This window comes from Cervus canadensis, chromosome 1 (assembly GCF_019320065.1).
Source record: "Cervus canadensis isolate Bull #8, Minnesota chromosome 1, ASM1932006v1, whole genome shotgun sequence".
NCBI lineage: Eukaryota > Metazoa > Chordata > Mammalia > Artiodactyla > Cervidae > Cervus > Cervus canadensis.
In genome coordinates, this window is record NC_057386.1 from 45,452,430 (window position 1) to 45,735,289 (window position 282,860).

The 282,860-nt window shown below is 44.3% G+C and overlaps 10 protein-coding genes, 2 long non-coding RNA genes and 2 other non-coding genes across 21 annotated transcripts; 7 read left to right on the plus strand and 7 right to left on the minus strand.

Annotated features, from left to right (window-relative positions):
• Window positions 1-2,557: 2,557 nt before the first annotated feature.
• SLFN14 (schlafen family member 14) lies at window positions 2,558-14,660 on the minus strand. Of its 2 annotated transcripts, none has more exons than XM_043480976.1 (5): window positions 14,540-14,660; window positions 11,669-12,735; window positions 9,915-10,043; window positions 7,577-8,291; window positions 2,558-4,816 (listed from the first exon to the last, which is right to left on the minus strand). In XM_043480976.1, exons 2-5 carry the CDS (start codon window positions 12,720-12,722, stop codon window positions 3,982-3,984), a joined length of 2,733 nt encoding a protein of 910 aa, XP_043336911.1. In that variant the 5' UTR covers window positions 12,723-12,735; window positions 14,540-14,660; the 3' UTR covers window positions 2,558-3,981. The 2 variants fall into 2 exon arrangements, with proteins under 2 accessions (XP_043336911.1, XP_043336904.1); XM_043480969.1 differs by having other exon boundaries at window positions 11,669-12,840; window positions 14,540-14,615.
• A 6,682-nt stretch (window positions 14,661-21,342) lies between these two features.
• Window positions 21,343-24,040, plus strand: LOC122449471. The gene is made up of 2 exons (XR_006271945.1): window positions 21,343-21,784; window positions 23,770-24,040. It is a non-coding gene; the product is annotated as an uncharacterized LOC122449471 (long non-coding RNA).
• On the plus strand, window positions 23,552-23,648 carry LOC122425499. Its single transcript, XR_006264873.1, has one exon. It is a non-coding gene; the product is annotated as a Z30 small nucleolar RNA (small nucleolar RNA).
• Window positions 24,041-25,718: 1,678 nt separating the features above from the next.
• On the minus strand, window positions 25,719-29,002 carry PEX12 (peroxisomal biogenesis factor 12). Its single transcript, XM_043481042.1, has 3 exons — window positions 28,215-29,002; window positions 27,356-27,909; window positions 25,719-26,319 (listed from the first exon to the last, which is right to left on the minus strand). Exons 1-3 carry the CDS (start codon window positions 28,338-28,340, stop codon window positions 25,920-25,922), a joined length of 1,080 nt encoding a protein of 359 aa, XP_043336977.1. The 5' UTR covers window positions 28,341-29,002; the 3' UTR covers window positions 25,719-25,919.
• A 5,467-nt stretch (window positions 29,003-34,469) lies between these two features.
• AP2B1 (adaptor related protein complex 2 subunit beta 1) lies at window positions 34,470-143,827 on the plus strand. 4 transcript variants are annotated; one of them, XM_043481061.1, is made up of 22 exons: window positions 34,470-34,618; window positions 42,390-42,449; window positions 46,536-46,641; window positions 49,886-50,021; window positions 51,704-51,949; window positions 64,146-64,336; window positions 66,420-66,641; window positions 67,180-67,300; window positions 67,433-67,528; window positions 75,503-75,618; window positions 76,779-76,944; window positions 78,250-78,348; window positions 84,940-85,199; window positions 89,574-89,766; window positions 101,654-101,695; window positions 102,437-102,583; window positions 103,250-103,395; window positions 107,923-108,052; window positions 129,274-129,358; window positions 130,277-130,363; window positions 138,324-138,478; window positions 143,368-143,827. In XM_043481061.1, the coding sequence occupies exons 2-22, from the start codon at window positions 42,413-42,415 to the stop codon at window positions 143,440-143,442; spliced, it is 2,856 nt and encodes a 951-aa protein (XP_043336996.1). In that variant the 5' UTR covers window positions 34,470-34,618; window positions 42,390-42,412; the 3' UTR covers window positions 143,443-143,827. The 4 variants fall into 4 exon arrangements, with proteins under 4 accessions (XP_043336996.1, XP_043337019.1, XP_043337005.1 ...); XM_043481070.1 differs by lacking the exon at window positions 34,470-34,618 and adding an exon at window positions 34,636-34,734; XM_043481076.1 differs by lacking the exon at window positions 34,470-34,618 and adding an exon at window positions 36,510-36,618.
• On the minus strand, window positions 72,084-72,155 carry TRNAC-ACA. The gene has a single exon. It is a non-coding gene; the product is annotated as a tRNA-Cys (tRNA).
• Window positions 143,828-151,567: 7,740 nt separating the features above from the next.
• On the plus strand, window positions 151,568-163,252 carry RASL10B (RAS like family 10 member B). The gene is made up of 4 exons (XM_043481095.1): window positions 151,568-151,830; window positions 154,892-155,255; window positions 160,116-160,240; window positions 160,819-163,252. The coding sequence occupies exons 2-4, from the start codon at window positions 155,040-155,042 to the stop codon at window positions 161,087-161,089; spliced, it is 612 nt and encodes a 203-aa protein (XP_043337030.1). The 5' UTR covers window positions 151,568-151,830; window positions 154,892-155,039; the 3' UTR covers window positions 161,090-163,252.
• An 812-nt stretch (window positions 163,253-164,064) lies between these two features.
• GAS2L2 (growth arrest specific 2 like 2) lies at window positions 164,065-171,623 on the minus strand. Its single transcript, XM_043481105.1, has 6 exons — window positions 171,035-171,623; window positions 169,441-169,670; window positions 168,519-168,626; window positions 167,321-167,417; window positions 166,461-166,713; window positions 164,065-165,898 (listed from the first exon to the last, which is right to left on the minus strand). The coding sequence occupies exons 1-6, from the start codon at window positions 171,417-171,419 to the stop codon at window positions 164,371-164,373; spliced, it is 2,601 nt and encodes an 866-aa protein (XP_043337040.1). The 5' UTR covers window positions 171,420-171,623; the 3' UTR covers window positions 164,065-164,370.
• Window positions 171,624-175,547: 3,924 nt separating this feature from the next.
• Window positions 175,548-178,711, plus strand: C1H17orf50 (chromosome 1 C17orf50 homolog). The gene is made up of 3 exons (XM_043481142.1): window positions 175,548-175,759; window positions 177,701-178,022; window positions 178,117-178,711. The coding sequence occupies exons 1-3, from the start codon at window positions 175,747-175,749 to the stop codon at window positions 178,310-178,312; spliced, it is 531 nt and encodes a 176-aa protein (XP_043337077.1). The 5' UTR covers window positions 175,548-175,746; the 3' UTR covers window positions 178,313-178,711.
• Window positions 178,712-179,470: 759 nt separating this feature from the next.
• On the minus strand, window positions 179,471-204,914 carry MMP28 (matrix metallopeptidase 28). Of its 2 annotated transcripts, none has more exons than XM_043481129.1 (8): window positions 204,509-204,914; window positions 193,400-193,479; window positions 192,989-193,176; window positions 186,711-186,935; window positions 183,855-184,100; window positions 182,254-182,403; window positions 181,759-181,896; window positions 179,471-180,543 (listed from the first exon to the last, which is right to left on the minus strand). In XM_043481129.1, the coding sequence occupies exons 1-8, from the start codon at window positions 204,608-204,610 to the stop codon at window positions 180,149-180,151; spliced, it is 1,524 nt and encodes a 507-aa protein (XP_043337064.1). In that variant the 5' UTR covers window positions 204,611-204,914; the 3' UTR covers window positions 179,471-180,148. The 2 variants fall into 2 exon arrangements, with proteins under 2 accessions (XP_043337064.1, XP_043337055.1); XM_043481120.1 differs by having other exon boundaries at window positions 181,759-181,926; window positions 204,509-204,910.
• A 12,495-nt stretch (window positions 204,915-217,409) lies between these two features.
• TAF15 (TATA-box binding protein associated factor 15) lies at window positions 217,410-246,840 on the plus strand. 2 transcript variants are annotated; one of them, XM_043481154.1, is made up of 16 exons: window positions 217,410-217,587; window positions 224,663-224,702; window positions 226,251-226,302; window positions 226,385-226,469; window positions 226,552-226,657; window positions 228,420-228,613; window positions 229,722-229,842; window positions 238,172-238,206; window positions 238,808-238,840; window positions 240,123-240,232; window positions 241,423-241,552; window positions 243,446-243,538; window positions 244,148-244,229; window positions 244,343-244,431; window positions 244,538-245,174; window positions 246,509-246,840. In XM_043481154.1, the coding sequence occupies exons 1-16, from the start codon at window positions 217,581-217,583 to the stop codon at window positions 246,546-246,548; spliced, it is 1,854 nt and encodes a 617-aa protein (XP_043337089.1). In that variant the 5' UTR covers window positions 217,410-217,580; the 3' UTR covers window positions 246,549-246,840. The 2 variants fall into 2 exon arrangements, with proteins under 2 accessions (XP_043337089.1, XP_043337097.1); XM_043481162.1 differs by lacking the exon at window positions 217,410-217,587 and adding an exon at window positions 217,968-218,074.
• A 3,405-nt stretch (window positions 246,841-250,245) lies between these two features.
• Window positions 250,246-257,494, plus strand: LOC122449536. Its single transcript, XR_006271967.1, has 3 exons — window positions 250,246-250,923; window positions 253,823-254,438; window positions 255,173-257,494. It is a non-coding gene; the product is annotated as an uncharacterized LOC122449536 (long non-coding RNA).
• Window positions 254,490-270,373, minus strand: HEATR9 (HEAT repeat containing 9). Of its 2 annotated transcripts, XM_043481173.1 has the most exons (15): window positions 270,286-270,373; window positions 268,791-268,840; window positions 266,446-266,627; window positions 266,074-266,200; window positions 265,797-265,853; window positions 265,541-265,597; window positions 264,875-264,932; window positions 264,355-264,485; window positions 259,020-259,202; window positions 258,557-258,649; window positions 258,347-258,466; window positions 256,199-256,272; window positions 255,670-255,721; window positions 255,137-255,223; window positions 254,490-254,919 (listed from the first exon to the last, which is right to left on the minus strand). In XM_043481173.1, the coding sequence occupies exons 1-15, from the start codon at window positions 270,371-270,373 to the stop codon at window positions 254,551-254,553; spliced, it is 1,728 nt and encodes a 575-aa protein (XP_043337108.1). In that variant the 3' UTR covers window positions 254,490-254,550. The 2 variants fall into 2 exon arrangements, with proteins under 2 accessions (XP_043337108.1, XP_043337120.1); XM_043481185.1 differs by lacking the exon at window positions 266,074-266,200 and having other exon boundaries at window positions 266,427-266,627.
• A 3,420-nt stretch (window positions 270,374-273,793) lies between these two features.
• Window positions 273,794-280,610, minus strand: LOC122449542 (C-C motif chemokine 5). Its single transcript, XM_043481204.1, has 3 exons — window positions 280,362-280,610; window positions 278,747-278,858; window positions 273,794-274,255 (listed from the first exon to the last, which is right to left on the minus strand). The coding sequence occupies exons 1-3, from the start codon at window positions 280,435-280,437 to the stop codon at window positions 274,168-274,170; spliced, it is 276 nt and encodes a 91-aa protein (XP_043337139.1). The 5' UTR covers window positions 280,438-280,610; the 3' UTR covers window positions 273,794-274,167.
• Window positions 280,611-282,860: the final 2,250 nt, after the last annotated feature.

Below are 282,860 nucleotides of genomic sequence, written 5' to 3' on the forward strand. Positions count from 1 at the left end.
ATTAATGTTAAGATTGCATAATTCATATTCCTATCTGTAATTCTCCAAGTTAGAGTCTTCCTCTGAGGTTCTGAGTTAGGGTGATGGATCCTGGTTTTACTCTGCATACACTCAGCATAATCTGAGCCACCTGTTTCTGAGATGCCAACGCCTCTTTTGTCATCAAAACCTGATGTCAGCATTTTGTTCTCTTATTTAAGGCAACAGATCGGTATGTGTTTACATACAATGATCTGGGGATTTTCTAAGCACTCACCAGCTTCCCCAGTGGCTCAGACAGTAAAGAAACAGCCTGCAATGCAGGAGACCTGGGTTCGATCCCTGGGTTGGGAAGACCCCCTAAAGAAGGTAATGGCAACCTGTTCCAGCATTCTTGCCTGGAGAGTTCCATGGACAAAGGAACCTGGTAGGCTATAGTCCATGGGGCCACAAAGAGTTGGACATGACTGAGCAACTATAACACTTTCACTTCACTTTGACTTACGCACTGTCCATCAGAACCAGTATGAATACAGCAAATCTTTTATCGAGGTCTTTTTGATCCAGTCATCTCATATCTGGGGACCCACACATATACCAAGGAAAGAAAAGGGTCATATGCCTGAGTAGAAAATATGCCTGGCTTGATTTTAAAGTGTAAAACTGCTAGTCACCCAAATCATTAGGAGGATGATTATTGTATAATCTGAGATATCACACAACCATTGAAAATGATCATTTTGAAGATGGTGCTACAACATAGGGAAATGCCCGCATTACTCAGCTACTGCTGCTGCTGCTGCTGCTAAGTCACTTCGGTCGTGTCCGACTCTGTGCAACCCTACAGACGGCAGCCCACCAGGCTCTGCCGTCCCTGGGACTCTCCAGGCAAGAACACTGGAGGGGGTTGCCGTTTCCTTCTCCAATGCATGAAAGTGAAATGGGAAAGTGAAGTCGCTCAGTCGTGTCCGACTCTTCGCGACCCCATGGACATGCAGCCTACCAGGCTCCTCCGTCCATGGGATTTTCCAGGCAAGAGTACTGGAGTGGGTTGCCATTGCCTTCTCCTGCTGCCAAGCAAACAAACCATGAACCTCAATCATACAAGAAATCTTTACTTCTTCTGCATTTTCAGGTCAGCTGGATTTTGGCTGATCCAGGCCAGATCGGTGGAACTTGGCTGATCAGTTGAGTTGACATCGCTCAGTCCTTCATGACTGGTGGGCTACTCAAGACATCGTCTTTACAAGATGGTAGCAGAAGCTCAGGAGAGCAGACCTAATGCTGAAATGGGTAAAGCCTCTGTACACGTCACAACTACTAACATTTCTTTGGCCGAATAAAGTCCTAGGGACCAGTCCACATCAGGGGGGTGGAAAATACACTCCACCTCTAATGTCAGGAACTACAAGTGGTGTAGATCTAGGGAGTGAGGAAGTCTTGAGAAGAAGAATACGGGCTACAACAGTGCCTCACAAAAAGGCTACATGGAAAACACATGCACGCAATATGAAGTTGATTGTCCAACTTCATAGTAACTAAAAATATTTTTTGCAAGTCAACAAAGAATAGAAATAGATAAGCAAAGTTGAAAAAAAATTTTGCCTGGATAACAAATTGATAAGAACTTTTTATTTTGCATTTCTCCAGTCCTCAAACTTACATAATAGAATTATCTTACCTTTTTTTTTAATTGGAGTATACTTGATTTACAATGTGTGTTAGTTACTTTTCTTTATTAAAGTAAGTTTTAGAAGCTTCTCACAGCAGGCATGTTATTTCACCAAATGAACTGTTTTATCTATTACATTAAGGGTCTGTAGAAAAATGTAGACTTCTAAGTACATTCAAGTTAGCCATTTGTTCTTAGTCCCCACCAGTTGCTAATCTCAAACTCAAATCTAACAAACTTCCATCAATATGGATCTTTGCCTAAAAACAGTTTAAATGCCTTTATTCTCTTATTCCTTGTTATGACAGTGTTAATTATTCTCTGCACTGACCTCTTTGAAGTCTCCAAAATCAGATATTCATTCCATTGACTAGAAGCATTGTTCTGGTAGATTCTGATTTTCTGAAAGGAGCAAGTCCATTCAATAAATAAGAATGGAGCACCTGTCATGTTCAAGGCACTCTACTAGTTACTTTTGGGGAACTAGAGATGTGTAAGTGCCATCCTTACTCTTAGGGGTCTCACAATCTAATGGGAAGAGAAAAGTGTACACATACATTTGGGGACAGAAAGAACAGACTAGAAGAAGAAAGAGTTCGTGAGTTCTCAACCCTGGTGGCATGGTGGAATCATTTGGACAACTTTTAATAAGTGCCCAAGCCCATGCCTGGAGATGCTGATTTAATTGGTCTGATGTCTGACTTCATGACTCTTTTGGTTAATTTTTAACATTTATTTATTTTTATTTTCTTATTTATTTGACTGCACCTTGTCTCACTTGTGGCATGCAGTGCCTTTAGCTGCAGCATGTGAAGTCTTAGTTCATGTAGGATCTAGTTCCCTGACCAGGGATGATCGAACCCGGGCTCCCTGCATTGGGAGCACTTGAGTCTTATCCACTGGACCACCAAGGAAGTACCTGGTATTTTTTAAAACTCTTCAGAGGGTTGTAAAGAGCAGCCAAGGTTGAGAACCCCTGGATTAGGCCTTCTACTTTAAGCTTGACTGAACTCTGTGCATAATACTGACAAAGACTCTCAAATGCAATCCTTAAGGCAATTAATTCTTTTTAAAAAATAATTTTATCAAAAATTATACAATGTATGCAAATAGTTTAAAGTCAGAAAAGGAAAATGACCCTGAGGCTTGTGACTAAATTTCAGCAGTCCCCTGTTCTCTCCATCCCCCAATCCTTCCTCCATTTTTGACTCTTTAAATTACTTGTAGAGAATTCACACATCTTCAATTCTCCAAATGTTAACACACTGGTATCTCTTGCTTCATCAAAAAGAATTTACTAGGATTTCCCTGGTGGTTTAGTAGTTAAGAACCTGCCTTTCAGGAAATGTGGGTTTGATCCCTGGTCTGGGAACTAAGATCCCATATCCTTCGGAGCAACTAAGCCTTCGCCCCACAGCTACTGAGCCCGTGGGCCAATTAGAGTCCAGTGCGCTGCAATGAAGGATTCCGCATGATGCAACTAAGAACCGATGCAGCCAAAAATTAACCCAAAAAACGAAAACAGGAAACTAATTAATTGTGGAATTTTTTTTCCCACCTAAAAGTACCCTGAAGCCCCCAAGGAAAGGCAAACAGAAGTAGGTAGTTGGAGCAACAGGAGGCAGAGGAAGGTTCTTCTGTTCAATCCAGGAAAAGGACAGCTGAAGTCAGGTTCAGACTGGCTGCCCTGGTGACCCAAGCAGTTCAGAGAGGCAGCTAAGAGCACTTTTCTAAGCCCCACCCACCTGCTCTCCCACCTCTTGGAAAGCTGATGGGCTTTATCTTAAATGATGGCCAAAAGCATGTATCCACACTTTCTCCTGGACTTATGCTTGGAGGGCACCCTACTCCACCTCCAAAAGAAGCCAGTGAGGCGGGGGTATGTTAGAAACACGGGGAGATGGACTTATAACAAAGGATGCATTAGAAAAGTAAGTTAGAGTGTTATCCTGGGAAACCCTGAAAATTAGTTTGGCTTGAAGACTTCAGGGACTCCCTGGAGATACATTAGCAGGGATGTCACAAAATCAGTTCTGTATTTGAGGAGCACCTCTGTGGCTGGACAAGATGAAGGCTGGACTGGATTAGAAAACCCAGAGGCAAGGGACTCATCATAAGTCCCAGGGAAGAGGTGGAGAGGAGTGGGAAAGACCAGTGACACCGCAAATAGACTGGGAGGTCCAGTGCCAGGAGACAGTTTTGTGGCTCCACGAAATTCTGACTGAGCCTTGACGTCCTCGCTTGTGACACATGAAAGGGCGAAGCTGCCACCTGCCGAGGGGCAGGGGGACTCTGCTCTCTGTCCCTTCCTATACTGTTTGAAATAATTTTCAGAAGGTTGCCCTCTTTTCATAAAACAGGTAGAGGTGTTTGATGGCTTTCGAGGCAAAACAGAGCTTATGAACTTCCTCTGACAGGGCATACTCCGGACTGAGCCCAAACACAATATTCCTCTCCAGGCCTGAAAACTGCTGAATGCTGTCTAAAACAATGTGACCGTCCAGAACACCAGAGGCCTGGCTGAACACAACCTTTGTGGCTCCGCAGGTCTCAAATAATTCCATTGCTCTTAGCAGTGCAAGCTCATAGCGGCCTCTGTCCTCTGCTTTCCTGCACAGAATTGCTATGTCTCTGGGCAGATAGCCACACTGGAACAGGTGGTGACATCTTTCTGCCACGTGTCTCGCAATTTCTTCTGTGGTCAGGTTGGTCTCTGTCTCACACACCCCAGGCAGAGCCTGGGCACAGATTGCTTCCTCATATGAAGCTTCCCTGAATGACGCCAGTGTGTCTGGAGACACGCTGGGGTGAGGATTTTCCTTGATCCTCTTCATTTCTTCTTTCATGAGCATCGCTATTTCCAGAGCACAGTGGATCCCGCGGGTGACTGTTTTCCGAGGAAACTGAACAGATGGAGGGGGGAGGCCGTTGCCGTCTCCATGATGGACTTGGAAAGGGTCCAGAAAAAGCCAGAGAATCCCGTGGTGTGGGTTTTCAATTCCAGCAGCCCTCACCTTTGGGTGGGTGATGCTCTTGGCCTTCATGTACCAGTCACCATATTTACTGCAGAAATGCTCAGTTTCATCCATCACTATGTGCTTGATCTTTGGGAACTCCCCTCCCATAAAGGTTTTCCGGGTCACAGCTCGGCAGGTTGTTTGCTGTCTGTAAGGATGAAGGAGAGAATAGGGTTTCAGGCATACAAATAAAAGGAACACCATGCATTTATGACTCTCTGGATTGGCATTAGAGACTGGTTCTCATCCGGAGGCTGATTCACTGATTGAGTAGTGTCCTGAATGCTACAAAAATGCTCTTCTTACAAGGTTCCTGACATTTGTTGTCTAAGTCAGGCTTCCCAGGTGGTGCTAGTGGTAAAGAACCTGCCTGCCAATACAGGAGATGTAAGAGATGGAGGTTCCATCCCTGGGTCGGGAAAGATCCCCTGGAGGAGGGCATGGCAATCCCCTCCAGTATTCTTGCCTGGAGAATCTTTTGGACAGAGGAGCCTAGTAGGTTATAGTCCACAGGGTCTCCTGGAGTTGGACACGACTGAAGTGACTTAGCATGCACACACAGTCACTAAGTCAGGTCCAACTCTTTTGCGACCCCATGGACTATAGCCTGCTGGGCTCCTCTGTCCATGGGATTTCCAGGCAAGAATACTGGAGTAGGTTGCCATTTCCTTCTCCAGGGGATCTTCCTGACTCAGGAGTCAAACTCTTGTCTCCTGCTTGGCAGACTGATTCTTTACCACTGAGCCACCTAGGAATTCCTCCTGACAGAATACATAATTGCAAACCCTAATCTTTGGAGTTAGCAAGTTAAATCAGCATGTGAGACTTTTAAAATGAACTCAGGTAGAAGATTTTGTTTTTTCTACTATGGTCTATTTCTACTGCTTAACAATCCTTAAAGATAAATTCCTTATATATAAGGGAAATCTCAAAGTGAATTTACACTTGTTACTACTATTTCTTTACTTTCTTTTTTAGAGCTGGTAAGCAGTCACCTAGAGGCATATCATAATTTTCATATGAAAAAGAAATATGGGCTCCTGTAAGTTCCTCTGAAGAAAATCCTCATTCCCCACTTATTTTTAGTGCAAAACCAGAAGCCTCTCTAGATTTTGGTTAGGAAAGCATCTAGAGGTTGCTGAGTTCCATGACATGTCAGGATGGCAGGTAGGGTACCAAGTCTACAGGGCTATGCCCCTATAGAGCTACCATCCTACTTACTTAGCTCAATTTTCATTTAAAGTATATTTTAGCATATAAATAGATATACATGCATACATATACTTAAAATTTTTTAGTTGTTTATTGCCTCTTCTAATTTAGATTCAAGTCATATCACCCATCCCTACAGATTTCCTGATTTTGCATATGCAGTCCCTAGGGCTTTAATCGCTTTGTCCAGAATCACAAACCCCTAGTCACAACCATTCAAGTTCTTTTCTTCCGGTTTGGACAGTGTAGACTTCTTGAAGAAAAGCGTTGATTCTTAGCCATCTCTGTATCCCCTTCACATTGTGCTCATAGCTATTTGTTGACTTTAACTTGGCTTTTGACTGGGGTTCTCTTAAAACTCATCTATAAAGCATAAGAAAGAACATAGCTTCAGCACAGTTTACAAGATCCTTCATTATCTGGCGTCTGCTTCCTTTCCAACTTCATTTGTCACACACCCACAGCTCCTCACTGCTCCAGGCAGACCTACCATTCTGATTCATCTCCATGCCTTTTTACTTGCTGTAAAGTTGCTGCTGCTGCTGCTAAGTCGCTTCAGTCGTGTCCGACTCTGTGCGACCCCATCGACGGCAGCCCACCGGGCTCCGCCGTCCCTGGGACTCTCCAGACAAGAACACTGGAGTGGGTTGCCGTTTCCTTCTCCAGTGCGTGAAAAGTGAAAAGTGAAAGTGAAGTCACTCAGTCGTGTCTGACTCTTAGCGACCCCATGGACTGCAGCCCACCAGGCTCCTCCGTCCATGGGATTTTCCAGGCAAGAGAACTGGAGTGGGGTGCCATTGCCTTCTCCAACTTGCTGTAAAGAGCCCCCATTTAATGCACTTCTTCTACTGACTTCGTAAGAAAGAAGTCAGCATGTCCTTCATTGGAGAGTATTTGCTGACCAAACTACAGCCTGTTAAGTTTAAGCACATCTTTACTATCATACTAATTACACAACATAACCATTGCTTATTTTTCTCTTTGTCTCTCTTACATGGCTTTATGGCAAGGTCTTCAACATGTTTTCCTCCTCTAACACTAAATGTACCCTACATCTAGCATATAAATGGTGCTCAAAAAGATTAGCTTGATAAATAAGTCAAGCAAACCAAAAACTAAAAGCCCTCATTCGCTGGATTGAATAACAGCCAATTTCTTTTACTAAACTGAAAGCTAAAGATTTAAATCAGAAGCAAATGTGCATGGTTTCTAAAATGGTTGAATCAGAATAAGTCAAACACATAAAAATATTTTATAAATGAAATCAAACGGTATTTAAAATCAAGTTTGTGTTAGGTAGAATGTCTAATTGACTGAAATACCCTATGAAAGCATGTAAATACCCTATTAAAACATTAAATATCAAGCAAAAACCATATGTGAAACAAGATGGATTTGTTTCAGCCTTTCTTAAGTTTAAAGCCATAGACTGTGGGGAAAAATGTTTCTAGTTCTATAAATTGAAAGTTATACCTATGTGGCTAATTGATAATGAAATGTTTAAGTGTGAACACTGCAAAGTGCTCTTTTCTAGCTCAGCTGCTTGATCACTTGCAAATGTATACACAGTTTGGGCTCTTGCCTGTATGCATCAAAGGCATTGCACAATCTTACAGCAAAGACACAGATTACTGGTGCAATGCTGTTGAAAGACGGACTAAATACATTTATGGTGTTTAATTTGTGAAACTCTTACGTCACAAAATCCTTTAAGACGTCACTTTCGCAAACATAGAGGATCTCCTTGGGCTTGCAGTGGAACAAGTCCTTAATTTTCTCCATGATCTTTATGGCCAGCACTGTCTTTCTGGTTCCTGGAAAGCAGTGGATGAACAGTTCTCGTGTCTCCTGAAGGCTCTGTGAAAGCAACTCACACTGCTCCACTACGAGCAAATTGGAAAATTCACAGCCCAGTTGGTCACTCAGAAGGGATCGAGAGCAGAGAGAGACCACGATAAGAGCCTGCAACAATTTTTCCATTTCGTCCTCATCGGCAAGCCTGTAGGGTCGGGGATAGCACAAGGCGATTTCACTGGGTTTGCGCTGTGTGCCAGGCAGGTACACCAGCCTCGGAATGACACACACTTTCCCCGTGTAACCACCAACAGTTCCCAGTCTCTGCTTTAACTGACGAGCAGTGTTCTGGGCATACACAAGCGCCCCAGTCCACGTGGGGTCTGTTAAGACTGTATAGAGTACTGGGGGGCTATTCACCGCTATTAGGAGAGCATCACAGAGGACATACTGCTCCTTCCTTAAGCCGACATCACTAGCCCAGCTTCTGGAAACTATCACAAACCCCTGAGAACAAGGATATATCTGTGTCTTCATTAATTCCTCCAGTCCTTTATGATCTGAGAAGAGCTTCTTACAGAGGGATTCTGGTTTAAATTGAATCTTTTCCCGTGTCACTGAAAATTCAAGGAATAGAGGTTACTAAGATTTATAAAAAGGATATTTAAGTATTCCCGCGACCTCATAATGAAATAAGCCTAGCCACGGAACTGTGGCTAGGATAAGTTTCCTTATCGGCAAATAAAACACCTCCTCTTCACAGGCCAGGGCTGTGAAGTACCTGTTTCTGACAGCTCATGCAGGGAACAGAGTCAGACACGACTGAAGCGACTTAGCATGTATGCATGCATTGGAGAAGGAAATGGCAACCCACTCCAGTGTTCTTGCCTGGAGAATCCCAGGGACAGAGGAGCCTGGTGGGCTGCCGTCTCTGGGGTCGCACAGGGTCGGACACGACTGAAGAGACTCAGCAGCAGCAGCATGCAGGGAAGGGCAATCAGGGAGGGGTCGTCACAGAACAGCCTTCTAACACTCTGTCCTCATCCCTAAGTGACCCAGTAAACTCTAGGAAGGTACTTCTGTTAAGGGTGTGTGAGAGAGAGAGAGAACAAAAAACTGATGCTTTGGGGAAACTAAGAACTTTGCTTTTGCAACAGTGATTCTTAACCTGTGGCAAGTTTGCCCCAAGTGGGGTTATTTGGGACGGTCTGGAAATGGTTTGACTTTTTGGAGCTAGAGAGGTATTACCGCCATCTAGTGGCTAGAGGCCAGGAATGCTGCTAAACTTCCTGCAATTCTCAGGGCTGCGGCTGCTGCTGCTAAGTCACGTCTGTCGGGTCCGACTCTGTGCGACCCCATAGACGGCAGCCCACCAGGCTCCGCGGTCCCTGGGATTCTCCAGGCAAGAACACTGGATTGGGTTGCCATTTCCTTCTCCAATGCATGAAAGTGAAAAGTGAAAGTGAAGTCGCTAAGTCATGTCCGACTCGGCAATCCCATGGACTGCAGCCGACCAGGCTCCTCCATCCATGGGATTTTCCAGGCAAGAGTACTGGAGTGGGGTGCCATTGCCTTCTCGGAATTCTCAGGGCAGCCTCCCTCAGGCCATATGTAAAATAGAGAGCCAGCGGGAATGCTGAGGGACGCAGAGAGCTCAAACCCAGTGCTCTGTGACAAGCTAGAGGGGTGGGATGGGGTAAGAGGTGGGAGGGAGGTTCAAGAGGGAGGGGACATGTGTATACCTATGGCTGATTCATGTTCATGTATGGCAGAAACTAACACAATATTGTAAAGCAATTATCCTCCAATTAAAATATTAATTAAAAAAAGAATTACCTAGTCCAAATGTCAACAGGGTCGAGATTGAGAAACTCTGCCTTAGACTCTGCCTGGACTTTCGCCTGGAAGAGTCCAGGTGACCCCATGGCTCACTTCCTTCTGCCTTGGAAAGCCGGGGTGGGGCGGGGCAGTTCTCTTAAATTTATTCTCTCATATTCGGAGGGAAAAAAAAAAAGCTATGTGACTGGAAGCCCAAAGGTACACAGAAGTATAGGGTGGATTTAATGACTGAAAACAAGAGTCCACCATGTGTATTAATTCAGGACCATTATGTCTGCTGAGCCCTACACCTGACCTTCTCCGAGGAGGAAGTCTGGGATGAATTGCTACCAACCACCCCCCACCGGCGACTTAATTTTAGGAAATAAATAGTCCCCTCAGCTGAAATCAAGAAGGAATACCTGGAAACAGGTGCTGTTGGAGAGCCTTCTTAAATTCTAAGACTTTGATGGGATATGACAGGCTTCTTAGGGTAGATGAAGCTGATGAAATCGGGTGAAGGCTGTGGTCAGCCTCCAAATTGGAAGGAGCTAAAAAAAAAACAAAAACAAAAAACACAAAGCATCATTTTAGATGATAAAGAACTTCTCTACTGCTCTTCCTATGGTTGACGTATGACATGTGTCATGCCTGGGCTGCCCTCACTCTTTCTATGCTGCCAACAGTTCATGCATGTTAGGAAGGAGGCCTGGGACTCCTGCAGGGCCATGCATCTTCTAAGGCACCTGTGATTCATCTCAGGCAAGTCATTTCTCCTCTCTCTACATTCTGGTTCCAGGTCACCCCTAAAGAGAAAAGTCTTCTAGTAGTGGTGATGGTGGGATGGCAGAAAAAGTAAGCACAGGATTTCCTTGGTAGTTCAGTGGTTAGGACTCTGCGCCTCCAATGCTGGGGATATGGGTTCAATCCCTGGCTGGGGAACTAAGGTCCAGCATGCCTAAAAAAAAATTTTAAAGTAAGCACTGTAATTTTTTTTATATTGTGATAGTTGCTAAAGGTCTCTCCCACCCCCCACCAAGTTTAGATGAAGAATAAGAAGTGGTAGAATCTCTAGTTTGGTACGTGTGTGTGATGTAAACTCTAATTTAAGATAAGAGAAAGCATAATCCAATGAAATCACTCAAGTCTTGATCCAAGCTTCTTTTCACCAAATCTGGAACTTACTGACCCTGGAGGCAAACCAATAAACTTCATTCAGCCTGTAAGTCTTTTATGGGCTGATCTGAAATCACCAGGGTTAATGCTTAGCAAAACTGAAAGGAAGTGAAAACACACAGAGTCCTCCTCCCACACCCCAAACCCCTCCCCAGGACCTCCTTTTGCATAAGTTTTTAGTTTTTCTCTACTTGGTGGTGCCCCCAGCCCTGAGAGTGGCTTGAGCATGGGCTCCTAATGTTACTGAAGCAATTCAAATTTGTCAACAAGTTTCCCTTGAAAGAATTAGTGGAGAGCCATTCTTAAACAGTGTTTCTCTAAAAATCACCTTTAGCGAGACTATAGATGAATGTTTTAGAGTAGGAATATCAGCCTGCAAATTTGTTTCAGCAGACCTTTACATATAAGAATGAGACCTAGAAGGACACATCAATTGGTAAACTGCTTGTGATTATGAATGACTTTGGTTTTTGCTTCTTGTATTTTTTGGTTTCCTATTACGCACATGTTAACTTTTAAGAAATGAATGTTATTTTAAAAAGCTTAAAGGAAAAGTAAAAAAGAAACTTTCGCAAATTCATGGCTGATGGCCTACAGGCTTTTCTTGACTTCACACAGTTCATATTCTGAATCTTTGGAACTAAAAATATAGAAAATCACCCTTTAATAGGAGAAGATTTGTAAGCAAAAGCAGATTTATGTTCTTTTTTTCTCGTCGTTTAGTCGCTATTTCCAACTCTTCTGCCACCCCATGGCATGGATGGTAGCCCGCCAGGCTCCTCTGTCCACGGGATTCCCAGGCAAGAATACCAGAGTGGGTTGCCATTTCCTTCTCCAGGGGATCTTCCCAACCCAGGGATCGAACCTGCGTCTCCTGAATTGGCAGGCGGATTCTTTACAGCTGATCCACCAGGGAAGCCCCATTCTTTACCTGGCCAAATAACCAAATGAAGACAGAAGTTTCTGCCTCCTGAATAAACAATGGCTTCTCTTGCTTTACCTGGTTGAATATCCAGCATCATGGTTACCCACTGCTCAGCAGACAGCCTCGTGACAGAATTGTCCCTGATGATCCAGGAATCTGGGGCTTCTGTGAAGACTACACAGCAGAAGGGCTCCACGTGGACCACACAGACATGACCGTACAGGACATCTCTTTGGTATACATTTAAGATTTTGGTAGTGAAGTTCACCTTTGGCTTCTCACAGCAGAAGTGGAATGTAGGCAATTTTTCTATGCAGTTTTCTATTTCTTTTTTTAGTAAGTCAGGGTTCACTTTTTCTCCCTGACAGCCGAACACTTCTTTGCTCTTATCATCCACCCCGATAATTAGGTATCCCCCGTGGGTGTTGGCAAATGCAGAGACATAATGAGGCAGCATTTCTTTAGTCCGAGGAATGATCTTTTTGGTGGTGAACCTTTTAAACTCGACGTGTGTGGACTCAGTGAAGTTGAGTTTCTCCTTATACATGAGCTTATCCTTTTTAACAAATTCTGAGGCGCTCATCCTCATGTCTTCCTCTTCCTGCATGTATCTATCCAGAGCTTTCTGAGAATGTAGCTCCTGCATCTTTGATCTTCCTCTCTGGGTTCTAGACTGTTTTTCTCGGAGGAGCTCCAGGGCGCTGTGGGCACTCAAGTTGATGGTGGAAGTCACAGCTCTCTGATATAAATTGGAGCGCAAACTGCAGATCCTTAGGCTGAAAACATCAGGGTTCCATGACTTCACAAAAATCATAAGATTGTGTCCCTGCTGCACGTAGTCAAGGTATTTCTGTGAGCCTGAAGGGAGGAGCTTCTGAAAAGAAGTTTCCAGATCATGTCCCAGGCCGTGGCATCGGTAACTGTAAGTCTTATCCTCAATCTCCGCTTTGATCACACCCCCTCCGGAATTTAACAGTGCACACGTTGCTTGGATGATTCTAGAATTCTCAGTTCTTTTCAAATAGCTATTGGTCATCCTCTTCCTGTTTTCCTCTCCGAAAGTGACTCTGCCCACTTCTACGGTTATCTCGGGATAAAGCATTTCCGTCTCCATCTTGAGGCTTTCCATCTCAGCAGCCCTTCTGCGCCACAAGCAATGACAGAAAGAGGTTCCGATAAATAATTAGGACAGAAGTGTTGTTTCAATATTAACATGAATTCCGGAGATTATAAAATTTTCTTCGAAGCTGTAAATTATTGGAGATAGATTTTAGTATTGGAAATCATCTTTGATAACACTGTTTTTTTTTAATTGGAGTATAATTGCTTTACAATGTTTACTTTCTGCTGTACAACCACGTGGATCAGCTACATGTATACATGTATTCCCTCCCTCTTGAGCCTCCTTCCCATCCCCCTATCCCACCCTTCTAGGTCAGATTTCACTGTTTTATCCCAACTTTGTCAAGACCTTAGGCTTCCCAGCATGAATGGGCATAAACTAAATGCTAAATATTCAACCATAAAGGAAAAAATCGTATTGCTGAAAATTTTAGCTATTTTTCATTTAAAATAAGGAAGCATCGATTGTGAGCCCAGATATAAAGGGTATGGATTGTTACAGGAGCCAAACGAATTTTACAGAAGTGGTTGCCATCAGAAAATGCTCCTATTTACAATCCAAAGGGGAAAGAAGACAATAGAGAACCAAGAGAGTATAGCTTTGAAGTATATGTGATGTACAAGATCTAGTCATAAAAACAAACATAAAACTTGGTATTCTCTATGTGCTATTTTATACATTTTAAAAAGCTTTATTCTACTCCTGAAAGAATGCCGACTGACACCAAATGCAGAAATCTTTCAAGCTCTTCAGACATTCTTTTAAAAGTACATTTCTTATACAGTGCGATGTAGGAACAGTTTTCCGTGCTTCCTAATAGTTCTGCCTGTAGGAACCTCTGAGACCTGGGCATGGACATGAGCCTTTGAGACATAGTTACCAAATCATGGTAAACCTCCTTTTGCTTCCCAGACCAGAAAACAGCCACCTAAGTTGAAGCTAGCACCCCAGAAGCAGATGTTACAGAAATGTCCCCTCCTTTGTTTTTGTTAATTGCAAAATAAAAGCTTTACTAACCCAAACCAAAATTCTTCCTCTAGAAGAAGAGAGCCCAGTTTTTTTTCCCCTGTGTGATCTCTGCTAAGCAGAGGCCACGTGGGTGGTGTTTATATCCACCAAGAGGGAAAGAAAGCAGGCATCCAGCAGGCTTGGTCCCCTCCTCTGCCATTAGTTTACTCTTGGTTGCTTTCTCACTTCCTCCAAGCAAACCAGAATCAACCTGATGAATTGTTTTTTTCATAGGTGAGCATCTCCTATACACAAATGTAAATATCTGGCTCTTAGAGAAATATCCGGTAAGATTCTATTCATATCATAGAATCACAGAAGTGTTGGAAGGGACTTTAAAGATCATTTTAACCATCAATCTGGTTCTTAAATACTCTATAACATTCACAACTCCCAACAAATTGCTTTCCAGTAATTGTTTGAACACCTCCAATAACACAACTCATTGTCTCTCAAATTAGTCCCCTTCTATTTTCTGACAGCTCTGTTATATATAGCTTGCTTATTTTTAGCTATAATCTGTCTTCCTATAACTTCCACATGCTGGGACTAAAACAAATCTAATTGCTTTTAAGCTAGAAGAACTATACTCTCACTGATGTTACTTGAATGCTGATAACAACCCTGATAGATACAAAGTGGTCTGAAAGTCTAGCTCCAGATGAACATCTATCCGCTCCACATGTCCCCAGATTTCTCACTCGTTTTCCTTTACAAGATTCTCCTGAGCTATAATTTTATTAAGTTCTTTATGCCTTCAGACATAAGCTGAGATGAGATGGATGAGATTAAAAAAATTTTTTTTTTTTTTTTACCTGATGCCCTTGCTTTTCCTCTTGCTCTTTCAGTTCCACATCTGGGTTTGGTCTGAATGTTTGCCTTCTCTCACAGCCCCTGTTGCCTTCTGATATCAGCCTGGGAGGAGCAGGAACTCTGCCAGACTCCCCAAGACTTCGTAACACTGACCCACTGAAAAAGGCTGATAAGGAGTCAAGAAAAGTTCATGACAGGGCAGATTGGCAGGCCACAGTCTGACCTCTGGGAGTAAATGAAGGAGTAATGGAAAAATTCAGGGGTGTTCAAGTGCAGGGCCAAAGCTAAAACTTCCCACCTCTGAAAGGCTGAATGTCTTTTTTCATACATCCTACAAGCAGCTTCTGTCATAGTTAATTTCATTTCAAAGCTCTATATTTATTTTAAATTAAGCTGCCCTGTACATATCCATTATGAACAATATTAACCTATTTTATCACCTTCCAAATTGCTTGTTCTGTTCTTCTTACTTTTATTCTATTTTTCCTATTCTTTCTCTTTGTTAAACACAAGATCCTTTCTAGAAAAATGCTTATTGATGAAGGTTTGGCGATCCTGGATGAGAGAATTACAGATGACCTCTCATCAAATTTCTTTTCCTTTCCTTTTTTTTTTTTTTAACTTTTCTGTATTTTCTAAATGGTCTACAATAAATGTCAATCATTTGCATAATTTACAAAACAATTAAATGAAAAAAAAAACAGACAAGAGACCGTTATCTCATTTGGGGATGCTGGTTAAACTGAATCAAGTTTCTTATAGAGGGCTGACCGATGGCCACCAATAATTGATGGTGATGATGGGGTGGACCTATAAATGTTAACTTACAAGGGCTTCCCTGACAGCTCAGTGGGTAAAGAATCTGCCCACAATGTGGGAGACCTGGGTTTAATCCTGGGTAGGGAAGATCCCCTGGAGAAGGAAAAGGCTATCCATTCCAGTATTCTGGCCTAAAGAATTCCACGGACTATATAGTCCACGGGGTGGCAAAGAGTCAGACACAACTGAGCAACTTTCACTTTCACTTACAAGGAAAAAGGATCTTTACAGATGTGATTAAGTACTGATGTTAAGATGAGGAGATTATCCATATGGGCCCTAAATCCAAATCAGAAGTGTTCTCATAAGAGCAGCAGCAGAAAGAGATTTGATATGTGCAAAAGAGAAGGCAAAAGACTGCAGAGGCAGAGACCACATGTGAGGGGTGTCAGCAGGGATGGGAAACAGCCAAATAGACTGCCCCCTAGAGCTTCTGAGGGAGGGGAGCACAGCCCCTGCTGATACCCTGATTTCTGCCCACTTTTGTCAAACTCCTGGCAGTGAGAGAATAAACTTTTGTTGTTTTAAACAACCAAAATGGGGGTAATTTATTACAGCAGCCACAGAAAACTAACACAGTTCTTTCCCCCTAAGTCAAACCATCAAACATCTACCATCTGCTTCAACTTATTTATGATGAAATGACATTATTAAATAGGTTTCTGAATACCCCTCATTTTTCTTTTCATTAACTAAGGTTACTGTTCCTATGAAGTTCTGCTTTGCTGGCAGACTGAAAAGAGTTTCCAGGACAGGAGCCAGAACGGATGCTATGATGAATAATCAGTTCAGTTCAGTTGAGTTGCTCAGTCTTGTCCGACTCTTTGCGACCCCATGAACTGCAGCACGCCAAGCCTCCCTGTCCATCACCAACAAACTAATAAAGTGCAAAGGTCGGCTCTCAGCTTCAACTTTAACCCTTTTCACTCTTCTGTTTTCAAATCCAGTCTCATTTGTTTTATTTTTTAATTTATTGTCCACACTGAGTGCTGATCCTAATTCCCTAACCAGGGAACCACTGGACCACCAGGGATGTCCTCAGTCTCATTTTTTTTTTTCTTTAGGCCTCACTGTGCAGCACGTGGGATCTTAGTTCCCTGACCAGGAATCGAACCCATGTCCCCTTCATTGGAAGTGCAGAGTGTTAACCACTGGACTTCCAGGGAAATCCCCGAAGTCTCACTTTTAGTTCTACCATCTACCTTAATTCTCAGCTTCACTGAAATTCTTCTGGTATTACTTACTTTTAAAAAGGTAGAAAAGACCATCATTTACTGGACATGTGCCTTTGGGCACAAGGGACCAAGCTGGGAGTGTGGCACACCACATGGAAACTGAGATTACTTGGCCAGGATTCCCTGGTGGCTCAGATGGTAAAGAGTCTGCCTGTAATGGGGGAGACCCAAGTTCCATCCCTGGGTCGGGAAGATCCCCTGGAGAAGGAAGAAAATGGCAACCCACTCTAGTACTCTCACCTGGAAAAGCCCAAGGCCGGAGGAACCTGGCGGGCTACAGTCCATGGAGTCTCAAAGAGTCGGACACGACTGAGCGACTTCACTTTCACTTTTCAAGTGGAAGAGCCGGCATGCGGTCAGGTCTGTTTAATACAAATGCTCCTACTCCTTCCACTGCCTCTCAAATTTAGGATTCTGAATTGCTTTGGAGTCTTCAAAATCAGAAATTTACTTAAGTACTTCCTTTTTTTCTTCCCAGTCAACAGGAAAGACATTTTATGGGGCAGGAGAACTAGGAATTGGATTGTTTTCTCCTTCTTATTCTTTTGTTGTTGTTGTTGTGCTGGGTCTTCGTTGTTGCAGGCAGGCTTCCTCTAGCTGTGGCGTGAGGGCTTCTCGCCTTGTGAAGAACTCAGGCTCTAGAGCTCAGACTCAGTATTTGCGAGGCATAGTTGCCCCATGGCATGTGGAATCTTCCTGGACCAGAGATCAAACCCATGTCCCATGCTTTGGAAGGCAGATTCTTAAGCACTAGATGACCAGGGAAGTTCTTCTTATTCTTTAATGAACTATTGGGAATCAAATCAGGAGAAGAAAGGATAATGTGAAAGATGAGTAAGGAGAGTTTCTCTTCTTCAAAGTTCCTTAGTCAAGTCCGCTGGCTATGAATAGTAGGTTATCATAACAGGGAGGAGTTCTCATTTTGGCTCTGATACCTAGAAGCAAATGTCCATGATATGAAGCAACTTGAAATCAGTAGCTTGGACAGTGATTCTCTCTAGATCTTGGGACAGTAATCTGGCCATGCTGTTGACAGTTAGCTAAGAACTAGAGCCCCCAATTTAAGATATGTTTATTCACTATGCATTTCAGTTTATCCTCAGAGATGATTACAGCACAGCCTTCAAGCTCAAAAGACACAAACAGCTGAATACCAGCCTTCATCTCACTCTAAATTCATTTGTCAGTATGACTTGACTAGCATAGCAGACTTGATAACATAGTGACCGACAGCAACTGTGCTGTTTTTACCACACCACCATCTGACTCTGAGTAAGTCTTTCATTCATTCTCTCATTCAATCAACCACTTTTTTTTTTTAAGCCCCAAGCACATAGCAACTCTAGCACTTTTTAGCTCTGAAGCTATGGTTAAGATAATCCAAGCCTCAGGTTCCTTCTGTGTAAGTTGGAGATAATAATAGTGCCTTCTTCATATCGTTCTTGATGAAGTGAGATGATGTATATAGTTTAGCATGGTGCCTGGCATAGAATGTCAGCTTTTCATTTAATAATCAATTATCAAGCACTTACTGTGTTCCAAACATAGTACTGTGCTCTGGGGCTTCTGGTCATTTGCACCATTTAGTGACTGCCTTCTTTGGGCCAGATCTGCAACTTTGATGATCTCAAATTGTCCTCATAATAACTTGTAAGACATGCATTATTTTTACCATCTTATAAATGAAGAAACTGAGTTAAGAGAAGTACAGCTCAAGGCTACACACCTAGTAGGTAGCAGAGCTGAGATCTGAACTCCTGGAGTCCAACTGATTTCAAAACTCACTTACTACCATTCTGCCGTGCAGCCTTTACTGTTAGCAAGAATAAGACACGTGTCCTGTTCACAGTCTAGAGGAGGAAAACACGTATTAAAGAACTCATGGCAATACAACATATGTGGTAACACCAGGTGAGAACTTCATATACCATGCATTATTCTCAATGAGGAAGGTCATTATTCCCACTTTTACAGATAGAGAAACTGAGGAAAAGAGTTTATGATGCTTGCAAATACTATAGTCCATATGAATGACCACTACACTCTAGTGCCATTCTGGCAAGCTAGACTCCTATGAACAGTGTGCTTGGGGTGTTCTAATGAGTGAAAACGACTAAGCTTGTAAGAACAAGGTAAGATTTCTTAGATGAGATGGTATAGGAGCTTAATCCTGCAAGGAAGAGTGCACCAGCTTGAGAAAGGGTGATGGGGAGGGAAGGGGAAAACCAGGAAAAGGAAACAGCACTTGCAAAGGCCCATTCTCTTCACTGTCTAAACTCTCCTATTTTTAAAGTACGATGAGAGTGATGAAAGTGAAAGTCGCTCAGTCATGACCCACTCCTTGTCACTCCGTGGACTATGCACTCCATGGACTTCTCTAGGCCAGAATACTGGAGTGGGTAAGCCTTTCCCTTCTCCAGGGGATCTTCCCAACCCAGGGATTGAACCCAGGTCTCCCACATTGCAGGCGGATTCTTTACCAGCTGAGCCACAAGGGAAGTCCAAGAACACTGGAGTGGGTAGCCTGTCCCTTCTTCCAGCGGATCTTCCTGAGTCAGGAATCTAACCAGGGTCTCCTGCATTGCAGGTGGATTCTTTACCAACTGAGGCATCAGGAAAGCCCCTAAAGTACAATGAGGATCCTTAATCGGTCTCTAAAGAAGGCATTCCATTTTTCTCCACATTTTCCTTTTATTTCTTCACGTCTTTCTCCCCATCCCTATCCTCCTGCCGCCCTTCACATGCCACCTTTCCATTTCTTACTAGCTATCACTGGACACTTGCCATCACTTGAAATAGCTTCCCCTTCTTTCACTCTGCCTTCCTTCCATCTATTTAAAAACAGAGTTGCCTAATGGGTTTTCATATTTAATCACTTATCTCCTCAGACTCTCAAACCTTCACACTGCCCACTTTCTCCAGAATAGTCTAAACCACACAGGCAGCAAGCCACCATCTTGCCCTGTCTTTCAATTCGTGCCACCCCCTTTCATCGCGGCTAACACTGGTCCTCAACTTTGGTGTGAATCAGAATCTCCCCTGTTATGCATGTGTGTGTGCTCGGTCGCTTCAGTCATGTCCAATGCTTTGTGACCCCATGGACTGTAGCCCACCAGGCTCCTCTGTCCATGGGATTCCCCAGGCAAGAATACTGGAGTGGGTTGCCATGCCCTCCTCCAGAGGATCTTCCCGACCTGGGGATCGAACTTGCGTTTGCCTGCGTCTCCTGCATTGCAGGCGGATTCTTTACCCACTGAGCCACCTGGGAAGCCCTCTCCCTTAACATACTTATTAAAAATATACACGCTTGGGGGCTCCATCTCCAGATTCAAGCTTATTTATCCCGGAAAACTGAATTGTGCAGTTTTGTCCTTTGTTTTTGATGTTTTAGGACGTCTGTGTTAACTATCCTCCTGGTGTTTCTAACTCACTGAATTTTGAGAAACACTACACCATTTCAACCTTACCTAAATTTGGAAGGAAATGGCAATCCACTCCAATATTCGTGCCTGGAGAATTCCATGGACAGAGGAGCCTGATGGGCTCCAGTCCATGGGGTCGCAAAGAATTGGACACAACTGAGCGACTCTCACTCACTCACCTATGCTTTCTTATTTAATTTGAGAGTTAAATTATCTGCTCCCAGAATATCCTAATTCTCACACATCTTTCAAGACCCAGATCAAAGGCCATCTCTTCCACGACTTTTTTTCCTGTGCTCCTTCGCAGTTCTTTGATACCTAATGCCCTCTCTTTGTTGTTTAGGAAGAGCCCAAACCTCTGACCAGCCAATGAGTTTCCCCTGGGTGGAGAAGAAGGGGCACCTTAATCAAAGTTCACCCCAACCTCTCTAGTGCTCAGGTGGGAGTTTGGCACAAGCGCAGTGTTGTTGGGTCACTGTCTGAATCAATAGTTCTTCCTGTCAACTACAAATTGGCACTTACCAAGAGCATTGCCAACGACTGAACAACAAAAGCATTTGCCATCTGCCTCTACAGAGATTGACTCCCATGCTGCTATAACTGTTGACCTTCAACCTCTGATGGAGTTCAGGGTGGAGGGAGGCACTCCGTGCTCTAGGGAATCTGGTGGGACAGGTCTTTGGATAGTTGCATGTTTTTAGGAACAGATTTTATGATCTCAAGCCTTCCATCTCCTCATATCTAGAGAAGGACTAAATCCCTTCATGGTGACATCATATCCTCATGACTAACAAAAAGCCTTTTGTAAAATAAGTGCTTCATGGTATTAACTCCCCCTTCACCAAAATCTTATATATTGTTTTTCCCCCACTGCCGCGTTGGAGCAGTCTCTCAGAGCTCTCCGAGATGCTGCCTCCCAGGCTGCAGTCCTCATTTTGCCCCAAATAAAACTTCACTCACAACTCTTAAGTTGTACATCTTTTTTAGCTGACTTTCCCAAAAGTCCAAGGCACACACACTCTACAACCCTGCCTCAGAGGCCTTTCCCTAGTGAAACAAGACACCCCAGATAACAGCCTCTCCAACGTCAGAGATTAAGGAATTGAAGGACCAGCTGAAACTACCCAGCGTCTAACTTTTAACTCGGGCTTCGGAGCCCGCCAAGCCACAGAGCGACCGCAAACGCGCCTGCGCCCTCTAGCCGGCTCAGTCTCCAAAGTTCGCCTCGCGCTCCGATTGGCTGCTCTCCGCACCAGCCCCGCCTCAAAGCTGGGCGCCACGTGATCCACTGGCCACCGCGTGATTGGCTGTTCCTCTCGCCTGGCCGCCGGCCCCGCCGCGAGGAGCAGGAGGAGTCTGGGAAGCAGCAAGTGGCTTCCTCCTGCACCAGACAGCACAGGGTGGGCTGCCGTCAGCCTCAGCAGGCCCGGGCAGGCCTCGTGAGAATGTAGGACGTAAGCGTTTTGGGAGGCTCTCAAAGCGGACTGCAGAGCCCCTGCCTGCAGCTTTGGTCTGCGCCCTGGCTCCGGCCTTACTTGTGTTTCTCCCACAAGAATGGCTTCCCCCAGTCTTTCCTGAAGTTGGTGAGGTTTGGACGTATTAGTAATATTGTAATTTTTCTTACTATCATCATCATTTTGAGAGTCCACTGCGTATAAGCATTGGTGGTCCTGCGCAGAGCGCCATGCAGAAAGCCATGAGTTAGAAGCTGGAGGAAGGAGGGCTTATAGATGCTTGAGGAGTGTCCTTAAACCAGCATGAAATGTTGGAGGTAAGTCAGCTTTATAAATTGTGCTGATGCTTTTATAATCTAGGAGCTTAGGGTTTAGTAGGGAGGGTTATTCGTTGACTAAACACTCGTTTATTGAGCCGCCTTCTGTTGTCCGAGGTACCCTACTGAGTGTAATGGTTGCAAAGGCCAGTGGGACCCAGTCCTGGTTCTTTAGGACCTCCGTCTGTGTGTTGGGACTGGTGGGTGAGACAAGGAGATGGAAGATGGGAATGGGTGAATATTTGGCATGTGACGCCTACTATGGTCGGAAAAAGTGCTGTGAGAGTCAGAGGAGGGGGTAACTGAGGGAGTTAGGGACCACTCAACCGAGAAGGGGGCTTCCCTGATAGCTCAACTGGTAAAGAATCCGCCTGCAATGCAGGACACCCCGGTTCGATTCTTGGATCAGGAAGATCCACTGAAGAAGGGAAGGACTACACCCTCCTGGAGAATTCCATGGACTGTTTAGTCCATGAGGTCGCAGAGAGGCAGCACGACTGAGCGGCTTTCACTTAACAGAGGTGACATTTGGACAAGTCTTTAGAACTATAATTAGACTTTGTCCAAATAGAAAGGGGTAGGGAAGGCACTCCAGACAGGGAAAAGTTTACAGAGGAAGAGAACTAGGAAAGTGTGCCCACTGTGACTGGAGCACACTTGGAGTTCTGCTCACAAGTCTCCTGCTTTGAGACAGAGTTATTTAAATTAAGTTCTGTTAGCTCCTTTGTTTTTTTGCAACAGGTACTTCTGCAGAGGTTGGTGGGATCAAGGCTCAAGCCTCTAAAAAGGCACTTTGTTTTTAATAGTTTCCCTCTCTTTGTGGAGTTTAGTTGCTGAATGGAGAACATAGGTATATGCTGAATGGAGGCCATATGTAGCTGTCCAGTTTTAACTATGAAGTATCAGTCTATTGTCAGTTTTATAAGTGGCCAACTGAAGCGTGTTGTGGGTCCAGAATTGTTACTTATATATTGACAGTACTCTGCTGAAAAGCTGGAGAGGTTGACGTTTGCAAATCACGAGGTGTCATTTAGAATAAATAAAATGTAGTCAACTTTCTCATTCAGAAATTGACTTTCCAGGTTGTGAATTACTCAGGCTTTGCATTGTTTCCTTTATCTTGCCCATCCTCTGGAGAAAAATGAAATTAAACCTTATATTTAGCTGGTAGTGGAAAAATATAAATCTGGTGACCGGACCTGTTTCTCTTCCAACTCTGTTGTTAATTTGCTATGGACCTTTGTCACATCATATCCTCCTTGGGTTTTGGACTCTTTAGAAGACTTGTATAAAATTTTTATGGCTAATACTTTTCATCTTTATTGGCAGTAGAATTGTAAATCAAATTATATGTTAAATGAATTGGAGTTTATAAAGGCTTTTTAGTAGAAAATCTTTCCTGAAGGTTTTCCTTTAGAGCTAGACTATAAATCCCTTCACAGACAATCCCTAAGATTTTATCATGCATGGTGTTTGGACTCACTAAAACCAGAAATTATTTTGAACTGTAAATGCTTCTCTACTCTGTATTTTAAAAGCAAACAGCCAAAAAAACCACATACCCCAAAACAAAACTTGTTCATGTTTACATTTTGTACAGCAGAGTTGTACATACTGGTGCATAGTGCAAGACGCAGTATTGAAAGCCCATGCCTGAAATTTATCTGAAAAGAAGCCTTTTTTTTTTCATGGGTAAACCTGTTTTCTCTGATGTGAAAATAGGGTTTGGGGCTGCTCTTATGAAATACAAGGAGGTGAAATGCAATGATGCGATGATGAGTGAAGCGTAGTCTGACCTGGTATTGCCATTGCTTCAGTGTTGGCTTTGACCAGGGTATGACCCCTTAATCTTCTCTCTGAGCTGATTCTGATTGTGGTTTTTCTACATTGGTATGTTCTAGCCTATTTGAATACTGGCTTTATTATATGTTAGAATGTTTCTTTAATATGCCTTTGTATTACTGATTCTTTCGTTTTTTTTGTAGGTTGAGGTGAAAAATACAGCTTTGATATCTTCATGGAAGACTGCATCATTTCATCCCTGAATCTGGTTCAGTTCCCTTATTGACTTATTACTGTGTTAAAATGCTTGTTTAGCAGATTGTAAAATAAATTAACATGTCCATGCTCTCTTGGGGCAGACTAAGGGAAAACAGGTGTTCAGCCTAGAAAAATGTTGCTCATTGGATTTCCTATTAAGTCAGTATGTCTTGGGTTTAACTTTGAAACAAATTAAAAACTTTAAATATTTTAAAATCTATAGGATATTCTATTTCAATATTTCTGTTACCTTCGTGGTGTCAGAAAATGTGCTTTGAATTGCTAAAATGAGTTGTATTAGAAAACACCTGTCTTAGCAGAGGCACTTAAAAATCATTTTCATTCTTCTTCTTCTAGTAATGATTTAAAAAAAAAAAAAACGTATATTTTCACCAACCTGCCAATCCAGTGGCTTGCATTTTTCTAAGTGGGTAACTTAAGTGTTTCTGTAGAATAAGGTATTTCACGCAAGACTAATTTCTTGCTGTTGGAGTAGAGGATTTCTCTCCGAGTATTCAATTAGCAAAAAAAGCAAAATGTTCATACAAAATGCCTCAAAATTTACTCTAAGTACCTCAACTAGGAAATTCCCTGGCAGTCCAGTGCTTAGGACTCCAGTGGTTAGGCTTTCACTGCCGAAGGCCTGGGTTCAGTCCCTGGTCAGGGAACTAAGATCCCACAAGCCTTGAGGTGTCGCCAAAAATAAATAAGTATCTCATCTAATCTTTCAGTTTCCACATAATCATGACATGGAACAGCTCTTTGCCAAAAACATTTATTCTTAAAATTTATTTAAGCGTTTCATAGAAACTTTAGTAATAACCAGAATAATTCATGCCAGTTTAGCAAACTCTTAACAACAAGCAGAAAGAGCTTATTGAAAGGTGCTTTATGTACACAGTCACAGTTAGGTCAGTATTTTACTCCATCTCAAGTAATACCCTTTGCTTTCACATTGAAATCTTCAGACTATTCTGTATATACATTCAACCTCTATTTTCCTTTAACCGGTTTCCCAAGGAAGACATGTGTGGTTCACAAAGGGAACTTTAAAAGTTGATAAACTATAGCAGGTGTTATTTAACAAGTGGGTCACAGCAGACGGAAGGAGCTGTTGTTTTCCTAAAGTGTTTCTAAGTATGTCTGTAAAGAGCAAGTCCATATTTCATACTGTTTGCAAGCCAATAAAACCTATTCCTCAGAGGCAGGTTTCCCAGGTGGCTCAGTGGTAAAGAATCTGCCTGCCAATGCAGGAGCTACAAGAGATGCAGGTTCGATCCCTAGGTTGGGAACCTATCCTAGAGGAGGAAATGGCAACCCCTTCCAGTATTTTTGCCAGGATAGTCCCATGGACAGGAGCCTTTTGGCTACAGTCTCTGGGATTTCAAAGGCTAGGACATGACTGACCCACTGAGCACATAAGCATGACAGAGGCTGGTTACTGCTTTCTTTTCCAAAAAGGCCTGTTTCCGATTCACCACCCACATAAGGAGGTCTAACGTGGGTTTTCCCTGAGAGCTTCTATACCTCTTGTCCTTTAATGAGGGGGAGAGAAGATCTTCTGTGTCAAGTATTCTCTTTTATCCCATCCTCTTTGCTGACCCTCATATCCCTTGCCAGTCCTGATTCTCTCACTCTAACCAGCTTGGTCAACTCTAAGTAGGGGTGTCTAGGGAGCGAGCTAAAAGGTTAAGATCAACGAGTAAATCCTTTTATATTCTATGTGGTTGTCTGAAGTTCACACAATTATTAATTGAGAATGCTGCTGCTGCTAAGTCGCTTCAGTTGTGTCCAACTCTGTGCGACCCCATAGACGGCAGCCCACCACGCTCCCCGATCCCTGGGATTCTCCAGGCGAGAACACTGGAGTGGATTGCCATTTCCTTCACTGCATGAAAGTGAAGTCGCTCAGTCGTGTCCGACTGTTAGCAACCCCATGGACTGCAGCCTACCAGACTCCTCCATCCATGGGATTTTCCAGGCAAGAGTACTGGAGTGGGTTGCCATTGCCTTCTCCTAATTGGGAATGAGAAGTATCAAGCCCTGTGGCCTTACAGTGCAATCATTTTGTTGTGAGATAAGGTGCTAACCCCTCTCAATTCTCAGGGGAGTACAGTTTGATCAGATGCTGTACCTCTGTTGGATAACCTGTGATCGGACAAGCCTGGTGACTCCTCACGTAATTAAACACACAGCGATAACAAAACACGTAGCCAGAGGTGGCAAGAACCGTGTCGTTCACCCGGTTTTTACGACACAGTGGGCACACAGTCTTCAATTTGGGTAACAGAGGAGAATCAGAATTGTAGTCTAGGTGTACAGGTGGTGGTGGGGTAGGCAGAGCAGTCAGGGTCTTGATGGTTTCTTGGTTTTCCGATGAATACCACCACTCAAGGAACTGCAGGAAGAATATACCCACCGAAAGGCCAGTAGAGAGGGATAAGGCAACACCCCCCACAGCTTTCTTCAGAGCTGACTTTATCTTGTCACCAATGCTGTTTGGAGAATAGAATAAGGAGGCAAAGAGAAACTGTTTGTTTAGTTATAATCACAGAATGACTAATAGAAATGTAGTTCTTGCATTTTTCATTGGAATCATTGATTCAGCTTGGGGATGAAAATTGTGTCCTTAATGGTCCCTTCTAAACCATTCCCTCTTTCTGACTTATAATATTTTAGGAGTATAGGAGCTAAGATTTGTTTTTAATGACTAGAGCTTGTGTTTTGAGAAAGAAATTAGTGAGATTATATAGACTATAATCAACTTGTATATTGATTATATAGAACTTTCTGGGCAGGGGGTGAAGGGTAGTAATATCCAGGAAAAAAAAAAACAACTCAGCAGTATTGAGGAATATATTTGAACTTGTAGGAGAACACAAACACTAACCAGAAGTGGGATGTGTGTGCATGTTCAGTCGTGTCCAACTCTTGGCGATCCCATGGACTGTAGCCCGCCTGTTTCCTCTGTCCATGGGATTTTCCAGGCAAGAATACTGGAGTGGGTTGCTATTTCCTACTCCAGAGGATCTTCCCGACCTAGGGATTGAACCCTAGTCTCTGGTATCTCCTGCACTGGCAGGCAGATTCTTTACCACTAGCACCAAATGTAAGTGGGAGAGCACCATAGTAAGAGCAGTCTTTAGAATTGTATTGATCTGGCTGGAATCTCAGCTCTGCCACCTTCTAGCTGTGTGGCCTTGGTGAGGCACTTAACTATTAGAACTTAGTTTCTTCAACTGTTAAATGGTGCTTCTGCATTATTTCATTGAGTTGTGATAAGGATTCAGGTGATATACATAAACATCTGTGTACCAGCACAGGGCCTGGTACATAGCAAGGGTGCACAAAAATGTAGGCAGTATGAGGAGGAAAGTTACCAGGATAGCAGTCCTTGTTTTATGGACACATGAATTTTTCAATGATTTTATGGAATAACCTCAGAGTGGACTGAAGGAGGTGAATTATAAAATTGGGATCAGATTTTAGGATTTATTAATCAAAGACTTGGGGGAAATGTTAAGGTCTTACCTCCCAGCTGGTAGCTGCATCATGCTGGCCTTAGCTGATTTGTGCTCCAGAGCTTGTATATCCTGAACTGTAAGCCGACCTAGCCGAACTCCAGCCAGCCTCAGCAGTGGTGAGTGATGTTGAACCTTTCCTAGGATGTATCGAAGCTGCTGTACCAGAAACCAGCCTTCCCAGGCCATGTTAACAAATGGGTAGGCTGCCAGGAAGGCTCTGTAAAATCGTTTCCAGCGGGAAGAAGGGGGATGGATGGAATATTCGTCTTCTTCTCTCAGGCTAGAAACCAGCTTCTCCAGTTTCACTTTAAGATAGGGAAGAAGAACCAGGAACATGATTGATTTCATAAGCTGCTTCTTTGGGAGACCAGCACTGGCCAATCTCTGAAGCCTGTGTTGGTCTCCCATTACAATCCTCTTTAAGCCATAAAAGTTTTCAGAAAAGGAGGCGCTGGTTTTTGACAGATAATGCTGCTGGAGCAGAAGATCTAGCAGGGTAAAGATTTCATCAAACCACCTCCAAAAGAAGCCAAAGTGGGCAGGATTTGATTCTGCAAGAACCTACAGCAAAATAAATAAATGAAATTCATTCCATTACAACAGCTACTATGCCTTGTTATTTATATTTCCTTTTTCCCCCCTCTAAATTCTACACTTTTCTTTCTACATCTTAACCTCCCTGAAGGGCTGGGTATGTAGTGCACACAACACTCTACACAGAAGAGAGACTCCATAACTGTTAAATCATAGAATATGAATTATATGCTAATTGATTATTTCAAAACCGAGGCCAACAAATTCAAATTGTTGGTTTGTTTTTTTTACCCCAGACGTCTCTCAAACTTTCCAGAGAATTAAATCCTTACCTTGACCACATGCTGAAGAGCAGGTCTCACGGCTGACATTAAACTGTCCTGTGCTACCACCTCAAAGATGGATGGCTGGTCATCCACAACAGAGGCAGTCGTGATGTGAGCCCCGTGCTCAGCCATAGTTTCGTGTGTGCACTGGGTTTTTCTTTGTCCACAAGCTCTTTAGTAAGCATGAACTTTTGGGGGGCGCCAGATGGGTGCTCAGTCTCAACGATAACTTATACCTCAAAAGATAGCCCCTCAGTTTTACTGGAACTGGGGGAAAAAAAAAAGACTTCTTCCGGAGGCAAGCTAGGGGGCGGTGGGCGGGTGTTCGAGGGAAGGGAGGTGAAGAACGAAGTTAACACAGACGTGGTTAAATAGTGTGTAGGAGGGGTGACTTGACTAACGCTGCGCTTCACGGGACAAAACGTTGACTATGGGAGAGACAGCTCGGCGCTGGGCGCTGGCCTGTCGAGCGGCAGTCCCGGAGGCTGCCAGTCAGGGACTCTCACTCAGGAGGATTCAAAAGCCAGGAGGCTCTGAGGGATCGGGCGTGCACTAGTACGGCCAGCCCCCCGCGGCCTGGCTCAGCTGTGGGCTGAGCAGTCCCCCCAACCCGTGACCGTCCTTGCGCGCTGACCCTTGGCGAGGCGGGAGGGACCCGCGACACCGCTATTGAAAGGAGGTCTCGGCTTTACCACAGAATCCGCAGCCGGAAATAAAAGCTGCTGGAGCTTGAAGAAGGCCGGCGGAGGAGAGGCGCTCTAGCCCGGAATGAGGCCCTGGAGACCGGAACTAGAGAACTCTATGACCTCATCGGGACTTCCGCTTCCGCCCCCGCTGAAAATAAAGGTGGTGCTAGGCGCGATCGGGTTTGCGTCGCTGTCTTGTTAGAAAGCCACGTCTCTGATCTCTGCGGAGTCTTTTTGGCAAGGTGTTGGGGGCACTGCATCGACGTCTGGAGCCTGAGCTCGGCCCGCAGCTGAGGCGTTTGTTTCCTGGGGCTATACAGATAGGGGCGAGGGACCCAAGGGAATGTGGAGATGGAAGCCTCACTTTGCTTGCGGCGGGGGTCGTGAGTCACTATTAACTGCCGCCTTCGGGAAGGGTTTAAAGCGACATAGGCAGAGATAGAAGCCTTAGCTTTATGGCCACCAATTATTAAAAGTTTCCTGCTGTTGCTTATAACTTGGGACGATTCTTTTTCCTTCGGCCTTGTAGCTTAATTGTCTTCTAGGTTAGGTTCCGTTCAGTGATAACTCTAGGCACTTGCTCCATTAAATGAAAATGGTTCGTGTCCTCGAACACCGTAGGATGTGTTACATTGGCCATATAAATACGGTGCTAAGACGGAAGGATGCTGATGAATTCTAACCTAAGAGAAGGTGCTTTCCTTTAATCGCATACCAAAATTAATGTAATTAACGTGACGATTTGCAAAGTGCTTTTACATCGTATGCAGTTGCTTTGAGTTCCTGCTGTAGGTTTACTGAATTTGGATAATATTGATGGTTCAAGTTCATCTCCTTCAAAACCTTCCCCCAGTCCCTGGGGGAAAGCTGGAAATAGAAATAGCTAAAAACAGAAGGTATTATTATTTGCCCTAAAGGATCTTATGGTATAAAGGTAGTTAATTGGTTAACATAATGAGAACGCTCGAAAACAGGTTTTCTTTTAGTTGTTTCAACAGGAAAAGTAAAATCTTGCAAGTTAACTTTATAGTTCCAAAAAGTGTTTTAGGGAATTCCCTGGTGGTCCACTGGTTAGCACTCGTGCACGGGGCACGGTTTCCATCCCTGGTTGGGGGAAGATCTCCCATGCCATGGGGCCAAGAAAAAAAAAGTTTCACACTCTGCTAGGATACCTGTTGGAGAAAGTCACATTGATGAAAGATTTTACCTTACAGAATTTTAAGGAACAGAGATAATATATCTATTTAGAGTACCTGGTTTTAGGTGCTTGATCAGTGGTAGCTATTACAGGCAGGCTTTTCTTAAGTGAACAGCAAAAGGACAAAGTTGAGAAATACAATCAACTAAGTCAAGTGGAAAGTTAAACATTTGTATCAGTTAGGGGTCTTTGGTTACAAGAAACAGAAAACAGGCTAATTTAAACTAAAAAAAAAAAAAATTAGAATGTAGAGTAGCTAACAAAACAGGAATTAAACAGTTCTACTGGATGTTTCTAGCAAAAATTAGCAAAGTCTCGCCCAGGCATTGATGTTGCAATACATGAGCTTCAACACACTTCTGTCATTGTACTCATGATTCAGATTCCTATTGATTGACCTTAGGTTAAGATTACCTCTCCACTCCCTGTTTCACTCTTAGTCAATTAATAGTTCTTTGAGAATATTTCAAAAGTAAACTGACATTACTACATGAGAAAAAAAGAAAGGCAGTCAGAAATAACAATGTCAGTTAATACAGACAATAAATAATAAACAGCTCATCACAAACCCCACTCAGGTTTACAGTATGATGAGACAGGACACAAAAATTGATTGTGCTTATGTTAAAAGGTATTAAGAGCCATCAGATAGGTTAATATGGTGAGATTCATATGGTGATAACAGCTGGGAGAAATGAGGCTGTTCAAACTAGCTCCAACAGAAGCCCTGTATTGGCCTTTGTAACCAAAGGGAAGATTGTTTCTAACCTCACGTTTTATCTCAGCTTCTCTCTGCCAGTTGCTTTCTACTAGAGTGATGTAACCTGGTATCTCCTTGTATCTCATGTCAGTACCAGAAGTCCGATGAGAAATTAGGTGGACCTCAGAAGGTTGAGTACATTTGGGAAAAGTCAGAGTCATGGTGCATCTGTCCGCAGTGCGGGAGACCCAGTTTCGATCCCTGGGTCAGGAAGCCCCTGGAGAAGGAAACGGCAACCCACTCCAGTATTCTTGCCTGGAAAATTCCATGGACAGAGGAGCCTGGCAGGCTATGGCCATGGGATGGCAAACAGTCGGACACGACTTAGTGACTTCACTTACTACAAAATGGAATAAGAGGGCTAGGAAGGGGATGGCAGTGGGGGCTGGGAGGGAAGAACCTTTTAGATAAGGTAATCAGGGAGTGCTTTTATGAGATTACAGTTAAAACACGACCTAAGTTATCAGCCAGTCATAACTCAACCCTGTACAGGGTTGCTGCTGCTGCTAAGTCGCTTCAGTTGTGTCCGACTCTGTGCGACCCCATAGATGGCAGCCCATCAGGTGCCACCATCCCTGGGATTCTCCAGGCAAGAACACTGGAGTGGGCGTATAGGGTTAGGGAAGACAAATAATAGGTAGGAGTGGTAGTTATAAAGCCCCTAGGATGGGAAACAGCTTGGAGTATTTGAAGGCTGCAAAAGGTAGCAAGAAGTGAAATGAAGAGGAACTGAGTGACGAAAAAAATAAAACGATGTTAGAGAGGCAGACAGGAACCAAACCACTCACAAGTCATGAGAAGGAGACTGGATTTTAATCAAAGCCTAATGGGAAGCTTTTGAAGAGTCATGACCAGGTTTATATTTTTAAGATGACCCTGTAATGGTTATGTAGTTAGAATTGACAACTTGGAGATGGAATGAATGTGGCAGTTAAGGGAAAGAGAGAAATCAAGAATGACCCCCAGGTTTCTGGCTAGTAATTTGTCAGTGTAATTCATTGAGATAATTGCAATCTTAGAAAATATTTACACTCCAAAGGCTTCCCAGGTATCTCAGTGGGTAAAGAATCTGCCTGCAATGCTGGAGGCCCCAGTTTGATCCCTGAGTTGGGAAGATCTCCTGGAGAAGGGCATGGCAACCCACTCCAGTATTCTTGCCTGGAGAAGCCCAAGGACAGAGGAGTCTGGGGGGTACAGTCCATGGGGTTGAAAAGAGTCAGAGACGACTAAAACAACTGAGCTCAAGCACAGCACGAACTACTCAGAACAAGTCCTAGTCAACAACACGGCCATATATTGCCTCATATTCCTCATATATATGCTATGCGCAGGCATAGTTAAGTGACTTAGGTAGCCTAGTTCATTTCATCCTTATAATAATATTATGGTTGGATATTACTATTTCTTCCATTGTATAGATGAGAAAACTAAAGAACAAAGAAATGGGGAAAACTGGGAGAAGGAAGGACAGTTCTGTTCAGTTCAGTCTCTCGGTTATGTCCGACTATTTGTGACTCCATGGACTGCAGCACTCCAGGCTTCTCTGTCCATCACCAACTCCCAGAGCTTGCTCAAACTCATGTCCATTGAGTCGGTGATGCCATCCAACCATCTCATCCTCTGTCCCCTTCTCCTCCTCCTTCAATCTTTCCCAGCATCAACGTCTTTTACAAGGAGTCAGTTCTTTGCATCAGGTGGCCAAAGTATTGGAGTTTCAGCTTCAGCATCAGTCCTTCCAATGAATGTTCAGGACTGATTTCCTTTAGGATTAACTGGTTGGATCTTGCGGTCCAGGGACTCTCAAGAGTCTTCTCCAACACCACAATTCAAAAGCAACTATTCTTCGGTGCTCAGCTTTCTTTATAGTCCAAGTGTCACATCCATACATGACTACTGGAGAAGGACAGGTTCTATACAAATTAGGAAAATGAGAAACTGTTGGAAGTTTTTGAATGGGGGAAGAGGTATGAATCAAAGATTTTTCTGGTGGCATCTTCTTTACAAAATACAACTCTGTCTTCTGTGAATTGTACCTGAAACCAGGTTTTGTTTTTTTTTTTAACTCCCCACCCTACCCCCTACTCTTATGACTTGGCATATATATAGAATTACTCAAAAGTGTTGTTAGCAATTTGGTGGTGAAGTTTGGGGAATAGGTCAGGGCTAGAGATAGGTTTTTAGGAGTCATATGAGTAGGAAAAATAGTTGAACCCATGATATTGCTAAAGGGCTAGTGTAAAGAAAATGTATGAGTATAGAACATAAATCCTTGCTACTCTCTCCCTCAAACACCATCTTATGTCTCTTTTCAGTCATACTTTTTTATGGAGCTACCTGTTTTCATTCCTTTCCTCTCATTTATCTTCCAACCTCTGCAGCATGATTTGTGCCTTCAATGTCTCTATGGATGGTCTCGGCAATGACATAAAGACCTTTGTGTTGCTAAGTTCTTGGACACTTTTTGGCCCCTTCTTTTCTCTATAGCAACTGTTATTGTTGACCACTCACTCATACATTTAGTCATTCAAATTCAGGGGAGGCGGGGCTAGGCCTCAGAGGTATAGTACAGTATTGATATTCAGTTCCTGTACTTTCATAGACCTCTAAAAACATCCTAAATCATTAGGACTGCCTTCTTTTCCTTCTACCTCTCTGACTGCTTCTCAGTCCCCTTTGCATTTTGGTTTCCCAGCTTCTGCCTTAGGCTCTCTTCACATTTTTCTTCTTTCTTGATTAATGACTTTATTATTTTTTTTTTACTTAGAGCAGTTTTAGTTTTGAGGGGAAGATACAGAGATTTCTAGGTTTTGGTTTCTGAAAGGGACTTCTTTTGTGTAAGCAAACTACAAGGCTTCCTTGGTGGCTGATTGGTAAGGAACTCACCTGCCAATGTAGTAGACACGGGTTCAATCCCTGGGTGGGGAATGATCCCTTGGATAAAGAAATGGCAACCCACCCCAGTATTTTTGCCTAGGAAATCACATGGATGAAGGAGCCTGGTGGGCTACAGTCCATGAGGTCACAAGAGTCATCTGTGATTTAGCAACTAAAACAATTAACAAAGCATACCTATTACATGCTAGGCTTCTTACCTACCTAATCCGGTTTAAGCTTCATAAACTGGGAAGATTATCATCGTCTTTACTTCACAAGTAAGAAGACTAAAGTCGAAAAGACAAGTAACTTTCCTAGTCACCTTCAGGGCAGGGATTCGGACTCAGATGGATTCACACATAGATTTGAGGCCGTGTCAACCTCTTTTCCTTGCACCAGTCTCCTCCAGTCCCACTGCCCTTGTATAATCCTGGGCTGGATCACCACTGTCCGTGTATTTTAACTGCCCAAGCAATTAGCTGGGTTTTGTTGTTTTTAAAGAAAACAACAGGCATTTCACTGACTCTGTGTAAGTTTTTAGAGAGGTCTTGTGTGAGGAAACAAATCCAGAGAGTGTCAGCTTGTTTACTAGATTCTTTCGGATGAACTTCCTCGGAAGCCCAGATCTCCGATCTCTTCCCCACCGAGCAAAATTTTTCCGTCTCCAAGGCGACAGAGTCCCTCCTTTCTCGTTCTCTCGCGCGTCTGGATGACGTCATACGGCGAGGCTCTCTGACGTAAGAGTTTCCTGTCCACCATCTTTGGCCCTGGCAAAGTGGGTTTTGCGCAGTGGCTTAGACCTGGAGAAGGAGTCGTGACGTGCAGGAAACCATTACAACATCGCTCGGGCCGTGCTCTCTGGCCGCTGCTGCCACCCCCGCCCTTGCCTACGGTGAGTTGTAGGCGGCTAACTTTGGGGTGTGTCCCTTTTTGATGGGGATGGGGGATCCCCAGGCTTGGTTGGAGACAGACGGAGGAGAGGAAATCCGAGGACCGTGACCGTTGAAGGTGGAGTGAGCCGTCGGGTGTGACCGTTGTGAGGAAGAGGGTTGGAGAAAAGGACTCCACCGCTGGGGCGGGGCGAGGGAATCCTCGGGGTGGCAATTGGGAATTGGGGGACACTGGGGAAAAGATATGTTCGAAGTCGGGGGGGTAGGACGGTCAGAGGCCAGGGGTGTGGCTGCCGGAGACCGGAGGCCGGGGAGAGAACCTCGCTTTTTCCCGGTTTGGCGTCGTTCTCTGAGAGGCTAGGATATGCTCAGCTGAGGAAAGGGAAAAGGAGTTCCCCAGAGCTTTGCTCCTAGATGGGCAAACCTCGCCGTCGTCCGTCATTTGAGGTTAAGAGACGTCTCTCCTCCGCTTTGTAATGGAGGAACATAGCCGTAGAATTTTAACCATCTCGGGAAAGAAGAGGAATTCCTGACACCGGAGAAAGGGAAGAAAACCCAGAGAATTGACCCGATATGAGAGAGGGGGAAGTTCGTGGGAGTAAATCTTAGCGTGGAATTTTTTCTTCGGGGTCTTAGAAGGAACGGTCTGGTTTGAGAAAGGCTGTAGATTAAGACAGGGGTAAAGAAACTAGAACTTCCTGTTAATTCCATATTTTTTTGAATCCAAAGAATTTATCCATGCTGTTAGTTTTTACAGCACTCTTCTATTTGGGGGCAGACTTTTTTTTTTTTTTAACTCCATTATGAAGCGGTGTGAATAAAGTGTGGCTGCTTCATTAAACTTTTGACTTTTAAAGGTTTTAAAAATGCCAAACACTGTTAACAATCATTGTGGTTTAAAAGAGAAAGTAAAAAAAAAACGAGGTAAGTTTAGAAAAGACAGAATGACCAAGAAAGTGGTCTCAGTGAGGAACAATTTAAATTATTAATCACCTTCCTGGTAAATTCTGTTACTTAGCCTCAGGGTACACTTACAAAGTAATAATAGAAAGCAGCAGATGAAGGAGATGAGGCTGTACAAGAAAACGTGTAACACATTGCCAGTGGTGACTAAGCCTGGTGGGAAGGTGAGAACTGTTTACAGGTATTTGACAGTTTAAACTCCCAAAGAAGCAGAAGGTAGAGTGTATTCTGCAGATAGCTTCACTGAAAGTTGGGTGGTAAAATTAGTATAAAGCTAACATTCTGTGAGGGCTTCCCTGGTGGCTCATTGGTAAGGAATCCATCTGCCAATGCAGTAGGTGTGGGTTTGATCCCTGGCTTGGGAAGATCCCTTGCAGAAGGAAATGGTAGTCCACTCCAGTATTCCTTCCTGGGAAATCCCATGGACAGAGGAGCCTGGCGGCCTACAGTCCATGGAGTGGCAAAACAGTAGGATGTGACTTAACCACTAAACAGCAACATTGTGTGACTTAAGAGACTCAGGAAACCCCGGTTCTTCCATCTTTTTTTTCCTTCTTTAAACACACCTGTATTTTCAGTCGGTCAGTTCAGTCCCTCAGTCGTGTGTGACTCTTTGCCACCCCATGGATTGCAGCACACCAGGCCTCCCTGTCCGTCACCAACTCCCGGAGTTTACTCAAACTCATGTCCATTGAATCAGTGATGCCATCGAACCATCTCTTCCTCTGTTGTCCCCTTCTCCTCCTGCCCTCAATCTTTCCCAGCATTAGGGTCTTTTCAAATGTGTCAGCTCTTCCCATCAGGTGGCCAAAGTATTGGAGTTTCAGCTTCAACATCAGTCCTTCCAATGAATATTCAGGACTGATTTCCTTTAGGATGGGCTGGTTGGATCTCCCTGCAGTCCGAGGGACTGTCAAGAGTCTTCTCCAACACCACAATTCAAAAGCATCAATTCTTCGGCGCTCAGCTTTCTACCTGTATTTTAAAATATTACATTTTAGGTCCAGTTCTGAATCAAGCTGAACAAGGAACAAATTAGGTAGGACACATTTTCCTTTCTTCCTTCTTTCTCTCCTTCCAGGCATAAGTTTTCCATAGTTTATTTCAATTAAGAATTGGATGTAAAACTTTTGACCTTTTTTCTTACTGTATGATATTAGAGTACTTTGTAGTCATTTTTAAATGGAAATGATAGGTGTGTCTGTTGTAATGAGTTATCTGTTGTAATTTCGTATGCAGTAAATGATACATGAAGGTGCGTTATTGAAATATCTAGTTAGCACTTCTCATCTTTATGCTTGTAGTGAAAGATTACTAGAATGACCTGTCCACTTTATAATTTGGTTAACTCTGTTCCCTTTTTCCCTATGGGCACCAGCTGTGTAAAGTCCAGCTTTACGTGAAGAGAGTGGATTTAGTGGCCTCACCAACTCTAAATTAGCTTTTATTTTCCAGAGAGCCGTTTGAAATTAAGACCCCTATTAATTTTTTTCTGGCCTTATTCTCTTTAGGGGCACCAGAAGGAAGGAGGAATAGTTGAGAAGGGAAAACTGTCACAGCCTGTGTTTAGTAGAAACTAGGTTATGTTAAATCTAGATGTGTAATCCTGTACAGAGAGGCCTTTTCTGAAATGCAGTGACATCACACTCTGGGCTAGGAAAGTTAGAGAAATTGTGCTTTTGACTCTGTCAGCCTTATTTATTTTTTAAAACAATGTCCTGAGGCCATACCTCAAGCCTGTAGAGCAGCAGGTGGATGACTTGTCTTGTTTGATGTGGTCAAAAGGTAGTGTGAGTTCCAATTCCATGTTGGCTTTGCTTTGCCCTGGATCTCTCCTGAGGAATAACTTCTCTCCCACTCCCCAGAAGAACCTGATTTTTTTTTTTTTTAAATTATAGTATAGCCAATTAACAATATTAGTTTCAGTCAACAGAGCCACTCAGCCATACACATACATGTATCCATTCTCCCCCAAACTGCGCTCCCATCCAAGCTAGATTTTTGAGACTTTTCAGCAAATACTTGCTTTATTCTTTGAGCTCTATCTTTATCTTGGCTGCCTTTTTGGAGGGGGCGGGGGGTGGGTTCTAAAACAGTCAGCAGTTTTCACCATCCTGTGTTTTAGAGAATCTGTGTTCATCTCTGGCATGTGATTAAGTGTCTCATTTAAAAATATATGCATATGCATCTTTTGAGGTGAAATTCACATAAAATTAACCATTTTTTTTTAAATTAACCATTTTTAAGTGAACCGTTTGGTGGCATTTAGTACATTCACAGTATTGTGCAAGTCCGCCTCTTTATTTTTGTTGAGTTTTAGTTTTGTGGGTTTTTTTTGGAGTTTCTTTGGCTTAAGGCAAGAGCTGCTGCTGCTAAGTCACTTCAGTCGTGTCTGACTCCGTGTAACCCCATAGACGGCAGCCCACGAGACTCCCCCCATCCCTGGGATTCTCCAGGCAAGAATACTGGAGTGGGTTGCCATTTCCTTCTCCAGTGCATGAGAGTGAAAAGTGAAAGTGAAGACTCTCAGTCCTGTCCTACTCTTAGTGACCCCATGGACTGGAGCCTACCAGGCTCCTCCATCCATGGGATTTTCCAGGCAAGAGTACTGGAGTGGGTTGCCATTGCCTTCTCTGAAGGCAAGAGCTAACATGATAAAATGTTTCTCTGCTGGTAGCTGTAAGGGATATTACATTACTATTGTTTAGGACAGAGTGAAGGAAGAGAGTGGTAAGTTTTTCCCTTCTCTTTCAAAGCAGGGATTTTAATTTAGTATCTAAGATTATGTACTTGACTTTCTCCTCTTCCCTGAAGTGGTTGGGTACATTATTCCCTAGTTAAGAACACTTGGTGCTCACAATGGATAGGACAGAAATCTCTTCCTCCGTGATAAAGATTGTTAGGGGAGGTAGTGAAATTGTGTGAGTCATTTTTAAAGGTAGGATTTGAGGCTAGGTTAATTTAATGTGTAATAGATTGTGCTGAAAATTTGTTAGGAATTTAATATGCGTGAATGTGTCAATGCTTTAGGAAACAAAACAATTTGGGGGCCCTTTTTCAAAGAAACAATGAAAAATTTCAAGCAGCTTTTGTTTTTAAATCTTGAGCAAGTTTTAAGCTTTGGTGGCCCCATAGGATTTAGAGTAGCATAATCACATCCTGGAGAGACCATAATGGCCTTGAGCTATGGCCCTCCTGTCAGGCTGTAGCAGCCATTTCTGTGTACTGGTTTTTCTCTTTGTGCATGTAAGTTCTTGGGCTTTCCAGGTGGCTCAGTGGTAAAGAATCCACCTGCCGATGCGGGAGACACAGGTTTGGTCCCTGTGTCAGCAAGATCCCCTGGAGGAGGAAATAGCCCACTCCAGTGTTCTTGCAGGGAAAATCGCATGGACAAAGGAGCCGGAAGAGCTACAGTCCATGGGATTTCAGAGTCAGACTGACTGAGCACACAGTGCAATGCCATGTGTAAGTTCTTAGATAGTAACTTCAGATTTGTTCCAAGTCTTCTATGTGAAAGACTCCTTTCTTCAGTTTGCCCACTTCACATTTAGTTTACATTGTGAATGGATTAAATGATTATAACATTCTTTGAATTTTTGCTAGAAAGGCATTATGAAAATATTACATAAGGCAAGTCTTTGTTACAGATTCACTTTAAATTGTAACAAATATGCTGAAAACAGAAATTTCTGTTTTCTATGATTTATGGGAGTTCTAGCTCACTTCTTTTTTTTTTTTTTTTAATTAATTAATTTATTTTTTTCAGTGGGTTTTGTCATACATTGACATGAATCAGCCATGGAGTTACATGTATTCCCCATCCCAATCCCCCCTCCCCCCTCCCTCGCCACCCGATTCCTCTGGGTCTTCCCAGTGCACCAGGTTCGAGCACTTGTCTCATGCATCCCACCTGGGCTGGTGACCTGTTGCACCATAGATAATATACATGCTGTTCTTTTGAAACTTCCCACCCTCACCTTCTCCCACAGAGTTCAAAAGTCTGTTCTGTGTTTCTGTGTCTCTTTTTCTGTTTTGCATATAGGGTTATCGTTACCATCTTTCTAAATTCCATATATATGTGTTAGTATACTGTAATGTTCTTTATCTTTCTGGCTTACTTCACTCTATAAAATGGGCTCCAGTTTCATCCATCTCATTAGGACTGATTCAAATGAATTCTTTTTAACGGCTGAGTAATATTCCATGGTGTATATGTACCACAGCTTCTTTATCCATTCATTTGCTGATGGGCATCTAGGTTGCTTCCATGTCCTGGCTATTATAAACAGTGCTGCGATGAACATTGGGGTGCACGTGTCTCTTTCAGATCTGGTTTCCTCAGTGTGTATGCCCAGGAGTGGTATTGCTGGGTCATATGGCAGTTCTATTTCCAGTTTTTTAAGAAATCTCCACACTGTTTTCCATAGCGGCTGTACTAGTTTGCATTCCCACCAACAGTGTAAGAGGGTTCCCTTTTCTCCACACCCTCTCCAGCTTTATTGCTTGTAGACTTTTGGATAGCAGCCATCCTGACTGGCGTGTAATGGTACCTCATTGTGGTTTTGATTTGCATTTCTCTGATAATGAGTGATGTTGAGCATCTTTTCATGTGTTTGTTAGCCATCTGTATGTCTTCTTTGGAGAAATGTCTGTTTAGTTCTTTGGCCCATTTTTTGATTGGGTCATTTATTTTTCTGGAATTGAGCTTCAGCAGTTGCTTGTATATTTTTGAGATTAATCCTTTGTCTGTTTCTTCATTTGCTATTATTTTCTCCCAATCTGAGGGCTGTCTTTTCACCTTACTTATAGTTTCCTTTGTAGTGCAAAAGCTTTTAAGTTTCATTAGGTCCCATTTGTTTAGTTTTGCTTTTATTTCCAATATTCTGGGAGGTGGGTCATAGAGGATCTTGCTGTGATTTATGTCGGAGAGTGTTTTGCCTATGTTCTCCTCTAGGAGTTTTATAGTTTCTGGTCTTACATTTAGATCTTTAATCCATTTTGAGTTTATTTTTGTGTATGGTGTTAGAAAGTGTTCTAGTTTCATTCTTTTACAAGTGGTTGACCAGTTTTCCCAGCACCACTTGTTAAAGAGGTTGTCTTTTTTCCATTGTATATCCTTGCCTCCTTTGTCAAAGATAAGGTGTCCATAGGTTCGTGGATTTATCTCTGGGCTTTCTATTCTGTTCCATTGATCTATATTTCTGTCTTTGTGCCAGTACCATACTGTCTTGATGACTGTGGCTTTGTAGTAGAGTCTGAAGTCAGGCAGGTTGATTCCTCCAGTTCCATTCTTCTTTCTCAAGATTACTTTGGCTATTCGAGGTTTTTTGTATTTCCATACAAATTGTGAAATTATTTGTTCTAGTTCTGTGAAAAATACCGTTGGTAGCTTGATAGGGATTGCATTGAATCTATAGATTGCTTTGGGTAGAATAGCCATTTTGACAATATTGATTCTTCCAATCCATGTAGCTCACTTCTTTTAATACAGTAAATTCAGTGAAATTCTGGTACAACCTAAAGCACTATTGTATATAGGGATCAGGATTATAAATATTAAGTAGCTGCTTGGAAATATAACAAATGAGTCTAATTTCTCTTAAATTACCCAAGTAGTACCTTTTAGAGAACAAAGTTGAGCCAAACTCTTGTTGCTACATGATTTTGTGGCTCTTTTTTCCTTAATTACATTGATTTGTTTAGTGCTTAGGTCTTTTCTCTCAGATACATAAGTACCATTGTTTGTAAAGATGTGGTCACTCAAATTTGCCAAATGTATTATCACTGATGTTGTTTTGACCTGAAAGTAATGAGCAGGTACTGGGGCATCTGTCCTAAATTCGGTGATAAGTAGTACTAATAATGGTGGTAAAAAAGAAGATACCTTTTTTTAAGTGCAGAAGGAATATTATTAAAAGAGAAATTTAATGTATTTGAAGAAGTCAAGTACATTGGACAAAGTCTTTAGAATTTCTCAAATCAGAAAACAGTGTTTCATTATTTGGGGAGAAATGTGATTAGTCTGTGCTGGTTTTGTTTTACCAGTGGAGCCTTATGTCAGCTGAATCAGTTCTGGAAATTGAAAGGGAAAAGGTAAAGTTAAAGCTGGCACCCATGTTCTTTTAAGTTTTAATATCAGTTCTGATTCTTTTTTGTACTCAATGTGACTGAACAGATATCTCAGTTCTTTACATTGTTTTTAAGCGTAAACTGATATCATTTCTTTTGGGGAGTACTTTTGGGGGTAATTGTAGTTGTTGGAAATATATTTTTTAAGGTCTCTCTAGGTGTTTGTCATGAAAGAATATTATCCTACTAATTTAGACCTTCTTTTTTTTTCTGAAAGAGATTCCTTTTACTGATACATGTGATGGTGAATAGATTGATGGAATTATTTTGTCTTTCAGTTTTTCTGTGCTTCTAAGAGACTGGGAGTAAGTCAGATTTGCCTTAATAGAAAGTAATAGGGAGATCTTTCAAAACAAACTTTGTCTTAAGTATTACAGAAAGATCTAGCTTTAGGTCTTGGAGGCTCTGAGGAGATAATTGTGGATAAAATCATAAAGCCATGATAGGTTCAGATTTTCACTCTCTTCCATCAGGCCTTTGGAGTTTGCTCCAATTAGCTTTTTGACACAAGAGTTTCATTCTTAATTATCCTTGCATCCCTTTGGATCACCCATGATGGTGGTAAGGATGAAGAGACTCGTGGAATTTAGATATTATCATATATAAATGTTCTTAAAATTGGTTGAATCTTTTGCTGGACCTAAATAACTCAGATAAAGGTATTATTTTCTCTTGCTCTAGGTGCACATTAAAGATCCAAAACCATGACTGACTCCAAGTACTTCACAACCAATAAAAAGGGTAAGTATGAGAACTCGATTAAAGCCTTTTTTGAAGATTCTTCAAAAGTGATGGTGTAAGATTGCTTCAGATAGAATGCTCCTCATCTCTTCAGAGATGCATGTCTTGGACCATCTCATAGGGAATCTGCTACTTCTACAGAAAGGTGTATTGAACAAATTTTTAGAGTATAGGTTTTTAAAGATATAACTGTAATACACATCATTTTGACTTAAAGGTTTTAGTGAAAGGAAGAGATCCAAGATTGATCCACTGAAAATTGATAGGTCTGAGGAGGGTGAAAGAGAAAGAAGCGCATTTATTTTCTTTTTTGAAAAAATTGAAGTGTAGTTGGTTTACAATGTTGTGCTTGTTTCTTGTGTACAGCAAGAGTAATTCAGTCGTGTGTTTGTGTGTGTGTATTCTTTTTCAGATTCTTCCCTATTACAGGTTATTACAAGATATTGAATATAGTTCCCTGTGCTGCTCAGTAGGGCCTTGTTGTTTGTCTATTTAATATATAGTAGTGTGTATCTCCTAATCCCAAGGTCCTAATTTATCTCCCCCACTCTTCCCCTCTGCTTTGATAACCATAAGTTTGTTTTGTAAATAAGTCCATTTGTATCTTTTTTTTTTTTTAGATTCCACATATAAGTGATATCATATATTTGTCTTTCTCTGTGTGATTTAACTTCACTTACTATGGTAATCTCTAGGTCTATCCATGTTGCTGCAAATGGCAGTATTTCATTTTTTTTTTTATGGCTGAATAGTATTCCATAGTCCTTATGAATAAATCACATCTTCTTTATCCTTTCATCTGTTGATGGACATCTAGGTTGCTGCCATGTCTTGGCTATTGTAAATAGTGCTGCTGTGACCGTTGGCGTGCATGTATCTTTTCAAATTAGAATTTTCTCTGGATGTATGCCTGGGAGTGGAATTGTTGGATCATATGGTGATTATAGTTTTTTAAGGAACTCGCATACTGTTTTTCATAGTGGTTGCACCAAATTCTTTTATTTTTTCCTTGGAAATAAATTTTAATCTTTTCTGTGCATATATTAGTACATATGATTGAAAAAAATTTTAACCACAAAAAAGAGATGATACAAAACGCTGCATGGAAACTTGATATTTTCCTATCCTTGCACTCATGCATTGTTTTGCATGACCTCTTTTTTGTTAAAGAGAAAAATGATGTGATGCACAGAGAAGCACATACCATTATTTATTAATTACAGCTGCCAAAATGCATAACCTCAGTGTAATTATGAGAAAATACCCATGACAACTGAGGGTGTTCTTTAAAATGACTGTCCTGTGCTTTTTAAAAATGTCATTATAATGAAAGACAAAGGCTGACCAGCTGTTTCAGATTAAAGGGTGCTGAGACGTGACAGTAAGTGTAACGCATGATCCTGAATTGGGTTCTGGCCTGAGGGGGATGGGGTAAAATTACTGCAGAGGACATTATCAAGATCATTAAGTCTGTATAGATTAGATAGTGTATTAGTGTTACATTTCCCTATTTTCATCATTGTATTACGGTTATGTAACATAATTCCTTGTTCCTAGAAATTACACACTGATATAATTTAGGGCTAAAGAGACGTGATGTCTACAGTTTGTTGAATGAATTAGGAAAAAATGTATAAATATATAAAGAAGTGTATGATAAAGCAAATGTGGTGTAACATTAGGAACTGGGGAGTTTTACAGATTTTCTGTAAGATTAAAATGATTTCAAAAGAAAAAATGGGAGGGCAGGTATAGTGCCTGGAGCACCAGAAAGTTATCTAGAAAGCCCAAGCATATTCGTCATTTGTTATGTCGTTTGGAGTTAATTAAGGCTAAACAGGTTCTTCCACTATACTACAGAAAACAGCATAGGACACTACTTATTACATCAGCTGCTATAGTCCATGGCTTTCAACCTTGCCGACACATTGGAATTGCCCAGTGAAAGAGAGGAGGTGGTGTCCAGTCCTCCCCTGCACATGTCCTGATTTCTTTGGTCTGGGATATGACTTTGATGGGATTTTTAAAAGCTCCCCAGATTTTTCCAGTGTTTAGCTGAGATTGAGAGCTATTGCTAGCTGCTTGGTAGAGTTGATGAAGGGGGCAAGGAAGGGGGAAAGATGAGAATTTAATAAAGCAGTAGTATGTATGAGATACCTTGCCTCACTTAGTGCCCCTCAGCTTCACCCAGCTTCCTGTTTATATTGCTTACACCTTAGAAAATCCTTTAGCCCCGGTCATTCATTTTCAGCTTTATTTCTGATTCTCTTACCATTCTGAAATGTATTTATTTCTTCTGTTAACATTTTGTGTGCTTTGATGACCTAGATGTTGTGTGAAGTCAAAGTGAAAGTCGCTCACTCATGTTGACTCTTTGTGACCCCTCAGTGCATGGAATTCTCCAGGCCAGAATACTGGAGTGGGTAGCCTTTCCCTTCTCCAGGGGATCTTCCTAACCCAGGGATCGAACCCAGGTCTCCCACAATGCAGGCAGATTCTTTACCAGCTGAGCCACAAGGAAAACCCAAATGTTGTGTATAATGATACAAAAAGATGTAATTTAAAAACTCACCTAATCCTTCAAACCTTCTCTTATAATGGGTCCTGATAACCTTTTTTTAATTTCAGGGATTTTTGTACAAGTTTGAGACTTAAGATGAATCATGACTAAGTAAATACCACATTTTAAAAAATGGATAGATTGTGTTCCTTTTACTTCCTGTAACACCCACCAGAACTGCCATGGAACATACTCTTTAAATTTATGCTATTGGAGTTGGAATAATTTCAGTTACATCCTGTTTTGATTCTTCGACTCCTGCTGCTATTCACAATTCAGATTTTCTGAAACCCTGCTCCTTGTTCTTTACTTTCCCCAGAAGTGAGTGATGGGAGGAACCCTGAGAGCTGGATTCGGCAGCACAGGACTTGGAGAAGAGGAGAATGACTCTTTCAAGGGCCCGGCTTTTCTGTCTGTGCTATTTCTATAGCAGCTGTCAAGGAAAGGGGCGATTTTTGTCAGAATTTATTTGCTTTGTTGGCAGTATATCTTGATATAACAAGTTTTTTTAGTGCTTATCTTCTGTGCTGCTTACTGGTTTCATCCTTCTCATTTAGAGGCTTCAGCAGATCACATCGTTTGTTGCCCCCACTATTATTATACTGGTGAGCGAGGCTGAAGTGAACATCAAGAACAGTGGAAGAAAATGAGGCAGTACGCTAGGTGGGAAGTGGAAGTGGCAGTAGTCAACTTCTTTTTCGTAGTGTTATAGTATATTTTCTTTCTTTTAAAACCAGTTGAGAGTTGTTACCTTCTTCTTTCACCTCCAGCTTTCTTAAGGTAGGTGAGCCTAGGCCTTAAAATAGTAGTGACAGCCCTGGCATTTCACAGTGCAGAGCTTGAGCAGTCGCTGAAGATTGTACATTTAGAAATGACTGGTTTGTACCATTCTTGAAGCTTCAGGATGATTATTTCTGTTGTTAGCTTGATTGGACAGGATACGGCTTTAAATTCCATTGATATCTTAAAGTACTGATTAGAACAGTGATTTTCAACCCTGTACATTAGAATCACTTGGGGAAACTTTAAAAAATATGAATGTAGGAGTTTTACTGTCTGAAAGTCTGTTTTACTTGATTCAGAATGGAGCCTGAGCATTGGTATTTTTAGATCCTTCCCAGGTAAGAATGTGTAGACAATGTTGGAAAATTCTTAAGTTAAAAAAGTTGGGAGAAACAGTTCTAAGGCCAGTTCTGTTACTCGCTAGCCCTGTGACCTTGGGTCCTCACTTTGTGGAGTTGAGAGTAGTGAATGAGAAGTATCTTCTGGTTTGAAAACATGGGTTTGTGAATTTGTTTCCTGCCTACATTTATTTTTTCCTCAGGACTTGGAAATTCTGATGGAAGATCATCCCTCAGATGCCATTCTGTCCCCTCTGTAGAAAGATTTCACATCTTTGCTTTTTTTGAAATCTTGTTTCGATTGCAGCCTTGCCTCTGTTTAGCTGTTGTGGTGTTACTTTACATAGTGCAGTGTTGTGCTCTAATTTTCTGACCCTGGGACCTCATCTGTTTGTTCTCTTCTAGGAGAAATCTTTGAATTAAAGGCTGAACTCAACAATGAAAAGAAAGAAAAGAGGAAGGAGGCTGTGAAGAAAGTGATTGCTGCTATGACTGTGGGGAAGGATGTTAGGTAAGGGTGACCTCTTTCTGCCTTGCTCACTTTAGAGTCTTACTCTAGTTGCTTTTACTGCTTTTCATTTAAGGCTATTATGATAAGAGTGTATATGAACTAGTTTGTCCCACTGAAAACATTAGGAAGTGTAGTTGATTTTATATTAACTCTGTGACCAAGTGTGGTGTTTTTAAAAGAGTGAAGCCAGTTTGATTTCATTTGCATATAGATCGAGCATAAAACCTCCTGAGAGCTGGCACAATTACAAATCTGTTGCTAAGGTAGTTTTAGAAGATGATAAAAATATACAGAGGAGCAGAAGCCCATGTATAGTTTAATTGGCTCATACCAGTGCCTCAGCTATACAACTCTGCATTGAGTTGCTGAATTCAAGATGAAAATCAATGGTAACAAAGTCCAAATGGTCTATTTTTTTTTTCTCCCTCTTTTTTCCCTGTAATTTAGCAGGACCATTTGGAAATAAGTAAAGATAGTCTGCAGGCCCCTGAGAATTCCGGAGATCCTTTCCATGAATTCCATGAGGTCAAAGCTATTCTTGTAATAATACTTAGGTCTTATTTGCCCTTTTCAGTGTGTTGATATTTGCACGGCTGGTGCCGTATTCTGAATTAAGGCAGTGTGCCAGACCATAGCAGTAAGTCACTGTATCCTTCACCACCATGTGCTTGGAGGAAAAAAGGGCAGTTTCACTTAGGACTGTCCTTCATGAAGCACTACAAATTTATTTCAGTAAAACTTGAATCTGAGTTCAGGTCTTTTTAATATTCTGTGTGATGAAACAGGAATTTGCATAAAGTACTTCTGCATAGCAGAGTGTGTCGGTTGATTTGAAAAAAAGCCCCTGCACAGTTGTTTGACTTGGGAATACCATTCTATGCGAAATAATGATTGACAGACAAAATTATAGTTAATCAGACTTAATATTTGGGAGACATTTTATAAAAAATGAACAAAGTGAATCTGTCTTCAAGGGAAAAAATTTGACAGTAGATACATTTCGACTTTAAAAATTAGAGTGTTGGAAAACTTGTGTCTCCCATCATGAGCTTGATAGTTTCCGATACTTAGGGATTTTTCTGATGAGATTGGTGGTGAAATTAATGAATGTGATTATTTGGTGCTGTATAATGAAACATGACAACCTAGAGATGACCTGCATAACTCATTGAACCAGTGTTTTCCAAATAACCAGTGCATATATCATAAAATTATGCATGGGTAAAAGATCCAGTCAAAATAAATGCTAAATTAATGGATTTTAATTCAGTCAAGTACAGAAAGTTTATCAGTATGATTTCAGATTCCATGTTGCACCTAACTTTTAAGAAACTATGATTTGTGCACTAAAAAAGACAAAAACGATCGTTTGTCTGGCTTTAATGTGTCAAAGAAGAACACCCAGTTATGTGAAAAAGCTATTAAAATACTCCATTTTGCAATTTATGTATGTGTATGAAGATGTGTTTTCTTCTTAATACTTCAGTTAAAACAACATTTTCTACAGCGGGTTGAATGCAGGAGCAGATGTGAGAATCCAGCTATTTTTGCTTAAGTGAAAGTGAAAAGTGAGTGAAAGTGTTAGTCACTCAGTTGTGTTTGACTCTCTGCAACCCCATGGACTGCAGCTCTCTGTCCATAGGATTTCCTAGGCAAGAATACTGGAGTAGGTTGCCATTGCCTTCTCTAAGGCATCTTCCCGACCCAGGGATCTCCTGTATTACAGGCAGATTTTTACTGTCTGAGTCACCAGGGAAGCCCAAAGCTGCACCCACCATGGGGTTTGAACCCATGACCCTGAGATTGGGACTCAGTTTTTGCTTAAACTAGACATTAAAGAGATTTGCAGAAATTAAAACAATGTCATCTTAATTTTTTTTAAAAGTAAAATAGAGTTTTACTTTATAAAATATTTATGTTAATATGAAGCACATTTATTTTCTTTTTATCAGTTGAGTCAAATGCTGCTGATAAGAAGTGGATGAGTGCAAGAATGTCAAGTAAATTCCAGCATCTAGTGGTGGAATGTTGTTGTTTTAATACAAACACCTGAGAAGGTTCTAAGGCTAATGATGACCTTCTGATGTCATTAAGAAAAGGGAGAATCAAATTTAAGTGTATTGTGTCAGGCATGGTGATAGATGATTTTAGTTAACAGTTTTTTTTTTAATAGTTCTCATATCTTCTGAACTAAAGGTTATTCTGAATTATAAGTTATTCCATGTTAGAGATCAAGAAAGGTATGCTCAGAGGACTAAAGAATAATCCCAAACTCATACAGCTAGTGGTAATGTAGCCAGGATTCTAACCTCGTTTTGGGTCCCAGTACCCATTACTGGTCACTGCTTTCGTGGGTGTATGTATATAATAGAGTTTAAATCTGTATATGCATACACATGGGCTTCCCTGCTGGCTCATCTGGTAAAGAATCCACCTGTTGATGCAGGAGATGCAAAAGATTCAGGTTCAATCCCTGGGTTGGGAAGATCCCCTGGAGAAGGAAATGGCTACCCACTCCAGTATTCTCGTCTGCAGAATCCCATGAACGGAGGAGCCTGGTGGGCTGTAGTCATAGAGTCACAAAGAGTTGGACATGACTAAGAGACTGAACATGCATACACACACATGCTCAGGACTGTTTTGTTTTCTGAAAAGTTTAAAATTTTGAACAAAGGTCTTATCTGGGAACTGTTATTTAATAAGGACACCAACCACATAAGTTCCCACTGGTTAGAGATGGAAGAATATGCACATTGAAAAGCATAGCAACTGTAGTGCTTTGAAACTGCAAAGAATTGGCATGAAGAATACTGTTAACTGTTTTTGGTGACATAGTGATTTTTTAAAAAATTTGTAAAGAGATACACTAAGGTGTATGTCTTGTTTAGAAATGGTTTAGAGCAATTAGATGGGGTAGGGACTGGGGGAGGGAAAGTGGGTTGAGGTTGTATATGAAACAAGATCAGGTATGTATCAATATTTACAGCTGGGTGATGGATGCATCAGGTGCATTAAACTGCTGTCTCCACTTTGAAAATTTTCAAAGTAAAAGGTTTTTTAAAAATCTAGTTTTCAGTATCTTCTTGAGACCATTACTGTAGTTTCTTTAGTAATTCATTTCTGTGATTATTATCACTGCATTCATCCTCTCATCAGATTACTTTTTAAATTAAGGCTTTTTCTTTGTGTTCTATCCAACATCTTGGCACCAACATCAGTTCACTTTCCCTTTCTCTCTTCTTAGCTCTCTCTTTCCAGATGTAGTGAACTGTATGCAGACGGACAATCTGGAACTGAAGAAGCTTGTGTATCTCTACTTGATGAACTATGCCAAGAGTCAGCCAGACATGGCCATCATGGCTGTCAACAGCTTTGTGAAGGTAACTTTTTCTCAGGGACTCAAGAACAGTTTCTTCTATCTCAGAAAGCCTTTTAAGAAGTGTCTCTTGATATGGTTAGCGTCTGCATTGCAAATAAGCAACCTCTGTTCCAAAAGAGGGCTTCTAGAGAAGTATTGGCAACGAGTAGGAATGTTCATGATTTAAGCATTCTGAATGCTGGCATTTGTCATCCAGTTCAGACCATATGGTGAGCCTTCTGTCAGCTGGGCTTGTTACATCCTTGCCAGATGGGAGAAGAAAGCCAGATGAAATGTCACTCTTAAGCTTCTGTGGCAGACAAAGGTTGGGCATGTCATTATAGTGTCAGTAACCTGGGGCCTTACCTATTTATCTTTGTAGAAATTATGCTTGTGTTTTAGAAGTAGTGGAAACTATAGAAGCTGCCTTTTAATTTTGTTTTAATAAGTATGATTAACTTTTTTTGTTGTTGTTATGGAAATTTTCAAACATACTCAAGTAAAGGAAATAGTATAGTAAGTTCCTAAATATCTACCTTGTAGTTTCAATAGTTACCAACCTATGACCAGTCTTGTTTAGCTTATATTCTCCATACATGCTTTCCTGACGCCCACGTCCTCTCCTACTGGATAATTTTAAAGCAAATTCCAAACATTCTAAGGATGAAAAATCATTTAAGCAACTGAGCATCAAAGAAAGTCCTTAATGCTATTGTATATCCAGTTAAAATTCTCATATGGTTAGATGTGATGAACATCATAATAAGGTTGTCTCTATTAGAGATTGGGATTTTTTTGTTTTGTTTACTTATTGTTTTTTTCCTCTGTCTGGAATTCAGTGTATGTTAGAAGCAAAAATCAGATGGCATTTCTAAAATTAGCTACAATTAAATTGTTTTGAAAAAATAAACATGCTTTCTTCTCATGGAATTTTTTTTTTTCTGTGTTTAACTAAAAAATGTACAGAATCAAAATAACATTTCATTCTGTTTGGTGATTCATAGATGGATGATATCATTGGAAATAATTTAGTGTACATTTTTTGAAAGTTAGCTTGTGCGTAGGTTTATAAAGTTTAAAGAAATTTTTAAATACAGGGCAATTTAAGGGGTATTCCTTCATGGTAAGCGTTCTATTAATATTTGTACAATATTTGGAGGCACTTGCTAGGAAAGGAGAATGTATGTTAATCAGGATTTCAGCAGATCTCTCTGCTGCTTCACTTAAGGATCTTCTGGGGGACCCAGATCAGCTTCTGGAATCTCCTTTGTTTTCTTGGCTGTCGGCCCCAGATATATCCAGCCCCTCTTTTCTCCTTGGTTGATATTTGTGGAGTGGGACACATCTTTCCAGTTTCTGATTTTTTTCCTGTACCAGAATACAAGCCCAAAGCCCTTTTCTCTTTTTAGAGTAGGTCCACTAATGGCCATGAGGATAGTAACACCAGCTATCTAAATTTCTGCCCAGCTCTGGAATGAATCCTCAGGGCATGTCTTCATTGTATATATGAAACAGTTAAATGAATTCCTAGCCTAAACTCTTTGAATAGGCAACTAAGTTTTGTACTTGGAAAAGGTGGGTTCTGATGTAGAATATAACTGGAAACCTACATTAATTAAATGTTCTTTTGTGGCTTATAGAAGTCAGACTGTTGGATTTTAGACACCATGTACACCAGTAGTTGTCAATGATTGTTGTCTGTAGGACTGTGAAGATCCCAATCCTCTGATTCGAGCTTTGGCAGTCAGAACCATGGGGTGCATCCGGGTGGACAAGATTACAGAGTATCTCTGTGAGCCCCTCCGCAAGTGCTTAAAGGATGAAGATCCCTATGTCCGGAAGACAGCAGCAGTCTGTGTGGCAAAACTCCATGACATCAATGCCCAGATGGTGGAAGATCAGGGATTTCTGGATTCTCTGCGGGATCTCATAGCAGATTCAAATCCAATGGTAATGTATTTCCATTTTTTTATGAGAGAGCAATATTTAAAATGGGTCTCTTTAAAAAGCATGTTTAAAATAAATCTTTGGGACACTGAACCATAGGTTAGCTATGTGAAGCATGACATCCATGGGACCCAAAGATTGTCTGTCTCATACCCTACTGAGCTGAAAACCAAGTCCTAATATATAAATAGTATATGTATGCCATTTATTTATTTATACTTTTCATTATAGGAATTTTCAAACATCTTCAAAATTAGAGTTACTAAATGAGTAAATAAAATGAACTCAGTTACCATCACCAGGTTCAGTAATTATTAATACATGCTAGTTTATTTTACCTGTTTTCTTCTCCTACCCTCTACTTAGCTATGGGTAACTTAAAGATGTCACACATGAATGGGTCTCTGAATTTAACGTGTCATTATAATTAATAATAACCTTTAATAATCTTAACCTGTTTTTATACAACAAATCAGGACAATTTGAGGAGATTTTCACAAGGATCTTTGAGAAAGCTTTTAGAGAAAATTTAAGGTTACTTAGTAGAGTTGTGAGAAACTATTTCAGGAATGCCTTATGTTTTATTGTATCTTTCTTGAAGATTTTCCTCGAACAGGTGTTAGCATCAGGGATTATTAAATTGTTGGGCCCTGCTGCCCTCTAAATAGGAAATTTTTCTTATTTCCTTTGTTTGACATCTTGTTAAGAAGGTGCCCAGGAGGCAGAATTTAAGGAGGCATTCATTCTCAGGTGCCCACTGTACCTGTGCAGGCTTGAGAGTGGAATACCTCTCTCCCCACTTATTCTCAGTTCAGTTGAGTCGCTCAGTCATGCCTGACTCTTTGCAATGCCATGAACTGCAGCACGCCAGGCCTCCCTGTCCCATCACCAACTCCCAGAGTTTATTCAGACTCATGTCCATTGATTCGATGATGCCATCCAACCATCTCATCCTCTGTCGTCCCCTTCTCTTCCTGCCTTCAATCTTTCCCAGCATCAGGGTCTTTTCAGATGAGTTAGTTCTTTGCATCAGGTGGCCAAAGTATTGGAGCTTCAGCATCAGTCCTTCCAGTGAATATTCTGGACTGATTTCCTTTACGATGGGACTGGTTGGAACTCCTTGGCCTTATTTTACAAACATTAAATCATTTGTTTGAGCTCTTCATTCCTGTTATTTTAGTGAAGAACTGAAAAGCTTGGACTAAGAGATAAACACATATGTATCCCCATGCCTACTTTCGTTCTTGAACCCATACTTTTCATCTCAACTGTATGTCCTGTTTTTTTTGCCAGAAGTATTACTGCTGTTTTTAGACTGCTGGTTGTCCTTTTTATCAATTGGGTCAAATGCTGCTGATATGAAATGAATGAGTGTAAGAATGTGAAGTAAATTCCAGTGTCTAGTGGTGGAATGGAAGGTATAGTAACTCAAACATCTGAGAAGGTCCTAAGGCTAATGATGACCTTCCTAATACCATTAAGAAAATGAGAGGCTTCTCGGATGGTCCACCGGTTGGGAATCTGCCTAACAGTGCAGGGGTTCGGTATCTGGTCCGAGAAAATCCCGTTTGCCGTGGAGCAACTAAGCCCTTGTGCCACAGCTGAGCCCTCATGCCTAGAGCCTGTGCTCCACAATCAGAGAAGCCCCCACTGCACTCACAGCAGCTGAAGAAAGCCCTTGTGTGCAGCAACGGAAGACCCAGCGCAGCCAACAAATGAGTAATTAAAAAAAAATGAAAGTGCATTCTCTGTCAGGCGTAGTGATAGGTGCTTTTACTTAAAGTGTTGTTTTTTTTTAAGTAGCTCTCCTATCTTCTGAACTACAAGTTATTCTAAATTAGAGGTTTTTCTATGATAGAGATCAAGTAGTATATACTTCAGTTCAGTCACTCATTTGTGTCTGACTCTGCGACCCCATGAACCGCAGCACGCCAGGCCTCCCTGTCCATGACCAACTCCCAGGGTCCACCCAAACCCATGTCCATTGAGTCGGTGATGCCATCCAACCATCTCATCCTCTGTGGTCCCCTTCTCCTCCTGCCCTCAGTCTTTCCCAGCATCAGGATCTTTTCAAATGAGTCAGCTCTTCACATCAGGTGGCCAGAGTATTGGAGTTTCAGCTTCAACAACAGTCCTACCAATGAACACCCAGGACTGATCTCTTTTAGGATGGACTGGTTGGATCTCCTTCCACTCCAAAGAACTCTAACTTGGAGAAGCTAAAGAATAATCCCAGCGTCACTCAGCTAGTGGTACTGTGGCCAAAATTCTAACCTGGTTCTGAGCCCCAATACCCATCAGTGGTTACTGCCTCCTGGGTGTGTATAGGCATGATATAATTTAAATACATATATGCACGTACATATTTAGGACTTTGATTTTCTGAAAATGGTTAAAATTTTGAACAAATAAAGGCCTTAATTATCTGATGACTGTTTTAATAAGGAAATCTTCTGAACCCTCTTATTCCTATGATAGGTATGAGTCCAGTTTTACTGCTCTTGAGGGAGAATTTTGTTCCACTTTTTCAGAAGTTGCCCCACATGGTGGCAGCACTGCACCAGCAACTCTCAGAACCACTTGCAGAAGGAATTGATGCTTCCTGGTTCTACCTGAGTAGTTTTCTTACAGCTTACTTTAGAAGGGCATCCTAGATGTGAAAGCACCAGTACCTCTGGAGAAATGACTTTGAAATCAGAGGGTAAAATGTCAGTTAAAATCTGATGACTTTTTTGGTGGATGGAGCCTTGCTTGTGGATCTTAGTTCCCTGACCAGGAAGGCAGCTGTGCATCACTGTACCATCACCACGTACTTGGTTCCCTAACCAGGGATTGAACACTGGCCCTTGGCAGTGAGAGCATGGAGTCCAAACCACTAGACCTCCAGGGAATTTCCGCTACAATATTAGTTTAAAAGGTACTGATCTCTTTGATATCTCTACAGATTCATATGGTAAAACCTTTTCTGAGGAATTAGAGCTAAACTTATCTTTAGAGGCCAATTTTATTAGTCCATTTTGTTGAAAGTAATTATGTATTTAGAAAGAGGAAGCACTTTGCAGTGAGAGGAAGATAACTCCCATGATTTCTTCACATAGCAGAATTTTGAAAGTCCTGGTCTCTGTAATTGATATTTGCAAGAAAGATACACTTTTGGGTGATAGTGACTTTTCTCTAGCTTTTTATCCACATATTAGGATTTTCCCTCCTTAACTACAATTTTTCTTTTCTCTCTCAGAGGCATTTGAGATATTCCAATTTCTGTTAATGTTTACACTGGAATCTGCTGCCTGAGACTCCCTGGGCAGCCCCACCACATGTGCTTTGCTTTTTGTTTGCGAATTCAGATCTCCTGAATCCTTTGGCTCCATGCCTTAGCCCCTTTGATCTTGTCTTGGAAGCCTTCTCAGTTCTGTCATCACTCTTGAGAACTGCCCCGGGAATGTCCCTTTTCCATTGCTCTGTTCTCTCAGCCAGAGTACAAACTACTGGATTAGTTACAACAACAACAACACCACCACCCCCAGAATCGTGTTTTTCATTTGTTGAGGGTTTTTTTGCACAAGCAGCATGCTGTCAGAACTTGGCCCAGTATGGCCTTCAGCAAAGGCTCTAGTTAAACTGCCAGCTCCTTTTTTTTCCCTCAGCTTCTTTTAATTTGAACTTATTCTGAAAAGCTCTCTTATGAAAAGTAGCACTTTTCTTCTTAGAAAAAGTATGTATTTTAACCATGTGCTAGCCAGCAGTTAGAAGCCGCGTGAGATAGTGACAGTGGTTCTCAGCTGGTAGCGGTATTCTCCCCGGGGGTACGCGGCCGTGTTGGGAAACACTTTCGGTTGTCGTAGCTGATGGGAAGATTGCTACTGACCTCTGGTAAGTAGGGTTCAAAGATACGTTAAACATCCTGCAGCGCGCAGGGAGTCTTCCTGCAGCCAAGAGTTATCCATCCCGAAACGTCACTAGTGCTACTGTTGTGAAAATCTGGGTTATGGAAATAGCACACAGCATTTAGGGCCCAGAGTGGTTGCTGTTTGGCATCCTGGCTTGGCTGCTTACTAGAAGCGTGGTCTTGAGACTGTTATTTAAAATGAGCTTCAGTGGCCTCATCTGGAAAAATAAAAATAAAAGCAGGTAATAATGCCTGTTTTACTGGATTATTTTGAACATGGAGGAATAATTTATTTAAAAATTTAAGTAATGCCTAACAGAGTAAATGCTTAATAAACAGCTATTTTTGGGGGGAAATTTTTAAAAATTTATTTTTAATTGGAAGATAATTTCTTTACAATGTTGTGTTGGTTTCTGCCAAACATCAACATCAATCAATCATAGGTATACACACGTCCCCTCCCTCTTGAACCTCCTTCCCACCTCCCAGCCCATCCCACCCCTCTTAGGTTGTCACAGAGCACCAAGCTGAGCACTTGTGATACACAGCAGCTTCCTGTTAGCTATCTGTTTTACATATGGTAATGTGTATGCTGCTCGGCTAAGTCGCTCCAGTCATGTCCGACTCTGCGGCCCCATAGACGGCAGCCCACGAGGCTCCCCCATCCCTGGGATTCTCCAGGCAAGAACACTGGAGTGGGTTGCCATTTCCTTCTCCAATGCAGGAAAGTGAAGACGCTCAGTCGTGTCTGACTCTTAGCGACCCCATGGACTGCAGCCTACCAGGCTGCTCTGTCCATGGGATTTTCCCGGCAAGAGTACTGGAGTGGGTGGCCATTGCCTTCTTTGGGTAATGTATATATTTCAGTGCTATTCTCTCAGTTTGTCCCACCCTCTTTTTCCCCTCCTCTGTCCATGAGTCTGATCTCTATGTCTGAGTCTCTATTCCCACCCTGCAAAGGGGTTTGTCAGTACCATTTTTCTAGATTTCATGTATATGCATTAATATTAATATATGATATTTATTTTTTCTCTTTCTGACTTACTTCCCACTGTATAAGGGTCTAGGTTGATCCACCTCACTAGAACTGACGCAAATTCATTCCTTCTTATGAACAGCAGCTATTCTTGAGGAATAGACCTAACATGACATGCTTTCTAATTATTGTAATTTTTATTTAGGCCTTTAGTGTGTGGCTTCCTGGTGGCTCAGAGGTTAAAGCGTCTGCCTGCAATGCAGGAGACGTGGGTTCGATCCCTGGGTTGGGAAGATCCCCTGGAAAAGGAAATGGCAACCCACTCCAGTATTCTTGCGTGGAGAATCCTATGGATGGAGGAGCCTGGTGGGCTACAGTCCACGGGGTCGCAAAGAGTCAGGCATGACTGAGCGATTTCAGTTTCACTTAGTGTGTGGTGGTTTGCTGTCAGTTTGAGATGGTAAACAATGAAAAACTCAAGTCTCTAGATCACTTTGTAAATTTGAGAAGGATTTTTATCAGAATATATTTGTTGTCCTTGTGGGCTGTGTAAAATTGTTTATTAATAACCTCAGTTTAGTACTTTAATTACATTATTTCTTTTATCCCTAGACATATATTAATAAACAGAGTTGCAAACTTAGAATATTACACAGAAATGAAATTAGAAATGCATAATGCTCTTCATGCCCCGTGTCCATGAAGGAGTTTCAGAGCTGGTCAAATTTTAGACATGTGGGAGAGTATTGGTATGTTGGTAGGCAGTGGGTAAGAGTGATGTAGCAGGTAACATATTCAGTCTTTGTCTGGATGCCCCTAGTAAGTAATGTTGTATTTGGTTGAGTAAGTGGAATCATTGGCAGCTGCCTAGTTGGAAGTGCGCCTGCCCACTGATTGATCTTAGTGCTTTTCTGTCTTTATTTACAGAGTAAGGAAATGATTTTTGTTTATAGTAAACTTTGTGAAGATCTTCCTATGTGCAATCTCACCTTAGAAATTTTAATCATAATCGGGTTTTATTTTAGAAATTATTTCTAACTTAGGATATTGTTTTTTTAATCTCATTTTTGGGAGTAGATTTTTAGACTTAAAGTTTCAAAGACCATACAGAAACTTCTTATATGCTTGTCTTCACACAGGTTTACTCAGTAATAAAATATTATTATATAATTATGGTACCTTTGTCAAAACTAAGAAATTAACTTTGGTACATTATTATAAACTGAAGTACAGACTTTATTTCACCTGTTTCAAAACAGATGTCCTTTTGCTATTGCAGCATTCAATTCAGCATACCAAATTGCATTCAGCCACTTCCTCTTATAAAGAGTTGACTCACTTTTTTGGGGGCTTACACAGCATGTTTATTTCCTCCCAGCTCTGAAGGCTGGAAGCCCAAGTCCAGGGCGTCAGTAGGCTCGGTTTCTCCCTCTGAGGCCTCTCTTCTTGGCCTGTGGGTGGGCGTCTCCCTTCTCTTCATATGATCCTCCCTCCTCAGGTGTTTATCCAAATTTAGTCTTCTGATAAGGACACCAGTTATATTGGATTAAGGTCCACTGTAATGACCTCATTTTAACTTAATTTCCTCTTTAAAGACCCTATCTCCAAACACAGTCACATGAGGTTTTTGGAGGTTAGGACTTCAAATCTTCAAATGTGAATTTTGGGGAGATACAAATTCAGCCCTTGTAGGAGGATGATAATAGAATTTACTTCACAGACTTGTGAGAATTAATTGAATTAGAACATGTAAAGGGCTTAGAACAGTGATGAAAAATGTTTTGTATTGCTAAAGATGACATTTGAAATGACATGAAAATGAGACAGCCATTTCACAGATGTCCCAAAGCTTCTGCCTTTTCTGCAAGTGGCTCCTTTGAGTCCTTAGAGTTCTCAGAGACTAGTACCTTTAGAAGCGCTCTCCACTTACTTTGGATAAGAGTTGACTCACTGTTTACCAAGGATTCTCAAAACAGAAAAGTGCTTTGTAGCTGTGAAATGATTTTTTTCTTTCCCAGTATTAATAGTGTGGGAGTTAAAACTCAGGCTCTGGAATCATTCAGACTTGGGTTTGTATCCTGGTCTGCCTTTCTTAGCTTGATGGTCTTCCTGAACATCTCAGTAGCCTCATCTACAAAATGGAGATTATAAACAGTGTTTCTATCATAGGACCATTGTGAAAGATAAAGGACAGAGGGCTTGCAAAGCACTTCACTGTGTATCTGATATAGAGTAAGCCCTTAGTAAAACAATTTTTCCTTACTTTATAGCAATCGTGGTGCTGGTTTTTAATGATTTTAGAAAGGTTAATATTTCAGTGGCAATTTTATTAAAAAAAAAATTTTTTTGTATATAATATTTAAAGCCAGACATTATTTTTGAGGGGTTTCTGAGGGCAGCATATCTACAGATGGAAGCTTAAGTCTATCTACAATATTAATTAACACACCATTGCAGAATTACTCTTAAAAGAATTGTTCAAAGATATAACTAGAGCAGTTTTTGTTGGCAACTTCTGGAAAACTGGATCGGTTGTATATTGTAATTCAGTTGTGTACCAAAAGATCCCAGCTTGTTCATTTCTTAGTGTCCCTTTTAAAATGATCTCAAGGCTCTAATTTGGCAGAGGATTACTTATTTTCAAGAAGAGGAGAAGATAAATGGTGTGATAATAAACTTTTTGTTCATGTTGTAGCATTCTTTTGTGTGATTTGTGTGATTTTAGGTCCTGTGGACCAAGTAACTCTCTGCCTTTTAACTCTTAGGAGTGCCTCTTGTATGTATGTAGACATTTATTTGTAGTGTTTTGGCTTTGTGCTTATTTACATTTCATTAGAACACATCTTAAGCCACTCAAGTAATTAATGCGTTTCATTGAGTCTAATTTTTTAATCTTTCTTGTTACTATGTATTCAGACTTTCTTGCTGTAATGGGATGTGTTGACTCTACTAGGTAGATGTATTCATTCAACTTTGTCATTCTGGAGAAGATGGGAAAACAGAACATTAGAATGTCATATAATCAGTGTATTATTAGTTGACAGTCTGGACAGTGTCTTTGGATTAAAGCATGAGCTGTAAAATTAACTGGTACCATATAGTCATATCCTTGGAGATGATAATGTCTGAAACCTGTTTAGGGTAAATGCTCTGTGCTTTAACATGTTATTTCAGGCAACTCCATAAAGAAGAAAGTGAGGTTTTGAACTGTTGGTGATTTTCAGGAGGATAAAAATATACAAATCACCTGTATGTTTCATTATAATAGATTTGGTTAGCTATTCTGCTGCTTTCAATTCAAGTCTTCAAGGGGCAGCAGCCGAAAGGATTGTAAATTGAATATGAGAATTGAAGTGTTTTTTTCAGAGAGTGTGACCCTGAAGGTCATTGCTAGGAATGAAAGTCTTCTTAATAGTAATTTAGTTAACAGGAGGAAGTCACTGAACCCAAGTTCTTGGGTTCTGGAACTAGGAAAGTGAGTGAAATTAGGGAAGTCATTCAAGGGGACAGGAAATGTGTGAGAGAGTATTCCTAAAAAACCTCTATCTGTGATACTCCACTCCCAATGAGTATCTAGATTTCCTTCTAGCGTTCTTTTTCTACAGGATAATTTTTATTTTATTCATATCCACTACTCCAGCTTGCTGCTTTTTTAAAAAAAGAAAAAGTGAGGTCAAATTTATGCCCTCAGAATTTCTGTGTATACGATAGGGGTAGCTTATAAATCAGGTTTTATAGCCAGATAGTAAATCTTGCCCTGTTAAGTGCTGCTAGGATGTGATTATCTCTGAAACATATAAAGTAAGAGAATACCTTTTTCTCCTTGTATAAATCTGCCAGGAAGTAATGTTTTGATTATATCATCCTGCCCAACTTTGATTTTTCTTTTGCAGCTCTTGGGACTTCTATAAATACAGTCGGCAGAGTGATTAGTACTCAGACATTAGAATCAGATACAGGCCATGTGTTCGTATTCAAGCATTTTCTCTCTTTGGGCTGTGTTGATTAAGCAAGTCACTGAGTTCCTCTAACTGTATTTATAAATTCATTTTTAAAACCTGTTTCCTTATCTGTAATAGGTAGATTTTGATAGCCGCTACATTAGAGTTGCATGAGGGTAAATGGCATAGTAAGTGTTCAATAAATTTTAGCTATTGCTGTCTTTTGTTTCTTTGTCCACTTCTTTTAGGTATAGTGTAAGGTAAGTCAAAACACAAGTTGCTTATGTTAAAAAAAATTCAGCAGACTTCAAGGGTCCACTTGGAGCTGTCAAATTGAAGGGAAGTGTGTAGTTATGGCAGAGAAAGATTTTTTTAGTATTGAGTGTGATTTTATTTATACACATACATATGTGTGCATGCTTTTGCATGTATGTATATATTTGTGTTTAGTGTCTATAAAGGATACATATTACATTAGGTCTACAGGGGTGGAGGTGAGATAGGAGGAAAAATGTTTAGTTGCAGTCTCCCAAAGAACAGAATTGACTGTAATTGGGAGGTAAGATGAACTAAAAACAGTTTGTTGGGTTTTTTTTTGATGTTATGGGATGTATTCCTTTGTAGCATAGATGCAAGGACAAGTGAGTTGTCCTATATAATCCAGCTATACTGTCTTGAAGTTAATGTTTGCCTCCTTGAGATTCAGTGTGCTAGCTCATTTTAAGTTTCTGTTAGTGTAAGAAGCATGGCTTCCTGACCAGGAGAACTCTAAGCAACCCTTTATGGATCCACCTCAGTATGTTTCTAAAAATCTAGCAGTCTGAATGTGAAGATTAGGAGATGAAAATGGAAAGAATAGAATAGAAGGGATTTTAGAGGAATAGCGGTACGGTTTTGTTCAGTTCATTCGCTCAGTCGTGTCTGACTCTTTGTGACCCCATGAACCACAGCACACCAGGCCTCCCTGTCCATCAACAACTTCCAGAGTTTACCCAAACTCATGTCCATTGAGTCGGTGATGCCATCCAACCATCTCATCCTCTGTTGTCCTCTTCTGTCATCCTCTTCTCCTCCTGCCCTCCTCTTCTCCTCCTGCCCTCAGTCTTTTCCCAGCGGCAGAGTTTTGTTATTGGGGTGCATATCTTCTGGTCAGCCATTGGCTCTGTGACCATTTGGCAGTGACCTCTTTTCCCAGTGCAGACTTTTCTGAACATAATCCTGTAATCTGATCTCTGGATCAGATTTAGTTCAGGTTTAGTTTTCCCTGTTTTTTTTCTTATTTTAATGGGATAAGTGAAAGTTGCCTATTTTACCACCAGACCATACACTTCATTAATTGGTTTAATTTCCAATTATGTATGATGATAGCAGAGGAATTATAAATGGTTCATCCTGTTCAGTATCCTTCTGTTCTCTTTCCTCTCCATTGCTTTTTGTAATTCCCCCAATTCTCCCCTTTTGTTTTACGTTTCCTGTTAACAGACCTTATATTTAACTTTTTAACAAGAAAAAGAAACTGGCAGAAAGTCAGTGACAGGACATTTGTTTTGGACCAACTGGTCAAGAGTGGGCATGTGTTGACAGCAAGAAAGGAAAATAGGTATTTGGTCTTCCAGTGTGACATTTTGATCCTTTTTCCTGTCATCCAATATATCAGGCTTATTATACAGGGAAAATATGTCTTTTCCTTGCATGTAAAGCACTGAGATGATGGAGATTATTATTTCACTCTTCATGCTTTTTAATTTTCATGAAAGCCTTTGCTTAATGGTGTAGTTGGTAAACAAAAATTGTCAGAAAAGAACCTCATGCATGCTGCCATGTGATAGATAGGTGAACTAGACAATCCTTCATGGTTTGTCTTAATAACAAGACAATATTATATCCATAACCATACTTACCAAGTGAACCATTGGTTTTTTCATCTTGGAATTTTTTTACCTAATCACTAGATTATAGCTGAAGGTGATTTCTGTTTGTGGCATAATTATCTTTTACATAATAATGGGTACTGTCAAAAGTATATTATTTCATTTAAAAAATCATATTCTCTAGAACTTAATCTTCTAGGTAAAATGCTGGGATAATCTGCAGACTACTCAAGTGATGTAGATGTTAAAATCAGTAGCTTGGGACTTCACTGGTGGTACAGTGGTTAACTCCTCGCTTCCAATGCAAGGGGCGTGGGTTCAATCCCTGGCTGGGAAACTTAAGATCCCACATGCTGTTATCACCTTAACTTTGCTTAAAGCTTTTAGAAAGCACTTACATGTTATCTGATTTTATCCTCAAACTGAAGCTCATCTCTGAGGTGGATTAAATTATCTCTAGTTTTTAGTTGAGGAAATGGAACTTATACAGAGTGTGTGTGCTCTCCCAACATCATGTTATAGTGAACTAGTGTTTTAAGGTCACAGTTTCTTATTCTGACACTTAAAGGGAGTTGGACTATAAAGAAAGCTGAGTGCCAAAGAATTAATGCTTTTGAACTGTGGTGTTGGAGAAGACTCTTGAGAGTCTCTTGGACTGCAAGGAGATCAAACCAGTGAATCCTAAAGGAAATCAGTCCAGAATATTCATTGGAAGGACTGATGCTGAAGCTGAAACTCCAATACTTTGGCCACCTGATGCAAAGAACTGACTCCTTGGAAAAGACCCTGATGCTGGGAAAGGTTGAAGGCGGGAGGATCAGGGGATGACAGAGGAAGAGATGGTTGGATGGCATCACCAACTCAATGGACATGAGTTTGAGCAAGCTCCGGGAGTTGTTGATGGACAGGGAAGCCTGGCGTGCTGCAGTCCATGGGGTCACAAAGAGATGGACACTACTAAGAGTCTGAACTGAACTGAACGGATCACCTCCCTATCTGCCATACACCCATAAAATTATTTGGCCTAGGTTCTTCTTTCTGTTGCCTAATGTACGTTTCAAAATTAAAATTCACAGCTTTTTTTTTTTTTTTTTCGCCACGAGGCATGCAGGATCTTAGTTCCCCAACAGGGATTAAACCCATGCACCTTGCACTGGAAGCGCAGAGTTCTAACCATTGGACTGCCAGGGAAGTCCCTAAACTTGACTGCTTTTATAGCTGTTCATTTGTCTTAGTTTTATTGATGGTTTGAGTACTATTAAAATTAATGTTTTAGTAGTAAACCATCAGTGACTCTCTGCTAATATGTGAGTTGTTTTAATTCTGGGTTGCCTGATCACAAGGAAGCTATATAAGCCATCATTAGTGGTATAATACATATTTTGAAAGCAGTTTATCTTCTTTTTGTATATGACTAGGTAAAATGTTCAGGAACAGTTATGAATTAAGATCTTTGAAGTGATTCAGAGAAATAGTTGTACTGTTCTTGACAAATCAAGGTCATATCTGCTTCTTTTTCCAGGTGGTGGCTAATGCTGTAGCAGCACTATCTGAAATCAGTGAGTCTCACCCCAACAGCAACTTACTCGATCTGAATCCACAGAACATTAATAAACTACTGACAGCCCTGAATGAGTGCACCGAATGGGGCCAGATTTTCATCCTGGACTGCTTATCTAATTACAACCCTAAAGATGACCGGGAGGCTCAGAGGTCAGTCTGTTTCTCTGGGTAGCATGTAGGAGTCTTGCCTGGTTCAGTAAGTTCTAGTGTGTCTGTATTAGAATAAGGGTCTGTTATGTTAGGAATAAGGAAAACAGTGACTTGTGGGATATAGATATTGCTCTCCCTGTGGTATTTTCTCTTTGTAATTAGGAACATTTTAGGTAGCAGAGTAAGCCATGCAAAAATAGGAGATGTGTATCTGCCATTTCTTTTCTGAGCGATACACTTAAAACAGTCTGCAAAAATCGCCCTTATCACCTTCTCACATCTCCCATACAGCAGTTCTTAGCCACTTGGCAAAGGTTTGTGAGTGTCTCTCATTTTAGTGACCATTCTCATTCTTTAAGATACTTAGTATGTGGCTTGATACTAGCTAGTGAGGTGCATTATACCTGTAATTTAGTACTAGAGAAAGTGGATGGGAGCCTGCAGTAAGTATGATGTCTTCCGTTAGGTATGGAAATTATACATTTGGAGAAGATTTAAAAGGCACACCTGAATTGTTCTGCCTAGCTCTCTGCCACTTGAGTGTTCGAAGTTTTTTTTGGCTTTCAGATACTGACTGCTAAGTTTCATGTACACATACATACATTCTGGTGTACAGAATTGGAGTTATATCAATTTTTATTGAGACTTTTGTGCATATAGGCACTGTAATTCTGGCAAAGTAATTCTGAAGAATTGTTGGCTCATTTTAACTATGGTAGGTAGGAAGTAACCTTCCTTGCCTGGCTGAAGCTATTTATATAAATATTATATATTTATATAAATATAGCTATTTATATCAGCTATAATATAAATGTTCTTCACTTGTCTGGGAAATCGTTCCCTCTGGATTTTATCAAAATTCACCCTGATAGTTTCTTTCCATCACTGAAAGTACAAATGTCTCCTGGAAAGAACTTTACATACAATTTTATTTTCTCTTGGTCATTGACATCTCACACTTACTCACTCAGCAAATGTTTTTTTTGAGCCCATGCTGTGTGCCAGGCATTGTTCTAGTCTCTGAGAATACAGCACTGGACAGACTAAAATCATAGCTCTTAGGGAAAATCTATTCTGAGACATAGAGCAGAAATATATATAATATGTGTATATAATCCAACATATAATAGGTCAGATAATGATAAATGCTAACAAGAAAAATAAAGTAAGGAAGAGAGCTAAGAAATATTGGGTGATTAGGTAAGGCCTCCTTAAGAAGGTGGCATTTGTATAAAGACCTAAAGAAGGGCAGGAAGTCTGCTGAGTAGATATAGGAAGAAGGGAAAAAAACACAGCTTAACTTAATCTCGTATCCATAACTGAGTCAGCTAGCCAACCATGCTGCCTAAGAGCTATCAAAATTAGGTTAATTTCTGGAGAACCCTAAACAGATAATTAAATATCCTATGTTTTATGAGACATTTAAGTATATCGTGACAGACGAGGAGAAGGGGATGACGCTGGATGAATATTGCAGTGGTATTTTTTTATTTTTGGTATTGTTAAACAATCAAAAACCCTCTCCAAGAGGAATGGTTATTGTTAACAGCCAAAAACCCTCTTCAAGATTGCCTTATTATCCTGAAGACAACAGGTTGGGTAGTTTTCCCTGTCAGTCCATCTCCTCCTGCATCTTATAATGAAACTTCAGCCACAATTGGTTGATATCTTTCATTATGAAATAACTCTCAGAATGCTTAATTTGACTTCCTATAGGTAGAGGAGAAATGGGCTGTGAGTCAGGGAGCCCTTACATAATATGGGGAGACAGAGCTATAAAACAGGAAGGTAAATGGTGTGAGCTTCAAGTGTTTGGGGTATTGGCTATTCTCCTTCCATTTTGAACGTCCCTTATTGCTGGTTTCCTAAAGTCTTGTATCCCTGCTCTGCCTGTAGTTTGTTGGGAATGAGGCGTCTGCAGTGTTGAATCCCAAATTTACCTACGCATGGAGTTTTGACTTTTCTAACTGATTCTCTAATTTCTTGATCTTGGGCCATGGGACCTCTGACAGCATTACCTTACAGATTGGATTGAGCACAGAAATTGTCATTTAAGATACTAATTTTCATTTTCTGCCCTCAGCATCTGTGAGCGGGTAACTCCCCGGTTATCTCATGCCAACTCAGCAGTGGTGCTTTCAGCAGTAAAAGTCCTAATGAAATTTTTAGAGTTGCTACCCAAGGACTCTGACTACTACAATATGCTGCTGAAGAAGTTGGCCCCGCCACTTGTCACTCTGCTGTCTGGGGAGCCAGAGGTGCAATACGTCGCCCTGAGGAACATCAACCTAATTGTCCAGAAAAGGTTGGGAAAAAAATGAATTGGTGATTAAAGTGTTTGTAATTTTGAATTAAGCTTAATGATATCAGTATTTAAAAGGACTGTGTTAAGCTTTGTTTAATGTGTAGAAATAAAAATATTGTATGGTAGAGCAACTTGCCCAGGGTCAGGAGGCTGACAGTTGATTTTAGAGTGTTCCTGCAGTGAATGAACACAGTGAATGCCTGGTGTTGCTTTATAATTTAGTTTCTTTTCTGAAGGACCTGTTAGTATGCTAGCTAGTGTCTGTTTAATCTGGTTCAGGCCATGGTTTAGATCAGGTTGTTGTTCTTCCACTGATTCTTCTTGGCAGTATATACTTTGCCCCCTTAAAAAGCATAAAAATAGTCTGCTAAATGGATCTGGTTAGAGGGGTGTAAAGGAAGATTCTGAGTTTTTTTTTTTCCTGAGTGGGGTGTGTGGATGGAGAGGATAGAAGCACAGGTTGGGTATTAATGCAGACTCAGAAAGATATATCAATATATACCTCACCTTCCTTACCTTGTATTTCTATACATCACAGGCCTGAAATCTTGAAGCAGGAAATCAAAGTTTTCTTTGTGAAGTACAATGATCCCATCTATGTGAAACTAGAGAAATTGGACATCATGATTCGTTTGGCATCTCAAGCCAACATTGCTCAGGTCAGACTTAAAGTAGATTCAAGTTAAGATCTAGTAATTTAGATCTTAAGAGCTGATCTTCAGAAAAGCTTAGACCTGAAAATTGTTGTTGCAGAATCCTTAATGGTTGTTCACTTCATGGATGTTTAACAGGTTCTGGCTGAACTGAAAGAGTATGCCACAGAGGTGGATGTTGACTTCGTGCGCAAAGCCGTGCGAGCCATTGGGCGGTGTGCCATCAAGGTGGAGGTGAGTGTTCCTTGGTAGCATAGGATTCTGGGTATTCTCTTTACTAAAATACATTTTTAAGTTTATCAGAATAATAAAGCACATTGTTAGAATATTAAAGAATTTTTAACAAAAAGCAGCTATCCCTGATCTCTTTCTTTCCTGAGGGAATCATTTTTAACTCTGTTCCTAGTTATAGTTACTTTAATTACTTCCGTATCTCTACTTTTATTTATTGATTTGCCATTTGTAGACATTGTCTGTTAACTTTCTGCTATGAGATAAATTAGTTCATATACTCCATCACTCCTATTTCTCCCCTTCTGTTCTTCTGTGTACTTAACATGAGGTTTTTGTTCCTGTATTATCTTTGTAAGTTGAGATACCTTTATTTCTTGTTCTATCAACTAGAGTCTTGCAAAACTTACTATGCATATTATGCCTATAGATAAGTAGAAACTACATAATACAAATGATTGTATTTTCTTTCTTATAGAGACTTGGTTTTTTTCCTGAAGTTTATAATGGCCTTTTTTTTTTTTAATTTCATTATGTCTTCATTGCATTCCTATCTTCTTCCAGCTTTTCAAGCATAATATCAAATTTATAAAACTTTTCCTTTGTTCTAGGCCCTTCTGTCTTCCAGTCCTCTGTCTTTCAAGTGCTTGTTCCAGTCTGACTGTCTGCTTTCTTATTTTCTACACAACCATTTTTCTATACAGCCTCCCTTCATTGCTCTTTCTTGTCAGTACTTTTTCATAGAATTCTTTTTTTGTGGTTGCAATAGTTTCTTAAGTCTCTGGGGATGTGAATTATAGTTTTGGTTTTATTTCTACAGTTTGAATTTAATTATCTCGAATATTTTACAGTGATGGTTGCATGTCTATATATGGTTTTTTAATTAAGATGTATAAGGTGGTGCTAGTAGTAAAGAACCAGCCTACCCATGCAAGAGATGTAAGAGACGCAGGTTCAATCCCTGAGTTGGGAAAATCCCCTGGAGGAGGGCATGGCGACCAACTCCAGTAGTCTTGCCTTGAGAATCCCATGGACAGAGGAGCCTAGTGGGCTACAGTCCATAGAGTTGCACAGAGTTAGACATAACTGAAGTGACTTAGCACACACATACCGTGTATATAGTAGACAGGTGCCCACTTATATTAAGAACGAAATAACAGGAAAGTTGTCAGGATTTCTGTGCATGTAGGTAGGGCTGTTGACTAGCAAGTTTCTGCTTTAGGACAGGGAGTTGATTGTTACTTGTTAAGTCCTCTGGAAGAGTATCTCTGTGGTCTTAGGGGGCAGATTTTTTTCTAGCTTGATTGAAATGTTCCAGTAGATATTAAGGATTGCAACTTAAATTACGCTGCTTCATCAGTCCTCCATTTACTTTTCCTTACTCAGAAATTTGTTGAAATTAATGATGGCTTCTATTGACAATGATATTGTAGATTCACAGTTCCATATTTGTTCTTACTACTGGACTGTATGCAGTGCTTTGAGTCAGATTGGATCATATGATTTCACAAGGATAGTTCTAAAATAATTTGTACAGTACGATCAGTGCTTCATAGGATCAGAAGGAAACAGATGCTGTGTCAGAGAAAAGTGTCTCTGAAAGCCAAGTTCCTAATTGGCCTTCCTTATTTTTATTTTTGTCAGTGCTGTTTCATATAGTTGCCACTGATAAGTCCTTTAGTAGACTAGTTGTTATAACAAGAAGTTAATTCATCCTGGTTTCTACTCCTGGTTCTGCCAGTACAGAGGCTTCAGATATTTAATATACATGCTTCTGTTGCTCCATTTGAGAAATGGAAAAGTCTGTTTATTGGATCTTGGTGTGTTCTTTTTTTTTTTTTTTTACCACCACACTTCACATACTTAACTTTTGTCTTTTTCTTTTCTCACTGAGCAGTAGCCACATACTTATGGTACTAACGTAGACAATTTTCAGAACTGTTCTGATGGCAGAAGAGTCGTTTTGTGCTTTTCACTTCCTGAATGTCATTGCCTTATTAACCTCTCTTGCAGTGCTCTCTAAAAAGTCTCATTCCAAAGTTAAAAGAGATTTTTCTTTTTATCCCTGGAATTACTGGAAAGTGTTCTTAAAGCCTCTAGATTCTTAGAGGCTGTTAGTACTGTTTACTGTGACTAACAGGAAAGTTATCCATCATTTTCTGAAAGATACGAGCTTCTGCTGGCTCTTACTTCTTCCTTTGACTCAAGATGCCCTAGTGGGAATATGAGAGTGTGTGAGGAATGAATTTCCTCTGGAAGCTTAAGATCAGCCTTAAAGAATCCTGCCTTTTTGCTAATGTTCCCTTATCTCAAGTTACTTGGATTTGCTTGAGAACTTTTCCTAGAACTGTTTCAATCATGAAAGTTATTAGTTGGAAAGAGTTGCCTAGTCCAGACACAGTTACTGGGGCAGGAGAGGTTATGACTGCTTGTTTTTAACTGGCCTATCTGGGACAAGGGCAAGAACCAGTGACCCAGTTGTAATAGACTTTCTCTGTAGCTTACAGACTGAGCTGCTGTTTCCTCTCAGAGCACCTGACCATTTTTAACGTGGATCTGGTTTCAAGGATATGACAGATGAGAAAAAAAGAATTTTGGTTCAGTGCTTAGCTAAGAGAACAGGGCCTGTTGTAAACTTTGGGTATTGTTAAGAGTTGCAGTGTTTTTTTTTTTTCCAATCGTGACTTTAGGTACAGATGTCTCTCTGTTGCTTTAACTAGCCTGAGGTGAAAAAACTAATTTTGTCATATTAAGTTGTTTAGGTTAAAGGTTAAGCATAAGTTGTTGAGTCAGTAAATAGCACTGAAAAAGAAATCTCATAGTACTTTTTTTTTTTTAATGCTTTTTGTCTATACTTTTTTTGTATAATTGCCTTTTTAATAGATTTTACTCCATACCCCACCCTTGTCCCAGTTTTATTGAGGTATGATTGACAAATCATAGCTGTATATATTTACAGTATGCACTTGTTTCTTTAAAGAGGAAATAAACACTGGCCCTCCTTTTCTTTTACAAATAAAATAATTTTGTTTGAGAGAGATTTATTTATTTGTTTGATTTTGGTTTTGAGAGATTAAGTCATTAAGACACCACGGTTATGGCAGAAAGCAAAGCACTAAAGAGCCTTTTCAAGAAAATTAGAGATACCAAGGGAACATTTCATGCAAAGATGGGTTCGATAAAGGACAAAAATGGTATGGACCCAACAGAAGCAGAAGATATTAAGAAGAGGTGACAAGAATACACGGAAGAACTGTACAATAAAGATCTTCACGACTCAGATAATCACGATGGTGTGATCACGCACCTAGAGCCAGACATCCTGAAATGTGAAGTCAAGTGGGCCTTAGAAAACATCACTACGAACAAAACTAGTGGAGGTGATGGAATTCCCGTTGAGCTATTTCAAATCCTGAAAGATGATGCTGTGAAAGTGCTGCACTCAATATGCCAGCAAACTTGGAAAACTCATCACTGGCCACAGGACTGGAAGAGGTCAGTTTTCATTCCAGTCCCAAAGAAAGGCAATGCCAAAGAATATTCAGACTACCGCACAATTGCACTCATCTCACACGCTAATAAAGTAATGCTCAAAATACTCCAAGCCACGCTTCAGCAATATGTGAACCGTGAACTTCCAGATGTTCAAGCTGGTTTTAGAAAAGGCAGAGGAACCAGAGATCAAATTGCCAACATCCGTTGGATCATCGAAAAAGCAAGAGAGTTCCAGAAAAACATCTATTTCTGCTTTATTGACTATGCCAAAGCCTTTGACTGTGTGGATCACAATAAACTGTGGAAAATTCTGAAAGAGATGGGAATACCAGACCACCTGACCTGCCTCTTGAGAAACCTGTATGCAGGTCAGGAAGCAACAGTTAGAACTGGACATGGAACAACAGACTGGTTCCAAATAGGAAAAGGAGTACGTCAAGGCTGTGTATTGTCACCCTGCTTATTTAACTTATATGCAGAGTACATCATGAGAAATGCTGGGCTGGAAGAAGCACAAGCTGGAATCAAGATTGCTGGGAGAAAAATCAATAACCTCAGATATGCAGATGACACCACCCTTATGGCAGAAATTGAAGAAGAACTAAAGAGCCTCTTGATGAAAGTGAAAGAGGAGAGTGAAAAAGTTGGCTTACAGCTCTACATTCAGAAAACTAAGATAATGGCATCTGGTCCCATTACTTCATGGCAAGTAGATGGGGAAGCAGTGGAAACAGTGACAGACTTTATTTTCTGGTCTCCAAAATCACTGCAAATGTTGACTGCAGCCATGAAATTAAAAGACGCTTGCTTCTTGGGAGAAAAGCTATGACCAACCTAGACAGCATATTAGAAAGCAGAGAGATTACTTTGCCAACAAAGGTCCGTCTAGTCACAAGTATGGTCTTTCCAGTAGTCCTGTATGGAAATGAGAAAGTGAGTGAAGTCACTCAGTCGTGTCCGACTCTTTGCGACCACATGGACTGTAGCCTACCAGACTCCTCAGTCCATGGGATTTTCCAGGCAAGATACTGGAGTGGATTGCCATTTCCTTCTCCAGGAGATCTTCCCAACCCAGGGATTGAACCCGGGTCTCCTGCATTGTAGGCAGACGCTTTACCGTCTGAGCCACCAGGGATGAGAGTTGGACTATTTGGACTATAAAGAAAGCTGAGTGCTAAAGAATTGATGCTTTTGAACTGTGGTGTTGGACTCTTGAGAGTCCCTGGGACTGCAAGGAGATCCACCCAGTCCATCCTAAAGGACATCAGTCCTGCATATTCATCAGAAGGATTTATGCTGAAGTTGAAGCTCCAATACTTTGGCCACCTGATGCGAAGAACTGACTCCTTGGAAAAGACCCTGATGTTGGGAAAGATTGAGGGCAGGAGGAAAAGGGGATGACAGAAGATGAGATGGTTGGATGGCATCACCTACTCTATGGACGTGAGTTTGAGCAAGCTCCACGAGTTGATGGACAGGGAAGCCTGGCGTGCTGCGGTCCATGGGGTTGCAAAGAGTCGGACACGACTGAGCGACAACTGAACTGATCTGAAGTCGCTAAGTTAAGATTAAGGTGTTTCTCGCTTCCTTGTCTTTACTTTTAGCTGCAATGGGTCTTTGTTGCTGTGTGTAGGCTTTCTCTAGTTGCAGTGAGTAGTGGCCACTCTGTATTCACAGTACTTGGGCTTCTCGTTGCAATGGCTTCTTTTGTTGTGGAGTACAAGCTCTAGGGCATGTGAATCATTTCTGATTTGTGTAGGTCAGGATAAGGTACTAACTTATGTCTTATATAAACAAAAAGCATGTATTTACTCCATCAAATCATCAAATAATAGAAGTTAAAAGTAGAACACTGCTTTCTCCTATGCTTATTCTTCCCTCCCAGAGGTGACGTGGACATAATTTTAAGTTCCCCTGAATTTCCAGTTTCATTGAAGAGATCGATAGCCTTAACCATTCTTTTGTTTTCCTCTGTTTGCATTGTTCTTTTAAGGCCGCCTTCTCTCCCCTCGCTATTCCCTGGAGTTCTGCTTTCAGTTGCCTATAGCTTTCCCTCTTTCCCTTGCCTTTGGCTTCACTTCTTTCCTCAGCTTGATGCATGGAAGTTCACACTTCCTTGTGAGTTCTGTCCATTTTCTCTCAATAATATCTTCAGTGGCACACCCAGAAATTTATGGTTCACCTCAAAAGTTATATAAAATTTACCATTGTTTTCTGCTTTAATGGAAATGGTTTGGTTAAAGATAAAGAGTATGGGGATCAAACACCAGAACATTTGATCCTTTCCTTATAGCTATGAATGTTGCCTTTTTTTAAAAAATCACATACCAAATTGTATATGTCTGAATTCCTTTGTTTCTGGACTTATTTTTTATTTACAGCGACTGGATATTTTTTTTTTGCTACATCAGATCTTAGTTGTGACATGAAAGTTCAGTAGTTGTGGCACGCAGGCTTAGTTGCCCTTTGGCATGGGGGATCTTAGTTCCCCTACCAGGGATTGAACCTGCATCCCCTGCATTGGAAAGCAGGTTCTGCAACCACTGGACCACCAGGGAAATAACTGCCATACTGCTTTAATGGTAGTTTTAAAAAATTTATCAAAAGCAACATGCGTGAGATGACAATTTGCTTGAAAATTACTATCCTAGACTTAAATATTTTTGAATGTTGATGCATCATGGGAGATAGCCTTTATCTTTATTATAATATTAAAACTAAAAGCTTAGTAAATGTTCACTTTTTATCAAGTCCTGTGCTGAGCAGTTTATTTGTACTATCTAACTTGATAATTTAGCCCTTATGTGCTTTTTAATTTATCATGACTTATATATTTAAAATTTCCTACTTCCTAGTCTTCGATTCCTTTGTGTTTACCACTTCTAATTTTTTTTCTTTTCTTTCTTTCAAATTTCCCAACTGTTTTGCTCTTGTAATAATAGCACAGGAATTACTAGTTGAAAATGAATTAAGATGTAATTAAAAAATGGAAAAACTACATAGAAGAATACATAATCATCATATATATGACCTTATATACATAACCTCAAGATGCAGTTTTGTTCTCATTATATTACTTGGAATGTTTTAAATTATAATATCCTTAAAAGATTTTATTACGGATTTTTAGGCATGCACTAAAGTAAAACTGATTTATGAGCTCTCATGTACCCACCATCTGTCTTTAATAAATATCAATACATTGCTGTTTCCAATTGATCCTCTCCCTTCTCTTTCAAGGAAGTGGGTTACTGTTGTATTTTAATGCATATCTCAGATATGGTCTTACTAGAGTAGTCCAGTGTATATATTTAATAAGTCCTCTAAAAAGTCCTATGGTACTCAACAACTAATTCTTAATCTCATTGATTATCCAGTCCATGTTCAGTTTTCCATAATTGTGTCTAAATACAGTTGCCTTGTTCAAATCAAAATCTCAGAAGAACTACACATTGCATTTGGTTAATATGTCTTTTAAGTCTTTGCTTATTTATTTGGGTGCCATTTATTAAAGGAACTAGATTGATAGGCTTGTAGAATTTTCCAGAGTCTAGATTTGGCTGGTTGTATTTTAGCGATGCTTATCTCATCCCTTCATCCCCTTTAGACAGTTAAATCTAGAGGTTTGGTAATGTTTGTGTTCATTGTTTTTGGTAAGGGTTCCTCTTAGGTCATGCTGTGTACTTCCTGTTGCATCTTATCAGGAGGCATATAATGGAATTACCCATCATAGTATATAATATGGAAAATCAGTCCTTGGATTTCAGGATCTCTCTTCTGCTACCTTTCTTCTTTTAAAAACTATGATTTATTGTTTCAGTACATTAGTTTTGTCACTTGTATTCTTCCATATTCCTTTCATTAATAAAAGACTAATATATAGATTAAATTCTGTTTTATAGCTGAACCATAGGCTATGGAAAATTGCAATTTATCTAAGTCCATAAACTTTTTCAGTTATATAGCCCAAAAGATGGCAAATTTTACTTAGAGCAATTTGAGTCACAGATAACTTTGAAAATACAGTGAAAATTGTGGACCCTCTTCCTGGAAAATATGCTTGTCTGCACAAATGAAATTTGACAGTTTCATTTCAAGAGGTTTAAAAATGCCCTCTGTCTTGCTCATTCATGAACTGCAGATAAAGACCTCCTACTTTGGTGTATTTTGTCATTCTTACTCTTTCCTCATACCTTGACTTATGCTTTCTTCTCATTTCTGTCATCCTGGCTGTCCAAGATGATTTTGTTCATTTGAACTGACTCTTTTGTAATGAGTAAAATTTGGGGTGTATCTTGAACTTCTGTGCATCTCCATCAGATAACCCTGTGTCTAATACAGTTATGATCAAATTAAGTGCCTCATCTTTTAATCTAGTTTAGTTGATGTACCTGGATGTTCTCTCCCCTCTCCCCCATTTTTTTTTGTTGAGGTTGTGTTATTGGGTAGATATCTGACTTCTCATTATGTTCTTCATTGTAGCAATCTGCAGAGCGCTGTGTGAGCACGTTGCTTGATCTCATCCAAACCAAAGTAAATTATGTGGTCCAAGAGGCGATTGTTGTCATCAGGGACATCTTCCGCAAATACCCCAACAAGTATGTCCAAATACTTCTGCCCCTCTTCCTCAGATCATTTAGGAAATGTTTAAGTAAGGCACTTTGAGATTGGCTAGGTAAGAATTATTTTGTCATAATTAAATGCTTTATTAAAAATCAAACATGTAAGTTGGTGAGCACAAGGATTAAAATCTGATTTTTACTGTTTCATCACTTTTAGAAGAATTGGAGCTCTGTCTGAATATGCGTTGTTGATTGGCGTATTTTTAAAGTTAACCAGGTTCTTCGGTGATGAAGTTACTGTTAAATAGGATACTCATACATTCCAGGTTGTCTGGGCATAATCCATTTTATGCTCCTTATCAAGTGTAATTAATAAATGTGCCCCCTTTCACTCTCAGAAACGTCTCAGTTTGAATAATATGGCCACCCTATTGTAAAATCCAGGAAGGTGACAGCTTCACTATTCACTTTGTATGTTACCTAGTACTTTTAGAAAATTATAGAACATGTAACGATGAATTATCAGAGTTTTAGACCCTTTCTCAAGTATGGTAGCTGCTTCCATTAAGATACACAAAATCTATATTTTCACTCCACAGAAAATTTTCATGTTGAGGTCTCTTAGTTTGTGAAACATAGACTTTTTCAAATTTGCTTTTGAAGGCAAGCAATTAAAGAATCTGAAAGAGTGAAATAAGCAGGTTCAAGGGGGAGGGGATATATGTATAATTTAAGACTGATTTGCATTGTTGTATGGCAGAAATCACGACACTGTAATGCAGTTACCCTCCAATTAAAAAAAAAGAGCAGATTATATAAGCATATCCTAAATGTCATTTTAGGATATAATCATAGAGATAGGTTGTGCTGAGGCTTCTGACTAATCTTTAAAGATCATGTGAAATGAAATGACTTACAATTAAGTTAGTTTAATGGTGGACTCAAAATTAGTAGAAATATTTTAACAAGGTAGTGGTTTATTAAGTGTTTTTTATATATATATATTTTTAAATTCTAGAAATGGTATTTTTGGAGAAAGGATATGCTTTTACCTCTCTCTCAGGAAAGAGGGGTTGGGTTTCTAAGTTTCTTGATTAAGTGTGGATACCTTGTCCATGGTTTCGCTTTTAGCCTTCATTGTTAAATACAGTTCTCAGTTTTGCCCTCAGCAACCATAATCCATTTTGTTACATCAGATACGAAAGTATCATTGCCACACTGTGTGAGAACTTAGATTCACTGGATGAACCAGACGCTCGAGCAGCTATGATTTGGATTGTGGGAGAATATGCTGAAAGAATTGACAATGCTGATGAGTTACTAGAGAGCTTTCTGGAGGGTTTCCATGATGAAAGCACCCAAGTAAGTTCTCTTCTATACCTTATGAAATAGATGTTTGGGGGAGGATTTCAGGAAAGGTTAAGGTTAGGCAGTTTTGTGTATCTGAACTTAAATATATGTGTGTGTATATATAGTATGTATTATATATATAGTGTGTATATGTGTGGTGTGTATATATGTATGTGTGTATATATGTTCATTTTTCTCCCCAAAGGGCTGAGTGAGCTTTTTCAGTTGTGCTGACGTCTGTTGGAACAAGCTTGTTTAGCTTACACTGGTGGTTCTCAAACTTTAATGAGCTGTTAAGCACCTAAGCACTGGTATTTAACCTCTGTTAAAGCTACAGGTTGCTGGAACCCACACTAGAGTTTCTGACTCAGTAGGCCTGAGATGGTTCATTTTTACAAGGTTCAGGGTGGTGATGCTTCTGCTGCTGCTGCTGTTCCAGAACCATGCTCTGACAGCTACTGTCTAGAGCGATAGTTAATTATAATTTTCTGTCACCTAAAGATGATTCCCCATTACTGTTAGTAATGGCTGTGGCTCGGTTACAGCTGGAGTTTTTGTCGGGGTGAAGGCTGACATGTGCATTTTGAAAAGAATCTTCCTTCCCACGTTCTGTCTTCTACCAAAATTGAGAGACCTTGAGAGACCTTTGAGTCAAAGGCCCAGAGAAGCAAATAAATTATTAAACCTTTTCCCCCCGGTGTTCATACTGACTGCAAATTGAAGTTCATATATGTATTCTATCGTAGTAATTTTAATAGGCCCTGACAGGGAACACATACAAGCCAGTAATTCCATGGTTCAGCAAGCCACTCTTAATTGACTGTGAGCTGGCTTAATTCTATGGTCTTGACTCTTGCCTCAGTATGATAAATGATTCTTCAATTCCCCAGAAGTTGTAGCTTTCAGTGGAAGTAAATAATAAGGAATTTGGTCAGGAACCAGTTTTATTGCCATCAGCATGTTAGCATGTACTTTAAGAAATACAGATGATAGAGGCGGTGGGTCGGAGTCCAGGCCAGCCTCTCAAAAAAAGAAAAAATAAAAAAAAAGAAATACAGATGATTATCTGGGTCAGAAACAAACAGGCAGTTTTTGATGCCAAAAATGCAATTTGGAGATGGGAGTCTAGTGTGTTTTCAGTTGATGAAAACCTTTGACTGCTATTGTTGATATTGGTGGAGTTTTCAACCTTTGTCTCTTAATCAAAATCAGAAAGGCCTCACAGTCAGTCAGTCATGTTTGGGGAAACACCACTTTGGAATTGATGGTGTGGAATAAGGCAGAATGCCTTTCACTTTATCTATTAAATTTGTTTAGGTGCAGCTCACTCTGCTCACTGCCATAGTGAAGCTGTTTCTCAAGAAACCATCAGAAACACAGGAGCTGGTACAGCAGGTCTTGAGTTTGGCCACACAGGTAAGAAATCTGAAAAAAGCATAGAGTTGATTTGTCTTGTTTTAAATTCTTGGAAATTGTAAAACTTCTTCCAAGAAGGTTCATTTGGGGAGGTTTTGAATGTACAGAGCACAGTCTTTAGATTCTGTTAAAAAATTAGAAACAGTTTTCCTTTTACATATTCTGCTGAATTAGAACTGGTTGTTTGGCTTTTAAATGAGTTGACTGACTTTTGTTTTAATGGTAATTCATGAAAATTGAACTGAGAATAGACTCTTTAGTGTGAATGAAGGACATGCCTCTCTGAAAGTGACATTGAGTCTCACAGTACCTTCTTCTGAGGGACTTAATTTCAGCTTTCAAATGGAAGTACCCTGTAGAGATGGTAGATGCTTTGACAAAGATCTAATGTGTGCTGTTCTGCCTTCTAGATGGGTTGCTTTCTCTGAAAGTAATTTTAAAGTGCTAAAGCTACTTCCTTAATTATTTAATATTTTTGGTCTTCGTAGGGAGGGTTCTTATTTCAGGAATGTGGCCCCAAGCCCAGAAATTGAAGTAGTTACTTTTTCTGATGTGACTAGTATAATGATAATCAATCCATCATGATCCAGTGATGTTCTTAATTGGATTTGAGAACAGGCTGACTTTAGCAGACTGTTCAGATATTCAATTTACTATTTCCTCCTTCTTCTCTTTACAGTTGTATATTTCAAAATTTGAAACTCTTTTATAGTACTTTGCCTAGTTCTGAGGTGTCATCTTTCTTTATATTTTTATTTTTTACTCTTTGTTCTGGTGAGCTTTATTTCATATCAAAAACAAGCACAATTGGAAGATTAGATATGGTAAATATTGTAATTAGTACAGTTGACGTATATACCTTGTACATGGCTTGAATCCCAGTTCTCAATTAAGACCACAAATGTGAACCTACAGTAGTTGCCAGTACATTATCTGTTAAGTGATCAAAGCACATAATTTACTGCATATTAAATGCAAAGTTCTTCTTTCCTCTGACAGTATGTAATTTTAGAAATGCCAGGAATCCATTTTAAGGACAAGAAGTTCCATGGATAGATAAGGCTTTTGAATACTTAATGGAATACTGTAAATCAGATAGCATTACCAAATAAGTTGTTTTTAGAATATACTACACAACTTTGAAAAAAATACAGCCAAGAAAACAGCTAGAGTCAGAGGCTACTTTCTGACACTTGATTCAAATACAGATGTTTCACAGTCGGTGAACTCAAACATGAAGAAGGCCTGAAGCTAAAAATTAAGATAATTTTCTTATCTGATTATTGATTCATATAAACATTATTGAGAATTATCTGCTTGATTATTTTTTAATGGAGCAGTTGACCAACAGTAATTGAGTTAAAGGATATTGTAAAATTCATTTCGCAGAAAACAGAGGTGTCTTGTCCCACCCCTTGTACCTCAGTTTTCTTCGTCTCTCCGACAGATAATCAGCATGCTGTTTTCTGAAGTCTCTAAGCTTTCACTTGACCCCATTGCAGTTAGTCTGAAGAAGCATTCATTTGATCATGTGGAGCCAAGGGCAAGCCATGGCTCACCATCTGTCCATGAAAAGTGGATGGGAGGTTGTCCATCACTGATCAGGCATGTCTTGGTACTAAGGGCAGAAATTGGTCATCTTTTGAATCAAAGCAGTTAGGTTGGACACAGGAAGTCATTTTCCCATTAATGTATAATAGGTCATCTACAGGGGGCCATTTTGAATAGAAATTGCCACTTCTTAATCATGTAGGGCTTATTACAGACACTGCAGGGTGACTGCCATTAAATTAGTGATGTGTTTGACTTCTTCTTCGGACCTTGAAGCTCATTTCTGCCTGTTGTTACAGGCTTTGGAGCCTCTCTGCTTTGTATAAAAGAAAGAGCTTTATATAAATTAACGAAATTCAAAGATGCCTGGTGTTTATTCTAGATGGTAAAATAGTAAACTTGACATTAACAATGCCTTGTAATACTTGAGAAAACCTCCTAAACACAGATAAATTCACATTTATATAGTCTCTCAGCTTTCTTGGAAATAACATTTTCTTCAAGAATCATAGGATTTCTATTTATTACAATGTTTACTTGTATTCAAGTTTTAACTCTCCCTTGAGGGCTATATTTCAAAGCATCAGCAGTATTTGGCCCCTTGTGAAAGTTACCACAATAAGTAGAAAAGAAAGAAAGAGAAAAGTTAGAGAAGAGAGTGCTGGGTCACTCAGCACCTAGAATTACTCGGAAGGTAAGGGACTGCCTCAGCTCGCATTGTGTGACAGATTCATTCCTCAGCCAAATTAAAGATGACTGTGTTTAGCTATGTGTGGGATAGTCAGAATCATCTTAACTGCTGAGACTCCACTTGACATTCATACCCATTGTAAATAGAGACATCTTTTGCAATTTATTCGTAAGAGCTCTTCAGAGGGTTTTTAACTTTTATGCATCTTCCTTTGCCTGAAGCAGAATAATTTCCATTATCATTAAGACAGTGGTTATTAATATTACCTATATTGAGCATTCTAGATTTCCTAGTCTAGGCCCATGACCACCCATTTGTGTCTCTGTTAAGATGGAGTCAGAACAGTTTTCTAAAAAGTCTTTTGGCCTTGGTCCTTTTCAGTCACCTCTGAATAGATAAGGCTAGTCTCACAATCAAGTGAGTGTCTTTGGTAGATTCCTTTGTGTTCACAAGTTCTGAACTCTGTCTTCATCTCCATTTTCTCTTAAATCCTCTGTATTTGTATTTTAACAGGCAGCATGGGAGAGCTGTATTTTAGATTCTTGTCAGAGTTCAGACTCACTCTTATTATTTACCTGAGATAAAGTGTTAGGGAGAATTCCCTGTGTTCTTACAGATGTTGGAATGTGCCACTGAATCAAGCCAAATTAATAGAGAGCTGGCGATCTAATAAGGATTTGACCCTTATAAGAATTGTTTTTCGGAGAAGGCAATAGCACCCCACTCCAGTACTTTTGCCTGAAATCTCCCATGGATGGAGGAGCCTGGTAGGCAGCAGTCCATGGAGTTGTGAAGAGTTGGACATGACTGAGCAACTTCACTTTCACTTTTCACTTTCATGTGTTGGAGAAGGAAATGGCAACCCACTCCAGTGTTCTTGCCTGGAGAACCCCAGGGACAGAGGAGCCTGGTGGGCTGCCGTCTATGGGGTCGCACAGAGTTGGACACGACTGAAGTGACTTAGCAGCAGCAGTAGCAGCAGAATTATTTTTACTGAATTACATAGGTATCATCATCCTGTAGTAAAGGTTGTACGTGAGAAACTATCCTGTTTGGGTTTGTTATCAAAGTAATTATTTACTTAATCATATATTTTCTTCTCTTGGAGACCGTGTAAAAAATTCCTAACCAGTTTTGGGTTCCCTTATGCATAAGTATGTAGTTAACTGCCCCTCTGAGTGACTTATCTGACTTGATTTCTTTCTCATATCAGATGTTTGAAACCTCTGTCCATGGGATTCTCTAAGTAAGAATACTGGAGCAGGTTGTCATTTCCTTCTCCAGGGGATCTTCCTGATCTAGGGATCAAACCAGTGTCTCTTATGTCTCCTGCATTGGCAGATGGGTTCTTTACCACTGCGCCTCTATCTTCATAGTAGCCTTAATCCTGTTCTTTATGCTGAGGATTCAGGAAAGTATGTGTGAAATCTTTGTGCTTCTAATTTTAAGTAAAATGGTGGTATAATTAGAAATACTATTGGTTACAAAAAAAGAACAACCCTTGAATCCATGCCTTTAATAAGGTGTCTTTTTCACTTTGGTGGTTTTAAAGGAAATAGTAAAGAATACACAGAAAAGCGTCCAGACTTTAGTAATTACCTTCTTTAGTACATGGAAAGAAGTCTTCACCTTGGTATTTCCATCTGTGAACTAGAGACTACCATCATCAAAATCACCTGTGCTGCCTGTTGAAAATAAAAATTCCTGGGCTCCCCTTCTGACATAATGAATCAGAAACTCTGGTTTAGTCCTGGAATCTGCACTTTAGATGGCTTTCTTGGTGTGTTAAAATGTTGACACATGTTATATAGTTTTAGGAATTACTGTTTTAGAGCTTGCCTGGTAAGAATTGTTTTGGAAGCTCTCAAATTTTGGGCAATACATTATTTTCTCGAAATCCTTAGGAGGGCCTATCAGACTAGCAGTACAGTGGATCCCCAACAAAATTTTCTGAGTTGCCAAACACATAATGGCACACTGTAAAATCATAAAAGATTCTGTTTTTTTTGTCATTAGCCTTGACTGGGCCTGATTTATCATGACTTCCATGTGAATAGTGAGGCAGTGAAGGCCGGCTGATAGTAGGTCTATCAGATCAGCCCTCAGGATAACCGAGTTTGGACAGTGGAGGTCCTTGTCCACTCTTGACTTCTGGTCATGAAAAACTTGCACTCATTTTCTCATTTCTCATACGACTAAAATTTTAAGTCAGTGTACCCCCTTTAATCCATTGATTCTATCTCTAGAAATTTATCCTATTGTAGTGTTTCAAATTTGTGGGGGGACTCAAGCTTTTTTCATGGAAGTGTGTATTTTTGTGAATTTCCACAGGAATTTTTTTTTTGCTATTTGGTTAAATATGTAGCTGATATATGAGAAGAATAATTTGAAGTAAAAAAAATTTACTTTGATTGTATTATTAAGCTGTGTTGTATAGTTTATTTTAATATGTTTAACAGTTTACTAGACAAATTAATATTTTCCCAGTTAAGTGATGTGTAGTATTCATTTTCATTGAGTAATAAAAAACATAACTAGTCTACAGATTTTAAATGACACGCTTTGGGGACTGAGTGTACAGATTAAAACTTTTAATTTAAATATCAATAAAAGCTGGGATGGGGATTGCTTTCCTGATGAGATATTCTGAGAAACTTGTATTCTACTCTTTGAAAAAAAAAAAATCAACTTATGTTTTATAATATTTAAGTTTTGTTTCCAAATGAAAATCTAAGGAGGTTTCAGTCAACCATTTTTAAGCACTTCCTCAGGAGCAAACTTCATGCTTCAACATGCAGCAAAGCAAATGCATCTAATTTGGATATTACCAGTTTCTTTTTTTTTTTAATGGCATTTCAAATACTACCAATAGTTTGATATAAGTAATGCATGTATATGTGCAGTTCTTTTAGAATAATGCAACCTGTGAATATGATAAAGATTATCTTGAGATAAAATTTACCATTTTTATGCTATATTAGCTTGTATCTCAGTTTTCTTTATACTTAAAAAAATTTTTTTTTCTTTATTCTTTTTTGTTTTTAACCAGCAGTCCATTTTTGAGTGCCAATAAAACAACATATGATTAAGAAAATACATGTAAAGCAGTCTGGGTAACTTCTGGTATTGAGCTGAATGCTCAATACCAAGTGCCTTAAGTGGCTAAATTATGAACCAGTTCATCTGCTTATGTACAGACTCATGGGAAAACCCTGGCCTACTTTAAAGAAATACTTTTGTATGTGTGTTTTAGATACAGAAATTGAAATGGGACTGATTGTTGCCTTTAATAACATAATACCACTGAAACAATTCATGGGTAGATGAATGTCACCATATAGACAGACTCTTGGAGGTAGATACCAGGACATTTACTGCCACTTTGTAATGACCACAAAACTGAATAGTATAAAGGAGGGAGAAGGAGGCAGCAATCTCAATGTTCATCAGTAGGACACTAGCAAACAATGATGCAGTGCTGTGTATATAGTGGGAAAACGACAGCTGTGTGTGCCACTATGGAAAGAGGGGCGAGGAGCAGTATAGGATGAAACTGGTTTTGTGTGAAATGAATATATGTGTGTGTGTGAGCTCATAGCACACTGTTCATGTGGATGGATACTTGGAGGATGGGGAAGGGCTGGGTGATCGGGGGAGACTTATTTTTATATTATTCATTTCTAAATTGTGATGTGGCATTGATAATAAATTTTCCTTAGCCACAATCATGGATAAAATTATTTTAACCACCACACAAAGAAACGAGGTCACTAAGTTCGTCACCCTTTTTAGAAGCACTTAGTTTTATAGGCTCTCTTAAACAGTTTTTTTTTTATTATTTAGATAATAGTGCCTCTCATATTTAATAAATAATTAGTGTTCTTTGAGCTCTTTGAAGTCAGGCCCCATGTGTTGTCTGTATTGCCAGGGCCTAGCCAGTGTCTCCATGGGAGATGCTTAATATTTGAATTAAGAAAGAAGGTATGGGCGAAATATATGACAGATGTGTTTCATGAATACTTCTGCTAATATTTGTAGCAGTTAAAAACATTTTTATGTCCCAAGGCCATTTGAAGCAATTGATTTTTCTTGGGTTAAACTTTATTTTCTTCTTCCCAACTTCCTTTCTGAATTTGAGTCTTAGAACTAACCTCAATTTATATTTAAATTCTTTGAAACATTAGAGATTTCAGAATTGTGAGTATATTAACAACATTGAGTCTAAATATCTTCTAACAGCCAACCCTGCATAAATTGCTACAGCATTACCTTGATAATAAATCAGCTGTTTGAGTTTCTATATGGAAAAGAGTTATATTTAAACCTTCTTGTGTTTGCCTTTTCATTAGGATTCTGATAATCCTGACCTTCGAGACCGGGGTTATATTTATTGGCGCCTTCTCTCAACTGATCCTGTCACAGCTAAAGAAGTAGTCTTGTCTGAAAAGCCACTGATTTCTGAGGAGACAGATCTTATTGAGCCAACTCTACTGGATGAGCTAATCTGCCACATTGGTTCTTTAGCCTCAGTGTACCATAAGCCGCCCAATGCTTTTGTGGAAGGAAGTCATGGAATCCATCGCAAACACTTGCCAATACATCATGGGAGGTAAGCAGGTAAACTTGGTTTGATTGAGAAGTGATTCTTTGTATAGGTGAAGTTGGTCTGTCTTAAGCTTTGCTATGCATTTGGCAAACCTATTCTGCTGTCTTGGGGGCTTCATCTGAATTCTAGTGACTACACACATGTAATGGATAAAAGACCTTTTTGAGTTCTGATCTCAGGGTTGGTAAGATTATGCCTTTAGAAAATTGTGGTAAAAACTTTCTGAATGGATAAAGTTTGAAAGTTGCTTAAGACTCTAAAAGATGCAGCTAGAAATTTTCCAATATTTGAAAACTTGGTAAAAAAAACATATACAGGCATACCATAGAGATTATGGACTTTGGATCCAGAACACTGCAATAAAGCAGGTCACAAATTTTTTTGTTGTTGTTTCTGAGTGCATACAAAAGTTACATCTGCTCTGTAGTGTAGTCTATTAAATGTGCAATAGTATGATGTCTTAAAAAAAGTCTTTTGTTGTTCGGTCACTAAGTCCTGTCCGACTCTTTGCAACCCTGTGGACTGCAGCACACTGGGTTTCCCTGTCCTTCACTGTCTCCTGGAGTTTGCTCAAACTCATGTCCATTGAGTCGGTGGTGCCATCCAGTCATCTCATCCTCTGTCATTCCCTTCTCTTCCTGCCCTCAGTCTTCCCCACTGAAGGCAGGAAGATCAGGGTCGTTTTCCAGTGAGTTGACTTTTTGCGTCAGGTGGCCAAAGTACTGGAGCTTCAGCTTCAGCAACAGTCCTTCCAGTGAATATTCAGGGTTGATTTCCTTTAGGATTGACTGGTTTGATCTCCTTGCAGTCCAAGGGACTCTCAAGAGTTTTCACCAGCACCATAGTTCAAAAGCATCAGTTCTTCAGCAGTCAGCCTGCTTTATGGTCCAACTCGCTCATCCGTGCATGACTACTGGAAAAGCCATAGTTTTGACTATATGGACCTTTGTTGTCAAAGTGATGTCTCTACTTTTTAATACACTGTCTCGGTTTGTTGTAGCTTTCCTTCCAAGGAGCAAGCATCTTTTAATTTTACGGCTACAGTAAGAGTCCACAGTGATTTTGGAGCCCAAGAATATAAAATCTGCCACTGTTTGCATTTATTCCCCATCTATTTGCCATGAAGTGATGGAACCAGATGCCATCCATGATCTTAGTTTTTTGAATGTTGAGTTTTAAGCCAGCTCTTTCAGTTTCATCAAAAAGGCTGTTTAGTTCCTTTTCACTTTCTGCCATTAGAGTGGTGTCATCTGCATATCTGAGGTTGTTGATGTTTCTCCTGGCAATCTTGATTCCAGCTTATGCTTCATCCAGCCTGGCATATCACATGATGTACTCTGCATATAAATGAAATAAGCAGGGTGACAATAAAAAAGCCTTGATGTACTCCTTTCCCAATCTGGAACCAGTCTGTTGTTTCATGTCCCTTTCTAACTGTTGCTTCTTGACCCACATACAGGTTTCTCAGGAGGCTGGTAAGGTGGTCTGGTATTCTCATCTCTCTTAAGACTCTTCCACAGTTTAATGTGTTCCACATAGTCAAAGACTTACATGTAGTCAGTGAAGCAGAAGTAGATATTTTTCTAGAATTCCCCTTGCTTTCTGTGTGATCCAGTGAATATTGGCAATTTGATCTCTGGTTCCTCTGCCTTTTCTAAATCCAGCTTGTACATCTGGAAGTTCTTGCTTCACATACTGCTGAAGGCTAGCTTGAAGGATTTTGAGCATAACCTTACTAGCATGCAAAATGAGCGCAATTGTGCCATAGTTTGAACGTTCTTTGGCACTGCCCTTCTTTGAGATTGGAATGAAAACTAACCTTTTCCAGTCCTGTGGCCACGGCTGAGTTTTCCAAATTTGCTGACATATTGAGTGCAGTTCTTTAATAGCATCATCTTTTAGGATTTTAAATAGCTCAACTGGGTTGCCACTGATACATTACAAGACTTTACAGTTTATACCATGTTTTCATTTGGAGCTCCCCTGGTAGTTCAGCTGGTGATGAAACCACCGGCAGTGCAAGAAACCCTGGTTCGATTCCCGGGTCAGGAAGATCTCCTGGAGAAGGGATAGGCTACCCACTCCAGTATTCTTGGGTTTCCCTGGTGGTTCAGCTAGTAAAGAATCCACCTGCAATGTAGGAGACCTGGGTTGAGAAGATCCCACTATCCACTCCAGTATTCTGGCCTGGAGAAATACATGGACTATATAGTCCATGGGGTGGCAAAGAGTTGGACAGGACTAAGCAACTTTCACTCACTTCATTTGATCCTTCCTAAAATAGAGTGCTTTGTTTTGTTATCATTTTGTTGGTGAGGAAGCTTTGTCTCAGAGAGGTGGTCACTTGCCCAAGACAGTGCATGCAACTAGTCATTAGTGGAGCCAAAGCTTGGTCCTGGTCACCTTACTCTAATCGCCCCGTTCTTACCACAACACCCCCAGTGTTACTCTGCTTATTTCACTGGAAGTGTGTGCATGAATTTCTTCCCAGGTTTACTTCTGTAACTGACTGCCAGTTCCTTGGCCTTAGCTATCTATTGAACTTCCCTATTTGTTTTTCTTCCTTGAAACTTGAACAGAATTGAAAGCAACATATAATTTTCCCTGTTATCCCTCCAGATTCCTCTTATAAGGAGCATAACTAGTCTTTTGCTTCTTTGCTTTTGTTTGTTTTTTTTTCTGAGTTTGATTCTTCATTCTTCTTTGTTCAAGCATTGTCAAAACATAACTAGGAAGAGGGGATATATGTAAACATACAGCTGATTCATTTTGCCTCTACAGCAGAAACTAACACAACATTGCAAAGCAACTTTACGCCAGTAAAAAAGAATTAAAAAACCTGCCTAGGGTTTTTAGAGTAAGCATTCGTTTATTAATGGGATTTTTACAGAATCTTTTTTGTTTGTTTTTAAAAATTTATCTTATGTCTTAGAAAACATGCAAGATAGATGGTTAAAACATAATCATCACTCAGCTTCAACGGTCATCAGTATTTTGCCAGTCTTATTTCATTTATCACCCCCACAATTTTTCTTTTTTAGGGAACTGAAGTATTTTAAATTTCAGACCTCATATCACTTCATTCGTAGTACTTTAATTGGTATCTCTAAAAAACAAGCAGTTTTTTAAAGGATCATAATATATCATCAAGCTGAAGTTAGGAATAATTCCTTAATAGTCAAAACTGAACTTCTTTCAGATTTTTTCAATTGCCATTCTCTATTCTGTTTTATTAAAGTTTATCTAAAATTGGTTTTACTTTTTGCATAAATGTTTGGAATACTTCACAGTGAAGCCAACTGAGCTGAAAATTTTCTTTTGAGATTTTTTTTTTCTTTTTTTTCACTTGGTAGGATTTAGGGGAAGTGAAGACGAAGAATATACAACTCTGAAAACAGGTCTAGAACATTACTCTAGCGGGTGTGTGTATAGTGGACTGAAGTTGGGAGAGTGGACGTGAAGATGAGCTAAGAGTGATCAATTTAACTGCTACTGCCACCACACTGTAAAAAAGAGAATAGTGAGTTCTAAGAAATGTTAAAAGAATTAGTCCTTTCTTAAAACTCAGTATTCCGTTTTTAAACAATTACTCTTAGCTCATCTTCACGTCCATTCTCCCAACTTCAGTCCACTGTACACACAGCTGCTAGAATAATATTCCTCTAAATGTTATTTTTAGTTTTGTTCAATGAATAAAAGTGATTCTGCATTGCCTATCATATAAAAATTAACTCTCCAGACCTGTTTTCAGAGTTGTATTTTTCTCATCTTCATTTCCCCTAAATCTTGTAATTACAGTGTCTGCTCCTGCCAATGTAATTTTTTCACTGGCCCTAAAAGTCAGGCTATTTATTTCTATGCCTTTGCACAAACTATCCCTTCATTTTTGGAAGGTCTCTCCCTGGTAGTTCCTTATAACTATACTATTCTTAAAAATCTAGCCCTAAAACCATCCTCAGAAGCTTTTGGGAATCAGCCCCTCCTGGTTCTGAGAAGCCCCACCTGCTTCTCGTCTGTAGTCTTGTCATTGTGCCAGACATACAATACTCATTTCTGCTGTTGCACAGTGAATGTGCTTTTCACTTGTTTTGTCAATACTGGTTTTAGGGTTGGTTTGTTCGAGTGTAAGTTATTTGAAGACAGGAAATATATTTCTCTCTTTAATTTTTTTAGATATTTCGCCAGAGTTCTCATTACAGTGTTCCCTTATAGAGTAGGTGCTCAATTAAAATTGATTGATGAGGTTGTTTTATATATATAAAATTGATTGAAGGGGTTATATTGTATAAGAACATATGACATTGACTTGTTGCCTTGTTACCAAGTCCCTGCTAACTGAGTTTTCTCTGTTCCCCTCTTCCTGTCTGTACCTTGCAGCACGGATGCGGGTGACAGCCCTGTTGGCACCACCACTGCCACCAACCTGGAGCAGCCTCAGGTTATTCCCTCCCAAGGTGACCTTCTGGGGGATCTTTTAAACCTTGACCTTGGTCCCCCAGTCAATGTGCCACAGGTGTCTTCCATGCAGATGGGAGCAGTGGATCTCTTGGGAGGAGGACTAGATAGTCTGGTAAGCATCTTTCTTCTTTTTTCTGGTTGTTTTAAATTCTTTTTGTTTTTAAATTTTGGGAGTTATTTTTAATTCTTGATATACTGAAGAACGTTAAACCTTTCACCTTTTTGGAACTAGATGACAAGCAGAGCAGTGTCCTTTGATAAGGACAGGATTGTGTGGTGTCTCTAGAGAATTAAATGATACTGTTACCATTGGTGTGGGGAGTGTTTGCATGTGTACAGGATCATTTGGTTGTCCTGCCTTTGAATAGAACTTTTGGTGTTTAACCAACCTAGTTGCCTTTCCAGAGCTTATTTTTGCTCCTGCTGCTTAACTCTGGATAGCTGCTGTAATTCTCCTTTTGACCTGAACATCATTTAAATGATGTTCATTGAATAGTGTTCATCCTATTTTGAGGCTTTCAAGCTTTTGCCTTTTTTTATTTCAATATTTTATTGGCTTATACCTTATCTAATTCTGAAAGATTCTGAGGCAGACATTTGAGCCATTTGTGGTTTTTTTTTTTTTTAATGTATCTTTCTTACAGTTGGAAAGTACTTCTTGATTGGTTCTTTTTTCCTCTTCTCCATCCACATCTCCGACTCCACACTGTCATACTTCCAATTTAATTAGCTTCCAGGATTCTAATACTAAAAGGCTCCAAAGTCCAAAGTGTCTGTGAACATGTGCCAGTTAGTTACTGTTGCTGTGCAGGGTACATGAGAAACACTAAGGATGACCTTCCATCTGGGTAGAGAGGCCAGAGAAATAAGAGGGCTTATCACTTGGCTCCCCGCAAATTAGATGCTTAATTGTGGTGGAATTAGAGAAGCTTTTTTAGCAGGACACTTGCAAATAAGATGTTTGTCAACCTGATGACTATATATATGCCCAACAAACTGATTTATTTCCCAGCATTAGAAATTGAAAGGCAGTGCCTTAGATACAAAAATATGATGTCCTCAGAGATTACATAAACAAAACAACCTTCCTTTCTGCTTCATACACTGGCATTTTCTCTCCTACTTTATGAACAGTGTTATTATGTTTGGGATTTATACTAGCCAGTACATGTGCATTTACTTTTGGCTGACAGAGAGTCTAAGGAGATAGGGTTACCATCATATCTCTGTGGATGATACATTTTACTAATGGAAATCACTGCTTCCAGGGTCTATATACTGACCAAGCTCTGGACTGTAGCTAATGGTGACACAGATGAGCATTCCTTTTGTCTTTCTTGGGAATATAAGCGTTGCTTTCATATTCAGATCTCTTTAATGAACAGAGTTGACTGAATGGCTTCCTCATGTGATATCCTGCATTGCTGTGTAGCCTCCTTTCTAGACTCAGGAGACTGACAAATGAATGTTGAAATATTCATGCAGACTCCCAGAAATCCCTTCTAAACATGGAAACATTCTGTTGACGTATGAACTGCAAGTTAAATATTAAATCCTCCTCACGTTTATGCCTTAACAACCCTGCTTATTTCTCTAGAAGTTTACATCATGGTGGACTCGTTGAACCTAAGAAGACAAATTAAATTTGAAGGATGGAGGGGATAAAGAGGCTCTGTATTTCCATGAAGCCTGGCCCAGGATTCTGTCCTCTTGTTTCTTGACCCACTTTAGCATGGAAGGAAAGGGAATATTATTTCCATTTGGCTTGGTATCTTAACTCTTTTTATCTTAGCTCTTGCTGGTCCTTAACACCAGTGAGTTTTTTCCTTTTATTTTATGCAGCCAATCCAGTCATCTGTTAGAATTCTGGAAAGTTTACATCAGGAAGAAAATTGATTAGAATTTTCTTAGATTGTAGTAGACTAAATCACATGTGGGCTTTTTCTTGTTTTGTTTTGCAAAGGATATTCTCTTTGGGGCAGAGAATAAACTGTTTTTATAATTGGATGTCTAAATATTATATAGGGGTTGCTGTGAAAGCCCAGTAACGTTCCTGTAACTCTAAATTTTAGCTTATTCTGACTTTGAGATTTAAAATGGCATGCTTGGTGTTATAGCCCCAGAAAGTGTTTACATGCAGGTTTCTTCAGCTTATTCTGTGATACAAATATATCCCAGAAATCAGAATGAGGAGGAAAAGCCCTTCTTTTTGCTTTGAATCTGTCTGCAGTTAAATATATATTCACTCAAAGAACCAAGATTACTTTTAAGAGAACATCACAAGGAAGAGACCTAAATCTGGCTGTGTGAAAGAAGTTTCTGTGGCAGCAGTAGTTTGTGCCATTTTTAAAAAGCTTCTATTGTTCTTGCGTAAATTATCTAATTTAAAGACGAAAATAGTTCTCAGGGTTTTTACTTAATCTATACAGATAGTGCTGTTTCTTGAATGAATGTTACCTTTTAACAGTGCTCCTCAAATTAACGTGTACATACATCAAATGGAGATCTTGAACAAGACAGTTGTTGTTGGTCTGGGGTATGACCTAGGAGTCTCCTTTTCTAACAAACACCCATGTCTGCAGACAACATTTTGCATCGCAAAGACATGGAATATCTGTAATCACTGTGAAACACTTCATTTTGGTGTTGGAATAGCTATTGATAAACCTCCGTGCCTTTTCTCCTAACTTCAGTAGTAAACACAGTCCTGGAAAGATGGCTCCTACTCTGCCTCACATTGAGGGAGAGCATGAGACTCTTGAAATTATTTTGTTAAAAGTCTTTTATTCTCTAGGAAGAAGAATGTTGCTGGGTATGGTAGAATCTGACCCAGGTCCCCATTTAAAATGTAGCCTGGATCAGAGTTATTAATATGTGGTTGTCTGGCAAGCAGCGCTCAGGTTACATCGTCAGTGTTCATCTCAGAAAGGCTCTCAGCAAGGTTTCTGCTTGCTTTTATCATTGGTTTCTAACAGAGCCTTACCATAGAGGTCAGTGGTGTGCTGCTAAGGAAGCGTGGCAGCCACTTAGCTTTTATTCCAAGCTTTGTGTTCTCAACTCTAGCTGCGTAATTGGTATTTAAAAACTACATACACTGGCAGTGTTTGTACCTAGCTCTAGAACAATTAAACAGGATTTCTGAGAGACAGGACCCTGTTGCTGTTCAGTCGCTCAGTTGTGTCTGACTCTTTGCGACCCCATGGACTGCAGCACGCCAGGCTTCCCTGTCCTTGACCATATCCCGGAACTTGCTCAAACTCATGTCCATTGAGTCAGTGATACCATCCAACAATCTCGTCCTCTGTTGTCCACTTCTCTTCGACGTTGGTTTTTTTTTTTTTTAATATCTAGGCTATTTTAATTTTGCAGCCAAGACTGAGAATATTGAGCCAGGTAAAGTTCCAGATGAAGTTAGGTAGAGAGTTAAAAAATTGGTCTTTAAGCCAAGACAGTGATTTCCACAGAGTTATATTCTGGTGAGTCTTGGTAGCTCCTACAGAACAGTCCTCTCTGAATTTACCTTTGTTCTGTCCCTCCCCACCTCACCCCTTACCCCCAACTCCGGGGCATTTTCTTGCTGTGATTTGCTGTTAGGTGATCCAGCCTATCAGAAATTGGCCAAAGGTTGAATTTAACCAATTTAGATTTAGTTGCTCATTCCCAGGGTTCTTTTACCCTTGCTCATGGTCCATAATTAGAGACTGAAAATTGTCTTGTATTTTAGATTATCTATCCATTTTCTGTTCCTTCGTCTTAAAACTTGAAATTCACTAGAGGATAGTATTATTCTTCCATTTTCATATCTTGCTGAACCTCCCATTAGATTTCATTTGCCCTCTTTCATCATCACACTTACAGAATTTTGAGATTTAGTGAATTGTGACTTTTCTAGAGCTGTCATTCAGGAAATACTTGTCAATTCATTCATTCATTATCATTATTTATTACAACCTATCCGAAGGCTCCAGCCTTCGTCCATCAATAATAGTGACTCATGTAACAGCTGCTATTCTTAAACCAGAGTGAGGTAGGTATGTAGCTGTGACATAAAAAAAAACACACGTGCACACCATTCCTCCCAAGTGATTCTTAACATGGTGTTTTTTTGTTGTTGTTTGGCTTGTTTTCTTGGGTGTTTTTTGTTTGTTTGTTTTTTCTTTTTTTTTTTTTAGAGGTAGGTCTTTGAAAACCATTGAGTTTCCCTGGTAGCTCAACTGGTAAGGAATCCACCTGCAATGCAGGAGACCTGGGTTCATTCCCTGGGTTGGGAAGATTCCCCTGGAGAAGGGAAAGGCTACCCATTCCAGTATTCTGGTCTGGAGAATTCCATGGGCTATATAGTCCATGGGGTTGCATAGAGTCGGACACAGCTGAGCGACTGTCACTTCACTTTACCTTTGAAAATCATTGATGTAGATAGAGCTTCAGATTTTTAAAAATGTTTCTGTATCACTGGACTTAAATAAAAATGGATTTCTGATATACTCTTCTCTTTCCTCCTTAGTTTTTTCTTGTCCTTTAGCATATTCTCTTTTGCTTAAAACATAGTTTCCTTCTGTTGGTATAAACTTAACTGTCTGCTTGATGTGGAATTAATTTTAGTTAATGAAACTTATGAGGTTGATCTGTTCTATGTGTAGAGCAGTATATTATACTATTTCAATGTTATTGGGGGTTTTGCTTCTTTGTTTGAGAAGCTGTATGGGTGTCTTTTGATGCCCCAGCTACCGAATCTAAGAAACTGCTCATCCTGGGTAGTGTGGCTTTTCTGACAGTGCAGACCCTTCTGGTTTGGTGTAGTATGGGAGGTGACCCGGCACCCATGTGTGTAAACCTTGCATACACGTTACACAGATACAGCATGTGCTGGTGAGTGTGATATCTCTAAGGAGCACTGAGGTGATAATTGAATCTTGATTGTTTCCATTATATTCAGACTGTCAGCAGAGACCTTGGCTAAATTATGGCCTTCTTTTCATCCGAGATGCTGTGTGTTACTCTGTTTAGAAAAATGGTGCTATTGTATATCAAGAATGGAAAAGAACCATCATCCAGAGTGCCCTTTCTCTATGCTGACAGAGGGTTTCCTGCCAGAGAAATGTGCTTGCAGTGTGCCCAGCTAGAACAGAGTAGGAGAGAGGAGAAACTGCCTTTTCCAGACTCCAGTGTATGTTTTTCCAGAACATCCAGAACATCCTGTTTCTTACAGGTTGTTACCTTTCAGATATTTTAACTCATGCACAATTATAATAATGATTTTGAGGTTTCTTTAGCCCATGGGAAATCCATGCTACATCTTCATCTCTCTTCCTCTGGAAAAGATTTGCTGTGATTTCAGAACTTAAGTTTTAGAGTTGGAAGTGTTGTGGAGAGAGCTTTGTAAATTGTAGCCTAGTTTTGCCTGGTAAATTCTTTTTTTTTTTTTCTTGTAAATTCTTAAGTGGCTTTTTGTAACCGCTGTCTCTCTTTTCAGTGCATAGATTTCGTGAAGGCTGGCCTCAGGCAGTTTGGGGAATAATTACCAAACACCAAGTGCTGATCTCTGTGCTAGAACTTTTATAATTTCTAATCCTCAAAATAAGTGTGCAGGGTAATTGGTATTGGGTCTCATTTGACAGATAACTGAAGGACACATAGCTAACAAGTCTCAGTCAGGATTTTGAACCCAGGACTTTTTCAAAACTTTAAAGTTTATACACACCTTCAGTGTCCTGTGGTTCCTGCAGTTTGTTACTGTCATCTTCCATAATAGAGTCCAGTCTCACTTTGATCCTTCTCAAACTGGAGTACACAGTCTCTGGAGTGCACAGCAGAGCAGAGGGTGCATCTAAAGCTGCAGGATAAACCTGGTTCCTCGTCTTGTAGTGTTAAGTGTTACTCTACGGCAAGCAGCATAAACACACCATAGTAAGGCTTAGAATGTAAAATTGTATGAAAGTTTTAAGATAAAACACAAGACTTGCTTGCCCTAGGCCTTTCCATGATATACCTCCTAGGTGCCCTCTCTGTGAATTTGAGCTAGTTTACCACTAGGGGGCACTTGAAAGTTTGAGAAAGACAATAAAAATATTCATTAATGAGAAGAAGGATTAGCTAAGTTTATACATCTGTCTCCCAACAAAAGGACTAAGATTGCTTAATCTTACCCTCTTTCAAGTAGAGCCACAAAATCCTGTGTTCCCAGCTATTTGGTGGTGAGCTGTGATATAAAGCAAGTACTTTCAAGGCAATAAAATGATGCATGGGGCATTCTTGTGATGAAAACTCAGTCAAAACCACTCAGGCAATACATTCAGATTCTAGAAAAAGCTTTGGCTTTGGTTGGGAATAGAGGGGATGGGGTCATTTTTTTCCCTTAATGGTTCTATTCATATGTTTTGGCAGTGTTGATGGAGATAACGGTGCTCTCAGCAGTTAGTGAAACAATTTTGTCAGCCTTCTATCTGTTTTGTGATAATTTTCACCAGGGAAGTGATTCATTTCAGAATTATCTTCCCAAGGAATAATAGTGCTGCTTATTGCTTATATGGTTAGTGAAACATTCAGTCACTCAATAACTATTTGAGTGCTTATTCTATGTCAGGCTCTATTCTATGTATTGGGAATGTAGTTGTGAACAGGTAGTAATTACTGCAAAGGAAGATGAGGCCAGATACAGAGCTGCTCCTGTGGACTTTTACTACATTGAACGTGGCCATTCTAGGAACTTCTTGTCACATTCTGTCCCCTGTCCCGTCTCAGAAAATAATCTGTTACATCACCCTCTTTTTCTGTTGATACAAGACTTTTTTTTTCCTTCAAACTAAGGAGTCTTCTGATGATTTTGTATAGTCTCAACTCCTTTATGCTGTTCTACATCATCTGTTCTGTTCTCATCATGAGTTTGTCTAATAGCTTTGGCACAGTTCCAGATTCTTTTCACTGGTTCAATTAGTTATATTTTATGGTGCTTTTCTAAATAGCTTTGTGAAAAATCAAATTAAAATTTGCAGCCTAACAGCTGAAAACCATACTTTACCTCGGAGATAGTATGTGCCTATTAGAATCCGAAACTAATAGGAAAAACACAGATTGACATTTTTTATGCCAATAAGATTTTGGTGTAAGTTTTGTTTGTGATGGGAATCATTATGTACTATTTTTACATCATTCTATTTTGATTCCTGCCTAGCAGAGCTATCGGTAAACTGTATGCCCTGAAACATTTCTTAGACTCTCTTCAATTAAATCAGTTCTGGAAAGTGTCAAATAAGAGGTAATAATTCCAGAAAGGAGCAAAGAAATGTGTGAGCTTAAGATCTCTACCTCTTATTAAGAGAATGTCTTCAGATTCTCAGAAAGCTCCATAGTTTCAGAAGCAGACAGGCATACTTTAGACTGGTCAGATGGACCTTGTCAGACTGACCAGATCAGTCTTTGTGAACATTTATGGGGTTTTGTGTTTTGTTTTATTTTCAGTCTACTTGGTGGCCACGTCAAGACTTACCCTTTTCTTAGAGTCTGACAGACTTGTTGCCTTACAGAACCTCAGTCTTGAATTCTTTTTTTGTACTTCTGCTATTAAAGCATGTTGCCATTGGATGAAGGAATTTCCTTTTGGTATGCGAACTCAGCTCTCAAACTTTTGACTCAACCAAGTTCTGGAGCAGAACTCTTATATCCATGCTGAAATCTCTTTAGCCCATAAATTAAAATAAGTCACCATGAAATCACTGCTTTGCATCCAATTAATGAATGAACAGAGAAGCAATACATTATTATGTAGTTCAACATAAACTGAGCTGTTTCAGCACTAATTCAGACATGCAGAAGCACCCCACTCTTTGGCAGTAGCCAATATTAGTGTTACTGTTAATGTGCCATTTAATGTGATTTAGATTAGAGCCTGGGGAAGCTTTACCACTAGCAGAAATTTTAGACGTGGGTATCAACTACAGACCTTTAGGAAAATTCTGTTTAATTTGCAGCATTTAAAATATTCTTTTCTTGAAATTGGTACCTCTCCTTTCTTCATCTTCCTATATACTGATTTAGTTGGTCTATAAAAAAGTGTTCGTTGCTCAGTCATGTTTGATTCTTTGAGACCCTGTGGACTGTAGCTCACCAGGCTCCCCTGTCCATGGAATCCTCCAGGCAAGAACACTGGAGAGGGTAGCCATTCCCTTCTCCGGGGGATCTTCCCAAACCAGGGATAAACCTGGGCCTCCTTCACTGCAGGCAAATTATTTACTGCCTGAACCACCAGGGAAGCAAGTTGACATTACTTCCTTCATGGAGAAAATAGCAGCCTCATTAAGGCAATCCTGGGAATAATGGGAAATAGCTCCAAAAGACCACTTAAAACATGTACAGCCTTTGAGATTAAAGTTGTACCTTACTTTTCACTCACCTCCTCTAGCTCACTGGATAACAGATATCACTGAAGACCACTTAAAACATGTACAGCCTTTGAGATTAAAGTTGTACCTTACTTTTCACTCACCTCCTCTAGCTCACTGGATAACAGATATCACTGAATTTTTATAAGTGCAGTTTGATTGATTTTGTACCTGACCTGATTAGAAAGTATTACCAAACAGATGAATCTTGTCTGACTCAGGGTAATACCAGCAACTGAACTGAAACATTAGTGGCTGGTTCAGGCTAACATGACAACAACTTTGCTTTGTTTACTTTGGCTTTCTAGCCTCCCTGCCCCACCCCTACCTACCCCCCAATTAATATCTGCCTCAACCTGCTTGTCACTGTAGATAGGAGAGGCCCTCACTGGGGAATTGGCTCCTGTCCTTGATGACAGCTCCCTATTACTCTTGTCTGTCACTCTGCTGTCACCTGTGTCATATTTTCAGAGGAAGATGACAGCCTCTCTCAGAAACTTTTCAGTCAGGAAGGCTGCCAAATAAAGTCTGAATAAGCTAGGGTTTTGCCAGTTAGAAAGCATACTGAAATTGTCCTTCACTTGTGCTCTGTGGACATAGCCCAGTTAGGTGAACCTTTTTATTTCTGGCCATGTGTCTCTAATACCCCTTGCATGCTGTCTCTGTAAGATCAGAGATCTTGAGTCTGAGTTGCAGCTCAGGTGTATCTGATCAGCTGAACATAAATGGAGGAGTGTCAGAATTGCTTTTCAGTTTCTCATATTGTTTTGAATAAAATTGACAAGCAGCATGGTGGGTGAGGGGGTGGGGAGGGGCGTACATTTAGATCCTGTCCAGCTAAGATAATACTCATATAATGCTCAAATATAATAAGAATGAAATCTAGGAAAATAAGGGCTATAAATGGGCTTTTTTCCTTTGGAAATAACACCACTAGTGAGTGCCTTTTCTCAATACCTTTTATTGAATTTAGCATCTTTGATAATATTGCTGTTTCTCTTCCAGTGTGTTTTTTCTTTCTTGCCATCAAGTCCCAACTAGGTCCATAAAGAATTCCATCTCTTTCAAACTTGAGTTGTGAGATAGCCCAGAAGGGAAGATAATGGCTGTGGGGAGAATGTGTAAGCCCATCAGAAAGTCATAAAACCAGATCAAAACCAGCACTGGGACAAATGAGACATTCTGCATCATTGCCTTCCTTAGAAAGGGCTTTTCTTTCTGCTCAAGTTCTAGCTTCCTTTTCAATTTAGAAGATAGCTCCAAAGTAATTTCTAAACTGATAACTCTTGTCTGACTCCAGATAATAGTTAATTCTCTAAGGCAGTGGTTTTCAACCTTGTCTGTACATTGGAATCACTAGGGCAACTTTTTAAAATTCTGATGCCCAGGCTACACCTCAGAACAATTAAATCACTATGACTAGAACTGAGACTTGGGCATTAGTGGTTTTAAAAGTCCCCTTCCCCTGATGTGCCACAATCCATGGGATCACAAAGAATCAGACATGACTTAGCAACTGAACAACAACTCCCCACACTGTACACACAAAGGTGGTTGATTCCACTTTGTCTTTAAGGGTGAAAGCCATCGTTATTAGAATGAAATTGAGATCGTTATTAATACTCTTAGAAAGTTTGACTCTTAATCTAAGAAGCCTCCAAGTTTCATAAGGAGAAATTGAAAACTAAAGACCTCCATAAGCAGCTTGCTTTTGCAAATTTGTTTTCTGTGGCTTCTTTCTTTTTTTTACACCTATCTACCCTGTGCTCAAATCTAATTATAGTGCTCATTCTTCTTGATCATGCTTTTATTCCTACTTTTTAACCTTTGTTCATTCTGAGAAATAAATAACCTCTCCCGTTTTTGCTTTCTGTAATTTCACAAGCATCTTTTCATTATCCTTCAGCCAAAAGGAGGCTCTTCTCTCTAGAACTTGGCTTTTTTTGTGTTAGCATGTTCTGTTCTGTATGGTTTTGCATTCGTGTTTTATTTTTCTGCTAGTTTGCAAAGCCTGGATCTGGTTCGTCTATGTATTCCCCTCATCACCTGGCATCTTTACATTCCCCGTCGTACCTTTCCTCCAATAAACGTTATGTAGGTGTGTGTTTGAATAAAAGGACTCGAATGCTCCGGAGGTGTGCTGTTCTGGAAACAGGGAGGAGGCAGGTGTACTGTGTCCTTTCTGTTTGCTGTCATGTTTCCGGTTACTCAGAGTCTTGGTTGTGGTGCCCTTTTCATCTGTCTGAGCCTGTGATTTCTCCTCCCAGGTCCAACCATTACATAGTCTTCAGAAACCAGATTTTGGAAGTGTTGACTCTGAGGTTTGGAGTGCTCTGTAGCTTAGTGCAGAGCAAGCTTATTTGTGCCAGTTAGGCAGCACCTGCCTGGGTGGGTGTTTTTTTTTTTTTTTTCCTGCCATGCTGGAAACAGAATGTTGTCATAAATCCCATTATTTTTCAATATATATATTATTTTTGAGATTTGACAAGTATCTCTTCACTGAGAAGATAATAAATCCTCTCTCTCAAATTCTGAAGATAGTACAGTTTTTTTTAAACACATCCGTAGCATCGAGCTCTCCAAGTTTCTATCACCAAGTGACAATAAAGGAAACTGTTTTGTAAAGCAGACAAGGCATTTGGTAATTCAGAGATGAATTTTAGATACACAGTGCGAACTAGGGAAGCAGCAGTGTGAAATTGTAACAAAAAAAAGTGGCGTTTGCCTTTTCAATGGCACCATTAGTTGCATGTATGTGTGTTTTATGTTTCTTCATGGTAGCTGTTTTCAGCTTCAGTTCTTTTAAATACTTTTGTCCTGAAATTCAGGGTGAATTATATCAGAGCCCTGGGGGTGGGGGAGGCAGAGCTAAGACCATGTGGAATTATTTTCCTGTCACCAAGCTAATTACGTTAATCTAATTCTGTAGTAGCCAACATCCTTTTAAATAATCTACTTTAGAGAAATCACAGCATTTCTCCTTAATTGTACTGGCTGTGAGAGAGAGTTGAAAAATGGCAAGCCTTCCCACTTCCTCCCCAGGTAGGATATCTTCCTAACCCAGCTGTTGCTTTCTTAGCAAAGTTCTAAACTGAAAATCCCTCTTGTTCCAGCTGTAATTTTTGGAGCTTGAAATCTCAGTTCACTACTGGTTTGGCCCCTACTTTCTCAGTGAGGCAGCAAGTTTTGTAGTTCAAAGCACATTTTCATTTTTATTTTCTTTTTTCCCCCTCAAATTTCCTTTTAAAAAAATAAGATGTATCCAAAACATTACTACCTGGAGATAGAGCTTCTTGGGATATGTAAATTCTTTAAATGCTGTTTGGGTTTGTGTCTGTGTACCCCAGTGGAAAGATTGGATCTGAAACATCCCTGAGGTGTCCCAGCTCCATCTTCTTTCCAAGTTTTCTGAAAACTCCCGCACATCATCATGTCCCCTACTTAGTTCCCCTAGGATGTATTTCTTTGCAGTCTAGAATTTCTTTAGCCTTTGGGAGTCAAGTTGAATAGCATGTGTTCCCCGCAAACTTGGTAGAGCAATTTGCACATTCTGTATGGGCATCTAGTACTTAGCTAAATGAACTCTACCTTTCTCTCCTCTCTCTCCTTTCTCTCTTTCAGCTTGGCAGTGACCTTGGCGGGGGCATTGGAGGAAGTCCGGCAGTAAGTGCCCTCGGTTTTTCTCACCATGGGACGCGCTGCCCCCTGTTTGATGCCTTTGCTATGCGCACCTTCTCAGACCAGCCACCACTGCTGTCTAGCCCTGCACACCAGAACCTCTGTAGCAGTGTTAAGAAGAGTAGACAGTAGTGTAGGGTTACTTAGAATCTTCGGGACCATACGCCACATGTGCTGTAGGGGTGTCTCTAGGGATTGGCGCTCTGGTGTCTACAGAGTTCTTTGTCTTCCTGATGGTAAAGAGCCAAAGGAAATGGAACCTCCCATCTTGACGAGAGAATACCCTTATTCTCTTCTGTCATCTAGAAAGAGCTTGAGAGTCAGCTGGACTCCAAGTGAGACTCTCCTCGTAAAAGAATTGGGGAGTATGAGTATCCGTCTCCCCCAGGAGAGTTTCCTGGGGATACTATAGGCCTTTTGCACAGAATCATGGAAGCTAAAATTGGAAACAAATAGAAAAAACCTTGGGTTACTGTGTTCCTGATCCTGCTGATTACTCCCTCTTGATAGAACTTCTAAAGAGTGTGTGTATCTTTTCAATGATGAAAAAATAACCATGATGATTTAAAGGACAAAGAATATATGAATTAAACTCCTAAGAATATTGTAATTATGGTGTGTTCTTATTGATTTACCAACAACTATTAAAATAGATAGCAACATTTTAAGGACTGTTAATCTGTTCTTCCTGATCTCCGTGCTCCCCTTCCCTTTCATTCCCTGCAGGTGGGACAGTCCTTCATCCCGTCATCAGTGCCTGCAACCTTTGCTCCCTCCCCTACTCCTGCTGTGGTCAGCAGTGGTCTGAATGACCTGTTTGAACTCTCCACGGGGATAGGCATGGCACCTGGTGGATATGTGGCTCCTAAGGCTGTAAGTAACACAACACTTTCTTCGTGGACAGGACCTGAATTATTTAACGTTTAACATTTGCATTACTCCCACTGATAATAAGTCCAAGGTTGGGGCCCTTAGTCTAGAGAATTTACAAGGAAGATGAATGGTGGCCTCAAACCTAGCAATATGAAGCACTATAGCACCCTTATTAGCCATTTTTATAGTTAGACTTAAAATTAAATATATTAAGTGTTTAGGTTTTGTTCTCTAGAAATATTGCCTTGGTTGTCAGCACTGAAATCAATCTAGTGATCAATCTAGTGATTTGAACTGTACATCATTTCAAAGCAGAGGGGAAAAGACATAACATTTTACTTCACTTTCCTTCTGCTCTCCTTTTCCATTGGTATTGCATGTGGATTCTAGAGTGCCATTGCTCAGACTTGGTTTTCATGCATCTTAGTGCACCCTTTTAGAGTTCTGATTTAGGTTAGTGTCGTTAATATCTTTCTAGTCTCAGCCTTGCTTGATAGCATGCTCAAAAGGAAATTCAGAAGAGGAAGGGGAAACTCCTGTAAATGAAGCTTATTTTAGCACCTTAATTGCCTAACGAAGTGAAATCTTAATTTCCTCTTTATTTACTCAAAAACAGCAGTGAGATGAATCCTGTCTGATTTCATTGGGCTTTATGCTGTGTTTTAGGTCTGGCTGCCTGCAGTAAAGGCTAAAGGCCTGGAGATTTCAGGAACATTTACTCACCGCCAAGGGCACATCTATATGGAAATGAACTTCACCAACAAAGCTCTGCAGCACATGACGGACTTTGCAATTCAGTTTAACAAGAATAGGTAAGAAATCTGAGTTCCCCAGCTCAATCCTGAGACGGCCGTGTACTTTGTGTCTAACAAGTGAGTGTTCCGTTCAGCAGTGGGTAGAAACTCTTGTGTTGGCGGATGCCCAATGTAGACTGAGCGAAGGCTCTTGTATATCTCTTCAGTGGTCAGCTTTAACTCTGGAGGCCCTAGGGAATTCTGCTGAGGAGGTTGTCCATATGGAATAAGGAAACCAGGACTGACTTACTGCCATAAAGGATTCTAGAACTTGTATGTCTTTATTAACACAGTTTACCAAAAAAAACTTTTAGTTGAAACCCATTTATACAGTTAATAATAATTGTTTAATAATTGTTTTGCATCTGAGTGCCAGACATTTCTGGGTACTAAAGCTAGAGTGATGAAACAAACACGTGTCTCAAATGTGTGCCCAATGTTTGTAACTTGGACTTCCCTGGTGGCTCAGCTGGTAAATAATCCTCCTGACATGTGGGAAACCTGGGTTCAATCCCTGGGATGGGAAGATCCCCTGGAGAAGCGAAAGGCTACCCACTCCAGTATTCTGGCCTGGAGAATTCCGTGGACTGTATAAACTTTTGCTTGACTGTCCAAGTCCAGTGATTTTCTAGGATATTCCCAGTGTTGACCAATGTTACTTTTTCCTGGAATAAGGTGTGCCCTTTCAGTGTGTGTCTAGAGCCCACATTTTGGTGAGAAAAATAATGGACTTTGGCTGCTGTAAAAAATATGGAAGACAGTCTGCCTGTTAACTGAATAATCATATATAGGCAGACAGTTTGCTTTTAGCAGTGAATTCTCTGCCATAATAGGGAAGAGAGTTATGACAGATGAGAGCTTATTCTACTTTCCACCTGCTTGTCTCCTTTTCCTCTCATTTTTGTCAGTTGTCATTTCTACATTTTATTCTTTCACTTTTATCTCATCTTTGTTTCGTCTTGAGTTTGTGCTTGCTGCCAGTCCTTTTACTTACATTTCCATGGTCATTTCTTGTATGTCTTCTAGTAGGTTCCTCAACAAGGCCTCAACAATCCTTGAATTCTTACATGCTCAAAATCATGACTTATATGCTTGAAAATTCTTGACTCAAGCTCTTCGTTTTACTTCAGAGTTGTTTCTCATTTAATATTCCTGAGGAGAAGTTCATTGCCAGCATGGTTTTTCCCTGTATCTATAAGTAATCTGATCATTCTGTTTGGCTGTCCAAAGTTTTGAAGTCCGGTAATTTTTCTCGGATACTCCCTGTGTTGACCAGTGTTAATCAGTGTTTCCTGGAATGAGGTGTGCCCTTTCAGTGTGTGCCTTGAAGTCCTGTATCTCTGGAAGGTTTTCAGGGTTTATGTGTTTAACCTTTTGTACTGTTCCATTGTTTAGATTTTCTTCTTTGGAGAATTCTGTATTTATTGACTTTGTCTGTTATATGTACTATTTTTCTCTCTAATATTTTCTTATCTATAAATATTGGAATATGTATCTCATGACTTTTTTTTTAATCCATTAACCACAGCGCCATTATTAAACTCAAAAATTCTTTAATATTATTAAATTCTTTAATATCATTAATATTATTAAGTTCTTTAACATCATTAGCAGATTATTGCAATTCCCTGGTGTTGTACAACTTGTTTTATCCGAACAGGATCCCATTGGTCCCCATATATACCAATTAATTGATACGTGTCTTAAGTCTCTTTTAACCTATAGACTTTTCCTCCTCTCTCTTCCTTGAAATTTATTTGTAGAAGAAATTAGATCTTTTATCTGTAGAATTTCCCACAGTCTAGATTTTGCTGATTATATCTGTAAATTGGTCTATAGGCTTAATTAGATTTAGACTTGATCTTCTGACTGGAGTGCTTCATGAGTAGTGGTGATCTTTTTCTTCATTTCTGTTTTATTTTATTTGCTTTTTCTTATTTTATTCTCTGTGTCTCTTACTGTTTTTACTATGATGTCTCTTCTCTTGTTCTTTGTAGCTCTGTCTCTGCCAGTATAATCATACCTTCTCTATTATGTTTTGTAAATGAAATTACATAATATGGAGTCTTTTGCATTAGATTTTTTTCACTTAGCATAGTGCTTAGAGGTGTTTCAGCAGTCTGTTTATTGTTGAGTAGTATCCCAGTGATGCTTGTAGCACAATTTGTTTACAGTTTCACCAGTTGGTAGAAGTGGGGGTTTTTTCCAGTTTTTTCTTTCATAGCTAAAGCGCCTATGAATATTCATATATAAGTCTTTGTGTAGAACTGTGTTTTCATTTTTTCTGGGTAAATACCTATCAGTGGTATTGCTGGGTCACATGGTAAGTATGGATGTTCCCGCCGTTCCATGTTCTCACCAATGCTAGCCATTCTTGTAGATGTATAGTAATATCTCTCTACTAACTGACAATACTGATAATCTTGTTGACTAATCTTATATCTTCTTTGGTGAAGTATCTGCTCAGATCATTCCTTTTTCTTTTTTAAAAAAATTGTTTGTCCTGTTATGAAGTAGTAAAGTTTTTTATATTTTCTGGCTATAAGTACTTTTCAGATATGCCTTGCAAATATTTTCTCCCAGTCTGTAGCTTACTTTTACTTTCTTAGTGTTTTTCAAGGAACAGGTTTTTTATTTAAACACAGTTTATTTTACAATTTTTTCCTTTATAAGTCTTTTGCTTTTTGTTTTCTGTTTATCAAATCTTTGCCTGACCCACAGTTATTAATACAATTTTAAAAAATTTAATAGATATGGCAATCAATAAAGCTCTTATGTTTACCTTTATAATTCATTTTGAGATAATTTTGGTGAGATAATATGGTGTAATGTGCAATATCCAATTGTGTCCGACTCTTCATGGCCCCATGGATTGTAGCCCACCAGGCTTCTCTGTCTGTGGAATTTTCCAGGCAAGAGTACTGGAGTAGGTTGCCATGCACTCCTCCAAGGGATCTTCCCGACCCAGAAATCCTCATCTCTTGAATTGGCAGGTGGATTTTTTACCATTAGCGCCACCTGGGAAGCCTAGGATGGTGTAAAGTAAGAGTCAAAGTCAAATCTTTTTCTGGAGTAAATCTTGAAGTCATATAGTGTAAACCCTCCAACTATATTCTTTTTCAGAAATTGTTTTGGGCAAGTCTAGGTCTTTTTTCTGCTTGAATTTTGATGGAAAGTATAGGGAATATATAGATCAGTTTAGGGAAGAACTGACAACAAACAATACTGAGTCTTCTAATCCATCAGCATAGCATATCTCTCCATTTATGTAGGACATCTTTAACTTCCCTCTACAGTATTTTATAATTTTTCATGTACAGATCTTACACATCTTTTGTTGCATTTAAGTGTTTCATAGTTTTGATGTTATAGTAAGTAGCATGTTTTAACTTTCGGTTGCTAGTATATAGAAATACATTTGATTTTTGTATATTGAACTTGTATCTTGCAACTTTAATAAACTTACTTACTAGTTCTGGTAGCCTTTTTTTAAGATTCCCTATGGTGTTCCACATAGATGAATCATGAGAGCAAGATCAAAAGGGCAGAATGGTTTTTGACCCATAGATGTTAATACCAAAATGATTTGATGTGTCTACTCAAAATCATTTATTACATTTGGGACTCTAAAGTATAGTTTATCTAGGAAAAGGAAAATGTTTCTCCTGCTGTTCTGTGACTCTTGAAATTGATACTGCCTAAAAAACTCTAGTTATTTTATATTATAATCTCATCTTTCTTCCTGAAGCTAATTAGAGCATAAATTCAATGTAAATTTGTATCATTAAGTTGTTCATTTGTTTTACCTGTGGCCCAACTTTTCCCTTTCAGTCTTCCTTCATACATTTTTGTTTTTATGTGACTTCAAACTCAGACTTTTCCTAGCTCTTTACTATTCTTATATTATTATCATGCAGGCTTCTGTGAGAAGTCTAACTGTGGTGGTTACTCACTGCTTGCCTTAGGCTAAGAAAGTGGCCAGATTTGAGTCTACAGCCTGTCTTTTGTCCTTTGAGGTGTTGTTTTGAATATTTAAGCCAGTCAATTCTGCTTTACTTAGAGTGGCTTTTTCCCAATGATTGTATCCTATGTAAGTAAATAAAGAAAAAAGAAAGTGAGTTACCATAAATCATCCTCTGGGCTGATTGGGCAGGTTATCAGGCTAGTGAAATAGTAGTAGTGTACTTTGCAGGGCGGGTATTCTCCCAAGGATAATCTAAAGACAGATGTATAAAAAAAGATGTTTATCAAACCTGCCCCTCTAGTGGCGTGATAAACATAAGAAAACTTTAGCATCAGGCCATTACCTAACCAGTTCTCTGCTGCTGAATGTTTCTTGTTCCTCTAATCTGTTTCATGGAAAACAGAGGTTATGTGGTAACCAGTGTTGCAGCAAATTAGAATTGGGCACCTCAGCTCCTGCTGTTCCTTCCATTTAATTTTGTTAAAAATTATGTTTCCTTGTAAAAAGCCATTGAAACCTAAAGATGGGTCTAAATCCTGCCTCCTAATTAACCTCTAGGATTTCTTCACCTTCTCTCCTAGCTTTGGTGTCATTCCCAGCACTCCTCTGGCCATCCATACACCGCTAATGCCAAACCAGAGCATCGATGTCTCCCTGCCCCTCAACACCTTGGGCCCCGTCATGAAGATGGAGCCTCTGAACAACCTGCAGGTTAGACATTTACTTCACTCTGGGTGTACAGGTTGATATCTTGCCAGTTTTATTTTATTTATATGTAAAGCAACTCCTCTCATATCAGATTTAGTCATGGAATAGGGTTTGAAATAACTCTGAGGAGAAGACTTATTTTTCGTTAAAACATGCACACAGAAAAGTCATACATTGACACAAAGTTATTAATTTTTTTTAACTCAGCAAACAAAAACTTTTCAAGGTGTTATTTACAAACTTTTTTCTTAAGACTTTCATAAAAGGGAATTTGCCCTTGTAAGAGTAGATTTCAGGAAAGCTATGTGGCAGTCATGTTTGAACACACTGCTGTAAATAGTTGGGTTATCTGTATGATATGCATGTGGTTAAGTGTAACATCGCCTTAGAGGAGCTCAGAACTTTATCATGTCTACAAGAGCCTTTCCATCTTGAAAATACTGAATTTTTAGAATGCTTAAGTCCTAGCTTAGAGTTTCATTTCATTTGCATCACTTTGAATTTCTCTTTGAAATAAGCCTTCTGGTGTTTAAGCAACATGAAGACAGAGTAGTAAGCATGTAAATTGAAGCCACAGCAACCTGAAGAGATAAAATACAGATAGAAGCCTGGAAGTTGAGGGTTTTAATGCTCACAAGGACAGAAGAGACCACCTTGGGCTGACCTGAGATGGGGAACTGTAACTGAGCTTTGCATAAAGCTGACCCCTGGAAGGGCAAATCCCTCAGTGAAAGGGGAACTAGAAACAGATATCCATAGAGGCAAGTGATGGGAGAAAGTTCTCTCTGACCAGGGTTCTGGGTGGCCTCTTGTGGAAAATCCAGGGCCTGAATTTATACTGTGTAGGTACAGAATTCTCCAAACCAGTAAATTAGTGTAAAATTGGACCAGAACTGATAGAGCCTAGGATACCTGGCAGAAGCAAATGCAATAATGGCCCTTTTGCAACAATTTTGAACTTTAAGGCCATCAGGACTCCCATCTGAAAAGAAAATCTCTACTGAAAGTGAGCTCACAATTTAACAAAAAAAGAAAAAGGGAACGATGTACTATGACTGACATAAGACTCAACAAAGAGGATTGGGCATCCCCTTCTACCAAGAACTTGAGAGAACAGTCTGAATGAGACTGTAAAATATGCTTTAAATGATGAACAAAAAATAGCAACCTTCCACTTTGTGGTCAAGACAGGTAGGATCCCATTGCTCAGTGTCTTGGAAATACCAGTGTGGGATCCTAGTACTCATGGTGAGACATCAACAATAAAATTACCTAGAGTTGAAACTAATGTTCTCCAAAATAGTTTAAATACCAGCACACCAGGCCTGCTTGCCAGTTGACTGATTACCTTGCTGCCTCAGTAGTTGACTGCTTCTTTTTCAGCAAAGGGTTTGATGATACAGAGTGACAATGAGTGAGTCACAATATAACTTGGCTCAGTCTAGGAGAGCAGAATAAGGATTACTGTGCAGAAGGAATTGGCTGTGCTGCTATGATGAGACTAATGTGTTGAGGGGCTTTTCCAACATAGAATCCTAAAGTAAGTAACTAACCCAGATTTACAGCTGCTCTCTTTTCATGGAAATCTAACCTCCTGTTGGCTTACAGAGCCTCAAGCCAAATATTTGAGGTCAGTCAGCATGGGTGCGAGAATGCTTTACTTTAGAAGTAAGAAAAGGAATTTGGGTCACAGAAATCAGGGCAAATTTCCTCCTCTTAAAACCAAAAGGGAACAGTGAATAAATGTCAGTTTACTTCCCTATTTGCATTTCCATTTCACATTCAGTAAAATGAACATTCCAGATGGGAACCCTCACATGAGTTGATCTTTTTGTTTGTTTGGCATATGGCATGTGGGATCTTAGTTCCCCAACCAAGGATTGAACTGGTGTCTCTTGCATTGGAAGCCCAGAGTCTTAATGACTAAACCACCAGAGAAGTCCCAGGAATCCTCATAAAAGAGGTGAATCTTAGTCCAAATCCTTCTCTCGCATTAGAACTAGCAAGTTTTCATTTTCACAAACCTGACATTAAAAAAAAACTTAAAATTTTTCCATCTAAGCAGAATGTAATAAAGCAATTCAACTTCTCTAGAAAAAACAAATTTTCCATCTGTAGTCAACTACTGATTCTACATGCTTTCTCATGGATTCTTTCCTTTCAGGGATGTCATAATTATGGCTATTTTCTCATTTAACTGGCTTTGCCCAATGGAGAAGATAAGCAAAAACTTGGAAAGAGATGAAGTTTTTCCCCCGAGAGCAGTTCTATTTAATGTCTGCTAGTGGAAGGTGAAACTAATGATTAACTGAAGATGGTGGGTTACCTTAGTTTTCAGCTTCTATTCTGCTCTTGTCCCAGTATGAATAAAAAGAGTCAGATCTTAACGCAGATCTTAAGCCTATTGAAACAGGCTTCGACCATAAAGATCCAGATAAAGCCAGGTAAATATTGATTGGCATTTAAACATTATGAATATATATGTTTAAATTCAAGAGCTCATGCAGGAAAAATTAGTACTTTTCTAGTACTGCAGACCATAAAATCAGAAAAGAAAGAGTTTTAGGAAATGAAATTTGGGAAGCAATGCGAGTTTTAGCTGTTTCAGCTAATTTGATATCTATATATAGGACAGACAAACCAAACTAACGTCCAGAACTGTAATGTAGCATTTACTACAAAAACTTTTCATTAAAAACATTGTCTAACTATTAACTCCATGGCTGATTCATGTCAATGTATGACAAAACCCACTGCAATGTTGTGAAGTAATTAGCCTCCAACTAATAAAAATAAAGGAAAAAAATAAAATAAAAAATAAAAACATTGTCAAACTACTTATTGACCTATGGTCTTTTTGAACCACTATTGGAAAAAAGACACTGTTCTCTCTTAAAATGTAAAATAGATTATACCTTAGAGCATTAAATACCTAGTAGAAATTTGAACCTAGAAAATCTACTGTACTAATAATGTTGGTTATCAAAAGCCTTTGTGAATCCAACTTATAAATATTACACAAAGCAAAGTTTAGCTTGCCCACCCGGGAGCTTCTCTTGAGTTTAACATATTATATTCCTTTAAAAAAAGAGAATTGATTTCCTCTATTTAAATAAAACAAAAACCTTAACAAATGTCTAAATGAATTTTGTCTAAAAGAGCTTTCTCTGACTTTGATATCCTTTTCACTTCATCTGTTTTTTTATATTTTTTTTCACTTCATCTATTTCATCTGTGTTAGTTGCTTAGAAACATTTTCCCAGTATACTCCTTCAAACTTGACACCTGGCAGGTGACTGCTTCTTCAGGTCATTGTCTTCAAAAGTGCAATAGAATCGTGACATAACATGTTCATCCCAGTCTTTGTATGGATGCTGTGGAGTTCTCACATTTGCTTGGCCTCCTTTTTCACCAAGCTGTGAACTTTTTGTGAGAACGTTGATACTCCTTTCTTTGAAGTTTTAATTTTATCAGGTCTGTGAATATACAGTTTAGAATTAACTAGTTCTAGAGTTAACTAAGAAAAACCCAGTCCCAGCCTTCTCTTCCCACTTCCAGCCATTATCTGTGTATATATTCCCAATCCTCATATTTTCCTGATAGGACTGTCTTAGGATTTGCTTTAATTAGTATTCATTGTTCATGTTACTATGATTATATATACTCCTCAGAGCTGAACTATATAGTGTGATTATTTTTCTCCATAAAAGTTATTTCTTTTTTTCCATAAAACTTTTTATAAGTAATTAGATATTTACCCATTAAGACTTGTCTCTATTTATTTGCTTAATTTTTTGTGTTAACTGCCATTCATTCCCAAATTCCAGTGAGATCAAACTCTTCAAAATAGTCCTACCGATTTCACTCTTAAAGTCTCCTTTGGGAGCCGTTTGACTGCTTTAATCTGGAACGATTTTCTTCCACACCTGAAACTGTCATTCTATGAACTCCCTTCATCATAGCCCTGAGGATTCATTCTCTTCATCTGTTTTCTATGTTGGGTCTCCTCTTGTATTTTCCTTTCCTTGATTTACTCCTTCATTTTGATGAAGAACATACTCCAGTAGCTTCCTAAAAATAGGTGTTCAGTTCAGCCGCGCAGTCATGTCTGACTCTTTGCGACCCCATGGACTGCAACACGCCAGGCCTCCCTGTCCATCACCAACTCCCAGAGTTTACTCAGACTCATGTCCATTGCATTGGTGATGCCATCCAGCCATCTCATCCTCTGTTGTCCCCTTGTCCTCCCGCCTTCAGTCTTTCCCAGCATCGGGTCTTTTCAACGAGTCAGTTCTTCAAATCAGGTGGCCAAAGTATTAGATAGGTGTGTAGAGTAAAGTTTTAAACAGGTAGCGACTTTACATGTTTTAGAACTTCTTTTTCTTCACACTTACATGATGGTTTCTGTATATTTTTCTAGATTAGAAATAGTTTTCCTCCTAGTCTGAAGTCATTCTGATTCTTGATCCTTTTCTGTGCCGTGTTCTCTCTGAATGAAAGCTTGTACAATCCTTGTTTTTCCCTCTTCTGAAACTTCACAGTGATATGCCTTGGTTTGTGTCTCTTTTCACCCACTGCGCTAGGTCCTTATTGTGCTCTTTCAATGTAGAAACTTCTATCCTTCAATTCTGGGAATTTTCCTTTTTTATAGATCTCCTTTCATTTTCTTTGTCTCTCTTATTGGAAGTCTTGCTCTTTGAGTGCTGACTTTCCTGGACCAGTCTTCTGCTTTTTGTCCTATTTTCCATCTCCTTCTGCTCTGCTTTTTTTTTTTTGCCATAACCACGTGACATGCAGGCTCTTAGTTCCCTGACCAGGGATTGAACCTGTACCCCCTGCAGTGGATGTGCAGTCTTAACCACTGGACCACCAGGGAAGTCCTTCTTTTTGCTCTATTTTCTAAAAACTTTTTATGAAAAAAATTTTAACTGTACGAAAGTAAGCAATTACATGATGAGTCCCATGTGCTCATCCCTCAGCTTCAATAATTAATCAATCCAGAGTTAGTAGCATTTCATCGTGCTCTCTGTGCATAGCCCTGCCCTATATTATTTTGAAGCAAATCTTAGACATATCATTTCCTCTGTAAATATTTCAATGTATATATTTATTTTATTTATTTATTTTTTTTTTGGGTAATGTATATATTTAAAACAGATGGTTTCTTTTTAAAAACATAACCACAGTAACTATTGTGCTCATTAAAAAATTAACAAGAATTCCTCAACATCAGATATCCGGTCAGTGCTCAAGTTTCTGATTATCTCCATGTCTTAAATTTTATTTTTATTTATTTATTATTGTTTGTTTGAGTCAGTAAAGTGCACATATTAATGATGGGTTGATACCTCATAAGGCTCCTTAACTACCCTGTTCAATAAAATAACCCTTAGCCACATGCAGCTATCTAAATGGAAATTAATTAAAATCAAGTAAAGTAAAAAGTTGATTTCCTCTGTTGCATTAGCCACATTCGAATGTTCACATGGCTGGTGGTTACTGAATTGGCCAGTGCAGAAGTAGAACATTTCTGTCATTATGGGAAGTTCTGTTGGGCAGTGCTCATCTATGGGCTCCTTCATTGTTAGGTTTGGTTTTCAGCAGCTTAAGACTGTTATGTACCTTGATGTTTTCATTACATTTATCTGACTTCAGATTCACTGAACTTGGATCTGTAAATTGATAGCTTCTCCCAAATTTAGGAAAGTCGTTTTTGGGTTTGTTTTTTTTTTTTAATTATTTCTTTGATTTTTTATCAGTCCCAGTATCTCACTCCCCTTCCTTCAGAATTCCACTTCTAAGGTGGCCCAAGTGGTAAAGAATCTACCTGCCTGTGCAGGAGCAGTAGAGATGTGGGTTTGATCCCTGGGTCGGCGGATCCCCTGGAGAAGGAAAATGGCAACCCACTGCAGTATTTCTTGCCTGAAAAACTGCATGGACCGAGGAGTTTGACAGGCTGCAATCCGTGGGGTTGCAAAGCGTCAGACACGACTGAGCGTACACACGCCACTGTCACGTGTGACTGCTGGATTGTCCCTTCAGCCCCTAAGGCTGGTTTTCAGTTGTTCTTGTTTTCTTTCTTTCTGTTCTTCAGAATGGGTAATTCCTATTGATCTGTCTTCAGGTGTACAGACTCTTTTCTTTTATAGGCTACGACATTCTGGTTTATCTGTCCAGTGTAGCTTTCATTTCAGATACTGTACTTTTTGATTCTAGGATTTCCATTTGGTGCTTTGCTAAAATTCCACCTCTGTTCACTCAGGAGTACAACTGGAGAACCGTGTTTCACAGCCTTCTCTTCTTCTATTCCACTTCCACCCTTCGGCCATCCCTTGGGCCTGAGGATATGTTTACTGACCCTCAGAAAAAGTGACCAGTAGAAGTATCTCAGACAGGACCTGGAAACAGTGTTAGGGCTTTTTAGTTAGGAAATTCTATGTTTCCTACCTGGGCATGTCTCTTTGGCCATATGGATTCTTCTATAGAGGCGTTCTGAGGAGGCCAGAGAAAGGTCAGAGTGTGGCCCTCTAAACCGTAAGACACAGGGTAGGACCTCCACCCACCCATCACTGAACTCATCTGGAATCTTCTGTGTCAGTACTTTCGTGTCTTTCTTTTGGGAGCTGGTTTAATTCTTCCAAAAATTACCCTTGACTCTCCTGTTTAGAATTGAAAGGCTTTCTACCAGCCTCCTGGGAGCTAAACTGGGAAAGAGGACTGGAGAGTCTCAGTACTCAGTATGCATAAATTCCCTTACTCCACCACCCCTCAGCCGTGCCTAGCATTCCCTTCAAAGTACTATCTTGTCTGCTCTGAAAGAATCAGTCTCTTAGTTTTATTGAAGGGCTGGGGTAGCTCAGGGTGGTGTGGGCATCTCGAACTCGGTTTCTTCATCCTCTTTATTTTAATGTCCCCTCCATCATTTCCCCTTCATACTATTCCAGAGGTGCTACCAGTACCAAGACTTTGAGAATTGTGCAGTGTTATTGCTAACAGGATTTGTTTTACAGTTACCAAGATTGTTACCAAGATTTTGTTGCCACTGTGTGTTTTTCTTTCCCATCTTTGTAAACTTATACCCTTAATTCTTTTTTCCTTTTAATTATGGCCGAATTCTTCCAGGAGAAAGAAAATTTAAATGTGATTTTAAATCTACTGTCTTTACCTGAAACTCTCATGACACCTTCATAAAAATCCTTCTTTCGTTCCTTCTGTACTTCTTTGTGGTTAGAGGTTAACCTGTAGATAAATAATTGATCCTTTAGTGTGTATGGTTTTTTATTATCTATCTTTGTATCCTCTTTAAACCCCACTTACATGTTGTTTAATAAGAGGATGGATATTATTTACAGAAAAGAAATAATGTCTCAGTTTTTTATTTGAATGTCCCTTCTAAAGCAAGGCAAGAGTCATCAACTCTCTTCATTTAACCTTTGAATGATTAGGGCAGGAAGTGCTAAGGATGCTAGCTGCAAAGGACACAATCTTACAACCCCATTTATTCATGTCTTTAAGATCTTTGTTAACCAAAAGGGTTTTTTTTTGGGGAGGGGGGTGTTTTGTTTTGTTTTTTTTGGTAGTGTATGGCCCTGAGAAAATTCTGTCCCTTGCTACTCCCACATTGCAGTCCCAGCCTATGAGACAATCAGTTGCAGATGGTGCCTGTCCCTGATATTTCATGTCTTACATATGTCCATTCACACTCAGAAGGCCCACAGCTGTAGCTATTGTACCAGAAAAACTGGTAAATGCTTCCAGACGGAAGACCTTTTAAGCAGCTTCCATCAAAGGAAGCAAACCAGCTTGGCATTTACTGACTTTTCTTGACTCTTGTGCAAGCCAAACAAGTTCAGTATTAAAGCCTCCTTTGGTCTTCCAGGCTCCACAGCTGAGGACTGCGCACTGTGGTTGCTTTTATGGGACCACATGCTGCTTGACTAGATATTGAGTCCTTGAAGTGGTGGATCTTAGGAAAACTATAAGAGATTCCCAGGTCACAGATAGATCCAGTGCTGAAAATAACCCCTGTAGACAGGACAGAATCTGAAATATTCCGTTAACAACCTGTAGGAAGTGGTTATGAAAGATCTTGGTTATGAAAGATAAAAATATTTCACCACCAAAGAAGAGAAAAGAGAAAATTGCTTTTCATGATTGCTGTTTCAATTTTGATTTATTTTTCATGTCACATCAGTACTATAAATGTGTCCTTTAATCTCATCTGAGGAGTAGAGTATCTTATATACTAGATGTTCCTTTTTCACTCAGTTGTCCTTGTAGAGAACCTCCTTATCCTTTTTGTCAAGATAATCAAGATTCTGCTAGACAACACCTTTTGTCTTCCTGTAACTGGAACTCAACTACTGGCTTCTGGTACCCTCTTCTATGAATACGTTTGTCAGTAGCAACTGCCTTGCTTGAATAACCACACATAAGCAGTAGATAAAAATCCTGTATCCTGATAGGCTGACATGGTCTAGCAAATTATAAATCTGACTTCAATGGTAGGAGACAGTTGTTCCTAAAACCCAGAATTCAGTTCCTAAAACACCCGAGCTTGAGAACTAGTTGTCATTAAAAAGAGCCTATGAGATGATTACCCAAGTAATAGAAGCCCGTGCTTGGCCAAATGATACTAAATTTCACATAGTTCTGCAGGGTGATAGAAGTGATTTGTGGGTGTTCGTCTATTAAAATTTCAACCATCTTTATATGATGTTAGTAAGTCAAGAGTTGATAAAAATTGAGTTAGTTTTGTATTTCTAGTCAGATAAAAGATTGGAAAATAGATCTTTATGCAGTAGAGGACTTCAAATTCTGAATAAAAAGTAGGTACCTCTTTCTAGTCCTTAGGTTCTCGTTGTGGCTCGTAATTTTTGCACAAAGCCTTAGGGGACATTATAGGTTTGAATTAAAGGAGACACCCTGGGCTTTTCCTAAACTGGACTGAAGCCCACTTGAGAGCCATATCTTGCCCTCATTCATGTTTAGCTCTCTTAATACTCTGCTGTGGCGTCATGTTCAGTGAGATTGGAAAAGAGTTTCTTTTATTCACAATTTTGTGGTGTGAGGTTATACATAGGTTTCATGGTATTGAGATCAGGTTTTATACAATAAGTTTCTCTCTGAATCAAGGTTCACAAGGCCTGAAAATCAGTCAGGTGGACCTATAATGAAAATATACCCAGTCTGAATTCATTTTCCCTTTTATTCTACTTCAGGAGAGCCTAAGTTTGTGGAAGGACTTTTGTGTTCTGCAAATAAATGTCAGTTTTATTATTTTAATTTTAATGGGAAAAAAATGTGGAGACACTAGTAAATGTGCTTAGACTCAGTTACACTGGAGACAAAGGAAAACATCATTTAATTGTTTTGAAAAGTGTGTGAATTTGGTCTTGGGCTTAGTGGCAACATTCCACTGAAGGAGTTAGAAGGCAGAGTCTCCAAATATGAAAGCACAAAACTTCTCAAATCCATAGCTCAAGCTCATGCTGTGTTTCTGACAGTGGTTTCTGCCCCTTCCGTATATGACCTGATTCCCTGCACAGTGGCCTACCCATGTGCCCAGTCACCTGACAGCCACCTCTGCCTGCTTTTTGTCTGTGCTGAGGTTAAATAATAGGGCAGGCAGTACATAGGCACACCTGTGAACCCTCTTGATTTCTAACTTGCTAGAACCTAGATTAGATTCTAGATCAGTTTCATCTCAGAATTTTTAAATAATGTTCATGGAGAAGGAAATGGCAACCCACTCCAGTATTCTTGCCTGAAGAATCCCATGGACGGAAGAGCCTGGTGGGCTATAGTCCACGGGGTCGCAAAGAGTCGGATACGGCTGAGCGGCTTCACTTTCATTTTCAACCCTCAGCTGAGAAGACTTTCAGCTCTTGTGTTTGCTATTGATTTCTTGAGTTCTCAAAGACCTGTGATCATATTTTTTTTTAAGTTGCCGGTTTTCTAATTACATCACTTTACACACTGTTGTCTAATAATATGTGGTATTTAGAATGCCTTCTTAATTATTTTGAGCAGCCATTGCCTGTATTTTCTTAGCACCTCCTTGGTTTTCTTACGTGAACTCATCTGACAGGGAAATGCAGCTTTTTTGTTCACCCTGTCTGCATACTGGCCCGTCTGAGTCAGTGTTCTAACTAATCCCTGATGGTCTCTGAGCTACTGTTCTACCAGACTCAGTAGTTACGTGCTTCAGGAATTTTGGGGTAGAATTGGTCCTATTATGAGACTCTTGGTGTCACCTTTGTTATCTTAAAAGCTGGTCCCTTCGCTGAGGCTCTTAATTTTTTGAAAACTTGATGCTATTTCAGCTGAAAAAAATTGGCAAGACTTTAAAAAATTGAGGGAAGCCATTTAAGAAATTGAAAAGTAATCACAAACAACATTGGGTAGTTGTGACTTTCAGTTCTTTATCAGTTGAATTTTTGTGCTCTTTTCCCTGTGTACGTGGTGGTTCTATTTTTCTCCAGTAAAACTTTTTATTTAAAAATAAATAAATAAAATAATGTTCATTCACTCTTATTACTAAAGGAATGAGAGTTTTCTTTGTGTCTTCAGTCCTGTGACATACCAACTGGGGTGTGGAATATCTAATAATTTTAACTGATAGTTTATTAGTCCTTTCTTGACCATTTTGTGGTTCAGTACAGTATGTACAAAATGTATTTTAAAGTTTTAACAGTAAGCCCTGCGTAGCAAACAGATCATGGTGCTTAATGGTAAATAGTATTCAGCAGTGCAACAGCTGCAGTCATGGGCACGTCAGCCCGTCATAGCAAGGTACACAGAGCTATTAATAAAGGCTAAAAGATAAAAGAGGTCATGCTTTTAGGGTTAGAGTCTGTGTGGGTTGGGCAGAACCTGTTTAAGGTAAGACCTTGGGTTTGGGGAACTTACCTGTTGGAAAGACTGAAAGGCCTCTGAAAATATTTTTGGCTGTTTCTGACAGCTGAAACTGTAGAGAGTAATTCTCTTGAAGGCTGCTGGAGGAGGAGGACACCTGGAGCGTGTGATAAAGGTTTCTGGGTGGTAACCAAATTGATTAGTATAGCATGGCAGGTGGGTTCTGTATTGACAGAAAAGACATCAAATTACCTTTGCTGTGAGTTTTCTGATTTTGCTTAACATGTAAAACTAATAATGCCTGGAGCAGGAACAGATGCCGTATATCTTAGTATCATTTTCCCTTGACCCCGTGGTCCCTATGAGGCACGCAGCTGCCAGTGACCCTCTCCACAGGTCCTAGCAGAGTTGTAACGGTTGCTTAATTCTTGCTGTACCAGTGCCCTGTTAGACACATGTTTACATCACTAGTGTAGATGAGCTTGCATTGGTATTCTTTCCAAGCAGAAAATTCCAAGTCCTAACAGTGGTCTCCAAGTCCCTGTCTTATCCAGCCATGTCTTCCCCCTCCCCTCTACCTCATTGACTTCATCTGCTACTCCTCCCCTCACTCCACATTGGCTTCCTCCTGGATCCTCAGACTGACCGGTATGCTGCCACCTGGAGGCCTTGGAATTGGCTGTTTCCCACGTGTGGGATGTTCCTTCTCCCAGTTGCCATATCTGCATGACTCATTGCCTCCTTCAGGCCTTTGGTAAAATAGGGCCTTTCTGATAAGGCCACCTCACTCTACTCCCAGTATTCTTGATCCCCTTTACCCTTGTTCTCTCCCCACCCCCAGAGCACTTATCCATTTTAAATACTATTTATTGTACTTAATTCATTTTCGCCTCTCCCCCTCCCACCCCACCCCCACCCACCACCTCCCGATTGGAACGCAGACTTCAAAAGGGCAACCATTTTTGTCTTAGTTTCCCCTCCCCCCCCCTTCACTGACTTATCCCCCAGTGCCTGGAACAATGCCTGGCACACAATGAGTATTTAATAAATATTTGTTGTTGAATGAATCTTTTTGCTTTCATTTAAGAAAGTGTTTACAAGTATCTGGTGCCTCCAGTTCTTGAACCAGACTTAGCAAAGCCATCTCCTCATCATAGCAAAAGGTATCCCTAGACACACTCTGCCTCTTGTTTCTCAGTGGCCTTGCAGTCTGCCCACTGCCCCTTTAATACCCTTTCATTTGGATGGGTCAGGTCCTGGCTTAATCTGAGGGCTACAACCGCAAATTCATTTTTCTCTCAAGTGGGCAGAGAAACATTAGAAGCTATTGCTTTCTTTACTCTGTTCATTGATATTTCTAAAGGCAAGATCACAGCACATTAATGGACCTTATTTCCAAGACTGGTGATAATCAGGATAATATAACATGTGACTGTTGTAACGTTTAGGGAACTTTTTCTGTTACTAACCTATGTTTTTGTGCCACTTCAAAATAAAAACAAACTGTCACCACACAACTATTAAACCATTGTCCTAATACCATCAAATTATTTGTGTAATATTCTCAGAATAACTTTGGAAACTCAAGGATGCTCTGTAAGTGTCTCAGAGCCCCAGGGAAAAGCAGAATCGTTCAGATATCTGACAGGAAATGGAGCTGAGCAAACCTTTTTTTCTGGGAGACCAGAAAGAAGCCTATCTGTTTCCTAATTTGGATGGAAGTAAAGTGATAAGGAGGCACTCTTTGAAAGGAAGGGCAAAGAGGGATATCTTTGGCCCGTGGATGAATCTCATCACTCATTCTTTGCTTTCAGAAAATAGTTCTTTTCAAATAATATTCAAAACAGTCTAACTTTTGCCTTTAAAAGGGAAAAAAATTTAAAAGGTAATGGTCTAGCACTTCCCAATTCCAGATTTTTCTGCATGTGCTATCAGAAGAATTTGCTTTTTTGGGAATGGGTGTGGTTGTTTTCCAGTCCAGAGGTAAGCAGTATAAAGATTGGAAATCTAAACTGAAATTCACTTTGGGATGGATAAGGTGTCACATGCTGGCACTGGAGGTTGTCCTGAGAGTTGAAGGGTTTGAGTTCAACCTGACTCTGGTTCAGCTGGCTTTAGTGGTGGCTTTGGGTGGACTTCGAAAAGAAGCTTCTTGAAAGAGTCCCTCCACATTCCGAAGCTTCGTGAAAGAGTCCCTCCACAGAGGCAGTCTTTGATGAAAATTGTGACCTTTCTACTTTTTTCCAAATGGCTTTGAAGGAGACAGGAATGCTTTTTTTTTTTTTTTAAGCAGTACTTGAGAGTCTAACTTAAGTTGCAGAGAATTGCAAGATTTGATTCCAGTAGTTCTAACCCTACTGTGCTTTGGGGTTCTTCTAGTGTATACAGCTTTTGGAGACCATCATTCTGGTTTATTCCTGTCTAAATCAGAGGCTTTTAACAGCTTTTTGTTTGCTTTTTAAAATATATATTATTTATTTATTTATTTTCGGCTGTACTGGGTCTTCATTGCTTTGCACAGGCTTGTGGCAAGCAGGGGCTACTCTTTGTTGCGGTGCATGGGCTCCTCATTGTGGTGTCTTGTGGAGCGCAGTGTCTTGTGGAGCGCGGACTCCAGGGCACACCGGCTTCAGTAGCTGCAGCATGTAGGCTCAGCCGTTGCAGTTCCCAGGCTCTAGAGCTTGGACTCAATAGATGTGGTTTAGTTGCTCCATAGCATGTGGGATCTTTCTGAACCAGGGGAACCCATGTCTCCTGCATTGGCAGGTGGATTCTTTACCATTGAACCACAAGGGAAGCCCAATTTTTAACAGTTTAATCCGAGAGTCTTCTAAACTCATGTCTATCTATATCTCTTTACATCTTCATCTTCTCTTTGGTGTTCTGGTGATTTAATCTGCCTACATCCCAGTTCATGGTGTAAACTATGTGGGAGGTTTCTGAGACTGAGATTAAGCAGATCGCATGACAGAATGGGGACTCCAGGAGGAGTCAGAGCTACATCAGCTTTAGTAGATTTTGGTTTCTCCTCCCTTTCAAAAGGAGAAGGAAATGGCAACGCACTCCAGTATTCTTGCCTGGAGAGTCCCGTGGACAGAGGAGCCTGGTGGGCTGCTCTCCATGGGGTCCCACAGAGTCGGGCATTACTGAAGCGACTTAGCATGCATGCATTGGAGAAGGAAATGGCAATCCACCCCAGTATTCTTGCCTGGAGAATCCCAGGACGGAGGAGCCTGGTGGGCTGCCGTCTATGGGGTCACACAGAGTCAGACACGACTGAAGTGACTTAGCAGCAGCAGCTGCAGCACCTTTCAAAAACAAGACTCATTAAGAGAGCTTGTTTCTTAGGTTCTCATTGCCATTCTAAAACCCAATACTTATGAGTACCACTAGAAAATTTATAGTTTAAGAGATCATCTGGGGGTCTCTTCAGAGCTTTCCTTTCTATTCTGAAAAGGCTCTATTCTGTAAAGAAGTACAGATAGACATTAATTAGCCTTGGAAATATCAAATGCTGAAGTGCAAGTTGCTGCCCAAGAAATTAGAGATTTGAAGCTACTGCTTTTATTGGGACGAGTGGAACCTGTCAAATTTTCCCTGTTAAGGACTTTACTGGCCACATACTCTTAACAGTGAAAGTAAACAAGTATGGCTTTTATCTATCATAAATAGCAGACAGGGACTCTTTGAGGGCTGTTCAACTGCCATACAATCCCTCTGGTCTATTGGGTGCACTAGGAAAAAAAATAGAGGGTTTTTGATTGAATCTTAGCCTTGGAAGTAAACCAAAGATGCTTCTTCAAGTTAAAATGTAATTAGCATTGGAAGAAAGTAAATTGATATTTTCTATGGTGGATGGTGGCACTAGTGGTAAAGAATCCACCTGCAGGGCAGGGGACATACGAGATGGCGGGTTCAGTCCCTGGGTTGGGAAGATCCCCTGGAGAAGGGTATGGCAACCCACCCCAGTATTCTTGCCTGGAGAATCCCCTTGGGCAGAGGAGCCAGGAGGGCCACAGTCCATAAGGTCACAAAGAGTTGATCACAAGTGAAGTGACTTAGCACACATGCATGGTGAGTTGCATGCCTATTCCTGCTATATTTTTAACTCTATTCAGACACTGTCAAATATTATAGATAGACCTGTTTTGTCAGGATGTCTCTGAGAGGTCTCAGGTAGTTTATTGGTCAATAGGGTTTGAAGTGGAAAACCATATTTAAACTAAAAATGGTAGATATTTTTTCACATTGACTGGGAATGCAGCACTGCAGGTGGATTTAACTCCAGCAGCTAGCAGAGAGCCTCTTCTGCTTGAGTCTCAGATGACATATCACACAGTTGGAGGCAGTATCATTAAAAACCTGTCACTCAGAGCCATTCCTCTAGGTTCTGTTGACTATATAGTGTGGTGCTTAAAACACATCTGAATCATCATTCCTCAGACAACTGGTGATGGTTGGCGTCACTGCCTGGTCCTCGGTTGGACCAGCCTGCAAATAATCTTTCCCAAAGCTAAATAGAGAGGAGGAAAACAGGGGGTAGAAATTGCTCAGAGACTGGGAAAGGTCACAAGTGACGTCACGGAAGAGTAGACGGTAATGCTCTCAAAGGTGAGCTGTGTACCGCTTGCCTTGAATTTTCTTGTGGCAGTGCCTCCCGTGGTGATCTGTGGGGAGAGGTGTAGAGAGAGACCACATTTGCCAGAGTTCAGACCGAGTTCATCTTGTACCTTTTTATAGTACTTTAGAGCTCACTGGAACAAGGTTGGGATATTAATTCAGCCTGCTCGTCTCCAGCTGTGCTGCCAGAAAGGGGCTGCAGCCCCTGCAGCAGGCTTTCTGTACTATGGAGAGAAACTAATTGCTGGTTACAGGCTGAAGCTGACAAGCTGCTCTTTCCCCAGCAGCCACTGAAAGTAACTTGTAAAACTCATTATTATTATTAAGCATTTCTAGCCCGCTTTTGTGTTTTCCAAGTGCCTCATAATCATTTCTTTTTGCTCTCCCTATTGATGTCCCTGAGAAGCAAGTTAATATTACTGTGTCCCCATGTTGCTCGTGGCAGACCGGAGGAACACAGGATTAGGTAATTTGGTTGTTGGTACCATCTGGGATCTGCTTTAGGCTTCCTCAGAGCAGAAACTGAGCTGCACACCCTGTTCTTAAGCTCACTGAGCCCAGTTCCTCACTACTTGGTTTATAATTTGGTGAGTGAGTATTTAGGGCTTTTATAGTTTTTGGCTGTAGCTTACATAAGGAGGTATATTTTGCATAGTATATTCACACATACAGTACATAAAACTGAAACAGTTTCAGGAACCATTACTTATTCTTAGTGAGATACACTATGACATTTTCTATTCTATTACTTATTTGGCCACACTGTGTGGAATTTCCTTGACCAGGAATCGAACTCATGTCCTCTGAAGTGGAAGCATTAGTCTTAACCACTGGACCTCTAGGGAAGTCCCTTCTACTATATTATTTTATGCCAGTTACGTCCCATTAAACAAATTTTAAGAACCTCCAATTGGCCGTGACCCACAGTATTTAAAACCACCTTGTAAAAATAAAATAAAACCACCTTGTTAGGAAGTACTTGAGGCTAAAGAATACACATGGTATATTCTCCTGGAGCATCAGTTTTGTTTAAAGGTAAATGAAAAAACACACTTCATATTAAAACACTTGGGTTCATTATGGAATAGCACAGAAGTTCAAAGAAATTTTGTTCTTATGGGCTACTTCATACTGTGCGCCTAATCCTGATCCTTACCCCTACCTCCACCCCAGTATATATGTCCATTCTTTCTTCCTCTGTTAAAGGAAGTACACTGGGAAAACCTTGAGAAGTACTGTCCTTTTGGAAACTTAGTCCAAGTTCATGTCTTATCTAAGCCCAGTGGCTGTCAGGAACTTAGAGCCATGTATTTTACAGTCATTATTCTTACTGAGCCTTTACTCTGTGCCAGTCACTGTTTCAGAAACTGAGGATCGAGTAGTAAACAAGAGACAAAAATCCCCGACTGTGTGGAGCTTGCATTTTCCTGGAGGTGCATTATGTGGCACAGGTTCAGGCAGTGCACCAACCAATCAGTAAAAATGTGTGTCAGATAAGAGCAATGGGAGAAAAAGCAGAGCCTGAGCTAGGGCGTCCTGGAGGTCGAGATTGGGCGGTATGATTTCATAAATACGTTGGTCGTGGAAGACCTACATGAGGAGATAATGCTTGATTAAAGAAAAGACCTAAAGGAGGCCAGAATAAACCTTGCAGATTTCTGGTGGAAGAGAATTTCAGACAGAGGAAACAGCGAAAGTTTATGAGATAGGGGCATGCATGGTGTGTGCAGGCACAGCAGCTGGCTCCAGCATGTGACAGCAGAGAGCTAACAGGCATCTGACCGGAGTCAGTTATAACTTTGGGAAATCACTGGAGTCTCAAACAGAGATATCTATGAACTGTTACATTTTAAGATCACTCTGATGCTATGTTGACAGGAGGCTGGAAAGTTAGGTGTTGAAGGTGGAAAAGACGAGTGCAGAAGCAGAGACACCGTAGAGAGCTTTGCAGTATTTCGTTTACTGGGTTTGGAAAGTCAGCAGGAGGTTCCATTTAGGGATGGGGAGAGGAGATCAAGAATTTGGTTTTGGACATGTTCATTTTGAGGTATCCATTTGTTATTTCAGGTGAAGATACTAAGTAGGCAGTTGGATATGTATGTGATAATTGATTTGCCATAGGCAGGCTGAACATCACTGTGAAAGCTCTTAGAAGGTACTTCTCCAGCTTGTATGGATTATGTCTTTCTGCTCTGTACCTGGTAGGATAGTGAATTTCAAAATAAGAAAACAAAGAACTCCCCTTTCTCCCTCTGAAGCAATCAATATCATACTATAAGGTTTACTCAGTTCTATTTCAGAGTAGCCGCCTGGCTAAAATTGAACTGGCTTCATACTGTGTTTTCCTTGATTCTTTTTTTGGCCTGGACTCCCAAAGAGTTATTGGCATATTCTTAGAGATTCTCGTATTCTTTGGGTTGTGATCTACCATCTATGTTATTCTTCCTCCACATCTAGTTCAGTGATTTGAAACCAGGTGAACCCACATGTCATCCTATTGCCCCATCCTTGCCCTGTCATGTATCCATATGCCTAATGAGCCATGTTAGTGGTGAAATTATGTTTTGCCTATGAGTGATAGGGAGGTTTAGGGAGAAAAAAAAAGATTGAGAAACCAGTGTTTCATTCCATTTGCTCAGCTTCTTCCCTTTAATGAAAGGGGACAAATATTTATTGAGTCACTGGGATGTGAGTGAAGATGAGAGCCCCTGCATGGGCGAGAAACTGTTGTGTTGTGGGGGAGGCAGAGATAAATGCCTGTTTATGCTATGGTGGAAGTGCATGGTGTGGGTGCAATGGAGAGGAGTTAGAACCTTCCTGAGAAATCCTTGTCAAGTTTGAACTAAATCTTCAGATTACATAGATATTTTCCAGACAGATGAAGCTTTAGGAAAAGAACATACTAAGCAGAAAGAACAACATTAATGTTTGGAGAGCAGGAATCTACTTTGATAGGCTTGATGTTAAGGAAATGGACTAGAGAGATAGACAGGGGCCACGTCCAAGGGAACCATATACATTTGAAATAAATGCAGTTCTAGCCTGCATTTTACAGGCTACGTTTTACTCTACAAAAGAGTAAAAGTTTGAGAGCAGCAAAATGCAGATTTTGAAGAGCTAATGTAATAGAGGTGAACCACTTCTTCCAAGGAGTGCTGTGTGCAGTTGATCCTATAAGGAGATGACGTTTGACCAGGAGCACAGTCGCAAGAGGAATCATTAAACTAAGTTTCCCAGTAAGCCTTTCTTAAAAAATCTCTCCTGATATCTCTCATTAGCATAGCTGTAATACTACATTTGAGCATGTGTAAGATTTCAGATACGTCTAATGTGGTTATCCTTAATTATGAAAAATTCTTGAAAAAGTGTACAGCAGAAAATGGTGAAAGAAGAGGGAACTTTTCTTTAGGAAACATTTGTTAACAGTACTTAACTGAAGTCAGTCACCGTTCTAAGTGCTGTGCAAATATTAACTTGCCTCATAACAACCCCATGCGTTTAGTGTTGTGGTTATCTCCATTCTTTAGGCAAGAGACTGAGCTGAGTACTCCTGCCTCAGGTCACACAGCTAGTAAGGAACAGAGTCCACGTTTGACTCTGTTGGTCAGGTGGTCTGGTCTGGTCCCTGAGTCCATGTTCAGAACCACTGTGTCTGCTGCTGCCAATTTGGGTGTGCCAGCTTCTCAGAGAACTTATCTAGAGCAGAAACCCAGGGATAGGTTTTAGGGTCTCCTGAAACCCCTGAAGTTTTGGTGGGAACATTGCATGTACAGTTTGCAAAAAGAAGGTCCCTGACTTTCATGTGTTTGTCAAAAGGGTCCTCAGGGCAGAATGGTTTAGCACTGCTGACCTAGAAGAGCTTTTCACATCTTTTCCATGGTTAAAGGGCTCCAGTTGGTTTAAGAATTCCCTGAGAAGTACAGGCTATTTATAAGCCCAAGCGTACTTCCTAGGTAACATTGTTCTAAATTAATTACATGTCTAGTTGATCTTCTTAGAAACTTTTTCAAAAAATAGGTGTGCCAGGTCCCAGATTTAGGAGTTGGTTTATTTGTTTGTTTTTTAAATACAGGATGGAGTCAAAGATTCTGTTTTGAAAAATCTCTCCAGATGATTCTAATATAAGTCTTTGGTTAAGAACCATTACTATTATCTCCTGGAGGACATATAACCCACATGAGCCCACTTGCACCTCCTCCAGTTTGTACTTCTGAATGCCCTTTTCAGAGCCAGGCACTCCCTCAAGGTCTTCTTGGTGCCCTTATTTGAAATAAAGAGTTCCCCTTCTCTTAACTGCTGAGTACCAGATGAATTAGAAAATACCTCCTTCCTGGAGACCTGCAGCTGGTATGATCTTTTGAAGTGATGCTCTAGTACATCTTAAAGAATGTCTAAGGTCCCTCTTTCCTGAGGTTAGTTACTCTGCTTGCATTCACTGGACTCAAGCTTTTGGGGACTCCTGCTGTCTCAGCATTTTGGGCATCAGATTATGTGAGAGAGATTAGAAATTCCTGGGGGTTGGTAACTGAAAGCTTCAATGCCCAAGTTTCAAGGAAAGTAACTTGATAAATTCTTCTGGGAAGGAGTAGAAAGATATCAAGTAGATACACCCAAACCAAATTATGGAGGATGAAATAAAGTTACTGTTTAAGGTGGGGAAAATGAGTTGATAAGTGTAGACATTTGCCCCCAAGAAGGTGGGAGGAGAATGGTGGGGCTAGATAAGCACTTTTTACCTTTATTTTTTTAAAGAGAAATAGTCATGGTTACTGATTGTAAAACTCACCCAGAGAAATATTTTTCTGTGGCACCAAGAGCATAGATAGGAAAGTCACCAGTGACAGAAACCAGTGGGTAGCGTGGTTTCAAGCAGTTTTTCTCCTATGTCTCCCCTCATACATATTTGCTTCTTATAATCTGCCTCAGCATAGTCTGTTTCTGAATGGAGACACCACCAATAATTGCCCCTAAACACAAGTATTATACCTATTGTAGCTTTTTAAAAAATACATAAACAGCTTCCTCTGGATTGAGCAGGCCACGGTAGAATCACAGCCTGTGCACATCCAGAAGTTTGTGTTGTGAGAATGAAACTCATTTCTTCATTCACTCAAAGGCTTTTCCTTCTTACAGTCATCAGATTTACAAGTGTTTGACACAAACTTTTCTAGCCATATGACTTAGGAAGTAGGTGTATAAAAGAAAACACTTTAAAACTCACGTCAGAAAAAAGGTAAGGGCGTTATGACACCAGTTATTGTGGAGAGAGAAAGATCAAAGTGTAGAGTCAAATTTGCATTTGAATCCTGTTTTTCTGTGCGCTTACAATGTGGCCCTGAATGTTACTTAATCTTTCAGTTCTTCATCAGGAAAATGAGAGGGGAGTACCAGTTACTACTTTGTTTGGGATAGTTATAATGAGGATATAATGAGTTATAATGAAGATTAGAAATACCTGTTAGTACAGGTACTTAGTAAGTGATAGCAGCAGCTACTACTAAAATAACCGAGTAGATTATTACAGGCATAGAATTTATGCCTTGAATTCATCCCTCCTGGAGTGAGGCAGAGTTGCAGGTTGTTGATGGTGCTCTGACAGTGGAATAAGTAGGGACATGCTTTGTAGTATATGGGCTGGTGTGTCTTGATAAGGAAATCGGATGGTATATTTCTAGACAGTAACTGTTCTTTCCCTCCTACCTATCTTCTTATGATGTCCTAATTTTCCCTTCCTACTTTCCTGGCAGGTGGCTGTGAAAAACAATATTGATGTCTTCTACTTCAGCTGCCTCATCCCACTCAACGTGCTTTTTGTAGAAGATGGCAAAATGGGTAAGTATGCCCTCCTGTCCTACCAAATATACCTTTGCCCTTCCTCTGAACATCAGGTAGAGCATATCCCCAGAAGTTCAATTTATTTTGAGGTTTAAAAAAATGGGGGATGGCTATTCTAAAGCTCTGATAACTGCTAATTATGTATTCGCCTGAGTCACAGTTGATCTTGCTGTGCTGTTGGTCTTTAAATCACAATGCCCACTGTCTGAATAAGCCAGTCACCACAGCAGAGAGTAAGTGGCTTGGTGACAAGTAGATATGGATTGGAATCTCAGCTTGGCTGTTTGTTAGCTTTGTGACTATAGCGAGATGCTTAATTTTTTTGAGTTTCAGTTTCCATGTTTACAAAGCAGAAATAGTTTTTTTGTAATGACTTGAGATAATACATGCAGGTTTTAGCACTTAGCCCTGTCCTGAGTTCTTGCTGTCTCAAGATACGAATTCAGTAATTTATAATAAATTGTTAGTACTCCCCATGTGGTGGTTGATATTTCTCTTTTCCATTATTTAGGAAACCACCAGCTAATAAAACTAGCTTATATTGATACATATTAAGTTGTGTTGGTGTTTTATTGGTTTGATTCTTACAATAAGTCTTTGGGTAGTGTGGCAGGTATAATATATGATGAAATTAAGGATCAGGAAGTTCACAAGACTTACCAAAGTCACCTAAATAGGAAAACTATGGAGCTAAAACAACCCTAAAGTCTTTCCCAGTGTATCTTAGTACTCAGGAGGGATTAACTGACCTGGAAGGTGGCACTTGTGCAGAGCTGAGCATTGGCTCCAGTCGCAGGCTGCTGCTGGATGTCCTGCTGGGGCCAGCAGTCCACAGGAGAAACGGTTCAGGGGCTTAAATGTCAGACTGTTGACAGACTGTGCACATCCAGCCTTATCTCTGCTTCCCCCGAACAGAGCGCCAGGTCTTCCTTGCAACATGGAAGGATATTCCCAATGAAAATGAACTTCAGTTTCAGATTAAGGAATGTCATTTAAATGCTGGTGAGTGATAACTCTAAATTTCATTTTCATCTTAGTATATTCAGTTAGATGGTTGAAAAGTCTGTCTTCTCTTTACCTATCTCTTTTTTTCACAGCTGCCTGTTTCTAGTGAGTAAAGGGTATATTACTTTGCAGACTTCTCATTAAAAACTTGGGATGACTTGATGTAGGCACTAGATTAGCTACAAGCTGAGATTTAAGAACTAGAATGGATCCACATGCCTGATTGTCTAGTAGTTGAACATGGATCAGTCATGTTACTTGGACATTCTAAGCATCAGGTAACTGAGTGGCACTTGAAGATACGTGCTGTCCCAAGAATTAAAAGGACTGTTTGTCCTCTTACATCAGCCTTCAGTAGTGACTCTGTCTGAGATCCTTGTTTGGAATCCTCTGTTTATTATTAAATAAGACTACATCATAGTTGATTAAAGCCTAATTGGTGGCCTTTTTCTTTCTTTCCTTGTGTCAACTGTCATATGAAGATACGACCTCCTTAATCACCATTAAAAAGTTACAGCCCCCTTAGTAGTTGTATTATTACACTAGAACTTCAGACTGGGAACTGGGGAGGAAGAACAATATGCGCTGGCAGTGCCTGGGCCTTGTTTCGCTGAGGCGTCCTCAGGCCTGGAGGGAGCCCTAAGCGGTTCAGGGTCTTGCCTTTGTCCCGGTCTCTCCTTGCGGTTAGTATGAGACTTGATGAGTTTGAGTGAGGGTGGCCCCTGATGCCGGTCAGTGCCGCCTCTCTTCATTCCCCGTCACTTCCTCCTTCCGACGTGCTGCCCTCCCACTGTGGCTAGAGTGTTGCCCTGGGAGAACGAGGCAGACAGACAGAAAAACAACTCACTGGCTAAACATTTCAACTTGTTCTTTAAAATTTGTTTGCAGGGAGTGGGTGTGCTCTGTGACATGTCCATCCTCTGTGTTCCATACAGATTTTTTTCTTATAGGGCTTCTCCTTAGCCCTTGGAGAGGTGTTTGAGGAAGACAGTCTTCTGTAATGTCCACTGTCATGACAGTTTGTTGATTCTCTTCACAAATACCACATGCCCTCTAGGTTTCTCAGCCTGACTGGTTATGTAGCTATTAAACAAAACCAGATTTTTGCTGAGTTGTGTTTTTTTTTTATTATTATTCATATTTAAATTGAGCTGCTTTTTATGCCATGTTCTAGGTAGGGGACGGTGTTTGCTGTCTCTCCCAGGCTCACTGGTTAGTTACTGCAAGCCTCATTTGATGAGTTGGGAGGTTGGACAGTTTTCCGTTTTGTAAACCTCTTTTTCAGGAAACTTCAGCTGCAGAACCCACAGTGGCTAATGGCTAGGATTATAGTCACCCTTGTGTGGTCAGTCCCAGGACACTTCATATATTATACTCCTGAGAACACTTGTCCCTCAGAAAAGCGTTCTGTGGTCATAAGATTGGGAAGTACAGTGTATGATGTGCCCGTCTTAGAAGTTGCCATTGCACGTGAGCACACTAGAAGCTGAGGCCTCCTGCATTGAGGAAACCACTAACTCAGTATCAACTGAATGTTTTCCCTATGGGATTTGAAATCACAAAATGCTTATTACTAACGTCTTACGGAGAACCAGTGTTCCTTCAACATATATGATCAGGAAAACTCTGGCCTACAGAGAGCAAAGAAAGGCCAGAGTCCTGGGAAAGCAGATTTAGTCTCAGAGGTCTGATGTAAAGGGGACATGATTTTTCAAAAAAGAAAATGGAAGTTTGGATGATTGAGGGTTTTAGTCTGGCCTGTCAGATTAATAAAATCCCCCTGCTTCCAGATGGGGGCTCCGAACCTTGGTGTACATTTGTGATCTTGCCAAAGAAAAGGTGTCTGGCCTTTCTCCCAGTGGAGCTATGTCTTCTGATGTAAACAGAAACAGTTTCCCAGAACAAATTCAGTTTTTTTGAACAGTTCGGCCGTGGCCCCGTGCCGGTTCCTGCCTGCCTTGGGTGCTCCAGATACCTGCGAATCAGTTCTCCAGTGACACCCCGCTCTGCGGTGGTGCAGCAATGGAGCCCAGGGAACGTGCCCAGCCGCTTCCTCTCCTCTGGGAGCCCGAGGCCGTCCAGCATTTCCCACGCTGAATCCCTGCGCGTGTCTTGCAAGACCACTTCTGCAGCTAATCCTTTCTAGCTTTTCCTCTCCCTCCACCCAGAGGTCTGGAGTACCTACCCCAGCCTTTACTTTTCCTTTCAGTCTGAGGGCTCAATTAACGTGAATGTTTTCAGGTTTAGTGCCTTCTGATTCAACACCCTGGGTTGAGAGCTAAAAATACCTTCTTTCCAGCTGATCTGTCCTAATCACAATAGCACCAACCCTTTAAATAGCTTTTCTGTGCCAGAGTAGACATTTGACAGATGGAGCTAACACTCTGAGGGCTACAGGAAGTCTCAGGCTTAAAGTACTGACCAGCCTAGCATTGAGCTTTTACTTCTGCTCTTCCATTTCTTCTAGAGAAGAAAGAAGAAAAGAAACCCTCTTACTAAGCCTTAATAATTTATCAGTTCTTAATAGAAAAGTGTATATGATAGTGTGCTTATGATGTGTCACTAGTGGTGTAAATACTGGAAAATACTGGTTCAGAAAAGGCACCCAGTTGTATGGGTCTCCTTGCTTCCTAGCACTGGTCATATCTGGGACCCCACTATCTTACGTAAGAAATAGCTGCATCTCCAGCCATATCCAGAAAAGAATCTTTCGGGCAAGTGGTCTACAAATCTGTTTTTTAAATTAAGTGCTTCTTTTGCTCAGAGACATGTTGCATCTGTATTTTCTAGTTAGGCTCTCTAATAAGGGACAGATATTTCTTCAGGCACAGGGACTAGGTGAGGGTGAGTTCCGTTTCTTTGTTTGGTCACGGTTCTCCCCATTTCATAAATATAGGTGCATATTGCCAGTCAGCACTTAAATACAATTTGGTTGTTCAAACGATTGAAAAAAGAAAGGTGTTCTTTTCAGCAGGCACAGTGGTTTGCAGCTTGCTGATGATGGTGTCCCACAGCTGGGTCCCATGTGCAGGTCCCTCTTCCCGCTCTCCGAGTACCTTCTTCACTCTTACGGCTGCTGGAAGAGGTGCGACCTTAGCTAAGGTAGGAAGATGAAGGAGGGAAGACCACATTCCCATCTTCTAAGATTTTAGGCCTTAGACCCAAAGTCAGATACGAGGTAGGAGACAAATGAACCCAAAGAAATTACATCTTAATGCGTGTGTAACCGTATTTGACTGTCTTTTAATAAAAGCTCTTGTCCTGTAGGGCAGATCTCAGTGTCTTTACATTACATTCTCATTCTCCAAGTCACAGCTATTAGATTCCGTCGTATTTCCCCAGGAGTTTGGATATGTTTAAGAAACAAACACAAAGAACTGTGACATTTTGTCAAGAAGTGTATCCCAGTCTGGCTGGGAAGCTTCTTTACATTGGCTCCCATTGCCATTCTTTTTGTTCTGTTTTTTTCTAAGTTGGCTGCGCGGCGTCTTCATTGCTTTGTTTAGGGTTTCTCTGATTATGGCAAGCAGGAAATACTCTTCATTGCATCGCATGGGCTGCTGCTTGCGGTGGCTTCTCTTGTGGAGCACAGACTCTAGGGCGTGCATGGGCTTCAGTAGTTGTTGCTCCTGGGCTCCGTAGTTGTGGCTCACAGGTTCTAGAGCGTGGTCTTGGTAGAATCCTTCCAGACCAGAGATCGAACCCATGTTCCCTCCACTGGCAAGCAGATTCTTATCCACTCTGCCACCAGGGAAGTCCCATTGCCGTTCTTAATAAGTTCACTTAGCAGAGTCTGGTTATCCTACCACCTTCAAGCCCTCTAGCTCAAACCTACAGTCTAAGGTTTATAAAAATTGACTCACAGAGACTTCCCTGGCCATCCAGTGGTTAAGACTCCACACTTCCAGTGCAGGGGTATGGGTTCAATCCCTGGTCAGGGAACTAAGATCTCACAGGCTCTGTGGTGCAGCCAGAAAAATTGACTCACACATACTTATGTTATAGACCCCTCTTCCCTCCATGCAGTATTCTGATAGAAATCACAATAACAGCCATTCAGTAGGAGCAGAGCCAGGTTCCTAACCAGAATGCTTCCAAACACATTAAAGTTACATCCATTCAACTGGCTTATTCCGTCTGGCTTTTGGCCATGTTTTTTAATTCTGGAGTGGGTGAGTGTGTATGTGTGTTTGGGTGCTTCCATTTCTTAGCCTATCATCTCTTTTTTAGCCTATCACCACTTACTTAGCCTGTCACCTGTTACTTAAACGCATGACATATCTGTAGGCATCTGGGCCTTGCTCTGTATGTTGTCTAGAACATGTGCCTGTGCAACATGGTAGAACTTCAACAGAAGATCCTGTCGTGTGTATTTTCTGTTTCCTTGGAAATGGGCAAGAGCCTTGAAACTTGGGAATGGCTTTTACAACTTAAAGCAATCCTCCTCGTGTTAAAGACAGTCCTGTCAAAAGATGTAAGCCAAACTCCAGCTGGTGATGTTGCCTAGCAACTCAGTCTGAGCTGCAAGAGCCCTTCATAGTGGGAACCAAGGTGACAACCAGAACTGCCTGACCCCCCAGAAGGTGATGAAAAAGTATATTGAGGCTCCCTCCTCCCTCAGTCTTGTGCATAACGACCTTGAGATAAACATTGTGGCTTCTCAAAGAGAACCCATTCTTGAGTTACAACTACTCTGCTTGGTGTTAGTGGAAACTGGAAATAAAAGGAGGGAAATTAAGCCATAACTAAGTGTGATGCAGTTGTTTAATGAATGGGCTTCAATACCTCCTGCCCTGAGCGTTCGCTGGGTTGAATGTGGAAGAAAGACATCAGGGCAAGAACTACCTGCAAAATTAGACCACATCTAAATAGATGGTTTTTACATTCGTAAACATAGAAAGCAAAATTATGGTTACCAAACGGTAAAAGGGAAGGAGGAGAGATAAATTAGGAATATGGGATTAACAGATACATCAGTTCAATTCAGTTCAGTCATTCAGTCGTGTCCGACTCTTTGTGACCCCATGGACTGTAGCACGCCAGGCTTCCTGTCCATCACCAACTCCCGGAGCTTGCTCAAACTCATGTCCATCGAGTCAGTGATGCCATCCAACCGTCTCATCCTCTGTCGTCGTCTTTTTCCTCCTGCCTTCAGTCTTTGCCAGCATCAGGGTGTTTTCAAATGAGTCAACTCTTTGAATTAGGTGGCCACAGTATTGGAGTTTCAGCTTCAGCTTCAGCTCTTCCAGTGAATATTCAGGACTGATTTCCTTTAGGATGGACTGGTTGGATCTCCTTGCAGTCCAAGGGACTCTCAAGAGTCTTCTCCAGCACCACAGTTCAAAAGCATCAATACTTTGGTGCTCAGCTTTCTTTATAGTCCAACTCTCACATCCATACATGTGATACGTACTACTATATAGAAAACAGATAAAAAGGATTTAATGTATAGCACAGGGAACTATAGTCAATATCTTATAATAACCTATCATGGAAAAGAATATTAGAAAAAGTATATATATATATGTATATATATATATATACACACACACACATATATATATATATTTGTATGTGTCTGAATCATTTTGCTGAACACCTGAAACACAGTTTTGTAAATCAGCTGTACTTCAAATAACTAAACAAAAGATGTTTTTCTGGCAGATTTTTTTTTTTTTTGGCAGCCTGACAGCTTATGGGATTTCAGTTTCCTGACCAGGGATTGAACCTGGGCCACAGCAGTGAAATCTCCAAATCCTAACCACTAGACCACCAAAGAACTCCCCAGAGAAAGTTGGCTTTGTTTGTTTGTTTGTTTGTTTTAATTGAAGTGTAGTTGATATAAATATTGTGTTAGTTTCTGCTACATAGCAAAGTGATTCAGTTACACACACACACACACATATGTTTTTGCCTTTTTTTCCACCATGATTTATCGCAGGATATTGAATATAGCTCCCTGTACTATACAGTAGGCCCTTGTTGTTCACCCATTCTGTATTCAGTAGTTTGCATCTGCTAACCCAAACCTCCCATTCCATTCCTCCCCCTACCTACCTCGCCCATGGCAACCACAGGTCTTTTCTTTATGTCTGTGAATCTGTTTCTGTTTCATAGATAAGTCCATTTGTGTCATATTTTAGATTCTACAGATATGTCACGTATGATATAATATGGTATTTATCTTTTTGACTCACTTCACATAGTATAATGATCTCTAGCTCCATCTGTGTTGTGGCAGATAGCATTGTTTTGCTCTTTTTCCTGGCTGAGCAGATTCCCTTGTAGATGTGTACCACATCTGCTTCGTCCGTTCATCTGCAGATGGACATTTAGGTTGTTGGCCGGTCTCGGCGATTGTGGATGGTGCTGCTGTGGGCATAGGAACGCATGTGTCTTCTTTAATTATAATTTCGTCTGGATATTTGTCCAAAAGTGGGATTGCTGGATCATATGGTAATTCTGTTTTGTTTTTTGAGGAACTTCCATGTTGTTTTCCATAGTGGCTACACCAATTTACATTCCCACCAACAGCATAGGAGAGTTTTCTTTTCTCCACATCCTCTCCAGCATTTGTTATTTGTAGAGTTTTAAATAATGGCCATTCTGGCTAGTGTGAGGTGGTGCCTCATTCTAGTTTTGGTTTGCATTTATCTATTATCACTATCTGTTAGGGATGTTGAGCATCTTTTCATGTGTCTGTCGGCCATTTGGATTTCTTTGGGGAAATGTCTTAAATAATGTTTTTTAATGCCTATGGCATTATGCACATGTCGGCATCTCCAACACCTGAGTCAGAGGCTTATTCACAGGTATTGATGGTAGGTACTCATTGTGTCCCAGATACTGTGAGAAGCACAGTGATGAAAAACCCTAGGATCCCTGTGCTCAGAGGGTTTACCGTCTAGGAGAATAGAAAGACCATCCATCACAGCAGCCTTCTCCCATAGAGTATGACTGGTTTTTATGTGGGGAGAATTTAGTTCCTGAGTAATTCTTATTAGAAGCAAATGTAATAAACTATCAACAAAGAAATGGTGTTTATCATCTCTGTTCTTAAAGTTTCTCTGGTGCTGCAGCATCTCATGTTAGCAGTCAGAGAACAAGGAGAGAGAAATGACCTTTAATTCTAGAATGTCATGTCTTTGGTGCGATATGTAGTCACAAGGAAGACCCCAAACACCAACTTGTTCTTATCCTGCATTGATGACTACAAAGGCCCCCCGTTCTAACCAGAAATGGCAGTTGAGCTTACAGGCCTTGGAATAATCATCTTTGTACAACTTCAGTCTTTCCAAAGAACTTTTGTTGAGGCAGTTTGTTTCATTATTAATTTGGGGTATGATATTCCCCAGAGGTTTAAGAAATCATTCGCCTGCTTTAAAAAAAAAAAAACAAAACAGAAAACAAACACCTTAACATCAAGGCTAACAAATTTGATTTGCAGGATTTCTGCAACTGGGTGCTTTTCTGATCCTGGCACGTAAGGCCAGAATGACTCATGGTGGAGTAGTAGTGGCTTGGGAAGTATTGTTGGAGATTCAGTTGTCAATCTTTGGATCCCTATGGATCTGGGACCAATGTTCCAGAAGTGAATCCCAACATGGCAGTCACCCATTCACCCATTTCTGTCTCTGTCCACTTCAGTGCATTTTTACCGGTCTAGCTCCTAGTAGTAGTTTGAGGATACCAATGGCTTAGACCCACCATAATCTCCACAGGTAGTTCTTAAACACTGATGTTTAGTCACACCTTATTCCATTTTCTGGCCTGGAATGTGGTGCATAGGCACTTGAAGAGCTTCCTCACACTTTGCTCTTGTGGGAGAAGGGCTTTCTGAAACGTGCACATGTGCATGTGACGGTGCTTATCAGGGGCTAATTGAGCACACATGGCTCACAGCATCCTTGTTGGATATTTTAGCTGAAGGTGTTGCATTTTGAATCTGTGTTTCTAGACACTGTTTCCAGCAAGTTGCAAAACAACAATGTTTATACTATTGCCAAGAGGAATGTGGAAGGGCAGGACATGCTGTACCAATCCCTGAAGCTCACTAACGGCATTTGGATTTTGGCCGAGCTACGTATCCAACCAGGAAACCCCAATTACACGGTAAGGCCTTTTTCAGAATGGGTGAGATGGGTTCACGGAGGGAGGTAAGAGCCCTTCATTTTTTTCTTAGCATTTTTTAATTTGCCAGGAAAGACCTGGTGGAGTTCCTTCACTCCCCAGATATCCAAAACAAGCAGTCAAAAAAGTCCCCAGTTGCATTCTTAGAAGACCTTGTTCTGCCCCCATTCACCAGGAAGGGACCTCTGGCAGCCGGAGTACCTCAGACTCCTCCAGGTATATACAGAGCTGCTCACAGAACCTGCAACTTCATCAGTATTGGTTAATGCTCATTTAGCGTATCCGTGCATGTGGTACTGTAACAGGCTGCTAAGAGGATTGTTTTCGTAGCTCATTTCAAGCCCATTCCTGCTTTTGGACGTAAGGATGTCAAAATCCCTGAACATATGAGCCTCTTTAGTGATATTGTATGTCCTAAATGCTTGTTGAAAAATTACGGCAAAATGGGACACACTTTTTATAGCCTGAAAGGGGACTTTAGGAAACTTCCTCAGTGCCATGCTGGGCTAAAATTGAAATCCTGGCCTTATTTTTAGGGGAGGAGCTGGTTGCTTTGTTAATCAGCACAGCCGTAATGCCCTAGGCACTGGCCATTTATTTACTGTTGTAAAATATTGTCTCCCAGTAGGATGCTGCTTGTCATCTGCATTTTGTAAAGTATATTATGAAAACCCTTGGGATAGGGGAAATACCATATTCTTCTGGCTTCATGTTCAAGGCTTTTGTACACTGTTTTGAATGAGGGGAAAGGAAAGTGATGAGAAAAGTAAGGTTCAAAAATTGAATAACTGATAAAGCTTTATATTCAGTAGATTAAGTGAGCTTTTTAGCCATTTAGCCGAGAAAAGTCTGACTCCATTCCTTAATTTTAAGGCAAGCGTGTGTTCATTAGCATATAGGAAGTAGTACCACCCTGAAATGAAAATTCTAGGTTTCCGTTGAAGTAAGCTGGACAAGTGTGTGTGTATGAGTGATACTACGTCCCATCTAACTAGATTTTTTTGCCCAAGCGTTTGTGAGCTGAGAAACTTGAGGCTTCTCCCATAAACTGTACACTCCTCCCACCCACCTCCTCCGCTGCCAGTCTTTTGTCTTTTTTTGTAAAAAACTATCCTGTCATTTTCCTTGAGTTCCCCAAGAAAGGGAAAGCCCTATCTGCTCTTCTGGAGGGACAGGTTTTTACTGTAAAATCAGGTCTTGTAAAATAGCTCCATTTACTTCCCTAGAAATTTTCTCAAAGTATGTGTATTTGTGTGTGTGTTTTGTTTTTTTATCATTCATTATTTTTATTGTCTGCAGTATTTCATCTCAGCTAGATTAGAGTAGCATGAATTGTAAAGTAGGTAGCCTCCAACTAATAAAAATAAATGGAAAAAAAAAAAGAGTAGCATGATTACCCCCAGATTCCAGATAAGGAAACCACGGTTCAGAATGATTAATAACTTGTTCAAGATTACAGAAGTTGTTGGTAAGTTGTGCTAAGAATTCATATATCTAAACACTTCCTAACTGTATTCTTTGTATTCATTAAGGATTGTGAGAATTTTGAGAAAGACCTCTTAGTAGCTGCATAGTTGATTTAAAATGTTTAAAAGCTTCTTATTTGGAACTAGTTTAAGACTCACATAAAGTTTTAAAAATGGTACATAGAGTTCCCATATATCTTCCACTGAGTGTTCCTCATTGAGAACATCTTACACCCAAATTCACCAGTTTTTACATCATTATTTTTATTTTATTTTATTTGGTTAAGGAGTGTACAGTACTATGAAATCTTATCACATTTGTGATAATCACCACCACGATCAGGAACAGAACTGTTCTGTCACCACGAAAAAACTCCTTCTTGCTATCTCTTTATAGTTACAGACTCACCCCACGCCTAACCCATGGGAATCACTGATATGTTTGTTTCCCATTACTATAATTTTGTCATTTTGAGAGGGTTCTATAAATTCAGTTCCTATCCTTTTCAGACTTTTTTCCCACTTAGCATAATATCCTTGACATCTGTCTTAAGTCATTGCATGTGTTAATAGTTTGGTGTGTGTTTGTTTTTGATGACTGAGTAGTGCTGCTGCTGCTGCTAAGTCGCTTCAGTCGTGTCCGACTCTGTGCGACCCCACAGACGGCAGCCCTCCAGGCTCCCCCGTCCCTGGTATTCTCCAGGCGAGAACGCTGGAGTGGGTTGCCATTTCCTTCTCCAATGCATGAAAGTGAAAAGGGAAAGCGAAGTCACTCAGTCGTGTCTGACTCTTAGCGACCCCATGGACTGAAGCCTGCCAGGCTCCTCCGTCCATGGGATTTTCCAGGCAAGAGTACTGGAGTGGGGTGCCATTGCCTTCTCTGGAGTAGTAGTACACTACATGATAAATCACTTCCTTCATCCCCTTACTGTATGTCATTAAGAAGGTTTGTTTATCCCAGGGGGAAGAGCCCTCTTAATCTCTAAGTAGCTCTGTCTCACCTGGAAAGATTACTTGTCCCAGGTGAAGAAGTCTGTGTTCCAGGCCATAAACCTGAAGTAGATGTTTAAGTCCTTGGCTTATTACCTAGGCAGGGGAGGTGAGTCTAGGTGGGTGGCATTCCTCAGTGGTTGGTGTGAAAGATGTGACACATAAGTAGCTTAGTGCTTCGAAAGTTAAAATCCTGGAAAGATGTCTTTTCCCGTATAAAATGAGACCAGAATCCTAAATCAGATTTTTTTTAGCTTTTTTTTTTAATGTACATTTCCTTCTTGCTTTCTTTAGGAATTAGCAAAAAAAAAAAAAAATTTTTAATGTGTTCCAGCTTGTCTTTTTTTTTTTTTTTTTAATGTATTCCAGCTTGTCTTAACTGTACTTGTTGAAAAGCAAGGAATGGATTTAACCCTAAACTTAACCCATTGTTAAAGGCTGGGGTGTCTGGGGGAGGGATGTGATAGAACAATCCAGAGAAAGAGATTCTTCCTCCTCTTCTTACCCTTCCTTCCCTCCCTCTCCTCCCCTCCCTCTCCTCCCACCTCCAAAGAGCAGCTCAAACTGTCTGCATCTAGACTCCTGCCAGTGCCCGCTTTGGGCTTTTATTGAGGAAGACAACATTTTCTTATCACTGGTGAACCAAAAGTGGATCTCCAACTGGTTGGAAGTTCCAATACTGCTACAAAGATGTGAAAAAATACAGAACTGTATTTGGGGGAGGAACTACCCCCTCTTTAGTCTGGGAGTTAATTCCCTTAGGCTGTTCTTACTCTTTTTAGCTTCCTCTCCTCCTCCTCTTCTGAACCCACGTACTTTCCCACGAGAACTGTCTACAACACTGACAGTGGAAAGGCTGGAGGAGGAGCAGAAAGTCAGGGAAAGGCCTAGAGCTGCAACTTGGACCAAAGTAGGGAGCTGTTTTATATTTATATTCTAAAATTAGTTACACATTTTGATTTACATGTATCAGAATTGTCTTTCCTGATGGATGTCAAGCAGCAGTTCTGGAAATGCCTTAGAGAATGCATATTAAAGCTATAAATTTTAAATAGAGCCTCTCTTGATGTTCTTTTTGTTTGGCTTGGTTTTGCATTTTTAAAATCTCATTCAGTTCTGAGGATGTGAGTTTTCTCAAGAAGAAAGATTGGGGTTGACCAATCATCTTCCTGACATTTTTGCCAAAACTATTCTCACCTCTTTGAACTTGGTCAAATCATTAGTCTCTCATAAGACAATAAAGAGGTAAGATAATGTAAAATCTTATGGTGATACATCGTTAAAGACAACTTTTGTTCATCTCCTTTAATAAACAAGCAATGATGTCAGTAATACAAAAAACAGGGATTAAAATTTCTGGTTCTAAATGCAATTTATATGCTTCTTTTGTTAACGTCATTGTGAAGCTGGTGAATTTGCCTAATCTGGTACAATTCAGGAGTCCAAATCTAGGTTTAAATTTTGCACTTGTTGACCCACAAAGTGAAAATCTCAGTGTTCAGCATTGAAATCTTTTTAATATTTTAATTTGGTAATTGTTAGACAAGACAAAGAGGTGGTAATAAACAAGTAGAGTGGTATGAGAAGTATCTGACCAGCCTGAATAAGAGGCAGAAGCTGAAAGATAACACTGTTGTCATAAATGGTACAGTTATACTCGGTAAATGTCTCTTTAGTGTTAGTGTTAGTGTTAGTCGCTCAGTCGTACCTGACTCTTTGTAACCCCATGGACTGCAGCCCACCAGACTCCTCTGTCCATGGGATTTCCAGGCAAAGTATACTGGAGTGGGTTGTCCATTTCCTTCTCCAGGGGATCTTTCGAACCCAGGTCTCCTGCATTGCAGGCAGATTCTTTACCATCTGAGCTACAAGAGAAGCGCATGTTGCTTCTTATCTTCATTCCCTAGCAGTGTGTGCTCTTTTCCATATAATACAGTGAAGACTAGTTACTTGGAGCTATCTAGCTCCTGCTTTTATTTTATTTAGTTATCCATCCTCCTGAATTGGGACTGAAATAACCATCCTTGTGAAGACAGAAACTGGAATAGAGAGGTGAAATGACCACCAAGTTGAGGGTTTTAGCCCGTCCCTTTTCACTTGGTGATAGTCCCTGTGACTCCTAGCAAAGCAGGAAAGCCTCTGTCCCCTACGGTGTTTCCTGTGAATTGCTTCCTAACTTTGCAGACCCACGTAGGATGGGGGTGGGAACACAGCACAGCTAGACATTGACTAAACTGAAATTCTAAAACCCGCAGCACCTCCTGTCCGCAGGGTCTCTTTGTTTGGCTGCTCAACGATAGAAGCCCTTCTCCCCTTGTATCAGAAAGAGCTTTCCTTGAACTGAGTACTTGGATACCTTTTGAGTGAATGCCAGCCTCCATGCTAATAATCTTCCTTCTCCTTTCCTCCGCACAGCTGTCGCTGAAGTGTAGAGCTCCCGAGGTCTCCCAGTACATCTATCAGGTCTATGACAGCATCTTGAAAAACTAATAGACTGGCCCAGTGCCCTCCAGCCACCCTGTGACCGGTGCAGGCCAAGAGCTCTTTAACTGGAAGAAACTGTTATCGCCATGTAGAATCTGAACCTGAACACACCGAGGCTGTCCGCCAAGGTAGTGACTAGTCTAACCTGTGCTAATGTTAGGACGCCGCCTGTTGGATAGTGTTAGCTTCCTGTGACCGTCTGTAACCACTGCTTCGTCAGTCCCCACCTCGCGCCACCCGCTGCTGTCCGTCCTTACTGTGGGCTTCTCCGTGCTGTCCTTACAGTGGCTGCAGTTTTGAGTGTAGTTTGATATTTTGTAATCGAGAGCTCGTTTCAAAAGCAGAAAAAGACAACAAAAAAATATTAAAGCAAGGAATAGTGTCACTGAAACGTGAACTGCACTTTATTGTTTTATATTTTTGTACATGTGAGAAATAGAGGGAATAGTGTGTAGCTGAGAGAAGTGTTAAGACGACTGCACAGTCCTGGAGGGAAGAGACGCAGTTTCTTGCCACCCTGTGGCAGTCTTGTTCCTGATCACTTTCTTTTCTCTCCAAACTCCTTTTCCTGTGATTCCTCCTGCCCTGTATTTTCATCTTGTTTGATGCGCTGCAGCCAGAAATAGTGGTCTTCCTTGAATGGTGCTGGAGGGTGTAGGAAATGGGGCCTGATGGCACCGAGCCTGAGAAGGAGAACTTACTACAGTCCTTTTCCGAGGTTGAATCCGTGAATAAACTGATGAAAGAATTTCAGAAATCAAAATGCCCTCCCCCCATCTCCTGCTCTGGATTTAATTTAATCTCAGGTCCAGTTCACATCTAAAATTTTGGTTTTAGAGTTGAAACAGACTTACTTAAAATAACAACTCATCCAACCTTGTTTTTCTAAAAAGAAAAAAGATAAAAGACTAACAGGATGTTACGGCCTGAGGACTGCTGACTGTTTCAGTAGCAGAGGTGGGGGCTGGGTCTCCGAATCCCCGTCAGAGTTGTTCTCACCGCGGGACCCTCTCGTTGACTTTCTTTCCTCGATGCCTTTCTCTTACCTTTCCGGTGCCTGCTTCCTCATGGCTCCCACACTCCATGCAGATGCTGGCGCTCCATTCATTGGCATCTGGTGGCAGCAGAGTCTCTGTCCAGGGACTTGAAGGTAAACCCTGATGCCGGAATGGAGGCCCCTCGGTGCCGGAGGCCAGCAGGGTGGGTGTGGGGAGGAAGTGAGCTGCTGGTGCCCACAGTCCTGCCTCGGCTCTCTGATCCGCTCGGCGCTTGTGTTGCTTAGGCTCCCAGGCAGTTGAGATCACCTCAGAGGGCCAAGCCGTCCTTGTCATCTCTCAAAAGATCAGGAAACGTGAGAACCCCTGCCCCCCTAGACACATTGGGTGTGGCTGTCAAAGCGTGCTCTGTGCCCAGAACACCAGTCTGTCCAGCAGGCTTCTCTGTTTCACCTGTGGGCACTGCTGCTGCCCGGCACCCAGGATTCAGGGTCCATGACTGAGACTGCTGCTCAGATGCCCCTGCTCTCATCAGAGGTGCCTGGGTCCAAGACCTCACGTGGGACTTGGACCTAAAAGTGCGTCCAAGAGGCAGAACCCTAGAAAACAGCAGAAAGTACCCTGTTACCCATGTTGCAAGTGAAATGATCCTGACTCGTGCCACTTGGAGAGCTACGGGAGCAGGTCCCCCAAAGCAGTTTCTTAGGCCTTGACACTCTCCACGAGGAGAATTCTTGGGGCGAGGGACAGGAACCCCGCAGGCACGTGAAGAACAGGAAATGGCCCAGGATGCTGGGCAGGGGTGGGTGAAGCTCTGTGGTTGGGAGATTGCTCGTGGAGTCAGTGCGATGCAAGCAGTGAAGAAGGTCCCCACTCCAAACGCTGCGTTCTCGCCTCGAAGCAGACCGCAGTCCCAGGCAGCAGAGCTTGTGGCAGGGTAAGCAGACGGGACAGTGTGGTACGGAGACCACAGTGTGTCCCTCCACCCCTGAAACCCGGCTCCTCAGCCTCCCCGGCAGTCATGGGCCACAGCTGGACTTCTCAGCTGACCCGGCCGGTCTGCCAGCCCTCCGCTCCTTCGAGAGGCCGTCTCCTGGTTTGCCCCTGAGCCGCTGGGGAGGGATTCTGCTTCACGATTAGGACCCCTCTCCTGAAGAGGCAGAGCCTGTCCCTCCACTGCAGTGTCCCTCGGGGCCCGTTTCAAGCTTGGCCGAACCGGACGAGCGGAGGTTGCCCTGCAGTCCCCTGTCCGCCGCTGCAGCCTGTCTCTGTAACGTCAGCGGGCACCTCACAAAGGGCATGGCAAGCGCGCACACACCCGGAACTCTTGCTGGTCAGAGATTCCCTGAGTGTCTGCCCTCGCCCAAGCCTGTTTCGTGTGTCTGCATTGCGAACCTTGGGACTGGAGAGAGGGGGAGGGGGGTAAGTGTTGCCCTGAGAAAACTTACCATTCTTTTGTTGTTGGGATCTGTTCTGGGGGAGGGTGGGGGGCAGGGGAAGCTTGACTTTGTGTTCATCAATAAACTCTCATTTACACAAAATGAAGTTTGTGCTGCGTACTTTGTTCCCAGAACTGAAACTCGAGGACAGAACACAGCGGGCCAGGGGAAGGATGGGGTATTAATAACCATGCTATTAGAACTTGCCTTTTGGCTGCCCGGCCCTCCCGGGGGTTTAGCCAGATGAAATGTGGAGATGGGCCTGAGGAAGCATCACACGCCTCAGAGGCTCCTGTCTCCCCAGCCCCCGCTGCCGTCACCACCACCATCACCACTCAGGCATCTCGCTGCAGGCAGTGCTCGGAGGAGCCAGTCCGTCTTCCCTGGCAGGTCCCCTCCAGGACCCAAGCGGATGGGCCAGGGGCAGGAGGAGCCCAGCAGAGCTTCCCATCAGTGTCCTCTCAGCCCAGACGTTTCACTGACCCACTCATAAGAAGCCTCTTGGATCTGCACTGGGGGCCTGCATGTTCCCAAGTGGATAGAATTCTGCTTTCAATCAAGCTTCCCAAGGAGTTCAGATCTAATCACCTGCATTTGTGTGGCTGGGGACACGCGAGCCAGGTGTGGTCAGGCCGAAGGCGCTGGCCCTGGTTCTGATGACTGGACTCTGAAGTCTCCTACAGCCTGGCATGGGGGAGCGAGGCTGAGGGGTCCCGTGCCCAGATGGGACCCCTCAGTCACCAGTGTAGGGGAGGTGCACAGGGCTGCTCACAGTAACCGCTTCTCTTACGTGGATGTTCAAACACTATGAAAACTTTATCGCAGCTAGGAACTCTTGGGCTGTCGCCACATGCTGGCTACAGTTGGCCCAAGTTCTAACTGGAATAACTGGCAGGGAAGTGGGGTCAGGGTGGGCTTTGTGGAGGTTCAGAGTCAGAGATATGAAGAGGGATAGGCCTTACTGAGATCTGATTGGATTCAGCAACTAAGAATGTCAGTTTTGGCCAAGAAAATCCTTAGGGCAGAAGCTCTTAACTCTTGGGTGCACATTGATCACATCCTAGAGCTCTCATGAAAGGCTGACAATTCTTAGCCAGTTGGGAAGGGCCTGGGACAACCTGCATTTCAAAAAATTCCCCAGGTGTTTCTAAAAGGGCAGGGTTGAGACTCCCTGCCAGAGAAAGACACCTGTTTGCCTACTGCCTCTCCTGGAGTAACGGCACTCTTTTGGCAGCTGAAAAATGGCAAAGCACTCCTGCACAAGATGCCTGCCTGCCTGTCCCGTGAATTGAGAGTGTTATCCCCATTTTTCAGGTGAGAGGAGGTAAAGCCACATCTTCTGACCCTCTGTCTTGATTGCTGCTTTTCATCCCACTCCTTTGAGCCACCAGGCCAAGGGCCAGCCTTGCTAAGCCCCTACATCCCAGTGCAGTTCAGTCTCCAGAAGCAGGGCACAATGGCCAGAGACCTCCTCCTGAGATCGCCTGAGATCCTCCTCCGACCGAATGCGAAGTTAGGAAACACTGAGCCCTCAGGTGCGTTGCTCCTGAGGCCACAGGAAGAGCTGAGGACTCTGGGTTGGAGCCTTCCTACTCCCACCCCAGGCATTGATGCTTTTTCTGGTTTTGCTTGGACCCAGATTTCTTTTCCCTGCCACCCCCAGCTCCAGGAGGCAAGAGAGCCTGTTTATTTTAATACCTGGTGTGGCACTTAGGAAAGATCACACCTCCCCCGTTGTTACCCATTTCTATCTCCTGAACACTAATCCTAGAATCCCCACCAGCCCCCAGACATGTTATTAGCAACAAGGATGTTTCTTGAAAAGTTTCCGAGTTGGCTCCAAACTTGTTATCTCAGTTTCTCATTTAGCTTTCGCCCTGCCATTCTTGATGCTGCCAACAAGGGGAAGGCTAATTTAGCGATTGTTTAGACCCAGATGGACTTAATTTCCAGAAGTATCCTTGAGACAGGACTGCCCCAACACTCTGGGGCTGAGAGAACTCCACTCCCCACCTTCTTCCGTGGGGTAGGTGTTAGAGGAGAGTGTTCAAGTCTAGCCTCTGGCTTCCCCTCCCTTGTTTCATTCATTCTCCACTTACGGTTAAAGGCCCCAGGATCTGGCCAGACAGCCTCTGAGAGCCAGTGGGATCCTCGGCTCCGAGGGAGCAAGGGCCGAGTCCCAGGTTCAGGTCTTTGTCCTCTGGGCTTCAGAAGCTGTAGGTGGGCTCACATCTCCCATCCCTTGGAGTCTTTCATTTGCACCTCAGGTGTCTTCAGCTGAACCGGAGCCACGGACTATGGACAGAGCCTGTCGGGTTTTTTTCACCAAGGTAATCCTAACCATAGAGAAGAGTGAACAGGCTCCTAGGAGTGTACAATCCTTAGCCCAAAGTGACTCAGCGAACCAAAATGACTTAACCAACCAAATCTTAAATTCAGGCAAATTTTGTATTTTATATTAATTGAATGGGTTGGGATTTCAGATATAATGCTTCAGGGACTTCTCTGGCCATCCAGTGATTAAGACTCCTTGCTCACACTGCATGGGGCACGGGTTCAATTCCTAGACAGGGAACTAAGATCTTGCTTGCTGCGTGGTAAAAAAAAAACACTCTCTCTCTCTCTCTCTCTCTCTCTCTATATATATATATATATATATATATATGTATTTGTTGTTTAGTCGCTCAGTCATGTCTGACTCTGCGACCCCATGGACTGTAGCATGCCAGGCTTCCCTGTCCATCACCAACTCCCAGAGCTTGCTCAAACTTGTGCATTTAGTCACCAATGTCATCCAACCATCTCGTCCTCTGTTGTCCCCTTCTACTTCTGCCTTCAGTCTTTCCCAGCATCAGGGTCTTTTCCAGTGAGTCATCTCTTTGCATCAGGTGGCCAAAGTGTTGGAGCTTCAGCTTCAGCATCAGTCCTTCTAATGAATATTCAGGATTAATTTTCTTTAGGATTGACTGGTTTGATCTCCTTGCAGTCCAAGGGACTCTCAAGAGTCTTCTCCAACACCACAGTTCAAAAGCATCAATTCTTCGGCACTCAGCTTTCTTTATAGTCTAACTCTCACATCCATACATGACCACTGAAAAAACCATGGCCTTAACTAGATGGACCTTTGTTGGTAAAGTAATGTCTCTGCTTTTTAATATTGCTGTCTAGGTTGGTCATAACTTTTCTTCCAAGGAGTAAGTGTCTTTTAATTTCATGAGTGCAGTCACCATCCGCAGTGATTTTGGAGCCCAAAGAAATAAAGTCTGCCACTGTTTCCACTGTTTCTCCATCTATTTGCCATGAAGTGATGAGACCGGATGCCATGATACTTTTTTTCTGAATGTTGAGCTTTAACTTTTTCACCCTCCTTCACTTTCATCAAGAGGCTCTAGTTTTTCTTCACTTTCTGCCATAGGGTGGTGTCATCTGCATATCTGAGGTTATTGATATTTCTCCTGGAAATCTTGATTCCAGCTTCCATATAAAGCAATCTATATATTGTTTTAAATTACTTATCACTACAAGCCAGTATGAGGCCCTATAATGAACCTGTGGCTCTGTGTTCCCCCAGTGGAGTTAAGCTGAGAATTCTGATAAGCCTGGCTGCAAAGTATGTGTGAGCATTGCATGATTTTTTGTTTCTAGGTTTCCTTGGGCTGAAACAGAACTAGAATATACCTGGGGGCATAGACAAATTCTGAGATCCTTGGGCAGAGGTAAGAATGAAATATTTTCAGAAATGGTGGGGGGACTGGTAGTGCCCTGGACGATTTAATTAAGAGTCTATTGGTTGACCCCGTTGCAATCCCATAGCGCCAGTAAACCCGATGTCACCAGAACAAAAGTGGCACTGGGGGAGGGGGTCCCTGCTCTTCTTGCCCCTGAATTTGCTTCTAGCTGCTGCCCTGACTGCTCTCAAAACCCTACCCCAGGACCTGGGAGCCATCCTAGCATAAATAGAAATGCTTTCCCGGGGGGGTTGTTCAGCCTCCCCTTTGAATGGCTGTGTCTGTAAAACAAAAGAAAAACAAAAGGTCACGCAGTGAGACTCCATGCCGGGCACTGTGTTGTGGACTCCGCACACCGCAGGCTTATTTGTGCCTTGGGGACAACTCCACTTTGTAAATAAGGCATAGAGTTCGGAGAGGTCAAGTAATTTGCCCTCAGTCACAGAGTAAGTGGTAGGGCCAGGATCTAAATCCAGATCTGCTTGATCTGAACCCCAGGCTTGTAACCACTGTGCTCTGTCTGGACAGGAGGGGAAGGGCAGCAACAGGGAGGGCGCTCAGCCCTCAGGGAGGAGGAAAGCGGTTCTTTGCGGAAGCTGGGGCCCAGGTGCATACCAGAAAGTATAGAAAGTTACACAGTGGGGGATGTTGGGTCCCAGGGTGAAAACACTTGAGAGATTTCTCCCAGCTTCCTCCTCCTCCTCCCTGCACCTGCAACGCTGACCAGGTTGCTGGCCTGCTTCAAAACCGTTCCATGCATCCCAGTCAGACAGGTCTAGATCCAAACTCCTTACCAGGCAACCAAGGCCTTTGGGACTTCACATCAACCAGCCTCTCAGCCTCCTCTTGTATTTCCAGCCCGCTGTGTCTGGTTCCTGTACTCCCTTCTCAAAGCCCTGAAATGGTCCCCAGCTTCTCTGATCTGAAGCCTTCCTTGTCCATGACCTCCCTGCCCTGGCACCCCAATCCTACTTCTTTCAAGGCTCTTTCCTTGAAAGTCGCCTCCCCTGAAGCCTCCACTGACTCTTCTCAATACTCGGCAGGTTCCCTCTGCCCTTCCTTCCGGACCTTAGCTTTGCACACAGGGCACACATCAGCCGCTTGTGTCTGCTTCTGGCCTCCAGGTTAAACTGAGCATCTGCCAAGCTCCTCAGCAGCTGCCCCGCTACAGACTCCCAGTCTTTGATTCTGCATTTTATGCTTCAATAAGACCAGTCACTCAGCCTCTCTTGGCCTCAACTATCTCACCTGTAAAACGGAGGAAACAGAATCTACCTCATAGTATTGGTAGGGTTGACTTTGAAGACGCAGGCAAAGCTGGGAGCCCACTGTCTGGCACATAGTACCTGATCTTAATTGTCAGCTACCTATGATCAGTGACCCTGACCACGATTTCTTTAGAATAAGCTCACGGACGATTCTGCCCTGGACGCGGGCAAACGCTGGCATCTCCCCGTCTGGAGAGGAGAGGGGAGCAGTCGTTTCAGGGCATGGAGGTCATGCATTGGCTGCGGATGAGCTTTGCTTTGCTGGCCTCTCTGTTTTTCTCTCACTGAGGCAGTGAAGGGTGAAAGCGACCACCCTTGGCGGTGACCATACCTGCGGGGTGGAGGAGAGGAGGCTCGATGCCCTCTAGCACGCGGTGGGCGCCCATTCAGAACTGAACGGGGAAGGGTCAGAGCAGACCTAAACCTGGGGTGTGTGGTAGGGGTGGGACGGTGGGGTGGGGTGGGATATGGAGAGAAGCAAGAGGAAGCAAGAGTCTTTAGGGCTTCTCCGGTCCCTTTCTTCCGCCCCTCCAGGTTGGAGTTAAACACATCGCAGGGAGAGTCAGAAGGGGTGAAGGTCGAGGCTCGGGATGGAAGAATTGGTCCCGCGCCGCCCCAGTGCAGACGGCGGGCTCAGGGACCCAGCGGAAGGCCGGCCGGGCACGCCCCCCCGCCCCCCCCGCTCCGCGCCCGCCGCCGCCGCCTCCTCCCGGCGCGAGCGGGCGGCGCGCTCCGGAGGGAGAGCGGGGCCGGAGGAGGTTTGCTACCCCCTCGGCGGCCAGCACCTGTCCCGCGCCGCCCCGCGCCCGCCCCGCGCCCGCCCGGACTGGGCATCCGGGGGCGCCAACACCTTTCTCCCCCCGGGCCGGGGAGCCAGCCAGGGGGCAGCGCCGGAGCCCGGGGGGAGCGCGGCCCCGCCGGCCGGCCGGCCCGCCCGGGCTGGGGGCAGCTAGGACGGCCCCGGGTAAGCGGCGGGAGGCGGGCGGGCCAGGGCCGGGCTGGGTCGGTGGGGGTGTGTAGGGGGGCCGGCCGGGCCGACGGGGCCAGGGACGCGGAGGGAGGAGGGGGCCGGCAGGCTGGCTGGGAAGCGGCGCGGGGCGGCCACGTGAGCGCTGGTGCGGGGGGTGGGGGGTGCCTGCAAGGTGCTGGAGGCGGAGAGCCGGCAGGGCTCCGGCCTCCCCCCGCCCCTCCACTCCTACCAATCAGGTCGTAGGGAACCCAGCATCCTCCGACGCCCCCACGCACCCACCCACTCCCACATGAATGTGACGGGGACCAACAGCGGGCCGACGTGGTGCCTCGGTCCACTGGACTTGTAAACCGCCCCCCTCCCACGCCCTCAGCTTGGGACTGGGACTCAGGTGTCCGGGCCCCCGGCAGGGGAACCAGAAGCAGGCTTTGGCCCAGTGTCTGTCCCCGGGCGCCGTCTGCAGACTCACCGCAGAGCACAGGCCTTGGGGAGGGAGGCTGAGGGGTGCCTGGGCCCTGCTTCTCTGGACAGTCCTCTTCCACCACCACCCCACCCCCCGCAGCTGGGGATGTTGGACTAATAAACACTCAGACCCAGGACCCCTGCCTGGGAAGCAGGAGGGGGCCCACGTTCACCTCTGAGTCAGGGACGGGACCACACTCGGGCCTGCTGGGCTCCGGGAGGCTGTCCCCAACCCGGGGGCCGCTCGCTGCACCCTGCTCCTTGGCTGCAGCACTGTGGTCCCGCTTTTATTCCCCAGCTCTTCCCCCAGGAAGGATTGATTTCAGGGCAAGGGAGTATGTTGTCCAGGAGAATCTGCAGGTAGGGTACAGCCTAGAGACCTCTTAAGTTGCCACACCCAGGGGGAGACCGGAAGTCTTCCGCATCCTTTGCCCTCTCTTCTTCCCCTAAGATGCCCCCCTCCCCAGCGTGTGCTGGTTATGTAATTAACCCAGCTGAGGCTCTCTGCCAAGCTGACAGGGTCCAGGGATGCCTGAGGGGCCCAGGGCCCTGGAGGCGTTTACGGGGAGGAGGGGCTGGGACTTCCCCACGTTGGGAGCGCACAGAAGTAGAGACGCTCTTGGGAAAATGGCACTGCATGGGGCAGGAAAGAGATGAGGGTCCTAGGCTTAACTGACAGCTCAACGGGCTACACGGTCTTCACGTTCCTGAATTTTTGTTTGTTTGTTTTCACCTGCAATAAAATGGGGCAGGATTGCACACACACACTACATATATGTGAGCAACAGTGCAGCAGTGCATAGTGACCCATCAGGGATGGCTAGGAGGTCCCCCTGGGATCGTGGAAAGCCTTTGATGAATGAAGAGCCCCTCGCCCCTGTTTACTGACCACCTCCTCAGTGCAGGCACCGTGCATGCTCAACCTCATAACACCCTGTGAAGCTTCTTGCCCAAGATCACACTGTAGGTGAGGGGCAGAGCAGGGGGTCCAAAGCTGGTGGGTCTCACCCCAAATCCTGCCTGTGGTTTACTCGGCTGTGTGTGCACATCCATGCCAAATGGATGGGGTCCTCTGAGCCAGGCCAGGCTGAGGGACGTTCGGCTGTGAGCTGCCCACACGGGAAAGGGCACATACTGACAGAGGAAGTGTGCACGCGTGCTGGAGGCTGTGGCCCTATCAGCGCCCCGCACGCCCATCTGTCCCAGACCCGTTTAGCAGACGGGAAGTCTCGGGCACATGTACCTGCTTCCCTGGTCACCATCCTCCACAGAATGAGAAGGCACCTGGCTAAAAGGTTTACTTGAAGTAAACCTCTTCAAGTAGGTAGGAAGTAGGGGCTCATGACCCTACTTTATATGTGTGCAGAACATGGCTCAGATTGGACAGGCCATCTGCCCCCTGACCCGCAGCTAGGAAACATCAGAGCTGGGATTTATTCCCACACTGAACTCACTGGAAACTGAGCAAGCAAGGAGCTAATGAAGCCATGTCAAGGTTCCACCCCATAGAAGCCCATTCCTGGGCACCTGCTGTGTGCCAGGCCCGCTGAGCTCAAAGGTTGCCAGGGAATCAGACCCAGCCCTTGGCCTGTGACCTTCGCCAACTAGAATCATTAAATTTGGAAGCTGGGAGTACTCCGACATTGTAGAAAGGAGTACACTGTAGAAAGCCTTTCCCAGCTGTGTGCCTTGGGCTCATTTCTTCCTCCCTCTGAGCCTTCTCTCCAAAGTGGGAATAACTACCACCTGGGAATATTGTATTGACTATGGATAACACTGGAAAAGACCCGGATGCTGGGAAGGATTGAAGGCAAAAGAAGAAGGGGGTGGCAGAGGATGAGATGGTTAGACAGCATCACTGACCCAATGGACATGAATTTGAGTAAATTCCAGGAGATAGAGGACAGGGAAGCCTGGCGTGCTGCAGTCCATGGGGTTGCAGAGTCGGCCATGACTTAGCCACTGAACAACAACAGCAAAGATAACCACATGGGTGGGCTGACCTAGAGTAACCGCTCAACACGTGTCACGCGCCAGAGCCAGAGCCATCCTCTAGTCCAGGGGTTCTCAGCAGGGGTTGAAGGTGGCAGGTGGTGGGGAACACACTTTGGGTCATCATAGTCCCGAGAGGCTGCTGCTGGCAAGTACCTCCTGGCAGCCAGGCACCTAAAATGTCCTGCTCAGTGAAGAATTCTCTCTCCACGAAAATGCCAGGAGCACCTCCACTGAGGACCAGGAGGCTGCAAGGTGTCGTCTTATTCTGGGCTCCGCGGGAAAGCTGGGGCTTGAAACAAGGCTAGTGCTCTGTCCACTCCCCTCTGCAGCCTTGCCTGGGGTTTGGGAGTCGGACTGGCCAAAAGTCAGTTCATAACACAAGTCAAGAAAGCTGATTCCCACTAATGGGATGGAGGGCAGAGAGAATGGAAAAGAGAGGAAGGAGAGGTTCTGGATAGATGGGATAGGAGCTCTGGAAAAAGGAGGATGAGACGTCCCAAGTGGCAGGAACAGCTCCAGCATGGTCCCCAAGGTGGAAAAGTGCAGGATATCTGTCCCAGGAGAAGCCAGCCCACCAAAGCCTGCCTCATCCCCACAGGCCAGGTGGAGTCCGCAGAGGGCCCTGGGCAAGCAGGGGGCAGCGGTGATGGGTCCTGACGGTGGCTGAGCCCCCAGCCCCTGGAATATGCAGCCCGGGGGAGCCCCAGGCAGCGGCGAGGACGCGGTGGCGGAGCCGGGCGGGAGGCATGGTCTCCACCTACCGGGTGGCCGTGCTGGGGGCGCGAGGCGTGGGCAAGAGTGCCATCGTGCGCCAGTTCCTGTACAACGAGTTCAGCGAGGTCTGCGTGCCCACCACCGCCCGCCGCCTCTACCTGCCTGCTGTCGTCATGAACGGCCACGTGCACGACCTCCAGATCCTCGACTTCCCGCCCATCAGCGCCTTCCCGGTCAACACGCTGCAGGTAGGGGGGCGTGGTGCGGGGCCGGGGCGGAGGTGGGGCTGGGCGCTGACCCTGCTGCCAGCTTGGAGAGCTCCCCGCTGCACCACCCGCCACTCTGCTAAGAGCTTTGCCGGGATCCCATTCATTTGTGCACTGGTTCATCCAACAGATATTTGAGGAATGTGGCTCAGGTGGTAAGAATCCGCCGGCAACGCAGAAGACCCAGGTTCTGTCCCTAGGTCGGGAAGATCCCCTGGAGAAGGGAATGGCAACCCACTCCAGTTATTCTTGCCCGGAGAGTTCCATGGTCGGAGGAACCTGACCGGCTACAGGGGAGTCGCAAAGAGTTGGACACGACTGAGCGACTCACCCTTTCACTCTCAATGTGTGCCCGGCCCTGTGGTAGGCACTGGGGTGGAATGGTTCTCAAAACAGAGAGCACTTGGCCCTCAAGGAACTCAGTCTGGTGAGAAGACAAACAGGCAATTATATTGATGACTGTCATGACTGGAGGGAACGCAGGGAACTAAGACAACCCTTATGGGGGCATCCATCCCACCACATGTGTCAGAGTGGGGGTCACGGGAGGTGATGTCTCAACTGGGTGGGATCTGGGCAGGTGAGGGGCAGTGGGGAGAAAGACATAGAGCACCAGATGCCTATTAATATTCTGGGCTCTGCCTCCCATGGCCTCAGACCCACATCATCTATAGAAGGAACGGCAGAAGAAAAGGCTGGGACTGGGAGAGGTGTGTACTCAGAGGCTGGAGACCCCAACCAGGTCTCTTGCTCAAGGGCCTGTTCTCTTAAGTGATACTCTGTCCCCTGACCTCAGAACTGGCCCCCGGGGCAGCCTTTCCTGCTGGGGTTGGATTCAGATGCCCCCGGGCCCCAGCTCACAGGGTCCCGCCTGCAGGCCCGGGTCCTCCTTCCCTCTCTCTTGGTCTGGCTTTAGAGGGGGTCAGGTTGGCTCACTGAAAAAGCCCCTGAGCAGAATGCAGAGTTTCTCCAGGAAAGACAAACATAGAGGAGGCCCTGAAGTCAGGGGCTATAGCTTGGCCAGTTGTCACTGTGCAAATACAGTAATTTCTCGGATGGGGCTGGGGTGGGGTGGGGCTCATACTTGGCATTGTCTCAGCAACTCCAGGCAGGACGGCTTTGGTCCAACCTCAGGGACACCTATCTCTCCCAGGTCCAGGGGTGTCCACGCCTCATCCCTGGGGAACACTGAGGTCAGGGCAGTGGGTTCAAGGTCAGATGCTCGGTCTCCTCCAAAGAAGGCTAACAGTAACCTGAGTGAAAGCTCAGCTTCTGCTCTGGTCCTGTGCATTGAGCCGGGTTTATTTTTTCACATTTTGTTGTGTGTTTTCATTTCATTTCAATTTCGGCATTGATAAGATCCAATTTAAAAGCCCAAACTTTATGTTTAAAAAAAAAAAAAAGGCACACTCAGAAATCTCAGCCCATTGCCGCCCTCCCCACCCTGATTCTTGCTCCACTCTCTAGAGCCATTCTCACTGGTTTTTTAATTCATACTTCCAGGATTTCTTTATGCAAATAAGAAAATGTATTCTTATTCCACTCCGCATCTTGCATTAACCTGGAGGTCTTTCCACATCTGTACTTTAGAGATCGCTTCTTCATTCTTTTTTTTTTAATTAAAAAAATTTTTTTAAGTATTTATTTTCACTGTCTTAGTGTTTTTAGCTGTACTTTTTCATGTTGTGTGTTGTTATTTGCTTATTAATTTATTTTAATTGGAGGCTAATTCCTTTACAATATTGTAGTGGTTTTTTCTTCTTCATTCTTTTTTTCATGGCCTCACTGTATTCCATTGGAGAAATATATGTGGAATCCCTTCTTGCTGGACAGGTGGGCTGTTTCCAAATTGTTGCTTCAAAACAATGCCACAGTGACTAGGCTTGTAATAGTCATGTTGTACATGTATGTGTTAGTCACTCAGTTGTGTCCAACTCTTTGCAATGCTGCGGACTGTAGCCCCTCGGTCCATGAAATTCTGCAGGCAAGAATACTGGAGTGGGTTGCCATTTCCTTCTCCAGGGGATCTTCCTGATCCAAGGATAGAACCCAGGTCTCCTGCATTGCAGGCAGATTCTTTACCGTCTAAGCCACCAGGGAAGCCCGCATGTTGTACATAGGAAGGTATGTGTGTAGGATCAATTTCTAGGAATGGCATTGCTCGGTCAAATAATAAATGCAGCTGGAGTTTGAAAGGTGCCACGTTCCCCTCCCCTTCTGTTGGGTTAGCCAAAGTTTGTCCATGTTTTCCCTTATAGTAAACAGATAACCCTAACCCTAAGGTATTGTGGTCAAAAAAACAAACTTTTTGACCAACCTAATATAAAGGTGCATATTTTGTGCTCCTTTGAGAGATGTTACATGAGTGCTTGTTTCCCTAAAGCCACCAGAATGTATTGTCAAATTTTTGTATTTTTGATAGTCTGAAAAATGAGCTAGGATAGTCTCGGTGTACTTTTTATTTACATTTCTGATTATGAACGAAGTTGAGCATCTCTTCATATGTTTAAGGGCCTTTGCTTTCCTTTTTCTGAAAACTGTCAATGCCTTCACCCATCTTTCTGTTGGATCATTGGCCTTTTTCTTCCTGGTGGACCCTGAGTTTTGGACTCTCCGAGGATGTCCAAGGCTTCACCCATGGAATACGAGAAAGGGACATGGTGCCAAGAAATGCTGAGACAGGATCCGGCATGCCCCAAGGAACAAATAGTAGAAATCCCAGTGGCTACTGTCTGAAAGAACAAACACATTCTTCCCCAATATCAGAAGAGAACCAGCCTAGGAGGGCAGCATTTCTAGGGTCTGAGCCTCAGCTGTTGCTTTTGCCGTCCCTCTCCTCCTATCAGAGAAGGGAGTGGAGGTTAGAGGGTGTGTGCGACCCACCAAAGGAGTGAGCAGCAAATGCATGGCTGGCACCCAGGTGGCTCCCTCAGCTCCCGTGTCCTTGGAGCTGGACTCAGTTTCCATGGCTCCTTCTCTGTCTTGACACAGCCCCAAGATGGCCCTTTACCATCTGGAATGCTGCATGGTGCTCGCTGGAAGGCAGGCTGAGTTTTCTTGCTTGCTCCCTTCAATCAGGGGTGAAGGGACAACCCAGCCAATCAGGAGCCTTCTTCCTCTGCTTCTTCGGACCCCCAGAGAGGAATGGGTGGGAGGCAGCCTGGAGGGCCCCCTTGAGGAGGGAGCAGGTTGGGGGGAGCAGTGGGACTGTCACCCTCGAAGGCTGGCAGCTGTTCCCTCTCCCCAGCAGAGAGCTGTTCCCTCTCTGCCTGTTTCCCCACCCCTCCCACTTCTTACTGATTGCTACTCCTTGTAGTGAGATGCGGGAGGAACGGCGAACACGCGGGGTCCCAAGCTCCCCAGAGGTCCCCATGTTCAGTGGACTACAGTCTATTCTGGCCTGAGAAGCCAGTTCCTGGTTTCCTGTGGTTTCAGATTTGTCCTCAGCATCCCCACCCCCACCCCCCGCACCAAAGTTAAAACTCAGCACAAACAAAAGATGCCACATCATCCCCCTGGAGAAATCCACTGCAGCAGCTTCTAAGCCTTTGAGTTGGGAAGCACTTGTCTGGAGTCAGACTTAACTCTCCCCCACTGTTGCCCAAGCCTCTCCCCTTTTCATCCTTCTCTGCAGTGTTAGAGCCTGCTGCAGTCCTCCAAACCCGGTCCCTACCCCAGTTTAGCTCATAAGCTGGTGCCAGAGACAGGCCTGCACCTCCCTGTAGTCTTTTCCTGGGCTCTGGTTCCTAGAGAAAACCCTCATCCTCCGTGTCCTGGGAGGTCTCTGCCTCGCCAAGCTTCCAGGAGCCCCCTCCTTTCCACACATTGGCTGCCTTCTGCTGCCCTTGCAGTTCTCATCTGCTGGCAGGTTAATTGGCTAATTAATCTCTTAAGGAATCTTCCCTTTAGTGCACTCAGCTTTGCCAGGGGCCTGTTCAACTTGAGCTGCAGCCCTTTCCAGGAGAATTTGCCACTGGTGTTTCAGGAAGTTCCATCTCCCTGGAGCTGCCCTGGGGCCCTGGTCTAAATCAGCCCCCAGTAGGCATCCAGTCTCAACCTTTCTCTCCGCAGGGCTGCTGCTTCTCAACCTTGGAGGCAGAGAGATGCAAGCAGAAGGGGCACCTCAGGCAGCAATGTAAGGGCAGCGTTACAGGCAGGAATTGGGTCCAGGTGGGGTTCAGGACCATGGAGAGTTCTCCAGCCTAGGCCGTGCCATCCAAGAGCCCGCTAAGAGCCTACAGGTGTGAGGCACCGATGGGAAGGGGGAGGAGGTATGTAAAAATGAGGAAGGCTGGGTTCTGGTCCTCTCAGGAGCTCACAACAGAATGGGGGACCTGGGGATTGAGAAGGTACAGAGCTGTTGCTCTGACCAAGGTATCATGCAGCTGTTCTAAGAATATAGAAGATGAAGAGTCCCTTACTTGCAGGAAAGGTTCTTGGAGGAGGAGGAGGCATCTGTCCTGAGGCCCAGGGAGACAGGATTTCAACAGGTCCAACAGCTAGCTCAAGGCTGGGCTCTTAGAGGCATCTCATAAATTTAATCGAACAAAGGACTAGATGGACCGATTGGGGCACAAAATGGGACCAGACAGAACTCAGCTCCAGGTCTGCACGGGACAGACAGTGGCCCTGGAAGTCAGACAGTGTGAGCTGACCTATCCTGGCCTGGAGGTGGGGAAGGTGTAGCACTGAGCACTTACATTCTGCCTGGGCCTGGCCTCCTGGAGACAGGAGGCTTAGGGTGCAGTGGCCGCTGAGAGTGCTGCATATCGCTGGAGGTGGCAGGGGGCGCAGGGAGCCCTCGTGGCTGCTCTGACCTTGGTGTGGTTGGGGGTGTTGCAGGAATGGGCAGACACCTGCTGCAGGGGACTCCGGAGTGTCCACGCCTACATCCTCGTCTACGACATCTGCTGCTTTGACAGCTTTGAGTACGTCAAGACCATCCGCCAGCAGATCCTAGAGACGAGGTGAGGGGCTGAGATACACTCCACTGCCACTTAAGTGGATGCCCCCGTGCGGGCCACTTCCTGTGAAAAGCGTGCACGGAGGGGGGCAGGTCAAGTACCTCTGGTTCCCACACATATAGTTACGCACACACGCCATTTTGCTGTCCCTGTTTCTGTTAACCCCTTTTGGGACCCTTACCATGGGCTGGCTAGTCTAGTGCAGTAGTTAAGATCAGAGGTTCCAGGAAGGAGACTTCCAGGGCTTCATAACTAAGCCAGCCTCTGTTTCCTCCTCTGTACAATGGGGAGAACATTATTATTACAAATGCTCTGCAGGATGCTGGATGTAAGTTCCCCCACCAGGGATCGAATCCATGCCCCCTGCATTGGGAGCGGGAGTCTTAACCTCTGGGCCACCAGGGAAGTCCCGGGGAGAACATTAATAACCTACCTTTTTTATGCCAGTCATAGCGCTGCGCCTGGAACAGAGGGATGGTAGCAGTAACAGGGATCAGGCCCAGCCCACCCTGCCTTAGGTCCGGGGGTTGTGAGACGCGAGACGGTGGGGTGCTGAGCGGGCTTCCCACCTCGGCCCGCAGGGTGATCGGCACCTCCGAGACGCCCATCATCATCGTGGGCAACAAGCGGGACCTGCAGCGCGGACGCGTGATCCCGCGCTGGAATGTGTCCCACCTGGTGCGCAAGACCTGGAAGTGCGGCTACGTGGAGTGCTCGGCCAAGTACAACTGGCACATCCTGCTGCTCTTCAGCGAACTGCTCAAGAGCGTGGGCTGCGCGCGCTGCAAGCACGTGCACGCCGCCCTGCGCTTCCAGGGCGCGCTGCGCCGCAACCGCTGCGCCGTCATGTGACGCGGCGGGGCGCGGGGCGCGGCGCGGGCGGAGAACTCCGACGGCGGAGCGTGGGGCCTGCGACGCCCCCGCAGCCACGCACCTCCCCCGGGGGGAGAGGGAGCATCCCCGCCACCGCCCGGTCCTCACTCCCGCGCCTCTCCGCCCGAGGACGGCCGCCTCTAGTGCTGTAGTTCCTGTGGTTCCCGGCCCGGCCCCAGGGGCGCCGCGCCCTCCGGGATCGGGGTGCACGCGCGGGACACCCAGGGTGGGGGTGGGGTGGTGCTGCCTTGGCCGGATCCCCCCACCCCCCCCACACACCCGTCTTCTCCAGAGAGTGTGTGTGTGTCTTGTCATCGCTCCGCCTCTTCTTTCCCGGTGTCTGTCTGTCCGTCAGCCCACGCGTCTGTTGGTTCCCCACCCTCTCCACCTTCCAGCTTCGTTCACAGGGCTCTCGTTTCGTCCATCCCCTTGTCGCGGATCCTGGCAGCTTCTTGGTGAGGCCAGCCTTCTGACCGTCAGCATCGCCGGCACAGGGCAGAGAGATGCGGGTGGCCCGCGGACCACAACCGGGGTCCGAGGGTTGAGGTCCTAAGGTCCGTCAGGGGGAGAAGGCTGAGCTCTCCCCCTTCCAGGGAGACCTCCCCGCCCAGCAGCTCCCCCAGAGACACAACAACCTACCTTCCAGCCTTAACACGATGGTCCGTCCCTGCCGGGTGCCCCTCACCCCCTTCCTGACCCTAAAGCCAGCTCACCCCCTGGGTTAAAAATTATTTTTTTTCTTCTTGACAGAATGTGGAGAGGGAATGCCCCAAATGATAGATTTATTTCCATGATGCCAGCTTCCAGCCCTCTGTTCCCTTCTGGCTTGGGTGGTCTGCCAGATGGGGGGTGTGGGGGGAGGGGCTGGTGTTGGGCGGGGTGGGGGGGGCAGTCAGGTTATTTCAGCGAAGACTCTTGTTTATTTCCCCATCTGACCCCAAGCTGACTGCCCCAGACCCTGCCTGCCTTGAATCTCAGACTACCCTGATTAATCTGGGAAGGGGCAGAGCCACAAAAAGAATTATGCACCCCCTTGCTCCCATGCTTGGGGGTGATAATGCCGGCAACCCTACCCCCAGACGGAGGCCCTTGGGATCTGATGCCCCCTTGTCCCAACACCTGGTGGCATTATCCCCTGACCCACTCCACCCCATTTTCTCCAGCTGCCTGGCCAGTTTCTACCTCTCGTCACCAGAGCTGATCACTGTCAGTTTTGTACCGACTTAGAAATAACAAAGGAAATGAAGACACTAGGAGTGGCCTGAGGAGATTACTGGGGGACTTGGAGGGCGGGAGAAATGGTGCGAGCCCCCCCGCCTCCGGGCCAAGGTCTTGAGGCTGAGCCATCAGCCCTGCTCTGGTGGGAGGATAACGAGGTCCCTTGTTAGGAGACAGACAGAACAACCCAGCCCCGAGTTAGCCGAGCTGTGGATCAGGTAGCCCAGCGTGGTGATGGAGAGGAGTGGGTCTGGGTGGTGGGTCTGGAGGGTCCTGGGTTACCATCCAGATCCAGTGTGAGAGGGAAGCATTGATTCTTCCACTTCCCCAGGTGATGCCCCCTCCGCTTGCTGGGTTAACGCAGCCCCACCGTGACTGCCCTCGCCCTGGGCGGTCCCATATCAGGGTTCCGGTCCCTGCTGTGCTGCGTGACTTTGGGCAAGTGACCCACCCTCTCTGAGCCTCCCTCTGAAGCAGAGGAGGTGGCTCCCCTCCCCCACACCTTGGAGTGGCCGGGAGGGTAAAGAAGAGGGCCTGCCCCCTTTCTCCCCTACATCCTTGCCCTCTGACTCACCAGGGGCATGGGTGAGGGAGGGCAGCATCTCACCTGCCCTGTCGCCTTTACTCCCAGCTCTGGGGCACCTGAAGTGAGGGTGAGGGACCCAGGCCTCTGGCTGGCCCCCATTGGAGCCGTTGGAATGTACCGCCTGGCCGGCCCCCCCTCACCCACCCTCCCACCCCCCACTACACCCCAGATCTTTGATTTTGATTCCTTCTGCTCCCATTCTGAGTCTCTGTCCTCCTCCCTGCCCCGCTCCCTCCCCAGGGTTTCCCACCACAGGGTCTGGAAGTGTGTGTGACGCCCATTGCGCTGTGATTGGAAGTCAGATTAAAAATCAGGGAGTGTTTTCCCTCGTTTCTGTACCGAGGTGTCGGCTCAGTTCCTGCCGTGGGGACAGAGGGGCTCCCTACGGGGTCTGTCTTCTGAGCTCCAGGTGATGAGGGGGCCTCAGTCCTAAAGCCCGGGTCAACCAAGAGAACAAAGGGAAAGGGAGAGTTGGGACTCATCTCTCTCCATCTACCCTGCCTCGGAACCCTCCAACTGATCAAAACCATCCAGGGGATAACATCTCTCTGCCACCTTCTTGGGAAAACTTTCATAAGTGGACTCAGGCCCAGCTTCTGGTTTTGTGTCTTCCTCGCACTCAGGGCTGAGGTGCTAACTCCAGGGGTGTAGATGTGTCAAAGAATGCTCTCAGCCATCACTCTTGACTCCATGATCTCCATTCCCAACCCCCAGGGTAAGTGCTAAGTTGCTTCTGTCATGTTGGACTCTGTGACCCTGTGGACCGTAGCCTGCCAGGTTCTTCTGTCTGTAGGATTCTCCAGGCAAGGATACTGCAGTGGGTTGCCCTTCCCTCCTCCAAGGGATCTTCCCGACCCAGGGATTGAGCCTGGGTCCCTCAGTCTCCTGCGTTGGCAGGTGGGTTCTTTACCACAAGCGCTAAGCCCCGAAGGAGCCTGTATGGGGCAACCTGTCCCTGTCCATGGTGCTGACGCAACAGCTGCTTCTGGGAGAGAAGGGCTGTCTGGCAAGGTTGGCTGACCCTCCAAAGGGGAAGTGTCTCTGACCCCCTAGCTCTCTTGTCCTTGTCCCTCCCCGCCCCCCAAGTGGGAAAATGTTGCTACACCTTTCTGCATCACCACAGTCATAGAGTGGACTCAAGAGCTGAGGGTTCACAGGCAGACCCTCTCATGTTTAATAACGTAAGAGTTGTGGAAGTGGGCCTGGCCAGAGAAGAGGGTGCAGGAATTGGGGGAGCTGTTTTGGGAGAGGGTAGCCCCACCATCCTGGAGTTGGGTTGAGGCTCATGGATTGCCTTTCTGCTCAGCTGAGCAGATTTGAGTCTCTATTTGCTTTCTAACCTCTCCTGGCCAAGGCCCTGTATTGAGGGGAGGGAACTTCCCTTCTGTTCCTGCAGTTGGGAGTGCATGGGCATCTTTTCACTTCCCTCCTCGGGGTCAGGGAGGAAAGCATCTTCTCAGACCCAGGACTCCTCCTCAGGTGAGAGGGGGACTGGATCGAGACGCCAGGGCCCCTGGCCCTCCAAAGGCAGGGAGTCACTCTCTAGTGGGATGGCTGGCTCTTTCCTCTCCTCTCTGTCCTCCTCCTCCCCTGCCAAGGCTCCATCCAGCAGGGTTGCCTCCACTCCCTTGCTACCCAGTGCTGCTCTCACCAGCCTGCCCTTGGGCGGTGCCCTGACTGGACCCAGGCGGAGGTAGGTCACTGGCTTAGGGATCCGTGAAGGCCGCTTCTCAGGCCTGTGATCTCTCCGGGGCCGGATCCTGGGCCTCAGCTTCAGCTTGTAGATGGATGGGATTCTCTGGGGCTTCCGGAGTGTCCTCTTCCCCTTGCCTGGACATGCCTGGGCCCTCTCGGAACTGGGGTCAGAAGGTGAAGGTGTGAGGGGCTCCAGGCTGGCAGACACCGTAGGGGCCGAGCAGGCCTGTCCCCCTTGGACCTCTGTCCTGATGCCCTTGGCACTTGGGCTTGCTGCTGTCCTCAGCCCGCTCTCTTGGGCTCTCAGTTTCCCTTTGAGGCTTCCTGGGCCTACGGTTACAGCTGGCGTAGGGGAGCCTGGAGGGGCTGCCTTCCAGGCTCCCAGGTCCACTTTAAGGAGGGGTGGGGGGCCCTGAATCAGCTCTTGGATGACTTTGTCATAAAGACCGCCAGGGTCAGGCCACCACCCCCCCAGACTGGGCACGTAGACGCCACTGCGAGGAATGACTGCAGACCCAGCACCCTGGGGGCGGGCACTCGCCACTCCTAGCAGCTTTGTGTTGGTTGAAGGCTCCTCCTCAAGGCAGTGATGGATGCCTTGTTCCTTGGTTCCACCTGATGGCAAGGGGGAGCCCCTCCCCTCCCAGTGCTGTGGGCCCAGGCCCCGGGGCCCTCCAGCCTCCGCTGTCACCTGGACGTCCAGCTTCAGGTCCTCCTGCCCCTCTTCCACAGAACAGTGCTCATGTCTGGACCCAGACAGGTCTCCAGTGATGGCCTTTAGTGGAAGGGGGCCTCTCTCCAGTTCTGTGCTGGTACCTCCACTTGCAGTTCCTGCAAAGCCTCTTCCCGGAGTAGGGGGGCGAGCTGGGGGCAGCCGGACGGGGATCTTGATGGACCCTTTGACAGGGGATGGCCCCCTGAGCTGCGAGGAAGCACCATCAGCCTCACCGCAGGGCGGCTGCCTGAGGCCCCTGGGCTTGGCTGGGCTGGGAGAACGCGGCAGGGGAGACAGTCCTCTTGCTGGCGTCCCTTTGGTGTTGGCCTCGGGGGCTTGGAGTCTCTGGGGGGTGGGGGTCCTGGCATGCGTTCCCCGGCTGTCTGTCCTCTCATGAACCGAAGATGTGGGAGTCCTCCCCCGGGCGGGTTCAGGGGGATGTCTCCCCTCCGTCTTCCCTGACCAGGTACACGGTGGGTCTTGGCCCCTGGGAGTGGGTGAGGTCTGGGGGCCGGGCAGGTTGTCCCCAGCTGGCAGCTGCCTCCGAGATGGGGTGAACAACTTCTCCTGGCACCTGAAAGGATGAATCATAAACTGCAGGGTCATGTAATCCAGTCCCTTGACTCTGGGAAGGGATGGCCTTCCCCCTGCCAGAACTCCCAGGGGGCCAGACTTCATGTTGAATGAAGTAGACACTCCCTCTCCCCCATGACTGCCAGAGATGCTTCCTTAGAGCAGATGCTGTTTAAGCCTGTTCCCCCCACCCCATTCCTTGCGGAGCAGATAGAAAGCAGCCTTGTCTGGGCCCCAGGTTGCTTCAGATCCCATGACAATAGGTCAGCAGTCTTGGGTGGAGAGGGTCTTCATTTCTGCTGTACATGAAATGGACAGACAGGCCTTGGGTAAGTCTCTTCCCTTTATGGGCCTCAGCCTCCTCATGTGTGAAATGGGACGATGTATGACGTAACTAGATGATCCTAAAGGTACTGGGTGCTTTTCTTTGGTTCTGAACACCTGAGGTCCTGCTGGGATGGCGCACTGCTGGGAGACCTGCTCCCCTTATCTTGGGTTGGGGTGGCCTCTGGGGATGTGGACTCCAAATCAGGAAAGGGCCCTGCCCTGTCCCTCCCCAGTACCTCAGCAATGGTGCTGTCTCTCTGAGGACTCCTGGCCCGGCTCTCTCTTCATGGCGGGGTCTGGGGAAGGAGGCAGCAGGGGGCCTCAGCTTTCGACCTGAAGAGGTATATGTCTTCCAGTCCACGGGGGGCAGTGGGCTCTGGGAGCGGCTGATGGTCATCGTAGGCTGGGGCTGCGAGGGCCCATCCTCCACCCTCACTTCATGCTGCGCAGGGTGGGCAGGGGGCTGCAGGAAGCTGCCTGTCTTGTGTGCTACCAACATAGCCCCCCAGAGAGAGGAGAGGAGGAAAGAGTTAAACTCCTGCGGGTGGGGTCCACAGTTCCCTCCCCCAGCTGCCCCTCACCCTGAATCCCACATTAGAGACGCTGGGACCCACTGGGACAGTGATAACACCAGAATTTCCTCAGGGGAGGAGTTTAGGGCATGAAATCTGGTTGGAGGGCCCAGCTGGGGGACTTGTTTAAAGCTGCATTTGTATTGCAAGTTCACGTCCTTTACTTAGATTGCATGCTTCTGTGGGACGTTTTGAGGTGCTGATGGAGATTAAGAGAAGACTAAAGACCCTTCCAAGTCATGCTTGGTGCCCCCATCAGAGCCAAACCTGAACCCAGCCGACATGCACCGGTGACCAAATGCTGATTCTGCGTGTTTGGCTTTGGCGCCATCGTGTGGTGTAAACTGGTACTACACTATGGCTGCCAGGGTTTCCCCCTAGATGCCACCCACACCAGCAGCTTCTACGGTATCTTTCTCCATCGCCTCGCACACCTCTTGCCCCTGCAGATTAGACCTACCTCCCACCTCTGCTTCTGGCTTCCCAACCCAGAGTCACAGGGAAGGGGCTCTCAGGGGACTCACAGAGGGACGTGCACCGGCAGGGGTCATGTTTGTCCAGATAGTGACCGAGTGTGTCCCAGCCGCCCCCCACACGCACCATCACGTGGTTCCGGAGGATCTGCAGGGGACAAGGGTGAGGTGGAGGGCAGGGTGAGTTTGTCCTCTCTCCCTGGACCAGCCTGCAGGCCTTCAGCCCTTGCTTGCATCCATGTACACACACACGTGTGTGTGTGTGGTTGCAGCCGGAGACCCTTCTGTGACTGGCATCGAATCACACATGTCGTCAGCGGTGGAGGCCAAGCTGACAAACGGCAGGCTGCCCCACAGAGAGACACAGGACCTCACGAGCGAGCACTGGGTCGTCTGGCCCCAGGCTCTTGTCTCTCTCTTCACTGTGAAGGGGTTCACACCTGTACCCGTTTGTATCAGAAACGGGGCCCTGGCTTTGCGCTGTGGTGTTGTGTTTAAAGAGTTCGCGGGAGTCCTGGCCTCACTCCACTCCCGGTCACGTAGTCTCTTCAGGCCTCCACTTCCTCAGAGGAAACAAGCCGCCGCAGTCCTTCCCCACCTACTTTACAGGGCTCTTGGCTGAGGCTGTGGGGCGAGGGCTGGGGAGCTGGCTCTGCCCCAGGGGCGGCCTGGCCCAGGGAGAAGTCTCAGCCGCGCCCTGAGCTGCTGGCCACGCCCCGGGCACAGGCTCTTACTGGTGAGGTGGCCAGGCATGGGCCCAGGGCTCGCGGGGGGCACAGGTCAGACCTGTACTAGCATCAGAACCCCGTGCTCAGAAGCTGCATGTGAGCGGTGGCCCGTGGCGGGGCCATACAGGGAGCGCAGACTTGGGGGGCGAGTCTCAGGCCCCTTGCTGTGGCCAAGCCTCTGGGTGGAAAAGTCAGCGTACCCTTCACCCCTACTTCTGCCTGAAGACCCTCCCCCCGAACTAGGCTGAGGCAGAGGTAGATGGGAGTGCGGGCTGTTTCTAACTGCCCTAATGGAAGTGGGGGACATGCCTGCCAACTTTGCCAGGAATCTTCTGGAATTCGCAGAGGGAGAGAGGGATGGATAACTGATGGATAGTTATATGGATAGTTATATGATGGATAACTAGGGGTGGATGGTGATCTCCTTTCCTCACCTTCAGGCCTAGGTAAAGTCCCACCGCAGGACGCTGGATCCTGCTGACCCCCTGGGCACCCTCCAACCCCCGCCTCCCTAAACTTACCCGGATGAAGATAAGGGTGTTGGAATCTCCCACGCGATACTTCCCCTCGGACACCTTGACCATGGAGAACTGAACCGGGCACGTGCAGCGGCTCACCAGGCTCTGGACCTGCGGGCAGTGGGCCCTGCGCTCAGCCCTCCCCCCTGCCCAGGGACCAAGCGCCCCTTGCACTCTGGGTCAAGCCCATTGGGCAGCCCGCCTGCCCCCGGACCCCAGCCCCAAGGCTTCTGCAGAGTCAGGACCGGGGACTGACAAGCAAGCAGAGAAGGCGTTCAATGACCCAGCGAAAACAAGACCTTCAGTGGAGACTTAGGGCTCAGCACCCTCGTGGGTCAGCCGACAGGGGCCGTGGAGTGTGATGTTTAAGGCGGACCTTGGGATCTGACTGCCTCCCCCGCATTTATAGACCTTGGGCTGGTGAAGAAATCTCCCGGAGCTGGAGTCCTTGGTGGTGGAAGTGGGTAGTCGCTCCCAGTTCACTCCCACCCCGGGACCCGCTGTGCCGGACACACACAGGCCAAGCGCTTCACGTGCCCTGGCTCCCCTAAGACCCACGGCGGTCATGGAAGGTAGGCATGGGAAAGGTACATCCCCACGGTTCAGAAAAGGGAACCGAGCCACAGAGAGGGCAAATAATCTGCCCGGAAGTCACACAGCCGCAGAACAGTGACTAAGACTTGAACCAAGCCGTCAGAGAGGGTGCTGGCGTCTGCCTTTGTAACCACCGGCCCACGGGGTTTAAACGAGAGAGGTGTAGGGTGCTGGATTCCTAATGAAAACGATGAGGGTGGTGGCTCAGAGTGGACACGACTTAACCAAAAACCACCGGGTGGGGGAGTGTCGGGGTGGGGCCTGGAGCTCAAGAAGGGAGTGGCTGGACGGGGCGAGGGAGGCGGGGCCGGAGGCGTGTCCGAGTCCTCACCAGCTGGTCCAGGTCGCGGAAGTGGCAGGGGGGCTTGGGCGGCGGGGGGTCGGGCGGGGGCAGGGCTCGCTCCAGCCGCAGCTCCTCTTCGATCTCGTCCTCCAGCCGCACCAGGGTGGGCGCCGCGACGCCGAAGCGCCAGGCCCGGCGGCCCAGCTCCAGCAGGCACAGCACCACGTTCTTCACGTTCTTGCGCAACACGAGGTCCTCCGTCTCGAACATCAGCACCTCTGGCCCGGGGCGAGAGGAGGGTAGGCAGCCTGAGCCCCCTGCGGACCTCCCTGGAGAGATCGCAGCGCGTGGGAGAGCCCTGGGGCCACTCTAAATCCGGGCGGGGGCCGGATGGGAGAAGCAGGCATGGATGGGATGGGGGTTAGCATCTCAGGATCTTGGCCTCAGGCCAGCCCCTCGGAGGGGTCAGGGCAGAATTGAGCGGGTACTGAGTGCAGAGCAGGTGGCCGCCTAATAGGAGAGGTGGGGGCGGGAAGAGGGGACGCAGCCAAGAGAAAGAACCCAGTTCTGCCTGCGCTTCTCTCTGCTCTATATGCAGGATGGGTTCAGCAGGAAGAAGCACCCAGGCCTCTCACTTCCGGTAACCACCAGGCACCCCAGACTCAACCCCCAGCCCATGCATCATAACCTGGCAGGGTGGAGTACAGCCTCCGGAGTCGGGCTGCCAGCTTGGAATCCTGATGCTCCCACTCACCAGCTGTATGACCCTGGGCTAGTCCCAGCCTCAGTCTCCACTTCTGTAAAATGGGAATGCAGTCTGTTTCATGGGGTTGTGTTGGGGATAGCTATATGTCTGCAGGCAATGTCTGGCCTGTGGTAAGTGCCTGATAAAACACTAGCGTTTATCGTGGCTGCAAGCCTGCTCCATACCCTTGGGCCACCAGCTGGTGGGCGGGGCCTGACCCCTCCCTCTGCCCCATCCCGGCCTGGTGAGGGTTCAGGTTCATCCCCGCCCTGGGCTCAGAGCCAAGGTGATGAGGGAGGCTAATATGTCACCGCCTGAGTCCCGCAAGCCCCAGCAAGACTGGCTGGGGTCCACCTGCCTCCTCTATTTGCCTCCTCCCCACTCCACCGCAGCCCAAACACACGCCTTCTCAGGGCCCCCTCTGCCTAGAACTCCCTACCCCCCAAACTTCTGTTTATTCCCGAAGACTCAGCTCAAATCTCCGTCCTCTACTGGGTCTTTCTAGGCCTCATCGGGTGTCTGCTTCTTCCCATCTCCCCAGCACAGAAGCTCTACTTGAGTTTCTTTCAGTTGGGCTGTAATTTACACATCTTCTCAGATGTCTCTCTCGGGCCACAACTTCTTTTAGCTCTGGTTCTCAGTCTTTTCAGCACTCACTGCCCAGCCCTGTCCGTGACCCCAAAGAGACAGGTGCCGTAATCATTCATTCAACGCATTGACTTATTGGGGATTTACTACGAGATGGGGAAACTGAAGCATAAAAAGGAATGAGCTGGCCCAAGGCAAATCCGGAAGGAGGACCCCTGACCCTGAGGCAGCCTGGGCCTCAGAGAGGAGATGGATGCCTGGCAGGAGAAGGGTCTTCGCGGGGGAGGTGGGGGAACCCAGGAGGATTACCTTGGATGCCCATCTCCTTGCGACACCACTGGATGAAGTTGGAGATGTTGTCCCGGGCCTGGAAAGTGCGAGGCTGGGCAGCCTCGTTGCAGGAGACCCCGGCCCGGGGCAGGGGGAGCCTTTGGGCTTGGACAGGTGTCTCAGCCAGGAAGGCCAGGGCGGCCTCGGTGATGGCGTTGGCATGCTGGCACAGCGCCACGCCTGTCTCCAGCACCTGCAGGAAGTTGGCTGTGCTGATGTCCAGTCCGTACAGCTCCCGAAGCCACTCAGCCAGGTCCTCCTTCATGGCTTCTAGGTACTGCTCGCTGGACTTAAAGGGCTGGATGCTGCGCACCCGAGGCCCCGGGGTCCCAGGTCTCCTCCTGCCAGCCCGGGGCTGGGACATGGCTGGGCCGGGCGCCTCCACTGTGCCGCAGCTGCGTCTTCGCTCCTGCCACCTGTAGGGTCTTGGCAGGTTCCCCCTGACTCAGGGGTCCCCTCCACCCTCTGAGAGCCTGGGACGGCTCTGCTACTCACCTCTGCCTTTGGCCACCACCACCGTGGCCAGTGGGCTGGGCCGGGCCGGGCCCCCACCCCCCCGCATTCTTCAGTCCCTTCCAGAACTTTCCTACTTGCTAGCCCTGCAGAGGTCTCACGCCCGAGCTGCCCAGTCCGCTCAGAGGTGGCCAGCTCCCAGGACAGATAGAGGGGAAGACACTCCTCTCTTCCCCCCAGGGCTGGACAGGCCACCTAGCTGCCTCTCAACCCCTACCAGCCGGCCTGGAGTCTGGCTGTCTGTCGGCCTCTCCACTTTGCTTCCCTCTCCTTGGAGACCAGCTGCTGCTACAAACACTCCTTGTTAACCCTTCCTGGCATCGGCTGCTCTGGGGCCCTAGGAGCCAAGAAGAGGCTGGCGCTGGCTTATCGCTCACTTGGTCAACACCGGTGGAGACTTTAGGGAAATGGGAGGAGGGAAGCAGGGCCAGCGGGTGCCGTGCCCCTCGGAGTTCAGTGAGCACTGTCGTTTGGGGTGAAATAGACGCAGCCATAGAGTCCAGAGCCATGAGTCTGGCCTAGGACTCTTTCCTGAATCCCCCTGTGATCTTCACTTACTATCTGTTTCCTCTGTGCCTTCATTTGCCTCAACTGTAAAATAGGAATAATAATATCTCCCTTTCTGGGGTATTGTGAAGAAGAGAGGATTCGTGGATGTGGGAAGTCTCCGACTGTCAGGACTGAGGGATCCCAGCTTCACTGATTCTCCCAGCAGCTCTGGCTGTGTGCCATGATCCCCGCCTTCTCTGGAGAACCCGTTCCATCCCCCACTCTACCCACATGATTCCTCCAGAGTGGGCTGTCAGTAATAGTTTCTCCTCCATGGCCACAGGGATGCATGCATTCAACAAATATTTCCTGCAGACCTACTGTGTGCCGTGCGCTATTATAGTGCCTGAGGATGTAGCTGTAGGGGCTTCCCTTGTGGCTCAAATGGTAAGGAATCTGCCTGCAATGCAGGAGACCTGGGTTTGGTCCCTGACTCGGGAAGAGCCCCTGGAAAAGGGAACGGCTTCCAGTATTCCAGTATTCTTGTCTGGAGAATTCCGTGGACTGAGGAGCCTGGTGGGCTATAGTCGGTGGGGTCTTTTCAACGAGTCAGACTGAGCCACTCACACTTTCACTTTTCATGTAGCTGTAAATGAAGACCCGTCCTCACGGAGGCTGCTTCCATGATGGTGGGTGATGGGTGATAGATAGACATATGAATCTGTAGTGAGTCGGATGGTGAGAAATACCAGGGAGAAAACAGAAGGACTACCGGAGATGGGTTGGGGCTGGGGGATTTTCTATAAGGTGGCTAGGAAAGATTTCACTGATATGGTGATATCTGAGCAGGGACCTGAGGGAATCGAGGAAGCAAGCCCTGCAGATGTCTGCTGGAAGGGTACCCCGGCAGAAGGAACAGCCAGGGCAAACACTCCAGGCGGGGGAATTCCCTGGTGGTCCAGTGGTTAAAACTCAACACTTTCTCTGCGGGGGCCCAGGGTTCAATCCCTGCCTGGGGAACTAACATCCTGAAGCCTTGTGCTGTGACAAACAAACCACCCAAAAAAACTCCAGGCAGGGGGATACTTGGCATATCCCAGGCATAGCAATGACAAGTAGAATATGAGGAAGAGGGGAAATGGGGTCTCTATGGAGGGTCTTTGCTTTACCTTTTGGAAAGTAATTTTCTTACAGTTGCCTTCTAAAGGCATCAAGATAATGATTGTTGTACCCATTTCATGGATGAGGAAACAGGAAAACCGAGGCTGGCAGGAGGCCTGAGTTCCTCAGGATATGGATGGACCTTTCCATGGGCTTGACTGAGTGTCCTCATGGCATGGCAGTGGGCTTTCTCCAGAGAGACAGAGCAAGACAGACGCCACAGGGTCTTTTATTACACAGCCTTTAAAGTCACACTCTGTCAATTCCCACAACATCCTACCAATGACCCAGGTTGGCCTTATTTCATATGGGATGGGGCTACATCAGAGTGAATACCAGATGACAAGGGTCATTGGGAGCCATTCTAGAGGCTGGTTACCCCCAAGACAGAGGAGCTGTTTCTTTTCCTTTCTTGCTAATAGGACCCTCTTTTGTTTAGGTATTATTCATGCGTAGAGTTTTCTTGAAGTTAGGGAAGATGGGCCCAGCCCCAAAAAGAGAACCTGTCAAGTCTTCCAGCCATTCTGTGAGCCCTCACTGCTCTTTAAATTAGACAGAATAAGCTTTTGAACTTTCCAATCAAGAACCAAAGTGGCTAGGGGCTTCCCTGGCGGTCCAGTGGTTGGGAATCTTTCTGCCAGTGCCAATGCAGAGGACATAAGTTCAATCCCTGGTCTGTGAACTAAGATCCTCCATGCTGCAAGGCAGCTCAACCAGCATCTCAAACCACCGAAGCCTGTGCTTCCGAGAGCCTGTGCTCTGCAACAAGAGAAGTCACTGCAATGAGAAGCTCCTGCACTGCTAGAAAGAGTAGCCCCCCACTCGCTGCAACTAAAGAAAGGCCGGGCATAGCCACGAAGACCCAGTGCAGCCATAAATAATAAATTTTAAAAAGAGAACCAAGGTGGCTATAAGCTCCTTTAGTAAATGTAAGGATATTCAGGTTTGGGGAGGAGACCCTACTCCACAGGTCTTTCCTATTTTTTGCATGTCTTACAAGCAAAGGTATTTCAAGGGTGTTTATATAGTGAAAAACATTGGAAGATACAGTGTCTTTTTCTGGAGCAAAAAACAGGTTTGGTTACTACCCGGTATAAAAAAAATTAGGGTTCCCTAAGCTCAGGGTTCCTCTTACAATGCAATATGCATTGCATACACTGCATATGCAGGTACTACCTAGCACCCATGGGACAGTGGGCCAAGAGAAGATGAAACAGGTATGCCGATGCTGCTGCATCATCAGTAATGAGGTGTTTTATCTCTAACCCAAGAGTCTTCTGTGTTCTGGCAGCACCCAGGAAAACACAGCAGGCTAACTTGCTAGCTTGCACGTAGGCTAAAATTTTAGATTCTTTACAGTTCTTCACAGTGTTACCCCCATGAGATTCTTGGAGGCTTGTCTGCCCTCTTTGTTCCACATCCCACCAAACTGCCTCCACCAAACTGGGTGATGCCAGAGGAAGAGACCCATGCCCCCACTTCAGATCTGGATGGAGCACTATGTCATGTTCCCCTAACAGACTGGGATCTCCTTGACTCCAGCAACTGTATCACATCAGACGGAGGCTCTCCAGACCTGGGTTTGCATCCTCTGCCCCTCTGAATACCACTGACTCTGGCAAAACACCCCACTGTCAGGCCAGGCAACGAAGGAGTTTCCCCAAGTTTCTACAATTTTATTCTTTTCCTGAGCCCCAGCTCTCACACACATACCGAACATCCAGAAGCTACACCTGGCTCTTACCTGAGCCCTGTTTGCCATAACTTGACACCATGTCCTCTGCTCCTTGGAGCTAAGGCAATGAACTGGAGGTGGGTGGGGTGGGGAGCAGGGATGAGGAAGGATGGGGATTGAACTGAAAGGGAAGGGGAGAAAATAGTGATGCCAATAGACATAATGCTTTACATTTTTCGGTGGGCCAAGTAAAGTCTGGTACTGCACTGCTCTCTGACACATAGAAAAAGAGACAGAGGGTCAGAAAGATAATTCACTAACGCTCAGATAGCTTTTATATTTATGTGGTAGAGCTGGGAATTGACCGCAGTCTACTGGGGGCCAGAGTCACTCTGTGCCTGTGTGTGCATGCTAAGTCGCTTCCATCACATCAGACTCTTTGTGACCCTATGGACTGTATGTAGCCTGCCAGGCTCCTCTGTCCATGGGATTCTCCAGGCAAGAACACTGGAGTGGGTTGCTGTGCCCTCCTCCAGGGGATCTTCCCGACCCAGGGATCGAACCCATTATGTCTCCTGCATTGCAGGTGGATTCTTTACCACTAGTGCCACTTGGAAAGCCCCAAAGTTACTCTCTGTCCCCTTTAATACCTTCCCAAGAGAGAAGGAAGGTTTGGGATGGAAGCTCTAGAAAAGGCAGTTATTCTGAGGGTGGAATCCTATGGGCAGGTGAGATTCTAGACCCGCCCCCTTGTAATCCAGCAGAGACCCTAGAGACCAGACCAAGCTCTATGGGAACTCTGTCCCATCCCTCTGCCTGATCAGGGGAAGAGGGCAGCACGACTTTGGGGAGAATGGATAAACACGGTGAGTGGGGCTGGAGGATGGGGTCTCTTGACCCCAGGGTGGACCAACAAGCTTATCACCATGGCAACCCCAGAGTAGAAGTCCAGCCTTTTCTCAGTTACCCATCCATATACAAGCCCTCTCCTCTCTCTTTTCTGAATATTCCTGACATCTCCTCTCTCATCTTCATCTGCTGCTGTTCAGATCTTTGTCTTCTCTGGCCTGGACCATTGTAATGACTCCTACGTGGGTCTCTGTCCGTCTCCTTCTGTCAGAGAAAACATCCTGAAGGATGCTCTGAGCACATCCCTGTGTCAAAATGTCCAGAGGCTCCCCAACTGCTGAAGGACAGAGTTCAAACTCCATAGCCTGGCCTTCAAAGCCCCAACCTCCCTCTCCAATTCCTCATCCTTCCCACATGTCCCCAGCACCCCTTCCTGGCTGTGCCCTAGGTCTGGCCTTTCACAACCAGAAGTCTCCTTAATGTATTTTCCTAAATAAAAGTACAGTGGAACCTGGGGATTGCCTGGCAGTCCAGTGGTTAGGACTCTGCACTTAGGGCACAGGTTTGATCCCTGATCTGGGAACTAAGATCCCACAAGCCATGTAGCTTGGCCAGGAAAAAATAAATAAATAAAATACAGTGGAGCTTGGTTCTCCACCTATAGCAATACCAAGAACTTGTAGAATCTCTGAAAAAACTTTTTTGGGGGAAAGTTTCCAAAAGTCTTGGTTGAAATGCAAAGGCCCCTCTCTTACCTACCTCATCACCTACCAGACAGTGTTGGGAAGCAGCAGGACAGAAGACGTGGTTAGCCAGGTGACGACATGCAGTTGGTACTCAGCACATGTGGGCTGGAACACTAACTTTATTATCATTCCCCTTTGTTTCCAACCTCTTTAAACAAGATGGGCAGGGATCAATGGAAAATTTTCTAGACCTTTCTAGGGAAAACCCCAAGAGCTGTGTCTTCCCTGCCCTCCTCCTCCTGTTTTTCCTTGCAAGTCTAGCTCCCCAGATCCAGCAGACCGCAGGGCACTCGGTGGGGCTGGGCCTGTGTTTGCTGAATGAGTGGTGGACACCTCCTGGTAGGTTCCTTTCAGGTCAGCCATAGGAACTTCCCGCCTGCCAGGACTGCTGCTGGGATTGTGGAGTTTGTGCCCTGAATATCAGCTAGGGGCGATCAGGGGTGGCTGAAATCCAACCGGCAAGGTTGGGGTCAAGCCTGGAAGGACGAATAGAGGCCTTTTCCTCATTGGTCTGCCCTGCGTGTGTGTATGGGGGTAAGGGTGAATTTCCATTTAGTCCGCCCATACGGGGCACTTTTCTGGATTGTTCTGCGCATCGGAGGCAGCGTCTGCTCTCCTGCCTACCTACCCCGCCGCAAGTGGCGCTGGGCTTTCTTAAGGCAAGGCCCATTTTGAAGAAGGAAATCCCATTGCATGCAGAAAACAAAATATAACCACCTATTAAAATTCCAGTCGGGGCACTTCATGATTACTGACCGCTGCACAGACATCAGTCCGCACCCCGGGGCCAATTAGAAGGAAGAGGGTGATGAACCACCATTCTCGGGCTCAAGCCTCACTGCACCTGCTTGTTGCTGGCCTCCGCCCCGCGTCCCAGCCCTGGGCCAGGCTTCACACAGACTCCACCTGATTCCTGCTTCTCAGTCACCCTTGAGATGGGCACTGTTTCCTCTCCATTTTACAGAAGGGGAAACGGAGCTTGAGACCGTCTTCAGCTGGGACGTTCAGGGACCTAGGCAATCAGGTTCTCCTTTGCCCAGAAAACCCTGCACACTCTGGAAACCCTCTCTTGGAATCTTGCTGGCCCCGCGCATCTCATGCACGTCCTTCGGGCGCCTGCCTTTTTTGGGGGGATCGGGTTAGGGGCCACAGTCAGGGCACCAGGGAGGGCCCTTCACTGATCTCCACCCCCCACTCCCCACACCCGTGCAGGAGTGAAGGCCCCCTTGTGGAAGAAGGAGCTGGAGGAGCCCCGCGCCAGGGAGGCAGAGGCGGAGGCCGAAGCCGCGGAGGAGGAGTCGGAGTCGGAGGACGAGGAGAGGCCGCCGGAGGAGAGCGCGGCCGCGGGCGAGGCCAAGGCCGGCGGGGAGGCGGAGGGCGGCGAGGGCCGAGAGCGGGGCTCGGTGTCGTATTACCCGCTGCGCCAGGAGTCCAGCACCCAGCAGGTGGCGCTGCTGCGGCGCGCGGACAGCGGCTTCTGGGGTTGGTTCAGCCCCTTGGCGCTGCTCGGCGTCCTGGCCGCGCCGGCCGACAGGTGAGGGCGCACCCCGCGGCGGGGGTGGGATGCCCTGGGCGCCCGGCGCGAGCGCGCGGTGCGGTGCCCTGAGCGCCCCGGTCCCCGCCCGCAGGAAGCGAAGCCCTCCCGAGGAGCCGTGCGTGCTGGAGACGCGGCGGCGGCGGCCGCGCGGCGGGGGCTGCGCGCGCTGCGAGATCCTTTTCTGCAAGAAGTGCGGGAACTTGCATAGCTCGCCGAGCTACGTGGCCCATTGCGTTCTGGAGCACCCGGATCTGGGGAGGACGCGGCCTGCTCCCGGCGGCCCCTGAGCACCAACACCACTCCCAGCCTCTGTAGCCCTCCATCCTTGCCTCCACCCCAACTGCCCGCAACCCTCCCCTCTCTTCCCCGACGTCGATCACGTGCCGGAGAGCCGCCCTTCCGGGGCGCCCCCTTCTCGGAGCAGACCAGCAGGCGCATCCCCCATGGGGCGGCCCCACCTGTCATGAGTGCGCAGCCCAACATCATCACCTGGAGGTCCGTTCCTGCAACAGCGCCTCCCCGGCCAGCATCGCCCACCCGACTCCCGTCCCCAGCCCACAGCCCTCCCACTTGTCTCTTGGATATTTCAGGTTCCTGCTGGCCCTGTGGGCAGAGGCATCACCTAAAGTAAACAACCCCTCTGGGAAACTTGCTCCTCCCCTCAAATCCTCCAATAAAGCCTCTGATCCAAGTGTGAGTGCCTAGAGGAGGGGCGAGGACCCCGGTGAGCGTGATAAAGAGCAACCCTCCTCGCCCTTCCCCCGGGTTCAAGCCGGAGGGAAAAGGGCAGGCGGAGAGCCTCCTCCCAGCAGCTCCGGGCGGAACCAAGCCTTTGCAGCCAAGGGCAGTCAAAGGCCATTCTCCCCACCGCGCGACGAGAAGAAAAAAGGCAGGCTCCGCGCCAGGAATGCCCCCTGGGAGCTGAGGGCTGAGACTGGCCGGATCGTCCTCCCCTCCCGCGGTCAGTGTGTGTGCCCACGAGGCCCTGGCAGGTGTGGAGTGCGCAGACTAGAGAGTTAGCCCAGAAGCCTGCTGAGACTGAAGATAGGGAGGCTGGGGAGCTGGTTCCTTCTCCAGGAATCCCAGCTATTCTTGGCCGGCCAGCGGGAGCTCCTGGAATGCTTCGTGTGTGGCCAGGACAACGGGGCCATTGTGAGCACCGGGGCTCTCCCAGGCTGCAGAGGCCCCCAGTGCCTGCAGCAGCCAGACCTCCAGAGAGGCCCCTGTCCTCCTGCGGCCACACAGGGTTCTCCATCTGGCCTGGAGGGTGAGTGGGCGAAGGACATTTTGCTTTTTGAGGAGAGCGGCAGGCCCCCTCTGTCACAACTATACACACGCACAGCTCACTGGGCCTGGGCTAGGACAAAGAACATGGTTGCCCCCTCCCCAGCATCCACATCCGCCTGCTCTCACCCGACACCGGTCCAAGGAAGCTGCTCCCCTGCTCCAAGTCCACCCGCTGGGAGCACATCTTTATTCCCACCCTCCCCCCAAAAAATAACAGGGCCCAGCAGGTCTACATTGGTCTCCTTGTTCTGGGTCCTGACTCCCCTGAGGTTTGAGACTCTGGTACCCAAACCATACAAGCTTCCTGGTGGCAGGGCCTCTGATTAAATAAGACACAGTTCTCTAGGGACCAAGTCAGGAGGTCCTGAGGGGAAGGGACAGCCTGGGAAAGTGTCCCAACTTCTCCGCTGAGTTTGGCAGCCTTCCTGGTTGTCCAGTACTGTGGCCTCGGGGACAGGTACTGCACCTTTGGGGCAGAAGCATAATCCCCAAGGCCTGGGGAGGAATGAGTCCCTGGGGAAAGGGTCCATGGGGTCTGGGACCCTTTTTAGCTTCTCGTTGAGTTGATCCCACAATGGTCAATGTCTCGGGACTTCCCTGGTGGTCCAGTGGTTAAGACTTCGTGCTTCCTCTGCAGGGGGACAGGGGTTTGATCCCTGGTTGGGAAATGAGATCTCGAATGCAGTGTCTTGACAGCACAAAGACATCCTCCAGGGAACAAACACAGACCACCTTTCTTGCCCGGGCTTCTGTGGGGAGGCTCAGAGGCTTGTCTGCCCTTGGAGCAAGGGACACACATTGGCCATGAAGGCACTCACTAAGAGGTGGGGGCGTCTTCAGAACAGGGCGCCCCCTGAGTTGGTGTGCCAGCAGCCCATCCAGGGCAGCTCTGTGGCCCAGCGGCCTGAGGTGGTTGTCTGGAGTTTGGCCTGGTCGAGGCGCCAGTAGCGGTCGTCCCTGAAGAAGATGATGGAGCCGTCCGGCCTGGGCAGGGCGCCGCTGACCTCCTCCGGGATACCGCCCCAGTCCTGCAAGCCTCGGGGGTAGTAGGGCTCCACCTGCAGCCCCCCTCGGGCCAGCACGTAGTAGTGAGTGCCTTTGAAGAGGACAAGGCGGCGCAGAGGAGGGAAGAAGAAGGCAGCATCGGGGTGACGGGGCAGGCCCCCGGCCCGGCACAGCTGTGGGGAGCCCCACACTGGCTTGGGGCCCCGGAACTTCCAGCATCGACTCCCTGTGGGATGTCGGAAGGGCCAGGGTGAGTTGGCAGCTCTCACCCTCTGGCTCTGTACCCCACCCCTGTCCCCCCACACCCCTACTCGGCATCAGTTGGAGCCCAAGGTGGTTAGTATTCACGATAACCAAAATGGACCAGTGATAAATCGCAGAGGAGGAACTGCTGCAGCCTCAACTTCCAGCAGGTGTCGGCAGAGGGCGGGGAGCGCTGAAGGACGCCCCCCGCCCCCCCCCCCCCACACACACTCCCCTGGCAGGAAGCACGCCCCCTCCCGGGTGAGGAATGGACTTCCCTCAAGGCCAAGGGCTTCCTCCAAGGCCATTACTACCAACAGTCCTGTGGGGGTGGGGATTTTTGTTTCGATCACTACAGTATCCCAACACCTCCAACCCAGTGTGCAGAAGGCACTCAGGATTGGTCGAATCAATGAATAAACACTATGTTCTCATGTCATACACTGCACATTCCTCAGATTAATCCTCCTTAATTCCTCACATTAATCCTCCTTTCCCAACAAGGCTGAGGGATTCTCTTCCCCATTCAACAAATTCAAGCTCCAAAAGCGGTGCTGGAGAAGATTCTTGAGAGTCACTTGGACTGCAAGGAGATCCATCCAGTCCATCCTAAAGGAAATCAGTCCGGAATATTCATTGGAAGGACTGATGCTGCAACTGAAGCTCCAATACTTTAACCACCTGATGCGAGGAGCTGACTCATCAGGAAAGACCCTGATGCTGGGAAATACTGAGGGCAGGAGAAGGGAGTGACAGAGGAGGAGATGGTTGGATGGCATCACCGACTCAAGAGACATGAGTTTGAGCAAACTCTAGGAGATAGTGAAGGACAGGGAAGCCTGGCGGGCTGCAGTCCATGGGGTCACAAACAGTTGGACATGACTTGGCGACTGAACAACAACGAGTTAATTGACAGGCCCAGCCTCACACAGCTAGGCTTCTAAAGAAGCTTCATTCTTCTGCTGTATTGCAGAGCTCAGAGCTGTCCTCTGCCTCCCTCGTCTCTGAAGTGCTTCCACCCTCTCTCCTGGGACAACCTTGGCACCTGTGTCCCCCAATCCATCACTAAAGGAAGCTCCTGGGAGAGTTCCTGGGGCCGCAGGTTCAGATTGCAATCGAGACTCCTCCCCTCTTCTGACCTTGGGTAGATTCCTCCCCTGCTAGGACTCAATTTTCTCATCTGCCCCAGGGCTGGTACCTTTGAAGAAGTAGAAGTCTCCATCCTCCAATGACACGGCGGCTGCCTCGATGTGGGGGGGCAGCCCCGCCCACCTTTCCCGCAGTGGGCGGGGCTCTGAGACGTTGCCGTCAGCTGTCACCTCCCAGAACTGATTCCCTTGAAAAACGTACAGGCGCTGTTGTCCGTCTGCCCGGAGCCAAGAGAGAGTTGAGGAGTGACCCTCAGCCTTCTGCTTTCCTTCCATGGGAGGTGCTTCCCTAGAGCCCAGCTTCCCAAACTGATGAGAGGACCCAGCAGAGAGGATGCTGTGTGCACAGCTGGGACAGAAGCGAAAGTGCAGGAGGGAGCAGGGTTTTGCTTGGCGTGGGCTTGCTACCCTGAGGAGTGCTTGTGACTTGGGATTTCTGGATTTTATAATTGCCACCCTCCCAACCTTGTACTTCAATTCCGGAGACCCTTGAAGATGCTGGGGGGAGGAAAGAAGAAAGCGAGGCGCCGGTGGGACCATCTTACCTACAGTGATGGCATCGAAGGAAGAATGGCAATATTTAGGACCTCGGGTTTCCGGGCGCCTTCCCTGGAGTCTGAGGGGGTCCCAGGCCTCAAAGTCAGTGAACAGCTTTCCCGGCAGCTGGATGGCCACTGAGCCCCCCTGGGGCTTCCCTTGGTGGGGGGAGGAGGAGGAGGAGCAGGGAAGCAGGAAAGAACACACACTGGTTGTGGGGTGGGGTGTCGAGAGCTCAAGACCTCCCCCTTGGTTCATTTCATTATCTGACAGGCGCAGTGAAGGAGAGCAGGGGTGGGTGGTGGGGGTTAAGAGTTATCCTTGGTTGTTGGTGTTAACTATAGCACCAAACTCAGAAGTCCTCTTTCCTATCCCACAGTCTGTGAATGGGTGAAACTGGAGTGGGGAAACAAACAAGGGTTTGGAACTAGGATGGGCAGAGGGTCCTCTTTCCTGAGTCCTGGACAATGCAGAGAGTAGGAGCGCAGAGTTCGGGGGCCCAGGCTGTGATGATGACCGCAGTGATAATTACATCGCTGCACTTCTGAGAATGAGGCAGAGTCCAACAAGCTTAGAATGCGGCCTCAGTTCCTGAATCCTGGCCTCTGCACCTTCCTAGCTGTGTGACCTTGGACAAGTTACCTAACCTTTCTGAGCCCCATTCTCTTCATTTGCGGATAAAAAGATACTTACTTCTTGGGTGTGTTAAGTGCCTGGCCCACGGTAGACACTCAAGAAATATCAGCTGCTATTATTATGTTTATGTAGATTTCTTGGGCTACAAAGCATGTTCATAGGCACTAGAACAACAGCCCTGTGGGGGTAAGCAGGACCTAAATTATCCCCCCTCTCCTTTTTTTTCTTTAAAGGTAAAATGGAGGATTCTTTGTTTTTTTTTTTTTTTTTTTTAGTTGGAGGCTAATTACTTCACAAAAATGGAGGATTCTAACAGAGGAAATGCTTTGCCCATGAGCAACTGCTAGTCTGATATGAAATGGAGACTTGATCCCAGGGATCCTGGCCCTGTCCACTGCCCCTACGTACTCAGGGACGCAGCTCCCCAGGCCGAGGCGAGCCTTGGGTCCAGATAAGTCTCCGGGCAGCAGCACGGGTCAGTTCATTCTGGGGAAGACCTTGTCTAAGTCCACCGCCAGGCAGAGACCCAGGCTCGGGGGCGAGGGGCAGGGGGTTGGGTGGGAAGAGTGGGCATCAACGTCACGGAGGCTAAAGTTTGGGAGAGAGCCACTGGAGCTGGGAGCAGGAGTGATGGGGGGGTGGGGGTTGGTGGAGGCGTATGGGAGGAACTGCGCAGCCGGGGGTTGGGCAGGAACAGACAATTGGAACGCAGAGGAGAGCTGTGCCCAGGGGGTCAGGATGCTGGAAATAGGCGTAGGGAAGCAGCAGAGCGGGAGATGAGGTTTTTCAGATCTAAGGGGAGCCTGAAGCTACAGATCGGAAAGGACCAGTGATGGGCAAGCCAGTTTCCTGCGCTTAGGATGGGGGATCCTCTTTGAAGAGCCGGCGTCCGAGCCCTGGGGGTCCCGGGTTGGGGGTGGGGGGCGCAGGGGGCGGGTAAGGGAGCAGGGGCGTGCGCGCCGGAGGCTCTCACCATACAGGTTCTGCACCGCCAGCACGTCGTCCCAGCTGAGCAGCGCGTCGCGGCCCAGCCTCTTGTAGTACGGCGCCATGAGCGCGCGCGGCGCGGCCGAGTGGGTCAGGCCTAGCGTGTGGCCGATCTCGTGCGCCAGCACCACGAACAGGTTGCGGCCGCGCCGGCGGCTCAGGGACCAGCGCTCGTCTCTGTCGAAGTGCGCTTCCCCGCGGCGGGGCAGGAAGGCGTGCGCCAGGGCGCCCCCTGCAGGCGGCGCGGCGGGTCAGGGGCAGCCGGCGCCTCCGACCCCCACCCCCAACCGCCCCGCGCAAACGCCGTTGGCTTGGGTGTGGGTGCTTTTCTGATGGGTGATTTCCCTCCTAATTGAGTCTGGCAGAGGCGGAAGTGTGGAGCAACGAACAGATGACTAGGCTGTGGGTCTGGACGCCTCGGAGGCAGCGTGGTGTGCAAAGAGCATGGGGCCAAACTGCCTGGCTTGCAATCCTGGTTTTAACCATTTATCCTAGCTGCTGTGACCTGGGCAGATAGCTCAAGGCCTCTGTGTCTTAGCTTTTAGATCCGAGAAATGAGAATGTTGACTAAGAGAGTCGATCCTTGCAGGGCTGTTCTGAAGATTAAAAAGGGATGTGTGCACAGCCCACAGGGCTTCCCAGGTGGTGCTAGTGGTAAAGTACCTGCCTGCCAATGCGGGAGACATAAAAGACATGGGTTCGATTCCTGGGCGGGGAAGATCACCTGGAGGAGGGCATAGCAGCCCACTCCAGTATTCTTGCCTGGAGAATCCCCATGGGCAGAGGAGCCTGGAGGACTACAGTCCATGGGGTCGCAAAGAGTCGGACACGTCTGAGCACACCACACAGTATATGTGTATGTCACATGTAATACTTAGAGCCTACTGTGGGTAATAACTACTACTTATTTTCGAAGAGATCTAGGATTAGGGATCAGTGGTTACCCCAAAAGGGGGCATAATGAGACTTCTGGGGGTGTTGGTAATGTTGTTTCTTCATCTAGGTGCTGAGTGTGTTTATGGGGAGGTATAGGCTTCCTTTTTAAGAAGTATATATAGGGGAATCCCCTGGCAGTCCAGTGGTTAGGATTTGACTCCTATCAGAGATCTAAGGTAACTAAGAGCCTGCATGCCTCTGAGTGCAGCCAAGAAATAATAGAAAAGAAAGAAAGAAAGAAAAAAAACTTGCATTCATTTGTTCTTGCCTTCCCTCTGCCAGGGCCCTCTGTAGGTCTCTGCTTCCCTGCTTGTAATAGGCGTGAGCAGAGGGAGATGGGCTGGATCAGTCATTGTCAAGCTTATAGCCGGGCCCAGATGCAGTTTTGTAGTTTCTAGAGCCCTACCCCCTCAGAATTCACTTTCCCCAAGGGTCAGAAAACAGCACTGCAATGATGCTGGCTTAGAAGCCCATTGAAAGTCCTTCTGATATGGCCTTCTTGGAACCCAGGCCAGCAGGGACTGACAAAAGTTGGGGGGTTACCATTAGAGGGAGCCTCCTGGGGCATGGAGAGCTGGCCTGAGGAGGAATGTGTGTGTGTGTGTGTGTGTGTGTGTGTGTGTGTGCACGTGCTAAGTCATGTCTGATTCCTTGTGACCCTATAGACTGTAGCCCGCCAGGCTCCTATGTCCATGGGATTCTCCAGGCAAGAACACTGGAGTGGGTTGCCATGCCCTCCTCCAGGGAATCTTCCTGGCCAGGGATCAAACCCACATCTCTTATGTCTCCCGGATTGGCAGGTGGATTCTTTACCTCTAGTGCCAACTGGGAAGCCAGTGTAGGAGGAGTATTTGCTTCTAATTTTGAACATGCCTCAAGTTGTTTTGACCCATGTAAGCCCTTACTGTGTAACTCTCACCATGATCCTGGAAGACAGATGGGCAGGTTTCAAAGGGAGAAGACATAAACGCAAATGAACACCAGTTTCAAATCAGAGAGCTGACTCCCAGTCCAGCGCTGTCTTAGCAACCAGACTATCAGCGTCTCATGGCGATATTGTGGGTGAAGGGAGTTACATGCAAGCACATGTGAGTGGTACATGTGGATTCGTGTAAAGCCTGGATTTCTCCCAGTCCTACCCTGGGTCCCAGGAGCAGGGCTTGGAAGTGGGTTTTGCTCTGAGTGGGCTTGATGGAAAGTAGGAGGGTGCAGGGGAGGTGGGGGCCCAAGTTCCCAGGCCACACAAGGGCTTAAGTCCTGAAGGGGTCTAATGAGGTCTCCTTGCCTCCCTAGCGGAGAGGAGATACACAGATAACCTGTATTCAGGTCATGAAGGCCAGTGCTGGGCAGACTGGGATGAGGGCAGTTTACATGATAACTAAAGGGCAGTAAGCCTTTAGTTTTGGGACCAAACAGAAGAGTCTGGGCTGTGAGTGTGTGAAGCAGTTGGCATGGAGGGAATAGAATGTCCCTTGCCCTGCATCCGTGACTGTGCTGTGGGTGGTGGGAGAGTAGGGATGGAGTTGTGGTGGCCTCCAGGTGTTTTTAGAGCCTTGGTCTGAGGGAACATCCACTCCTGGAGAACGAGAGGCACCAGCCTGATAAGAGGCAGGGTATGGAGGAAAGGACCCCAGGAGGTTCTCCCAGTAGAGATAATACTCCTTAGAGTTTGCAAGACACTTTCCATGCAGAACCTCATGTGACCAACCCTTCAGCCACGCGGCACCTAAGAGAGCAGGGACCACTGTTCCCATTCTACAGGTGGGAAGACTGAGGGTTCTCTGGAGGGGGCTGCAGCCTGGCCAAGCCTACAGGAGGAGCGAACCCTCCACTGCCTTCTCTCCAGACTGCCTTTCCTAGTTGGGGTTCCCTCCTGCCCTGCAGGAGAGAGGCTCGGCGTCAGCACCTGGGCCATCGAAGGCGTTGCTCAGCCCGTCGTTGTGGTCCCCTTGGAAGAAGGCGAGGCGGATGTCAGCGGGGCCCGTGGCCGAGGCCTCCCAGAACTCCAGCGCCGAGACGTTGCTCCACAGCTGGAAGGCGGCACGCACGGCCCCCCGGACTGCGGGCTCAGGCAGGTGTTGGGGCCAGTTCACCAGGCGGTAGGAGAGATGCCGTTTGTACCACTTGTTGCCTGCCACCCAGAGAGGCTGCGTCAGTCACAGCTGCTGCGGAGCCTCGGGCTGGCCCCGTGGACCCTTTTGATAGGGAGATTGGCCCTCCCCCGGGAAGTCCATGAACTGGTGAAGGAGACACAGCCTTGGCCCCGGGAAGCCCCCCATCGGTGGAGGCACTGATCTCAGACTGACAAAGCAACCCTTGTCTTGCACAGCCCCTGGTCCAGTGGCTTGGCCCGCGGAGGCCCCCGTGTGATGGGGGCTGTGGAGCCTCGACTCAGGAAGGATCCCCAACCCCAAGGACTCTCGGGTCTGGGGTCACCTTCCCCACTGTCTGGACCAAGCTTGAACATTGAGCCGCGCCTCTTGCTGGTAGCGGATCCCAGCCACTGCCTACCATGTGGGGGCAGAGGAAGGGGGGCCATGGGGGCCGCACCTGCGACTCCCCTCTCCCCGCTCCTCTTCCCCACCCCTCTCACTCTTCTGCTGTCTCCCCTTCCCCATGCCCCCGGGCCTGCTGCTGACAAGAGACCACAAGGCGCATTTATTTGAGGTCCTTCTCTGCCCCCCGGCCCTCCCCCCTCACTTCCTCAGGGACTCTGCAGAGCTCTGAGGTGAAAACAAATAAGAACAAAGGGTGTGTTTTGTCACTGACCAAGAGAAATTTTTCCATTTCCACTCAGTGAAGAGTTCCTTTGCCCCCAACTGCAGTTCCTCCCAGAGGCTGGAGACTCTGGCCTCTTGCCCGAGTCCCCACTCAACCAAGTCCCTCTGCAGCTCATCGGTCACCCAGGACCAGGGTGCTCAGAAGATCCAGCTCTCAGACTTTTTAATGGGCTATTTCTGAGCTCTGCAGGCTCAGGGACTGAGACTGTGACCCCCAAGTGGAAGACTCGCAACTCAGAGGCAGGACTCCTGGGAGTGCACGAGAATCACGTTGTCTTAATCACATTGTCTTTTGGGTCTCAGTGTCCTGAGCTATGGTAAAGAACCCACCTGCCAATGCAGGAGACATAAGAGATGCGGATTCGATCCCTGGGTCAGAAAGATCCCCTGGAGGAGGGCATGGCAACCCACTCCAATACTCTTGCCTGGAGAATCCCATGGACAGAGGAGCCTGGTGGGCTCCAGTCCATGGGGTCGCAAAGAGCTGGACACGACTGAAGCGACTTAGCACTCACACATGTCCCACATGGACCAGACTTCCTGCAGCATGGGTGATGAGTGGGCAGGGCGGGCCTGCCTGTGTTGGAGGACAGCCCCCTCTCTCCTCGGAGGGGGGACCAGGTGAAGGTTCAGACCTCCTGCCCTTTTGTCCTGGGGCTGTCCTTGCCTGAACCAGGCAGAAGGCGTGAAGTCATGGGTGTTCGGCCATCTCCTTATCCACCTCTCTGCTCTGTTTTGCAGAGACTGAGACCAGGAGGAAGGGACTCAGAATGAGTGAGTCGGGACTTCCCTGGTCATCCAGGAGTCAAGACTCTGCCCTCCCCACACAGGGGCATGGGTTCGATCCCCGGTTGGGGAACTAAGATCCTGAACTTGGCACGGCATGGCCAAAAAAACAACAAATAAAAACAGAAAAAATAAAGATAAAATCTCTTAAGAAAAAAAAAAAAAATGAGTGAGTAGTGGAGCTTGGCCCTGAGCCCAGGCCCGACACTGATAAGCAGGCACATTGGCTAAGACTCAAGGCATAAATTTGCCTAAACATCGCTTCTTTGTGTCACAGCAGGGGCCCTGCAAGAGCTGAAATTCTCCTGAATTCTCTGGAGAGCAGAAGAGCTGAGTGCCCTTTCCCTCCTCTCCACCCCTCCACGCCCCATGGCAGGCGGGGAGGGACTGTCCCTTCTCCTACCCCCATGCCAAGCTCCAGGCAAGGCAAGGCTGCCTCCTGGGACTGTAGGGCCTGGCAGCCACCCAACCTCTCCCAGCCAGTGAGCAACCCTCAGGGAGGGCACAGGGAAGGATCTAAGGATGGGAGGGGGCCCAGGAGAGCAGAGGAAGGCCTGGAGTCCAGAGGCGCCGCCTGAGGCTTCACTCTGTGCCAGGAAGCTTCTCTTTGACAAGTCTTCACTGGGCTGGGCTCCTCCCCACCCTGCTATGGGTAAGCCACTCTCAGACTCTCTCCCCTCCACCTTCAAGCTTCTAGAAAAGTATGAAGCAGCTCCTTCTGCCTTTTTGCAGCGAGGGGAGCCCCTCACTCCGTGGGCAAGAAGTGGGGAGGCTAGGGGTGTCCTGTCCGCTTACTGCCTATGAGAGGAGGACACGGGCATTGTCCTTAGGAGCGGAGCTGGGTGAGGGGCAGGGGAGCAAGGAACCACCGGACCAGCAGCCTGAGCCTTTACCCCCTGTCTTCTTCTAGGTGTGTGTTCTCAGAGCAGACCGGCCACTTTGGGCCCCCATCCCAAACTCCTCGCCAGGCAGGGCTGGTTTCCATGGTGACCCTCAGGCCACAGTAGCACCTGGCATCGCACCTCCTACACCTTTGCTCCAAAATCCAAAAGGGAGGAGGGAGGGAAAAAGAGACGGGGAAGGGCAGAGAGCTAGATTCCTTGCTTGGGAAGACCTTGAAGTCCTGATTCCCAACAGGGAACTGATATTATGGAGAGAACATGGGTTAACAATCCCAGTGCCTCTGCTTACAACCTCGAATATCAAATTATTTGAATCTTTCCAAGCCTCAGTTTCCTTACTTGCAAAGTGGGGTTGGTAAGACCCACCTCCTGGTAAAAGTGAAATAGCAAGTGGAAAAGCAACACAAAGCTGCCTGGCATGTGGTGGGTGCTCAGTCAATAGGCCGGCTCCTTCCTTTTATATCCCAGATACATCCCCCGGGGCCCTCACCTGCATCAGCTCTGGGAGGTTTCGGGAGCATTGAAAATCAGCCCTGTAAGCACGGTTGCCGGATTCAGCAAAATGAAAATATGGAACATCTAGTTCCATGTGAACTTTGGATAAACAGCGAATACCTTTTTTTTTTTTAGTATAAGTATGTGAAAACAAAATAATTACTTGTTGTTCATCTGAACTTCAAATTTAAATGGGCATCCTGTGTTTTATCTGGCAACCCTGGAGCCCAGCTTCATCAGTACAGCATTCATCCACATCATGGAAAGCCACTGGCCTAGAAACCCACATCATTTTTCATGCACCTACCCATGTTCTGGGGTTTTTCACATCTGGTGATCACTTAATCCTCCCAATGACAAGAAGGCTTGGCTACTGTGTGGCCCTGGGAGAGTTGCCCAAGCTCTTGATCCCTCATTTTCCCCATCTGTAAACTGAGGGTGATAAGGGGACCCATCTCATACGGTTGTTATTGAATAAAATGAGTTAATCCATGTAGAACCATGCTTGGTACATCATCAAGGCTCAGCAGCCCACCAGGCTCCTCTCTCCATGGAATTCTCCCGGCAAGAATACTGGAGTGGGTTGCCATCTCCTTCTCCAGGGTAACTTCCCAACCCAGGGATCCGATCCAGGTCTCTTGTATTACAGGCAGATTCTCTACTGTCTGAGCCACCAGGGAAGCCCATTAATGATTACATTCTCTTTCCTGAGGCATAGGAAGCGCTCAGTGCCTGCCACACCCACAGCTCCATTCTAGGGGACGTCCTCCCACCCAGGAGGAAAACTAAGTCAAGCTGCTATGGTGCATGTTGTGAACCAGAGGGAAATTCTCTGTCTAGTCTGGCCACTGCTGTCTGGACAGAGGGGGACAGTGTCACGCAATGAGATGGAGAAGGAGGTACCTTAGCATGGATTGATGTTCAAAAGGAATGCTCCAGGGCTTTTTACAATAGTGAAGACATGGAAGCAACCTAAATGTCCATCAACAGATGAGGGGATAAAGAAGAGGTACATATATACAATGGAATATTATTCAGCCATTAATAAAAATGAAATAATGTCATTTGCAGCCATGTGGATGGAGCTAGAGATTATCATACTGAGTAAAGTGTCAGAGAAGGAGGACGATCATATGGCATTCCTTGTATGTAGAATCTAAAAAGAAATGATATAAATGAACTTACAAAACAGACAGAGACAGCAAACTTATGGTTGCTGGGGAGAAAGATGGGGGGATTGAGACAGTTAGGGAGTTTGGGATGGACATGGACACCCTGGGGCTTCCCTGCTGGCTCAGCTGGTAAAGAATCCGCCGGCAATGTGGGAGGCCTGGGTTCGATCCCTGGGTTGGGAAGATGCCCTGGAGAAGGGAAAGGCTACCCACAAGGTAGCCAACAAGGATGCACCGTATAGCAAAGGCAACTCTGCTCAGCGTTACGTGGCAGCCTGGGTGGGAGAGGAGTTTGGGGGAGAGTGGATACATGTACATGTGTGGCTGAGTCCCTTCCCCTTCGCTGAAACTATCACAACATTGTTTATCGGCTATACTCCAATACAAAATAAAAAGTTAAAAAAAAAAGAATGCTTCAAATTGGATGTGGTACATAGACTCCACCAGTTCCTCCCTTGGGGCTTGCCTGGAGGCTGCATCCCTGTGCTCAGGTCACGCCCTGAGCGCCCAGGAGGCATCGCTTCAATTCTCTGGGACACGGGCTCTAGCCTGGACGTGTTGCTATTGAGACTGTCTGGGGCCCCATTTTCCACTGCATTCTCACGACAAGTCCCTTCCCCTTGGTAATCAGGGCCTCTCCTTTACAGATATTTCAGATACAGCCCAGGTCACACAACTAAACGCAGAGCCCCAGATCCATCCAGGGATGTTGCTCCAACTCACACTGCTCCTCCATTCTGCCTCACCCTTCCCCTCCGCTGTCCAGAAGCATGGGGGGCTGCAGAATATGCTGACTCCAAGCACATCTTGACCGCAGAGTCCAGACCCCCATGGCTCCTCTCTGTTCTACCAGGAATGCATTTGGGCAGTACCGGGCACCTGGAGGGGCCGCACGTGTGGACACAGTGGAGCCGGATTGGCAAACACCTGGAAACACCCGTCCTCCGACAGCTGAGGGGAACGGCCCACAGTTTCCTTACAAATCAGCTAAGAAATAAAAAAACCAGCATGCCTTCTGTTCTGTTCCTAATGGGTATTGTCAGCCAAAGTCGTTCATGCAAATTAAAAGAAGCAATGGCCCTAAGTGCCCATAGTAAAATTAATAATAGATGAGAACCTGACTGAGCAACCTCGTCTTGTTAGAAATCTTGAAAACTGCAAAAAACTGATCAGAAAAAATTAGACTTAGTACAGACAAGACGTTAAAATTACACAGTCAAACTTGTTATTGACAAAGAATTGACAAGAACCGAATTTTCTTTATAAATCTTAGTTCTATAACATCTGATCCTGGAAGACTGGATTTGGACAAACAAGGAGAAAGTTGAGGAGGAGAAAGAAGGGAAGAAAAACCCCAGAACTACACAAGGAGATGTACAACGGCAAAAACTGTAACGTGAAAATGTGTAAAACAGACAAATTCAAATAGTCGGGAAGGAGGTTGACCACTGTTGCCAACAGCTGGCAGGCAGGGGAATGGGACAGACTGTTTCCTTGTTGGGATGGGGTTTCTTTTTGAGGTGATGGAAATGTTCTGAAATGAGATTGTGGTGATGGTTGCACAATGCTGTGAATATACTAAAAATCACCGAATTGTTCACTTTAAGTGGGTAAATTGTATGGTAAGTGAATTGTATTTCCATAACACTGTAAAAAAAAAAATGTGTCATGGCCAAAATAAAACTGATCGATAACTCACATCTTTGTTAAATAATTCTTATGAAAAAAGAATCGATTCAGATGAAAATGACTTCAGTCAAATATAAAAGAAAACGGCGATGGTTTAACTGCCATACATAGCAAATTGATCAAGGAATTAAGTGGGCTTGATGTGGTTTGCTCTGGAAAATACCTGCACAACGAAAGTTCATCAATGTAGGCATCATTCTGGTTTAAATGTCTGTGCTCACAAACATGAGCTTTGGGTTAAGAGGTCCCAGTTGCCCTCCCTAAGGAAGAGAGGTTATTGACAGAGCCTGGTCCGAGGCCGAGAAGTATTTTTCTGGCTACTGGGGAATTCCAGCCCACCTAGATTTTAACAGTACTCACCTTGCCTTGCAAAGCGTTTCTTACGCCTCATTTTGGCCCGGTGTCCCGAAAAGAGGGCGCTGACTCTCTCAGCCCAAGGCATCTGGCTGTCAGTATCTGCCACCCCGCAACGGGGCCGCGTCATCTGACGCAGGGTGGCGGGGTCCAGCACCCCACTGATGGGCAGCTGGGAAACCCACTGGAACTCCCTGTTAGGAGGAATTGAGATAAAGGACCACAGCGGGAGGCTGGCTGGTGCAGGGGAAGGCAGGGAGCTTCTCTGGAGATAGCAGGCGGTGGGGGGCAGGGGAGGGAGCCATGAGCCTGACCTGCTGCACACAGTTGGGAGACCAGCCTTTCAGCAGGAAAGCAGAGGTGACCCGAGCTTTTGCACGCCAGCATCACCAAGTCTTCCACATCCCTCTGCCTTACCTGATGGCATTACTGAATCGCGTGGAGGAAGGACTACTGGGGACCTGGTCACTGAGATATCCATACTTCTCCAGGAATGCCTGGGGGAGAGACGAACATCAGCTTTCCTCACAATGTAGCATCCTTTCCCCTTCCTGAGTCTCCCAGGATCCATGGCACAGACTTCACGTCCAGGCTTATCCTCATTCCCAACTGGGTCTATGAGCTATAGCAGAGAGAATCCTGGCATCAGAGTCAGAACCTGGACTCAGTTCCTGGCCACCACTGATGAGCTGGATATAGTTCTTTTTTTAAATTGATTTATTAAAACAATTTATTGTTTATTTACTTGGCTGCACTGGGTCTTAGTTGTAACACGCAGGATCTTTAGTTGCCATATACGAACTCTTAGTTTCAGCATGTGGGATCTAGTTCCCTGACCAGGGATCAAACCCAGGCCCCCTCCACTGGAGCACAGAGTCTTACGCACTGGACCACCACGGATGTCCGTGGATGTAGTTCTTGGAGGCCAATGGAGAGAAGTGTGGGACTCACTGCCCATACCTATCACCAGTCCAGCCCCTCAGATGAATGAGGCACTGGGCTCCCTGTTTGCCCTTCTCATGGATAAAGTCCCATCAATGGATTAAAAAAAAAATGCCACCTCAGCTCCTGCATTCTTATATAGACACATTGACTCTTCATTTTACCCCTCTTTGCTATGTTACCTATCCAGAAACAATTTTCTGTCTTTCTTGTTCTCTTTGCTGTATTTCTTAACTCAGATCAACTCCAATCATAGCCGTTGCTTCAAGGAAAAGGTACAAGTTGGGAACAAAACCTCACTAAGTAAGCAGCCCATAAACCTTTGCAGGTATCCCACCTCCTTTTTGTGGATTTCATTACCTCGATCTCCAGCAACCTGTACATCCTCTTCTCAACACAGCCCTGTTCCATAAGGAACCCTCGTTCTAGACAAACTCTTCCCAAATCCATTTGATTGTTCTTCTATGCTAATTTATTGGTATTTCAGCACGATTGTTTCCCTCTTTTTCTTTGCAAGTTGGTGGTGGTTTAGTCGCTAATTCGTGTCCGAATGACCCCATGGACCGTAGCCTACCAGGCTCCTCGGTCCTTGGAATTTCCCAGGCAAGAATACTGGAGTGGGTTGCAGTTCCCTTCTGCAGTCTGTTTGCATAGGTACACTGTTTGGGGTTGCACCTTGGATTAAAGGAGTTCTAGGGGTTTAATCTGGAAGACTATGGCTCAAACTAGTGTGGCATTATAGAGTAAACTCTGGGCTTGGAATCAAGAATCTCTTCCTCACCATGACTCTACTGGGTGGCCAGGGACCTCTCTGAGCTTCCATTTCTTCACCCACAGTGTGAGAACAGAAATAACCCCATCGGATTCTCAGAAGGATTAAATACAGCAGTGTCCATCTAGCATAGTTGTCTGGTATATAGAGAACACGCAATGCACAGTTGATCTGGCTGATCGACCTTAATGGGGAAATCAACAAGAGACTTTCGGAAGGCAACCCCTCTACGAGACAGGAAGTGCTTTAAACAAGGCAGTTGTGCCTCTGTTAATCAGGCCCTCTATCTCAGACTTGCCTCATGCCAGCCAGGTGCCTGGTTCTCGTCCGTGCCTCTTCCCTCTCCCCTGGGGAGGGTGGACAGAGTGGCTTTCTACAGGAAGCCAGGGAGGAATTAATGTTTCCCTAGAAGTGGTTTTGCTGAGTGAGTGACCTGGGAGAGACTGAGTCACAGGCTAACAGGCTGGCACTCCCTGTGTCCCTCCCCCCAAACCCACCCAGCCCTTATCAGGGAGTTGGCTCTGGTTCTGGAACTACGAAGCCTTGGACAGAGCGGGAGGGGAGAGGGGAAGTGGGCTAGCAGCGTCTCCTGTTTCCTGGCTGGGCTGCCAGCGCCTGGTACTTCTGGCAGGCAAGGTGGGTGGAGGGCAGGATGGGGCTGGAGGCTTTTGCAGGGGTCTATCAGAGGGGAAGTCCTGGGCTGCCTGGTCTCTGGGAATCTGTGGGTTGCAAGGCAGAGCTGAATTTCCAGCAGGCAGAGCGTGCAAGTATCCAGGACACCAGCCAAGAGACACCGAAAGAATGAGTAAAAGAAATGTTAAGAATCTGACACTTTCTACTTCCATAAAAGCACAGAAATATTATAATGGGGATTATCAGGATTTCAGAACTCCCTTATAGTTATTCTATGTTTAGTATGCATGCCTGCTTAGTCGCTTCAGTCATGTCCCACTCTTTGCAACCCCATGGATGGTAGCCCGCCAGGCTCCTCTGTCTGTGGGATTCTCCAGGCAAGACTACTGGAGTGGGTTGCCATTTCCTCCCCCAGGGGTGTTTAATATGCACATATTTTAAAATATTTTAGTTACAGGCAGGGGCCCCTTAATACTGAGTGTCCTCAAGTTCTGTCGAGTGGAGGGAGGCCCACATCTCAGGGTGAGGAGGAGGCACAGCTGAGATGCCCTCTGCTCCTGAAGGCCTCCCTCACCCCCTTCTGTGTGCCCCTTTGCCCTGCCTCAGTTTTCCTCCTGCAAAGCTGAGAGAAACTCCCCTCTCTGCCTGGGAGAAAGAGTAGGGGTGCAGGGCTGGAGGGGCTTCCCAGGTGGCGCTGAAGAACCCACCTGCCAACGCAGGAGACAAGAGATGCAGGTTCCATCCCTGGCTCAGAAAGATCCCCTGCAGGAGGGCATGGCAACCCACTCCAGTATTCTTGCCTGGAGAACCCATGGACAGAGGAGCCTGGCGGGCTGCAGTCCTTGGGGTCACAAAGAGTCAGACACGACTGAAGCGACTTTGCATGTACACACACAGGTGGCAGCGTGGCCGAGAGACCCCAGGAGAAAACGCAGGCCTGGGGGGCTGTGCTGTGCACTCTCAGGGGCTCCTGAGCTGCACCTGGGGTCACCTCTGTCCCCCTTCACGGAGCCCACGCCCAGGTCCTCCTCCCTGCCTCGCAGTTCAAGCACCAGGTTTTCTCTCTGCCCTGTCCTCACCCCGTCATGTCCCCCACGGAGCCCAGGGCTGCAGCTGCAGGAAGAGGAAGCTGGAGGGCTGTGTGCCTCCGTGATTCACCCTCTCAGGTCTCAAAGTGTGTGCCAACCTGCCTCACCCACTCACTCAGGACGGGGGCCGCTTCCCTGGGGAGTCGCCTCCGTAAAGCCCTGGGAGCGGCTGTGGTGTCTGAGAAAAAGGAAAATGGTTCTCCCCGGACCCAGAAAGCTGAGAGGGATCAGAATTCCAGGGGTTCGAGTCCTTCATCTGTCCTGACTTGTCCTGGGAGGGTGTGTAGAGCCCAGCCCACCCAGTGCCTGAAGGAAGGGGAAGTCCTGGCCATTTCTGAGCAGGGCAAGACTAGCAGTGAGGTGTAGCAAATGAATCCCAGAGCTCTGAGTCATGAGCCGGGCAGGGCAGGAGCCCAGGACTGAGCACTTGAACTTTATTCTTGGTGCTGCGGAGAACTGTGTGTCCTTAAGCAAGTCCTGTGCCTCTCTGATCTCAGTTGCCTCTTCTATAAAACGAGGGCGTTGCAAGACCTCCCTGGTGGTCCAGTGGCTAAGACTCCATGCTCCCAAAGCCGGGGGCCTGGGTTGGATCCCTGGTCAGGAAACTAGATCCCACATGATGCAACAACGAAGACCCAGTGCAGCCAAATAAATAAATATTAAAAGAAATAAAGTGAGGGGATCGGATTAGCGCTAAGATCTACTCCAGTTCCTTCTATTATTGGAGTCTTGCTTCTGCAACTGATTAGCTGTGTGGACTATCCGACAGAGTTACTTACCCTCTCTGTGCCCCCAAATATAAAATGGGGTTAGGAATACTGTCTTATGCTTTTCACAGGAGCATTGTAAAAATCCAGTAAGAGGAAGCTTTGGGAAGGTTTTATGATAGTTGCTTCATTAAAAATGTTATTTTCCCCTTTACAGACACAGAACTTTATTGCTGGAAGGGACCTTTGGTAAATGAGTTGAGGAGGGACCAGCTCCCAGTCTCCTGTCCACAGAGTGGCTGGGACATCCTCCAAATAAAAAATTGCAAGGACTTCTTTGGTGGCCCACTGGTTAAGAATCTGGCTGACAATGCAGGGGACACCGGTTTGATCCCTGGTCAGGGAACTAAGATCCCACAAGCCACGGAGGAACTAAGCCCGTGAGCCACAACTAGAGAAAAGTCTGTGCACCGCGACGAATGACCCTGCATGCTGCAATGAAGATCCCACGTGTGGCAACTAAGACCCGATACAGCCAAAGAAAGAAATAATTTTAAAAAGAACTGCAGCAACAAATATGAAGCAAAGAACTTGGAAAATTGCAAAATGGCAAGCCCATGAAGAAACCGCATTGCTTTACCTATGATCTTTTCCTTCTTATATTATGTTCCCACTTGATTTTAATCTTTCTATAGTGACTCTGTGATTGTGCTTATCATCCAATACATCTGTAGCCCTATTAGCTAAGTCAAGATGCAGCGGGTGATAGCTGAGGTTCTGTCTTGGCCTGAGTGCTGCGGTGCTTCAGTTGTGTCTGAATCTTTGTGACCTTACAGACTATAGACTGCCAGGCTCCTCTGTCCATGGGATTCTCCAGGCAAGGATACTGGAGTGGGTCGCCATGCCCTCCTCCAGCGGATCTTCCCAACCCAAGGATCAAACCTGTGTCTCTCATGTCTCCTGCACCTGCAGGCGGGTTCTTTCCCACTAGAGCCATCTGGGAAGCCCAAGCCCTCTCTTGGCATGTCCCATGAATAAATATATTTTCTGGTCATCAGGACCACAGTGAGCTCCTGCCTATTGCAAAGTTTTCAGGACATCTCACTTTCCTTGAGCATCACAATTACCTTGAAAGAACATACGCAGGACAGTGTTACTCCCATTCTAAAAATGCAAAAAGTAAGTCTCAAGGGAGTACAGCGTCTCATATGCTGTGCTGTGCCTAGTCACTCAGTCGTGTCTGACTCTTTGAAACCCCACGGACTATAGCCTTCCAGACTCCTCTGTCCATGGGGATTCTCCAGGCAAGAATACTGGAGTGGCTTGCCATGCCCTCCTCCAGGGGATCTTCCCAACCCAGGGACTGAACCCAGGTCTCCCGCATGGCAGGTGGATTCTTTACCAGCTGAGCCATAAGGGAAGCCCACAGAGTCTCATTCTTGAATCCAAATTCTCAAAAACCTATCCAAGGAAGTCTTGTTACACATTTAAACAAGTGACTCAGATGCTTTAAAACCGAAGGATCAGGGTCCAGCCTGCTCTGGTCCCTGGGAGACGGTCCTCAGATTAAAAAAGGTAAAACTGGGGGCGTGTCTAGCTAGATTCCTTCTGTCTCCTCTGCAGGCAGGAGCAGAGGGAAGAGGCTGCTTAGCCAGGGAACTCCAACTTTCAAGAAAGAGGCTGGGGGAGGAGGGATTGGGATGGGGAATACGTGTAAATCTATGGCTGATTCATATCAATATATGACAAAACCCACTGAAAAAATAAATAAATAAATAAAGGAAAAAAAAAGAAAGAAAGAGGCTGGGATCACATCTCCCATGACATCCAAAGGGGCGATCTGACAAGCCACAGGTATTTGACAGCACTCAAGTATGTTCTTCACAAAGACAAACATCTGTTTCCAGAATTCATTGCTTTTGCTCTGACTTCTGGAACCTACTGAAGGCTTCAGGGCAGTGGGACCAGCTTGGCCCCTTTCCTTTATTTTGGGTGAAGACCTCCCCTTCTTTTCTGACTCCCTTCCTCTAATCCTCCTTTCCCTTGTCCCTGGTTCAATATTCACAAAGTTCTGTCTGGGTATAACCTAGATACCTCTTACCGTAATCCCCATGCTTTCTTTCACTTTCCATCCTTAAGGAAGTTGGAAAACATTAGCTGCCCACTCTCCAGCCAGATCCCATCTTGCATTTTTTTCTCATGTCAAATAACCAGACTGTATGGAGCCATGGTCCTCACTGGATGTGGGGTTAAGTTTAAGGCATAAAATAATGTCCCAACTTGGGGACTTCCCTGGTGTCCAGTGGCTAAGACTCCACACTCCCAGTGCAGAGGGCCTGGGTTTGATCCCTGGACAAGGAATTAAGATCCTGAATGCTGCAACTAAGACCTGGCACAGCCAAATAAATGTAAAAATATTAAAACAAAGAATGCACTAACGAAGGTTGTGTTTAGGGAAAGTTGTCCAACAGTCTCTCTCTTCTGGGTCTCTGCGTCCACCATCCAGCTTTCACTAGATGTCTTGTTTTTTTTCAGACTGGCTTGACAACTGCTTTTCCATCAACTCTCGGTCCTCTGAGACCCTGCAGAGCCTCTTGTGTACCCTGTGAGTCACAGAGAGGAGCTCTTGGGAACGACTTCCACACCCGGGCTTCTGGGTTTCTGACTCACATGAAGTCAGGCGAATGGCTCTGGGGTATGAGAAACAGACACTGCATCTGGGGGTGGATATTCCACAGAAGCCCTAAAGTCTCCCTGGAGAGACAAGTTACCCAGCTCCCTGATGCACCCGCGCACTGGGAGTAGCTACACAGATACGGAAGGCAGGTCCTGGACACACTGCCTGGTTGTTCTAAAGAAAGTCCAGGCAATGCATGGCAGACAGACAGATCCCTTGGGACAGTCTGTGCTGCCCCAGAACAGGACAGGGCCTGGCTAGGAATGGGAGGGGGAGCCGGGGTGGTGATGTCATTCATTAAGTCTCCGTCTGGCAACTCAGCAATGGAGGCGCTTCCTACTCACTCAGGCTGTGAGCGGCCCTGCTTTTCCTAAGTGGGCAACAATGACCTCGTTCACAATGCAGCTTTGTAAGCAGTCAGACCCCTCCCAGGCAAAGCCCACTCCGGAAAACCCTTGATTTCATTTCTTTGTGTGCACACGGGGACACACGGAGCCAGTCTTGCAGGGCACAAGGATATACACAGAAAAAAAAAAAAGAACATACACAGGACTGCCCTGGTGGTCCAGTGGCTAAGAACCCGCCTGCCAGTGCCCAGGATGAACCCAGGATGAACCCACATGCTTCGGGGCAACTAAGACTGTGCCCACAAATACTGAAGCCTGGATGCCCTAGAGCCGGTGTTCTAGAACAAGAGAAGCCACTACAATGAGAGGCTCTCGCACTGCAAATAGAGAGCAGCCCCCAGTCACTGAAACTAGAAAACGCCCACATGCAGCAAGGAAGACCTGGTGCAGCCAAAAATTTTAAATTAAAAAAAAAAACTGCACACAGAGACATCCAGATGGATAGACATGGACACAGGAAGATGAAACGTACACACACATACACGCAGAGGCATGGGCATACAAACATACCAAAGTTAAAGAACGTTAGTGCTGGAGAGACTCTTAAAAGTCACTTAAGAAATGTAACTCCTTCATTTTACAGAAAAGGAATCTGCAGAGTGGAGAAGGGAAGTGACAAGCTTAAGATCCCATGGCTTGTTTCCGCTGTGCCTCTCCTGCCATCTCCAGAACTCTGACCTTTGCCTATGAGCTCAGCAGGACTGCTGGGCTTTGTTTGGGATCTGGCTCCCTGCACTGTGGTCAGGGAGCTGGGGTGATCAGGAGGCTCACTTTGTGCGGGTTCCTGTCTGTGGATGGTTGTATTTCCCTAAATGATCACAATACCTCCCATTCCTGTGCTCTCCTTACGATGTGACTGCAACACCCCTCCCGCCAATTGTGGGATTTCAGTTCCCTCCCCTCCACCTGGGGCTTGGGGCTCCAGTCAGTGGAGTAGAGCAGAAGTGATGCTATGGGAACTTCCCTGGTGGTCCAGTGGATAAGACTGCGTGCTCCCAACGCAGGGGGCCCGGGGTTCAGTCCCCAGTTGGAGAACTAAGATCCCACATACAAAGCCCATGTGCCACAACTTCTGAGCCTTCTGAGCCTCGTGCACCACAACTAGAGAAGCCTACACACCACAACACAGAGCTCGCGCACTGTGAGGAAGACCCAGCTCAGCCAAAATAAAAAAGTCTTTTAAAAAAAAGAAGTGATGCCATGCAACTTCTTAGTCTAGGTCACAAAGACATGACACCTTCTGCTTCTCTTACTCTTCTCTCTCTCTCAACACTCAGTCTGGAGACCTAGCTACCATGTTTAGAGATAGCCCAAACTAGCCCACCAGCAGAGACCACCACGTGGAGAGGAACTGAGGCTTGCAGCTGACAGCAAGCAGCAGCTGCCAGACAGGTGAGTGAGCAGCCTTCAGATGGTTCCATCTCCAGACACTGCAGAGACAGACAAGCTGCCCTCATGGGCCTTGTTTGAAATTCTAACCCACAGTAGCTACAAACACAATAAATGGTTCTTTTACTTCACTGAATTTTGAAGTAATCTATAACATAGCCATAGTATCTGCAATACCATCTCTTAGGAATTATAGCCTTGTTGTCAAATGCTGAAAACAGTTGCCTTACATATTTTGTCCTGTGTTACTGCTCTAGGGGACTAGTCACCATGCCGGGACTTTAACGTGAAGCTCTGTTTCCCTGGTGGCTCAGATGGTAAATAATCTGCCTGCAATGCTGGAGACCTGGGTTTGATCCCTGGGTCAGGAATATCCCCTGGTGAAGGGAGTGGCAACCCACTCCAGTATTCTTGCCTGGACAGAGGAGCCTAGCATAGAGAAGCCTGGTAGGCTACAGTCCAGGGGGTCACAACTTTCTAAGATAACACCAACAAGAACAACATTGAGAGCAATTTTCTTTGATAGACTGTTTTCTACATACTAGGCACTGTGCTGAGCCTAGAATGCATTTCACATACATTATCTCATGAAACCACACCAAAATCTTGTGGAATAGGCATTACTAACCCATATTACAGAAAAGAAAACTGAGGCTTATAGAGTTTAAATAATTTACCTGTGGTTTTTTGTACACAGGTCTGTCTGACACTGAAGCCCATGCAATTGATCATATACAGAAACACATATATACATTCCAACATGACACAATGTGCATATATATTTATGCATATAGGGACCACACCTATTGCACATTTCACGAGTTCTTCATGCTTTTAAAAATATCTCTTGTTCTCAGAGGTAACAAAAAAATCTCCTTCCTTCAATTATGTTAAATAGATGGAAAGAGACTCAGTCTGCTAGATATGTTTCCCAAGCACACCCAAAGATGAAATTCTCTCCATCTGGGGCCACCACAAGCATGGGCGGCAGAGATACGGTCTCTATTCTTCTGCCAAGGATTGTCTGGGACCTGGACTTGGGAGGAGGTGGGGTGGACTCTTAACAAGACTTGGCTTGGTCCACAGAAGCCTTCTCCTGGGGCCAGAAGGACTCTGCACTTGATGTTGTAAGACACTAAAGTCAGAGAAACAAAGTGATTCTCGAACGTGCAAAAGTAGAGAGCACAGAGCAAGAGACCAGGGCTTGGAAGGGGAGGGAGAGAAGGCGTTGGGGAGAGGACCCTCGTGGAAGCAGGGCCATCTCCAAATATTTCAGAGCAGTGACGGGAGCCGGCTGTGGAAGGCAGAGCGGTGCAGAGGTGGCCCTCCTCATTCTGCAGGGTTCTTACATTTGGAGATTCTCCCTCTTCTGGGGGAGGGGAGTGGGGATACTGAGAAGCTTGCATCTGGCAGTTTCAGGGCAGGAATGATGCTATTAGAGGAGTAAGAGTCTCAGGGCAGAGTGCTGGACTCAGTCATTTAAAACTAACTTGGATCCCTACTCCTTAAAATAGCAGAGACTTCAGTTCTAATCCAGAGAAGAGATAAAAAACACGGAGATGCTTCTATGGGGAAGAAAGAAATGAAACTGGTATATATTATTACAATCACCTTTATATAGACGATAGACGCCCCCAATTCATCTCTACTTCCACTTCACAAAAAGTTCCCCTTGTGCAACCTACACCAAGCAGTTGAGTCCAAGGGAGGAAAATGAGATGGGAAATCTTTAAGGGTCACTTCCACCTCCCCACCCACCTTTCTAGGGCTCAGTCCTGAAACATTGTTTAAAGCTCCTTAGAAACAACTCAAAGAGTATGCTACTCTTGGGGCTTCCCTGGTGGCTCAGGGAATCAGGAATCTGCCTGCCAAGGCAGGAGACACGGGTTCCATCACTGATCCAGGAAGATCCCTCATGCATGGGAGCAACCAAAGCCCCTAGGCCACAACTACTGAGCCTGAGCTCTAGAGCCTGGGAACCGCGCAACAACTGAAGCCCTTCGCACCCCTCCGCTCTCTAGATCCTGTACTCAGCAACAGGAGAAGCCAAGGCAATGAGGAGAAGCCGGCACACGACAACTAGAGCGCAGCCCCGCTCCCCAAAACTAGAGAAAAGCCCGGCTCAGCAAGGAAAACCCAGGGAAAGAAGACCCAGCCAAAAGCAAATAAATAAAAATTATTATTATTATTTTTAAAAAGAATATGCTACTTTGGGGGATTCCGCCACGGTCCAGTGGTTAGGACTGCATGCTTTCACTGTCAAGGGCCGAGGTTCAGCCCTTAGTTGAGGAACTTAGAACCCACATGCCAGGCAAAAAAAAAAAGAAAAAAAAAGTGTGCTACTTTTACCCATTTTACAGGTGGGAAACTAGTTCTGAGCTGGGGCGCCCACTTGTCTCAGCTGGTCAGCGGCAGCACCAGCCCAGGGAGGCAGAGCTCTTCCCCGTGCCTCCGGTCGGGGCCAGCCAGCGGTACCCTCTCCCCACCGGTCTGGGAGTCTCAGGAGCGTCTGATCCGGGAGGGCTCTGGGCGTCCGAGGAATGAACTGCTAAGTCTCCCCAGCCTAGGCAGTGAGGGACAGTGGCTGCGCTCCAAACTGGGTGTGGGAGGCCCCTCCCCCTCAGTTCTTGCCTGTCTATCCCATTTTATCGCCGACCCCTTCCCCGTGTCCTGGGAACCCGGTGCGGATCCGCGTGTGCGTGTGGTTCCAGCCCTGGCTTGGGGGCTCGGGATGGGGTGGGAAGGAAGAGAAGGCTGCCCCCGGCTCTTCGCGTGCAGGTGTGAAGGGTTCGGAGGACAAGGGAGGGTCACGCCGACGGTCAGCGCGGATGGGACGGTTGGGTGGCCTGACTGCAAAGTTCGGGCCGGTCCCCAGCGCGCAGACCCTCTCCGGCCGGCTTTCACCGCGTACCTCCGCCTCCCGGCGCAGCTCCCGGCCTACGCGCTGGGCGTCCAGGCCGCCCCACAGCAGCAGCGGCAGGACACGGAGCAGCAGGCCGACCCGCGCGGCCATGTAGCCGCAGCCCCTGCGCGGGGCGCCGGGCACCGGGCGCGGGGCAGCCGGCCGTCGGTCCGCCGCGCCCCGGCCCCGGCGGACGCTCCAGCGGTGCGCCGGCCCAGTGCCGAGGGGAAAGTCGCAGGGCCTCGCCTGTTTCCCGGCTCCGAGCGCCGGGCGGTTCCTCCCAGCGCTTCGTCGCGAGCCGGCTTCGAGGTAGTCCAGCCCTGCAGTGCCTGCCCACGGATCCAAGCGAGGGCTCCGGACCTGGAGGCGACGGAGTGGGGAAGACGGGGCGGGTCCCGGGCACTCCGGCCCCACCCACCCGGCTCGCCTCCTGGAACGCGCCGTTGTGTTAACAAGCGCCTCTTCCGCAGGCGGCGTGGCCTCGCCCCGCGCGGATCCGGACTCTCTGCGGAGGGCAGGGGAGGAAACGTCTTCTCCTGGCGCTTGTGGCTACCTAAGACTGCGAGGAAGAGGGATTCTGGCCTACTCGAGGGTCATCGATTGTTTCAGCCGGGCCGACGGGGACGGACGCCCTGGGGTGTGAGAGAAGGAGCCCTGGACTGGGGTCCGTTCAGTTCAGTCGCACAGTCGTGTCCGACTCTTTGTGACCCCAGCACGCCAGGCCTCCCTGTCCATCACCAACTCCCGGAGTTTAAGACTTGAATTTGAGCTCCAGATGGGAATCCTGCCTCAACCACCGGCAGCTCGCTGTGTGGTCTTGGGCAAGTCACACACCCTCTCTGAACCTACTTTTTTCTCAGCAGTAAATGAAGATAATAAGTATAGCGATGTCATGTGATAATAGGGAGCATTTAATGAGAGAACAATGACCGTAGATAACGGAGCAGCGTACCTGGCGCCATGAAGTCCACGTTTTATAAATGGTAGGCTGCAGCTTATGACTTTATGACTGCAGAGGTCCGTTTTGTCTTTAATAAGATGAGCGTGAATGATATTTAGTTTGCAAAGTCGCCTGAAGATCGAGAAAATGTGTAAAATGCCTAGCTGAACATATCCCACACAATTGCAGTAAGGGTTGAGAGATGATTTATGTGAAAAGCTTAGTCAAACTCGTAGTAAGCCAAAGTAAACTCTTTTTATTATCTGCCTTAGTGACTGCGGACAGGTTACTGTCTCTCTTCCAGGCTCAGTTTGCTAACCTGTAAAAAAAAAAAAAAAAAAGTGTCTAGTCAAAGTTGTGGTTTTTCCAGTAGTCATGTATGGATGTGAGAGTTGGACCGTAAAGAAGGCTGAGCGCGGAAGAATTAATACGTTTCAACTGTCAGTTCAGTCAGTTCAGTCGCGCAGTCGCGTCCAACTCTTTGCGACCCCATGAATCACAACAGCACGCCAGGCCTCCCTGTCCATCACCAACTCCCGGAGTCTACCCAAACCCATGAACTGTGGTGTTGGAGAAAACTCTTGGGAGTCCCTTGGACTGCAAGGAAATCCAAGCAGTCCATGCTAAAGGAAATCAGTCCTGAATATTCACTGGAAGGACTGAAGCTCCAATACTTTGGCCACCTGATGCGAAGAACTGACTCACTGGAAAAGACCCTGATGCTGGGAAAGATTGAAGGCAGGAGGAGACGACAGAGGATGAGATGGTTGGATGGCATAACCGACTAGATGGACATGAGTTTGAGCAAGCTCCGGGAGTTGGTGAAGGACAGGGAATCCTGGCATGTTGCAGTCCACGGGGTCGCAAAGAGTCGGACATGACTGAGCGACTGAACTGAACTGAAAAAGCAAATGGTACAATGATACCCACCACTGGGGGTCGATGTGGGGTTTAGATGAGTTAATGTGCGTAAAGGTAATTTGAAATCATTAAGATCTAAGCAAATGTAACGCAGTGTTCTTATCCTAAGGTCGAGGGATTCAGTAGCACACAAGATACTTTTGTATCCTTTAGAAAAAGGTGGGGGGTGGGGATTCCCTGGTGGCTCAGACGGTAAAGAATCTGCCCGCAATGCAGGAGACTCAGGTTTGATCCCTGGGTTGGGAAGATCCCGTAAAGGGAATGGCTACCCACTCCAGTAAAAATTCTTGCTTGGAGAATTCCACGGACAGAGGAGTCTAGCAAGCCACGGTCCAGGCAATTACAAAAAGTTGGACACGACTGAGCAACTAACACTTTGAATTTAGAAAAAGAGGCCACTTGGCTGGAAGGATTCTAAAATTTCCTTCAGTAGACTTAGAAACAGGAGTTCTTGTGGGCGGACTGTTTGGAGATTGGCCCCGCCCACCTCCCAACCAGCCAATGAAGAAGGGGCACTGATTCTGGACGAACCAATTAGAAGCAAGAGTTCCTCGGGTAGCTCAGTAAGAAAAAAACGCCCTTCAAAGGTTCACAGTTCCGTGCGAGGGCCCTGCGGGGCAGAGTTGAGGGTGGATTTCTTTGTAAATTCATGTTCACTCTTGGCCGGTGCCCTTGTGCACATCTGTAGGGAGCATATCTACCTGGAACGGAGATGGTGGACGAAGGCCTGGGTCTTACCCTCAGAGAGTAGGCAGCCTGAAGCCAATGTTCTCTGCTAAGGAACGAACAGAGAACCGATTCAGGCAAAGTCCTGGGGTGAACCTGGGGGAGGAAGATTCTGAAAGGTTCACAATTTAGAAGGGCTGCTAAATCCAGAAGGGTAGTTTGAATATCAGATTAACAAATCATTTTTTTGTTTCTTTTTTTAAATATTTATTTTTAACAGAAGGATAATTGCTTTACAATATTGTATTGGTTTCTGCCATACATTAATATGAATCGGCCATAGGTATATATGTCCCCTTTCTCTTAAACCTCCCTCCCACTTCCCATCCCATCCTATTCCTCTAGGTTGTCACAGAGCATCGGTTTGAGCTCCCACTAGCTACCTATTTTACATATGGTAATGTATATGTTTCCATGCTACTTTCTCTGTTTGTCTCACCCTCATCTTCCTCCATTGTGTCCACAAGTCCTTTCTCTGTCTGCATCTTCAGTGCTGCCCTGAAAATGGATTCATCAGTACCATTGTTCTAGATTCCATATATGTGTCTGTGTGTATATATATATATATGTATATGTGTGTGTGTGTGTATATATATATATATATATATATATATACACACACGATATTTGAACGCTTCCCTGGTGGCTCATTGGTAAAGAAACAGCCTACAATGTAGGAGATGGGGTTTTGATCTGTGGGTCAGGAAGATCCCCTGGAGAAGGAAGTGGCAACCTGCTTCAGTATTCTTGCTTGGGAAATGCTATGGACAGAGGAGCTTGGTGGGCTAGAGTCCATGGGGTCACAAAAGTGTTGGACAGGACTAAGTGACTAAACAAAAACCACAGTGATGTGTCAATGCAATATTTGGGACATATTTATACTAAAAAAGTATTTGTCATTTATCTGAAATTCAGGTTTAACTGGGTGTCCTCTATTTTATCTGACAATCCTAGAGAGTGTGTGGGAGGCAGTGTCAGAAGGTTGCAGTTATGACATGGCATATGGTGCCCTTGACCAACAGATGGACTTTGATAGACCAGATGTGGCTTTGCTTTGGGGCAAGAAGCTCTGAGGAGCACCAGTTGGTAAGGACACCAAGGGCCCAGCTGGAATCAACACAAGGTTTGCCAATTCTTTCTCCAGGCAGAATGTTTGCCATCCCTTCCTCCAGCACATCCTTGGGGTCCTCCATTCAGCTGCACTGTCAGGAGAGGGGAAGGCAGGAAGCAGCTGTTCTCCGGAGGCTGAAGGTCTGGAAGGAGACAGGCTCAGCCACATGGAGAGCTGACCCTGCTTCCTCTGCATCCCAGGCTAGCCTTGTCCAGAGACCTGAATACTAGCACCACTTCTGCATCTGGAAGTTGACTTCCTCTGCTTTCCTTTGCTACTTTCCTTTAAAAACTTTAAAAAAAAATATTTTTACTTATCTGGCTGTGCCAGGTCTTAGTTGCCACATGTGGGATCTTTAGATGTGGCATTTGAACTCTAGTTGTGGCATGTGGATCTAGTTCCCCCGACCAGGGATTGAACATGGGCCCCCTGCATTGGGAGCAGGGAGTCTTAGCCACTGGATCACCAGGGAAATCTCTCCCTTGGTGTCCTTGGTTGGATTATTTCATCTCATCCTCACCTCTCCCCACTCCACTTCTGCTTGTGGTCACTTGGAGATGCCATCAGACTTGGCAATGTTTGCAAAAGTTTGTGCAGAAGCTTCATTCCACCCCTACCCCCACATCCACCTGGGCATCAACCATGCCTTTGTGTGGGATATGTCTGTTTCCCAAAAAGACACTGTGTTAGTACCTGGGTAGCAGGAAGTTCAGTTCCCCATCTGCCTCTGAAGCTTGCTCTTAGATCTCGGAGCACCAAATTCTGTGATCTTCAGGAATCCAAGGGCATATACACCTCCACAATGGACTTGCTATATGTTTTTACTTTCCAGGACACATCTTGAGGACACTTTGGATGGTATGAAGGAGGGTGGCTTGCCATGTGAGAGGGAGACTGAGGGGGAAAGGAAAATGAGAAAGGCAGGGCAGTTTATTGGAAAGAGAGTATCCACAGCAAGGGTATCAGAAGAGTGATGGCAGGAGAATGGCTTTGGAATGGGAATCCTTAAAGCATGAACCAAAATCATCCAAAATAATACTCTGGTGACAAGGCCATTTTTTATCCAATACCATTATTTCTTCCTCTGGTGGGAATGGGGGTGGAGGTGGGAAGGAGTATTTGGAACAAATAATAATGGCTAATGCTTGCTGAGAAATTAACATGTACCATGTATGGGCTATGTGCCTTACATAAGTCATCTTATTGTATCTTTTCAGCTTCCTTATGAGATAGCTACTCACACAAGCATCTTCATTTTACAGATGAGGAAGATGAGACACAGAGAGATTATACCACTTGTCCACGATCACAAATCTAACAATGGAGCCAGGGTTCAAACCTGCATAATATAGCTCCAGATCTTGGGCCCTAAACACTATATTATCCTGCCTCAAGTTCAAATTTATAAAATGGAACTCATGGGAATTCCCTGGCAGTCCAGTGGTTAGTTCCATTTCAAAGGGCACGGTTTGATCTCTGGTCAGGGAACAAAGATCCTGCATGCCAAGTGGCAAAAAACAAAACAAAACAAAACACTTACTTAGGGATATACATTAAAGTCGATTGTAGATTTTGGTTTTTAAAAATGCAGTTCTTGGACATCTGCATTAAATCATCTGGAGACACTTGTTAAAAATTCAGATTCCTGACCCCTACTCCAGACCTACTAGATCACTAAATACTAGAATCCAATGTTTAAGAGAAAAACAGGGAAACTTCCCCGGTGGTCCAGTAATTAAGAATCTGCCTTGCAAAGCAGGGGAGGAACTAAGATCCCACTTGCCTCATGGCAACCACGCCCATGCAGCACAACTACTGAGCCCGTCCTGTAACTAGAGAATCCAGGCACCACAATGAAAGATCCCCCATGACGTCAGGGAGACCCCGTGTGTCACAACTAAGACTCACACAACCAAATAAATATTAAAAGAAAAAGGAGGAAAACAGCTCCAGGTTTTCCCAGATTCTGGCTCTCTCATTCCCTCCCTCCCATCTTGGTTGAGCAGGTTCCTGACCCAACTAGTCCTTTCCAATAGCTCCTCTTCAAGGAGAGCTACTTCCATCCCCCTTCCCTGGACTGGGGCTCATTTTAGGTCCACAGTGCCTCCTAGACCTCCCAGAGCAGACAGGACTTCTGAGGAACTCATGCTGGGGCTGGCCAGCCATTCCTTCCTCCCTGTCAGAAGGCAGCAGCTGGCCGTCGAGTCCTCTTCCGGATCGGGACCCCGTGAACCAGCCAAGATGTGTGGACCTGGAAGAGGCCCCGCTGGGCCTCAGTTTCTCTTTTCATAATATGAGAAACAGTCAGCCTGTCTCTGTCCCTTCCTCCTCCCCAGGAAGTGTGCAGAACACAAAGCAGATATTATCAGAAGGAATTCTGGGCTCCAGAGAAAAGTGCTAATAGAGTGATCAACCTCTGAAAACCACAATAATAGGTACAATCAGAGGAATAATGAGGATGTGAGATTAGTTTAGGAGAACTGAAGAGGACACATTTCCCAGAGTTGTGAGGACTTTAACTGTAATAACTTAGATTCTTTATTGACCTCTGTGCATTTTAAGCTGTGAGTCAATTTTAGAAGCCCTGACTTTCTAGCAACCCCCTCTTTCTCTGGAAGAGAGATTTCCTCTTTACAACACAGATGGATGTGGTCTCATCAGCCTGGGTCATATTCAAGAGTATACCTGCCTTTCTAATTGCCTGTACATACGCACACATGCCATGCTCCTAAGGGACTGAGAGAAGCAAGAAATTTTGTGCAACACAGACCTGGGTTTGAATCTTGCCTTTTTTCACACTCTGTTGACCTTTGTAAATCAACCAATCTCTGAGTGTCTGCCATTTAAAAATAGGACAATAGGGGACTTCCCTGGTGGTCCAGTGGTTAAGAATCCACCTTCCAATGCAGGGCAAACAAGTTTGATTTCTGGTCGGGTGGGGAACTAAGATCCCACACGTTGCTGGGCAACTAAGCCTGTGTGCTGCAATCACAACTAGAGAGCTAGTGTGCTGCAAAGAAGACCCAGTAAAGCCAAAATTAAAAGGGGGGGGGGGCAATAATAATTCCTGCCTTTTCTGTGCTGTGCTGTGTTTAGTTGCTCAGTCCTGTTCGACTCTTCGTGACCCCATGGACTGTAGTCCGCCAGGCCCCTCTGTCCATGGGACAAGTATTCTTCAGGCAAGAATACTGGAGTGAGTTGCCATGCCCTCCTCCAGGGTATCTTCCCAACCCAGGAATTGAACCCAGGTCTCCTGCATTGCAGGAGGATTCTTTACTGTCTCAGCCACCAGGGAAGCCCAACTAGACAATTAATAGCTGTTAAATTTTATCAAGTGGTGGGGGTTGGCGGTATGGACATAAGTGGACATGCATGTGTTCTTCACACGGGTTTCACACTCAGATGCTCTCATAGCCACTAGATACACACAAGCCCATCCTGCCGCAGGACAATCACGTGAACATTCCCTCCCAAATGCTTTCTGGCTCAGAGTCATACCATCAACTCTAAGCTTCATCATGGTTTACTCTTCTGGTTTGTTTTTTTACTCACATCAGGGCCCAGGGGACTTGCCAGGAACACAATAAAAGCCTGGCCAATCTGGCCATGTGCCCCACTTCCCTTCCACATAAAGGCCGTCTAACCGCCAGGCATCTGGCCTGAAAGGCCGGGTCAGGACCTGTTTGGCATCTGTGGCTTTGCTTAAAAGACCTGCTAACAGGAAAGTGTCTGGTTCCTTTCCACCCCAAACAGGAAGGGCCTGCCTCTGTCCAGAGGACAGGGCAGCCAGTCACAAGAAACATACCCACCTCCAGGCTCTGCTCTGGAGTGTCAGCCTAATCTTTGTGGGAGGGAGTTTGCTCTCTAGGAAGGTTGGAGGTGTGGGGCTCCAGGGACCCCTCCGAGGGGTGGGCGGTGGGTAATGACGACCCCTGGCACAGAGCAGGCCTAGAGTGTTCAACGAATACTCACTGAACACTTATTCTGTGCTCTGTGGGGAAGTAAGAAAGTCATAGACTTGGTTTTTGAGATTGGGGAGTTTGTAGATAAACCATACTTTTTTTTTTTGCCTTTTATTTATTCATTCAATACAAGTTCTCTCTCTCTCTCTCTCTCACACACACACACACTTTTTTGGGTGTTTACTGTTTCAGGTGCTGTACAAGGCACCCAATGACAGAACAAGTTGGCCTCTAAGCAGGCATGCAAGCCTTGAATTATGTGGTACAATTGTGAGTTCCACAGGATTTCACAAGTGGCAAAGGATCCCTGTGGTCTGGTTTTTATTCTGGTGGGAGTAATAATCTCCCTGCTTCCTCTCTTGCGGCTAGTCTGTTCTCCAGATAGCAGCCAGAGTAATCCTGGTAAAACAGGTCAGATCCTGTTGATGCTCTGCTAAATGGCTCCCTCTACTGGCTTCTCTTCTCATCCTGAGTAAAATCACAGTCCTTGCAGGGTCCTACAAGGCTCTATTCCAGTGCTGGAAGGGTTGGGAAGCCAGACTGGGTGGAGGCAACTTAGAAAGGACCAATAGCAAGAAGACTCTACCAGCCATAGGCTGGAGGGATGAAGGGAAGGAGCCCAGGAGCCAGGGTCATCGAGGGAAACTGGGTCTCCGGAGAGACACCCCCTGTGGCAGACAGAGAAGGCGGGGGATGAGGGAGGAGAAATAGCCCTCAGAAAGGAGTCTTAGCCACTGGACTACCAGGGAAGTTCTGATCCTCCCTTCTTTCTACTACCTAATTTCCCACCTAGATGCTCACTAACCATTCTAACTGAAGCTACCCCCTAGAGGAAACTCTAAAATTGAAACCAGCCTGCAGTATTCAACTCCCCAAATGAGGACCCGAGGAATGGATCAGGCAGAAACAGACACAGTACTAAGACCTCCCCAGATACATTCTGCTAAATGCTGATGCGTGAAAAGACCTGCTGTCTTCCCTAAGTACAGTGTACATGCTAAGTCGCTTCAGTTGTGTATCTGAAGTGGGTGCCATGCCTTCCTCCAGGGGATCTTCCAGACCCAGGGATCGAATCAACATCTCTTATATCTTCTGCACTGACAGGCAGGTTCTTTACCACTAGTGCCACCTGAGAAGCCCCCTAAATACACAAAGAATCTCCCGGCAGATACACAGAGTGAGGATTAAAGTTTGTTGCAGATAATCATCCTTAGGCAAAAGCCTGGAAGGGAGGAGGGTACAGGAGTCAATCTTGAGTCTGTTGGCATTAGAGAAGAACCCCTGGAAAGAAGCCCCAGAACAATGCGGAGCTGGGAGGAGTTCTCTGTTTCACACAGAGTTCTCTGACCACAGACACTGTAAGAAGAACAATGAGTTTGGCCCAAAGGCCTGGCCGTGAGCTCTGCTTCTGTCCTTCATTGACTGTGTGAACATGGTAACGAATTTCACTTTCCCAAGCTTCAGTGTTCAGTCTACAAAATATGCATATCAGCAATGTGTATTTCACAGGGCTGTCCAGATTAAAAGAGATAATGGATATATATATATAAAATTAAATGTCACTGCTCTGATTAGATTTCTCAGAAATTCCCCATTGTTTTAAATTTAACATCCAAACTCCTCCAGAAGGCGCACAGGATCTTCAGGATGTGGCTTCTGCCTACTTCTTTCACTTATCACCATTCCCCACCCCTGCAACTCCGCAGACCAGCCAGACTGAATCACTTAGAATTCCCAGAACTTTGCTCTTCCCTGGTGTTTGCAAATAACAGCCCTTTCTGCCAGTTCCTGATATACAGCCCCCAGTTAATTCCTGTTTTTTCTTCAAAGCTCAATTTAGGAAGCATCTCTTGCAGGAAGCCTTCTTTCATCACCCCTTCCCCCTTCACATGGGCTAGGTGGTCTTCCTCTGTGTTTTCAGAGCCTCTGCACCCTCCGATTCTAGGACATTCAGTAGTTGATTGGAATCACAGGTTTTGCTGTCCCTCTTCCGAGAAAGCAGTTCCTGGAGGACAGGAGTTGCCCTGCTTCCTGTTTCTCTATCTCTAGGCCTTCTAGGGCCTGACACTTAGTAGACCTCAGGAGATGGCAGCTGAGAGAAGAATGTATGAATGCAAGCATGCATGAATCGTGGTACAAATGTAAGGGATCCATGATGAGCAACAATTTTTGTATATCCATCTCTCTTTTCTTAAATCAGACTTAAATTAGATTTAAAAATAATTATTAATCAATTAATTTTTGGCAGTGCTGGGCCTTTGTTGTTGTACGAGCTGTTCTCTAGCTGAGGCCCGCAGGGGCTACTCTCTGGTTGTGGTGCGTGGGTTTCACGTTGCGGTGGCTTCTCTTGTTTCGGAGCACAGGCTCTAGGGCACTCGGGCTTCGGTAGTTGTGGCACGTGGGCTCAGTAGAAGTGGCTCCCCGGCTCTAGAGCACAGGCTCAGTAGTTGTGGCTCACAGGCTTAGTTGCTCCTTGACATGTGGGATCTTCATGGATCAGGGATTGAACCCGTGGCTCCTGCATTGGCAGCTGGATTCTTTATCACTGAGCCACCAGGGAAGCCCTATCCATATCTTAAAATACTTCAATTCTAAAAAAATTTGAAAAGAGGAAGAAAAACCTAGAAGTCCTGTCCTCTGCTCTCCCCACCAGCAATAACCCAATTCTTTCCTCCCTGACTTCTCCTCTGGGTTACCTTCCTTGATATATAAACTGAATGGCTACATCGTTTTTAGTCATGAAAGAATTTTTATTCCTGGGACTTCCCTGGTGGTCCAGTGGTTAAGACTTCTGATTCTGTTGTAAGGGGTGTGGGTTCGATCCCTGGTTGGGGAGCTAATATCCCACGTACCTCATGGCTCCTCATGGCTAAAAAAACAGAATATAAAATAGAGACAATGCTGTAACAATTCAATACTTTGAAAATGGTCCACATAAAAAGTTTTCAAAAAAAAGAATTTTTTTTCCTTTAACCTTGCTTATTTGAACCTGTCTATAGAGCTCTGTGACCCTCTACATCCAGAGCTGAGCGCACATTCACATTCACTGCCAGCATAATGAATAAAGATGATCTCTTGCCTCCTTTTCTTACCTGAAGGCAATAATTCTTTTTTTTTCCTTTTACAACAAGAATTTATCATCCAAATATTAACAGTAATGGCAGCATTTGTCTTGAGATTCTAAGGTCACAGCGGTCTCTAGCACTAACTATTTCAAAAGTACTTTTGTCCATCTGTTCTCTGTTGTGTGATCCCAATCCAGATGATCCTTTAGCACCGGAGATTGCTTGAATCATTGGACTGGTCTTCCCATAGTTCTTATGGAATGGCACATATAAGAACATCAGAGCAAAGACATACAAGTTCCATATGCCATAGATGCCAGTGAAAAAGGCACTATTCACTTGGACTGTGACATTGCCCTGCTTCCAATGACCTTCAGTCACCTAATGATGAAGAAGATGATGTCATGGCAGCACAGGCCAATGTGATAAGCATGAAGAACCTGAACTTGAAAATTAGCCCTGAATTCTCCCGGCTGGTTTTGCCCATCCTGATGAATCTGAGGTTCTTGCTTTGTTGGGAAAGAATTTGGATACAAAGTGATAGATAAGAAGTGGATTTATTTAGAAAGAAACACACTCCACAGACAGACTGTGGGCCATCTCAGAAGGCAAGAGAAACCTGAAGGGAGTAATTCTGAACATATCATTCCACCTCCAGCCCCACATGCTCCTCCTTCTGCTTCCTATCACCCAGTGAATGACTACCTATCCACCTGTCCAGTGTGGAAGTTACCCAGGACTTCTTGCTTTTTTCCCCACTCAAACTGGTCACCAAATCTTGCCCAGTCTGCTACCTTTGTATGTCAGGGATCTTTTCACTTACCTCCACCCCCACAGTTAAAACCTAAGTCCAGGCCACTATGATCCCTCACCAGAACTATTCCATTGGTCACTGAATTGGTTTCTCTGCTTTTAGGCACCTCTCATCTCCATACATTCTTCCTATTGCAGCCTGAAAATGCAAATCTGATCTTCCTTTAAAATCATCTGGCAGGAGGTACCCACTGCCCTCAAGATAAAGCACAAACTCTAATGAACTTTACAAGATCTCAGCTCTTTAGCCCCCTACTCTTCTGGCTTCATCTCCTAACACACCCCCCGTGCCGGTAAACTTCAAACATATTGAATCATTTGCTTCTTAGCTATTGAAAAGCACTTTTCCCTTCTAGAGAAGTGACTGGCTTCTAGTCATCGTCTATAGTTTGCTCAGAAGTCACGTCGCCTTTGGAGAAAGTGTCCTGTGTGCTCTCTGAGCTTTCACAGCCTCATTTCACTCAGGAGAGCTGGAGCCCCCTCGAGCCCCCTCGAGCCTGTACAACAGAATGGTCAGACGCACGGGCAGTGGTGTCTGGTTGCCGGGATTCCAATTCCACATTGGCCATTTATCAGTTGTGCGACTCAGGGCAAGTGAATTTTGCCTTCTTGTCTGTAAGGTGGGAACAGTATTTCATTAGTCAATTGTGAGAATTAAATGAGATGATGCAAGGTGCCTGACAATTAGAATTAGCTATTTTTCTAGAACTCAAAACTAAAGCTCGATTCCTCACCCTGACACATCCTCACGGTTCAGTTTGTGTGTGAATTTCCCCCCCTAATCTTTTGGCTCAGCAGCATGTCACATGGGATCTTAGCTCCCACACTAGGCATCAAACTCGCGACCCCGGCATTGGAAGCGCGGAGTCCTAACCACCGGACCGCCACAAGAGTCCCCTTTGTGTGTTATTTTAAGGCATACGTTTGTTCCAGTATCACCTCGTAGTCTGTTACTCGACAAGGTAGCTAACCGGGAGGCGACTTGGTCCGTCAGGACTTTCCATCTGGGAGCAACTTCCAACGCCCCCAGGTGGTTCAAGCAGTGCGCAGCCAAAACCTACTGAACTAGGGCATACCATTCGAAATCTGAGCGAAAGAAAGGCCTTTTCTAACCGTATAACCTATGTTTATAAGGCCTCTTTCTCTTTCGCTTCCTAACCTCGATTTATATTAGATCAAGTCAAGTGAGAAACAAGACTGTAATCAGGACCGAGCGGGTAGGCTCAGCTTCCACCCCCATCCCGATCGCGGCATTGGTACTTCCTCTCCTCAATTCCCTCTCAATAATGGTACTGTCCACGGAGGGGGGAACGGGAAGGGATTCTGAAGTCCTCCGAGTTCGGAGGCCGGTCCTAGCACAGAGTCACCCCTCGAGTCGCGGCGCTGTCGTACCGCCCACTGCCCTCTGATTGGCTGCCGAGGCCCCGCAGTCGAGCCCAGCGCGCCGCGCCGCCCTCACTACAGCTCCGGCCGCCGCGCCGCCTGGGTTTCGTATACCTTGTTCTCTGCGGGCTGTGGGGGCTTCGCGCCGCGGCCGTTAGTCATGTCGGGTAGGTGACTTCTTCAGCGAGCAGCGGCAGCAGCGAGAAGGGGCCCGGCGGGGTTGGGCCGTCTTCCCGCCCACCGGAGGGCCCCGAGGGAAGCCTCCGGCCCTGAGGGAGGCTGGGGTGGGGGGGCTGCCGCGGCCGCCGCCATGTTGGACTGAAGGGACGCACGCTCCCAACGCTCTCCGTCTGCAAATTTCGGCGGGAGCGCCTCGAGCCCCCTGTCTCTTGACCCAGCCCTTGGAACTTGAGGCGACGTGCCGCCCCCGGGGGAGGGTGTGTGAATCGGGGTGGGGGCGGAGGCCGCTACGCCATCGTAGGGGCGGGGGGAGCCCGTGATTAGAGCATCAGCCGGAGAGAATCGGTGCTTCTGGTTCTCCGCTTCGCCTCAGATCTTTCAGCGAGGCCTCAGGCCAGTCGTCTCGCCGTCTCGTCCCTCAGTTTCCCCATCCGTGAAGTGGAGCTGGGCCTTCCTGACTCACCCATTCATCAGGTGCGGGCCTTGATGCTCTAGGAGCCCTTTTTAAAAGGATGTTGCCTGACAAGAAATCCTACATGTCGTCATTCATGTAGTAGCCTCCCGGATTCGAGTTGGGGGTGTTTGCATCTAATTCAGCTTTCTGTTCACCCTCCTCTGTCATCTCAGACCCTCTAAAGTTGTCTCCTCACGAGCTTGAAAGTGAGCCTTGTCTATTATTAATGGGTTCGTGTAGATGCTTGTTGCATTTATGTTGAAACATACAAACGAAAGGAAACGTAGTCTTCCACCAAGCACCTAAAATGATGCGGGGGCCTCCCCGCCTCCCGCCCCCGACTCGTTGTGTGGAGGAGACAAAGAGGCCTTGGTCTCATCAGGACAGCCCATTTAGATCCTGCTAAAGCAGAATATACAGTCTGGGAGGTGGATCTGCTCTTTTTTTTTTTAAAATTCAGACTTTAAACGTTTTATTTTGTATTGGAGTATAGCCGATTAGCAGTGTTATGGTAGTTTCAGGTGAACAGCAAAGGGACTCAACCATAGATACACATATATCTATTCTTCCTCAAACCCAGATCTGCCCTTGATTTAGCATTCTTAGGTGCCACACAAGGTCCTCTGTCGTTGGGTACATCACAGGCTGCAAAGACAGACTCAGCTTTCCACTTACTAGAAACTGTCATAAGAGGTGGAAAAGCAGAACACGTCCCTGAAAGCCAGGTGATTGGGATGAAAATGACAGCTGGCAGAGTATTATACAGTTTTTTTCCCCAAGGGAGAACCTGTTGATAGTGAAAAAAACAAAACCCCTTTCTCCAAGTAATCCATTTTTGCAGAAGGGTGGAAATGTGTGACAGAAAGCAGGCTAAGAGGAGACCATGTTAGCAAGAATGGTTGGATCGAGGAATGATAAACATTCCTTATATTAACATGGATATTAAGTCAGAATGTTGATCTTTTGGGGAAAGGGGCAAAAGATACCTGATGTAAAAGGGTATTAATTGCACAGAATTAATCTCTTTAATTCTTGCTCAGGTGAGAAGTAACTTCTTACCCCGAAGCACATGTTGGGGTATATTTAATTAGGTGCATAATTTGGAGTGAAGTCTGGTAAAGTTCCACAGAAGAACATGTAAACACACTCTAAGGAGGGTGTGAAACCCCTCTATGATTTAAAAGGTTCTCCTACCTTCAGGGAGAAATTTACCATTTCAGTGGATATAGTTCTCATTAGGAACTATTGACCTGTCTTGATTTTTGATGTGATTATTGGTTTAAAGCAGTGGCTTATTTTTGTAGGACTGGGTAGCCTTTATGGAAAATTAAGTTTTAGAGGTGTACTGTTTGCAAAATCCAGGATTTTCAGCATGTCATAATAGTGTGTGAGCTGGTTAATGCATTATTACTGCTCTTCAAAATTACCAAGACAGTACATATCCTTGTTGTTTGGTAATTTGAGTGTTTTTATTTTTTATTTGAATGTTTTTAATACTGAAATTGACTTTTTATGTCAAAAGGAGCTATTTAGTAATTTGCTTGTTTCTACATTAAGTCAACTAAATTTAGAATTAACGTCTAATTAGTGTTAGATAATATTTGTACATTTTGCAATTTGCGTATAAAAATAATACTTTTGACTTGATATAAAAATAGGAGTGATGTTTTTGACTTATTCTTGATGAATGTTTAAGTTAATAAATTTAAAAGAGCAGACTCCCTCCTAAACAACTAATAGCATTCAGTTTAGGTAAATCCGTTAAACATTCCAAACTATACTTACAAATTTATCAAATTGACTCAACCACTCTAGTTGCCTGACAAGACAGATTTATAAATCTAGTAAAATAAGTGTGTACATAATAAGTCAGAATTGTAAATATTGTGAGTCAGACTCTCAGATAAATATTAGCTGACACCTTTTAAGTTAAAGTCAAATCTGATATCACTTACACATATAAAAGTTACAAAGTCAAGATACTTCTTTTGGCAATAGGGCAGACTAAGATAACTTGCAAATATTCTGTCTACAGATAACTAAAAATGCGGGAGCTTAACATAAAACAAAGGGTGGGCTTCTGCTGCCAGAAGTGAAGTAGAAGCCAGCATGGTAGGCATAGAGCTGACTTGGTGGTTTCCCTGAAGAGGAGGGTGTAGGTCACAGTATTCAGAGAGTTGAGTTTATTGCTCAAGTAACTAAGCACAGGAGATGAAGTCTTGAGACCTTTAGAGCCTTGTAGTGGGAGCTGAGACTCTTACATAAACCCTGGATGTTTAAAGGACTGTATCTTCAGTGAAAGAATGAACTAGGAAAAAACCTTCGTATCAGCATAGGAGATAACCAACCTGGGCCTTGAGTAAGAGGGAAAAAAGTCTTTTTCCAAGAATTTGTAACCTGGGAACTGGGCTTCATAGTTTCAGTGTACATTTAGACTAGTTATGAGATCCAGGAAACCTCAAGCCAAGAAATTTAATGTAAAAGTTTGTTCTAGACTGGCACTAATAACCTTGGGGTTCTTAGTAGAAACAAATGAAAACCTTTTTTGAGTAAATTTCAGGGTTTGGGTCACTAGGAATTTTATAGGAAAAACCTTGCAGTTCACAGTAATACATTGCAGAATTCTGGGAAACAGCTCACCGAAATGAGTGACAAATGGTATTTGAACCCCTAATTAGATGGTTTGGATAAGAGTATTAAAGGTTTAAAATTATTGAAAACCTAAAAAGGAATCAGTCCTAAGACCAAGACTTGAAAAAAGGTTGCATAGATTTGAAAAAGAACCAAGTGTAACTTCTAGAGGTGGAGAAAATGTCTAAGTTGAATTGCAGATGAACCTAGCCGGAAGAGATAACTAGTGAGGTAAGAAATAGATGGGGTTTAATTAGCAATTACCCGGGATTCAATTCAGAAGGTTAAAATGAAGATTGAGAGGTTAGGAAATGTGGGAGGAACTGTCCCTGGTGGTCCAGTGGTTAAGACTTGGCGCTTCCAGTTCAGAGGGTGTGGATTTGATCCCTTGTTGGGGCACTAAGATCCCACATGGTCTGGAGTGCAGTCAGAAAGTTAAAAAAAAAAAAAAACCTTGGAAAGTAGATTGGGAAGCTCTGATACACATCTGAGTTTGAGAAGGAGAAAATGGTAATTGATAGTTGAGAATTTTCCAAAATTGATGGATCAAAAAGCAGTAGTCTCAAACATGAGACATAAAAGTCAGTTCATACTCACATATAAATGTGAGACTATGAATTTATGAAATACCAGTAACAAACCTAGCAGAAGAAATAGGGAAATGGTAAGATTGGTAGACTTCTTAAAAGTTTTAAGAAGCTGCTAAATACTGAAGTGATCTTTGAAGTTTAGAGGAAAAATAACGTGTGACCTTGAATTTTTTATCCAAATAAAAGACAGTACCACTTTCAGGCGTTTACTGAAGGAACTCATAAAAAGAAATCCAGATTGGGAATACATGTAAATCCATGGCTGATTCATATCAATGTATGACAAAACCCACTGGAAAAAAATAATAATAATAAAAAAAAAGAAATCCAGAAGGGAGGAGTAGGATGCAAAAAAATGTAGAGGAAGTAAATGCAGTAGTTAAAAAATATTGACTGTGGGATTTTGAAGATTAAAATGATTACATTTAGAGTTTTTACAGTGGAAGCAAATGATACAGGAAAAAACGTGGAAGCAAAATAATAGATGAAGGCTGTAATTGGCATTATAGCATTAAAATTTTTTTTTTTTTTTTAAATTCTTATATTCTAGTGGAGGTTGAAGATCATTTTGAACTTTGTCAAAAATGTATGTTAAAAATTGAACATAATCTTTAATGAATGGTAATTTATTACAAGAACAGAATTTGAGCGTCTAAAGCAATAGAGGGGGAAAAGAGGAAAATCCAGTAGAAGGAAGCTAAGGAGTTGGGGGAATAAAGGCCCTGGTAAGTAGAGAGTCCAGTATAGGCTACTAGGAATAAATAAAAAGTAACAGTAGTGAAAATATGAAAACATCAATTGAGAGATTTTCCACATTGGGAAAAATTGATCTAGATACATGCTTTCAAAAATGATACAAAAAGTGAAAATGTTAGTCACTCAGTGGTGTCCCACTCGACCCTGTGGACTGTAGCCGGCCAGGCTCCTTTGTCCATGGGTTTATGCAGGCAAGAATACTGGAGTGGGTAAGAATTCCCTTCTCCAGGGGATCTTTCCGACCCAGGATTCGAACCACAAGCTTCTGCATTGCAGGCAGATTCTTTACCATCTGAGCCACCAGGGAAGATGTCTAAAGCATCAGAATAAGAAATGTTAAGAAATATAGAGATAGAAAAAGACTAATCAGGCAAACATCAACCAAAAGGAAGATTGCTTGGTTACCAGTCAAAAGAAAGTTTGGACATTTTTAATGATAGTCTTCATGTAATGTTAAAAGGAAATTCACCAGGAAGGTGTAAATATGTACTTTTATGTGCCTGACAGTATAGCCTCAAAATGTAGAAGCAAAAAACACTGTTAGAAGAAATTGACAAATACAGAGTCAGACAGGGAATTTTAAGTTTAAACATACCTCTCTGTGTAATTAATAGATCAGGTAGATGAAACAGGAATAGGAATGATAGAATTAACAAGCATCTTACAGACAATTCTTTGAACATTTAGAAAATGCAGTTCTTTTCAAGCACATAGGGGGCATTTATGAAAGTGAAAGTATTTACCAAGGGGAAAAGCAAAATCGTGACAAATACCTAGAATAGAGAAAATACCTTTTCTGGCTGCAATGGAATATAATTAGACAGAACCACAAAGAGTATCAAAACCCTGTACACTTAGAAGTAAAAGCACTTCTGAATAATTCATGGGCCCAGATATAAGGCTCAAGTGCCAAGTGCTTAATAATGAGCAGTTGTTTGAAATGCCTTAGAATTTATTTTTTGTCATACAGTTTATAAACTGATTTTCTCTGAATGTAAAACATGTATACTTTCTTAGTCAAGTATACTAAGGGCTAGACTTGTGGGTCAATATGCTTATTTCTGTGTTCTAGAGTTTTAAAGTCAGCCAGCTAAAGAAGCCATATTTACTCTTTCAGAGAGCAGAAGTGACTGGATTAAGAGGTTTGATTCTTAATAGATTAGGGTCCTATAACATGTGTGCTGTGTACTTCTATGATTCTTGCCTGAGCCAAAGTATAATAAGATCTTGGACTCTACTCTGTTGCTGGGAGAACCCACATCAGTGCCTTGGGATATAATTTAACCTAAAGCTTTATATCCCCAGTGTTGTATATTTGTTTCACTTGTACACTCCCTCCTTCCACTGTAATCCTTTTTAGTTTCTGAATTGGTTGAAACTAATTTCCTTTGCCATTTGATAGAAGCATCTAATCTTTTAGATACATCTGGTCTTTGAGATACATCTAATCTTTTTATGATCCAGGTAGATTCTATATTCTTTTCATGTATTTCTTATTTGATTGTTAGCTACAAATCTAGTCATTTTATTATTACAGGCTTTTGTGTGCTAAGTCACTTCAGTCATGTCACTTCAGTCATGTTCGACTCTTTACAGCCCCATAGACTGCAGCCCACCAGGCTCCTCTGTCCCATCAAATTCTCTAGGCAAGAATACTGGAGTGGGTTGCCATACCTCCTCTAGGGGTTCTTCCCGAGCCAGGGATCGAACCCATGTCTCCTAATGTCTCTTGCGTTGGCAGGCAGGTTCTTTACCACTAGCGCCACCTGAGTATTATGGGCAGTGATGCACAATTTTTTTCCACCTTGGTTAGCGACCAGGGAAGCCCACTTCTCTTTTCTAGTAGCTAAGTCATGTCCGACTCCTATGATGATACTGTGGACTGTAGCCCACCAGGCTCCTCTGTCCATGGGATTTCCCAGGGAAGAGTACTAGAGGGGGTTGCCATTGCCTTCTCCAGGGGATCTTCCCGACCCAGGGGTCAAACCCGCAACTCTTCCATTGGCAGGCGGATTCTTGACCACTGTGCCACATGGGAAGCCCCAATTCTTTTACTCATCACTAATAAAGGTATGTCATTCATTTGAATCTGAGGAGAATCGCAAAGGATATATACTAATTGCCCAAGTCCCTGAAAGGTTTGATAAAGTTGGGGTTAAACAGCTGACTTAGCTTTTTACCAAGTCTGCAGAGATCTTTTTGTTGCTACTGACAGCCAGAGCAATCCAATCCAATCCAAGGGAGTGGTGTATGTTCTTAGAGTGTGTATTTTCCTTTTTTTAATCCTGATTAGTTTTAACAGATGTCTTTTTGTATATAAAGATAATATAGCTTGAGCTTTTGAGTTTCTGTTAAAAGGATGGGTTTTTCACTGATTGTTTCTCACTTATTTACTTGATTTTTGTGACATCAGGACATATTTGTAGAGTAGTTATTTTCAGAGATACTACTGTAAATAGCCAATACTATTGACACAGATTTTTCCTTGCACTGTATTTTTAACTTCTAGTTTTCCTTTCTGTAGTTACTTTTTATAATATTTTCTTAACATTTCATCTGTAAGAGCTAAAGTCAGCCTTTGAGGGAAGCCTACTTTTAAATAAGATTAAACATTCTTTTTATGTGTTTTAGATTCTGGAAGTTACGGTCAGTCTGGGGGTGAACAGCAAAGGTAAAGTATATGCACATTTCAATAATACCATGAATGAGTAGAACTGAGAAAAAAAGATATATTTAGTCAGGTGTCCCTCTTGAGATTTGGTATCTTGACGTCTTAAAGAGTTAAATATTAGCTTGTCGAGGGGAAAGAGTTGGCCTAGGTACATAGGTGCTGTAAAATATTTTTCTTTTTTTAAAAGTCTGTTTCAATCAGTCAATATAGATGCCCCCTAGAGATTAAAAGAAATCTCACAAGTATTGTAAAGATTGTTTCCTTTAAGAAAGTTTTTAGCAGAAATCATTATTAAAAGGATTTAAGCAGTTAACTATAACAACTTCTTAGAAAAAGCATCTTTTGGATGGTATATAATATGCTAACATGTTTCTGGAGTGGATTTTCTTGAAGCGCTATGATAGAAATGTTTAGTGTTTTTAAAAGGCTCCTTGCTATGCTCACAATAAAAAGTCTGTTTTTATGTGAATACATTCACATGTAGTAGGATTCTCTTGCTTAACAGAAATATAGCCTTCAACTTGTACTATAAATGTTTTGTAGCTCGGTGTGAGATTTTCAGGAGAGCATCTCAGATATCTCTCATCAAGTTTTAAGCTTAGTGAAAACAAAACTGATTTGACTTTTTTATTCTCATAGGATAGACCCTCGTAGTAGGCAACTGGCAAATGTTTATTCAATGAAATATATTTTATAAAGTTAAATTCTTTTAGTACTTGATAGCTCTAAACTAATAAGTTATTTGGCAGATGTTTTATTTTTCTTTGGCATATATTCAGAAAGTTTATTTCTGACTCGTTAAAGCTTATATACAATAACATTAAAGAAAGTTCAAATCTGAGGAAGCTACGTGTGTTCATTCAGTTAAAAACTATATGCCAGGCTGTGCTGTAACACAGGGGGTACAATATACTTTTACTCTGTGATAGTACTCTGAAGATATACATACCTCTATTACTGAGGCACTAAAAATTGGACATTTAGTGCCACACTGTGCCTTTTCTAGGATCTTAGAGGCAAGTTAAGGTAAATGGTAGGAAGGTAAATGGTAGGAAGAAATTAATCTGTCAAAGCACAGTTAAATTGATTGAAGCTCTACCTTAGAGTCTTTTTTTCTTTCACTTCACATATTTATTATGGGTCTTGCTACCATTCTGTCCCCAGCCTCCTACCCATCCAAGCATAATTCTCTTGGGATTTTCTAGCTCTGGTGGTAAAGTTTTTTTTTTTTCTGCACAACAAGCTTATTTTTATTTCTTTTTATCTTGGGCAGCGTTGGGTCTTAGGTGTGGTGAAGTTTTTTTTGTGGGAGATTGTCAAAGCAAAACTTCTGGTGATTGACATTCAAGAGGTCTTGAAATGACTTCATTTATGTCTTTGACTGTCTTTGGTTATCACCTTTTGGTTAGACTTTAAGAGGTAGGCAGATTGACCATTTTTCAGGAAAGAAGCTTGTATTTGAGTTGATAGTTGAAAATAAGGATAGAGTTCTTTTAAGCTTTTAAATTCTAGCACATTTCTTTCAAGTAGTACGTCTTTCTTTTACAGTTATTCTTCCTATGGAAATCAAGGCAGCCAAGGTTATGGACAAGCACCACAAGTAGGTTAAATATAAATTGAGTTCTTTATAAATAGTTTTAATCTTAAATATGCAGTGAAACTTGTATTTATCTAAATTTCAGAGCTATTCTGGCTATGGACAAACTACTGACTCTTCATATGGACAGAACTATAGCGGCTACTCTGGTTATGGACAAAGCCAATCAGGTTGGACTGATTTGTTAAATTTACTGTTTTAGATGTTAAAAAATCAGAACCTTTCCTACATGTGTATCCATTCTATCTTTAGGTTATTCACAGTCCTACAGTGGTTATGAGAATCAAAAGCAGAGCTCATATAGCCAGCAACAATCTTATAATAACCAGGGACAGCAAAACATGGAATCATCAGGAGGGTAAGGAAACAGTAAAGTACTGGGGTTGTGTTGGGAAGTGAAAGGAACACTTTGGGCATTAAACAGTTTTCACTAAAAAGTCCTTGCTTTAAACACTTTTTTCAGAAAAGTGTTGATGAAGTATGAATTTCATAGTTTTGTGTTATAAAGAATGTGGAAATTGTCAGTTGATATTTTGTTCTTTTCATGTGTTACTTATAAAATTAGTGCAGCTCTAAATGAATGCAGATGATTTAAATGTTAAAAAGTAAAATTTGGACCTCTGCTTTATACGTGAGATGAAATGAAAAAGCTGCCTATAAAGACTTACCAGTGTTTACTTTTTATTTCCATTTTATTTTTTAACCATTTTAATGTCTTACCTTTTCAGGGACAAAAATATTAAAAGTGCCAAAAACTATCCACATATTTCAGATACCTTAAAAAATGTTTTAATTGTTAATATAGGTAGGTGAATATTAGCAATTTTACAGGGTTTTCTTTTTTTTTTTTTAATAATTATTGGATTCGAGGAGCCTGTCCTTGTTATTAGTTTTAATAATAGCAACTTTTTTTTACTGTGCTTTACAATTTGTGAAATGCTTTTGCATTTCCTAATTTAATTGATTCTGTTTTAATTACCACTGAGATTGTTAAGATTATATTGCCTTGCAAGTTACACAGCTAAAAAGTGAGACAGAAATGGAAGTCACTAGTATTTTTTGCCTCTGCAGGGAAGAAATTATTATAAGTGAAGTTCAGTTAAATAAAAGTATTGGGAAAAAAATTAGGAAAAGATTTATGACATCACATTTATCAGTCTTAATAGATAGGAGAGTGCTTTGAAAAGTAGAAATGGAATACAAGTGTAGGGAATACTATCAAGAAAGCATGTTATATTAGAAGGTTCTTCAAGTCCTATTGGTTAGTTTTAAATTTAAGGAGAATCTTTTTATAAGGATACATTTTTGGAAATGAGACATCTAAGTGTGGACCAAAGAGAAATGTTAGATTTGGTTTAAGTCATTCTCAAGGAAATTGTAGGATTCTGACCATTGTTGTGATGTGCTTTGGATAGGGAGTTGGGGAACATACTGATCTTTATTAGATATTTTGATCATTTGCTGTGACATAAGATGTGACAATTAAGATAGGAGGCCATTTTTGTTCCCACTCCCCCTTTTTTTTAAGTAGCTCAAAACATTAGAACTCAAATCCAATGAAGTATTTCTTTCAACACTCCCATCCTGAGAGCAGGTAATTAATAACCATATGGCTCAGAACCTGCTTAGAATTTTTTTTTTAATGGCCAGAGATAATAAAGCAGTCTTCTTTGATAGTTAGACTTCTTTTCAGTTAAAAAGTGGCATCACAAAGCAAGTTCCTTCTTCCTACTCAGCAGACTAAAAATTTGAATGATTTATTACTATTTTCTAATAGCAATATTTTGTACTATTGGAGATGCTTAGAAGAGTATACTAATGATAAGGTTCTAAAGATAAGAAAGTAGTCCCCAAAATATTATTAAATATGATTTTCTTGCTTCTCTATAGTTTTCAAAGGTGTGTGCTTTTTCTCATAATGCAACACCTCTTCAGTGATGGTGGAATTATTGTTTGAAAGTCATTCCATTGGTGATAAGATTCTCTAGATAAAAAAAACTAGATGATTCTCACCAGAAAGGAGTAGTAAATGTGGTTAAGGTCTTATAGCAATCACTCAGTCAGCTTAACTACAGTAAACAGTCCTGTAAAGTCACTTAAGTTGTTGATCTCTGTTTTAGCCAAGGTGGAAGAGCACCTTCATATGACCAGTCAGACTATGGTCAACAAGATTCATATGACCAGCAGTCAGGCTATGATCAACATCAAGGCTCTTATGATGAGCAGTCAAATTATGATCAGCAGCATGATTCCTATAATCAAAACCAGCAGCCCTACCATTCACAAAGGGAAAATTACAGCCACCACACACAAGGTGAGATATGCTGCCCTCTTTATTTTTTTTAACCTTCAGAGAATTGTTTGTATATTGAACTTTGTTTTGAAAGACCCAATACAAATTACAGATTTCAACTGTAAACATTTGGAGTGACCTTGAACATATGTTCTCTCTCATATCCATCAAAGTTAGTTTCTTAGGTTGATATTTCTGAACTTCTTGGAGACTCCAAATGGTCACGTGATTTTTTTTGCTGGCTAATTTAAAAATTTCCTTTGTTGTCTCAATAAAGTGATCAGTTGACAATGCTGCTACTGCCATTTTTTTTTTTTTTTAAATTTGAAAATTTTGTATTTTTTGGCTGCACCATGAGGCATGTGGAATCTTAGGTTCCTAACCAGGGATTGAACCCTTGCCCCCTGCAGTGGAAGCACAGAAACTTAACCACTGTACCACAGCAGGGAAGTTCTCGCTACCAGTTCTTTTTGGTGGTGGTGCTGTATGTGATTTGAGAAAATTATGATCCTGTATTAACCTTCTCTAACATCATACCACTTTATCTTTACTGTGGTATTTAAGAATCTGACCAGCCATGAAAATGAATGCTTCAAGGGCAAAGGTTCTGCCTTACTCATTTTTGTACCTGCTTAATATTTGTTGACTAGTTGAATGAATGACTTAGCAACTGAGTAAAAGAGAAAGTTCATTCACTAAATACCTTATTCAGTGAATATATTCACTACTGTTTCTCAGTTTGAAAATCTGGTTATTCCTTATTTGTGTTTTATTTACATTCAAATATTTTTGACATGAAAAAAAGTAGCCTTTGAGATTAGGGTGTCCTTTTAATTAACTGGGGTTCTGTACCTAATGTACTTAAACTGTTTCATGTTACCATCACATGAAAAGGTGATAACTATGTCACCATTTTGCTGTCTGACTTTGGTAGAATGGGATTTGACATGGGTATAATTCTCATACATTTAATTCCAGATTGTGTTATGGTGACTTGCATTTGAGTTTTGTGCACAAGTGCCATTTTCTGAAGGTGATTTAAAGAGCCATTTAGGATTGTGTTGTGGAAAGCCTTTGTCGGAAATTTCAAGTTACTTATGTATGTTTGTATTAATTTTCTTTTCTGTAGATGACCGTCGTGATGTGAGTAGGTATGGAGAAGATAATAGAGGATATGGCGGGTCACAGGGAGGAGGTAGAGGGCGTGGGGGATATGACAAGGATGGAAGAGGTCCTATGACAGGATCAAGGTAAGTTTTTAGATACGGATGCCTGCATTGCTTTTTCTTTTTTTAAAAAATTATTTAGCTGGTTTGATTCCATCATCTGATTTCGTTAAGATGCCTAAAAAAGAGATTATGTTCTAGACAAGAGGACAGAAATTCAAATTTTATTTTCAGTGTTAAGATGTCACATAAATTACCTCAAAATAGGTTTTCTTAGCAGTTAGCTTTTGTTGTATTAAAACCAGTGGAGAAAAGTCCCCTGCTGTAATGTGGTTAAACCACTCAACTATGTTTTTCATGCCAGAGCTATAGACTCTAAACTCATTTAAAAGATGACTCTGGGAAATCCAAGTGTTTCAATCTGTAGAAAGTAAAAGGTAAGTTGAGAATTCTAGATTAGAAGGTAGAGAGGCTATTTTAATCTTGAATCCCTTTGGGATGGGAAAATATTAGGAAGCAATAGCAGAGTATAAAGTTGAGGTTGGCAGAGGAGAGAAAGATTGTATATAACTGACCTGTTTTGTTCCTATTTTTAAGTAAATAATTACTGAAATAATTAGTACAATGTCACATACCATTGTGTATTTTGTCTAGACTAAGCTGTGGAAAAGGAATGACTTTAATTCAGCTTTCCTTTTTTTTAATTGTTATTTTTATTTTAGGTTTTGGTATTTACTTATGGCATATGTTATGAAAGCTGGTTTTAAAATTACTTTCAAGTATATCTGTAAATTTAGCACTTATGCTCTAAAAACAGGAATGAAAAAATAGTTGGCACTTACTGTCCTCAGATGAAATTTGTACACGGCAAATTTCATGTATAAAATATACAGGCTTAAAGGATAATTTGTGTTCTTTGGGAATTGAAATTGTCAGCAGCATGTTAACTGACAATAATATATCAGTACTCTTTTGCTTCTTAGGGACTGAGTGTCTGTTCCCTGAGGTAACCTGAGAAAATCAGTTACATACAGCACTGTTAATTTTTCAACTGAGCCAGGAATTCTATCTCACTGACTTTTTCTGTTTAGTGTACAGTGCTTTGATCTAACAAATCTAAAGTCTAAACATATTTGAAAAATGTTTATAAGACTTGAACATTAAAAGTTTTGATTAATAGCTTAAGTCAGTGTATTAAGGTAAAGCAACTATGTTGTATGCCTCTTTGTTATCAAAGAGGATAGGGTACCATCATGTGGATATAAATGAACAGTGTACAGTGACACAGTGCTTACTGTCTATCCATAGCTTCCTCCCCTCAAACAGCATCCCAGACAGGATAACTAATAGGTTATGTGATTTTTCCAGGTAATATGTTTTAGATCAGTGGTCCCCAACCTTTTTGGCACCAGGGACTGGTTTTGTGGAAGACAATTTTTCCACGAACTGGGATCAGAGGGGGATGCTTTTGGGATGATTCAAGTGTTTTTACATTTATTGTACACTTTATTTCTATTATTACATCAGCTCCACTTAAGATCATCAGGCATTAGATCCTAGAGGTTGGGAACCCCTGTTTTAGATAATTGGCTGCCTTGGGATGCTATATGTTTTATAGTATATCATAAGTTTAATTTTCTTCATAAGGAGGTTATAATTATATGTATAGATTATCTATTAAATTATGTCTGTCTGAGAATAGTAGAATCCCACTTTTTAAAAGGAGGAGGGTAGGGAAGTCTTTAAAAATATGTTTTCAACTTTGGTAGATGACTTATCTTAGGATCAAAGAGTTGAAGGACCTTTCCTGATAAAGAAGGGAAGATCCGTATCTTAACCATCCCAGGCGTTTTAAGCACTTTGTTGACTCTTTGGCAACATAGTTCAGTATAATTTTTGGCCCATGAGCTAAATTTTTGATTTTCAAACTTTTATTTAACCTTAGAAGCTCTTCAAACAAAATCTTACATACAAGCCCAGTATATGTTAGGTCAAAATGTCTGGTTCAGGTCAGGGTAGAATTTGGGGGTGGGGAGGGGTTTTGCCCAGTTGCTGTCTATATATATATATATATATATATATATATTTATATACTCCCTCCCTCTCCCCACCTCCCCACCCCACTAGTAAATGGAATGTACATAAATGGCCTTTTTAAGAAATTTATGTGGTTGATCATGTTTACTTTCTATATTGGGTTGACAAACTATGTGAAAGGCCACGTAATAAGTAATTTAAGCTTTGCAAGTCATGCGTTTTCTGTTGCAGCTGCTCAGCTCTGCTCTTGTAGCACCAGAGCAGCTATAGACATTATATAAGTGAATAAACATGGTTTTGTTCCAATAAAACTTAATTTATGGGTACTGAAATATGAAGTTCATGTAATTTTCATGTGTCACAATATCTTGTTCAGGATATGATTTTTTAGCTTACTTATAGGAGTAAAGTATTTTTTTAAAAAAGGCCCAGTTTCAGGGCTTGCTTTCCTGTACTTGGTTTTACATTTAAGTACCAAAACACCCAAACATCTTTTGTTAGTCTTCATTAACACTCCCATTTGTGTTTGTAATCATCTTATTTAAAAATAGCAAGATTGAAAATATCCTTTCAGGGCTGTTTGAAGAATACCTGCCCTTAGTTGGGTTTATAATTAAAGAAGGGGCACAGTTTGCTGGTGAAGGTGGGATGGGTGGTAAAGGATGGGACATTTCTTAGACTCAGGTTGTTGCTTGACTGCAGGAGGAATTCGGACCAAAGAGATCTGTGAGCTTTCCAGTTATGAAAGAGAAACTTGTGAAGACTATAGGAAACAATGTTTTTCTTGGGAAAAGCACTTGCAGCAAAAAAGATTGAATTTCTAATTGTCATCTATTAGGTTGGTGCAAATCTAATTGCGGTTTTGAACTGAATTTTAAATCATTATAACTAGGGTCAAACACGTCTTTATTAATCAAAGTAGAAGCCATTACAATCAACCATTTTTGCCAACGACAGATAAGTTTGTTTACTCCTGTAGCGTAAAAATCCATGCTTTGGGATTCGATGAAGGCTTGGAAAGCACTTTCTGCCTTCTACTGGTTATGGAAGCATTTTCCCTGCAAAAAGTTGTCGAGATGCTTGAAGAAGTGGTAGTAGATTGGCAGGAGGTCAGGAGAATGTGGCAGATAAGGCAAAACTTCGTTGCCTCATTCATTCAACTTTTGAAGCATTGGTTGTGTGATGTGTGGTCGGGCCTTTTCTGTTGACCAATGCCAGCTGCAGGCATTGCAGTTTTCGGTGCGTCCTATCAATTTGCTGAGCATCCTTCTCAGATGTAATGGTTTTGCTGGGATTCAGAAAGCTGCAGTGAATCAGGTGGGCAGCAGGCCACCAAATAGTGACCATGGCCCTTTTTTGGTCCAAGTTTGACTTGGGAAGTGCTTTGAAGCTATTTATCAGTCCATCTACTGAACTGGTTGTCACCAGTTATCATATAAAATCCACTGTTTGTCCCACGTCACAATTCCATTGAGAAATGGTTTGTTGTTGCATAAGAGATGATGACACTTCAAAATGAATTTTTTGATTTGCGGTCAGCTTATGAGGCATCCACTTATCAAGCTTTTTCACCTTTCCAGTTTGCTTCAACTGCCTAGTAACCATAGAATGGTCAACGCTGAGTTCTTCAGCAACTTCTCGTGTGGTTGTAAGAGCGTCAGCTTTGATGTGTCAGTTGGTCGTTGTCAACTTCTGATAGCCAGCTAAGCACTCCTCATCTTCAAGGCTCTCATTTCATCTTGACCACTTCTGCACTAATGTGTTCGTTAGCAATTCCTGGGCCAAATGCATTGTTGATGTCATGAGTTGTCTCTGCTGCTTTACAACACATTTTGAATAAGAAAATTGCCTGAACTTGCCTTTTGCCTAACATCATTTCCCTAGTCTAAAATAAATGTAAAATAGACAGCAGATAATAACTCATTAGCAAAAAAACATAGTGAGAAATGTGCATTAAAATGATGTATAACATAATCACATTTTAGAGTGTATTCGAGTATCAAATGGCAAAGTTCAACAATGCAAAACGACAATTATTTTTGCACCAACCAAATAAAATGCCACTGACCTTCTAGTGTACTAGAAGCTTAAGGCCATAATTTTTCTCAGTGTTTTTAACTTTATCATTGCAGTGAACGCATTGCAAAATTACTAAAACTAGATAATCATTTTCCATTATTAGTATGTCATCACATTAAGTAGTTTTTTAGGCTTTAACATCTCAAGTCTCAAAAAGTTATCTTGAATTTTGAATGTTCTTAAAAGAAATTTTGAATAGCTTGCTTAGAAATGTGCATGTGTGCTAGTGATAGTCCAGACAGTGCTGCCCAATAGAAATATAATGTGGGTCAACAGTGAGCTACCTATGTAATTTAAAATTTTATAGTAGCTGCATTAAAAAAAAATAAGCAAGTGAAGTTAATTTTAATAATAAATTTTATTTATTCTAATATATCAAAAATATTTTATCAGTATCAGTATAAAAATTGAGATACTGCACATTCTTTTTTTCATACTAAAACTTTGAAATCCATTTTGTATTTTACATTTAGAGTACATACATGTCGATTTAGATTCTCCATATTTCAGAAGGTCAACAAACAGCTACATATGGCCAATAAATGGCTGTATTGGACAGTGCAGCTCTAGAATGATAGATTCTTGGCCTTCTGAAATGTTGATAAATACTGAATCCAGAAAGCCTTTTTGCCACACCTATAAGGAATGGGAGGAAATAGAACATAAATACTGAAACTTCCCTGTGGTCCAGTGGTTAGGACTTCTCCTTCCGATGTAGGGGGTACAAGTTCATCCCTGGTTGTGGAGCAAAGATCCCACATGCCTTGTGGCTGAGAAACCAAAACAAAACAGAAACAATATTGTAACAATTTCAATAAAGATTTTAAAAATGGTCCACATCAAAAAGATCTTAAAAAAAAAAAAGAACAAATACAGCTACTGTTGAGAAATGGGATCTAAATCCACTTGAGTCATTTATGTTTGGAATTAATATTAGTCTGGCATGCTGTAGTCCATGGGGTCACAAAGAGTTGGACACAACTGAGCAACTGAACTGAATTGCATGTTAGTCTTCATATCCAAAAAATTACATTCTGGACTACTGATACGAAAAATCAAACATAGTTTTTTAAGAACTAATCTTTTTCAACTTTTAGCTAAGTTGCTTTTTCTTTCTGGGTATTGAGTTTTCTGGGAATAAAGATTCCTATATTGTCCTGTTACTTTTTGCAGGTTTTAGTCCTTGAATATAGATATATTTGGAGTTTTAAAAATTAAATTTTGAAAAAATATTAAATTTTGGAAATAAGAGACTCTGTCGAAGAACATTTTCTTTCTTGACAAGCACCTGAAGTTAAAATCTGATTGTCTTCTCTAAATATGTAATGCTGTAACAGTGAAGGAACCCTCAGTCTACCCTTAAGTAGGCCTCGTCATTTTGAACCTGGGACAGCCATTTCTGTAGCTGAGTCAAGGATATACAGTTGATTTTCTTATGCAGGGGACACTCAGTCATAAATTTGAGTATGGTTATATTATATCTCTAGTAAATACCTCTACTTTTTTACTTTAAAACATTCTTCAGGAATTCTTTGTACAGTTTTGCTTCTTCTGGGAGGAGAAAAAATTTGTTGTGGCAACACCTTGACTCAGATGTTCATATGCCTTTGTGTCTTAATTTGCTAGCGAGGCCTTAACTTAGTTTATAGAAAAGGGACTTGTAACTTGACTGTAAATTTCAAAGAAAGATTCATAACCAAAGGCCTGTCTTCTATTAACTGATTTGGTAGTGGTACTACTTGAGGTTTGTTTACTGTATTTAATATAATATGTTTCCTAGTAAGGAACTGTAATTAATGAACTTTGTTAATAAGTAAAGAAAAGTGTTGAAATACTGGAAATTGAAAGAAAGTCCCACAGAGAAGTATAGATTATCTAGACCAGTGCTTCATTAACTGTAATATACATATGAACTCCTTGGGGATCGTATTAAAATGTAGATACTGATTCAGTGGGTCTGGGTGCGCTCGCTTTTCTGAGACACTTCTAGGCTCTGCCTTTGTTGCTATTCTGTAGACCACCTTTCAGATACTAAGGATGTAGACCAGCGATCCCCAGCCTTTTTGGTACCAGGGACTGACTTCATGGAAGGCATTTTTCCCATGGACTGGGGATTAGGGGGATGGTTTGGGGATGATTGAAGTGCATTACATTTATTGTGTACTTTATTTCTAATCTAATGCTGCCGCTAATCTGACAGGAGGTACTGGTTCCTGGCCCGGAGGTTGGGGATCCCTGGTATAGACCCTTATTTTGTGAAAGAGGAAACAGAAGCCAAGGGAGAATTACTGACTGGTCTATATTTTCAAGATTGTTTAGTGATAGTTAAGATTATATACCCTGAGTCTCTTAATTTGAAGACTGGTACTTATTTAATAGACTTATTCTGTTTCCGTATTTATGGCCAGTGTGTTTGAAGTGTTCAGCTGTTGAATTTTCAAAGTGCTCATTAATGATGACTTAAGTTAAAATATTATTATATGGAGGAATAGGAAATTATAAACCTATTCAAATATTTATTTTATATCCTTTATATTGTACAGGGATTATGTCCTTTTTCTTTTTTTTCCCCCTTTTTTGTTCAAAGTTGTATTGCTGGCCAGAATAGATATTATAGGAACTAGATGATGTATGAAATTGTGTATTTTCCCCCCACTGCAGCCAGATATAAACAGTTTGGTTCTTGGTTAAGGTGATAGCAAAATGATTCAGTGGTATCTCTCCCAGCACTTAGTTGTGAAAAATTTCTATTTAAAAAATAAAACAACTTTATCCTGGGTGTTTTAATGTCCTGACATAGGAATATGGGCTTTATATTTTCACTAGTTCTTTTCTCATCATTTCTAATGATCATCTTTGAAGAAATCTGAGATACCTTGTTTCTAATAATATTTTTAGCCGTTTAATCTCAGAACTCTGTTTGGCTTCCTTTCACTGAAGAGCTAAGCAGTGATAAAAAGGCCATTTAGAAGCATGGGTTGATGGGAGGGCTTGGGTAATGTTCTGAAAGAGAGGTCTTAGATACTCAATAGGAAACTATGCACATGAAAGACCTGAGCTTCACTTTTTGTCTGCATAGCCTTGAAATAGGCTTATTCTCCTTTTTAGATTTTCTGGGTATCAAGTAAAAATTAATAGCAAATTGAGATGCTTGTGTCTATAACTATATACCAGTTGCAAGGGAGTTCTTTTTTTTTTTTTTTAACATCAAGGTAGTTAGAATAGACTTAAAAAGTTCTTTCTCATTTAGTCAGAGTGATTTTTCTCAGGATGGCTCAGAAAACCTGTCTCGAGGGCAAGGTTATTATTAAAGGGACATTAGTATATTGGACTAGTTTCTTGGGTTATAGTAGAAGATGAGTAGTAGTAGAAAATTAGGTATCACCATCTGAAAACTTTTTGATTATTTTTATATCAATGTCAGCACATGAATCTTAAGAGGATTACATGGTTCAGTTAAGAGAAACAGGCTTTTAATGTATGAGTATTTAAAGAGTTCCTTGATAAGAGATTTCTTATATAAAGCTGTGCACACAAGGGGCATTGACTTACTGGCAGTGGAAATTGCCACTTAAAGTCCTTTCTTGTGGAGTATGTAGCATTCTGTCTCTGATATAGTCTCCTGATTGGTGTGCAGAGCACTGGGTAGCTTGAATTTCAGCAGTTCTGTGATGAGATCTAGCATATGGCAGTTTAAAGTTATACTTTCTGCTAGTGCTCATTTTGCTAGGTATTTGAATGATTTGAATTTTTAAGACTGCTTCCATTCAGGCTCACTTTTGTGTGTATTTGTACCTCGCTTTTTTTCCTCATCTCCTAAAACCCACTGTTTGATATCACAATAGAACAGTGTTTGAGCTTTTTCCTCTCCCATTCTGTCAAAATTTTAACCTTGCTTTATATTCTTCTAGTCCTTTTCCTTTTTCTCATATTTAACAAAAATATCCCCTTGGAAAGAATGTTTGCTCTAGTTTAGCATTCTTCCTGTTGTGTCTTCAGTTTAAGTTGGTTTGAATCCCTTTGGCTTGGGGTTGGGAAGATTTTAAAGTAAGAGTATATTAGATTAGATATGTTCTCTAATGCTCTTGAAAAGGCACCCATGTGGAAATAGATCCTTGGGAAAACATCTAGGTGAAAACAACATTTTGAAGTCTATGAAATGAAATTTACTGGAAAGTTAGAGGTGCTACTGTTTTCCTGGGCACTCTACTTGAGACAGTTAAGTGTAGATTGAGCCCAGGGCTCAGCACATTAGAGACTTAAGGAAGAAATCATTTCTTCAATTTTTCCTCTGCAGTGGTGGTGACCGCGGTGGCTTCAAAAATTTTGGTGGTAAGTGCTGAGTATCCCAAAATGTTTCAGTGGAAATGCTATATAAATCTAAAAGCCACCAATATCCCGCAGACGTAGTCTAAGCCCTTTCTTATTCTGTTGAGGCTGGTGTGTGTTGTGTGCTTAAAAAAATTATGTACATATTTATCTCAAAATATTAAAAAGACAGAGTTGATCTCAAATAGTCCAATGGGTTTCTACACAGTGAATTTGCATGAGAGTCTGTGGTGACCAATGAATGAGACCGTCACTGGATTTTGTCAATAACGTTTTTTAATAAAGGTAGCTGACATGGTGTTTTTAAATTACTAGGGTTTTCCAATCAGCCTTCACAACCAGAGCTTAACAAAAGTGATACTAGCATAATGCCAAAGTGGCTGGTGCCGTCTGGGACAAGCTTAAGGGAATATTGACATTCATCTTGATTTCTTAAACTTTTAATAAAACTTAATTTATATATTTACTTTGTAAATCTGTGATGGTTACTTACAAGGGTTTTGAAAGTATTGACTTTTCATGCCTTGGTTGTTATTGTTTTAAATGATTTCTAATGAGTCGCCTTAAATAGCTTTCTTTTTCTTTCTCTTTTCTTTTCCCTTAGGTCACAGGGATTATGGACCCAGACCAGATGCTGGTAAGGTTTATAATAGTTTGTGACTTTGCCATTAAGGAAATGTTAGTTTTCCATTTTTTCAAAGGAAGAATATGTGTGTTTGGAGGAGTTAGTACAGGAGGAAGATTTGATTTGATGGTATTGCCATCAGGAAGCTTCACTTTTAAAGATGTTCCAGCAAGAAAAATTCAAGGGGTTTGGAAAGTTTGCTAAGGAAAATCACTGTTTGTGCTTTCCCCTGCTCCCTCCTCTTGTTTTTGTGAAGAAACACTTGATTTTGTATTTCTCATTAGCATTATTTATTTAATGACTACAAATCAGGTACAAGAGGATTCGTATCATTGGGGAATTAGAATAGCTGTGTTGAAGAAAATATGTTGGATTAATAGTCTGCTTAATGAGCCTAAGAAACCTGAAATCACATATGAGAGAATTGTCCTATTCTGGGCAGAGGTCACTAATTTCATGTGCCTTTTTATTTTCAAATGAGGTTCATGGCTACCTGGAGCATTTTGAAAGTTACGATTTAGATATTAAAAATTTGAGTTAAAAAATTTTAATATATATTGAAATCAGAACTTTTGTTTTTATTAAGATGCTAAAGTACTCTATATGGATGTCAATTTCTGAATTATCCCTTGATGGACTGAATTTTTGTACATCTTTCTTACTTTGTTGTACTAATCCAAAAGTATGTGAGTAAGGTAAGGTGTGTGTCAAGGTGCCTCTAATAATCTCATAAATATTTATATATTCTGCTTAAGATACATAGATTATGTAAGAAGTCCACACTCCAGTATCATTTGTCTCTTATTTATACCCTCTAGTTTATATAAAGCTTATTATAATGAATGGGAAATAGGCAATTCTGCTTGGCTTGCTTGGAAGTCTATAGTGTCAGATTTGGGGAATTTCTACCAGAGAACCTTAAAAGTATTGATTAGCCAGAAAGAATTGAAGCCCTCCAAAGAAAGGAATGCTACTTTATACTACCTTTCTTCATCTTTTCCTGAGCTTGAGTCCTGTATCTGAATTTGAAGAGTAAGATTTATAAGATCTTCCTTAATCAGTCTGAGTGTGGACTTGAGCCACTTTTCATGAAGTTTAATTGCAAGAATTGACCTACCAAACAAATACTGTGACCACTTTGCATGTTTATCATAAGAGGTTTCCTGTATTGGTCCTTCTTCCTTTTGGTCTTAGAAATAGTTGAACAGTAAATTACTGTTCTTGGTTACTAAACAGGATGTAGTTAAACCTAAGCAGTATGTAAAATTAATCATATATATATTTTTTCCTTTAGATTCAGAATCTGATAATTCAGATAACAACACAATCTTTGTACAAGGACTTGGGGAGGGTGTGTCTACAGATCAAGTGGGGGAGTTCTTTAAACAAATAGGAATCATCAAGGTGAGTAAGAAGTTGGCTTATGTTGAAAATCTCATAATTATTAACATATTCTGGTTAAGATACATAGATTATGTAAGAAGTCCACACTCCAGTATCGCTTGTCTCTTATCACTTGTGCTCACCCGTGGCTGTAGGCCTTTGCTAAATTTGCTAAATACGTAAAGATTTTATTCCTTGCTTGTGTTTACCTTTCTGCAGCCTTCCACAGCTTTGGTTTTCTTTTTTTTCTTTTTTTTTAGTTGCTAAGTCATGTCTGACTCTTTGCAAACCCATGGACAGTAGCCCACCAGGCTCTTCTGCCCATCGGATTTCCCAGGCAAAAATACTGGAGTGGGTTGCCATTTCCTTCTCCACAGCTTTGGTTTTCAATCTTAGTACTCTAAACATAGTCTCTGCCTACCTCCTAAAACTGTGAGAACCAAATGAAATTGTGTGGCATTTTTATATTCTGAAATACCAACATATGAAAACCCAAGTTGTTATTAACAACTTTTTATGTTGGTATATAATGTCTGCTATATATTTGCCTAATATAGTAATGCTTTATTTCATAACTTTATTGTACTTAAGTGTCTTGTACACTGTCTGTTTCATGCATATATTTTCATCTTCAACTAGAAAGCGGCATTTAGAGTAGTGTTAGTAGATTGTAGCATTTGCCTGAAATCAGGGTTTTTTGGGTGTCTATGGAATTACTTGAATTATTTTTTTTTCTTGGGGAGCAAACATTTCTTAAGAAATTATTATTAACACATTAAATATGTTAAAAAAAATTCACATAGTTTCAAAAAGTAAAAATTCTTGTCTTCCACTCCCTTCTCGGCCAAATCGTGTGTATGCCTTAATGGTAATTTATTTGCTTGGTCAATGTTCTTCCTGTTTAGTTTTGTTTTTTTTTTAGATTTACAAGGTAAATGTTTATATGAAGCATTATGTTTATTTTTTTGTGGGTTTGAGGGAATTATATATAGATAAAACAGTATAATGTGTATCATTTTTATAGTTTGGTTTTCACTTAATGTATTTTAGAATTTTCCTTTTCAGAACCTACAGATAACTTCATTTTTATGTTAAGTTGGTAGTATTTATAGTATGGATATGTGAATTCCTTTAAAAAAATAAATTTTTGATTATCTGTGTGGTTCATCACTTTTTCTTAAAATACTAACACCAGCTTTTTTGTTCCTCAGACAAATAAGAAGACTGGAAAACCAATGATAAATCTGTACACAGACAAGGACACAGGAAAGCCAAAAGGGGAGGCAACAGTATCGTTTGATGACCCTCCTTCAGCTAAGGCAGCCATTGACTGGTTTGATGGTATACCTCATTCATGTACTTTCTGTGTGGTTTTGATAAATGTTTTCTGGTCTTGAAGTCAAAATATGTTCTGGTAGACAATGATTATCTTCATATTTACTTTTTTAGATATTCTATTGAGACTACAGGCCAGAATTCTTACATACCTTTAGAAGTGAGATGAACTGTTTCTTTGTCTAAAATATTTCCTAATGTCATACTTTGTGCTTGAGGCCACCCTCATAGAAATGTAAAGTGTTGGCCTGGTTGACTATATTCTTTTAAAATTTAGGTTAATTTCTCTTCAAATGCAATGTTAATATGTACTTAGAAGACTTGTACAATAAGACTTTTTTCCCCCTGAAAATAAGAAAACATGAAATAGTAGAAGAAAGTAAAGCTTCCATAGTCTTCTACATAGAGAAAACTATTGGTGTTTCTTCCAGTTTTTTAAAATGTATTTTTAAAATAGTTTTATCACTCCACTCCAAATGTAGTTTTGTCTCATGCTTTTATTTGCTTTTTTTTCCTTGACGTCTTATCACAGTCATTTCCCCATGTTGTAAACTTATTGTTTTTGTTGTACCTTGTAATGGGGCTTCCCAGGTGGTGCTAGTGGTGAAGAACCCATCTGCCAATGCAGGAGAATAACACTGCATGTTTACTGTAGTTTATGAGCTAGGCACAGTTCTGAGAACTTTATGTGCGTTAACTCAGATCTTCACAGTAACCCTGTAAGATGTACCCTTTTATTACCATCTTACAGATGATGAAACTCAGGCACAGAGAAGATAAGTAATTTCCAAGATCACAGAAGTGCAGAGTTAGGGCTCAAACTCAGGCAGTTGGGCTGCACTGTCTCTGAAGAAGTAAATTGTACCTGATTGATAGGCACTTGTGGTTTCTCCCAGTTCCGAGATTATTGCACCTGTGTCTTCCAATACATAATTGCATTTTAATTTTTTGCACTAAGCAGACCCTGCTTTTGAAAGGCTAGGTCCATCCTCCCTCACTTTTCTGTTTGTTTCATAGTTTCTGTGAATTGTAAAACTGTTTAGCTTATAATATGTTAAAACAATGACTGTGTCTTTCCCTCATAGGGCAAATGAGGCTCTTAACAGAGACTCCATAGTTCAGATCTTAATTACCAGGTTTTTGTAGAGCTTTTAAAAATATTTATCTGTGGTTTGTTTCCTATGTCAAAGAGCTTGCTATACCATTTGACATTGTGGAAGGTTGCCAGTCATAGCAGTTAAGAGTTTTGCTGAGAGGGCTAAGACTCCTAGATTTCTAACTATTTTATGAATCCTTGGGCACCTTTTTCTGATAAGTCTGTTCTCTTGTTTAATACATAAAGTGAAAAGATTGATTTTTATCTCTAAGGCCCTGGGACAGCAGAATATGTGTATATGTATATAAATAATCACAATTGCACACATTATTTTTAAAGATACTACTTCAAACATACCAAGAGTATATAGTACAAAATGAGTTTCCTTTCTGCCTTTTCACCTACTGAGAGTTAAGCAACAATAGTCAGTGTATGAATGGGCATATGTGTGCATGTGCATGCATGCACACACATACACACATACTCTCATTCTCTTAAAAAAAGAAATGGTAGCATACTACATTAATTGGCTTTTTTCATGTAAAAATGATTAGACACTAGCTTTTTTTGCTCAGTAAGAAATGACTGTCTCCCAGTGATAAATATGTTCTATTCAGTAGATTGTGTCATGTTCTAATACAGTTACCTTGACTCTTGAACGCTACTGTGTTTGAATTTCTGTGAGAACATGTCAGTTATTTCTCTGAAACTAAAAATTTCCGAGGCAGTTTTGTCTTTTGTTGAGAGGTGGAGATATGGAGTATCATTTCTTCAAAGCTATTTTCATTGTTTTTTTTTTTTAGGAAAAGAATTCCATGGCAATATCATTAAAGTGTCCTTTGCCACCAGAAGACCTGAATTCATGAGAGGAGGTGGAAGTGGAGGTGGGCGGCGAGGTAAGATTCTTGTTGTTCACAGGCTTGGGTTTACACAAAGGGTTTAGATTTTCTGTCTTAAAGTGAGATACAGAATAGAAGATTAGGTAAATAAAGTGTCATAACAACTAAGAAAGTGATGGGAAAAGGTTCTAGAAATCCCTTTGGAAAGCTATATAATGCAATTTGTTTCACATTAGGAGGCAGTAACTGTTTAACTGATGGCTAATTTGGTGGTTAATCTGACCCGTTTGTGAGTTCCCTGATACAGTTACTGCCAACTTGTTTATTTCTGTTGTGTCTTCATTTCTTAAATTTGGAATATGTCTTCTCACCTAATCTTTATTACTGAGATTCTCAAACTGAGGAGGGTACTGTAGAAAATGGACTTTGAAGATTTTTAGTGCATTTTTAGTGAACTATAATGTGCGTCTTGGAGCTTCTTCCGTATTTCCTACGTTGACTGAATAAGTAAAGCCCAAGTCAAAGAATCATGGAGTCCTGCCATAAGAGGTTGATTTTGGGGTAGCTGCGCAGTTATTGATGAACACTTAGTTCTTTCATCTGATGCTTTTCCTCTGCTTTGTTCATATCTGCTACTGATTCTTCCCTCCTCCTTACTTACCCCAGGCCGTGGAGGATACAGAGGCCGTGGAGGCTTTCAGGGGAGAGGCGGAGACCCCAAAAGTGGGGACTGGGTTTGCCCTAATCCGTAAGTACCCTGTTTATTTTGGTGGATGTAGGAGTTGGGATTGGATTTGGAAGGTGCAAGAGGGGACTCCGAATCCATTGGAAACTTGAGCGTTAGTTTCCCTTCTTTCTCAGGTCCTGTGGAAACATGAACTTTGCTCGAAGGAATTCTTGCAACCAGTGCAATGAGCCCAGACCAGAGGACTCCCGTCCCTCAGGAGGAGGTGGGTTAGCCTTAGCGGCGTCTGCCTGCTTCCCGTCTTCTGACAAGCATTAAGCAGGCTTTCCATGATTCTGCTGGCCTTACTGGTTTTCATTTCTACCTTGCAGATTTCCGGGGAAGAGGCTATGGTGGAGAGAGGGGCTACAGAGGCCGTGGGGGCAGAGGTGGAGACCGAGGCGGCTATGGTGCAGACAGAAGTGGGGGTGGCTATGGTGGGGACAGAAGTGGCAGCGGTGGCTACGGAGGAGACAGAAGTGGGGGTGGCTATGGTGGGGACAGAAGTGGGGGTGGCTATGGTGGGGACCGAGGAGGTGGCTATGGTGGGGACCGTGGTGGGGGCTATGGAGGAGACCGAGGAGGCAACTATGGAGGAGACCGAAGCGGCGGCTATGGAGGAGACCGAAGCGGAGGCTATGGAGGGGACCGAAGCGGCGGCTATGGAGGGGACCGAAGCGGCGGCTATGGAGGAGACCGAAGCGGAGGCTATGGAGGGGACCGAGGAGGCTATGGAGGGGACCGAGGAGGCTATGGTGGAGACCGAGGAGGCTATGGAGGAGACCGAGGAGGCTATGGTGGAGACCGAAGTGGGGGCGGTTATGGAGGAGACCGTGGTAGTAGCGGTGGCTACGGTGGGGACCGAAGTGGAGGCTATGGAGGAGACAGGAGTGGTGGTGGCTACGGAGGAGACCGAGGTGGAGGCTACGGAGGAGACCGAGGTGGCTATGGAGGCAAAATGGGAGGAAGGTAGGTATTAGAATGTGTTTGCTAACGTTTCTACCTCACTGCTCCTAGATTTTAGAGTCTAAGCCCCTTTCATCACGTTTTCTTCTTGTCCAGTTTTTTATAACTTGAATTTCCCATTGTCAACTCTTTCAGTTAGGATGGAGAAGATCCATTTAGTTCCCTACTTAGTAATTTCCAAAATTTATTTTGTTTGGGAAATTCTTACTTGTGATCTTTATATTTGAATAGTGTATGATAGGTGTGTGCATTCTTCCTTATAGCTAAAGATAATCGAGATTGAGAGATGATTTGAAACTGTGTAAATCAGGGATTTTTAATCTAAGTGTGGGGCAAGCATACCTTTTAGAGGGGTGTGCTTTTTCAGTCACATGTTCTACCTTGCAGTTGTTTCTTTGGAGATTGTTAACACCTTTTCCAGATTAAAAATCACTGGTGGTACTGATGGGAGTGTGTGATGCATGTGAAAGGTGTAGAGACAAGAAAGAGTTGAGTAACCAGTGATGCAAAATAAAATAACTTCAATTACTGTACTAAGCTTCTCTATGTCAGAAACAGTATAGGGCAGCCAGAATTAGTATAGCATAGAGTTAAGAGCACAGAGTTTGGAGACAGACTATCTTTGAAATCCTGGCTCCACCACTTATTATTAGCTGTGTGACTTTAAGCAAGTTACTTAACTCTTTGGAGCATCATATTCTCATCTGTAAAATAGGGCTAATGGCTTTTAGCCCTATTTTGTGGAGTTGGATTAGATTATATTACAGCTGGCCATGGTAATCACTGAATAATTGTTACCTATTAGTGTAATTATTATCTACTGAATACTTCTTAGTGTGTGGCAAATCATGAGAAAGTGTCTTTGTATACTGGAGTTCCAGTCCTTTTGTCAACCCCAGAGGTAGATGTACTTAGCATTTTATGGAATAAGAAATGTTAGGTAACTTTTCTAAGATCACATACTAAGTGGCAGATCCAAAATTCTTATGTGAAGGTGTTTGCTTGCTTATTCCAATAATCTACTCTCTCTAGAGTGCTGGAATGGCAAGGTCTCCAACCTGAAATACCACAGTGGTTTAGAGTCTTTATTCTAGATGGAAAATTTTTTTAAGAGAATTAGTCATAGCAAAGCTTCTAGGAACTTTGTGTGTCTTAAAGCTGGTAAATTAGACATTTAGTAAGCACCTTCTAGAAGTAGAGAACTATATTAGGCATATTGTCATCCTTATAGAAATTTGTCAAGCAGATGCTAGTCAACAGCATCCTGAAGAAGTGTCTGATGCTTCCTCTTGGTAGAAAATTAGAATTTAGTCTGGCTCTTTATTTTTCATTCCTAGAAACGACTACAGAAATGATCAGCGCAACCGACCATACTGATGACTATTTTGAATGTTCCTTTGTCTCTGACATGATCCATAGAGAAATTGCCAGAGTTTTGCCTGCTGCTTTCCTCGTGGCCTCTTCTTGGGTAGTGAAATTAAGTGACATTTGAATTTTTATTTGGGTGGGAGGGTGGGGACAGTTTTTCTTTTAGAAATGTCAGTTGAAATATCCCCCTTTAGTTTTCAGCCTTTTCCTTCTCAACTCTTGAAGCTAAGTGCGTTGTAAAATATTGCCAAAATGGAAAAGTGTTTTGTAATACTGCAATAAAGAATGCTTGTTTTGTGGACTTTTGTACATTAGTGCATTGTTCTGTCACACCTAGGGTGCAACTGCAGCAGACTTGAACCCTAAAGAATTAGGAAATGAATTCTACTTCATGAGATTAAAGTGTTATTTCCAACAATATTTATTGATCTCCTACTCCGTTAAAAATAGTAGTTTCCAAGCATGACTGTGTGTCTGAACCACCCAAGGAGGCTGTGAAAATTCCAGATTCCTAGGTCTCACCCCAGGTCTGCTGGATTAGAAATTGGTGGGATGTCGGGAGGTAGAGCTGGGAATCTTATTTTAAGATCACCAGGTGATTTTGATATAGTTAGTTTACAGTTGAGAATCATTTATTTAGGGGAGTGTTCTAGATGCTGGGAATATGGAGGTACAAGAACTAGGTAGAAGAGTTAGGGTTTGACAAACCAGGGTTAAGGTATCAATGTACATAGCATGTCATTTGACATTCTTTAAAATATTTTCCTACCCTTACCAAGGATAAGGCACTGCGTCGATGCTGGACATATTGCTCATCAAGCAAACAGATAGTATATAGTTTGATAAGTGCTCCATTGAGAATAAATGCAAGGTGCTTTGATGGCTGGTTGAAAGGATACTTAACCCAGTCAAGTGCGATTGGGAAGGCTTGATGAGTATTGAAAGAAGACTAGGAATTGGTTACGTAAAGAGGCTGGGGTGAGGAAATGATGTTCCCAGCAGAAAACTGACATGAACAAATCAAGAGTTAACAGAATGAAGAACAGGCTATTCACTTGAAAACTGTATGTAGTAGATTGTGATTGGAAGAAGGAATTTAAGAATGGGCATGCAAAAGTTCAGATGGAGAGGTAAATCAACTCTATAAGGTCCTTGCATTTTGTTTTCCCCTTGCCTCCATATGGAGACATTATTAAAATATTTTAAGCAGGAGAGTGGCCTGACCTGAGTGGTATCAACTGAAAGATAATTCTGGCTGCCTTGTAGAGAGGTTGGACTGGAGACAGAGTGGTACACCAGGTGAGAGATGATACTGGTCTGAGCTCATATAATGACTGGACAAGGAGATAATAGATTTGAGAAATGAATGGGGAAGTTTGACAGGATTTGGCTGGATGTCAGAAGTAGTGGGGAGAGGAGTGAGGTTTCTGGTCTGAGCAGTTGGGTAGATGTGCTGCTTGTTAAAATTTTAGGAAACACTGGAAAAGGAAACGGGAGTAAGATGAAGGAAATGAATTCAGTTGTGGGTAAGTAGAATTTTTGACACTTGTGAAACTTTCACATAGGGACATTCAGTAGGCAACTGGGTGTGCAAGTCTGCAACTCCAGTTCAGTGGCTCAGTCGTGTCCGGCTCTTTGTGACCCCATGGACTGCAGCACACCAGGCCTCCCTATCCATCACCAACTCCTGGAGCTTGCTCAAACTCACGTCCATAGAGTCAGTGATGCTATCCAACCATCTCATCCTCTGTCGTCCCCTTCTCCTCCTGCCTTCAATCTTTCCCAGCATCAGGGTCTTTTCCAATGGATCAGTTCTCATCAGGTAGCCAAAATATCAGGTGGCAACTCAAGAGGACAGCAGAAGTCAACATTACGCTCCACTAATTCCTTACTGACTTCTTTCTCTGCAAACTTCCTTTTGTTTTATCTTTTCCTTCGCTGACTTCATGCTTTTTACACGTTAGAAGTTTCTCAGCTTGTTCTGATCCCCTTTCTTCTATTTATACTCACTTTTATCCTGTGTGAACTCATTCAGGCTGTGGCTTTAAATATGTAATATGGTGATGACTACAAATTTGTGTCTCCAGTTCTGTCTTCCCTTAACTCTGGATTATATCCAGCTGCCCACTTGACCTTTCCACTAAGTTGTGTTGAACATAACTTTTTTGAAGACTGCTGGGACCAAACAGAACATCTCCAAATCAGTTTCTCTTTTCCTAGCATTCCTTGTCTCAGTCTTCACCACCCATCCAGGTTGGATCAGATAAAAACTTACAACTTATATTTGATTTCTTTTACTCATTCTATACTTGCAAGTCCTTTTAATCCTACTTCTAAAATAAAGGCTTGAAACCATCTTTGTATTCTTAGTTGTAATCCTAGTATGAGCTATAGTCTCTGGTAAGTGCAGTCAGCCCATTAATAGGTCCCCTCCCCCTACAGTCTTGGACCTCTAAAAACCATTCTTCATACAGTAGCCAACAGTATTGTATGTCATGTCTCTTTAAAGCCCTTTCAATGACCTCCTATTGTATGTAGGCTATAAATTCCTTACCTTGGTTTACGGAACCTCGTGTGATCTGGCCTTTGTCTCTGCGACCTCATAGAACATTTATCTATGTTAGCCTTCCTTAATCACAGCAGTCCTAGTTCTTAATGGTTCCAAATGTGCTTCTGCTTTAGTGTCTGTATATATGGCTTGTCTCGGATTCTCTTTCCTCATGCTTACCTGGCTGACTGCTTTTCACCACAATGTTGGGTCCCATTGCACCTTCCCTCCCAGGTCTTTGCTGGCCTTCCTATTTATAATACTTCCTCTTCCAGTCACACATCACCTCTTGTAATGTCATCATAGTACTTAGCACTACATGAAATCTTTTTGTGGTTAATTTTTCTCCTCCACTAGAATGCAAGCTCCAAGAGAGCAGGGAACCTCTTCTCTTGATCACTGTTCTACCCCAGTACCTAGAACAGTAGCAGACACAGAATAGGTAGGTACTCGATAAAAACTGACTGAATCTATTACAGATTTGAGTCATTATAAATGGTAATTAAAGGGATGAAAGGGGATATGATAAAGCAAGACAGTGGTGGTTTTTCCATTCTCAGTGAATACTAGAATTAGCTAGGAACTTTTTTATTTTTACAAGGCGAAAGATGTCTGGACTCCAATCCAAAACAATGGAATCTATGAGGCCTGGCACATTTAAAAATCAAAAGCCTCATTTGATTCTGATGGTTTTGGAGACTGTAGAGAGAGAAGAGCCTAGGACGAAACTCTGAGAAATAGCAACATTTAAGAGATAAAAGAAGAAGATACGGAAGACGATGACCAGTGAGGTGTCTGTGGAGCCCAAGGCAAGAGTGGATTTCAAGGAGAGAAAAACGACTGGTGTCAGGTTCTCAAGCCGGCCAAGCTATATAAAGACCAGGGGCTTCCCAGAGAGCCCTTGGTAAAGAATCCACCTGCAATGCAGGAGACCCCGGTTTGATTCCTGGGTGGGGAAGATCCACTGGAGATGGGATAGGCTACCCACTCCAGTATTCTTGGGCTTCCCTTGTGGCTGAGCTGGTAAAGAATCTGCCTGCAATGCCGGAGACCTGGGTTCAGTCAAACCTGGGTTTGATCCTGGGTTGGGAAGATCCCATGGAGAAGGGAAAGGCTACCCATTCCAGTATTGTGGCCTGGAGAGTTCCATGGACTTACGGCCTGGAGTATATAGTCCATGAGGTTGCAAAGAGCTGGACACTGACTGACTGAGCGACTTTCACTTTCACTATAGGAAGCATTCGTTATATATAGCAACATAGAGTTGTAAATTATCTTTGCACAGGATTTCTCAACCTTGGTGCTACTCATATTTTGGGTTGGATAATTCTTCGTTGTGGGGGGCTCCCCTGTACTTGGTAGGATGTTTAGCTGCATCCCTGCCCTCTAGAAGACACTGGTAGCAATCTCCAGTTGTGACAACCAGATGTGTCTCTGGACATTACCAAATGGCCCTGGCTGGTGGGGTCAGGGGGTGGGGAGGAATTACCCCTTTTGAAAATCGCTGCCTTAGCAAAAGTGGTTTTGGTAGAAAACTGAACCCAAACTGAAGTAGGGTAATAAATAATAGAGAAATGGAGACCGGTGATGTGAACAACGATTTAAGAACCTTGATTATGAAGGGTGATTAGAAGTGGGATGAGGTAAGAAGGGGAGGCATGTAGACCAGCGATACAGGTTTTTATTTTTAAGATGGGTGGGAATTGATCATGTTTGTGTACTACTTGGAAGGAAGTGGGGATAACTGGTATTTAAATTCCTTGAAGGAATGGCATCCAGAACACTGGAGGATTTTGCCTCAGAAGAGGAAGAGTGCCTCTTGCATGGTAATCGGAGGTAAGAATAAGTGCAGATGCTGATAAAAGTAGTAACAAATGACTAACATTTATTGGGAGCTTACTGTGTACCAAGCACTTAATAAGAAATCAGTGTGTGTTAACTCATTTAATTCTCGTAACAATGCTATGAGGCAAAGAGGTATCGGGAAAAATAACTCCCTTTGAATATGAAATCACAGGAGAGGTGAATGGTGTAAATGATTTTGATTGCTACTGGAAGGGGCTTTCAGAAGATACATTGAGGAACAGAGACTCTGAAAGTTTAAGCAACTTACCCAGTATCACATCTCTAGTTAAGTTACAGAGATCAGATACTAACTTAGAGTGTCTGGCCTTAGTGCCTATGCTCTTAACTACTGTGTATAAGGATTCTTTTTTTTTAAGGATTCTTAGAGATGTCAAGTATTTGGGGTAATTTTCATCTGATGTGTTTTTTTTTTTTTCCCTCCCTGAAGAGAAATAATGGTCTACTGAGAGCTGAGGAGGTAATGTGATAGAAAGTTTGAAGAGACTGTAGGAAATGTGACGAGAACAGAGAACGCTTGAAATAACTTGTAGGAAATAGGAAAGTATTGTCACTCAGCACCCATAAAGTTGCCAGAGAGCAATAAGGGCTCAGTAAGATAGGAGGCAAGTATTTTCGGGGAACCAGTCTGCGGGTGTGTGAATTCTCTCCACCATAATCAGCAACCTGGTTATAGGATCAGAGGCAATTTGATTCAGGGTTGGGAGTTTTACTAGTCAGGGAGAGAGATGCTAGTGGAAGTATGAGACTAGTGAGGAGAGTGGTTGATGGATGGGATCGGGGCTGAGTAGAAATTTATACAGTGAGAGGGGGCTGGCTAACAGAATGTAGGAAAGTCAAGAGCTTAGGGTTATTGATTGATGAGATTCAAAGGACTGGTAGTGGGGTTAAAAAGAGCTAGATAGATGGGAGATTGGGTCAGAAAATATTACAGATGTTCATGAGTATTTTGGAGATGGAGCCATTCCTGGGGGTGACGAGGGCTAAGTGTGGCCACAGAAATGGCTAGCTGGAGTAACTGGAAGGGAAAAGGCTTTGTAGCTGAGCTTAAGGACCGAGGAGCTTAAGGAGGGTTGTCTGTAGGGATGGTGATAGCAAGACTAAGATTCAGGCAGTGAATGAGAGGAAATAGGGAAGTGGGCAGAGGGTGGGAGAGCTAGTTTGAGAGCCAAGACCCTCAGGGAAACAATGACAGGACATTGTGACATTGGAAGGAATGCAGGAGGAACAACATCTGCTATTTCAAGAGGAGGCCCGTTTAAGAGCCAGATGTCAGTTACAACACAGAGATGGGTGAGAAATGCTTGAAGAGGTAGAGAGTATAAATCTGTTTTCCCCCATTAGTGGGAGTATCTAGAGATCCCATTAGAAAGGGAGGAGAGAAAGGAGGGGTCTTACATTTTGGATGGTGTCCAAAATCAGCCCCAGCAGATCCGGACGGCTGAGAAGAGTGGGCAGTTCAGGCCTCAGAGAAGTTGCCCCAGCTTGGACTGAGCATGTTTCTAAGAACATTGGGTCTAGGTAGCTCTAGTACTGGGAAGACTGGAATGTGGATGGTCTACCAGACGGTAGACGCTGTATGCAGACCTTTGTGCTCAGGGCTGTCTTAAATCTGGTGAGGGGTGGTGGAATTAGGATGGAGGGCCTGCTGAGCAGAGACTGTGGTATTTGGCTGAATAATGAGACCTGCCCCCCCCCCCCCCCCCCGGAGAGATCCAGAAGTGTGGAAGAGGAAGGACTGGAGATCTGTGGGCAGAACTTTGCAGGAGTGGAGAGCCTGAAGTATACAGTTAAGGACTCATTTTGTACCCACAGGCTGTTAAAGTGTAAAAATGTTAGTTGCTCAGTTGTATCCAACTCTTTGTGACCCCATGGACTGTAGCCCACCAGGCTCCTCTGTGCATGGGATTCTCCAGGCAAGAATACTGGAGTGGGTAGCCATTCCTTTCTTCAGGGGATCTTCCTGACCCAGGGATCAAACGCCAGGCTCTTCCACTGCAGGCAGATTCTTTGCCATCTGAGCCACCAGGGAAGCCCACTTCACTTTTCACTTGAACCCACTGTTACGGCCCTGGGAAATTTAGGTTAGGATGCTCACTGGTGCAAAACTGCAGAGTGGAGAAAAGAAAAAAAGATCATTTTTCCATCTTTGGCATTTGTACCATGCGCTTAGAGGCAGTGGTGCTTATACACCAGAATAGTGATACTATTCCTTTGGTTTTTACTTAAAATTCTGTGAACCAAAGCATGAATTTATAAGTGGTAGAGCAGGTGGGCAGATAAATCTCAGTGACATACACCATGTTGGATTCAGAATAACCGGACTACTCTAGAACCTGGAATGTGGGGCAGTAGAAGGGAACATTTGTTTCACTTTGGCCTTTCCTGCTCAGTGGGAAGAACGTGACCTCTCATTAGACTGCTCAATAAGATGGGAGGGGTAAATGAAGGTAGCAGAGCTTTTTAAATCTCTGGTGGTCACAGGCTCACATGGCAACACTGAAGAGAAGAATAGAGAAAAGAAATCTCCCCTTGAGTGCCTTCTATGGAATACCAGGCACCAGTAAGTTTTGTGTTATTCTGGCTTCCCAGGTGGCACTAGCCAGGTGGTGCTAGTGGTAAAGAACCTGTCTGCCAATGCAGGAGATGTGAAAGATGCGGGTTCAATCCCTGGGTCGGGAAGATCGCCTGGAGGAGGGCGTGGCATCCCACTCCAATATTCTTGCCTGGAGAACCCCATGGTCAGAGGAGCCTGGCAGGCTACGGTCCATAGTGTTGCAAAGAGTGGGACACAACTGAAGCGACTTAGCACACGTGCACATAATCCTAAGAGCCCTCAGAGGTGGTATGCATGATTCCCTTCATTTTGTAGGTGAGGACGGTTCAGTAACTTCTCCACAGTCGAAGATCAAGTGAGTGATGGAACCTGGGACTTGGCTTCAGATTTGTCTGACTCCAGAGTCTGGGCTTTTCCTTTTAATGGAGGCTTGTTGGGATTGGTGTGACCAGTCCTATTGGCCAAGGAAAACTGAAGCATTTTGTAAAATGAGGGAGGCACTAAGGCACTTCTTAGAGAGTAAATAGAGTCTCTCAGAGGGAATGACCCTAAGGGAGTTGGAAAGTAGGTGTGGGTCAAGAGACAGCGGAGAGGGTGGTTGGTCTTGATTAAGCCTAACTTATCTCTTGACCACCAATAGGGAAATGGGGGTGGGGAGGGACAAGTTAGTAAGAGGAAATGGTCCAAGAGCCAAGCTCTCCAGGATTTTCTCCCATTTCTCCCCTCAGCAGCCCCCTCTGGACAGAGGCTCAGCTCTGGCTTTGTCATCCCATTCTGGGTGCAGAAAAAGGACTTGATGTAGGAAGGCAGGCTGGCCATCCAGAGCAGGTTTGCCTCATGGAAAGGACATGTGGCTGAGAACAAGGAAGGCCCAGCCAGGAGTGAGGAGATCTGTGTTCCAGTGCAGCTCACGATGAAGGGAACCATCATGGTAGGTAGAGTGATGCTTATTTATTCATGGAAGATAAGTACTGATCATTTTCTCAGGCGAGCCTGAGAAGCACCCTTAAGGAAAGGGCAGGGACTTGACCTAAACAACTGACCTAGTTGGGGGTCTCAGCAAAGATCTGGAGCTGTTTTCTGATCCCTTGTGTCCAGGACCCCAGTGACTTGTGTTTGGGGGATATATAGAGAGAGGGTAGGAAGCCAGGGGTATCAGACCCTTTTGGGGGGTTTAGCTTTTTCTGTTGGTCTAACGTGGCACTGGACTTTGTAAGAAACAAGGGGTTCAGCTCTGTAAGTTGAAAGTCTTGGATATTTGACTCTTCAGGGTTCTCAGGCTCTTTCCGGAACCTTGTGAACTCCACCTTCATGCTGGTCTTTGGCATCTCACATATAAACAGAACCTTGTTCTTTAGCTTGTTATGGATCCAGGGATCAATGGAGGCCAAAAGAATTAATGTTTCTTGTAGCTGCATTGAAATAAAGGCCCTGTGGCTGGCTCCCTTCAGGCCAGCCCTGGGTTTGGGGGCGGGGGGGTGGTAGTTCTGGTCACAGGTCACTCTGGGTCCCAGGGAATGAGGTCAACGGACAACGTCTAAGGGCTTATTCCCCTCCCCGCCGGCAGAGGGCATGTGGTGTGAGGAGAGTGGGAGAGGCTGGAGGAAGAGGAGGGCTGGGATGCCTTACACTCTTCTTCACAGACGTGTTCTTCTCCACATCCAGCATGTCCAGGACCAAGTGGAACACCTGTGGGCTGCGGATCCCCAGGACGCTCTGGCAGAGGCAGGATGAGGGCACCTCAGTAGATGGCCCAGGAAGATGCCCCAGGAAGATGCCCCATCTACGCTGTCTTCCATTCTAGCGCCCTCGTGATGACCCTGTGCCTGGACAGGAGATGTGGCTTCCCAACTGCTTCCTTACCTTTGAGGGCCTGCCTCTGTACTGGGTTCCGGTACAATTTTTTTCACCAGAAGAGTCAAGATAGTTTCTGTCACTTCTGAGCAATGCCCCTCACACCCTTCACCTGTCCCTTCTCCTACCCAGCTCCAGTCCTGCAGAAAAACTTTCCCTGAACTCCTGGTAGGGCGGGAAGTCTAAAATAAAGCTGGCAAACCACCTCCCCACACTTTGCAGCCCTTTTTTCCCCTCAGTAGCTCTCCTGGACTGCCCACTCCGCCAGCCATCAACACATCTGGTCAGAGTCGTGGAGCTGGCCTTACCAGAGAGATGACTGCTTCCTGGCGTTCCATGGCATTTGAGCTCATCAGCTGCCTGAAGAGAAGGGAGTGAGTGTTTTGTGGTCCAGTTAAGGGGACGAGGAGGGAGACTGGCTGCTTTTTACAGTCCAGAGTGAGTCAGGCATAGACTGATGAGTGATGTTAATTTCATTATGTCCCCTTCTTGTTTCTTGGGTCAGGAAAGGGACTGGGAGGGGAAAGGTCGGTACAACAATTTTTCAAGGGGCACTACGTGATGATCAGGGCTGACATTTGTCCAGAACTTTACCTTTTACCAGTCCCTTCCAAGTCCTCATCTTAACTTGAGCTTTAAATAGCAACACTGAGTGGTAGGTATTACCAGCCCCTTTTTTACAGATGAAGAAAAGCCCGGAGGTCAAAGAGTGATTTGGCCAGTGGCCTGGGCAATGCAGCTGAGAACAGGCAGTAGGTTCTTAGCTCTCACTGACCCTCTGTCCCCTTCCCACAGCCTAGGATTTGGCCCTGGCAGTTCCCAGCCCGAGCCACTCACGCCTCCACCAAGTTCAACATCGTGGACTTCATCTTGAGCTCTTCCACAGTTTCAGCAACAGCCTGCCTTATGGCCTGAAGAGAGGTTAAGGTGGGACAAGGACTCAGGGATGTGCTCTTAAGTGCTTCCCCAAATTTTTTTTTTTTTGATGTGGACCTTTTGAATTTGTTACAGTATTGTTTCTATTTCATGTGGGATCCTAGCTCCCTGGCCAGGGATTGAACCCACAACTCCTGCCCTGGAAGGTGAAGTCTTAACCACTGGACCGTCAACCTTCATTGAGTCTTTACTTTGTGCTGTGTGTATGGTCCTTGCCTCAGGGAGTTCATGGTCTGGTGGGGGAAGCAGACAAGTGAACAGGCAGGCAGACTCCTGAACTAAATGTAAGGACAATAGGAGGGTCTCCTAGCTCAGTCTGGGTACCAGGAAGACTTCCTGGAGGAAGTGATGCTGCAGCTGAAACCTGAAGCATGGGTAGGAGTTAACTAGGCTGAGAGGCTGGGGGCCAACTTCCCTGGGCAGAGGGAGAGCAGGTACAAAAGCCTGGAGGCAGGAGAGAGCACAGAGAGATTAGGGAACAGAAAATAGTTCAGTTTAGCTAGGTGACCGTACAGAGTCTTCAGAGTGGGACACTCTGAGTAATTACACTGGGATCACAGGTATAAGTCAGGACAGGGTGCTCCTAAGCACTGCTGGTGTGTGGCTGGGCACGAGTGTGGTGAGGCTGGAGAGTCAGGCGGGCCTTGGGTGGTGAAGGGCTATGTAAGCCCTCCTGAGAGCTTGGGGAGTAACTGAGAAGTTCTTTGCAGTGGTGAGCCGCAATCTGATTCACAGCTTAGAAAAATGTCTTTAGCAATTCTGTGGCTGGCTTTGTAGCAAGCTCTAAGGAAGGTAAAAGCCAGGGAGGCAGGGTGATTCTGTTGGTGGTGATGGGAAGGCTTCCCGTAGGAGGTGTTGTCTGGGCTGGTCTGGAAGGGGCGGTCGTATTCTAATAGGCAGTAGGAGAGAGGAGCTACTCACTAGTGGAACTGAAAGCAGAGGCAGTTTCCCACCTTTCAGAGGAGGGAGGAATGGCAGGGCATTCTCAGCTGAGCAAACTGCCCGCACAAAGGCCAGATGGCTTGGAGACAGGAGCTGTGTTCTGGTGAATGTGATGCATTCCTGGGGGCATGCATACACAGAAGAACTATACGAGAAGGATCTTAATGATCCAGATAACCATGATGGTGTGATCTGGAGCCAGAGATATATCAATAACCTCAGATATGCAGATGACACCCATGACAGAAAGCAAAGAGGAACTGAAGAGCCTCTTGATGAAAGTGAAAGAGAAGAGTGAAAAAGCTGGCTTAAAACTCAACATTCAAAAAACTAAGATCATGGCATCCAGTCCCATCACTTCATGGCAAATAGATGGGGAACAATGGAAACAGTGACAGACTATTTTCTTGGGCACCAAAATCGCTGCAGATGGTGACTGCAGTCATGAAATCAAAAGACACTTGCTCCTTGGAAGAAAGCTATGACCAACCTAGACAGCATGTTAAAAAGCAGAAACATTAGTTTACTGACAAAGGTTCGCATAGTCAAAGCTATGGTTTTTCCAGTAGTCGTGTATGGATGTGAGAGTTGGACAATAAGGAAAGCTGAGTGCCGAAGAATTGATGCTTTTGACTGTGGTGTTGGAGAAGACTCTTGAGAATCCCTTGGACTGCAAGGAGATCAAACCAGTCAATCCTAAATGAAGTCAGTCCTGAATATTCATTGGAAGGACTGATGCTGATGCTGAAGCTGAAGCTCCAATACTTTGGCTACCTGATATGAAGAAGTGACTCATTGGAAAATACCCTAATGTTGGGAAAGATTGCAGGCAGGAAGAGAAGGGGACGATAGAGGATGAGGTGGTAGATGGCATCACTGACTCGATGGACATGAGTTTGAGCAATCTCCAGGAGTTGGTGATGGACAGGGAAGTCTGGCTTGCTGCAGTTCATTGGGTTGCAAAGAGTTGGACAGAACTGAGAGACTGAACTGAACTGATCTTTGGGGGGCAGTGTGGTGGGAGCCAAGGCAGGGTGGGGGTCCTTTAGAGAAAGGTGAAGAGACAGGTTTGGGCTGCCTGGGCTTGGGAGCATTGATCTCACTTACGAAGAAAGGTTCATTGTATGTCTTCTTCCTGAGTAGGTCAAATGTGAGTTCTTCTAGACCATGTGCCTGGATCTGTTCCAGCCCAATGGCCTTGAGCATCTGGGTGGCTTCAAAACGGTGCTGAGGGCAGACACAAAGGACAGACCCCCTTCCTCATCTCCCAGCACATCCTTGTGCTGGAGCAGGAAGGGTACTTGGCAGTTAGCTTACCTCCAGGACGCTGGAACAGGACAGCTGGTCCAGGATGCTCCTGACAACTGTGGCTGAGTGCACACCCATTATCTTGACCAGCACAGTGAGTGCCTGCGGGGGTGGGCAGGGCACGTGGGGTATACCAGACCAAGAGGCATTTGGGTGGCCACGCGCGCTTGAGGGCTAGAACTTGCAGGAAACAGGCAGAGTCCTTTCTCCTCCCTCTTGGCCTCATGAGTGAGAGCACAAGTTCATGTGTGTGCACATGTGCACATACGTGGATGAATGGAATATACACAGATCTGTGTACATTTATGCCCGTGTGGCCCACATACACATTCACAGACACACAGAGGACCCTGCTGTGCTCCCTGCTGAAGCTCCTTTTCTCTGGGATGAGGATGACAGGGTCCAGGGCCCACCAGAGTCAGCACTGTTTCCCCGGGGCTCCCCAGGGAGCCCGGCCGCCCGCCCCTCACACCTTCATCTGCTGGGTCTTCGGCCCTTGGCACAGGCACTGCAGCAAGTGCTCCCGGGCCACGTTGCTGTAGGGCCTCAGGAACCCCAAGCACAGGGCCGCCTCCGCCGCCGCCTTGTACCCTGACTTCTTTATCAGCATCAGTAGCGCCAGCGCCAGCTTCTCTTCATCCTCCACCTGAGTCCTCTTGAGAAGGAGACAGGGCGGTTGGACTAGGTTTCTGGTCAGGCTTTGTTAGGAGGGCAATTCATGACTGCTTCCAGACCATTCTCCCTCTTCTCTAGAAGGAATCTCCTGTCAAGAGCTTAGTTTACCCACTTCCCTTCTTCTTGCTGCCATCTACTTGCTCCCAGCTCACATCCTTTCACTTCTCTATGACTTTTTTCTTGTGGGTGGGTCAGCATTACTCTCTTTAATACCTCTGCTGTCTCAGCTTTTGGCATTTGAAAAAAATATACAGGTCATTGACGCCTCTCCTCCTATAACCTTGTCCTCGGCACTATGTCAGTCATTAGTTCCTGCAGAGAGACTTTATCGTGACCTGTTACTGCACCTTCTGTATGACTCCCTCTCCTCCTGTCCTTTAGGTTCTCCTCTGATGTCAGCAGTTATTGTTATACCTACTGTAGAGCACTGGGAAATCTACTCAGTGCTGTGTGATGACCTAAATGGGCAGGAAATCCAAAAAAGTATGTATGGGGCTTCCCTGGGGCCCAGTGGCAAAGAACCCGCCTGCCAATGCGGGAGACATGGGTTCGATCCCTCGGTTGGGAAGATACCCTGGAAAGAGAAATGGCAACCCACTCCAGTATTCCTCTCTGGAAGATCCAGTGGACGGGGGAGCCTGATGGGCTGTAGTCCATGGAGCTGCCAAAGAGTTGGACATGTTTTGTCCAAGTTTGTTGACTAAACAAGAGCAATATGTACAAATGACTGATTCACTTTGCTGTATAGTGGAAACTTAACATTGTAAAGCAACTGTATGCCAATGAATTTTTTTTAAAAGGGGTACATTAAATAGCTTTACTTTGAACTTATTTCATTACCTGTATGTGAATATATATGTGGGGTAGTTATTCATGTATTTTTTTCTATCGTAAATTGTCGATAAAAGTTCCTTACATTTGTATAGTGTGGTCAGAGTGCTTTTATTTATTCTTACTTTTTTTTTATTCTTATTGTTAATTGAATTCTTCTAAACAGGAATTGGAGTTTTTACTATCTAGTTGGCTATTACATAAAAGATGAGTTCTTTTATGTAAGTATAGATGTACATGCGGGGGATTGTGAGGGTCTATAAAAGTACATGGTTTCAGATCTATCACTTAGGCATTTCGTGTTATCTCCATTGCTTTTTTATTTTTTAAACTTTTCTTAATGAAATAATTTATCTGTAATTTTTATATTCTTTACTTTCAAATCCTTATAAATAAAAATGAAAGTGAATGTTTTTTGAATATTTAATGCTAATAAATCACTCTATTAAAAAAGTTGTTGGACTGCACAAAGACTTAACAATTCATTGAGCAACTTTGCCCTCCTCCTCACTTTCTTGCCTTTTTACCCAGCTTCAATTCCATGGTCCCTGAACTCCTTTACCCCCTCTTTATTGTACTCAGCTCCCCACCGAGTCTATGCCTGCACTTCCCAGAGGAAAACAAAGTTATGATGGCTAATCTTGCTTGAAGTATATGAACACACACGTTATGTAGACCCTTAATGATGCCTAATGGTCAGACTGCTTTTCCCTGGGCAGTTCTCTTTCCCACCTTCCTAATTCATATTCCTTCCTCTGGACCCTCTAGCACTTCTTCCTCCATCCTCTTAAGTTGATGACCTTGCTCCCTACTTTACTGAGCAAAATAAAAGCAACTAGAAGAGAAGTTCCAGAGACACTTACTACCACTTGTGTACAACTTCCAGTACCTGAACCCATATTTCTTCCTTTCCGCATTACTGTGGACCACGACCATCTGTCTGGAAAAGTCAACCTTGGGGACTTTCCGGGTGGTCTGGTGGCTAGGATTGCACACTCCCATGTAGGGGCCTGGGTTCCATCTCTGGTCAGGAAACTAGATCCCACATGCTGCAACCAAGAGTCTACATGCAACTAAAGATCCCACATGCCACAACTAAGACTTGGTGCAGCCAAATAGATAAAAATATTGAAAAAAATAAAGTCAGTCTCTCATGTGTTTACTCTCATCCCTTCTCATCTTCTCAAGAACATTGCTGCACAACTCTTCCCACCCTCTTCAAAATGATCATTTTCCTAACGACTGGATCATTACTCCTCAGCATTGAAACATGCTGCTATTTTTTCTTTTTCTAGAATTTACGCCTGCTGCTGACTACAGCTCTGTCCAGGAAAACTTGGACAGTTGCCCATTCTTGCCATCTTGCACTTCTTTCCTCCCATTTTCTCTTAACCCTACCCCATTCAGACTTTCACTGCCCCATCAGAAGAGTTCTTATTAGGATAATCAATGATCCCCACACGGTTAAATCCATTGTGTGGATTCTCAGTCCTTATACTATTTGATATGGTTGATTTGTCTCCTTTCCTTGATAAATGTTCTTCACTTGATTTTCAGAATACCATACTATTGGTTGTCTTCCTACTTGTGGACTACTTCTTAGTATTCACTGGTTCTTCCTCTATCTCTGACCTCTTAACACTGGGCGGCCCCAAGTCTTGATTCTTGGTTCTTAGTTCTCATCTCATTGAATGACATGATATGCCACCTATATGCTGACAACTCATAAATTTCTTCCATTAGTTCAGGTTTCTGAACTCCAGATTGTATATCCAGCTGCTTATTTGTTGTTTCCTTTGGATGTCCAGAAGACATCACAAACATAACTTGTCCAAAATTGGACTTCTGATATTACCTCCAAGCCTGTTCCATATGTAGCTTTCTCCATCTTGAAGTGAAGTCATGTCCCCATGGACTGTATACTGGAGTGGGTAGCCTTTCCCTTCTCCAGGGGATCTTCCCAACTCAGGGATAGAACCCAGGTTTGATTGAACCCAGGTCTCTGGCACTGCCAGCAGATTCTTTACCAGCTGAGCCACAAGGGAAGCCCAAGAATATTGGGGTGGATAGCCTATCCTGTCTCCAGGGGATCTTCCTGACCCAGGGATCGAACCGGGGTCTCCTGCATTGCAGGCGGATTCTTTACCAACTGAGCTATCAGGGAAACTCATTCTCCATCTTAGTTGATGACAACTCCATCCTTTCAATTTCAAGGCCAAAAGCCTCGGCTTCCTCATTGTTGCCTCACTTTCTCTTACAGCTCACATTTAACCTGTCAGAGTTTTACTTTAAAAATACATGCAGGGGATTTCCCTTGTGGTCCAGTGGCTGAGACTCCACACTCCCAATGAAGGGGGCCTGGGTTTGATCCCTGTTCAGGGAAGTAGATCCCATATGCTGCAACTACAAGATCCTGCATACCACAACTAAGACCTGACACTGCCAAAACATACCAACAAATATTAATACTTATGTACATATTCAGAACTTAATAGCTGCTTACCAGCCCCACTGCAACCACTATGGCCCAAGCCACCATCGTGTCTCACCAGGATTGCTTTAACAACTCCTAACTGGTCTCTCTGCTCCCACTTTTGTCTTTCATCCCCTGCCCATCTTTCTTCAACATAGCAGTCAGAGTGAACCTTTTCTTTTGGCCACTGTGCCACATGAGGGATCTTAGTTCCCCGACCAGGGATCAACCAGGGACTGAACCCAGGCCCCCTGCACTTGGGAGCACAGAGCCCTAACCACTGGACCACCAGGAAAGTCCGCCAGAGTGACCTTTCGAAACATAAGTTAGATCACATCATTGCTTTGTTCAGAAACCTATTCCACTCAGAAGAAAAGCTCAAGTACTTAAAGTCATCCAGAAGGCCACATATGCTGTAGTCTCCTGTTAACGTCTTTGATCCAACTTCATTTCTTCCTGCTTTCTCGGGTCCCACTCCACTTCTGTCACATGGCCTCCTTGCTGTTCCTTGCCCGTACCAAGCCTGCCCCTGCCTTCGGGACTTTGCCTCGATTCTTCCTTTACTGGGAGTGCCTTCTCTCAGATATCTGCAAGGCTCACCTCTCACCTTCGTGGTTGAGCTCAAACGACGACTTCCACATGAGGCCTCCCCTGTCCTCCTTGTTTAAAATTGCAACTCATTCCATCTGCACTCAGCATTCCTGATCACTCTCATTACTCTACATAACTCTTCCATTGCACTTGCTGTATCTAACATACTGTATAATGAAATTTATTGGTTATTATGTGTCTTCCCAGGCTTCCCTTGTGGTTCAGCTGGTAAAGAATCTGCCGGCAGTGCAGGAGACCTGAGTTCAGTCCCTGGGTTGGGAAGATCCCCTGGGGAAGTGAAAGGCTACCCACTCCAATATTCTGGCCTGGAGAATCCATGGACTGTATAGTCCATCGGGTCACAAAGAGTCAGACAGGACTGAGTGATGTTTACTTTCATGTGTCTCCCCTCCCGCCTCCCCCCGCCCCACTGGAATGTAAGCTCTACAAAAGCTGAGATCTCTGCCTGCTTTGGTTTGCTGACGTATCCCAAGGGCCCAGGATGGTGTCTGGCCCATGATAGCTGTTTAATATATGTTTGTTGAGTAAGTGGATGTAATGAATTCTGTTTCGTGTGGAGCAATGATGGGGTCAAAGTAAGAGGACCCTAAAGGGGAAGAATCTCAAGTAGTGTCAGCAGACTTTCTTGGTCCCTGTCCCCTCTGGGCAGAGGTTTTCCTTTAACAGTTATTTTAAGGATGATGATAATGATGATGCGTGGTCACCAAAAGAGCACAGGTGCTGGGACTTCCATGGCAGAGCAGTGGCTAAGACTCCACACTCCCAGTGCAGTGGGCCCAGGTTCAATCCCTGAACTGGGAACTAGATCCCACATGCCACAACCAAGAGTGTGCGGGGTGCAAATAAGACCTGGTGCAGCCAAATAAATAAATAAATATATAAATATATATATATATAAGAATCTAGGTATTGAAGTAGGTGCTTTACATATATTATCTCATTTAATCTTCTCAACGATGCTATGACTACTATATCCATTTTAGAGATGGACAAATGACAACTCTGAAAGCTGGCTTTTCAGAGGTGGTATGACCAGTTCAGGGGCTACGCCAGTGATTCTGTCCAGGGAACCTATTCCACAGGGGACTCCACAAGGACATCGTCCCCCCCATCAGAGCTAGAAGCTAGGTTACACTCTCCCTGGCTTAACCCCAGCCAGCACCATTGATGACAGGTCCGACCTTGCCCCAGGGACTGACTCTTCCCCCCCAGTCACCTGATCTCTGGGGACAGTAGCCCAGGAGTTCAGAGCCGTCCGAAGTGCTATCAGAGTATCCATCCTCTGTCCCTCATTTTGCCCCTTCAACTTCTTGATGAGAGTCTGGATCACGTCCTTTTTCAGGCATCCTGGGCAGGGAGGGGCCTCAGGTCAGGATGGAGCCTCCGGGGCTGCTCCTCTCTGCAAGAATCCACCTGACTCCGCTGCATCCTCATGACTTCAGATCCAAGGACTAGGTCCCACTGTCGCCCGTCCCCCCAGGACCCCAGAGCAGTTGGCTAAGCATGACCGCAGTTCCCAGAGCCCGCTCTCCGTCTTCCTCCTACCTCTTCTCCCTTTTCACCCCACCTTCCTCTCTCTGCCCAACAATCCCTCGGATAATTCCCAGACCTGCCAATGGCTAAGTTGCAGTGGGGGGTGCCGTCCACTCCCTTCTGTCCTTCCCTAAAGGTGGATAGCGGCTACGCTGCCTCCTTCCTCACCTGACACTACTGCCACCCGGGGAGGACCTACTCACCCAGGATGGCCAGGGCTCGACAGGCCTCATACTTCACTTTCTCTGGACCGGCTTGGGCCTGATTTAAGAGGTAGGGGGTGGGAACATGCCCTAAGGTGGTGGAACATCAGGAGCGTTCAGGATCATCTCAGCTTAACTTTTCATTTTACAGATGAGGAAACCGCGGCCTAGAGAGGGACCTGTTTATGCTCAAACACGGGGTGCAGGCAGGGTGATGCGATGGAAGGACCACAACTTAGGAGTAAGACTTTTGTTCACATCCCTATCCAGGTCTGAGCCATGAGGCCTGGGGCAGGTCACCTGGCCTCTCGGAGCTTCCATTTTCTCATTAGAAAAATGCAGCTACTGCTACCTAGTTCTAGTACCAAAGGGTTTAAATGAGAGTAAGGGTAAGAACACAGCCCACCCCCACCCCCAAAGTCAACTTCTCTGTCAGACGAAGGGGATCTTCAGAGCCCCTCTTCCCCTTCCTTTAAGATCAAGCTGCCCTTTAAAGAAGCCAAGGGCATGAACTGGGCACAGGCCGCACAAAGCGGCTGCCTCCTTCCGGCATCGGCCCCATCGTCCTTGACCCTGGTGGGCCTTGTCTGTGCTCAGGTGCCAAGGCTCTACAGACCGCGGGCCCTGTGTCCTCCTCTCCTGGACTCCGTGCAGCCCCAGACTCACCACCTGCCGCAGTGCGTCCATGACAAACTTGTCTCTGACCCCCAGGCACCCCAGAGCCTGCAGGAACAGGGGGAGAGGAAAAGGAAGCGAGCCTCGACACCACCGCCAGGAGCTGCCACCTTCTGGACCCTGCTGGAGGTTGTTCTTGGAGCATCAGTCCTCCCCACGCTCCACCTCCAGCATCTTTCTCCTCTCCCCAGCTCAGTCAGCTCCTACCTGGCTTGTAGCCACACCCCTCTACCTTGCTGCTTCTCACCTGTGCTGCGTAGAGCTGCTCATCCTCCCTGGGAGATTTCAGGCTTTCTGTGAGTTCCTGCCCATCCAGGGAAGCCAGTGGAGGGGAAGAAAGGGACAAGGACAGTTCTACCACGCTTCTTTCAAAGTGGAAGGAGCTCACCCGATCCACTCTCCTCCCCACCCCCCGCTCCATTTTGCCAGCAGGGTCTGAGGGCGGAAGGATGGTGTGAGCCCGAGGTAAAGGCATCCTCAGGAAGTCTCCCCATTCTGCCCCGGCCCCCGCCATGGCTCCTGACCTTTAATCTTTGCCACTTCAGGGGATCCCCAGCAGGGTCTAAGGGCTTGGACTCCACCGGAGACCTGCGAGTCAGCTTGCTCATGGGGAGATGGAGCTTTTGGCTGAGGGTACCCTCCTTGAGGTACCTCGGGAGAAATCTCACAGGTAGCCCTGGTCCCCTCGTTCCCTTCCTCCTCACTTCACAGACTCTCCTCTGCCTCTGGTCCTCAGCCCAGCTCAGATCAGCTTCCTTCTACCCCAGGGTCTCCTCTGGAGTCTGTAGGCTGATTTGCAGCCACCACCCCCCCAGCCCCATCCACCCCTTTCTTCTCTTTCCGTCCTTTCCTAGAAGATGCGGAGGGCGTGGAGAACAGGAAGGGATGAAACACACCTGGGGTGATCTCTCATTTTCCTCAGTATCTTCTGGGACTCCCGTTCCTTTCGGTGATCATACAGGGCATACCAGTGCGTGTAGATCTCAGGCTTCTTGGAGTAGCAGTAAGGTATGGCATTTGGCTTGCTCGGGTGCTCCCTCCAGCACTCCGGACTTGGGGGGAGCTCTTCCTTTGGTGCCTGGAGGCAGGTGTGAGTGGCAGAGCAGCCACAGGGGACATTTCTCAGCCAGGAAGAGGGCCAGGGTGAGAAGGGACTAGACGAGGGAAACACCCTTCAGCCTCTCGTCCGAGCTGAAGACACAGCCACCTCCTCACCAACTGTGTGACTCGGGCAAGTGACTTTACCCTTCCAAGTTCTCAGTCTTCTCATCTGCAAAATGGGGCTAATCGTCCTTGTTCTGTACCCCTCCCAAGGTGGTCGTGAAGGACTAACGACATAGAGTGGGAAATCGTTGTTGGTCTGTGACTGGATCTGAGTACAGTTGGCCCTCCGTAGCCACAGGTTCCACACCCATGGATTCAACCAACCATGGGTTCAAAATATTTGGAAAAAAAAATGCTCAGAAGTTCCAAAAAGCAAAACTTGAATTTGCCATGTACCTGGTAACTCTTTACATACCATTTACATTGTAAATAATCTAGAGAGGATGTGTGTAGGCTATATGCAAACACCACTCCATTTTATACAATGGACTTGAGTATCCGTGGAGTTTGGTATCCCCTGTGGATACCAAGGGACAACTGTCTACAGTTCAGTTAGCTGAGAATCTCAAGGGACTTTGAGAAAGTCATCTGGGGACTTCCCTGGTGGTCCAGTGGATAAGAATCTGTCTGCCAATGCAGGGGACACAGGCTTGATCTCTAGTCCGGGAAGATCCCACATATCAAGGAGCAACTAAGCCTGTGTGCCACGGCTACAGAGCCTGCGCTCTGGAGCCCATGAGCCGCAACAAGAGGAGCCACAGCAGTGAGAAGCCCACGATGAAGAGTAGCTCTCACTTCCCATGACTAGAGAAAGCCCGTGTGCAGCAATGAAGACCTTGTGCAACTGAAAAAAAAAAAAGTCATCTGGGCAAGGAGACGAAGAGGCCAGGGGCAGGGGAGACGTGGAGTAGAGAGGGGTATTTTGGGCCCCCGCTCATTCGCTCAGGCATTCAACAGATTTTTATTGAGCACTTACTATGTGCCAAGCACTCGGTGCTGGGGAGACAGTTATGCCTGTCCTCATGAAACTTAATAGTTTCATTGGAAAAACAAGATTTCTTCAAATAATCTATCTTAGACATGTGTGAAACTGAAGCTCTGGTTGTGGCCAAGGGTTTTGGATGGGTCAGGGGATTTCTCTGAAGATTTGACAAGGATTCATTCTTGTCTCTTCTCAAGCCTCTCTTTCCCTACAACAACTCTCTGAAAAAGGGCTTCGGCTAGTGGTTCCCAGTGGGGTGACCGAGATGATCACAATGAGTTTGCAGGTGATCGTCATGACTTCAGAAAATGGGACATTGACTCACTATAAGTAGGGTTGTCGGATTTTGTAAGGACCAAGCAAATAAAAAACAGGATCGAGACTTCCCTGGTGGTCCACTGGCTACGATTCCAAGCTTTCATGGCAGGGGACCTGGCAGCGGGGGTGGTGGTCAATCCCTCGTCAGGGAATTAGATCCCACATGCCACAACTAAGACCCGACGCAGCCAAATAAATCAACTTCTCTACTTCAATTAAGAACAGACAAAAAAACCCCCAGGATGTCCCACTGAATTCTGATTCCAGGCAGCGAAGGCAATATTTAGGACATAGGCATATTGAAAAAAAGTCATTGTTTATCTGAAATTCAAAAATAAATCATTATTAAGCAACTGCCTACACAGCCAAAACCTTACAGATGTTATCTCACAGCCACTAGACAAAGGGAGCGGGGTAGGGGTTGGCTTGTGACAGAGGCTACTCCTGCAGTTCAGGGAGGGAAAGCCACTTGTCCAAGGTCACTCAGAGTTAGTGGCAGCCCCAGGGGTGAGAGGAGAGTTCTAAGTGTGTGTTCGTGTTAGCCATTCAGTCGTGTCCGACTCTTTGCGGCCCCATGGACTGTAGCCCGCCAGGCTCCCCTGTCCATGGGATTCTCCAGGCAAGAATACTAGTGTGGGTGGCCATTCCCTTCTCCAGGGGATCTTCCCAACCCAGGGATCGAACCCAGGTCCCCTGCATTGGCAGATGGATTCTTTACTGTCTGAGTCACCAGGGGAGCCTGTAGCGTTCTGTGAACTAGGCTTAATGGGAAGGGGTGGTCTGCTGACCCTCCTCCCCCAACAAGGCTCCCAGGGTGGCGGAAGTCAGGGGTCTTACCTGGTGACAGGATAAGGGCAGTAAGACAGGAGCTGCAGCTCTTCTGAGTTCTGTGGTGCAAAGAGCCCACATGGACAAGGGTGAGCTGAAGAGTTGTCCTTCCGGGCGTTCATTTATCAAGCATTAACATTTAGCTGACCCGCTATCAGGCACCAGGGAGGTAAAGAAGCCATAATTCCTGTCCTTAAGGGGCTCATATGTTTCTGGTGGCTTGGTCTGTGGAAGAGCAGGATTACCGCAGTCTGGGAGCTTCTCAGAAACGCAGAATCTCTCAGGCCTCCGAAGTCAGGATCTTTATTTGAGTAAGATTCCTACACATGTTGAAATTGGAGACACACTGGTCTGACAGAGTGGTTCTCATCCCTGGCTGCATATTAGAATTATTTAAGGGAATTTTTTAACATGCCTCAGTCCTGCATCAGACTAATTGAATCAGATTGTCCTAGGAAGGGACCTAGGCATTTTAGAAAGCTTCCCGAAGGATTCTAATGTGCGGTTAATGGGAAAAATGCTCAGTGGTTCTCAAACTTCAGTGGCACTGGAAAAAACTGGAAATCTTGTTTTTTGTTTGCTTGTTTTGGGCATGCTGAGTGGCATGTGGGATCTTAGTTCCCTGACCAGGGATTGAACCCGTGCCCTGCTTTGCAGTGGACGCAGAGTCTTAACTACTGGACCACCAAGGAAGTTCCTGGAGGGCTTGTTAAAATGCAGATTTCCTCTTTCTCCAGGGGATCTTTCCCAACCCAGGGAAAAAAAAAAATGCAGATTTCCTTATCCCCAGATGAAGACTCATCCCCAGAGTAACTCTGGGGTGTGGTCTGAGAATTCACTTTTTGGGTGGGGCGGGGTGTGTGGTGTACACCGCACGTGGGATCTTAGTTCCCTGACCAGGAATCGAACCTCTGCCCTCTGTATTGGTGGCACAGAGTCAACCTCTGGATCGCCAGGTAAGTCCTGAGAAGTTGCATTTCTAACGAGATACTGATGCTACTGGTCCTGGGAACATATTTTGGGAACCACTGGTCTACTGGTGAGATAGAACTGTTTACTGGGGATTCACCAAGGGAGATAAATGTGAGGATGGATAAAGGCATAGGTGGTCTCGATGAGGGGTCCTAAACTGGTGGGGAGGAGCAGGGCGGGTTTCCAGAAGAGATTATCCACAAGCTAAGTCTTCAGTGCAAGTAGGAGAGGTAGCCAGACAGATGAGAGGAAGGACAGTGGGCAAGAGGAGCACCTTGAAACCTTGGAGTTGTGAGAGTGCAGAGCAGATGAGGAAGCAGAAGCTGGGGCGTCACAGAGACATCCTGCCTTAGAGGGCCCTGGGAACTTACCGTGAGGGGTGTACGGAGCCTTGGAAGTACCCAAGGATCCGCCCTGACTCTTCCCATAGACTTGCTGACATCACCCGGACTCCTACCTGGGACTGGGGGCCAGGGAGCTTTCCTTTCCAGGTCCCTATCCCCGACTCCACTCCTGTCCATTCTAACCTCACCTTTGGTCCTTCCTGGATATTCCAGCCATGGGCACTTGAACATCGCCCTGTTGATGTCAGAGATGTCGACTGATTTTTCGTAGGCCATCCTCTTCTGCGGGGCGGGGGGCAGAGGGAACCTGGGTGGGCGAGGAGACTACAGGGACTGCTCCCTTGTGAGAGTTGGGGCAGAGCTCGGGGAGACCTGTCGTCTGTGGCACAAGAGGACTAGTGAGGTGTCTTGGCTTCTAGAGCTAGAAGCCTCCGAGTGTTGAGTGAGCAGATCACCTAGGTGCTTGGAACACTCTGGTTCTACTCTGGAGCCCCAGCCCTGACATCTACTGGCCTGTAGCTTGAGCTAGTCGCTTTCCCTCTGGGAGCTTCACTTTCCTCATCTGAAAGGAGGAAAGCTATGCCTGTCTGGCGAGCTCTAGGGGCAGTGGTGAGGCATAAATTAGAAAAGAAAGTCAAAGCACTTAATGAACCTCAAGCTCACATAGCCCTTGTTATTTTTTTGCCTCCTCTGAAGTGTTTTTTTTTTTTTTTAATTTTCAAAAACTTTTCATTTTGCATTAGGGTATAGCCAATTAACAAAAAATGGTATGCCAATACAGTATATTAACGCATATATATGGAATTTAGAAAGATGGTAACGATGGCCCTATCTGCAAGACAGCAAAAGAGACACAGATGTAAAGAACAGACTTTTGGACTCTGTGGGAGAAGGCGAGGATGGGATGATTTGAGAGAATAGCATTGAAACATGTATATTACCATATGTGGAATACATCGCCAGTCCAGGTTCCATGCATGAGGCAGGGCGCTCAGGGCTGGCGCACTGGGCTGACCCTGAGGGATGGGATGGGGAGGGAGGTGGGAGGAGAGTTCAGGATGGGGAACACATGTACACCCATGGCGGATTCATGTCAATGTATGGCAAAACCCACCACAATATTGTAAAGTAATTAGCCTCCAATTAAAATAAATATAATTAAAGAACAAACAAACAAACAATGGTGTGATGGTTTCAGGTGAACAGGGAAGGGTCTCAGCCATGCGTATACATGTATTGATTCTCCCCCAAACGCCCTCCCATCCGGGCTGCCACATAACATTGAGCAGAGTTCCCTGTGCTGTCCAGGAGTTCCTTGTTGATTATCCATTGTAAATATAACAGTGTGTACATGTCCATCACAAACTCCTTAACTATCCCTTCTCCCAATCAGACACATACCTCATTCTTTGGCAGCAAGAGGTAGAACTCTTTTGGTTGTTGTTCACGAACACATTTATTTTATTTCACTTTAGAAAAAAATGTGAGTTTTTAAAACTATATGAGGACTTCCCTGGTGGTCTGTTTTGCTAAAAGTTTTACTTTTGTTTTAGGTTTGAAGGCTTTGTTAACAAAAGAAACCACTTGATACAAACACACAATATGCAATCCCAATATTTAATAGAGAATTGTTGGCTTAATTTCAATATGCAGTCACGGAAAGTAAAATAAAAAGAACAGGAAAAGGTAATAGCATATACATCACCAACTGGGACTGAAAACCTGCATCCAGACTTGAATGCTGAGAAGTCCCAGATGACAGCAATCTGAAGCCTGAACAAGACTACCTCCATTTTAATTTTCCTAACATGGTCTGGTGGTTAAGACTCCATGCTTGCTTTGCAGGGGACACAGGTTCGATCCCTGATTAGGGAACTAAGATCCCACATGCTGCCTGTGTGCTGCCAAAAATTAAAAAATAAAAGAAACCCTTGGACTATTAAAAAAAATATGAACAGCAATAATAAAAATGCAAATGTGGATAGACACTCAATTAACATTGATAAGTAGAAATGTTATCTCAAAGTCTATCCGCTGTGCATCAGCTTGCATTGCCACCAGCAGCCCCCGGCTGTAGACTCCTGCTTGCTGAGCCCCTGCTTCTGGTTGAAGATTCTGTGTTGTTTGCACCACAGAGAACTCCTTTGATTGCTTGCAGTGATTGCTACACCGCACCCTAGCGCTTGGCACACAGGGAGCAGCTCGTTCTGAGAAACCGCGGCTGCTAAGTCCTCCGACGGGACCATCACTTCCAGTAAGCGGACATCACGTGCCCTGATGTGCCACATTAAGAAAGACAGCGTCACCTTGTGGTTTTCCGCCGAAAATACTCAAGGTGACTCTCATGAAGAAACAAGCAGACAAACCCCTCTTAAAAAATATTCTACAGAAATCCAATCTGAATTCCTACGAAAATAAACATGTACTTAAAGACAAAGTCTGTTAAAGGACATGTTAGCTAAATTCAATATGTACTTGTAATTTGATCCTGGATTTAAAAAAACAATGACTATAAAGGGCGTTACTGAACAGTTGTGAGGATTTGATCATGGATCGTATGTGATGGTATGTGGTACCTTGCCAGTGTTAAATGCTACTCATTCTGTGATTCTGTAGAATGTCTTGTTACTAGGAGATGTATGCAAAATTTTAAGGGGGAAATGATATCTCATCTGCAACATTTATTTCAGAAAGAAATATGTATGCCAACCACCCATATGACACATGTGTGTCACACACACATATTTGCACAGATAAAATGTGTATGACAACCATCCATATGATATATGTGTCACACAGGCACATATATGCACAGATAAAGCAAGTAGATAAAGTAATATTTGAATCTAGATGGAGAGTATATTCTTGCAAATTTCAGTAGGTTTGAAATTTTGCAGATTGAAGATGGAAGAAAAAAAAACATCAGCTTTGGCATTGGACCTTGGACCTGGTGGGTCTAAATGTTCATTGTATCCCCTCCCACGTCCCATTTTTTTTTTTTTTTTGCTTTGGGGCCTTTGGCAAGTTATTTCCATCTCCTGCCAAGGGTTTTCCCCCACTATAAACAGGGTTAGTAATACCCTGTCCCAAAGGGTTGTGAGGATGAAGGATGGTGGATGTAAGGGGCTGGCGGTGCCTGGCACAGAAGGAGTGCTCAGTCAATGCCAGCTCTAATTATGAAGATATATTTTGCTAAAACAGGCTCACGGGGAGGAACACGTCAGTGGGAAAGTTGGAATACTCCCACCTGCAAAGTGCTGGTACCATTGCAGAAAACCACAAAATCCCCCCCTCTCTTTATTTGAAAGAACTGAGGTATTTGGGAGCACCATGAAAACCCATTCCAGGGGCTTAAAGAAACCCACTGCAGGTAAGGGGTTGGGTGGGCTTGGGAGGAAGCCAGCAGAGTAGGCGGAAGGGTCAACCACCATCTGGGGAAGCAGGGAGGGGTGCGGCAGGGAGGGACAGAAACTCTTGGGGCTCCGGGGCTGGGAGATATGACTATGGTCTTCGCTCAGAGTAGAAAAGCCACTGGCTCACAGAGCCACAGGCTCACAGAGCCTGCTCCCCTGGCTCTGCTCACAGCCCCCAGATCCAGGCTGGACGCCCAACGGGACAAGCCCTGGATCCAAGGCTTGGCTCGCGAGGGAGGGGGTTGGTTCTGGAGAGGAAATCAAACCAAGAGCCAGCTTTGTGATTGCTTTGAGAATTTTAATGAAAAGCTGATTTCTCCACATTTGCCAGTCCAGCCCTCCCCAGGGAGGGGCCGAGATGGGGGCTCTGGTCACGGGCCATGACCAGAGGACCCCAGTCTCCCTCCCCCCTTCCCCTCCAGAGACGCTGACATCCGTTCTGACTGCAGAGCGGTGAGCTTAGAGACCTCCTGCGCACAACGGCAGAGCCCCCGGAGCCCTGGGGGGCTTTTATAGCAGCTGCTACTGCGAGGGGTGGAATCTGTGCCCTCCCAGCAAAGGGTGGGAGGAGGGCACTGCGGGGGAGCCTCCCAAGCTGCTTAGGACAAGAGCAAGAAGCAGAGTTTGCACAAGTTCAGGTTGAAGGCGTCCTCCACCCTAGCTCAACTCCAAAGTGTTGATGTACTCTCGTACCCACTTCTTCTCTGGGTTGGCGCACACCTGGCGGTTCTTTCTGGTGATAAAGCTGTGGGAGAGAAGAGAGGGGGACCTGGTCAGTGCGGAGACAGCCAGGTTTGGGGATGAAGGGGACTGAGGCCGGGAGGAAATGATACCGGGTGGGTTATTTTCGGAGCTCCACGATTGTGTTTGTGGCTTTCAAGGAAAGGATGTTTTCTCTTCCGTTGGGTCAAAAGGCTACAAGCCAGAAGCAGCTACGTGTGCACTGTAACCCCTGCGTCCCTGTACAAACACATGTACCCTGGAGAGCTCAGGGAATGCAGGGCTCGAGGCGCCCAGGGTTGAGCTGGTCAACCACTAGCCTTTTCTCGGCACTTCCTGTTTCAGAACCTGTGCTGGCTGCTGAAGATGCAGAGAAAAAGAGGCACCCTCCAGAACTGAGTCACGGCTGACTAAGTGGGAGACGAGGTGGCAAAAAAAACGCACGGTGTGGTTTTAGGTAACAGTGCCCGCCACACGTAGACACTCAACGAAGGAACCCGTCTGTGGGTGAACGGAAGAAGGACTCAAGTGAGTCTTGAGTTCACCACTGACTGGTTAGATCACCTTGGGCAAAATCACTTAGGGCCTCTGAGTCTACATTGACCTCTAAGATATGGAGAGAAATAATTCCTACTTTGCGCAATTGCTGTGAAGCTCAAATGAGATAAGTGAGTGTGAATGAGTTTTGGAAAATACCATATATGTGTTGTTACTGGGGTGCCGTGGGGCCTCTGTTTTAGGGTGGATCAGAGCAGCATGCGACCAGAGGTCCTGGTAGTGGATGTGGTGGCTTGGAGAGGTTGAGGGCCCTGAGATATGAGCACTTGTCAAAGCAATTAACCGGCCAGGATGGAGGCCAGTCTACAGGTGTCGACAGTATAAGTTGGAGGGCTCCATCCAGCTGCCTGCCCCGCCAGTTTGCTGGGAGCTTGGTTCTCTCTGGGGGATGCCCCGGGCCTGGCCAGCAGCACTTCTTGAGTTATTGCTGTTTAGTCGCTAGGTCGTGTCTGACTTTTTTGCGACCCCGTGGACTGTAGCCTGCCAGGCTCCTCTGTCCATGAGATTTCCCAGGCAAGAATACTGAAGTGGGTTGCCATGTTCTCCTCCAGGGGATCTTCCGACCCAGGGATCGAACCTGCATCTCCTGCTTGGCAGGTGGGTTCTTTCCCACGGAGGCACCAGGGAAGGGGCCGGCAGGGTCGCCAGTTCATTCACAGTTTCCTCTCCACCTCGCCCTGCCTCCCTGCACCTTTCTCACTTTGCCTTCTCCTGCAGGACGCTTTCCTGCGTCTTTCTGGGATTTTTTTTTCAGACAAAGTGAAGGCCTGGGTTGTTTGATGAGGAAGAGGATCTCTTGACCCTTTCCTGCTCTGTCATGGAGAGCATGTGCTCTCAGGGGAGCTGCTTCTCCTTCTCTGAGCCGCACCCTGAGCACCCCACTGTCTTTCTCCCCCTTTCTCGGCGTGCAGAGAAGAGAAATCCAGCTGTTCTGAGCTGTCTTCTTGTTTTGGGTGGTGAGGGAGCTTCCGACGCAGACCCTGCCCTGGACCAGCCAGGTGTCATGCAGGAAATCCTGCTGGCTCACTGTCCTGTCTCCTCAGCCTCACTGGCCTGTGGCCAGGAAATTAAAGGCCAGGAAACCGCCATCTGGAGGGTGGGGTGCCCAGGCCTCCCGCTCCTCTCTGATGAATGTGAGACTGGATGGCAGCCTCCCTTGCCAGGCCATCTCTCCCCGCGCCCCCCGCCTCCGTGGCGACCCTGTCCTGGCCCGACTACCCTCCACCTTCACCTGCTCCTCCTGGGGAGCAAGTGTGCTCAGCATCGCTGCCCTTTCGTCCCGTGCGCTCCCTCAAGTCTCTGGCCCCAGGTGTGGCACACCGTGGGTGCCTAATGAATGTTTATAGAACGAGTTAGTGACTGGATGAATTGCGTTTGCTCATCAAGTTTCACTTGTCACTTCTATGTATCTAAGAATACATCTGGGGGGAGAAAGAGGATTAGTTAACCAGGCACCTAGCTGTGTGCCAAGAGATAGTCTAATCTCATTTTTCTCTTTATTATTCTCACTTTGACCCAGGGAGGGAAATACCTCTATCCTACTCCACTTGGCAGGCAAAGAAATTGAGGCTCAGAGAGGTTAAGTGATGAACCCAAGCTCACACAGCTGCTAAGTGGAAGAGCTGGGGTTCCAGGGAAGACAGACTCGCTGGAGCCGCCGAGGTGGCTGACATGCCACTCTGACATCAGAAGACCCCCTCCTCCTTTAAAAAAGTGTCACACCTCCGGCCCCAGCCCCATGTCCTCAGCTCCTAACCCTTCAGCTCACACTCCCTGCTGGACCCTTCCACAGGGTCATGGTGCCCTTTTCCTTTTTTAATTGGACTATAATTGCTTTACAAGGCTGTTTTAGCTTCTGCCGTACAGTGAAGTGATATACATATGTATCCTCTCCTCTTGGACTTCTCCCCACCCCACCACCCCACCCTCTAGGTCATACAGAGCACCGAGCTGGGCTCCCTGCGCTACACAGCAGTTTCCCACCAGCTATCTATTTTACACATGGATATTTATGTCAAACCTAATCTCCTAATTCATCCTGCCCTCCTGGGATCTTAGTTCCCCTATCAAGGATGGAACCCATGCCCCCTGCATTGGAAGTACAGAGTCTTCACCACTGGACCACCAGGGAAGTCCCAGCCCTTTCCTTTTAAAACAGCCCTTCCTTGGGACTTTAGGGGGCTCCACGCTTCACCCTTCTCCAGGTGTGGGCTGAAACCTCAGCGTCACCCTCAAGCCCTCTCTCTTCCTTGCTGCTGACCTCACATCACCTCCCGGGCTTGCTGATTCCACCTCGGAAGTTTCCTCACCCCTGTCCCTCCTTCCCTTCCCTAAGTCCTCTTCAACCTCAGTCCACTCACGTGGACAACCTCTCCACTGGACCCCTCTTGTCTAGACTTTCCCTGTTCTAGCTCATTTCACACTTTTGATTCTCTGTGCTGAGCCTTGAAGCCCTCAATACTTTTCTACATGGATACTCTACAAAAACCTAATGAGAGTTCTGACAATATCCTTGCTGTCTGATACACCCCATCCCTCAGTCCGATCCCCAGTCAAACAGCACAAACTTGCCCTAAATCCCTTCTCTTAGCTAAGCCCCAAAGAGCTGTGTATTCCTTCTTTCCTTTTGTCATGTTCTTATGTAGGGTGTCCTGGTCATTGCTGCGTCTGTCTTAGGCTCTGAGTCCCAGAAGGGCAGGGATGGTGATTTACTCCTCTCTGCCTGCCCATAATAGGTGCTCAAAGAATGTTTTTCTGTTTTGCTTTTCCATCTAAAAAATACTTGTATTCAGAAATAAAATTAGTAGTACTAGATAGCAAATATATAGTATAGCAATAATTTGAAGAATTCATCAGGACCAAAGACCAACTCTGAATACCTACAACTCTGAATCCTACACCTTTGTCAGTGTCACAGGAATTTTTGGATTAAAAAACTTCATCGTGGGTGGTCCAGTGGGTAAGACTCCACGCTCCCAATGCAGGAGCCCCAGCTCCATCCTTGGTTAGGGAACTAGATCCCACATGCCACAACTAAAAGTTGGCATGCTGCAACTAAAAGGATCCTGCATGCCAGCAGCTAAGCCCCAGTACAGCCCAACAAATAACTAAATATTTAAAAAACCCAAACAACAACAAAAAAGTCATCATTATACAGAAAACGTCATGATTGCCCCATTTTCATTCTTTAAGTCTCTATCATCTTAAACTCCATAAACAACTATCACTAATGATCTTACTAGCTTAGAAAGAGGAGGCTCCAGAGACAGGCTCCCTCCCTCACTTACTGAGCAACTTTGAGCAAGTCACCGAACCTCTCTGGGTCTCAATTTCACTCTCTAAAATGTGGAGAGAATTCTTCATACCTGTCAGGGATGCTATGATAAAATGTAGAGCTAATGCATGTAAGACATTTGACACATAGCAGGCACTTCCTAGGTAGCAAAAATTATAATTTTTCCAAATTGCGTGTTTAAAGGAGAATCTCATTATTTTTTCTTCATCAATCAATAACTTTTTTTTTTTTTCCAACACGCTGCAACTAGGGCCTTGGCTTCTGACCTCTCCTCTCTAGTTCCTCTGAGGTTGTGGGTGGCTTTGATTGGGGGCGGGATGTGGGGGACTGTGGGGTCCTTTTCTGGAAAGGGATGTATGAGTCGATCTTCTCCACCCAGGCATGTTGCCGACCAGGTTCAAGTAACAGTCACATCCATAAAGATCAGAGACCTAACCTAGCCCATCAGAGTCAGGGGGCGCCTCCAGGAACACATTGTCTAGCTTTTTCCATGATAGCTGGGGAATCTGAATCCAGAGAGGGCGGAACCAGAGCTATTTGAGCAGCTGGAGGATGGGTGGGAATGGATGCGGCACCCTCTCTGAGGGCCCTGGCGGGGAGACTGATTCTGGAGAGGGAGCTTTCCCTCCTCCCCCCCGAGGTTCCCACGGGGCTGAGACTCACACCACTGCTGCCATGGAGCACTTGCTGCTGGTGTAGAAATATTCCTGGACGTGGTTGCGGGGCAGCGGGCGGGAGAGGTAGGCAAAGCAGCAGGGTGTGGTGTCCGAGGCATCTGGGAGAAGGAAAGAAGGAGACTCCTGGATCCATCGCCAGCACACACTGGGAACTGCGCTGGGCGCTCTATAGGATTTAGCTCCAGCAGACTATTTTCCTCCTTTGGCTGAAACTGAGGCTCAGAGAGGTAAAGACACTTAGCCGTGGACACACAGTGCCAGAGTGGGGATTCTCTCACCTAACCCTTGAGGCCAGCTGGCCTCTGTCCTTCTACACCACAGCCCCATGCCTTGGGCTCTCAGGGCATGCTGGGTCTCCTCTGGGCTGGTCCTAGTTCCCCTGCCCTTATTCTTGCCCTCCCAGGATCCTCGGTGGATTCGGAACTTGGTTTCTTTGAGACCTAGGCTGGGTTGTGGGGAGGTTTTTAAAATTCAGACTTCATGACTCAACCAGGACACCAAAGAGGGGCCTGAAGATGCATACTGCATCGTGGGAGCCTCTGACTGAAGCTACTGAGAGAAGGAGGACTTTTTGTTGGTCAGTGAATTCAGGATGCCCCTGGGAAGGGTCAGTTGCCATTTCCGAATAGAGTAGTAGTGTTTCAGAGCCAAGAAGAACTGGGTTTGAACTCCACTTTTCTTACTTCCCAGCTGCGTGACCCTGAACAGGTTACTTAACCTCTCTGGGCTGACAAGGACAGCTACTCAAAGACTGGATGCAAATATTAAGTCAGATGAGATATGCGAGGCAATCAGCATAATACTTGACCCGTAGTGGACATTTAATTAGATTTTGTTATCTGTTCTCAAAATCTATGAAATGGGGAAAATATGACTGTCCCAGGAGGGTTTTAGTCAAGAGCTTAGAAACTTCTTAGAAACCCTGCCGGTGATGACAGACATGAGTCAGAGGCATTTGCAGGTCAGCTCGAGCAGCCCTTGCCGGCTAGTAACCCCAGTTCACACTCGGTGAGCACCTGCATGGCTTGGGGTGTAGACTTTGAGGACACAAACAAATTGATCAGAGGGGTCCCTGCCATGGAGTGGCTTAGAGATCTATCCAGGACAACTGGACATCTGAGTGAAGCAATGCGGAAGAATATAAACCATAGGAGTCAGACGGTATAAAGGCTGCAGTTGAAAAGAGGGCGAGACCTTCCCTGGTGCCTCAGTGGTAAAGACTCTGCCTGCTAATGCAAGAGACACAGATTGAATCCCTGGTCTGGGAAGATCCTACATACCCGTGGGGCAACTAAACCGGGGCGCCACAACTACCGAGTTTGTGCTCTAGAGCCCAGGAGCCGCAAGTACTGAGCCCAGGCACCCTAGAGCCTGCCCTCCGCAACAAGAGGCCACTGGAATGAGAAGCACTGCAACTAGAGAGTAGCCCCCTGCTTACTGCAACTGGAGAAGAGCCAGCAGTGAAGACCCAGCACGGCCAAAATAAAGGAATAAAAATAAATAAATAATTTTTGTTAATATATAAAAAGGAAAAGAGGGCGAGATCCGGGCGAGTCTAAGGGCTGGCCCCGGGGGCTGTGGCGGTCAGGACTTGGACTTACATGGGGAGGCAGACGCAGGAGCGCAGAGGGCGGCCGCCGTCAGAAGGACAGCGAGGGCAGCGGCGGAGACCTTCATGGTAGCTGTGGGCAGAGTCTGGGGCGAACCACGCGCTGATCCTCTGCAGCTCCGACTGGCCCTTCACAAGGTGCCAGGCGGCCCTTTATAGGGAGGCAGGCCGGCAGACGGGGCGCCCCCGCTCGGGGAGTTTCCAAATAGCAGCCACATACTGCTGCTGATATCACAAGTGAAATTGCACAAAACGGAAAAGAAAACTGAAATAGCCTCCGGAAATCTATGTGTGTGTGAGTGTGGGTGTGTGTGTGAGAGGGTGTGTGTCTCTCTCTCTTCTCACGGCTTCGCATCCAGAGTGAGCTCATCACTTCCCTCTTGGCCCTCGAGAAGAGCCAGCACAAGCCGCGGTGGCAGAAAATCTCTTCCACCACAAACAGCCCGGGATTTGTCTGCCAGGGCGGTGCCTGGTCCTCCCAGAGGTCGGGAAGCTGCTTCTCCCGGGGCAGGAGGAGGGGGCAGAACGACCAGATGGGAGCCCGGGTGCCTTGGCTCCCATGCAGTGCTCCCTCCATGAAGTACCGCTCATCATGATGAGATGCGTCATTGGGGCATCCTTGAAACTGAACTCAAGCCGGTGGTCTGATTAGACCCGAGATCCTCCCTCCGTTTCCAAGCATTAGAGAAGTCTATGTTCATCATTTCCTATTTGGGTTATTTAAAATCAGTGACAGTATGGCCTGGGCTGAAGTTGACTTCTGAGTTATCTAAAAGAGTCTATTGACAGTGACAAAGGCAAACACATTTTAAAAAGTGTAATTTTTAAAAAATGTAATCTTATACCAAGGATGTTTCTTGCTAGCTACTGTCACATATGTAACTTGGAGGCTGAGGGGGACTGAATCACCCAGAATGGGGAGAACTTGTCTCTTTTCTTTCTTTTGAAGACTTTGAGGCAGGATGGTTATTATTCTCCTTTTATAGAAGTGAACACTAAGCCTCAGAAGAGGTCATTAAGGTCCTCAGCTCACACAGCAGGAAGTGGGGCTTGAACCCAAATATTTTTTTTTTTTCAGACTGACTTAAAAAAATTAACCATAGTTGATTTACAAATTGTGTTAATTTTAGGTGTACAGCAAATTGATTCAAATATGTATGTATAGAAAAATTTATATCTATCTGTATATACATATGGGCTTCTCAGGTGGTACAGTGGTAAGGAATCTGCCTGCCAATGCAGGGAACGTAAAAGACTCAGGTTTGATCCTTGGGTTGGGAAGATGCCCTGGAGGAGGAAATGACTACCCACGCCAGTATTTTTGCCTGAGAAATTCCATGAACAGACGAGCCTGGTGGGCTACAGTCCATGGGGTTGCAAAGAGGTCAGACACGACTGAGCACACACACACATATTGTATATTCTTTTTCAGATTCTCTTCCGTTATAGGTTATTATAAGTTAGTGGACACGGTTCCCTGTGCAGTACAGTAGGTCTTGTTGTTTCTCTGTTTTGTAGACGGTAGTGTGCATCTGTTAATTCCAAACTCCTAATTTCTCCCTACCTCTGCCCGTTCCCTTTGATAACCATAAGTTTGTTTTCTATGTCTGTGAGTCCATTTCTGTTTTGTCAACAAGTTCATTTGTATCATTTTTTAGATTCCACATATAATTTATATCACATAATACTTGTCTTTCTCCGACTTAGTATGATAATCTAAGATATCTGACTTACTTCACTTAGTATGATTATCTTTAAGTCCATCCATATTGTAGCAGAATAGCAATATTTCATTCTTCCTTTACAGCTGAGCAATATTCCACTGCATGTATGTACCACATCTTCTTTGTCCATTCATCTGTCTGTGGACACTTAGGGTACTTCCTTGTCTTGGCTATTGTAAATAGTGTGGTTATGAACTTTGGGGTGTGTGTATCTTTTCAAATTAGAGTTGTCATCTTTTCTGGATATATGCCCAGGAGTGGAACTGCTGGATCGTATGGTAACTCTACTTTCAGTTTTATAAGGAACCTCCATAGCATTCTCTTTAGTGACTGCACCAGTTTATGAACCCAAGTACTTATGACCAGGTTCAAGCTCTTCCCACTGACCCACATTAAGTTAAGCTGTTCATCCTCTCTAGGTGCCAGGTGTTATTGTTCTAAACCTATAAGAGTCCTCTTATTACCTCCTGACCTATTAATCAATTAGCAATAGAAAACATAGTTTTGGAAAGCATAGGCCACGTCATTTAAATAAATAAATTGCAAGCACTTAAGGAACATCCAACCGTCTACACAAGATGATCTGCCTGTTTGAACTGCTCCCTTCATGGAACCCCCTTAGTCCCCAAACACATGGGAGGCTGTGTGGCCTAGTGGTTAAGGGCAGCTGCTTTGGTGTTATTCTCATTTATGAGCCAGGTAGATTACTGCAAGTTACTTCATCTGCCTGGCCTCAGTTTCCTCATCTATAAACCAGGGGTAATAAT

What these genes read in the sequence shown, in the direction of transcription:
- SLFN14 (XM_043480976.1), bottom strand. Translation starts at nt 12,722, where the DNA reads ATGGAAAGCCTCAAGATGGAGACGGAAATGCTTTATCCCGAGATAACC. An exon ending in GATGCTGGATATTCAACCAG is followed by an intron (nt 10,044 to 11,668) that starts GTAAAGCAAGAG and finishes TTTTTTTTTTAG; the next exon opens with CTCCTTCCAATTTGGAGGCT. An exon ending in GTCTTAAAGGATTTTGTGAC is followed by an intron (nt 4,817 to 7,576) that starts GTAAGAGTTTCA and finishes TCATCCTTACAG; the next exon opens with ACAGCAAACAACCTGCCGAG.
- PEX12 (XM_043481042.1), bottom strand. Translation starts at nt 28,340, where the DNA reads ATGGCTGAGCACGGGGCTCACATCACGACTGCCTCTGTTGTGGATGAC. An exon ending in CTCTTCAGCATGTGGTCAAG is followed by an intron (nt 27,910 to 28,214) that starts GTAAGGATTTAA and finishes ATTTTGCTGTAG; the next exon opens with GTTCTTGCAGAATCAAATCC. An exon ending in ATGCAGCTACCAGCTGGGAG is followed by an intron (nt 26,320 to 27,355) that starts GTAAGACCTTAA and finishes TTCTCCAAACAG; the next exon opens with CATTGGTGACAAGATAAAGT.
- AP2B1 (XM_043481061.1), top strand. Translation starts at nt 42,413, where the DNA reads ATGACTGACTCCAAGTACTTCACAACCAATAAAAAGG. An exon ending in GATGACCGGGAGGCTCAGAG is followed by an intron (nt 64,337 to 66,419) that starts GTCAGTCTGTTT and finishes TTCTGCCCTCAG; the next exon opens with CATCTGTGAGCGGGTAACTC. An exon ending in GATATGTGGCTCCTAAGGCT is followed by an intron (nt 102,584 to 103,249) that starts GTAAGTAACACA and finishes GCTGTGTTTTAG; the next exon opens with GTCTGGCTGCCTGCAGTAAA.
- RASL10B (XM_043481095.1), top strand. Translation starts at nt 155,040, where the DNA reads ATGGTCTCCACCTACCGGGTGGCCGTGCTGGGGGCGCGAGGCGTGGGC. An exon ending in TCCCGGTCAACACGCTGCAG is followed by an intron (nt 155,256 to 160,115) that starts GTAGGGGGGCGT and finishes GGGGTGTTGCAG; the next exon opens with GAATGGGCAGACACCTGCTG. An exon ending in CAGCAGATCCTAGAGACGAG is followed by an intron (nt 160,241 to 160,818) that starts GTGAGGGGCTGA and finishes CTCGGCCCGCAG; the next exon opens with GGTGATCGGCACCTCCGAGA.
- GAS2L2 (XM_043481105.1), bottom strand. Translation starts at nt 171,419, where the DNA reads ATGTCCCAGCCCCGGGCTGGCAGGAGGAGACCTGGGACCCCGGGGCCT. An exon ending in TCCGCGACCTGGACCAGCTG is followed by an intron (nt 168,627 to 169,440) that starts GTGAGGACTCGG and finishes CACTGCCCGCAG; the next exon opens with GTCCAGAGCCTGGTGAGCCG. An exon ending in ACACCCTTATCTTCATCCGG is followed by an intron (nt 167,418 to 168,518) that starts GTAAGTTTAGGG and finishes TGTCCCCTGCAG; the next exon opens with ATCCTCCGGAACCACGTGAT.
- C1H17orf50 (XM_043481142.1), top strand. An exon ending in CTGGCCGCGCCGGCCGACAG is followed by an intron (nt 178,023 to 178,116) that starts GTGAGGGCGCAC and finishes CCCCGCCCGCAG; the next exon opens with GAAGCGAAGCCCTCCCGAGG.
- MMP28 (XM_043481120.1), bottom strand. Translation starts at nt 204,610, where the DNA reads ATGGCCGCGCGGGTCGGCCTGCTGCTCCGTGTCCTGCCGCTGCTGCTG. An exon ending in CAACGCCTTCGATGGCCCAG is followed by an intron (nt 184,101 to 186,710) that starts GTGCTGACGCCG and finishes CGCCGCCTGCAG; the next exon opens with GGGGCGCCCTGGCGCACGCC. An exon ending in GGCGGTGCAGAACCTGTATG is followed by an intron (nt 182,404 to 183,854) that starts GTGAGAGCCTCC and finishes CCCCCCACCAAG; the next exon opens with GGAAGCCCCAGGGGGGCTCA.
- TAF15 (XM_043481154.1), top strand. An exon ending in TGGCTTCAAAAATTTTGGTG is followed by an intron (nt 238,207 to 238,807) that starts GTAAGTGCTGAG and finishes CTTTTCCCTTAG; the next exon opens with GTCACAGGGATTATGGACCC. An exon ending in GGAGGCAAAATGGGAGGAAG is followed by an intron (nt 245,175 to 246,508) that starts GTAGGTATTAGA and finishes TTTCATTCCTAG; the next exon opens with AAACGACTACAGAAATGATC.
- HEATR9 (XM_043481173.1), bottom strand. Translation starts at nt 270,373, where the DNA reads ATGGCCTACGAAAAATCAGTCGACATCTCTGACATCAACAGGGCGATG. An exon ending in TGGACGCACTGCGGCAGGTG is followed by an intron (nt 264,933 to 265,540) that starts GTGAGTCTGGGG and finishes CTCTTAAATCAG; the next exon opens with GCCCAAGCCGGTCCAGAGAA. An exon ending in AGGAAGCAGTCATCTCTCTG is followed by an intron (nt 255,224 to 255,669) that starts GTAAGGCCAGCT and finishes TGCCTCTGCCAG; the next exon opens with AGCGTCCTGGGGATCCGCAG.
- LOC122449542 (XM_043481204.1), bottom strand. Translation starts at nt 280,437, where the DNA reads ATGAAGGTCTCCGCCGCTGCCCTCGCTGTCCTTCTGACGGCGGCCGCC. An exon ending in TCCTGCGTCTGCCTCCCCAT is followed by an intron (nt 278,859 to 280,361) that starts GTAAGTCCAAGT and finishes TCCTTCTCCCAG; the next exon opens with ATGCCTCGGACACCACACCC. An exon ending in TGCTCCATGGCAGCAGTGGT is followed by an intron (nt 274,256 to 278,746) that starts GTGAGTCTCAGC and finishes TCTCTCCCACAG; the next exon opens with CTTTATCACCAGAAAGAACC.